Source organism: Zalophus californianus, chromosome 17 (genome assembly GCF_009762305.2).
Source record: "Zalophus californianus isolate mZalCal1 chromosome 17, mZalCal1.pri.v2, whole genome shotgun sequence".
NCBI classification, from domain to species: domain Eukaryota; kingdom Metazoa; phylum Chordata; class Mammalia; order Carnivora; family Otariidae; genus Zalophus; species Zalophus californianus.
Genome location: NC_045611.1, coordinates 34,852,101 through 35,099,775, shown reverse-complemented (window position 1 = coordinate 35,099,775; position 247,675 = coordinate 34,852,101). Strand labels below are relative to the sequence as shown.

The 247,675-nt window shown below is 41.3% G+C and overlaps 4 protein-coding genes across 9 annotated transcripts; 1 reads left to right on the top strand and 3 right to left on the bottom strand.

Annotated features, from left to right (window-relative positions):
• Positions 1–12,284: 12,284 nt before the first annotated feature.
• ABCC11 (ATP binding cassette subfamily C member 11) lies at positions 12,285–84,050 on the bottom strand. Of its 2 annotated transcripts, XM_027617233.2 has the most exons (31): positions 83,854–84,050; positions 77,198–77,243; positions 73,952–74,094; positions 72,445–72,581; positions 69,695–69,853; positions 65,985–66,132; positions 65,070–65,303; positions 61,318–61,491; positions 60,335–60,482; positions 60,024–60,172; positions 58,607–58,714; positions 57,264–57,524; positions 55,735–55,806; positions 53,262–53,386; positions 51,490–51,562; positions 49,628–49,831; positions 48,239–48,376; positions 48,064–48,160; positions 46,439–46,528; positions 43,801–43,904; positions 40,736–40,933; positions 29,626–29,852; positions 29,141–29,278; positions 27,754–27,940; positions 23,440–23,529; positions 21,888–22,077; positions 20,229–20,388; positions 16,876–16,954; positions 15,971–16,084; positions 12,871–13,035; positions 12,285–12,738 (listed from the first exon to the last, which is right to left on the bottom strand). In XM_027617233.2, the coding sequence occupies exons 3-31, from the start codon at positions 74,048–74,050 to the stop codon at positions 12,646–12,648; spliced, it is 4,161 nt and encodes a 1,386-aa protein (XP_027473034.2). In that variant the 5' UTR covers positions 74,051–74,094; positions 77,198–77,243; positions 83,854–84,050; the 3' UTR covers positions 12,285–12,645. The 2 variants fall into 2 exon arrangements, with proteins under 2 accessions (XP_027473034.2, XP_027473035.2); XM_027617234.2 differs by lacking the exon at positions 77,198–77,243.
• On the top strand, positions 81,442–195,985 carry LONP2 (lon peptidase 2, peroxisomal). The gene is made up of 15 exons (XM_027617236.2): positions 81,442–81,792; positions 88,319–88,553; positions 92,205–92,336; positions 93,538–93,660; positions 98,607–98,770; positions 100,094–100,188; positions 113,121–113,379; positions 123,314–123,455; positions 149,195–149,345; positions 151,377–151,503; positions 155,151–155,284; positions 181,669–181,811; positions 191,742–191,949; positions 192,373–192,563; positions 195,570–195,985. Exons 1-15 carry the CDS (start codon positions 81,560–81,562, stop codon positions 195,789–195,791), a joined length of 2,559 nt encoding a protein of 852 aa, XP_027473037.1. The 5' UTR covers positions 81,442–81,559; the 3' UTR covers positions 195,792–195,985.
• On the bottom strand, positions 115,506–117,735 carry LOC113935353 (60 kDa heat shock protein, mitochondrial-like). The gene has a single exon (XM_035724878.1). The coding sequence runs from the start codon at positions 117,677–117,679 to the stop codon at positions 115,976–115,978; it is 1,704 nt and encodes a 567-aa protein (XP_035580771.1). The 5' UTR covers positions 117,680–117,735; the 3' UTR covers positions 115,506–115,975.
• A 4,696-nt stretch (positions 195,986–200,681) lies between the features above and the next one.
• On the bottom strand, positions 200,682–230,830 carry SIAH1 (siah E3 ubiquitin protein ligase 1). 5 transcript variants are annotated; one of them, XM_027618655.2, is made up of 2 exons: positions 230,527–230,830; positions 200,682–202,626 (listed from the first exon to the last, which is right to left on the bottom strand). In XM_027618655.2, the coding sequence occupies exon 2, from the start codon at positions 202,622–202,624 to the stop codon at positions 201,776–201,778; it is 849 nt and encodes a 282-aa protein (XP_027474456.1). In that variant the 5' UTR covers positions 202,625–202,626; positions 230,527–230,830; the 3' UTR covers positions 200,682–201,775. The 5 variants fall into 5 exon arrangements, with proteins under 5 accessions (XP_027474456.1, XP_027474453.1, XP_027474452.1 ...); XM_027618652.2 differs by lacking the exon at positions 230,527–230,830 and adding an exon at positions 230,014–230,415; XM_027618651.2 differs by lacking the exon at positions 230,527–230,830 and adding an exon at positions 229,353–229,647.
• Positions 230,831–247,675: the final 16,845 nt, after the last annotated feature.

Sequence of the window (247,675 nt, the reverse complement as noted above, 5' to 3'; positions counted from 1 at the left end):
CTTTTTTTTTTCTTGAATTAAATGAAAGGTGAGGCAGGACCTGGCTCTGACAGCTAATTCTTACATATAAAAGTTTCCCATTTACCTTTGCAAACTCCGGAGGGCAGAACTTTTCCAATGTCTTAAGATCCTTCAAGTGCCTGGCCACGGGGCCTTGCTCAGCGTTGGCTGAAGGAATTCCAGAGTGGCCAGGGAATGGTTGGGAGCAGGCAAATCTCTAAATTCGGAAATGACAAATCTGGATTCACTTTTAAGAATTATTTGGACACCTTGGAAGACCTTCCCCCCCACCTGACTCCCATGGATTTTATGTCACATTTTACTGGAATATTTCAAGCCTGCCCAAAGCCTCTTCCCACTTTTATCCTGGTCAATCCTTGTCCCCTGCTGGCTGTTTCTGGATTGCAGTTCCCAGGGGAGGCTGCCACCACCCAACAGGGTACTTCTATTCCTGCCCAAAAGGGAGGTGGGAAGTGGGGAGAGTCTGTACTTGATTGCTGGTTGCCAGTAGAAAAAGATACAAGGAGGAAGGCTCCCTGGCCTCAGTGGAAGGCTGGCCTGCAGAAGCTGTCCTTATGCAGGGCTGTGTCCCCTTTTTTTTTGCCTCCATGCCTTCCTCCATAAATGCAAATCACTGCTGATAATATCACTTGACATTTGTAGAGCCCTTTGTCTACCATGAAGTTCTTCTCCCTTTTATTACTTGATCTTCACAACCACCCTGGGAGGTCTCTGAAACACAGCCCAGACTTGCTTTTGCAATTTCCAAACAGATTTGAATGCTGTCAAGCTTATAGCAAATTGATGAGCAGTTTTTCCTTTGAGTTCATCGAAGGTCTGGCAGAGATGGATCTCTACTGAGACACGTGGTATTTTGGTACTACATAAAGACGATTGTTTGGACTGTCAGGTCACTGATTCTGGAGTGAAATGATGGAGGGGGGTTGTGCAGTCTCTGCCAAAGAGGGCCTGAAGAAACGAACAGACAAGCCCCTGTCCCAGACAGTGTGGACACCCACGAGAGGCCAGGACACTGAGATCTGAGCAGGGGGTAGACACCCCCACCCCGGGGCTGAGGGGGGCAAGAGAACCCATTGGAGTACAGGAAGAAAATATTAGAAATCCTTTCTACGGACGCCTGGGTGGCTAGGTCAGTTGAGTGTCTGCCTTTGGCTTAGGTCATGATCTCGGGGTCCTGGGATCAAATCCCACATCAGGCTCTCTGCTCAGCAGGGAGTCTGCTTCTCTGTGCCCTCTCTCTCAAATAAATAAATAAAATCTTAAAAAAAAGAAATCCTTTCTATATTCTTCCTCATCCTTACAAAAATAATATTTTTCTGTATGAATATAATGGGACAGTAATATACATGTATATGCTATACATCATTTTCAAATAAATATATATGCATGTATCGGGAGTCTGTGCCCCCAAACACCGATGGTGGTGCTGGGTGGAAGGTTTCAAGAGCACTCCTCTTGATCATTTCCCCAGCTCTGAAGCTCAGTGAGGCCTTTAATCCAAAGCGAGTCTGTCTCAATTCTCCCTAACCCCCCCTTTACTGGCATATCTTCAATAAACCGTAAAAGACATGAGCTCAATCAATCTCAAAAGTATTTTTGTAAATAACTTTTTTTAAAGATTTTATTTATTTATTTAAGAGAGACCAGGGGAAGGGGCAAAGGGAGAGGGAGAAGCAGACTCCCCACTGAGTGTGGAGCCCTCCAAGGGGCTGGACCCAGGACCCTGAAATCATGACCTGAACTGAAGGTGGACACTTAACTGACTGAGCCACCTAGGCACCCCTGTAAATAACTCTAAATATATATATGTGTGTGTGTGTGTGTGTGTGTGTGTGTGTGTGTGTTTCTGTATATATACAGAAATCAGTGTGTGGCATTGCAGAGTCAGTAGCATATAGTGGTTAAGAATAGAAATTCTGGAATCAGATCTGGGCTCAAACCTCTAAATTTCAGTTTCCCCGACTACAAAATGAGAACACTAACTTCAAAGCATTGGAAGTTAATTGAGGATTAGATAACATAAGGGAAGTGCTTAACACCATGCCTAAAACATTGTAAACACTCAATACGTGGTAGTTATTAGTGCAAATAATAATTTTTTTTTTTAATTAGCAGGATCTCAGGAGAAATAAGCATCCGACCTTCTGGGTCACTGTTGGAATCTGTCCAATGGAAGTACACAAAGAATCTGCTAAAGGAAGGGGCTTGGGTTTTTCATTTCTGTTTGTTTGCCTTATGAACTAAGGAAGGAGCTGCAGAAGGAAGAGCAAACAAAGTTGATGTCAAATGAATTGGAAAGTAGTTTGGAATTTGAATTGGCTTTTAAAACAAACATAGGTTAATGAAGCAGAAACACATATCTGCAACAATTAGAGTACAAGCTCTCTAATAAACGACAAAACATGTTCTTGGGCAGAAAGCATGAGTTCTGGCCTCAGCTTCACCACTCAGATCTTAAGATAAGTCCCTTGGCTCAGAGCTGAGCCGGTGAACACAAAAGCTCCCCACACAGGAAAGGTGGCCCTCCCTTCTCAGGACCGGGAAAACTTGGCTTATTGTGAACAGCTTTATTTTTTTTTCTCTAAATGGCTAAGTTGTGAAGATCTTTTTTTTTAAAGAATTTATTTATTTATTTGATGGGGCGGGGGGGTTGGGAAGACCACAAGCAGGGGGAGCAGCAGAGGGAGAGGGAGAAGCAGGCTCCCCGCTGAGCAAGGAGCCTGATGGATGCGGGGCTCGATCCCAGGACCCTGGGATCATGACCTGAGCCAAAGGCAGATGCTTAATATTTAACCAACTGAGACACCTAGGTTCCCCCAAGTTGTGAAGATCTTGTAATACATCTTCGTTCCCTCCTCTCACTTAAGGAGCTCAGAGTGAAAACTCTCAGCTATCTCTAACAACGGACAGTACACAATCTTGTGGCATGCATAAGAGGGAAATGATGTCCGTAGAAGTGTTCTGTAAGCTCTAAGTCATGAGCCAGACACAACCCCAGAATTGTGAGGTATATCGATGGGTGTGGAGAGAAGAGGTGGGGAGCATTTCAAGGAGTGCTGAGTGGGACTGAGGCCCTCATATTGTAACAGAAGCTTCTGGATCAGTACAATTGTTGCTAGAATGCAGCTCATATGACAAAGCACTTGGGAGCCAAGGATTTGGCAAGAACTATTATTATTAAATCAGAAAATTGTACTTCTCTTTGCTGTAATGAGAAATGGTTTTGCCTTAATACTGTTCACACTTGCTGCAATGGTGGCCAGAATTGGGTAAGGGTAGGCCAGGCATCAGAACTAGAACTTCTGCGAAGGGGCCAGCCCATCCACCCCTTACCCTGAGCAGGCCATGCCTGACCACAGCGCTTGCTGTCTGCCTGTTCCTCCTTCTCAATGCCTTTCCTCCCTGATTCAGATTCGAATTTCAAGCAGGCTATTAAAAGCCAGTGGTGTAGGCAGGGCACCTTCACTGTCTGGGACTCAGTTTCCCTCTATAAAATCAAGAACTGAATTAAATCAGGGTTTTTAACCTTTTTTGTGCCATAGATCTCTTTGGCATTCTAGTGCGTTCTTACGATAGTGCTTCTATTGTATAAAATAAAGTACATAGGATTGCAAAGAAAACCAATCATAATGAAACATGGTTAAAAAGCCAAATTTGGATATTATAATGTTTCTATGTTGATGTGTTAAACAAAATGATCTAGCAGTAGGTCTAATAACTACTCTAATTCAAAGCAGTGATGCACAGGATATTTTCAGATACCTGAAACAAGTGAAATGAGATTTGAGAATATCTATGATTCTGTTGGTGATAAAGTCACAGGTAATAATAATACTATTATAGTTTGTTACCTCATTCATAATCGTGGAAATGCTAAATTTCAGTGAGGAAAAATAAAGACACAATTTTTCCCCATCCAAATTCACGGGTCCTCTGAACCTAGCTCAAGAGTCCATGGACCACAGGCTAGGGAACATCCAGACTAAAATCTCTGAAGTTGCTTCTGACTCTGACACAGTTGAATTCCAGAGAGTTATTTAAATGAATCAGGGGGAAATAGAATAGGGGACATTTAGGATAACGGGGTGAAATTTTACTATCTTATCAGCAGGCACTGTAGTATATCATAGGGCGGAAACTAGTTTTGTTTACAGAAGTGCTTTATTAGGTCTCCTGGAATAGACTATGAGACCCTTGTGACTTGTCGGGCAGGAAAAGCCATCAGAAATCAAGAACTGAACTGCTCTGCATAACACATGTCCAGGAACTGGGAGGTGAGGGCAGAGCGAACCCAGAGAACGTTGGCATGGAGGACACTGGAGTCTGAGGGACTAGACATGGAGAGACTCCTCAAGAAGATGGTGCCTGGTGTCCAATTAGAGGTTGTTGTGTTACCAGGATAGAAACCCCTCTTTTGGCCCAAAACTTCACTGAAGTCATCTACAAGTACAAAGGAAATAAAGGAAAGTGCTGGGTTCTCCCAGGACAACGTGATGGAGAAAAGGAGAGTCCACATTGCCTACTGAAATGTTCAGGGGGTCTGAAATAAAAGAGGTCAGAAAAATAAAATGTCCTGAAAATACATAAACTTTGAGGAACACATTAAAATGAGGGTTTAAAAATCTACCCCCCAAATAATTATAAGAACATATTATGAGCAACTATATGCTAGCAAATTAGATAATCTGGAAGAAATGGATGCACTCCTAGAGATGTACCAACTACCAAAACTGAACCAGGAAGAAATAGAGAACCTGAACAGACCTATAACCACTAAGGAAATTGAAGCAGTCATTAAAAATCTCCCAACAAACAAGAGCCCAGGGCCAGATGGCTTCCCGGGGGAATTCTACCAAACATTTAAAGAAGAATTAGTACCTATTCTTCTGAAACTGTTCCAAAAAATAGAAATGGAAGGAAAACTTCCAAACTCATTTTATGAGGCCACCATTCCCTTGATCCCCAAACCAGACAAAGACCCCAACAAAAAGGAGAATTACAGACCAATATCCTTGATGAACATGGATGCAAAAGTTCTCACCAAAATACTCGTCAGTAGGATCCAACAATACATTAAAAGGATTATTCACCATGAACAAGTGGGATTCATCCCTGGGCTGCAAGGCTGGTTCAACATCCGCAAATCAATCGACGTGATACAATATATTAACAAAAGAAAGAACAAGAGTCATATGATCCTCTCAATAGATGCAGAAAAAGCATTTGACAAAGTACAGCATCCTTTCTTGATCAAAACTCTTCAGAGTATAAGGATAGAGGGTACATACTTCGATATCATAAAAGCCATCTATGAAAAACCCACAGCAAATATCATTCTCAATGGGAAAAAACTGAGAGCTTTCCCCCTAAGGTCAGGAACATGGGCAGGGATGTCCACTATCACCACTGCTATTCAACATAGTACTAGAAGTCCTAGCCACAGCAATCAGACAACAAAAAGAAATCAAAGGCATCCAAATCAGCAAAGAGGAAGTCCAACTCTCACTCTTTGCAGATGATATGATACTTTATGTGGAAAACCCAAAAGACTCCACCCTAAAACTGCTAGAACTCATACAGGAATTCAGTAAAGTGGCAGGATATAAAACCAATGCACAGAAATTGGTGGCATTCCTATACACCAACAACAAGACAGAAGAGAGAGAAATTAAGGAGTCGATCTCATTTACAAAGGCATCCAAAACCATAAGATACCTAGGAATAAATCTAACCAAAGAGGCAAAGAATCTGTACTCAGAAAACTATAAAACACTTATGAAAGAAATTGAAGAAGACACAAAGAAATGGAAAAACGTTCCATGCTCATGGATTGGGAGAACCAACATTGTGAAGATGTCAATGCTACCTAGAGCAATCTACACATTCAATGCAATCCCCATCAAAATACCGTCCACTTTTTTCAAAGAAATGGAACAAATAATCCTAAAATTTGTATGGAACCAGAAGAGACCCCGAATAGCCAGAGGAATATTGAAAAAGAAAAGAAAAGCTGGTGGCATCACAATTCCGGACTTCCAGCTCTTTTACAAAGCTGTCATCATCAAGACAGTATGGTACTGGCACAAAAACAGACACATAGATCAATGGAACAGAATCGAGAGCCCAGAAATGGACCCTCAACTCTATGGTCAACTTATCTTTGACAAAGCAGGAAAGAATGTCCAATGGCAAAAAGACAGTCTCTTCAACAAATGGTGTTGGGAAAATTGGACAGCCACATGCAGAAGAATGAAACTGGACTATTTCCTTACACCACACACAAAAATAGACTCCAAATGGTTGAAAGACCTAAACGTGAGACAGGAGTCCATCAGAATCCTAAAGGAGAACACAGGCAGCAACCTCTTCGACCTCAGCCACAGCAACTTCTTCCTAGAAACATCACCAAAGGCAAGGGAAGCAAGGGCAAAAATGAACTATTGGGATTTCATCAAGATAAAAAGCTTTTTTTTAAGATAAAAAGCTTTTGCATAGCAAAAGAAACAGACAACAAAACCAAAAGACAACAGACAGAATGGGAGAAAATATTTGCAAATGACATAACAGATAAAGGGCTAGTATCCAAAATCTATAAAGAACTTATCAAACTCAACACCCAAAGAACAAATAATCCAATCAAGAAATGGGCAGAAGACATGAACAGACATTTTTCCAAGGAAGACATCCAAATGGCCAACAGACACATGAAAAAGTGCTCCACATCGCTCGGCATCAGGGAAATCCAAATCAAAACCTCAATGAGATACCACCTCACACCAGTCAGAATGGCTCAAATTAACAAGTCAGGAAACGACAGATGTTGGCGGGGATGTGGAGAAAGGGGAACCCTCCTATGCTGTTGGTGGGAATGCAAGCTGGTGCAACCCCTCTGGAAAACAGTATGGAGGTCCCTCAAACAGTTGAAAAGAGAGCTACCATACGATCCAGCAATTGCACTACTGGGTATTTACCACAAAGATACAAATGTAGGGATCCGAAGGGGTACGTGCACCCCAATGTTTTAGCAGCAATATCCACAATAGCCAAACTGTGGAAAGAGCCAAGATGTCCATCGACAGATGAATGGCTAAAGAAGAGGTGGTATATATACACAATGGAATATTATGCAGCCATCAAAAGGAATGAGATCTTGCCATTTACAACTACATGGATGGAACTGGAGGGTGTTATGCTCAGTGAAATAAGTCAATCAGAGAAAGACATGTATCATATGACCTCACTGATATGAGGAATTCTTAATCTCAGGAAACAAACTGAGGGTTGCTTGAGTGGTGGTGGGTGGGAGGGATGGGGTGGCTGGGTGATAGACATTGGGTAGGGTATGTGCTATGGTGAGTGCTGTGAATTGTGCAACACTGTTGAATCACAGATCTGTACTTCTGAAACAAATAATGCAACATATGTTAAGAAAAAAGAAAAAGAAGAAGAAGATAGCAGGAGGGGAAGAATGAAGGGGAGTAAGTCAGAGGGGGAGACGAACCATGAGAGATGATGGACTCTGAAAAACAAACTGAGGGTTCTAGAGGGGAGGAGGGTAGGGGGATGGGTTAGCCTGGTGATGGGTATTAAAGAGGGCACATTCTGCATGCACAAACAATGAATCATGGAACACTACATCAAAAACTAATGATGTAATATATGGTGATTAACATAACAATAAAAAATTTAAAAAGAAAAGAATGGCTCAAATGAACAAGTCAGGAAATGACAGATGTTGGCGGGGATGCGGAGAAAGGGGAACCCTCCTACACTGTTGGTGGGAATGCAAGCTGGTGCAGCCACTCTGGAAAACAGTATGGAGGTTCCTCAAAAAGTTGAAAATAGAGCTACCACATGACCCAGCAATTGCACTACTGGGTATTTACCCCAAAGATACAAATTTAGTGATCCGAAGAGGTACGTGCACTCCTATGTTTATAGCAGCAATGTCCACAAGAGCCAAACTATGGAAAGAGCCAAGATGTCCATCAACAGATGAATAGATAAAGAAGATGTGGTATATATATATACACAATGGAATATTATGCAGCCATCAAAAGGAATGAAATCTTGCCATTTGCAATGACATGGATGGAACTGGAGGGTATTATGCTGAGTGAAATAAGTCAATCAGAGAAAGACATGTATCACATGATCTCACTGATATGAGGAACTCTTAATCTCAGGAAACAAACTGAGGGTTGCTGGAGTGGTGGGGGGTGGGAGGGATTGGGTGGCTGTGTGATAGACATTGGGGAGGGTATGTGCTATGGTGAGCGCTGTGAATTGTGTAAGACTGTTGAATCACAGACCTGAACCTCTGAAACAAATAATACATTATATGTTAAAAAAAAAAAAAAGAAGATAGCAGGAAGGGAAAAATGAAATGGACTCTGAGAAACAAACTGAGGGTTGTAGAGGGGAGGGGTGTGGGGGAATGGGTTAGCCTGGTGATGGGTATTAAGGAGGGCACATTCTGCGTGGAGCACTGGGTGTTATATGCAAACAATGAATCATGGAACACTACATCAAAAACTATTGATGTAATGTATGGTGATTAACATAATATAATAAAATGTAAAAAAACTCTTTGGATAATTTCTAGTCATTTTTTTTTCTATATGCAGTCCAATTCTGCACATACAGATTTTCCCTATCCTTATTTTTTTATTAATTTTCTTCCCCTTTCTAATCATCCTGTTGATCTCCTTTCTTAGATTCCTTAAATATGCTTACCCATATATACACCAATGTTAGAACTAATGCTATTAAATAATAAATAACTTTCTCTTTGACTTTAAAAACAAAACAAAACAAAACAAAAAAAGAACCTTCCCCCTTGGGACGCCTGGGTGGCTCAGTCAGTTAAGCATCTGCCTTCGGCTCAGGTCATGATCCCAGGGTCCTGGGATTGAGGCCTGCATTGGGCTCCCTGCTCAGAGGGAAGTCTCTTTCTCCCTCTGCCTGCCGCTTCCCCTTCTTGTGCTTTTTCTCTCTTTCTCTGACAAATAAATAAATAAAATCTTTAAAAAAAAATAAAATAAAACCCTCCTGTCCAGATCACATAGGACAGAATAATCTTGGCTAACCTCTGAGTTCTCAGAGTGTGGTCCCTGATCAGCTGCATCGGCAACATCTGGAAACTTGTTAAATAGGCAAATTCTTAAGCCCCAGACCCACTAATTCAGAAAGTTTGGGGGTGGGACCCAGCAAGCTGTGTTTTAATCCTCCAAGCGATGCTGGTGCTCATTCAAGTTTGAGAGCCCCTGCCATCGGGCAACTTTATGTTTATAATTACATCCCAGCATCATCTACCCCATAAAGTTATCCAATCCAATTTCCCACACATACAGAATCCCTGCCAGCACTCAGCCTTGGAGGAATGCTCTAAGCCTGTGAGATATCAGCTATGTCCCCTCACCCCATACCCAGGAGAGCTGTCAGAGTAAGCTTCCAGCCACTGAGAATTCCCTGTCCCAAACAGCTACTCCCTAGGGGGACTTTTCCAATGACCTGAACATCTGGGCCTTCAGGGCCTGGGGCTGACCTTTGGAGTGACTTCTAGAGGAGGCCCTTCAGGAAAGTGAAGAGTGATCCTGGTTCCCTGGTGGCTTTCCTATGAACAGCTCCCATTTAGCAGCGTTTCTCTTAAAATGGAGGGTCCAGAGCTGGGAATGATACAGGGCAGGGCCAGGGCCAGTGGTACCATTGCTTCCTTTCATTTGTCCATCCACCTGTTGTCACTGTGGACCACATCACATAGCTTATGGGAAGTTGTTTGCTGCATTGGACCAGGAGGAAGGGTAGCTAGGAGAAGGCTAGGCCTGAGGATAAATTAGGTCCTTTAAAACCCCTGGGGACCTCTTAACTCTAGAGAACAAACTGATGGTGACCAGAGGGGAGGTGGTTGGGGGGTGGGGGAAGTAAGTTATGGGGATAAAGGAGGGCATTTGTCCTGATGAGCACCAGGCGATCGATGGAAGTTGAATCATTTTATTGTATACCTGAAACTAATATTACACTGTATGGTCACTAACTGGAATTAAAAAAATTAAAACAACAAATCAATTGATTAATTAATTAGTTAAGGACTAAAAATAAAAAATAAAAAACCTGGGCACCAAAAATACTCTGATCTCCTCCCCACCAGAATGTAATTGAGAATACACATAACAGCAAACCATTACATAAGTGTAAGGAAGTAGAACCAAGTTCTGCATTCACTCATTACAATGACTTTTGCATTATTTTTGAAATATCAAATATTAATTTCTAAAATTTTATTACAAAATTGTTCAGATGACCAAAAATACATATTTAAGAATTATTTAAAGAAAACAAAATCATATACTTAACCAGTCAGCTTAAAAAAATATTACCAATATTGTTAAAGTATACATATAATTTTTCAAAAAGTTCTGTTTTATTGCTGTTTGGAGCCAATGGTACTCAAGTTTTGCTTCACATTAGATTCACCTAAAACTTTAAAAATCCCAAGGCTCAGTCTCCACCTTAAACAATGAATCAGAACTTCAAGGAGTGGACATCAGTGTTTTAAGGATTCCTTGGGTAATTCTAATCATTCCAGAAGGAGAAGCTGCTTCAAGGGAAGGTGGAGAAGGGCTCTATCTTGTGTGCTCTACCTCAGGGGTCCACACTTCCCCTGGTGGATTCTCAGTGGCTTTAGATCAGAAACCAGCAGGCTCTCCCTCATTTCTGGGAAGAGCCTGCCATCTGCTGGCCAACTCCGGGAAAATATGGCCACTACAGCTGGCCTGGTTCGAAGGATGCTTGGGTCAAGTATCATGGCCAAGGGGCAATCAGTTTCTGAAGCTCCTTCTCGCAGGTGATGAATGCAGTTGTTCCACAGCAGCTCTGGGAGGGGGCAGGTCAGGGCAAATAGAGTCACTTTCAACTTGCAGATAGGCATCTCTATTACCCCAGAGTTGGGACAGGATGGGAGCAGAAGGGGCTCCCAGGCACTCTTCAGGGCCTAAGAAGAAAAAGGCAAGGGCCCAGGGGAAAGGGATAAACTGAACAAAGGGATTTTTAAGAGAGAAAAGACACTCACCTAGGGAAAGTCCTTGGGAAGAGAAGCAGGGGTTACCTAAGAACCTCAGGAAGGGAACAGAAGGTGATGTACATGTCTCACTAATTCTGGAACTTGGGCTTTTTCCTCTGTTTGGTCCAAAGATTACATCAGCCTGTCATGGTTCTTTCCCAAGGGGATTTGTTGGCTGTTCTGTCTGCCTGGAACATTCTTTCTTGCACAAGCAAATATTTGTTCAGGTTTCAGGTCAGTAAACCACAACCTTGCTTCTACCTGGAAGCCTGCTTGAACTCTCCTCATCTCCGGCACCCTGTCCTTGCCTCCTGCCACTCAGTTCTGGAACCATCTGTTTACTTGTTTACTGTTCACTCATTCTCATAAGATCCCAAATTCCATGAGGAAAGGGACATCATTACACTCCCAGCACCTACCCCAATGCAAGAAACAGAGCAAGAATATTTGTTTACTGAATTGATTTTTCTTATGGCAAGACCAGATACTGTAATCTGAAAACAAAAAGAAAATACTTTGAAACGTATTTTGCCCCCAACAATGAGTTCTTTCTGGTGGTAAATTGAAAATAATTACCTTTTTCTATGTATATAGCTATAACTACTTGGGGGAGTAGGCAGACCAGTAATCTTATTTCCAGTTGGCACATGTTATAAACTAACTCTTTATTCCATCCATTTATGCTTTAATCAGTAAATAAACATGGTGGACAGCTACTATTTTGGGCCTGCCCAGTGTCCATATCCATTTCTCCTTCATGTAGTAAGACCATCCCAATTTTATTTTAGAGAAATAACCCCCTCCATTCTCAGTCCATGTGATTCAGGACAGCTGAACCCATCCCCAGGTCCAGGTGTGGGCATGGGACTTGGGCCCGGCTGGTCACTGTATTCCAACAGCCTAGCATGTGATTGGTTCAGGGATGAGCACATGACCCAAGCTGACCCAATGAAATTTAGCCATGGAACTTTTGCTGGCACTTGAGGAAAGAGGAGACCAAAGAGTAAAGCCAAAAAAGGAAAGTAGAGCTGAGAGAAGAAGCAGAGACATCTTTCAGATATTGGCACTCAACCTAGAACTTTTTCTGGACCTTTCCATTCCATTAGCCAATGAAGTCCCTTTTTCAGAAGTCAGTATGAGGGACTCTCTCCTCCCTGTAGCTGAACGAGTACTAGCTAACAAGAAAGAGGAACAGAGAATGTGACTTTTTCTTACTTTTATTTTTTACAAACTCAATACAGCATTTGCAATACTTTTAAAACTATAATAAGCTTTCAAATTATTACGAAATTACTCAACATATCAGTTAAAAAGAGGCACATGATGATTTGACCACATGGTCTCAAAGGGTACGGGGGTTCCCAGATCTGGGGAGCCACAGAGTGGCCTATTACAGGTTTTGCTCCCCCAATCTTCTTTTCTATCTCACTGCCAGCACCCCTGAGCACATTTCAGCCCTGCTTTCAGGAGAAGTAGCCATCTCTACACAAGAAGGTCATAGATGCAGGTCTCACAGCTACACTTGGCTCTGCCATCAGGCCACACGCAGTCCCCAGTTCTCCTTAACTCAGCGAAGAATTGGCTGTTGCCAGTAGGGCAGCAAACACAGAATCAGGCTTCTGCTGCAGGACCTCGGGTCTATCAAACTCTACAACCTGGGAGATGGAGAAAGGAGGGGAAGGGAGGGAAGGGACACCACTGAGCTTAGCCTTGAAGGATCCAAAGGCCTCCTGGGATGCTGGCCTGAGCGAACATTCTCCCACTGGCCCCAGGGACACGGCTCTCACCTTCCCGTTGCTCATGACCAGGATGCGGTCACAGTTGAGTACAGTGGTGATGCGGTGTGCAATGACCAGCACTGTGCAGCTCTGGAAGGCTTCACGGATTGTGTGCTGGATCAAAGTATCGGTTTCCATGTCAATGGAAGCTGTGGCTTCATCAATAAGGATGATCTGGTGAATACAAAACAGGGGTGAGGGCAGTTTGCTTGGGCCCTGAGACCTGGATCTAGTCCTGGGTCTACCATTAATCCACTGAGTCCCTTAGCTGGAAGGTGAGCGATATGGATTGAGTTCAAAACCCACTTTGAACACTAGTTGTCCATTATGTTAGAGAATATTAGGTCTCAACCAAGAGCTTGTGTGTGTGTGTGTGTGTGTGTGTGTGTGTGTGTGTGTGACCAGAGAATTAAACTCTTGAAAATGAAAATGTCCCAGTGGTAGGGGCGCCTGGGTGGCTCAGTTGGTTAAGCAACTGCCTTCGGCTCAGGTCATGATCCTGGAGTCCCGGGATCGAGTCCCACATTGGGCTCCCTGCTCAGCAGTGAGTCTGCTTCTCCCTCGGACCCTCCCCCCATCATGCTCTCTCTCTATCTCATTTTCTCTCTCAAATAAATAAATAAAATCTTAAAAAAAAAAGAAAATGTCCCAGTGACAACTTCTTGTTTTATGAACTGCCTTCTGATTCGTCTAAATTAACATAGACCAGCATTCCCCAAAACAGGGCATGCACACATGTTTGGATGGCACATGAGATGGTGTGGCTGGAATATGGATAAACGTTCTCTTTAACATTTTTATTTTATTTTATTTACACTATATGTTAGAAAAATATAACTAGCACAGAAATGTGATTTCACAAATGTTACTGTTTAGAATGAGGCTGTTTTTAAAAAGAGGGCATCACGAGTAAGTCAAAGGAGAGATGGTGCGCAGATATGACAAAAATCATAAAGTGATGACTCAAATTTGGGAAACAATGGAGAAAGCAACTTTGGCACCAGTGGTCTAGTAACTGTAAAATAAGGACCTGAGTGGTTGAGAAAGTGCTACATGCATATTGCAGATCCTGTCTTTCATCTCTGCTAGAAAGAGGGAGATCGTCTTCCCTCCTGAAATCTTCTCCCCAGCTTCCGACCCCACAGTGTTCTGCCTGCTTTTTCCCCAGAGCTCTGACAGTCTGTACCAACAGTTTTTGCATTTATCATTAATTAACCATGGTGTGTGCTGTGAGTGCATTCGAGCACCTGTGGGCACATATGTATATATGTGTGAGTGTGGAGGAGGTATATGTACATATGAGTATGTGTGTGTGGCCTCTCTTGAGAAAGTTTGCTCCCTACTAGTCCAGGTAGTCAAATATCTAAAATTACTGGCACAATATTTGGAAAACTTCAAGAAGCACTGTCTGAAGAAACTTTTGAAAAATATGTAATTTTGGAAAAAAGACAGTCTCTTCAACAAATGATGCTGGGAAAACTGGACAGGAACATGCAAAAGAATGAAATTGGACCATTTTCTTACACCATACACAAAAATAAATTCAAAATGGATGAAAGCCTTAAATGTGAGACAGGAAACCATCAAAATTCTAGAGGAGAACACAGGCAACAACCTCTCTGACATCGGCCATAATACCTTCTTATTAGACATGTCTTGGGAGGCAAGGGAAACAGAAGCAAAAATAAATTATTGGGACTTCATTAAGATAAAAAGCTTCTGCACAGTGAAGGAAACAATGAACAAAAGTAAAAGGCAACCTATGGAATGGGAAAAATATTTGCAAATGACATATCTGATAAAGGGCAGTATCCAAGAAAAATAAAGAACTTATCAAACTCAACACCCAAAAAAACAAATAATCCAGTTAAAAAATGGGCAGAAGACATAAACAGACGTTTTTCCAAAGAAGACATCCAGATGGCTAACAGACACATGATAAGATGCTCAACATCACTCATCATCAGGGAAATGCAAATCAAAACTACAATGAGATATCACCTCATACCTGTCAGAATGGCTAAAATCAATAACACAAGAAACAACAGGTGTTGGTGAGGATGCAGAGAAAGGGGAACCCTCTTACACTGTTGGTAGGAGTGCAAACTGGTACAGCCACTCTGGAACATAGAATGGAGGTTCCTCAAAAAGTTAAAAATAGAACTACCATATTCATCCAGCAATTGTACTACTAGGTATTTACCCAAAGTATACAAAAATACTGATTCAAGGAGATACATGCACCCCAATGTTTATAGCAGCATTATCAACAATAGCCAAATTATAAAGAGTCCAAACATCCATCGACAGATGAATGGATAAATAAGATGTGGTATATATATACAATGGAATACTAGCCATAAAAAAGAATGAAGTCTTGCCATTTGCAATGAGATGGATGGAACTAGAGTGTATTATGCTAAGTAAAATAAACCACCAGAGAAAGACAAAAACCACTTATATGTGGAATTTAAGAAACAAAACAGATGAATATGGGGAGAAGGGAAGAGAGGCAAACCAGGAAACAGGGTCTTAACTATAGAGAACAAAGGGAGGGTTGTTGGAGGGGAGATGGGCAAGGGATGGGTTTAATGAATGATGGATATCAAGGAGGGCACGTGTGATGAGCACTGGGTATTATAAGTGATGAATCACTAAATTCTAGACCTGAAACTAAAAAAAAAAAAAAAAAGTAATTTTGCCCTGGAACAGCTATCATCTGATTTCCAGCTCTAATAAAGAGAATGTCCTGCATCCAAGTTTTAGAAAGAATATACAATAGGCAACTTTTAAATTAATAAACTTCTAAACTTTCAACTTTTCATAAGGAAAGTGCATCGTGATTTGGTTCTGGTGGTGGATCATTTCAGCTTAAATGCAGAGTTTCAGGGTTTGAGAGAACCTAGGCTGAGTCCCCACCTACATGCCTCGCCCACACTAGATACGTAGAGAATGGCCACCAGTGACATGAGGAAGCCCTTTGGGTGTTTGTGGAGAGGACGTACAGCACAGCACCCACTACCCTACAGAGACAGAGGGAGAAACAGCCAGTGTGGTTTCCCAAGCCAGGTGTCATCCGCAGCCTCCCATGGCCATTCTGTGGTCTCACCTTGGAGTTGCGAAGGAGTGCTCTCGCAATGCAGAGCAGCTGCCTCTCCCCCACAGAGAAGTTTCTGCCACTTTCCACCACTTCTGCTTGCAGTCCTTGTGGTAACTTTGAGATCTGTAATATCCAGGAAAATGAGATGTAGGCTATGTAGGCAAGACCTAACCTGACCCCTACCAGACCTCCCCTGTAGCACTTTGCAACACTCTTTGCCTCTGTATACTCTAGCCACTGGTCTTTCTCTTCCTTACCTGTGCCCCTCTCACTCCAGTCTCAGGGTCTTTGCATATGCTGTTGCTGTTTCTGGAATGTTCTCTCAAAGATCTGTGTCCTACTGCCCCCTCAATATTGGGTCTCAGCTCCAACTTCCCATCTTTAAAGAGGCCTTGCTTGGCCACTTCATGTAAAGGAGCTACTCCCCATATGGATCATATGATAATTCTACCTTTAAGTTTTTGAGGAACTGCCAAACTGTTTTTCACAGAGGCTGTACCATTTTATATTCCCATCAGGAATGCATGAGGGTTCTGATTTCTCAACATCCTCACCAGGATCTGTTGGTCTCATTACCACATTTACAGCACTTACCACTATCTGAAAGCCTCTTGTGTGTCTATTTGTTGTCTGTATCTCCCAGTGAATGTAAGCACTAGGAGGGCAAACACCTTGCCTACCTTGCTTTTGCTGCATCCCCTGAGCTTAGGATGTGCCTGGCTCACTGTTGGTGTCTGAGTGCCATCAGACTTGACTTAGGAATCCAAAATCATCTCATCTCCGTAAGATTATTTAACCCATGCTCCAAAGTGGCAGCATCTGGAATATCATCTGAGATGAGCCCCAAAGGACCTGCAGGCACCACTGTTGAAGAGGCAGGTTAAGACCAAGAATCAGGTCTTGGAGCTACTTACTGTCATACTCAGGAATGTCCTCTCCAAGACATCCCAGATCTGCTCATCTGTGTAGCGGTCAAAGGGATCTAGGTTGAATCTGTCATAAAAGAGGAAGAGAAGTGTTCTATAACCACATGTAACCATTGAACAATCTGTTCCATGCACAGTAGATGACCAAGAATAGTTAGAACTGTTTTACTGGGTGTAGAGAAACCCATGGAGTTACCATGAACAGTCATGCCTTGTGCCTTCCCAGTACCCATTCATTCTGCAGGCTATGGCCCCCAAGTCTTATTTGGAGACCACCTCCTCCCCAGCCCTCAAGTCCATGTGGTCCAGGTGGTCCTGTACCACCAACTGCAGGGGTGGAGTAAATGACTCAGGCATAAGTAGATGGCTGCAACCATCTTGCTTTGGGAGTAGGCTCATTGAGTAGCCTACTCCCAGGTACAATGAGTAGCCTCATTGAAGGCTAGGAATGAAGCCAAAGCAGAGTTGGGGGACATTAGGCCCCTGAATCAGTCTTGATCTTCCCAGTATCATGAGCCAAAGAGGGCATTTTTAGTTTAAGCCACTAGGGATTGTGTGTGTGTGTCTCTATGTGTAGGTATACGTGTGTTAGAATATACATATTTATTATTTAAATGCTTGTAAGTATACAATTCAGTGGCACTAAATACATTCACAGTGTTGTGTAACCATCCACAAAAACTCATCATCCCTATCAAAATCTCTACCCATTAAACCCTTCCCCCTCCCTCAGCCTCTGGTAACTTCTATTTTACTTTCTGTCTCTATGAATTTGTGTATTCCAGACACCTCATTTAAGTGGAAATATATAACATTTGTCTTTCTGTGTCTGACATATTTCACTGAGCATAATGTTTTCAAGGTCCATCCATATTGTAGCATATATCAAATATTCATTCCTTTTTATGGCTCATTAATATTCCATTGTGTATATGTGTGTGTATTCATTTATCTGTTGATTAACAAACACTTGAGTTTTTTCTACCTTTTCGTTATTATGAATAATGCTACAAACACTGATACACAAATATCGGTTCAAGTCCCACTTTCAACTCTTTTGGGTATATACCTAGAAGATTTGCTGGATTATATGGTAATTCTACCTCTAACTTTTTGAGGAAGTGCCAAACTGTTTTTCACAGAGGCTATACCATTTTATATTCCCACCAGTAATGCACGAGGGTTCCGATTTCTCAACATCCTCACAAATACTTGTTATATTCCTTTTGCTTTTTTCTTTTTTTCATGATAGCCATCCTAGTAGGTGTGAAGTGGTATCTCACTGTGGTGGGGTTAGTTTTTCTGTCTCTTGCAGTGAAAAAACCCTAATTGATCATCCAAACAACATCAGGTTGGGATCTATCTGGACTTTACACCCATTAAGATTTACACTTGCATTTGTCATAGGCAACATTATTAACACTCCTCTATTATGCAAACACTCAGTCCTGATTAAAACCTATTCTTAATTTCTGCTTTATATTTCCCCAGTTTTGGCAGCCACACACATTTTGTGCGGAGGGCTAGATTGTATTAAAGAAGCAGAAGGCAGAATGTCTTATCTCCATGATATTTGATAGCCTCCAAAGCATTTTCATAGATGGTTCCATTGACACCCTCTCCCCCCAAGCGATGGGTAAATCCCTTTCATTGATGGGAAAGTTATGGCTTATTGGTGTTAAATGCTTGTTCAAGTCACACCACAGGTCAGTCTGAGAGATAGGCTGGAATCAGGGATACTCATAGATAGATGAAACCTCAATGGATAGAGAACCCAGGTCTCCTGTACTCCAGTCCACACTTCTTCCTGCTGCGGGTGAGGCAGGGTGGAGGGGGAAGGTGCAGAGAAACAGCCCTGGTTAAGGGATTAGACTACCTAGGGTAATACCTCAACTTTACCATTTACTTGTGTGTGTCTTGAAACAAGTCATTTTTCCTCTCCAAGTTCAGTGTCTTCCCCTATAAAGGAGGGATAATAATAGTGCCTACTTCATAGGGCTGTAGTGACAGTTAAATGAGACTGAATATTAAAGCATAAGCTGGCACATATAAATGCTCAAAAATGTTAATTCATATTTTTACTACTCCTATATCAAGGCACAATAGATTTGCCCAGGTTCTAGCTTAACATGGAGATCTTTCACTAAATGTTATCTCATTTCCCTAATGCAATCATTTTAAAATTCCTGTTTGTGCACATATTATGCACTCTCCCTGGAAGGACTTTCTCCCCTTTTTCTCCCAGGCAAGCTCCTACTTATCCTTCAAGGTCCTGCTCAAATGTCCCTTCCCCTGTGGAGCCTTTCTGGATTCATCTAAGTAGAGTTACTTGTCCTACTTCTGGGCTCCTTTAGCACTTGGTTCGTATCTCTGATCTAGCAAATACCTCCTTGTATTATAATTTTTTGGTTCTTACATTTCTACACCCACCCCACCCCCCCATGACTACACTCTGAACTCCTAGGGGGAGCACGGGCAGTGATCATTCATCAAAGTGTCCCCAGTCCCTAGTACAATGTCTGGACCTGGCAAAGGCTCAGAAAAGGCAAGTTAAATGAATGTAAGGTGGGAGGGAGGGAAGGATGGGAGGGAGGGCGGGAGGAGGGGGGAGGAAAGAAGTAGGGGGGAGGAGGGAGGAAGAAATGATGAGTAAATTCATAAATGATTGAACAGAGCTCTAAGGGTCAAGTTTTTCCTCTTGCCCCTAAGAATGTTCCTTAAATATTCCTGAAACATGAGGAATCTAGCTTCATTTCTAATGCATTAGGCTTCCTCAATCTCCATGCCTTGGTGTTCCCACACAGCTAATGTGAACTGTTAAGTAGGAGCATGAATCTGGATAAAGTTTAGTCCCAGTTTGCTCACTGAACTGCCTGGATTATTTCTCACTTCTCCCCTGCCTGGAATGTGCATCCTGTGAAGAAGTGCTCCCTCCCAGCCTAAAACGTCCCCATCAGCTCAGTTACCCAGTGGGTGGAGAGAAGAGAATAAACCACATCTAGAGATAAAAGAATATAGCAGCCACAGTGCAAATGCTTAATGGTGAACTGAAATCTGACCAATCGCATCAGGTTTTTTAAAAAAATAATAATCATGCCTTGCTTTCATTTAGCACATTACAGTTTACAAAGTGCTCTTGTGTATATCAGAGCTTCATTCAATCTTCAAGGATACTCCAAATCCCAGTGATGAACCAGTGTGACAAGGAGAGATCAGAGTCCCCAAAACTGAGGCATTGGCTACCAGCTAACCAGAGACAGCCCAGCCCTGGCATCCTGGTCCTCCCAACCCTCCCAGGAGCCTGGCCTCTGTACCTTGCTGGCCTATAGGCCAGCACTCACCTGATGGTTCCTGAAAGCAGGACAGGATCTTGAGGGACAATTGAGAACTTGGACCGCAGTTCCTCTAGGCTGATACTGCAGATGTCCACGCCATCGATGAGAATCCGGCCTGCTGCAGGCTCCACCAGCCGGAAGAGAGCCACCCCCAAGGAGGACTTCCCTGTTGGGCAAGAAACAAGTGGGACCTCAGTTTCCAGATCTGTACTAGAGACAGCACAGGCCACACCTGCAGTTCGCACCTGACTTGCTCCCTTCTGTAGTCCATCCTCCGAGCCCTGAGAGAGCAGAAGAGGACTGGAGTCTCTGCTCCAAGTGGTGCCCCAAACCACAAACAGCTTTCTTACAGCCTAGATCAAAGAGCACAAATGGAGCCCCTGGATTAAATCCAGCCATTTATATATTGTTTCACACACACAGTGTTACTGTTATCTTTTAAGTTCTTTGCCAGCATTTTAAAAATCCAAATCCCCTATCTATAAAAATCCAAATTGCATGCTTTTCTTAAAACCTAGAACTGGCAACACTGGTCCCTCATCCTCCCACACAACACGCAGCTGGAGCTGAGTGCAGCTGCTTCCTTGAGAGAACAGTGCTCTCCAGTTCAACACACTGCCCACCCCACCCTCCTTGCATCACCTTCCAGACCCATTTCACCCATGCATGTTGCTTGCCAGGCCTCAAAGACATTTGAGTTTTCAACCTCTGCTCTAAAAAGGTAAGGTCATCGTGGGTGGTAGCTGTGTGTCTTGTTTACCTTTATGTTCCCTTTGCCCAGCAAATAGTAGGTACTCAATAAATACCTACTGAATGAATACAGTCAATTGGACCAGTATCTACTGAGAGCTTCTCTATGTCAGTCACCAGCCCTCTCAGGCCAAGTGCAGGCAAGAAGTAGAAAGGGAAGAATACCCTAAAGAACACAGCTGGAAGCCTTCACCTAACAGGACTGCAAGGCCTGCAGGGGGCCTGAGGAGGTGGAGACCCAGGAAGGCTCTATCTAGTCTTCCTGGAGGGCTACCTGGAGGAAGCAGCTCCTAGGCACACAAGGGTAGGGCAAGAATCAAGCCTGAGTAGTGTCTTTGAACAATGCAAAAATGGGAGGGAGTGATACTTGGACCAGACCTCCCAAAAATAATAGGAGAGGAAGGGAGGGAAAGAGGTCAAAAAAGAGAGGGCAAAGAGGCTGATAAGAAGTCTAGGAAGGGTGGGGAGGAAGGAGAAGCAGAACCCAGATTTCACTCCTGGCCCTGCTCCTGTCCTCAAAGAGCCCTGCACTGCCCCGTGCTTGAAGCACACCTCCCCTGCACCCTGTTCATCCTTCAGGTCTCAGCTCAAATGCCGGCCTCAGAGCCCAGACCACCAAAGCTCAAAGACCTGCCAACCCCATTACTCTGTTAACGGCACCCTTTTATTTCCTCCGTGACATTCATCATGACCTGTAATGACCCTATGTGTCTCCTGATTTGATCACTTAACACCTATCTCCTCCAGTGGGATCCCGTGATAGCAGGGACTTGGGGTTTTGTTCACCAGTGTCTGGCACAGAGTGAGGGCCCAATAAACATCTGTGGGGTCACTGAGTAAACACATACCCTGAAATAGGCCCAATGCCCACAGGGCAGAGTTGAGGACAGGGGATGCCCAAGACACTCCACTCACCAGAGCCTGTCCTTCCCACGATGCCCACCATTTCATGGCCATGAATTGTCAGGTTGATGTCATTGAGGATAATGGGTGTGTTGTCCCTATATTTCATGTGATAATCCTGGAATGTGATTTCTCCATGCTGTGGCCACCCAGGGGGACAGCTCGTGCCTTCGATGTGTAAAGGAGACTCAGGGACACACATCTAATTTTTGAAGAGAGAAAAAAAAATCAATAGTTATCATTAATCTCTGCTCATCTCCTGCTGACCCACTGGCCTCCAGCTTTTGGGTGTGTGACTCACCCCAGCCTGTCCCACACTAGGACATTCAGAGGAACGCCCCCAGGGGGAATATCCCACCCCAACTCAACTGACATACACATAATTTTATTCCAAAGAGTGAGAAACCATAGAGCTAGCCCCCTTGTTATTAATGCAGAGAACTTTTTCTAATTTATTGTATGGGCTCTAAAGAAACAGAATCCAGAACAGTGACAATAAAGGTAGCAGAGCTAGCTGACCCCTGCGGGGCATGTTTTATGGGGGCTCAGATGCCTTGTGCAGATTTCCCTTCCCTCTGTCCTCATTGACGAGGTAGGGAACTTCAGATGCATTTCACACACAAGGAAATGGAGAATCAAACAGGTTAAAGCACTTGCTCAAGATCACATAGCAGATGGGAACTCAGACCAGGGCTGCCTGACTCCAAGCCCACTACCGAACCAAGCACAGCTGGGTACGTCCTGAGGCCCGAATGATGGAGAAGAAGCATGGTCACCTGACCGCAAGTCACAGCTCTTTGCCGTGGGTGTGGCTGCGCCAGTGTCCCTCAGTATTAAATCAAAGCTCTAGGATTCACAAATTCTGCTCCTGTTAACAGGGGCAGGAGAACTGGCTTCAAAGGGCTCTGCCAAACCCCAGCTGTGTAATCTGAAGCTTAGCCAAGCCCCTGTTTCCTCTTCTGGAAAATGGGGATAATAATTCAATCAACCTTATGAAATTGTTTTGTGATTCCATGAGATAATCGATATATAAAAAATATTGAGCCTTTACTGTGGGTCAGGTACTGTGCTAAGTGCTTTACATATTATATTATTCAATCTTTGTAATAACCCAATGAAGTAGATACTATGATCTGTCCCCAGGTTACACAGCTGACTCAAGTAGCAAAGCTTGGACTTGAACCCAGTTGATCTGGCTCTAAAACCTACGCTCTTAACTATTCTGACACAAAGAGAAGCAATAATAATACCAATTATTCTTGTCATTATTATTATTTTTATACTTGGGCAAAACTCTCATTTCTAAAAAGGGCAGATTATTCTCTCTACACCCAGGGATGCTCTGAGGAATGTGATGAACATGGGCCAGTGGGTACGGAAAGGCTTCTGAGAAATGACACACACTGGTCTAGGGAAAATGCGGAGGAAGGAGCCTCATTCGCCTCTTGAAAAAGTCTCAGGGAGCCTGGGGTGCCAGAGCATGCCGAGGCTATGGAAGCTGAGCCCCAGGTGTGGATTTAAAGCCCTCCAGAGCTCCCACAACAAACCCAGATCTGTGTCCCACCTTCATGTATTGACGCATCCTCTCCGCAGCAGTGAAGTACGCCTCTGTCTCTGAACCAATCCGGGCAGAGGCCTGAAAGTTGGATGCTAGCTGGAATGAAGAAGACACCTCAGGTCAAGAAGCTGAGGGGGATGTGCAGAGGATTTCAGTGTTCCTAAAACCACTGGTTACCATCCTCCCCTGAGTGACTTCTCAGACCAAGACAATTTCCCTACAAGAATGGAGCAGATGCCTTTGGTGCCCCCTAAGCCCACTTCTGAGGTTAGCTGCAGTGGTGGTAGGCAGTTCTGGACAAGACCCCACTGGCACCGTCCCACTTCAAGTACCCTCTGTGTGTCTTTCTGCTTTCTGCTCAAAACCTCTACCCATACCACAGGAACCCGCTCGACCCATGCACAGCTGCAGCCCTGAAACACAGGGGGGTTAAAGCCTGTGGAAAACCCTCAACTAATAGGGAAAGGAGCCAGCAGATAAAGGCTCCTGTCCCTCACCTTCGGGGGAACAATCCAGGGAGCATCCTATATGCTTCCTATACTATTCAGTAGAGTTGAGTGCTGGTGACCCAGGACAGCAATATCAATGACACATGCCCATGATTCAGTTCCTCCTTCCCTGCCTCACTCTCTTGCTCCCTCAGTCCTGTTCCTTAGAAGCATCTCCCAAATAATCTGCCTACACCCAAGTCCTTGTTTCAGGCCTTGCCTTCAAGGAAACCCAGGCTCAGAGGAGTCTCAGGGACTCTCAGAAATTGAAGGCACCACAGATGAGGACACTGAGACCCAAAAGGAAATGACATACACAGAATCACCTGGAACCCAGGGGCAGAGGTGGGACAGGGACCCCAACCTTTACACTTTCCATCCCCTTGGCCGAAGATGTGGGCAAACAGGCCACGCACAGGGTGCTGGGCAGAAGTTCATTATACATTCATTCAACACACTCCTTGAGGGCTCTACGCCAGTGCCGGGCCAGGATCTGTGCCCCAAAGTGCAACGGGCCCAGGCACTGCCCTCAGGGAGCTTCCAGTCAGGTGGGGGAGACAGATGGGTCAACAGAGAATGCCAGCACAGACAGGTGTGCTCCACCATGGGAGGTGACGTGGACCACCCTTAGGGCCCACACGACGGTCACCCAGACAAGGGCCACAGGGAAGGACTAGGGCAGCTGTTGGCACAGGAGTTTCATTTTTAAGGAGAGGTGGGATTTAGCAGGTTAAAAATGGGTAGAAAATGGTGTTCCCTAAAGAGTGGACAAAGTTCTGGAAGTGGTAGATAGCAGGATACATTCAGGGTCTCGGGCGCCATTTGGCTATGACTGGAGCCAAGAGTATGGGAAGGGGAAGGAAGGCCCTTTAGAACTCAGAGAGGGTGGAAGCAATCATAAAATGACACTAACGGGGGAAAAGATGGGGGGAAACTGCCTTTCCTCCAGTTACTGTAGCAGACACGGCTGGTTGCCTAGTCAGTAGGAGGTGCCTTCTTCTTTCTTCCTTGTTAGCATCCTCTATTATGCTCAGGTATCTGGCAGCCTGGTGCTCCAGGGAGCCTTGGCTAATTCAGAACAATCCTGTTAACTCCACTCCTCATGTCAATGATGGATTTAGATGTGAGCCATGATAAAATTCTGGCCAATGAAGCATGAGGAGGAGTCGGATGGGAGTATTCTAGGAAACCACTCCTTGTTCTTAAAATGGGGCACAGGAGAGGAGTTCTCTCCTCTCCAACCTTTGGTGGGTATTGGGTGAGGATGTGTTGCTTGAGGCTGCAGCAGCTGTTTTGTGACCTTGAGTAGACAATCCTGACGATGAAGTCAGATTGTGGGTGCCAGGGCCAAAAGATAAAATGGTCATGGATTCACGCTACATCCCTAAATTAACAGAGAAAATCCCACCTCAGCCTTCTGGATACATCACAAGTCCCCAGACTGCCAAGGCCATTTTGAATGGGTTCTATGGTTTGCTGGCTTGCAGCCAGAAGCATCTCTATTATTTATACCTCTTAGGGTTGCAAAGCAACATGGATTGTGATTCCCACCTCCCAAACCTTGAGCAGAATTGCATTGAGAGTGCATGCAGAAGTCAATGACTCACCAGTGTGACCAGAGGAGAGAAGCATGTTGGGGTCATAGGGCCAGATTTGGGGGGCCTGAAGGCAGGGGCCATAGCCTAGGTTTGGCATAGGGAGACAGGGAATCTCTGAGGGCTCTAAACAAAGGAGGGGCATGAGGAAAACTGTAATTGAAGATCACTCTGGTGAGAATGTAAGAGGTGGATAGGGGAGGCTTGGGGGGAGGGGAAGAGGCATGGATACCCAGGATAGAGATGAGATACTCCAGCAGGGCAGCAGACACAGAGGACAAAATAAACCCAGCGTCTTTTTGAAGCAGTCAGACCTCCAGCAGAGTTCCTCCTGAGTTTCCTGTGATGGAACAAGCTGGGGAGAGCTTTGAGAGGTGTCTCATGTGCACAGTGTATCCTGGGGGAGATGAGCCCCCACCCCCCCCCTTGCCTGTGCCAGCACACGACACCTGTGCCCCAATCTTTGCCCCTCTGGCCTATGTCACGCGGCAACCAGGAGGGATTTCTGGCCTTAGTGACTCCAAGTCCCCTATGACACCACTTTGGTGCCTGTCCCCAGAGTTTTGGAAGGCTTGGAGGCAACTCTGCACTGGTACATGCGTGTGTGTGTGTGTGTGTGTGTGTGTGTGTGTGTGTGTGTGTGTGTTAGAGAGAGGAAGAAAGAGAAGAAGAGAGTGAAGATGAGTGTGACGCACCAAGGACAAACCTGTCTCTCACCAGCTATGGGAACCAGGGTAAGCTACTGAACTCCAAAACTCTGGCCTCCTATCTGTAAGCCAGGAACAGTAACAGCTCACAATTACCTAGCATTTATTCTGGGCCAAGCACTATTCTAGGTGTTTAACATGCATTAACCCTCATGCTTACACATATTCCTCACAAATTTATAATCTTAGAACTTTTATCTCTTTTTCACAAAATGAGGAATCCCAGGCACAAGGAGGGTAAGAGGCTTCCCCAAAGTCACACTGCTAATGATGGGCAAACCCTGGCTCGAACCCACATTCTGAACCACACAAATTAACCACCTCACTGTAGCTTATGGAACATGGTGAGAAGGGTGCTGGCTCAGTGCAAGTGCCTGGGGAATTCCATGTTATCGCCCTGGTCAGCTGTCTGTGAGTGTGAGCACTGCATAGCCATCCACATGGCCTGTGTGCCCTGAGAAGGCTCTGCACACGCACACATGGCTGTGGGTGTACAGGATTGTATGTTTATGCAAATATGTGACTGCTGCAGGGACTCAACAAGGGGCAAGATGGAACCCCTTTGCAGACCCAAAAGAATGCCTCAGCACTGGGGCACTAGAGATCCAAAGCCAGTTAGAGACAAAGCCGCACAGCTGCAGAGAAGGCTGCTAATGAGTACCCCATGCGAGAGGGGTGCCCTGGAACTGTGCAGCCAGGGTTCTCTGAAATAGCTACAGAGCCAGCCTCTGGCCTCACAGCCCTCCATGGCTAACCCTTGCAAAGAACTGACCCTATAGACATGAACTTCAGCCAGCTGGACCCTCTCATGCCCCGGGAAGCCAGGCGTAGGGGAACTCTTGCCAGGAGGTGTGCAGACTGCTACATCAGAATCCCCTAGAGAACCTGTTTTTAAAATTAGATTCCCAGATCTCGCCCAACCAGTACTTGACTATGAGTCCCCGAGGCTGTGCTCTGGAACATGGTTGTCCTGTCGGCTACACAGGGGCCCAGACCGAGTAAGCCTGCGAGGCTGGGGCCAAGCATTCTGCTTCAAGTCTCATGAACTTTAAAGCCTGAGAAGACCTGTTCCAGGGGAGGGACTGGACGCCTCCTTAGATAACTCAGAGAAGTCTGACAGCTGAATCCAGGTATGAATAGTAAAATGAAAAGACAACAGCCAGCAAACCAGAAGGCCAATGTTCTTACTCTGGCTCTGCTTCTAATGCTCTGTGCATTAAGACAACTCCTTCCATCTCTTGGTTTCAATTTCCCTATCTGCACAATAAGAGATTTGGACTCGGCTTCCTGTGGACTCTATGCAATCCCAAAATTCCAAGATTCCATTAAATAGCTTTCAATACAGACTGCCCAGTTCAGAGGTGACAGGGAAACAGAGGAAAGCAGCAGATTCAGAAGACCAAGCACATGACTCATAAGATCACAAATGGCCAAAACCCAACGTGTTATCAAAGTCCCATGAAATGAACCCCCTGGGTCTGGCCACAGGCCTCAAGTGAAGACCCTGCTGTCTGAGAGCCCCTCCCTCACCTGCAGGATGAGGCTGATAGCCATGGCTTTATAGGAATAGGAGGCAGAGGAGATGCCAAAAACCACGAACAAGGCCACAGCGAAGGACAGCAGGTTGGTCATGATCTCCAGCCTCAGTGAGATCCATCTCGAGGAAGACAGGAACATCAGCAGGTAGTTATTCTGTATATCACTCAGCCTCTTAAACCTAAGAAAGGACAACCACATGTGCTTGTCTAACCCAGAGTTTTGTGAGAATGGACACTGGTTGCTTCCTCCAGCATCCAGCTCCCCACTCCCACCAAAGGAACGTGACTTTTCTTTGGGGGCCTCCTCCCTTTCCCTTTCTCAGCCCTGGAGTTGACCTGAGCGCAGACCTTGGAGTAGGCTCTGACCAACTTAGGCCTCTCAGCACAGGCTCTTCCAGCCTTGATGATTGGTTCGTCTTCAGTTGGGGTAAGTTCCCTAACTGGGCCAATGAGAGTAAATAAATGCCAGGATCTATGAGTGAGTAAAGGGAAGCAACTCCTTCCCAGTATCTATCCACCTTGGGATGGGGGCTGTGCCTATCTTGTTCACTGCTGCCTTCCCAGTGGGTGCTGTAGGTGAATGAATGCATTGCTCTAGGATGCCCTCAGTCCCAGCATCTGCACAATCCTTGAGTGCTCCCCAGGGCTGCTGGGAGAGCTGGTGCCGTGGTTCATCCAATATTCCAGTTAACCAAACACACGCCGTCTTCCACGCTCAAGTGTTACCAGGCTTCGAGTCTGGCTAGGTGCCACCTTACCCCCCACCCAGCTGCAGGTCACTTCTTTCCCTCCTGAACTCCTATGGCCTTTTATCTGCTTTTTTCCTATGCTGTCAGTCATATTCAACCCTGCATTATCACAAAAATATGTGTCTATGTCACCTGTCTGCCACCAAACTATGAACATCTTATGGTTCAGGGCAGACCATGTGTGACTGATCTTTACAAATGGGTAAGTTCATATGACACAATGAAGTCTCAGCAGCAATCATAGGATGTTTTTGTTGGTTTCAACAAACATTTAGAAGGCAAATCTATAGGTATGAATAGTGAAGGAAATTCCATGTATTCCTTGTATTTTATTAAAATTAGATACCTATTTGGAAGTGAAAGAAAAAAACATGCAAGAAGCACTGGCCCAGCAATACTTCTTACTAATAATTATGTTAATACATGTATGCAACGTCCATAGGTCTTTAAGGTTTACAGACATTTTCCATGTCACTTATATTTGTTATTCCTATAAGCATTTCCTCAGAGAAATAAGTGGAATAAAACAATGTGAAGAGGACACTGTTCCCTGATGCTCAGTTCCCTACTTTCCTGCTTCCCACCGTCCCCACAGCCCTATCGTCCTCGGATGGCAACAGCAGGACTCACTTGCTGATGAAGTCTTCAATTTTTCCATAGACATGGATGGAGCTCAGGCCCTGCACAGTGGTGAGGATGTGGGAGAACAGAGGGGAGCGGCTGTAGTTCTCCAGTCTCTTGAATGTGTTGATGGCCCTCTTAAACTTCCTGCATCAAGAATGAGAGGGAGTTGGGGCACCTGGGTGGCTCATTCGGTTAAGTGTCTGCCTTCAGCTCAGATCATGATCATGGGATCCTGGGATCGAGCCCCGTGTCGGGCTCTACATTCAGCATGGAATCTGTTTGAGATTCTTGCTCTTTCTCTGCCCCTCCCCCCACCCGTGCTCTTCTCTCTCTCTCTCTCTCTCAACTAAATAAATAAAATCTTTAAAAAAAAATAAGATGAGAGGGAGTGACCTGGACCATCCACCTCAGGGACCACCCAGTTCTATGTAGATTCCAGCCTCGTATCCCAAGTTACAAACCCAGCTCACAAGCAAAAAGAACCCACTTACGAATAATAAATAAGGCAAATAGTGACTAATATGACTCCCATCAGCAGGATGTATGGAGACAGCACACTGACAGCCAACAAGATGGCAACCACCATCAAAGACAGGAGCAGGAACTCTTCAGCAACAATGGGCAACAACTGGTCCAGCGCATCCAAGTCCCCCTTAAAGCAGTTCAGGAGTTGGCCTGTTGGGGTTGTGTCAAAGAAGCTCATGGGGGAGCCAGAAACCTGCAGGGACAAAAGCAACCCAGATCAACAGAGAGCTGCTGGCCTTGCTCTGGGACTTGAGGATGATGTCAGTTACCCTTAGGCTCTGAAGACATGCTGGATCCAACCTAAGGGGCGTGCAGGGGAGGCAGCGTAGAGCAATGGTTAAAAGCATGAGCTCCACAATCAGTCTGCTGGGTTCCAGGGTTACCCCACTCCTCCACCTACTGCTGTGTGACTTTGGGCTTAAGTTATTTAGCCCCTTGGAGTCTCAATGTCCTCATTTGTAAAATGGGGATGATAACGACACTTCACAGAGTTGTGGTGAAGATTGCACACCTCTGCAAATAGACTGAAAACTTCTGAGTTGTGCAACTTTATTAAAAGGGTGAATTTTATGATTATGTGAATTATATTTCAATAAAGCTGTTGGAAGAAAGAAGGAAAGACAGACAGAAAGAAAGATATCCCAATATTCCAAGATTCCATTAAATAGCTTTCAATACAGACTGCCCAGTTCAGAGGTGACAGGGAAACAGAGGAAAGCAGCAGATTCAGAAAGAAAAGAAAGAAAGAAAGAAAGAAAGAAAGAGGGGTGCCTGGGTGGCTCAGTTGGTTAATCATCTGCCTTCGGCTCGGGTCATGATCCCGGGGTCCTGGGATGGAGCTCTGCATCGGGCTCCCTGCTCAGCGGGGAATCTGCTTCCCCCTCTCCCTCTGCCTGCCTCTCTGCCTACTTGCGATCTCTCTCTCTCTCTGTCAAATAAATAAATAAAATCTTGAAAGAAAGAAGAAAGGAAGGAAGGAAGGAAAGAAGAAAGAAAGAAAGACAGACAGACAAGAGGTAATACACTGAAAGTCTCAGAATAGTATAGTTCCTGCCTCCTAATTAGCATTCCATTAACACTAGCTCTGATTATTTTCCACAGATGGGACCATTTTCCAGGATCGCCAAAGATTAGTAACAGCAACTCCACTGTGGTTGCATATGACTTGGTGTCTTGGGTAGAATTTAAGCATGACTGCCCCTTCTTGAAGGTGGTGTCCTAACTTGATCTCTAAAAGCAGTAGACAGGAGACCCTTTGGAGATCAAAGAACATTTCATACTAGAAGGGCTTTAACAAAAGCATCTAAGTTTAGTGTATTCATTTTACAGATGAGGAAACTTAAGCCCAGAAAAAGGGAGGCTGCTCAGCAATCTGCTCAAGGTCGCCCAAGTAGTTAACAGCAAAACCATGACCAGACCTCCCAGGGCTCCCTGACCCCTCTGCCCCAGCACAGCCATGCTCTTTACAGAAAGCATTTCTTAAAGGTTCCTGACATTGAGCTGCTGACCAATTGACCCCTTTATTTCCCTATGTATTTCTCAAGCTGTAACACAAGAAAAAGACATAAATAGAAGTTAATCATATCTATTAGGCCAAAAGCCAAGGAAGGAATGAAGGGGGAAGGCAGAAATTGCATTTTGATTATTAATAAATAGTAATTATTAGAATCACGAAGTGTCTCTTATAGCAGCTCTCATTGCAAATACCTGGATGCTGCTGACCAAGTACTGTTCACATTTATGTTTAGGCTCTAAGGTAGGAGGGGGAGGCAGTGAGGTTGGGAGGGGCAGATGATGAGTTTCCTCATTTTTTCTGCCTCTAAATTATCTTCCATCTTCTCTCCAGAATCTTTTGTGAAATACATAAGCAAAAGCAACAAGAACTGTCACGATCACTTCAAGAGATCACAGTCACCCTGTCCCCCAGGACTCTGAGTACTCACGGGGGGGGGCAAGGAGGGGTGTGGTGCAGGGAGAGAGGTGCACAGGAACAGGGTACAGCTCAGCTGTGGTGTGACTAAGCCATCTTTGTGAGAACCCACCATCACTCAGGATTAGGAACAGATGGTGGGGACATGGAGAAAGGGCTTCTGGTGCCCCATAAGTGTCAAAATAACCTGTTTTTGCAATTTGTTGTGTTTGTAGTTGAGCCAATTATCTGAAAGGTTTGTCCTTCACTGCGATTATTTAAAACTACAAAGGCAAATTTAAAATCAATCAAGACATAAAAGGACTACAAAAAGGAACATATTTTAAATACAAAGCATATTTTCTAATGAAAAAAAACTTGAAAAAAAATAAAATAGAAATTATCACTTTGAAGCCTGAGCACTGGATATTTCCAGAATCTAGGAGCGCAGAGTCAGAACCTTAGAGGCCATAGCAAAGTTAGTAAAGAGTGTCTGGCCTCAGGTAGACTATTCCTCTCCTGCTTTCTGGTTCCACCAAGCCAGCTGCTTTATTTGAGGTGTGGGGAAATGCCTCCACCTTGTCATCCCCACATTGAAATGTCAACATAATTTGCATTCAGTCTACAAGGAATGATGGATGTCCTCACCTCCGGAGAACACCCATGAAAATCCCTGCTCTAACCCTCTGAGCACCTGCCCTCCAGAATTCCAGTTCCCCAGGAAAGCTCTGCTTCTCTTCAGTTAGGAAGCTCTGCCCTCCAGGACTCCAGTTCCCCAGGAAAGCTCTGCTTCTCTTCAATTAGGAAGCTCTGCTTCCTAATTTAAGCTGGCTAAAGTGCTTCAACTCATCCTTTAGATCATAGCAGAGAAGTCCCTTCCTCCAGGAAGTCTTCTTGGACTCCCATCCTTCCCTCCACCACGCACATGCTGTGGTTAGGTGCCTATTAAGTTCTTAGGATCCCAGGGGCCCCCACCTAGTGAGTAATTTTGCACACTATGTTACAACAGCCTGTTTTCTCAACAGTCTTCCTGAATAGACTCTAAGGCCATGATGGCCTGAACCATACCTGTATTGTTCATTCACCACTGTAAGCCCAATGCCCACCCCAGAACCTGTGCATAGTAACATTTGGTGAGGGGGAGTGCAATGACATTTCCAGGATGCAATGTGATACTACAGAAACTTTGGTATTTTAACCATAACAATTCTCACCATAACACACAAGGATTTCAATCTCTCATATGTAAAATAAGGATGATAGCACCTATGTGTGACAACGCCTAGCCAACAGAGGCCAGCATTGGTATGACCATTGACCCTCCAGCAAGGGACACCAAGCTTTTAGAATCATACTGTCAGCAGCAGGAGAGCTTCTATGCACCCGTCTCATTCCGTAGCCTGCTCCCACCCACGTAGTAGTCAGTGTGCACTTGCAACTAGATGACATTCTGGAAAGGCCAAAACTATGGAGACAATGAGAAAGATCAGAGGTTGTCAGGATTTCGGAGGAGGGGGTGGTGTATAGTTAGAGCACAGAGGATTTTTTTTCTATTTCTCTTTCTCTTTAAATTTTTTATTGTTATGTTAATCACCATACATTACATCATTAGTTTTTGATGTAGTGTTCCATGATTCATTGTTTGTGCATAACACCCAGTGCTCCATGCAGAAAGTGCCCTCTTTAATACCCACCACCAGGCTAACCCATCCCCCCACACCCCTCCCCTCTAGAACCCTCAGTTTGTTTTTCAGAGTCCATCATCTCTCATGGTTCGTCTCCCCCTCCAATTTCCCCCCCTTCATTCTTCCCCTCCTGCTATCTTCTTCTTTTTTTTTTTTAACATATATTGCATTATTTGTTTCAGAGGTACAGACCTGTGATTCAACAGTACTGCACAATTCACAGCACTCACCATAGCACATACCCTTCCCAATGTCTCACCCAGCCACCCCCTCCCTCCCACCCACCCCCACTCAAGCAACCCTCAGTTTGTTTCCTGAGATTAAGAATTCCTCATATCAGTGAGGTCATAGGATACATGTCTTTCTCTGATTGACTTATTTGCTCAGCATAACACCCTCCAGTTCCATCCACGTCATTGTAAATGGCAAGATCTCATTCCTTTTGATGGCTGTGCATAATATTCCATTGTATATATATACCACCTCTTTATCCATTCATCTGCCGATGGACATCTTGGCTCTTTCCACAGTTTGGCTATTGTGGATATTGCTGCTATAAACTTTGGGGTGCATGTACCCCTTCGGATCCCTACATTTGTATCTTTGTGGTAAATACCCACTAGTGCAATTGCTGGATTGTATGGTAGCTCTATTTGCAACTTTTTGAGGAACCTCCATACTGTTTTCCAGAGTGGCTGCACCAGCTTGCATTCCCACCAACAGTGTAGGAGGGTTCCCCTTTCTCCACATCCCCGCCAACATCTGTCGTTTCCTGACCTGTTAATTTGAGCCATTCTGACTGGTGTGAGGTGGTATCTCATTGAGGTTTTGATTTGGATTTCCCTGATGCCGAGCGATGTTGAGCACTTTTTCATGTGGTCTGTTGGCCATTTGGATGTCTTCTTTGGAAAAAAGTCTGTTCATGTCTTCTGCCCATTTCTTGATTGGATTATTTGTTCTTTGGGTGTTGAGTTTGATAAGTTCTTTATAGATTTTGGATACTAGCCCTTTATCTGTTATGTCATTTGCAAATATTTTCTCCCATTCTGTCTGTTGTCTTTTGGTTTTGTTGTCTGTTTCTTTTGCTATGCAAAAGCTTTTTATCTTAAAAAAAAGCTTTTTATCTTGATGAAATCCCAATAGTTCATTTTTGCCCTTGCTTCCCTTGCCTTTTGCAATGTTTCTAAGAAGAAGTTGCTGTGGCTGAGGTCGAAGAGGTTGCTGCCTGTGTTCTCCTTTAGGATATTGATGGACTCCTGTCTCACGTTTAGGTCTTTCAACCATTTGGAGTCTATTTTTGTGTGTGGTGTAAGGAAATAGTCCAGTTTCATTCTTCTGCATGTGGCTGTCCAATTTTCCCAACACCATTTGTTGAAGAGACTGTCTTTTTTCCATGGGAGAATCTTTCCTGCTTTGTCAAAGATTAGTTGACCATAGAGTTGAGAGTCCATTTCTGGGCTCTCTGTTCTGTTTCATTGATCTATGTGTCTGTTTTTGTGCCAGTACCATACTGTCTTGATGATGACAGCTTTGTAAAAGAGCTGGAAGTCCGGAATTGTGATGCTGCCAGCTTTGCTTTTCTTTTTCAACATTCCTCAGGCTATTCGGGGTCTTTTCTGGTTCCATACAAATTTTAGGACTATTTGTCCCATTTCTTTGAAAAAAGTGGATGGTATTTTGATGGGGATTGCATTGAATGTGTAGATTGCTCTAGGTAGCACTGACATCTTCACAATGTTTGTTCTTCCAATCCATGAGCATGGAACGTTTTTCCATTTCTTTGTGTCTTCCTCAATTTCTTCCATGAGTATTTTATAGTTTTCTGAGGACAGATCCTTTGCCTCTTTGGTTAAATTTATTCCTAGGTATCTTATGGTTTTGGGTGCAATTGTAAATGGAATCAACTCCTTAATTTCTCTCATTCTGTCTTGTTGTTGGTATATAGAAACGCCACTGATTTCTGTGCATTGATTTTATAGCCTGCCAGTTTACTAAATTCCTCTCTGAGTTCTAGCAGTTTTGGGGTGGAGTCTTTTGGATTTTCCACATAAAGTATCATATCATCTACAAGAGTGAGAGTTTGACTTCCTCCTTGCTGATTTGGATGCCTTTGAATTCTTTTTGTTGTCTGATTGCTGTGGCTAGGACTTCTAATACTATGTTGAATAGCAGTGGTGAGAGCGGACATCCCTGCCGTGTTCCTGACCTTAGGGGGAAAGCTCTCAGTCTTTCCCCATTGAGAATGATATTTGCTGTAGGTTTTTCATAGATGGCTTTTATGATATTGAGGTAGTTACCCTATATCCCTATACTCTAGAGTTTTGATCAAGAAAGGATGCTGTATTTTGTCAATGCTTTCTCTGCATCTATTGAGAGGATCATATGATTCTTGTTCTTTCTTTTGTTAATATATTGTATCACGTTGATTGATTTGCAGATGTTGAACCAACCTTGCAGCCCAGGGATAAATCCCACTTGGTCGTGGTGAATAATCCTTTTAATGTACTGTTGGATCCTATTGGCTAGTATTTTCGTGAGAATTTTTGCATCCATGTTCATCAAGGAGATTGGTCTGTAATTCTCCTTTTTGATGGGGTCTTTGTCTGGTTTTGGGATCAATGGAATGGTGGCCTCATAAAATGAGTTTGGAAGTTTTCCTTCCATTTCTATTTTTTGGAACAGTTTCAGGAGAATAGGTATTAATTCTTCTTTAAATGTTTGGTAGAATTCCCTTGGGAAGCCATCTGGCCCTGGGCTTTTGTTTGTTGGGAGGTTTTTGATGACTGCTTCAATTTCCTTAGTGGTTATAGGTCTGTTCAGGTTTTCTATTTCTTCCTGGTTCAATTTTGGTAGTTGATACATCTCTAGGAATGCATCCTTTTCTTCCAGGTTATCTAATTTGCTGGCATAGAGCTGCTCATAATATGTTCTTATAATTGTTTGTATTTCTTTGGTGTTGGTTGTGATCGCTCCTCTTTCATTCATGATTTTGTTGATTTGGGTCATTTCTCTTTTCTTTTTGGTAAGTCTGGCCAGGGGTTTATCAATCTTGTTAATTCTTTCAAAGAATCAGCTCCTAGTTTCGTTGATCTGTTCTACTGTTCTTTTGGTTTCTAGTTCATTGATTTCTACTCTGATCTTTATTATTTCTCTTCTCCTGCTGGGTTTAGGCTTTATTTCCTCTTTTTTCTCTAGCTCCTTTAGGTGTAGGGTTAGGTTGTTTATTTGAGACCTTTCTTGTTTCTTGAGAAAGGCTTGTATTGCTATATACCTTCCTCTCAGGACTGCCTTTGCTGCATCCCAATGATTTTGAACAGTTGTGTTTTCATTTTCATTGGTTTCCATGAATTTTTTAAATTCTTCTTTAATTTCCTGGTTGACCCATTCATTCTTTAGTAGGATACTCTTTAGCCTCCATGTATTTGAGTTCTTTCTGACTTTTCTCTTGTGATTGAGTTCTAGTTTCAAAGCATTATGGTCTGAAAATATGCAGGGAATGATCCCAATCTTTTGGTACAAGTTGAGACCTGATTTGTGACCTAGGATGTGATCTATTCTGGAGAATGTTCCATGGGCACTAGAGAAGAATGTGTATTCCGTTGCTTTGGGATGGAATGTTCTGAATATATCTATGAAGTCCATTTGGTCCAGTGTGTCATTTATAGTCTTTATTTCCTTGTTGATCTTTTGCTTAGGTGATCTGTCCATTTCAGTCAGGGGGTTGTTAAAGTCCCCCACTATTATTGTATTGTTGTCAATGTGTTTCTTTGCTTTTGTTATTAATTACCTTATATAATTGGCTGCTCCCATGTTAGGGGCATAGATATTTACAATTGTTAGATCTTCTTGTTGGATAGAACCTTTAAGTAGGATATAGTGTCCTTCCTCATCTCTTATTACAGTCTTTGTTTTAAAATCTAATTTGTCTGATATAAGAATTGCCACCTCAGCTTTCTTTTGGTGTCCATTAGCATGGTAAATGGTTTTCCACCCCCTCACTTTTAATCTGGGGGTGTCTTTGGGTCTAAAATGAGTCTCTTGCAGACAGCATATTGATGGGTCTTGTTTTTTAATCCAATCTGATAGCCTGTGTCTTTTGATTGGGGCATTGAGCCCATTTACATTCAGCGTAAGTATTGAAAGATATGAATTTAGTGCCAATGTATTGCCTGTAAGGTGACTGTTACTGTATATTGTCTGTATTCCTTTCTGGTCTATGCTGCTTTTAGGCTCTCTCTTTGCTTAGAGGACCCCTTTCAATATTTCTTGTAGGGCTGGTTTCGTGTTTGCAAATTCCTTTAGGTTTTGTTTGTCCTGGAAACTTTTTATCTCTCCTTCTATTTTCAATGAGAGCCTAGCTGGATATAGTATTCTTGGCTGCATATTTTTCTCGTTTAATGCTCTGAATGTATCATGCCAGTCCTTTCTGGCCTGTCAGGTCTCTGTGGATAGGTCTGTTGCCAATGTAATGTTTCTACCATTATAGGTTATATATCTCTTCTCCCGAGCTGCTTTCAGGAATTTTTCTTTGTCTCCAAGACTCGTGAGTTTTACTATTAGATGTTGGGGTGTTGACCTATTTTTATTGATTTTGAGAGGGGTTCTCTGTGCCTCCTGGATTTTGATGCCTGTTTCCTTCTCCACATTAGGGAAGTTCTCTGCTCTAATTTGCTCCAATATACTTTCTGCCCCTCTCTCTCTTCTTCTTCTTCTGGGATCCCAATTATTTAATGTTGTTTCATCTTATCATATCGCTTATCTCTCGAATTCTGCCCTCGTGATCCAGTAGTTGTTTATCTCTTTTCTCAGCTTCTTTATTTTCCATCATTTGGTCTTCTATATCGCTGATTCTCTCTTCTGCCTCCTTTATCCTAGCAGTTAGTGCCCCCATTTTTTATTGCACCTCATTAATAGCCTTTTTGATTTCGATTTGGTTAGATTTTAGTTCTTTTATTTCTCCAGAAAGGGTTTCTCTAATAACTTCCATGCTTTTTTCAAGACCAGCTAGTATCTTTAAAGTCATGATTCTGAACTCTAGGTCCGACATCACACTAATGTCCGTATTGAGTAGGTCCCTGGCAGACGGTACTACCTCTTGTTCTTTTTGTTGAGGTGATGTTTTTCGTCTGTCATTTTGTCCAGAGGAGAATAGATGAATGAGAGAACAAAATGCTAACAGGTTAACAACGTCCCCAGCAAATATACTCTGTACAAATCAGAAAAGACCTGAAACCAGGGGAAAAGAAAGGAAAAGAAAGAAAAAAGAAAGAGGAAAAAAAAGAAAAAGATAAAAACAAACAAAAACAGAACGACGACAAAAAAAAAACAGAATATGATCAAATATGATCAGGCTGGTGCATAGATCAGTGCCACACACTAGATTTTGGGTGTATTTTGGTCTGTTAGAAGAAAGTGCCTCCTAAAATTTTAAAGAAAGAAAGACTTATATATGTACAAAGTAAGGGTTGATACAATGAAGGGATGGAATATGACTATAAAGATGAAAATTATAAAAAATTTTAAAAAAGGAATTGATAGGAAGATGTTTGAAAAAAGAAAGAAGAGGATTAAAAAAAAGGAAAGAAAGAAAGAAAAAAAAGGGGAGAGAATGTGATCAAGCAGGAGACTAGAACAAAGCCATACACTAGAGATTTAGGGTATATTTTGATCTGTTAGAAGAAACTGTATCTCAAAATTTTAAAGAGAGAACAACTTATATATATATGCCAAAGGGTAACTACTATGAAGGGATAGAATATGACTCTAAAAATGAAAAATAAATTTTTTTAAAAAAAAGGGATTGATAAGATGTTGGTTGAAAAAGGGAAAAAAGAAAAACTTAAAAAAAAAGAGTTAAAAAGATTAACTTTGAAAGACTAAAGAATCATGGTAAAAAAGCCATTAATTCTATGTGCAGTATTCCCCTAGCGCTGGAGTTCTGCCATTCTCATTGATCGGTAAACTTGGTCTTGGCTGGCTATTCTTGCTGATCTTCTGGGACAGGGGCCTGTTGCTGTGGTTCCCAAATGTCTTTGCCAGAGGCGGAATTGCCACGCCCTTGTCGGTCCGGGCTAAGCAATCTGCTTGGGTTTGCTCTCGGGAGTTTTGTTCCCTGCAAGCTTTCCATACAGCTTCAGAGGACGAGAGTGAAAATGGCAGCCTCCCAATCTCCACTCCGGAGAAGTTGAGAACTTGGGGCCCCACTGCTCAGTGCGCCTCCAGAGAAAAGCAGTCAGTCACTCCCGTCTCCCCGGTCTCCGGCCGCACTCCATGGGCACCTGGCCTGTGACCGAGCATTTCTATCTCTGGCACCCAACTCGGAGTGGAGTCTCCAAACCCAGCAGATCCCTGTGGTGCGCTCCCGCGCCGCTCCTCCCAGGGGAGGAAGGGGAGTCTCCCCAGATCTGCCGCTTGTTGGGTCACTGCTGGAGGCGCAGTGGCCCGACTGTGCCGCGGATCATGGTTTATGGCAACCCCGAGCTGAGAGCTTGCGCCTCGGCTCCGTCTCTGCAGCCCGCTTCCCCGCTCCGATACCTGGGAGCTCTGCCGCACTCAGGCACACCCAGTCTTTCTGTGACCCTGAGGATCCTGAGACCACACTGCCCTGCGAGGTTTCCACCCCCAGCTTAGCCACTGGAGTGACATTCCTCAGCGGAGCCGACTTCTAAAAGTTCTGATTTTGTGCTCCGCGGCTCTATCACTTGCCAGAAGCGGCTGATGGAGGCCCCCTCCCCCGCGGTCTATCCTCCCGAATATCGCCTCGGATTCACTTCACACGTCCTACCTTCCAGAAAGTCGTCGCTTTTCTCTTCAGAGGGTTGTTGCTATTCTTTTGTTCGATCTCCTGTTGAGTTCGTAGGTGTTCAGAATGGTTTGATCCCTATCCAGCTGAATTCCTGAGACCAGACGAAATCCAGGTCTCCTACTCCTCTGCCATCTTGCTCTGACCCCCAAGCACAGATTTTTATGGCAGTGAAACTATTCTGTATTCTGTATAAAGTGCTGTATAAAGTGCTAAAGAGGGGATGTATAGGTAGAGCCAGAGGATTTTTATGGCAGTGAAACGATTCTGTATTCTGTATGGCAGTGAAACTATTCTGTACACTTTATGGCAGATACATGTCAGTATATATCTGTCCAAACCCATAGAATGTACAACACAAAGAGTGAGCCTTAATGTAAACCATGGACTTTAGATAATGATAATGATGATGATGATGATAATAATAATAATAAATGTATTGATATTGACTCATCAATTGTAATAAACATCCTACACTGATGCAAGATATTAATAACAGGAGAAATGGGGGGATTGGTGAGGGACACATGAGAACTCTGTATTTTCCACTCAGTTTTTCTTAAATTGAAAACTACTCAAAAAAATAAAGTCTAGTAATTAAAAAGAAAGAAAAAAAGAAAAAGAAAACTGGGCAAGGTCAGGCATCAGCCTGCAGCCACAGCCAACGCCCAGACCCACACCTTGTTGAAGAGCTCGTTGTGCAATGCTGTGGATGCTTCCCTCGTGATCTTGGTGAAAGCCCCCGAGGAGCAAACACCCATGAAGATTAGAAGCAGGACACTGAGGCCATACACCAGTTGGTAATACAACAGCTGAGGGTTGTTCAGTATGTCGCCTGGGTCTGCAGTAGTTCCATTGCTCTCTTGGCTGCTATTGGTCTTCAAGAAAGAACAGAGAGGATGATTTGATAAGAAATATAGTTGGTCTTGTTCCCAGTTCCTGGCACAGAGCTCCTAAAATCCCTGTAATTTCCTAAGTGATAGGGAGCATCTTTTGTTCTAGTATTTGGCCTTTGACTCTGGCTCCTGACATGAGTTTCTAAGACCCTTGGAGTCTCTGGAGCAATTAGAGTGTCTTTCTGTAGCTAGAGGGATGGCTGGAAAGGATGGAAGGAAAGGACAGCTTCAGGATGGAGAACTGGTCACCAGAAGGACCAAACCCATGAGTAGGAGATTGGAACTTTCAACCCCACCCCCCATCCTCTGTGTGGGGAGAGGAGCTGGAGGTTGAATTAATAATTGATCATGCCTGTGGGATGAAACCACCATAAAGACCCCCAAAGCATGGGGTTCAGAAAGCTTCTGGGTTGATGAACACATCCACAGAGACAGAAGCTCCTGCACCCAGAGGCCTTCTAGATCTCACCCTATGTACTGCTTCATCTGGCCTTTCATCTGTATCCTTTATTATATCCCTTCTAATAAACTGGTGAAAGTATTCCCTGAGTTCTGTGAGCCATTCTAGCAAATGATCAGATCCAAAAAGGGGGTCATGGGAACCCCCAACTGATAGCCAGTCCCCCGGAAGTATAGGAGGTCCAGACTTGTGATTGGCCTCTGAAGCACGGACAGTCTTGTGGGACTGAGCCCTTAACCTGGGGAGTCTGTACTAACTCCAGGTGGTGTCAGAACTGAAGGGAATTGTAGGACACACATGGTGTCGGGAGTTAGAGAATTGGTTAATTTGGGGAAAAACCTGCACATTTGTTATCAGAAGCATTGTGTAGGAATAGAGGAAAACAGTGAGTTTTCCTTCTTTGGGGAGTCAGATCACCTGAATTCATGGAGAAATTCAATGGGGAGAGAAAATCCTTCTTCCCAGGACCACATTTAGACTCAGTTGCTGGTATGGGATGAAACTATACATGGAAACCTTCCTGCTTGGTGCTTTTGCTTTTCCCTTCCTCTACCTCTTCACTGCCCTCCCCTGGATTAGGCCCTCATCGTCTGTCTGTCATGGACCACTATAGCAGCAGGCAAACTAGTCTGTCTCCCAACTCCAGCTCTTCCCTCCACGCACCACCCACTCTACTCTGATTGTTCTAAACTCAGCTCCCTGAGTGACTTCTCTTCATCCCTCTCTCAATGCCTTGTCCCAAGGCAGCCTGATTTCTAATGAGGCCTATTTTCTTCTGCCAAGATAGAAAATGGCTTGATAAATTCACTCTATGGTGTTAGAAATTTGTGCGAGATTATCACCTAGCATCATCCCTGGTGCTTCTACATTCTTCACTGTGATGCAAGGAAGAGCTTGGGAACTCAGTTCCCCAGACTCCCGCCAGTATGGTCTCGGGTTAGATTCTGCCAAAGAGAGGCAGTCATAGGAAATCTCAAAGCTGAAAGAGAAGAAGCCATCACATGCTGGTAGAAATTGTGAACGTGTGGGTGGGATGTGGAGTTTGGCCAGTGGCTTGCAGGCTTTCTTCTGAGAATCAGCCACTTTAGTGCCGCCCGCTGCTGAGGTCACTGGAGCCCTTCCAATGATTGTGTGGTCTCCAATTCCTATATTAAATCTGTGGAAGCTCTAAATACTTCAAGTGGCTTCTGTTTTCCTGAGCAAACCCTGCCTGACACATGACTCAAAAGTTAACCAAATAGACATCTAGGCAAACATGGCTTGGAATCAGAGCACCAGTTCAAGTCCCGGTGGGGGACTTCACATCCCAGGGCAGGTTCTTTTTCCTCTCTAAGCACAGTTTCTTCTGTAAAATGGAGACAATCCCTACCTCGAAACGTGGTTGGGAAGATTAATGAATTAACCAGGCACATAATGGCTGAGAACTGCAGGTTTCTCAACACAGAACAACTCCATCCAAACCCCTGCACTAAAAAACTTAATCAAACTTCAGCATGGCTTGTAGTGGCTCAAGGCATGCCCCTGCCCCCCATCAAAACTCCTGCCTAAGGAGGCTCAACCACCACCAGGAAAAGTTACCATTTGTTGTAGCCAACACCTGATGGCATGCCCCAAAACTCCCTTTCTCAGAGCACTTACTAAAAAGCACTCATTACTATGAATATATAGCTCCTACAACTCAAAGCACCTCTCCCAAGGACCTGGGAACCATGCCTTTGAAATGTCTCCCAATCTCTGTGGAAGATTAGAGTCCTAACTTTAATAACTGCCAGTGAGCGGACACAGCTGACCTCAACACATTCACACCCTCCAACCCTTGGTAAATTTTACTCCTCTAAATCTACTGAACCCCCATATTCATTCCCCTTTAAAATGTCAAAATCACCTGTGCACAAATCTCAGCTCTTTCCCCTGACGACAGTAGTGACTGGGTAAAATGTGTTTTCCCTGCTTTCACTAATATCAGCTGTGCTTATATTTCATGTGGCCACCCCGCCTCCAATAAAGGGTGCAGATGCACATTTTAAATAAAGCAAAGTGAGAAGGCAAACAGCTACCAAAGGCAAAATCACTAAGGTGGAATGTAAGGTATTCTTGAGGACCCGTCTGGCAGCAGAAACCTTTTGGTTTTGTCCCAGCGAGACTGCACTGCCCACCACTCATTCTGTGAGCACAGGAGGCCAGAGCTAGGAGGGAGTCCCTCTACGTTCTGGCTCTCAGAGGTCCTCTCTAGAACTCTTCCATTTGTGGACTTAGCAAGAGCAGGCTCTGGGCTTGTCATAGGGTTCCACAACCCATACTCTGACCCTCATGGGGCCCAAGGATTAGGAAGCTGCCCTACTCCATACCAGCCCACAGAAACACACTCCACTCCCACCATGACACTTACCCCTGAGCCCTGCTCTAACCAATGGCTCAGCCACCAGGAGTTGAAGGTCATGAGGAAGATGATCACCATCATGAGAAAGAAAACAATGGCGGAGACCATGTAACCTGGGGAGGGAGAGAAGGAGTAACACACAGGTGCCACAAGAAGGTGAAGGACAATGGCTGATAAAGCTGTTCAGCCATCCCAAGCCCTTGGATCATCCTGACCCGCATCTACTTGGAATGCTTTGGAAGACTGGAAAGGGCTTGGTTCCAAGGTCAGAAAGCCCAGGGGTCAAATCCTGACCCTACTACTTACAGGTTATATTGGCCTGGGCAAAGTACCAAATGTCAGTGACATTCCACTTCTTTACCTATGAAATGATGATGGTAGTCATCCTAGTCATCCATGAGGTCACCCTGAAGGTGATAGGCGATAATGTGTGCCAAACACCCAACCCAATGCCTGGCACAAAAACAGTATTCTAAAGTAGTTCCCCTTATGCTGGTCCTGAGGGTTCAATCTCAAAAGAACAATAGCCATTTTTTTTTAAAGATTGTATGTATGTATTTATTTATTTATTTAAGAGAGCGAGGGGGGAGGGGCAGAAGGACAAGCAGACTCCCCAGTGCAGGGCTTAATTCCAGGTCCCTGAGATCATGACCTGAGCCAAAGTCAGATGCTTAACCGACTGAGCCACCCAGGTGCCCCACAGCAGCTACCTCTTATGTGGTAGGACTATTATGTACTATGTGCCAGGCATAGTACTAAATACAGGCATTATTTTTGAGTTTGTTATTCCTATCCCCATTTACTGGATCTCCAAGAGAGGAAGAAACTTGCTCAAGGTCATAGACGTGGTAAGTGATAGAGCTTGGATTCAAAAAAGCCAAGGATGGGAAAACCCACAGTGCATTCCCTCCTTCAGCATCTGTCTCTTGCTCCAGCACTCGACCTACCTACCCAGTCTGTGCCCCATGCCCATATTTCTTTTTTTTTAAGATTTTATTTTTTAAGTAATCTCTTTATGCAATGTGGAGCTCAAATTTACAACCCTGGGGTCCAGAGTTGCATACTCTACCAACTGAGCCAGCCAGGCAGCTGCCCATATCTCTTTTCTTGAATTCAACCCTTCCTTAAGCTCCACTCAAGGGTCACCTTTTCTTTGATGACATGTGAGACTGTGCCCGGCCACAGAGATCTCTCTTGCTACATGGTGAATGCAAATGTCGTAATTCTCCAGCCAGGGTATGCCTTTATACCTCCTCCCCTCCAGAGCGTGGCACAGTGTCTGGCCCATAATCAATATTTTGTAAATACAGATCAATTGGTTGCTGGATTCATTCATGTATTCACAAGCATTTTATGTTCCTCATTCTGGCTAGGCACTACGTTCTGCCCTGCAGGGGTGCCCATAGTGGAAAGGGTATGGATGGTGATCTATGCACAGCCTACCTCTTCCTCCCCTAGACAGGTAGAAAGAAGATACACCTTACATGGGGTTAGGCTCCAAAGTCAATCAAAGGTAAAAAGTTGGCATGGAGTCATAGTTACTTTCAAAAATCTCTTAAGTTACTTCAAAAATACAGTATCACATACTTGGTTTTGTGTTTGTAACATTGTACAGTTATATTTATATGAATTTGGTAATATCTACCATTTAGTAAAGCAGCAACTTTGAAACTTTTAGTTCCCATAACCATGAGAAATGTATTTTAACGTATACCTGAATAAAAGCTTTACCAATGTCTCTATATGAAATGCATACAGATATTTTCTATTCTGTTCTATCTTCTTTCAGTGCTGCTTACAATTCACTCAAGTGATTTCACAACGCACTAGTGTTTCAGGACTTATAGTTTGAACACCACTTAAATAAACAGTACTGTATGGACTACATGTTCTTATTTTCTACATTCTTGATGCTGTGGCAGTTAGGGCCTTGGTCCTGAGGAGACTGCTCTTCCCAGGACTGACTAATTCCTAGAAACAGCAAATGACTCCCTGTGAGCACACCTGTGATACACAAACCAACCAATCCACAGTCCACACTCTCAACCACCTCCTCGTCAAATTCACACAGCAAGCCCATAATCCTGCCCTAAACACAAGGCCGGGTGCCAGATAACTAGGGACCACTCCTATAGCCCAGAGGCCCCCCCCAAAGACTTATTCAAACTATATAATCCTAAGCTTACTTAGCATACCTACCCTGCCTTACCTACTCCTTCCCACAAAAAAAACAGTAAAGGCTTCCAGCCATGTTCTCCCTTCCCTCTGCCTTCTGACCAACCCGGTGCTTCCCCATGTGGCCCTGCATGGCAAGCCATGTCTCTTGTTTCTAGGGATCTGTGAAAATAAACTTCTCCCTTTGTGACATTGCCACGTCTGCATGTCTTACTATATCCGACTAAAATAAATCCCAGGTACATTTTAACACAACATGAAACCTAACTTCCAGCACGGACTATGGTGGTAGAGTTACTATAGTTGACTGTGGCTGAGATTGGAATTGTGCAAGTCAAGCCCATGATTGACATGACTCCCCTGTGCCTCCCTGCTTTGCATGACTGCACACATTCCAGTCCGACCCAGTTTCAGGGGCAGGGCCAGTCAGAGAGAGAGCCCCGGGCCTGGCATGGCAGCTGACAGACCATACCTCCACTTGCCCGGATGTAGTGGTGGTAGACGCTCCATTTCAGGGACCCTTCTTCCATCTTCTCCTTCTTTGTGAGCTGATTTTCCAGCACTGGGTGAGAGTAAGAGAAGAAAGAAATGATATGCCTCTCAATCACTTGCATGTCTATCAAGGTCAAGAAGAGCTTTTACAAAGCGTTCTGCCCCTGGCTTCCACATTTTACCAGCTTCCTCACCTTCCAGCTTCAGTGCCCTACCCAAGCCCAACTCTAACCAGCATGTTTCCATGGAAGACTCTGCTGAAGGTAACTCTTCACCTGGACTCCAGAGCCCGGAAAGAGGTTTCCTCTCCAGCCATTCAATAACCCTGGGGGGGTTGGTTGGGGTTTCCAAGAACTTGTTGGGTTGGGAGAGGCAGCAGGAGAGAATGAAGAAAGCAATGATCTGGGACCAGAAAACTGGGTTCCAGAATGGTCATTACAATACTGTGCAATCTCAGGCAAATCACTTAATCTCTCTGTTTCCTCATCTGACAACTGGCAGGTCTATATAGATGGTTGCTAAGATGCTTTGCAGCAATATGCTTCTGAGAAGTCCTCGGAAAACAGCTGTAGCACTAGCTCAGGCAGACTCTTGTCCTAGAGCAGGGCAGGGAGACCAGTACATGAAAATACCAGTAGATGCTGCTAACGATAAGAGCAACAGGAAGCCGCACTCCAGTGGGGTTGTCTGTTGTCTCCGCCTGAGGCTCTCCCTTCTTCTAATAACACCCTAATTTCTCCTGGGGAAGAGGGCTCTCTTCCTGGAATTTGAATCTTGAGGGAACTCACACTAGGATGGGAAAATTTGGAGTAGGTTTTCTTCAAAAAGTCTGCACCTATTCCTGCTACTTTACACTCTAAAATTGCTGAGGCCCAGTTCTTCAACTTTTCCTTTTATTCTGTGATCTACACTTTTTCCTTCAAATTATTTTTCTGCTCAAATCATTTCCGACTTTCACAGCTGAAAAATGCTCTTGGTTACAGGAGGCTCCAATATGTCAGGCACTATCCTGAGGCCTCCCTACGCCTGACTTCCTCTTATCTCCACAACAACACCGCAAAGTAAGGCACTATTACCTTCACTTTTGCAAATGAGGGTTCAGAGTGGTTATGTTGCTTGGCCAAGGTCACAAAACTTTGTGAGCAGAGAGCTGGAATTCAAATCCAGAACTGTCTTTCTGCCCTGCTGCCCTGTCTTAGAGAAGAGCAAGGCCCTGAGCTTCTGGATATCCAAGACTGGGCCCAATTATTTTCTGATTTCTAATACCTTTGTTTTCAACAAACATGTAATGCATGAATGTCTAAATGCCTTACAGTTAAATTTATGCTGCTCTGGGCCAACACTACCCACACCCTGCCTCTGCCTCTGCACACCCTCAGCTCTGCCTCCCATAGCATTCACCTGTAGGATCTCAGGCCTCCTGACCAGCACAGTCCTCACCCCACAGCCCTCCACTACATGGATCTATAACCTGTGTATGTGAGGTCTAGGATCCTAGACAGTGAGGGACATGGCCCTGTCTGGGGTCCAGGAGGAGATGCCAGGACCTCTGGAGGAGCCAGGCAGATTGGCAGATGTGCTCTCCCTTCTCCCCAGCACCATTACCAGCATTTTCATAGAGAGGCTCTTCTTGGCCAGTGGTCTGGGCCTGCCCTTGCACTTGAGGGTCTTCTGCTGGCTTTGCTGTGTCTTGCAGTTTGTCCTGGGGAGAAAGCACATGCCATGAATGCAGGGGGTGCTCTCCCTTTGGGCAGTAAGGGTGCAGTGGGGTGGAAATTACCTGTGTGGTTCCTCCTCCATGCATCTTCTGGATGAGTTCGGCGTATCGCCCCTTTTTCTGTATTAATTCATCGTGAATTCCTTTTTCACAGATTTTCCCATCTTCTAAGAAAATGATCTGGTCACAAAATGCTAAATACTGAAGAGTCAGAAGAAATAAGGCCATCAGTAAGCATACAAAAAGATATTCAACTTCACCATTCAAAAGGAAAATGTAAATTTAAATCATAATAAAATGTTTTTTATATACCCACATTGGCAAAAATCTTAAAACACTGCTTAAGTCCAAGCACTGGTGATGACTGGAGGTATAGGGAACTCTCGTAAAAGGTAGGTGTTGTTATAGATTAGTGCAAATACTTGGGAAAACAACTTGATAATACTTAGTAAAATTAAATATTTAAGAATTATGAACCAACAACTGGACTCCTAAACCTCTACTCCACCAACTCGCAAACGTGCAAAAAGACACATATAAAAAGATGTACACCGAAGCATTTTTTTTTTTTTTTTTTGTAAAAGTGAAAAATGGGAAACAACCTCGATGTCCATCCTAGGGGAATAAATTCTGGTATATTCAGATATTGGAATGCTATATCAGTGAGAATTAAATCAAGTTGCGTGTATCAACATGGAAGATCTCAAAAATATAATGCCGAGCAAAACAAGCAAATTACTGAAGGACATAGAAAGTAAACTGTCAATTATATAAAGCTTTAAAATACGCAGAAGGACACTTTATCATGTCTAGAGATTTATACACATGTTGTAAGGGTATGGAGACCTGCATGAGAATGACCAATAGCAAAGTGAGGGGACTCAGAATGCAATCTGAGAGGTGATCTGTGTTTCTGTCATGTGGGTGATAGACACATGGGTTTTCAGTAGATTATTTTATAAACTGTCTTTATGTCTGAAATATTTTGTACCCTTCCCAAATAGGCCAAATGGAAGGAGAGGGATAAATAATAAATACATCTTGAGGCCAAAACCAAGTATGGAAATACCTAGGGTAAAGGCATTATGAGACACAGCCCCACCCGCACATGGTCACTGCACTTCATCAAAGAACATGAGACTTGGGAAATTCTTCTCTGAAAGATCTGTTTCCTTTTTCCATAACTTTAAAAGTAGGAGCCAACCCATAAAATCTTGAAGGAGACCTTCAAATCTGGTTTCAATTTTTACCAGCCACAGAAATCTTTTACCAGCCTGTCCTCTCCACGTGGAAAGCAGAAGAGATCCAGGTTTTTTACAATGCTCCTCAAATGTTGAGGTCTAGTCTGAGATGAAGGGGTAGCCACGGTGAGGTTGTTACGGAATCAATGGCAGAAATGTGAGGATCTATGTTAGCCATCAGTCGTGGCCAGAGCCCGGGAAGGGTAGTCACCTGCAGCTGGTGGGTCACCAGAATGACCGTCTTCCCCCTGAGCATCTTCTTAATGCACTCCTCAAAGATGTGCTTCCCTATAAGGGTGTCCACAGCAGACAGAGGGTCGTCTAGCAGATAGAGCTCGCGGTCAGAGTAGACGGCACGGGCCAGGCTGATCCTCTGCTTCTGCCCCCCAGAGAGGTTGAGGCCCCGCTCCCCGATCTGCAAACAGACAGCCAAAGGCACTGTGTCTAGAGGATGAGCCCAGTGAGGTGTGCTCAAACCAGCCAGGTGGCCAGATGTGACACACTGAATCCCCTCAGGGCACACTCCTAGACACCTCGTGATTGGGCACCCCTGGTATTTAAAATTTTTTTTTCAAAATTTGCTTAGTAGGGAATGAAAAACTGATTTTCAGTTAATTAAAATTTTATAACTCATAATTAGATGCAATGTTTCTAAACCCTTCAACATCTCAGGTGACATTTTAAAACTTTAGCAATTTAGTTAATAAAACAAATCATTCCTAAGAAAGAGCACCTCCTTACATCTTATTTGGGTTTTAAATTTCTGTTGACAGCAACCATCCACTTGCAGGACCGTCAGCCCTCGTTGCTGAAGACTGCACTGTGCACAGCCAAGTCCACAGGACAGGGCTACATTGGCCAGAAGGGGCTCTATTGTTGCTGTCATAGGAAGGACACTTTACACAACGCCTTATGTCAGGAGATACTAAGAGTCAGTAACAAGCAACCAGAATTACTGAACAGCATGTGCAGACTATCATGCCAGGCACCTGCTGGCTGGACTCTCCCTCAGTCAGCCCTGAGGATAAGGGCGCCAGGGGCTAAGTCCCAGTCCCTGCTCTACCATGAACTCTTGTGGTCTCTATAGAAAAGCAGCAGAGTCTAAAGAGCAGCAGGGAGACCTCTAGTCACTGCCCTGCCTCTGGTTCAGCACCGTGTGCCCTTGGACAGGCTGCTTTGCCTGGAGCCAAGGCTTAATTTCACATTCAGTCCTCACTCAGCAGGTGCTTACTAGGTGCCTACTGTGCTCACATGATAAGCTAACACCCACTCCAGCTGAGCATGTTCACCCCACTTTGTATGTATCAACTCATCTAAACCTCAAGCTTGATGAGGTCCATATTCACTGATGCCATTCTACAGACCAGACCATCTTCTTTCTACTGAAGAGATAACCCTGAACAAGACAACTGAGCACTCTGCCGTCAAAGGTTTACAGACCCACCTTTAAAAGAAGGATAATAAGAGCACCGACCTCCTAGAATTACCTGAGGCTCACCTAAGACAATGCATTCAAGTTGCTACAGTAGTCTTTTGCATCTGGTAAGTGCTCAGCAGACTGAGACAACAGATAATACAACAATATTGCTTTTATCTTAGAAAGGTCTTGTGTAGATTAAAGGTGTCTACAGGTGTGAAAGATGATGAATTGTCAAGAAAGTGTGACTAGCGTTGCCCCTGGGAAGCCATGGTGGCTGTTCCCACTGGCAAAAGAAGAGCTGGCCAGAGAGGGCAGGGTGGGAGGTGGGAGAGGGGAGGAAATGGGGAGGGATGGGAGGTTTCTCATTTTCACTGGGTCTCCACTCCTCTTGCTCCAAAAGGAGGAGTTCGAGGTCGGCTCCCCATCCTTGTGGGGTAAGGTAGGCTCTTTGCCAACTCTCACTGTAAGATGAACCCCAGTTTCCTTCCTGGGGGGAGAAGGCTTTGAGGCAGCAGCTGCAGGGCCATGGGCTGCTTCGGGGAAACTGCCGGAGTCCCCCCTCTACCTACCCAGGGAGGCAGCCTGAGGATCCCAGAAAACCATTACAAAGGCACCATCACAATGGAGATGGGGGATGCTCGCCTCCCACTCACCTCGGTCATGTCTCCGAAGGGCAGAATTTCCAGGTCACTGTTCAGGGAGCAGCAGTGGAGCACCTGGAGATACCTGTGAAGGACAGATTGCTAAAGGGACAACTTGGCCCAGCCACAGACCCTCCAGCCTTCCCAAGCTGGGAAGGGGTAGGTCTTGCATTCTATGCTAAGAAATTTGGACTTGATCCTGAGTTTAACAGTAAAGCACGGGAGGCTTTTTGCATTTCCTTCTTCCCTTCATTTCTTTCCGTCTAATACACGCACTTAAGTAAATATTTGAACAGAACAACAACAAAAGACAGGGAAAAGCAAGTCTCTCTTGTCTTTGACTCTAAGTTGCTTTCCATGGAAGCAGCCACTATTACAGTTTCCTACGTATTCATTCAGAAATAACGTGGTTGCATATGTCTGTGTGTAGCATATATAGGTTTGTACTATTTTAATGGCACCATAATATTTTGTTATATGGCTGCACCTTAAACTATTTAACCAGTGTCCCTGTGATGGACATTGGGGTTGTTTCTAGTCTTTTGCTACTATGAACAATGTGTAGTGTGAACACTCTTGTAGATGGGCCTTTGTGCCCATGGGTGATACCATCTATGCATTCATTACCTAGCAGTGCTAAGTCTAACAATTGGGGCATTTTTATTTTTGACCAAATACTTCCAAACTGCCCAATGAGTTCTATCAATGTGAAAGCAGAGCAATGACGGTGAGAGCTATGTTTTGGGATGACTACCCTAGAGGCGGGACCCAAGATGCAGGGGCAGAGCAGGAGAAGACTGGAGACAGGGAGCCAAAGGCAGGGGCAGTGGGAACAGTTCAAGCAAGAGATCACAGGCAAGGACTGGCAGTGGAGATGGAGAAGAAGAAAGACAAGACCTATTTAGGGGATAGAGTTGTCCAAGGTGGGTGACCAATTAGACGTGAAGTATCAGAGGAGGAGGCATCAGGCTCCTTGGGATACCCAGCTCAGTGATGCCATTAAACTGAGTTGGGCAACTTGGGAAGAGAAGCAGGCAAGATGGGGGTTGGGCGAGCAGGGTGCCCCTGAGCTGGTGTTGCACCTGACGTTGCGGAGCCCACAGGACAGCCAGCTGGAGATCTCACACCCCTACATGCCCCTCAGTGTTGCTACTGGGGGCAGATTGCAACATCAAGCAAACAGTGAAAGGAGGCCAGGGTCCACCAGACTTGGAAGCACAACCGTAGCATTCAGAGAAGCTTTGAACCATTGAACAGACTTCCAAGCGCGTGTCTCAAGCAGGTTAGCCCTGGACTCTGGGAGGGAGAGGCCACGAAGGGCAAGGATGGTGGTGGGCGGCCCACCAGACCATGAATCCAAACTGTTTTCTTCTACATCACATGACCTCATCACCCTTTTGACTTAGAGGTGGGGAGTTAATTAATACAAACGAAGTTTTAAAGTAATGTTTTTAGAGGGGAGAGGGTTATTTTGACTCACAGAGTATAACAGCTACACATGAAGTTTCTGATAACAACCGGGTTCGAATCGTGATTCTAGCATATCCTCCAAGCTCTGTGACTTTAGGCAAATTATTTAACCTCTTGGGGCCCCAGATGACTCATCTAGAAAATGGATATGATAATAATCTCTCTTTGACAGTGTGGAGGACATACGTTGATGCATATAAGTGAGCTCACAGCAAGGGTTAGCAGCTGTCCAATTACTATTAGCCCGCAGGGGATCCCTCCCCCCAACCAGCCCCATGCACCTGTGTCCCTCCTGGACCCTACCAGAAACTTACCAGGCCTTGTCATACTGATCTCCCATGAGGATGTTATCCCTGATGCTACCCCCGATGATCCAGGCCTGCTGGGGGACATAAGCCAGGCTTCCGTGCACCCCCACCGAGCCCTCCAGCAAGTGCATCTGCAGCAGAGTGAGTCCAGCCTCAGGACCAGGCAGAACAGGGGAGGACCCTGCCTGGCTCAGCAGCTGCAGGGCCCAAGGCCCCACTGCCCTCCAGGTTCCTGGGGGCTCTCTTATGTAAATGGCACTTTTAACATGGTCCTGCCAGGCCCACCAGTGAGTCTGAGGGAAGGTCCTGGGAACATGGGGCAGCAGCCAGAGCTAAGCCAGTCCAGTTCCTGCTATGACTTGAATCCAAGGTCTGCACTGAAGAAACCCCATACTTTTTTTTCTGTTATTTCCCCAGCCCCATTCTCTAGCAAGTGGTGCGTCCATGCTCTTCACGGTGAGACAGAAAGTTCCAGGTCATCTCTGACTACCCCTGAATATCAACAGATTTATTACCAATGTTTTTAGGTGTGATAATGTCATTGTGCACAGATGGGAAAATGTTCTTATTTGGGGGACATCATGATGAAATAGTAAGTGGGAAAGTCTCATAACCTCTGTAATTTAAAATAGTTTTACAAAGGCACCTGCGTGGCTCAGATGGTTGTGTCTGCCTTCGGCTTAGGTCATGATCCTAGGGACCTAGGATCAAGCTGGGAGCCTGCTTCTCCCTCTCTCCCTGTGGGCTCGCTCTCTCTTTCTCTCAAATAAATAAATAAAATCTTTTAAAAAATAGTTCTACGAAATTTGTTTCTACATAGATGTGGCAAAAATGCAGATGCTATCAACTGTTGAATCTAGAGGTAGGTATAAGGCTCTTTAGTGTCTTCTCACTTTTCTGTTTGATAAATTTTAAATTTATCACACAATTTAAAAAAAAGGCCATAACCCCCGTCCCTACCACCCCAGCATTAGACCTCATCATCCTGTGCCCCTCCCTCTTTATGATTCTATGTTCCTACTCCTGATTTGGAGGCAGGCTTTAATTAACAAGAACAAAACCTTAAAATGACATCTTTTTGTTTTTCCTTTATTAGATGGACAGTGACTGGTTTATTTCAAGAGGAAACTGAGAAACTACTAGTCACAAGGAAAGGTGGCCTTGGATGGAGGCTACCAGGAAATGCTGCTAGGGGGAAAAGCAAAGCTCTGACACCATGTGGACCTGGGTTTCAACCCTGGTTCCCCCTTCGCCTGCCATGTGACCTTGGGCAAGACACCTCTCTGAACCTCATCTGCTCACCCATAAACTGGCCATAATGTCTGTGCCTTCCTCATGTGGTTGTTTTCAGGTTGAAGGAAAAAAAATGGGACGCTCTTAGCACCGGGCCTGGCATGTAAGTACTATTCAAATTATGTTTACTATTTTTTTAAAAGTTGAATCTTATCTTCCCCATTGCCAAGATGTTGGGGCAAGGCCATCATATGTGGAGCATGAAGAAGTGAGCTGTCGGGAGAGAGTTCTATGGACAATACGACTACATTCCAAGGAGATGATAAGTTTGGCTATAATATTTGGGAGAAGGAGTTGAGGGAGGAGCTGGATAAAGGAAGAACCTTCTTGTTCTCCCAACAACGTGGGAGGGAGGGATGATGGGCAGAGAAAGGAGGGGGCAGAGAGAGAAGCCCAGGACTGGGAAAGGCTGGGGCTGAGTGGGGAAGTGCTGGTGAGAACCCCCTGGGGGAGGTGGCCATAAATGCACACCAGGTGTTGTGGCTGTTGTAAGGTGTTGTTCAGTGAAAGGTGTGCAATATGACCTCAGTTGTTTGGGGGGAACAAGTTGGGGCTTTTTGGAAACTAGAGAAAGGGTGGGCTGAGCCACATGTCTGCCTGCTACAGACCAAGCAGACCTCAAGAATATCCACCGACAGTGGAATTGAACAGTTCAGATCTCAAGGGCAGGGGCACCTGGCAGACATGTAAATTCTACAGCTGGAGTGCGAGTAAGACTGTCCCATCCCACTTGGGAAGGCCTCCTATCCCCCAACCCTCCTTCCTTCCTCCTCCTTTCTCCCGCCACATCGCACTCCTGATGCTGTCTCACAAGGGACACATGTCCCATTCTGAGTTGGGGTTTCATGAAATGATTTTTATCATCACATTAAAAGTTGAGACACACTGTATCATCACCCTGAGAGCTGGTTGATTACAAACAGGGTGAGGAGAGCACAGAGAACAGGTGAAGGCAGACCTCCAGGGGATCTAAGATGTCTCACTCCTGGCTGGAGGATGAGAAGGAGGTATATTTATAACACACCTCCCCCTCGATGCATGCCCAACTGCTCTCAATTTATAAAAAGTGTATTGGGTCAGACCCCATTGAGCAAGAAAGCGATGGTGTGGCTGACCGGGGGAACTCAAGCTTGGGAGTCCCTGGACCGCCCATGGGTGCGCATGCATGCGGTCACAAGTCACTTACCTCCCCCAGGATGGCGGACAGCAGGCTGCTTTTGCCGCTTCCGGTGTTGCCACAGACCCCCAACATGGTCCCCTGCAAAGCCAAGGAGGACAGAGTGGCATTGGGACAGCACAAACCCTCCTCCTCACTCAGGGTGGGTTTGTTGTTTGAACACAAAAGGACAAACAGAAAACAAATAACCACACCCACCCCAAGGCCCCTCAGACTAGCAAAGCTCATTGCCACCAAGGAAGGAAGTTACACGGAGGCGGTAGAGAGGAATTCATGGATAGGTGGTATTGTCGGGCAAGAAACCCGAATTCCAGATCTGCACCTATTCTACCCTATGATTCTGGGCAAGTCACTTAGCCTCTCCGTGCCTCGGTTTTTTCATGTGTAAAATGGGGACAGTGAAGCCAGCCTCACAGAATTCAAGCATACGTTCACTCATTTATGCATTCACACCTCCCTCAAATAGTGTTTGAGTTTCTCCCACCGTACCAAGTACTGAAGAAAAGAATTCTCATGCTACATTTTAGTGAGGAGACATAAACCATGAAATAAATAAATAATATCAGATGATGATAAATGATTTAAGTAAAATGAATTGGCTACCATGAACCAAAGCAATTTTAGATGGGTTGGCCAGCAAAGGCTTCTTAAAGCAGTTGTCATTGCAGCTGAGACCTGAATGACAAGAAAGAGCCAGACACAGGAAGATCTGGTCGTTCCAGGCTGTGGGAGCAAGCGGGTTGGCTGCCAAAGTGCTACAAGAGGGCTAGTGTAGCTGGTGTGGAGGGAAGGAGTGAGAGCTGTGGGCAGGGTGCTTGGGGGATACCTGGGCTGTATCTTAAGTGCAGCAGGAGGTCCCTGAAGGGGTTCAAGCAAGAGGGTGACTTGAATTGGTTTATGGTTTAGAAAGAGCCCTCTGTCTACCGCATGGTAATGGATGGTAAGAAGGCAAAAGTGGAAACAGAAGGACTGATGAGGAGGCTCCTAGAGGAGCTGGAACAGCACAATGGTGGCTGGGGCTAGGGCAGCGGTTTGGGGGGATGGTTGGTGAGAGGCGGCTGGATTCAGGAGAGAGCTGACAAACGTCACCAATGGACTGCATTGGTGGGAGGGGAGGAATGCAATCAAGTTTGACTTGAAAGTTCAGAGGTGAAATTTGGACAAGAAGGGAAGCTTGCCCTTGCAAACGTTAGTCAGAGAAGAAGCCAGATGAAGTGAGTTCACAGAACAACCAAATTGGCACATACTAGCAACTTAATAAATGTTAGTCTCCTTCCCCTTCTCTCGCAGCATATAGCATACTAGTCTGGGTCTTGTTTCTCCAAAAAAAAAAAAAAAAAAAAATTCCGGATGATCAGTTGATTCTCACTGAAGTATGAAAGATTTCCTGTGCTTGCCCTCTGTGAACAATTTGTATTTAAAAGAGGGATTTAGAGACGGCAGTTTTTAGCCAAGGAAATGGTGAAGTGTAGGAAGCTTGAGCCTTGGGCCCCGAAAGTCTGGCAGTCAGCCTGCCAGCATGGCCTGGATAATGTTACCTTTGACACCACCAGGTTTAACTTGTGCAACTCTGGGGCTAGGCTGTCCCTTGTGTCCTCTGGCCCAAGGGCTCCTGGAGCTGGCTGAGCCCTGGCCATCCCCTTGGGAGCATGCCCATTCTTCTCCAGCTCCACGGCCCCATTGACAGTCCCAGGGCAGGTCTGTTGCCATGACAAGGTGGCCTCCTCCAAAACCACTGCTTTGCTGTGATCTTTCAGTGCCTGGACATACAAAACAGGGCTCTCCTGGAGGAAAAATTTCTGCACAAAGAGAAAGGAGGAAGGAGGAATTCAGTTCTTTAGTTTAATAGGAATGTGTGACCATTTTGCTGGCCTGCCAATCAGTCTGGTTTATAAACTCCTAATAAACAGTAAAAGCCAGAAGAACCGCCACTAGTTCAGAAGGAGCCAGGTTCTGCTGGTGGGAATTCTAGATCAGGGTTTTCCAACTTTTGGACCACTGGGCCACTCTTTGATATCTGCATACTGCCCACTCTGTTCTTTCCTGTTTCATTTTACATGGGTGACAACACTGTGGAATCATCAGATAGATGTGCCACTTTTCTAATTAAATTTCATTTATAACTATTCAAAGTAAAAAGGTCTGCCCATGTGGCACCTGGTGGGAAATTGTTGGGGGCCATACATTTCAAAGTGTGACCATGAGCCGGTCACTCCTCTTTGTGTCTCCTCCTCCCTGACGGGGAAACGTGTGTGAGTGCTAGCATTAAAAGAGGCGGGTAGGAAGTATGATCCCACTGCTGTCAAATTAGAGGCACACGTCTCTCCCTGGAGATTTGCTTAGAAAGAGATCTAGAAAGATACTTCTTGACATTTTGGACAGTGGTTTCATCTCTAGGTAGTGGATGTTCAGTGGTGGTCTGCAGCAAACTGGATCTCGCTGCCTCATCTAACAGGGCAACTATCCCCTCAGCTCCAGCTGTTTGTAGCCACAGCAAAATGTGGGTCTGATATTCCTAGATCTTCTGATTATTCAGAAAAATCCAGAAATCTGATTTTTATGTAGAATTTCCAGGTTTTTAAATGCAAGCAACAAATATGATTTTTTTTTTTAAAGCAAAACCATCATGGTAACCCTATACAAACCTGGACAGGGTCTGTAGACCTCCTGTCTGAGACCTGGTTTGTATAGACTATCCTAAGACCTCCCCAGGGCCTGATTAATCTGTCTTCCCAGCCCCCACCCCAGCCTGGGTACAGGACGTCACTGAGTTAGCCAATCTGCCTTGCCCTGGGGTCACCTTCAGGAGGAACATCTCGGTGGCTGAAGGCAAATGAACACCCAAACAGAGAGCCATGTAAACAGTCCTCTGACCACTTACCTTAAACCTCTCTGCCGCAGACTTGGAAATCGTGAGGCCCTTTACTGCAAAGGGCACAAAGAACACACACAGCCGCATGGGAATCAAGGTGGCCACCACAGTGAAGGCCTGGGCAAAGAGAGGAGGAGATGGTGAGGGCCATCCCTTGAGGCCCCCTATCCCACAGAGCCAGACCCTGCAGCTTCCAATAGGCTGGTCTGTCCCGTGGCAGGGACAGAGCCAGTATTTTGGGGAGACTGGAAAGAGTGGGGAAAGAGCAATCGTCTTAATGTCTTCATGTCTGTAGGCCTGTCTCCTGTTGTAGCTTAGCGACTGGGAGATTCTGCAACTTTGGCCAGGGCCCCTCCCTCAACAAGCTGAGTTTTCCCACTTGCATAGTGTCAAAATCATCAAGTGGGCACAGGAATAAAGTCCAGGGAAACACTGAGAAAGTACATATGAGAGAGATTGTTTACTGCTAACAGAGCTTGATACTCTTATTGCTGTTATGATCGTATTCAGTTTTCCTTGCCTTAGATGTTCTACTCTTTTCTAATATTCCAAATGTCCCTGGACTTCAAGCCTAATCCATGCCTCACTCTCTCCTGGAGACTTTTCCTGACTGCAGCAGACCACCTACGGCTCTCAGGATCTCAGAATGTGACCTAAAGTACCTTGGGGACTTTCCAATCCGCACCCCACCTCCACTCCCTTCTTCATCCTTCACTGTGTGAGTGTCGTGTGACCCTGAACTCCTGCTGAGAGTCTCTCCTATAAAAGCCCCTGGGTCCACCCTCAAGCCTTCAGGGGGCTTCTCTGGTGCGTGCCTGGATCAAGTAGAAGTGCCTGCTGTATGGAGCACAAACAAACCCTTGGCAGGCTCTCCAATGCTCCCCGCCCCCCTCTTGCTTTGGGTGCAGTGTCCTTTCCCAAGCCCTATCTGGATTCCAGCTTCTCCCAAAGCAGCCCCCTGGCTTTTCTCCTCAGAAAACTGGGATTCTACCCCTAAAAGGCAGCTGCAGCTTTGCTGGGCCAGGGTCAGACCACAAAGAGAAGGCAAAAGAAGCTCTAGCTTTTTATTTAAGGTGTATTTTCAGGGCCCTATTTTGGGTTCGAACAAACTCCTTAATTTAGGATTCTCAACCTCAAGGCATGTATCAGAATCATCAGGGTTTTAACTACACATTTCACCTCCCCTGTATCCCCAGATAACTTTGTCATCCCTCCCTCCCATAGTTGCTATACAAGGGATGTCAGTTTTTCAGACAGATTGAGATGGAAGAAAGTTTGAGCATCCTAAAAGTCTGGAAAATCAAAATCAACATCTATTATCCATTTGCAAAACCTTCAGATCTTTGAGGGACATGATCTAGGAAAACACACAAAAGAAAAACTCCCTATCAATATGAGGGGAAAACAAAGCACCCCAAGCACTTACCCCTGAAACCGTGAGTTTCCGTTGTAAAGCTGTGTGGATGAGGAACATCACCGTTGTGGTCAATGTGGGGGCTATAAACACGGAGGCAGTGGTCAGGCTCTGGATGATCCCAGACTTTTCCAATAGTTTCTTTTCCTTTCTTCTGAGGTCTGACAGATAAAAAGCAAAGGCACTGAAATTAACCCTAAGAATATTCTCCAAAGAGCACCAAACAACTCCCAGAGCATGAAAGAACAACCCAAAGGGTGAGTGAGAGGCTTGGCCCACCGTGACATCCCAAGGCGCTGAGCAGAAAACCAGATTTTCTGTACCTTTAATTATTTTTTCAAATGGTTTCTCCCATGCATACATTTTAATCAGCTTAATGCAGGTGAGAACTTCACTGGTCACACGGATGCGCTGGTCACTGATCTCAGAGGTGTGTTTGTATATCTTAACAATCCTTTTGATCAGGAACACCTGCAATCAGGATGCAGCAACAGCTTCTTTTGACAAGGGCAGGAGAGTTCACCCAGGCATAAGTATGGCAACTAGGAGTATGTTCAAAGGTAAAATGCAGATGTGGACTGAATACCTGGATTTAATCCTGCCCTGTTGGAATCCATTGTGATTCTAAATTCTAGGGTCCTGCTGAAGACTTTCCAACAGAAACCTCTCCATCATGCCTTAGAGCACCTGTCTCATACATCCTGGGGGTGTTTCTCTCCTGTGTCCCAAGCCAGGCTAACTAAACAGAAATATGACTCCTCTGCCTTTGGGAACCCTAATCCCACCAACAGTTACAATCACCTTTTGATCAGAATACCTGTGCTGAGGGAGGAAAACCCTTGATTTCAATAATTCAGAGCACACATAATCCAAGAGTCACTTCCTGTTTTGCCCAATTTTATTTCACCTGAATCTTTGTCAGCAAATTTGCTTCCCTTCCCCCCTTATACTGTGCTCAGCCAAATGTTAAATGCTATCTGGGCTATTACATTAGCACATTCTGGGTAGAAGAGAAGGAACAAAAACCTTACATAGAGGACATCTACTAATGAAAGTCTGTGAAGCAGAGGGTCCCTCACGGAAATCTATGAGATGGACTTTCGCACATCATATTCACCTCTTATTTCTTTGGCCAATGTTGTGGCCAGAGAATAGCTTGAGGCAGAAATGGAAGCTGAAACTTAACCACAGTAGAATCAACAGTCAACAGGAGTCAATATTTCCACTCAGAAGTACCCCAGATTCCAGAGCCCTGGGAGTTGTGGGGAATATCCAACATCCAACGGGTGGCAAAGAAAGACATTACCTCCACTGGCAAAATCAGGAGGTAGCAAAGAGTGGTGGAGAGCACAGTGGGTCCAAGAATGAGGTAGGAGGTGACAGTGCAGGCAATCAGCAATGAACAGATGATCCAGATCAGGGGGCCGTAGTACATCCCTTCAAATAGGTAGTTTACATCACTGGCGAAGAAGCTGATGGCCTGTAAGACAGCAAAGCCCCACAGGTATCACCTCTTCAGGTACCTAGAAGGGGCTACACGTGCCGGGGATGTGAAGGCTTGGGAGGCACGGTGGTAGAGACAAAAATACCAAGCTCTCCTCTTAATCTCTGTGACCCTGGGCCCATTACTATGCCACTCTGAGCCTCCGCTTCTTCACCTGTGAAGCTGGAATAATTATACCCACTTTATATGGTTGTTGTGAGGATGTCAATGAAATATAAAGTATCTGCACACGGGCTGTGCTCAATAAAAGTTATATTTTACTGTACTATTGCTACTACTTCTCATATCCAGATTCCCCAGAGAGTTACTTCTAGTCTCCTACCTTATTCTATCCTATTCATTCTACTATTACTACTACCATTAGTGGCTGAAATTTTTTAGGCAGGAGCTAAATCTTTTTATCCTTCTTTTTCTATCTTGCTATAGACTCTTCTGTCCACTGCCCTGCTCCCTAACACATACTGCCCATTTCCATGTTACATAAAAGCTGACGCTGCAAATCAAGAAATATTCAAATCATGAATGTCTTTTAGAATGACCAGTCTGAATGCCTTAAGAAGTGATTTCCTTTCCACTTTAAACTAATCTCCTTCTAGTTCCCAGGATGGGCCCCAGGCTGAATCTTTACAAAAATCTGAAGTGTATGAGGGATCCTAGCTTGGTACAGCCACTTCAGAAGGGAGTTGAACAGTATCCTTAAAAGTTAACAATAGCACAAACCCCATGACTTGGCTATTTCATTTCTCTGTTGAGAAACATTCACACACACGAGAGGAAGCACATACAAGGACATTTATTGCAGCTGTGCTTATTAGCAGCAAAACCCTGGAAACATTCTAAATGTCCATTGGTAGGGAAAGGTTAAAGCATCCACCCAAGGAGTATTAGATAATATTGGGTCCTGGAGCAACCTGTCAGAGTTCATGCCCCAGACTGGTCATGTACTAGCTGTAGAATCTCTGTGCCTTGGTTGCCTTTATCAGTAAAGTGGGGATAATAATACAACCTATTCCATAGCATTGATGAGATAACGCATATAAAACACTTAATTTTGCCACACTGAAAATGCTCTAAGGTGGGTGGGGGGACATGGATAAAGGTGGTCAAAAGGTAAAAATGTTTAGCTATAAGATAAGTAAGTATTGTGACCATAGTTAATATTGTATTGTGTATCTTTAAGTTCCTAAGACAGTAGATCTTAAAAGTTCTCATTGCAGGCAAAAAATTATAACTATGTAAGGTGATGAATGGTAACTAAACTCTTGGTAGTGATTATTTTGCAACACAGATTAAATCATTACCTTGTATACCTTGGACTAATACAACATTATATGTTAATTATATCTCAGTAGAAATGGGAGGGGGGAAGGAAATGCTACAATTAAAGTAAGTGTCCTTGAAAAGGAACAAGGAAGATCTGCAGAAAACTAAAATGTAGTATCATCTATGTAAAAACACAGGCGCAAGATACAATATGTTTTCTATGGGTAACTTGCATGTGTACCTAAACATACTTTAAAAAGTCCAGAAGAACACAAGCCAAAGTGATAGCGGTGGTCACCTCCAGGCATTAGGGAAGTGACGGGGTCTGGGGAGTCATCTATTCTACTTTATTTTGTTTCCGAGAACATATGCAGGTGTTTTTTTAATTAATTTTAAAAATAAAATTTATGGAGGCAATAGGACTCCTCATGTGAGCAGCTACTTCCAAGTGGGCCATTCTGTCTTATGTTCAGGAGGCTGTTTGGGGGAAACTGGCCTTGCACGCAGCAGGGGCTCAGGACAGAGACACAGGAAAAGGAACCAGGGCAGGCCTCAGTGCAGAAAGTCTCTTTGGCAAGGCAGGTAAGTGCACTGGTTCAGAGCCTGGACCCTGCAGCCAGGCTCTGCTGCTTTCCAATCCCATGACCTTGTATACGGTTCCTACTCCTTCCATGCCTCAGTTTCTACCTCTGTGACCACAGGAACAATAACAGAAACTACCTCATAAGAGGGTTGTCAGAAGACTGACTGAGCTAATGAGGTGAAGTCTTGGGGACAATGTCCAGCTCAGTGGAAGTTAATAATTACTATGATGACTCTCCTAAGATAAACAGGGGGAAGGGCTGCCACAGATCTCAACTTCAGTCAAAGGCAGGATGACAGGGAGTCCCCATGCTCAAGGCCTAAGAGAAATCAGCAATACAATTTAACACTTCTGAACCACTGTCCCTTTTCTATGTGTTTTATATGTACTAACTCATTTAATCCTATGAGACAACAATCCTGTAAGGCTGGTCTTATTATTCCACAGCTTCAGAGAGACTGAACAAGTTGCCTCAGGTTACAGGACTAATAAAATGGTGAAGAATAAGGGTAATGATGATAACAAATATCTTATGTTGGCTACCAGTTGAATTTAGAGAAAGCTTCCACTTGATGGAAGTGCTTAATTTAGCAGACGTTTTTTCAGCCATCTGTCCTGTGTAATTCAAATGTCGGCATTTTGAGGGATAGAGTGGTGAATCTGAAAGGATTTGTGTCTTTGAAGGGGGCTCATGTTAGTGGGACAGCCAGATTTGCGCTTGGTGGGGACTGGGAGTGGACGGTGGGGTTTGGCGATATTGTCATGAAGGAGAGGACATCCATGAAGGAAGAATGGGATTATAAAAGGGCAGAGCATGGGAGTGATGCGAGCAACATTGCCAGGAGGTGGAAAGGCCTGGTGACTGAAGGTTAGCCTAGCCTGGCTGAAGGGACGAAGCCAACCTAGGGCTGGAGGAGGGGAGATGGGAGGAGGCAAGGTTGGACAGCTGCTGATGCCAGATCACTAAGGGGTCTAGCTTGAGGGTAAGGGGTCGGAGCAGTGCTGCCTTTTCCAAAAATTTAAATGTCTGTTTCAGTATAAAAGTCATTCATGCTCCTCAAGGCAACTGGTAAGCAATAGAAGAATAGGGAACGTGAAATTAAATGTACAAAATTCCAATACTCCCATGACCCTGGGTCATAAGTTGGAGCATCTTTTTCCAATCTCTGTCAACATTTGTCTGTTTGTGTTATGTTGCAGGAGGAGCAAGAGCAGGGAACTGATACCCCAAGAACAATCACCAAGCAGCTCTAAGGACTCCTCTTTTGCAGATAAGAATTAACCCTCAGAGAGGTGATCTACGATTGCTTTCCCTGAGCTATCCCATCCATCCATACCCTCCTCCCCAGGCTGACTGAGGGGATGCCCTTTCCAAGGTGCTTCTACTGAGGGTTTGTGTCTTTTTGTTCACGGCTATATCCCCCAGGGCCTACCGCAGGGTCTGGCTCAGAGTAGGCCTCAGTAAGTATGTGCTGAATGAATGAATCAATCTTGTCCAAAGCCTCTGAATGCAAGTGGCATCTCCCTTAGTTACTGTTGACCTGCTCTTATGGTCTCAGAGGCAACTGTTAATGATTATCCACACACACCCTAAGAATTATTTCCTTTCTCTCCTAACTCCCTTTCCTCCCTCCCTCAGCCCCCAGGGTAGGGATGTCTGGAGGAAAGCTAAGCAAGTGTGGCCTCCAATATAGTCCCAGGCACCTACCTCTCCAGTGGTGATGTGTGTTAGAGACTTAAATTGCATTAGCTTCTCAAAGGCAAAGGAGAAAACAGCAGAACGAAACCTGATGCCTGTGCGCTGGTTTAAGACCCAGCATGAGCACAAACTCACAGACTTCAAGCACTCCGTGAAAAAGAGGGCAAAGCAGAGTCCCACCCCATAGGCAATATTCCCTGACGGTGCTTCAGAATATTCCAGGATCTTTGGTATAATCAGCATCTAGAAGGAAGCAGGAATTTGGATTACTCAGTGTTCCAGTTTTCTTCTGGAGAGACTTGCACCTGCCCCATGTCTAGGCTGCATGGTCAAAGTACCCTACCCTCTGTAGGCCAACTGGTGAGCATGTGACCCCAGCTGGGACAATGAGACTTACTCTCTGCGGTCAGATTCTTGGGCTGAGGACCTGGAGGACAGGAAATCAAATTGATTCATCTTAACTATGGTACATGGAGGAGACCGCTAGTTCCTGCCACCTACATTCCCAGAGCTGCTCAGCCACTTCTCAAAGCAGCTAGCTTCTACTGAGTCAGGATATGTTCTAGGAGCATTATATATTTATCTCATTTAAATTCACTCTGAGAGGCAGGTAATGTCATGCTCTCCATTTTGTACATGAGGGTCTCCATGAGGTCTACCACTAAGTGTGTCATGGGGTTCCTCGAAGAAGCTCAGGTAAACAAATTGCCCAAAGTCACCCAGCAATTAAGTGGCCAAGGTTTGAACCCAAGCAATAGCTGCAGAGCTCACCCTCCTAACTAGTACTAGCTCTACTACCTCCAAAAGGGCTTCATCTTCTGAGTGTAGCTGAGAGACAAACAATCCCCAGCTCCAGGCATGGACTTGGACGTGCTAACCTCTAAAGCCTGGAGTCCCCCAAACCTCCTGAAGCCAGCCACTTACTGGGCCTAGCACGGCCGAGGCAGAGAAGATGCAGCCCAGAAATATATCGAAGAGAGCCCTTGTTCTTTGAAATCTCATCATCACTCGAAGCACTGAAGCTTTTTCAATCCCATGTCTTGAGACTTCTTCTTCCCAAAGGAGGCAGAGCCTTCAAAAGAGGAAAACTGAGCCAGTGAACTCTCTTTGCGTAGAGTATCTCAAGTCAATCCCAGACATATTTCATCTACAAATGCTTCAGTATGCATCTCTTCCAGACAAGGCCTTTTAAAAAAACTACAGTGACATACAATATTTATACGTTAATGACTATTAATTATTAAAAACTATTAATTGGCATATATTAATGTAACATATTAATTACATATTTAATAAAAAAATTCCTTGATGGCATTTAATACCTGGTGTGTATTTGAATTTCTCTAATTATGTCAAAAACATGTTTTTATGATTCGTTTGCCCAAGTCAAGATCCAAATGAGGTCCACACATTGCATTTGATTGTATCCCTATCGTGTTGTCTAACATAACCCTCTGTGCCCTGGATTTTCTATTAAACTCCTAGCTGGATCCGGAGACGTAGTGAAACTCAGAATTCCGGTCAGCTGGCAAAAATACTTAATAGGTGATGCAGTGTATTTCTTTTGCATAACATCAGAAGACATCTGGTGTCCTGTTATTAGTAATGTTCAAGGTGTCAGTGAGTTAAGGTGTATCAGCCTGACTCATTCACTGCCATTCATTCCCCATCACTGATGACCATTGCCTAGATCCACTTCCATTAGGACTGGCAAAATGGGGATTTCTAATTCTAGCATTCTTTCTGTATTTAGTAGCTTGAATTTTTCTATTAAAAACAAAAACCTCTCAGGGCACCTGGGTGGCTCAATCCGTTAAGCATCCGACTCTTAATCTCAGCTCAGGTCTTGATTCCAGGGCTGTGAGTTCAAGCCCCATGTTGGGCTCCACGCTAGGTGTGGAGCCTACTTAAAAAATAAATAAGTAAAAAAGATAACTTTCCCTCATGGACTATTTCATTACCCTGAAACACAGTTAATTGAGGAAATAACCTAAGACTTTAAATAATGTCACCCTTTCTTTTTATATAAATTAAGATTCGTAAAACCCAAAACTCTGACCTCCAAAAAGTGCCTCCATTTATTTCAAAGTCCCCCAAAGCGTGCCCCAATGTTGGATCACCTAATTAAAAGCGTGCCCTTATTTTGCCAGTCTGCGCTAATGATGCCAGGCTGTTTATGTTACATCCGCAAAACAGGAACACCAAAAACATTTCTTTGGGGAAAAAAAATGAAAAACAATATTTCAAGAAAGCATTAAAGAAGTTATCATGACAGGAATTGAGAATTTTGTCGACTCACTTATCCTTCTTTTTTATTTTGTATTATGTTGATACCGGAGCCGGTAACTGGAAAATAATCATTGTCTTAATCTGGCCCTGGATGCTTCCCATGTATCCACCATCCAGTCTGTCAGTGGCAATCACCATATTGGCATCTGCCCTTTTACTTCCTGGCTCCTGCTACACCTAGTTTGGTTCCACTGTCTGGAAAGCAATTATCACTGCCCATGATGAGAACATCAAGGACCATGCCAAGAGACTCCAGGACTCCCTGAAGCCTCCACTCAGCACAGAGCAGGAGCATGGCGGGCCACCCCTCGTGCCCAGGGCCTGAGAGCAGCACAGCTCGTGCATGTTCTCGAACAGCTCTAGCAGCCTCTGGTTCTCCTCTTCTGCCACCAGGTCTCTCATGGCGGGCAGTTCTAGCCCTTTCTAGTCCCTCCTCCTGCAGCCATGGACACTCATGCCCAGCCTACAGCCGGACAGGAGCGAACACCACGAGAATCTTCCCGTCCTACACTTCCGCCCCTGCCCTCCCAACCCCAGGCTGCTTCTTCGTTCCTGAGTTATAAAACTGCCCCGTGCCACGCCCATCAGCGTGAGCCAGATAACTTGCAGGAGGTGGGGGCGGTGGTCTGGGCCCTAGGTCAATAAAGCAAAAATGTCTCCATGACACCCCTATGTGTTAGAGGATTTTATTGCTGGTGGGCAATATTACTCAGGCCAAACCGTGGGGCCACCTCTCCTTGTTCCAGCTTTACCTCCACATATAACCTAATCCACAGAGACAAAAAGCTCTAGAGTAGGTTCTACTTTGACTAAACAAATCCAAGCGTCCCGCAGCCTGCCCTCAGCTCACCTAGCAACCGTATCAATTTCTGGCCATGATTACCAGGTTCAGAAGACTTGCTTTCAGACTTGCCCTCCTCCCTTCAATTAGCTATACAACTCTGCTATAACTATATAACATCATTTTACTTCTCTTAGTCCTCAATCTCTTCATGTGTAAAATGGGGAAAATAGCATATGCCCTGTTTACTTGTGATGGCCAAAGGAGGTGATGGATGGGGAAATGCTCTGTAACTATAGAACGATGAACACTATGGAGAATTACGATAGTGATACTGAAGATGATGGTGGTGATAATGTTGACTCTGCCATTGGGCTGATGACCATGGTGGTGATGGTAATGGCTGGCAGTTTGTCGGCAAATCCTCACAAAAGTCAAAGCAGTTCTTCTGAGGGACTAGGGAAGATGCACCCCAGAACTCTGCCTGTTTAATGGGGAACACAGAGAAAGAAGCCTCTCTAAAGGTGTGAATGCATGGATCATTATTTTTTCAAACAAATGTCCCAAAGTGGCGTGATGACAAAAGTATTGGTAGACAGACATGGTGAGTTATAGAATAAAAACAGCAGAATCAGTGCACCCAAAGTAAATAGACATAAATCAATCAATGGATCAATTTTATGATCCATTATTTTATGCATAAGGACGCACGGTCTCTATAAGGGTAAGTGACTTGCCCGACATCATAGCTGGTAAGCAGTGAGGTTCAGACCAATATCTGGCATGATCCAAGAGGTAGGTGCTCCCTGAAAACTTTTTTTTCTTTTACTGAATAATTCTGAGAAGCAGAGGGTCAAAGTTGAACCAGCTTTTGTTTTCTTAGTGCCCTCAGTACACTAATTTGCTTTGTAATCTAATCTCTGAGACCTGGCAATAGTATGCCACATTTCTCAAACTCCCTTGACCAAAGAATCCTCTTTTCAGGGAAGTTCTTAGGGGACAACCATTTACTGGAACATATTTGGAAAATGCCATTCTCTACCTGGCGTCTCTCATGAAGTAGCTAGAGGTAGGAACATGAAAACAAAACATTTGAAATCACTTATTCATTCCCCACTCCCCACTTAATCCTCATATTACCTTGTGAGGTAGGTGGTACAGGAAACTCAATCGCACAACTAGTTAGTGATGACTTAAGGATTCAGAGACTTAACCCCAAATTTAATGATGAGTGACACAGATAACTGCCTGATCCAGAAGAAAAAGCAAAAGGAACAAGAAGCAATAATTTCTAACTTTCTTGGGGTCCTGGGTCCTTAGGCAAATCTGATAAAAGATATGAACCCTTGCTCCAGACAAAAGTCCCTAGCCCATATGTATAAAATATGTATACCATTTCAGGGGGTTCATGAACTACAGTGAGGCCTCTTGATACCAAGGAAGAGCTGATATTCTTTGGTTGTCTAAAGATGGGCCCTACCTGCTACTCTCCAGAATCTCTGGTCACCAACCCTGCAGGACATGATCTCTAACCAATCCAGTGGCTTGCCCAGTATGACTTTACCTTTTAGCATTTTTGTCTGAGGCATCATGTACCGACAGCTGGGGGATGGTGCTCTCATCCAAGCGTTTCTGTAAACCTAGGATCATGAGTGGGGTCAGCCATGACAACGTGAGGTGTGAGAACAGGCCAGCATCATCCAGGGGTTGTGGGGCAGGAAACCTAGCAGAGAAGTCATAGGTCATATAGTTACCCTTATTTTTTTTTTAAGATTTTATTTATTTATTTGAGAGAGAGGGCTAACACGTAAGAGAGAGAGAGCATGTGAGATAGAGAGCACGAGCAGGGGGAGGGGCAGAGGGAGAGGGAGAATCAGACTCCCTGCTGAGTATGGAGCCTGAGCTGAGGCTCTGGGCTTGATCACAGGATCATCATGACCCGAGCCGAAGGCAGACATTCAACCCATTGAGCCACCCAGGTGCCCCTGTAGTTGCCCTTATGATATAGGCACTAAAGACAGAAAATTAAGCCAAAAGCAAGATTTTACAGGGATAAATTATATATTAATGTAAAAACCACAGTGTGGTCATCTGGAGATACAAAACAGTATGGGTTTTTTTTTTTTTTTCCCATTACTCTATTATGTGTGATAATTAAAAAACAGAAACAACAAAAACACCCATCAATAGGGGAATGATTTAAAAAGAAAGAAAAGAAGTAGGGTATGTGGAAAACAATGCAGAAGTGTCCAAAAATAGAGTCGATCTGTATGTAGAATGTGGAAAGAGCTCTAAGCAAGAAAAAAAAGGCTACTTGCAGGTCAAGAAATTCAGTATATTTTGACATTTAAAAAAAGGAAGAAATGAGAGAAGGCAAACAAAACTATATATAAAGTCAACCACTATTAACAATTATATATACACGTACATATGTATATACACATTTATGTATTTAGAATATGTATACACACATTTATGTATTTATAAATGTATACATACATTTATATATCTATGTATTATATGTATATGTGCATTTGTGTTTTTATATGTACACATTTATATACATACATATAGATACATTTATATCAGATTCTTAATAGTGGTTGACTTTGACAAAGGGATTAGAATTGGTAAAAGTACAGGAAAAGAGATTCTCACTGTTTCACATTTTCTATATTTTGCTTATGTAATTTTCATAAAAACAATAAAAATGGAATAAAAAGTAATAAGTAAGAATGATAAGGTCATATCCCTGGAAATGATTCACAAATACAGAAATAATAATTGGATGAGGGTGTTGGCATTGTGTGTAAGCTCTACTCTTTTTTCAAAGTTGCCTTTAACGCTGTGTGTTTCAATCTGAAGAAAATCCCATTAAAAAGAAGACTTGGGGAGAAAGATGAGAAGACAAAAATGCCAAACGCATGGGATGTTTTTGTTTCGCTTTGGACTATGGGCTCTTCTTCACTGGGTGGCCCTTCCCCTCCTCACTGCCCACCGGCCCCCACCAGCTGTGCCTTCTGGACAAGGCTGGAGAGAGAAGGGACTGAAGGGAGGATGGGGATCTGTCCCAGGTATCACCAGATACGTGGGGCCACGTGTGATTGCAGGGAAAGGGCAAGAGTCTGCGAGCTGGTGCCGCTACGCCAAAGGCCTGACAGGAGCAGCGTGTTTCTCTAGATGAGGTGACCCGGGCCCACTAAGTACCCAGGTTCTTTGTTTTCGGTGGAGATGAGAGCAATCCTGTGGGAACAATGTAGCTAGTAGTGAGGGGACCTCAAGTTTTTTAAAAATAGGAAAATAACGGCAGTTTCTTTGATAGACAAAATCTTAGCAAACATGAGAGAGAGAAGAGAGGATTGTCCATACAAAATGCAGTCCTGGTGACAAAACGCCGAAGAATCAGCCTAGAGGAATGTTAAGGTCCTGTCCCTACATGATGAATAAATGAATTCTGTGCAGGCCCCCGAGAGCAAGTTTGTATGAGTCCCAAAGACATTGGGGGATGGTTACTTTCAACTACGGTTTACTGGACAAGGATACATTGAATTTCTTTAACTCTTACGTTTAAGGGTAACACCATAGGGCATTTGGGCCCTTTCAACAACTCCTCATTTCTCTTAGAATGAAGACCAACACACTGAATGTGCCCTGTGGAGACTTGCGTCCCTCGGCAGCCTCGTCTCATGCCACATCCCTTATCACACATGACTCCAGTGACACTGGCCTCCTCAGTTCCTGGACACGTCAGGTTGTGTCCTTTCCACCTCAAGGTCGGGTCTTGGCACATGCTGGTCCCTCTGCCCAGATCATTCTTCCTTTACTCTGGCCTTGTAAATTCTTGTTTATCTTCCAGGGCACAGCTTAAGTACCAAGAACCTACCAAGCTGTAGCTGTTCCACTGTGCCTCAGCACCCCCACACTTCTTCATAACACTATCTTCAAGCAGCTTATAACCATCTTTAGTTAGGAGTCTACTTGCTTATTGTTTTTCTCCCCAATGTGTGGTCCATGATGGGCAAGGATCACGTCTGTCTTGCTTACTGCTGTTCCCCTGAGGTCTAGCACAGTGCCTGGCACATGTAGGTGCTCAATGAATCCTTGTTGGATGGATGAATGAATGACCGGACGAGTGAGTGAATGAGCTGACTCTGCCTCCCGGATGTGCCTCGGGCTGCTCTGGAGGTTTGGCTGTGGTGGGTGACATGACTGTGTGGAGACATGTGGAGACATCTTTGGGAAGGGTGTAGGTATTAGGGTCTGAGGAACAAAGCCCTGAAGGCTACTGCCCCTCGCCTCCCCCTCAGAACTCACTTTGGCTTGGGACGGAAGGGAATCATGGTTCTCCAGGCAGCATCGTATTTCCCCCAAGGGAGGACTGTCGCCATCCCTGGTGCCTCAGGCTTCCTCACCTGCTGGCTCCAGGGGCCGTCTCCTGGAGTGTAAGTATTCTTGGGAAAGAAAAACCGAAAGAAATCAGCTTCCCAACCGATCTCATAAATACTATTCTGGAGTGTTAGCCACCCACGGACAATGGATCTTCCTACATCCAGTTTCCTAAAGAAAGGCTGCTAGAGTCAGACAGAGAAAGACAAACACTGTATGATCTCACTTGTATGTGGAACCTAAGCACAACAATAATGAAGCGCTCAGAGAACAGATTGGTGGTTGCCAGAGGTGGGGGTGGGGTTTGGGCGAAATGGGCAAAGGGGGTCAAAAGGTACAAACTTCCAGTTAAAAAATAAATGTTGTGGGAACTGAACACCATCATCATCATCATCATAAAATTAAATTTAAAAAATTTAAAAAATAAAATAAATATCATGGGGCTGTAATGCACAGCATGGTGACTATAGTTAAAACACTGCATTGTAGGTTTGAAAGCTGTTAAGAGTAGATCTTAAAATTTCCCATCACAAGAAAAAAAATTATAATTATATGAGGTGGTGGATGTTATGTTGTGATAACTCTTTCACACTATATACAAATATTGAATCATTATGTCATACACCTGAAACTAATATGTTTTACGTCAATTATACCTCAATTAAAAAATAAATACAAGAAAGGTTGCTGGGTAGGGAATAAGCAGTGGGCCAAGACTCAGGACCACTAGGTCCCAGCCTTGGTTCTGCCTACATTCGCGGGGTGACTCTGGGCAGGCCACCCCACTTCCCCAGGTTTTTATCTGTGATATGCACTTTACACAAGAATAAAGGGAGCTATAGTCACCCACAGAATGTGAGACCAAGTCACTCTCTGAGGGTAAACTTACTAAAAAGAAATCAAGAAGTAAGAAAGTAACCCCCCAAAATTACATGTGACCCTTTTGATAAAGTGGGAAACAACTAAAATTTTTTTTAAATATTATCTTTAGGACTTCGTATAGAGTAAATAATACTATCTTAAAAGCATAGTAAGGGATTGATGAGAAAAGAGTCAGGAGAGTGAGTACTTCAGGTAGGGAAGTTGGGGAGTGAAGTGGGGGGAGGTCTAATAGCTGGATGTGATTGTCAAGGTTCAAGCTGGTGAGTTGATGATGGTTTTACAGTTATAAGTAAGTACATAGATAAATAGGTAATAGATTAGATAGGTAGATAGATGGATAGATAGATAGATAGATAGATACATAGATAGACCAACCAGGAAGGTATGTCATGACCAAGGATTATGATTCATCTAATCGCAGAAGCTTGAGATCCATTAAAAGAAGTCAAGTTTGAATAATGTGGGACAAAATTTTCTAATCTAATTTGTGAACATTGAGACTACCCTGTTAATTCAGTTTCCTGGTATTTTAATGCAAAGGAGACCTACTTACGTAGCTAAGCCCTGAAACCACATCATTGCTCATGTCCATGCCGAGATTCCCAAGGCCACCAGAAGATCTGGGGACCCAGTATAACCTCCTCCTGGTCATCTTCGGCTGTCTTGCCAATCCTTCGTTTCCCAGAATCAGAGAATCTGAAAAGGCAGCAGGTAAGGGCAGCTTAGATTCAACCCTGAGCAGTCAGGAGCGGGGGACATCCCCCTGCGGGGAGTGGGCCAGGGTCACACAGGAGACTGGGCCACTGTCCCAGTTCCTGCTCCTCCTTCTGCCTGAGATGGGCTTGCCTCCCTCTTTTTAAACATCTACTCGGGCCTCAGCTCAAGATCACTTGGGGAAAACTTTTCTAACCACCCAATCTCAACCCCATAACCGTGGGCCAGGACTACTCATAAAACCATAAGCTACTTCTCTTATCCCTGTTTGTAATTATATACTTGTGTAAATCATTATTTGTTTAGAGTTCATTTCCTGCTCTAAATAGAGAGCCTCACAAGGACAGGGCCATGTCTGTTTTGCTCACTACTGAATCCATGGAGCCTGGGACAGTGCTAGGAAGATAACAGGTGCTCAATAAATAAATAATAAACGGATGGATAAATACATGAAAGAAATGCAATTTTACTATTAACTCTGACTCTTAGCTTTCACAGACTCCGAAAGTAGAGCTGGACACAATTTAAGAAACTTAAGTAACCCAAGGTATTTTTAAAATGTATTAAAATGCTTTTCATTTTTGCCTTTCTGAATATGTGATTCAAGCCCAGACTATCCATGTGCCTGGGTTGGGAGAGGGGATGGTAATTAGGAATATTTCTGAAGGAATGGAAAAAGAGAGTATATAACAGGGCCAGCAACATGGGCTATGACCAGTGCCTTCCAGAGCCCTGTATTCAGAAAGGTCCAGGCTTGGTTAAGGCTCTGCTGTCACCATTTTGAAATGCTTAATAATTTTGAACAAGGAGCCCACATTTTCATTTGGCACTGGGCCCTGCAAATTATGTAATCGGTCATGGTATTCAAATATAGCTCTTTACGTTCAAATATTGGATTGTGCTTCAAGTAAATAGACTTGCAGACTAACCAGTCTTGGGAGAAGAACCCATTTCCTCCCATCCCACTTCCTTTCAGCAAATCGCGTGGTTGCGACTGGTGGACTCCATTTCTGGAATTCTGCTATAGAGCATGCCAGACAGATTCCCCAGCCAGGGCATCAGGCCACAAGGTTTTACTTGCCATGCGATGGTAGAAGTGAAAGCAGAATAAGTCAGTCCGAGAAAGACAAATACCATTGTGATTTCACTCATATGTGGAATTTAAGAAACAAAACAGATCGACATAGGGGAAGGGAAGGAAAAATAAAATAAGATGAAAACAGAGAGGGAGGCAAACCATAAGAGACTCTTAACTCCAGGAAACAGAGGGTTGCTGGAGGGGTGGTGGGAGGGAGGGATGGGGTAACTGGGTGATGGGCATTAAGGAGGAAACTTGATGTAATGAGCACTGGGTGTTGTATACACCTGATAAATCACTGAATTCTACCTCTGAAACTAATTATACGGTATATATTAATTAAATTGGAATTTAAATAAAAATTTAAAAAAAAGAAGAGAATCTGTCAGGGATGGTGGAAAAGAAGAAAGAGAGAGAATGTCACACACTCTTTGTTTAAGACTCTGGGAGGAAACGAGGTTTCTGGCTGCTATGAATCAGTCTAAGACAGACACATTAAAGTAAAATTGGCATAACTCAACAGAAGTCTTTGGGGCTAGGACCACAGTGTACTGCAGTACAGTTTATTCACTGCACGAAGGTTTCCAGTGGAGGGAACGGCAGGGGCAGAAGCGGAAGCCAACAAATTCTAGATTGCAAGTCATGGACTTGGCAAGCGGCTGCATCACTGATGTGCTGACAGATACTTGTATTTATAACTAACCTACTATTGCAATTGGTGACTGAGTGTAGTTGCAACATGAATGCTGCTTGACATTTGGCTTTACCTTAATAACTAAGAGGAAAATGAAACATCAAAGATATTCATTGGTTGGATCTTCACTCATCTGTCAATGACCCGAATAGTCTGCCAATACTGAAACAATACTTCCTCATTTTTCCTGTGCTCTTCACAACATCATGGTTTTAGGCACCACACACTTGTAGATTTAATCTGCATTATTAACATTTCCTGCATTTATTTCTTCAGCCTAGATAATCCACAAAATAATAAAACAGCCCTGCTTTATAAGCTTTTTTAATGTGTGCATGTGTGTGTGTGTGTGTGTGTGTGTGTGTGTGTGGTGTAAATATTCCCACCGCGGCTGATTTCAAGCTACCCACATGACCACTGAATATAAAGGTGGAAAGAGAGACATAGTGATACATCCTTCTACAGTATTTCCACCCTACAGATGCAATAGAGATAAATAATTTCAAAATGTAAATAATAGTAAAATGCAGTAAAATAACTAGAAAGTGATATTTTGAGTATTGCCTTTGTCTTTGATATATTTAATTGCAAGTTTATATAATTTAATTTTAATAGTGTTCGTGTTTAACGACTGGGCTCTCAGAATTCCTGAAATGTGATGGGTTGTTCTCCTGAGTCAGTATGAACAGGCTCCAGCAGACCACTGCTGATCCATCTGGAAAACATGGTGCCTTTTTCTAAATCCTTCTCCCACCAGGGACAGCTTTTTCTAATTCCCTCCTAAGTTAGTGCTGGTTGTACCTGGGGGTTAGCTTTCCTGGCTCCCTTGGTGCAGAGGGGAACAAGAAGTAGAAAGTCTGGGTGAGGGCCTTGCTGAGGGGGTCCAGTGGGCTAACCACACTGCAAATAAATGAGAGTCACGGAAAGGTCTTGGGAGTGGAGTATGGGGCTCACAGAGGCCTGGCAACCCTGGGAACACCGCCAGGCCACAAGCAAGCCAAAATGCATCACTACAGACCCTCCAATGACAGCAGCGCAGGCAGTGACCAGGAGGACAAAAGACACCGCTTGGAAAAGCCAAGGAGCAGAGGGCACGGTGCCTGGGACCCTGACTCATCCTCTGCCAGGCAACAGCTCTGAGACTGATCCTTTGCTGAGAGTAACTTAAAGGAACTATTTAAATGACTGGATTAAACAAGAGCTTAAAATGGTAAACAGGAACACTTATTTTCTCTTCATTAACCAGCATTTAGGGGCTCATGAGGAAGACTATGTTCTTAGAGACGAAATAAAGATATTGGATGTTCTCTCACCTTTCAGCTCTGGTCTGATTTGCCAACCTGGTTTATTTTTACACCCCTGTGGAGAGATGCAGAGAGGGTTTCAAAGGTGTCACCCATTTTTATATGGCATTTGTCCAAGAAACTAATAACAGGGAACAGTAAAACAAATGGAAATGAAGAAAATGTAAGCATGTATGATGGATATATGTTTGCAGAACACAAATTGCTCATTTCCACACAATTGCAGCTCAGTCACACATTAGTGCGGGCCACCTTCCAATCGATGAGGCCCACCTCCGCTTCTTTGACTGGCCAAGGGAATTCCTCTAGAACTTCCTTTGGCAGTCCTTGAGAGGTTCCCTGGCCTCCCAGCTTCCTCTTGGGAAGAACCAGAGTGCAAGTTTATTCACTCTGATTAGTGGTGAGACCATCACTGCGGTGAGGGTGGAGACCAGGATGTGACGGGAATAAAACAGAGAGGAAACAGACGCTCCCAGCCCTGTGCTCTCCCCATCCCTGGGGGAAGAAAATCATGATTATAAACTTGGTTTAGACATGGGCCATTTGCATATGACCAAACAGTCTGGAAACAGGAGGGGTGCCGCTCCCGCAAGGTAATGTGTGGCACAGGCCGTCTGGAGGAACTAACTTCCTTCCTCATTGTTCTTACCCCTTTATCCAGCAGGATGTAGTGTCTAAGGCTAGAAGGTATGCCAGAGGGTAAGGACAGTATCCAGGGCAAGGCACAGAGACACCAGCAAGCCAGCCTCCGAAGAGGTTTAGATGATTAGACCTTATTCCTGTACCTCTCCCTCCAGTCCAGTTACACCCTGTGCTCATCAACTTTCCCTGCTCAGAGGTTCATTTCCTTCTGCTAGTTCCAATAGCTTCTGGAGGCCATCGCTGGCATCTTCCTGACTGCTGAATCCCCACATCCCGATGCCTGGCCTTCTCCTCTGTTCCAGAAACTGGGAAACTCCTCCCCACCTTGATCTTTGTGCTAGTCCTAATCTCTGCCAAGAACATTCTCCTTCCAGCTCCTCATGGTGCTGGTCCATTCTCATCATTCAATCTCAGCTCAAACACCACCTCCTGGGAGTAACCTTCCCAGACCTCCCTGGTGAACATTGTACTCCTCTTTCTATCATAGTTTTCTGCTTTATTTGCTTTACTTACCACTTTCTCAAATTGCCATTTCTTTCTTTCTTGGCTTGTTTATATTTCTGCCCACCTCCCTAGAATATCAGCTCTTTGAAACCAGGGACCTTGTTTGTCTTGTTCATTGATGTATCTGTGAATCTAGAATAGTGCTCAGCACATAGTAGATGCTTAATAAATATGTGAAGGATAAATAAATGATGTAGATGCAAAGCCTGTCAAAGAAGGAGCCAGGAAATCCACATGGTCACTGAAGACCTCACATTTAGATTTTTGATGCTTTGTCCAGTGACACATCCCATTACAGACATACAGTCACAGGATTAAAAGAAGTTGTTTATCAAACAAGCAATTTAAACATGGATCCATTCCCACAACACAGCTTCCTTAGTGCGGTGTGAATTTGTATTTAAAAAAAATAAATCCAGGGCGCCTAGGTGGCTTAGTTGGTTAAGCGACTGCCTTCGGCTCAGATCATGATGCTGGAGTCCCTGGATCGAGTCCCACATCGGGCTCCCTGCTTGGCAGGGAGTCTGCTTCACCCTCTGACCCTCCCCCGTCTCATGTGCTCTCTCTCTCTCATTCTCTCTCTCTCAAATAAATAAAATCTTTAATAAATAAATAAATAAATAAATAAATAAATAAATAAATAAATAAATCCAGCAATTATTATGTGAATAGAATATCAATTTTGTTTGTTGTTATTGCTGTTATGGGGGCAGGAGTGTAAGTGTGTAGATTAAAAGCATTAAACATGAGTGTTTAAAAAATATATCATGACGTTTATAAGATGGTTTTTTAATTTCTTTGTTAAACACAAGGAGCCTCAAAAACTGGGCCTCCTCCATCTTGCCCTTAGAGAGGCCTTGATAAAAAGGTAAGCTCTCGTAGATGTGGGCAAATCTTTTTTTATCTCTATATCTCCCCAGAGTCTACCACAGGGTAGGGTACACAATGCACATCCAGAGAAATGGTCCAGAGCTTGCTTACTGTATCCGGGATCTTCAGCTCAACTTCTCTCTAGGCCTGGTGGCTCAAGCCCCAGTGTAGGAGATATCCTTGACAACTGTTTTCCTTCATTCATCATGTCCAATCCATCAGCATATTCTGTTGAAGCTACAGTCAAACGTAGCTTCCAGTCTAAGTCCTCATTATCTCTTGTCTGGACAAATGTCACCACCTCATAACTAGCTTCCCAGCTTCTGACCTTAAATCATTACATTGCATTCTCCACACAACAGCCAAAATGGTCTCTTGAAAACATAAACCAGAAAAGATATTCTGCACCTTGAAACTGCCAATGGCTTGCATCATGCTTAGAGTAAAACCTAACTTCTTACTAGACTCCTTACCCCATCTTTTTACCTCTTATACGGCCCTCTGTCACCTGATCCTGACACTTCTCTTATCTCAGCCAAACCACCAGGCCCCACTTGCACTAAATTCCAGGAGCAGTTTTCTCAAATATCCAAAATTCATTCCGGACACAAAATCTTTGCAGTTGTTGCTTCTTTGGCCTGGAACAGCACCCCCTGGGCACCCCTGCCCTGAGCTTTGCATTGCTACCTCTTCATGCACAGGGCCCTGTTCAAATGTCATCTGTCTAGTGAGTCCTTCTCTGACCATCTAAAGGACTTACCACCATCCAAAATTACTCTCCTTGTTTATTGTTTGTTTCCCTCCCTAGAAGTTCAGCTCCACGAAAGCAGTAACCTTGCCTGTCTTGTTCACTGACATATCCCCAGCACCTAAAATAATATCCAGTACATAGTAGGTATTCCAAATATATTGCTTAGTGAATGAAAGAAAGTTGGGATAATGTCAGAGAAAGAGCTTTAGGCAGGAGCATCCAAGTTCCTGCATTTCTATCTCCACCACGGCCTTATATACCTGCTTGTCTACCTACCTTCTTCTGGCCCTTATCTGCAGCACGCACAGAAACACACAGTTCCACCTGCCCTGTATCAGACTCAGCCGTCTACAGGGCTGTCCACCCAGCCAAGAGATACACAAGGGTAGGAGCTTGTCTTATGTTATACTCTTTACTCCTCCACAATTAGCCCCGGACCTTGTACTTAGCAGTCCCTCAGTGAATGCTTGTTGATTTAAACGGACTTTCAATTCCCTCTTGGATTCTGAGAGCATTGCTGGACTTCATAGGGAAAATTTTCCATCTTCAACTTATAGCCAAACCCAAGTCAAATCCGAACGTGAGGAAACTCCTAATGGCCAAATCAAAAACAATTTAAGTGACGAGATACATGATATTATTGGCTTATAACCCATAAAAAAAATTCGTGAACCCTTAATAACATAAAAAAATTGAGTAAATAAATAAATGATGGAAATGTGCTTTTTCTTACAGAATTCCAATTAATAAATGTAATATTAACTCCCTACAATATATGTATTATGTATAAAAAGAAATATTTTAACTTACAATAGGGAAGCCTGGCAGATACCTCCTTCACCAAGTAATCAATGTCAAAATCACCATTAATAATACATTTCAACCATTATGTATCAGAAAGAAGGCCACATCCCTTCTGTATAGTCTTTCTGCCAAAAATGTGTAATGTTGATCCCAAGCAAATTGAGGGACTTCTACAAAATAATGGACCAATGCTCTTTAAAAGTACACAGATTTAAATATATATACACACACACACACATATATTGAGGAGACGTCACAACTAAATGTAAAGTGGGATCCTGGGTCAGAAAAAAAGGACATTAGTGAGAAAAGTGGCAAAATTTGTGCAAGGTTTATAGGTTAGATAACAGTGATGTGAATTTCTGGTTTTTATAATTGAACTGTGGGAACTTTTTTTGCAAAATTTTTGTAAATCTAAAATCAATTCGAATGACAAGTTAAAAACATTTCAAGTAGATATAACTTAAACATGATCTTCTCCAGGGGACGGTCCTGAGGCTGAGCCTAAGGAGAAAATGGAGGAGCCGGCCTCGCCGAGGACGAAGGTCGCACAGAGCTGGAGTGCGCCTGTCCTCGTACACTTACGGCATGCGCGCGCTCTACCGGGCGGCTCCGGGAGGGGGCCGCGAGAAGCTGCGGGGTTTGAGCCCGGGGGCGGGCCGTAGCGCGGAGCCGGAAGTGGCGGCGCGCCCTACCGCAGCGCGGGTGCCTGGGAGCTTTGGTGGTGGGGGTTGTAGAGGTCGCGCAGAGCTGTGGGTTCTGCTCTCTTTGACGGCGCCCCAGCGCGAACAGCTGTCGCCATGTCGTCGGTGAGCCCCATCCAGATCCCTGGACGCCTCCCGCTGCTGCTCACCAATGAGGGCGTGCTACTGCCTGGCTCCACCATGCGCACCAGCGTAGACTCGGCCCGCAACCTGCAGCTGGTGCGGAGCCGCCTGCTTAAGGGCACGTCGCTGCAGAGCACCATCCTGGGGGTGATCCCCAATACGCCGGACCCGGCCAGCGACGCGCAGGACCTGCCGCCGCTGCACAGGTAGGCCGGGCGGCCCCCGTGGCGGCGGCGGCGGGCGGCGCACCCTCCTCTCCGGACCCCGGCCCAGGGCAGGCGGGGCCTCGGGGCGCCGAGGCTCCTCGGGGACGGCCTTCGTGGCTCGGGTCTGCCTCTTCAGCTACCTCCCATGTGAAATGGGGGTGACAGATGTCTTTCTTGTTACTGTTAAAGGGCATTATGTAAATATGTATATGCCCATTTCATTACTTCATGAAGTAATGAAAATTCTTCAGTTAGCTGCCGCTGTTAAGTTCTCCTCCCCGCCTCCCAGGTCTTAAGACTCTTAGCCCAGTGCTCTTTTAACTTTCCAGGCCCCTCCTCTTTCTTATCCTTTATTCCCTTCCTCCCCGTCTTTTTTGCCGTCTTAAGTGAGACACTTGGTACTCCACAGGTTTTCTTTTTCCTGTGCCATCCTAATCCGCACAACCCGTTTCATTATTTTTGGGGGTGCCTATTCTTCCAAACTCCCTGCCTGCCCCTTCTCTTTTACCCTCCCGTCCTATTCACATATTCCTTTGTCTCCGTTTCTGCAACTTTCTCATCTCGTATCTGCTCTTTCTCTCATATCTTAACATTTCTTATGCCCCAAGCTTACCACTAGATTGCCCTACACCATGGCCCTAGTTGTGTGTCTTTGGGTGAGACACCCTGTGCCAATTGGAACGTAACAGTATCCATTTCTTAGGTGTGTTACGAATTAAGTGGAATAATCGTTGTGCCATGATTGATAGATAGTAGTCCAGTACTGTAGCCACTGCCCACATGTGCCTGGTCCAAACGGAGATAACTAGGGTGACCAGCAGGCCCGGTTCGCTGAAGATTGAAGTAGTTTTAGCAGAAGTCCTGTTTCCCAGGCAGCACCTTTAGTCCCAGATAAATCAGTGCAATTAGTCACCCCAAACGTGCTGTAGGTATACAGCACACACTAGAATTTGAAAATTTAGTATGTGAAATGTTTTGCTGATTAATAATTTTTACATAGATTAAGTGTTGGAATGGTACTATTTTGGTTGTCCAGGGTTAAATAAAATACTAGTATTTCACCTGTTTCTTTTTACTTTTTAATGTGGCTACTAAAATTACATATGTGGTTCACATTATATTTCTATTGGACAATGCTGGGATATAATACATGCTCAACAAATGCTATCGTTATCTTCAGACTCACCTCCCTAGCCCCTGCCTCCTATCCTTAACTTGTCCTGAGATGCTTTTAGTTTAGAGCCATTGTTTACCTACAGTTACCCTTTTTTAAAGTTAGGGATTCCTGACTGATTTCAAGAGGGTTAGGAATGCCTTATTCTTACCCAAAGTCTTGTGACTATATACATTTCTAAAAGGAGAGGCTATAACTCTCTTCAAATTCAGAAAGGAAACTGGTATCTTTCCCCTCCCTTCCTAAAACAAAACAAAACAAAAAACCCCTAATACTCTCTTATTAGTCCACATTGTAAAAACCTTGCATTTCTCAGGCATGGAAAGCACTTTGGCTTCCATCTGATATGCTTTGGTTATTGCTTGCATGGAATTGGATACTTTTCAAGTTTCAGTAAACCCTGATAAATTGTGTTGAATTCTGGTTTCCCTACATAATGACCCCACTTCTTAAGCCTTTGCTTATGGCACAATTTTTTGTTTTCTGTGCCCAGGCATTTGATCACTGGTTGAGGCAAGAGTGTTCATGGTTAGATTTTCTTTTTGTTTTAGTTTTGTGCATATGTGTGGTGATTACCCATGGGTTTTAAATTAATAGCAATATTAAAATTTAATCATGTAAGTTAGAAAACATACATTGACAATTTTTCATAGAATTCTAGCAAGGACCCACCAGACCATCTGGTTATTCTAGAAATATTGTTTCCTACTGGAAAAATCTGTGTAGAAAGATTGTACTGCATTCCTTAGCACTAGCCTCAAACGTCTTTTTTCTCTAATATGACCTTTAAACATTCTTAAACATTTAAAAAGCTTTGATAATGCAAATATTGAGTTACCCATAACATTATTCTATTTTAATACATAAATCTGCCCTTCCTCAGTTACCTGCTTTTCCAAATGGTGGTGGTACCCAAAGGGAAGGCCAGGGGCTCTACTCCTGTCTTTTGTTTCCTTTAGACCATCCAGGTGACAATGTCTCAGTCTTGAAGGAGCAGCAGAAGTAATTTGTTCCCCTGTATTCCCTGTCACAAAAAGTAGCAAAGCCAGATGTTGAGTTCCCTGAACAGCACACTCCCTTCTGCATGTTAGTTAGTGTGCAGGCATGTTACCTGACACGGGAGCCTTTTTAAAGGAGGAGCTTTGGATTATCCCTGCAACATAGAACTTGGCTCTTATGCCACCTCAGGGCACCCTGCTTACCTAGACTTGAGTGACTCATTGTTTTTTTAGTGAAGATGGATAATGTAAACACTGTCCTTTCATGCATTTCAAAATGGTCATCCAGTCTTATTCCAGCCTTACGTTCTTTAGGATACATGGCTTCATTTCCGCATAGTGTGGATTTCTCTGGCTTCTTCCTTCAAGATCCCAAATTAGTTTCATTGGCATTTGTCTGACAAGAAATGAATGCTTTATAGATAGCAGATGCCTAGTTTCGTAATTTGGGTCAACTCTTTGTCCAGGCATTACTCCCTTTTTTTTTTAAAGTTTATTTATTATGTTATGTTAGTCATCATACATTACATCATTAGTTTTTTCTTTAAGATTTTTATTTATTTATTTGACAGAGACACAGCAAGAGAGGGAACACAAGCAGGGGGAGTGGGAGAGGGAGAAGCAGGCTTCCCGCGGAGCAGGGAGCTCAACGTGGGGCTCGATCCCAGGACCCTGGGATCATGACCTGAGCCAAAGGCAGACGCTTAACGACTGAGCCACCCAGGCGCCCCCTACATCATTAGTTTTTGATGTAGTGTTCCATGATTCATTGTTTGCGTATAACACCCAGTGTTCCATTCAATACATGCCCTCCTTAATACCCATCACTGGGCTAACCCATCCCCCCACCCACCTCGCTTCTAAAACTTTCAGTTTGTTTCTGAGTCCATAGTCTCTCATGGTTCATCCCTTCCTCCGATTTCCCCCCCCTTCATTTTTCCCTTCCTACTAGCTAATTTTTTTTTAATATAATGTATTACTTGTTTCAGAGGTATAGGTCTGTGATTCATCAGTCTTACACAGTTCACAGCGCTCACCGTAACACGTACCCTCCCCAGTGTCCCTCACCGGGCCACCCCATCCCTCCCACCCCCCACCACTCCAGCAACCCTCAGTTTGTTTCCTGAGATTAAGAGTCTCATAGTTTGTCTCCCTCTCTGGTTTCGTCTTGTTTCATTTTTTCCTTCCTTCCCCTATGATCCTCTGTCTTGTGTCTCAAATTCCTCATATCAGTGAGATCATATAATACTTGTCTTTCTCTGATTGACTTATTCAGCTTAGCATAATACCCTCTAGTTCCATCCATGTCGTTGGAAATGGCAAGATTTCCTTTTTTGATGGCTGCATAATATTCCATTGTATATATATACCACATCTTTATCCATTCATCTGTTGATGGACATCTTGGCTCTTTCTATATTACTCCTGTTTTTATCTGTGAGCCTTCTTAGGCATTCAGGAAATATTACCTGATAGTACTAACATTTTAAAATTTAATCTTTTATATTAGCAAGTATGTAATGGATAGCTCTATTTAGATTTTCCTAAATCTGCATTTACTCTTTTTAAGGAAAGTGTCCACAAGTGGCATTTCTTAAATTGAGAAATGAAGTTTTAATTTTTAAAAAAAATTTTTTTTAAAGTAATCTCTGTGCCTATCGTGGGGCTTGAACTCACCGCCCCAAGATCAAGAGTCACATGCTCTATTGACTAAGCCAGCCAGGCACCCCCAGAAATGAAGTTTTTAGAAAGGAGTGGAAACCAAAAATCCCATAGCAACAGAAGCCTTGTCTGTTATAGACCTTGGAGCAATAGGCTCCTTGTTTCTAAGTTATTATTAATCATGATGATGAGTTTTGCCAAAAATCAACAAATAATTCAAAAAGATAAGTCGGGTGACACAAGAGAACACTAAAAAGATGTTTCAGTTGTTCTTTTCCAAAGATGTGTAACTTGATTCCAGAGTTTTGGTAGAAATGCTTCTCTTTGTTAAGTGTAATTAAGATGTGAAGAGTAGATATTAAGTAATAGCTGTGCTTTCTAGTATCTCAGCTATTTAGAAGCTATGTGAATAAGTATATTTCTTATGGGCACAAATTGGTATTGTCTCTTGCGGTGGTTAAAGTAGAATTAGTCATAAAACCTAATTCAGGTCCCCTATTGCCTGCCTATGCAATATCTTTGTAATTGTTTACCCTTTTTGAATCTCGGTTGCTAATTTATAATAAGGAAATGGTGCTACCTTCCTCACAGGAGTGAAAGGTAGTATACAATGAGATAATACTTATGAAAGCTTTTTGTAGGCCATGGAGCAATAAACCTATATGTTAGAGGTATTATTATTCCCCAAATGGGTACTTTTAAATGTAAATTTCAGGGGCACCTGGGTGGCTCAGTCGTTAAGCGTCTGATCCCAGGGTCCTGGGATGGAGCCCCGGATCGGGCTCCCTGCTCAGCGGGAAGCCTGCTTCCCCCTCTCCCACTCCCCCTGCTTGTGTTCCCTCTCTCGCTGTGTCTCTCTCTGTCAAATAAATAAAATCTTTAAAAAAAAATGTAAATTTCACAAATGGAGGTTGGGGGGAGGAGTGGGAAGACCCTAGATTCTTTCAATATGGGCAGAACTAAGCTAGTGTCATTACAGAAAAAGACTTGGAAGATTGAGGATTCCAAGAAAGATGGAGAGCTTTAAAGTAGAAAAAAAAGCAAGTGGTTGGCATAGGCCAGTTTGGATATTTACACAATATCCTCATCTTCCAAAACTGGAGGTTTGGACTTGCCTCATCTCTCTCTCTGGTTTCCGCTTGGTTCCAGTTTGCAAACCCCTTAGGCCAGGGATCTGGTTTGTCATCTGTTGATGTTGCTTGTAGACAGATCTGCATTGTGCAAGCATTGATGGGTGTCATCTGAGGGGAATTGAAGTCTTGGTCTCTAATCAGTTCAGCTATTGCTAACTTTCTCAGGCAATCCGAGTTGGTTTACAGGAAATGGGAGATATAGCCTACTACCATTAATGACTGAAGAAAAGCAGCCACAACACAAATACCTTAAAATAATAGATAATTGTCAAATCATTTCAGTTTTTAAAGTGTATCATGTTTTTTCTCTCCACCAAATTATCTTCCTGATTCTTTCGTTTTAGTTACTGTTTAAATCAGTTTTTATCCCCTGTACATGTGATATGACTGAAAAGGTGGCAAGGAAAGACGGACTTAGCTCAAAATTAACTGAGTGGCAGAGGAAAGCCAAAGATCCCGCATAATTTACGGAATGAATATAAGGAAATAGTCGAGACTTGAGTGCATATAGAAGTAAGCAAATTCCCTGGCATATTCAAATTCTATATTCATGTGTGATTCAGTATGTTTGAGATGGGCAAGTTTGATTTTCCAGGATTAGCATTTCCCCAGGGTGTTGAGAGTTCTAGTTGCCTTAATTCCAGTTTCTTCTCTGAAATTACAGCCCTTCCTATGGCTGAAGGAAGAAGATACAATTTTAGTTTGAGATCTAGATGTGTTTTCTGAATGTGGCTCTTGCTATTTTGTATAATTTTGGCTTTCTGTGAATTAAGTTTATATGTAACTTAGAACTGTATGTTCTGATAAGGAGCTAAGACTGAAATAAGACAGAACGTTTTTAGTTGGTATTAGGTGGGGCGTTTACCACTTAGGACAGAACTAAGTTTATACCTTCAGTCTGTGGTATAGACAGACTATATACCAGACTATAGTATAGACAGACTATATAGTATATGGTATAGACTATGGTACAGACAGACTATATACACACTGTGACAGTGTGTAGCCTCTGATATGTAGTCCCCACATTTAGAAATTTCGTATTCACGGGCATAGATACTAACTCTCAGATTTGATGACAGTTTGTGAGAAGGCAGATATGTAGAAGTTTTGGGGATTGATTGTGTGAAAAACCTGGCTTGATGTTGGTAGCAAAACCGGTTATTGGAACAGAGATTTCTTAGATTGGTTTAACATTAATGCTGTTTATATTTCCATCTGTTTAAAATGCTAATATTTGTTCTGGCATAATATTACCTCATTCCTAGCAAAATGAGTTTAAGCTATGTAATTGTCAAGTACTTCTATTTTTTTATTTTTAGGTATTTCTACCTAATCTTAAAGGAGATGATAATTAGAATGAGATTGCCTGCTTTGCCCCCTTGCTGGTGGTGGTGACTTCACAGACCATTGCTAGATGCTAAATTAGAGAAATCATTTCCAGTTTAGATGTTATTTGTTTTTTAAAGAATTCCTCAGAAAATGCAACACCTTTTGAGGCAAGTTTCTGTTCTACCACATTGAACATTTGTAACACTGATGTTTTGTGTGTTTTTCAGGATTGGGACGGCTGCCCTGGCGGTTCAGGTTGTAGGCAGTAACTGGCCCAAGCCTCACTATACTTTGCTGATTACAGGCCTGTGCCGTTTCCAGATTGTACAGGTCTTAAAAGAGAAGCCATATCCCGTTGCTGAAGTGGAACAGTTGGACCGGCTTGAGGAATTTCCCAACACCTGTAAAACTAGGGAGGAGCTAGGAGAACTATCAGAACAGTTTTACAAATATGCAGTACAAGTGAGTTGCTTTTATTTTTTTCCTTAAAACCCCATTTTCTTCAGTTCCTTTGCTGCCCTAAGATATGATGAATTTGTTGAGTGGTGAAGTTTTAAGGCAGCGTATGTTTAAATGACTTAGTAATATAATATATTGATTTCACTTTGCTTTTGTCTAAGATTGTACCTAAGTCATTCTAGGAAAAATGAGCCAACTCTTTCTAAAATTTTTCCAAAGAGTCTTTCTAGAGCTTTCCTTATAACTTCCAGTGTCTCCAAACCTTAGTTATTAAACCAAAATAATGTTAAAAATTAAAATACTGCACAAAAGCTATATGTCACAAGAGTCATCTAGGTAGCAAATTACATAAATTATGTTGGTTCAGAAGTCAAGGTCACACTGAGACTGGCAGTAACTTTGAAAGGTTAGGTCTATGGTAGACTGATTTCAAAGATGATTAAAGCCTTGATTAAAGCCTCGAATGTCAGGAGGGAAGCACATGTGAGGCATGCATTAAATATTTGACTTTTTAATTCTAGGTTTGAGTTTTTTTAACTCTAGATTGACTAGAAAGCTCCTCCCCTCACCCCATTTTTTTGAAAACTTATTGAAATACATTGTAAAATGTAGTCTTCTACTTTCTGTTGATGCAGTCCAGTGACTGTAACTAGGTCTGTGAGGATCAGCCAGTGTCTGAAGGTCTCAATCATTGCAAAGTGTAAGGCAGGTGTTCACAGCCTGTGGTATCTTTACCTGATGTGGCATTCGAAGCAACACACTTCTAGTGTGGTAAACAATAGGAAAATAGAAAACTTAGAGCTCTAACTTCTGTGGGGACTAAAAGGAAGAACCTACTCTGAACAGAGACACTTCATTTTGAGAACTGGAATAAGTGATAATGCCATTGAAGAAGGAGATGGAGGGAGAATCCGAATTTTCTCTTTTTCCCCGGTAATACTCCCTGGGTCTTTGTTCTTCTGTTGGACACAGCTTCATAGAGATTGCACTTTGCTTTTTAACTTCTCCCCACTTTGAATCAAAAGAGAAATTTTAAACATGTGAAGAATTGTAATGACATGAAAGGAATCTTTAGAGTGAAATATCACCATAATTTAACTGCTGTCATGCATCTAGTTTAACTTTTGCCTTGTCTTCTGATCTCGGTCCCGTTCAGTCTTATGTTTTGTTTTCCTGTCCATGTCTACTTTTCATATTAAGTATTTTTATAAATTTCATTGCATTGAGATATCATAATTTTATCTTTCCTCTTTTTAGACATTGAGGTTGTTTGCAATTAATACTTTTCTGTCATTTCCTTCTGTATTTCCTTACATAGCCCTCATCAATAGACTTCTTCAATAGCTTCCTGACTAATCTCTTTCTGGTTTTCTTTTCTCTCTGACTCATCCTGTTCACTGAGCCTTTCTAAGGAAGTTTGGGGCCTGCCTCTCCCCTGAGAAAAAGACTTTAATGGTGATAGGATAAAGTTAAATTTTCTTAGAATAACATTAAGGCCCTTCCCAACTCTATTTAATCCCATTTATACCCATCATTTTAGTCACATTGTCCGTCAGAGAGCTTCACATCTTGTTGTTTCATGTTCCTGTGATTTTGTCCCTTCTGTTCTCTCTGCTGGGAGTGTTCTTCCTTCTCTCAGTTTTTAGACTGATGCTTTCCCAACTCCTGTTGGCTGTTTTTTTTTCCCCCCGTCATCAATATTTATTGAGCATTTACAGTGTATTAGGCACAATAGAACATACAGAAAACATTGTCCCTGCTCTTGAGGAGCTTACATTCTAAAAGAAAAAAAAAATACACCTCTTTTAAAATGGTATTTTTGTTTGGTGTTTTCTGCAAGGTACTGAGCAAATAGTCTGGGGGTGAGCTTTGGGTATAACTTAGCCCCATCATTATTTAAAGAGAGGAAGAGGAAGGATTTTAAAGGCAGACAATGACAGCCCATTCAGGATAGGTAGGGCTTACAAGGAGATAAACACAATCTCATCAACTTAGGAGAGATTTGCTCCAGTAAATAGGATGAGGGAAATAGTTTGTGGGATGCAAGCAAAGGAAGCAAGGTATCCTTAGACGTTGAGTGGAGCCAGAAAGATCATGCGGCCTCTTTTTCAAGTACACGGCCACCAAGTAGGAATGGTTGGTGACAAGACAGAAGGCTAAAAAAGGTAATCCTGTGCTCCTTTTCCTGTGCTTCCACAGTCCTTTATGCATCCCTTTTAATATGATGCTTATCACATTGTATTGAAATTTACCTTATAGGTCTGTTTTCTCTACCAAACTTGAATTCATCCCTGCTTCAGCCATCCCCTACTGAGCAGTATGTTGTGTCTATCAAGCAGTTTGTGCTCAGTAAGTGCTTGGAGAACAAGTTTTAGCTGTTTTATTTTCTTAGGATGGATTCTTAGGAGAAAGAGTCTCTAAATTTTATTATCTACTTCTCCCACCTGAATAGCTTCATCATGACTGCGCTTTCATTCCCTTGACTCTAGGCAGGCAGTGGATAGGTTCCTAAATTACAGTGCCTTCGGAGAGGCTTGATTAGTACTGGCATCAGAAATCTTTTTAGAGTGACTCAATAAGGCACATCATTTGTGAATTAGTCAGTATGGGCGAAGCTTTGCTGTTTTAAGTACTCCCAGAATCTCAGCATACATTATAACAAAGGTGTATTTCTCATTCATGCTTTATACCTAAAACTAGAGAGCGTGCTGATCTACCTGTTAGAGTCACTTAGGGACAGGAGGATTAGAGATTCATCTCAAAACATATATTCATTATTGCTGAGGCTGGAAAAGGAAATGTGGCAAATCTCAATGGTTTTTAATGCTTCTGCCCAGAAGGAACTGTCGCTTCCCCTCATGTTTCATGGATCAAGGCAAGAATCATAGCCCCATTTGTATTCAGAGGAGGTGAGAAAGAGCAGTCCTGCCATGTGCCCAGAAGAAGAGGAGAACTTTTGTCAACAACCCCAAGATTATCATAGTTACTGAAAGCTTGTTTGAACTTAATGTGTCTTAACTCCAAGATATATCCTGGGTATTGTTTTTATAAAAATCATTCACAGTCAGTGCTCAGATTCTCATTAATCCAAATGTTTTACTAAAAAAACAGTATTTCAACTACTCATTGGTTAGCATAATAGCATCGACTCTATTAAATTTCCAGAATTTGGTAATTACACTGTGATTATGTAAAAGAATACCTTTGTTCTTAAGAACAAGGGTCATGATATATGCCACTTACTCTAAAATGTTCAGCAACACCTTGGCTGTTTGTGCGCGTGCATGCTTAGAGAGAAAAACCACGTGGCAGAATGTTAATAATTGTTGAATTTAGGGGAAGGATAGGAGTTTATTGTACTATTGCAACTTTTCCATAACTTTTAATTTTTTTCAAAATAAAATCATAAATTTACAGAGCCTTTTAAACGTTCATATTATCCACATTTGAGCCACTTTTGCCTTTCAATTCTGATTGATATTTTGAATGTATTTTTTTTTCTTCTGAGACCTGTAAAATGCCTGGACTATAGTAATCAGTGATCTTTCAGAAACAAAGACTCTGAGGCCCAAACTTTAAACCTATATGCCAGTCTGTATTTTGAATTCACAAATAATGCCAGATTTCATTAAAAAGACTTCTTTATCCTTGCAGTTGGTTGAAATGTTAGATATGTCTGTCCCTGCAGTTGCTAAATTGAGACGCCTTTTAGATAGTCTTCCAAGAGAAGCTTTACCAGACATTCTGACTTCAATTATCCGAACAAGCAACAAAGAGAAGCTCCAGGTACAGTATTCCCTTCTTAAATACTGAGTTGTTTTGTCAGTTTTTATTCAAAATAATAAATTTTGACCTTCAGTAAGAGATACTAGAGATGCATAAAAGTAGTTAAAATGCTCTTATGCTGAAATTGACTGTTAAAAGTGATTGCTTTACATTTTTGTATATTCAGGCAGCTCTTTTATTCACATTATCAGTACTAGTAGTTTGTCAATTTATGGAAAAAGTTAAAGTGGCGAATAATTTTAAAAATGGTAAATATTTAACTTAAAAAATAAATATATTTTGTCTGTTTTTTAAACTTGTGGAGCTGACCTTTTCTTTGTGTATGGCCTGCTTTATTAGAATTCTTCATGATGTTTCTTACATAAAGCATACCTATGATGCATTATCTATGATTTTCAGTTTCTGTTTCTGTAAAGTGAAATGAGTTGTAAAGACACTGAAAAATGCAGAATCTTAGATTTGCATGTTTTTTCCCAAAACTGTAAGTTTTCTTGCATACTAATTTTTATAGTGTTTTTAAGCAGTCTGCTTTATTAAATCTTCCTAGAACATGTAAGTTAGTTTTCATTGAAACCTTCATTTTATCAGTTTATTTAATACTTTTATCACAGTTATGTCTTAGCAATTGTGTAGCAAATCTAACAAATTATAATAGCAAGTGCACCTAACAGAAAGGTGTATAAACACCTTACTCTAAACACAAGAATGCCGCACAACTGGTAGGAGCAGAAGAGCGCAGGAGTACCAGAGGGTAAGCTGGCTGTGGGCATCAGCAGGGATGTTTGAGAGAATGGAGAGCATTAGTTACTCCCATCACGAGTGGTGGTTGGTTAAAGTGCTCCTACTCTTTCATGAATGTGAAAATTTAATATTTTGAACCTAGAATTTGTTTAGACCTAATATGTAGACACATTCTGTGTTTTAAGAGAATAAGTCACAGAAAGAGTTGACATTAAATGTGTGTTTTGTTCTTGCTGTTGGAACAATACACATGGCTTCATTTTTAAATGAGAAGTCAAGATGCTTTTTCTCTTTTTTAGGATTCTAGTGATTTAATATAGTTAATCTAGTTGTATTGGCCATAACGTAGCTGTGAATATTGATGTATTTTTTACTTAACAATTTAAGTCATGACCTGACTGCATTGTTTTGGGAGCATGTGTTTCTGAGAGATTCTACTAACTGATTCATATTCCCTTAGATTTTAGATGCGGTGAGTCTAGAGGAACGGTTCAAGATGACCATACCACTGCTCGTCAGACAAATTGAAGGCCTGAAATTGCTTCAGAAAACCCGAAAACACAAGCAAGATGATGATAAGCGGGTAAATATTTCTTTCAATCTACTTCTTTACGTTTCCAGTTGTTTTTATGTGATGTGAGATTCAGTTTTTTTGAAGTAAAAAAAAATTGGGGGAATGAAGAAAGGAACAAAACAAAAACTTCATTGTCTCTTACCACTCAAGTTACTGATAAAATTCTGAATTCAGTATGTTTTTCTAGTCCTTTTCCATGTCTGGGTCTTTCTTTTTTTAAAAACGTGGTAATATTTTCTCACTTTTTGCTCTTGGTAATTTTTGGTTCATCATCAAAAGGGATAATGTACTAAGCCATTTCTCTTTTGCCAAACATTGTGTATTGTTTCTGATGTTTTCTATATTTTAAAAATTAACAACTGTGATGAGTGTCTTTGAAAATAAGGGGATGGTTGTATATCTCATGTTTCCTTTTTTTTTTAAGTTTTTATTTAAATTCCATTTAGTTAATGTACAGTGTAATATTAGTTTCAGGTGTACAATATAGTGTTTCAACACTTCCACACATCACCCAGTGCTCATCACAACAGGTGTGCTCACTCCTTAATCCCCATCACCTATTTCATCCATCCCCCCCACCTGGTAACCATCAGTTTGTTCTCTGTAGTTAAGAGTCTGTTTCTTGGTTTTCCTCTCTTTTTTTTTCCACTTTGCTCAGTTATTTTGTTTCCTAAATCCCACATATGAGTGAAATCACATGGTATTCGTCTTTCTCTGGTTGACTTATTTCGCTTAGCATTATTCTCTCTAGCTCCATCCATGTCATTGCCAGTGGCAAGATTTCATTCCTTTTTTTATAGCTGAGTAATATTCCTCTGTGTGTGTGTGTGTGTGTGTGTGTGTGTGTGTGTGTGTGTGTGTATACACACCACAACTTCTTTATCCATTGATCGATCAGTGGACACTTGGGCTGTTTCCATAATTCGACTGTTGTTAAGTAATGCTGCTGCTATAAACATCAGAGTGCACATATCCCTTTGAATTAATGTTCTTGTATTCTTTGGGCAAATACCTAGTAGTGCAATTGCTAGATCATAGGGTAGTTCTATTTTTAACTTTTTGCACAACCTCCATACTGTTTTCCACAGTGGCTGCACCAGTTTGCATTCCCACCAGTAGTGCATGAAGGTTCCTTTTTCTCCACATCCTCACTAATACTTGTTGTTTCTTGAGTTTTTGATTCTAACAGGTGGGAGGTGATACCTCATTATAGTTTTGATTTGCATTTCCCTGATGATCAATGAAGTTGAGCACCTTTCCGTGTTTCTGTTGGCCATCTGTTATGTCTTCTGTGGAAAAATGTCGACTCATGTCTTCTCATGTTTTAATTGGATTGTTTTTTGGGTGTTGAGTTTTCTAAGTTCTTTATGTATTTCAGATACTAACCATTTATCAGGTTTATCATTTGCAAATATCTTCTCCCATTCCATAGGTTGCCTTTTAGTTTTGTTAATTGTTTCCTTCATTGTGCAGAAGATTTTTATCTTGAAGTAGTCCCAGTAGTTTATTGTTGCTTTGTTTACCTTGCCTCAGGAGCCATATCTAAGAAGAAGTTGCTACAGCCGATGTCAAAGAGGTTACTGCCTGTGTTCTCTTCTAGGATTTTTATGGTTCAGGTCTCACATTTAGGTCTTTAATTCATTTTGAATTTATTTTTGTATGTGGTATAAGAAAGTAGTCCAGTTCCATTCTTTTGCATGTTACTGTCTGGTTTTCCCAATACCATTTGTTGAAGAGACAGTCTTTTTCCTATTAGCTATTCTTTCCTGCATTTTCAAAGATTAATTGACCATATTGTGGGTTCATTTCTGGGTTTTCTATGCTGTTCCATTGATCTATGTGTCTATTTTTGTGCCAGTACCATACTGATTTGATCATGACAGCTTTGTAATATAACTTGAAGTCCCAAATTGTGATGCCTCCAGCTTTGCTTTGCTTTTTCAAGGTTGCTTTGGCTATTCCGGGTCATTTGTGGTTCCATACAAATTTAAGATTGTTTGTTCTAGCTCGGTGAAAAAAAATGCTGTTGGTATTTTGATAGGAATTGCATTAAATGTGTAGATTGCTTGGGTGGTATAGGTATTTTAACAATATTTGTTCTTCCAATCCATGAGAATGAAATGTCTTTCCATTTCTTCGTGTCATCTTCAATTCCTTTCATCAGTGTATAGTTTTCAGAGTACAGGTCTTTCACCTCTTTCGTTAAGTTTATTCCTAGGTATCTTACAGTTTTTGGTATAGTTGTAAATGGAATTGACTCCTTAATTTCTCTTCCTAATGCTTCCTTAATTTCTCTTCCTGCTGCTTCATTATTGGTGTGTAGAAATGCAACAGATTACTTTACATTGATTTTGTTTGTACTGTACACTGTTTCATTATTGGTGTGTAGAAATGCAACAGATTACTGTACACTGATTTTGTTCTCTGTGACTTTACTGAATTCATTTTTCAGTTCTAGCAGTTTTTTTTTGGTGGAGTCTTTCGGGTTTTCTACATATAGTATCGTGTCATCTGCAGACAATGAAAATTTTACTTCTTCCTTGCCAATTTGGATGCCTTTTATTTCTTTTTGTTGTCTGACTGCTGTGGCTAGGACTCATGTTGAGTAAAAGTGGTGAGAGTGAACATCCCTGTCTTGTTCCTGATCCTAGAGGAAAAGCTCTCAGTTTTTCCCCATTGAGGATGATGTTAGCTGTGGGTTTTTCATATATGTACTTGATTATGTTGAGGTATGGTCCTTCTAAATGTACTATGTTGAAGGTTTTTATCATGAGTGGATGTTGTACTTTGACAAATGCTTTTTCTGCATCTATTGAAATGTTCTCTTTTTTTTAATGTAGTATTAAGAACATACTAGAAAATTGGACTGTGTCACTATGCTGTGCCATAATTTAGCTGACTTTTTTGTTTTTAACTTATAAAAATTTTTACTTTCATTTAGTCCAACTGTGCTAGTCTTTTTCTATCTTCTAAGCTTTAGAGTCCTCTATCCCCCAGTGATTTGAGAAATAATGCACTTTCAGTTTACCTTTAGCTGATTTTTAAAAAAGTATTTAACTCTTTAACCATATGTAATTTATTTTGCCCTAAAGTGAAGAGAGCAGTTGTTTTTTGTCCCAAATAGCTTTTTATTTAATTCAACACTATTGTGAATAATTCTTCACTTCGCCATTGATTTGTGATACCTTCATTATCATACATTACATTTATATGGGGTCTGTCTGAAGTCTCCCTTGAGCTATCAGTTTTACTATTGTTATGTGTGGGCAGAGTTAAGATCAAGAAAATATATTTGATGTGGGCAAGAGTGTAAATGGCAGGTCTCTGAAGGCTATTGGAAAGTAAGTGAAAGGTTGAGAATAATGTTAGAGACCTAATGGTCATCAACATAGAAGTGTTCCTTCATCAAAGAGAATACATTGTAGAGAGAGAAGAGCAAGGTAAAGGATTCCTTACCAGTGGGACTAAGGAAGGAGCATCAGAGTAGGCTGGAGGAGAACGATGACAGAGACAGGAGTAGCCTGTCTGGTGTTTCTATTTTAGGACATCATGCTGTTTCAAACAAATAGCAGAAATCTGAATTACTTCTGACTTGAGATCAGATCATTAATTTAGTTATCCATTTTGTGCAGAAAGACAAAGCAAGGCACACTCCGTGTTGGGAGGCACAGAAACTGCAGCTTATTATCAATAAATACTACCACTGCTTAAATAGAAAGGTGTTCAGAATCATTCCAGAAAATGATCAAACAGGCGACAGCTATGAAAATGTAGGAATCAGAGGATAATATTTGGAGTTAAGCCTAGAACCTTCTCTGCCTATTCCTTAAGAGTTGAGAAGTCTCTTTAGTAGCTGGGAGAAAAAGATTGCATAAAAATATACTTATGTCTCAGTGATGAAATAATTGATGTGCTTTTTAAAACTCATTTAAAATTTTTTTATTTTCAGTTTTTCATACTTCAGAATATTAATTTTATCTGCTAATGAGTTATGTAGAATAAAAGTATAGAATTTAATATTTCTGTTTTTATAAAATTGCTTTATTTACTGCCTTGTGTTTTTAACTTTTTATATTTGAAAGTAGTAAATAGATAATAATACTTTAAAAAATAAATTCCCATGCCTTTAAATGGATGCCAGTGTATCATTTTGCTCCAGTGATGGCTAGTGTTGATTCATGATATTACTGAGTTGAGAATTTCAGAAGAACACTTTGGAAGTTTTAAAATCTGATAGAGAAGTTGTGGAGAAAGAGAACACAAGTAAAGCCATTTGACTTGGCAAAGAGGATCGTTGTCGGATTTCAGAGAGCAATTTCAACATAATGGAGACAAAAGCCAAAGTATGAAGTACAGATTATTGAAGTACTCAAGGAGGAAAGGGAAGTGGTGGTCAAAGCCACTTGTTGGAAAAGCAGAACATCAGAAGAAGGGAAGTAAACAGTGTGTAGTTAACGGAAAGGGACATAGGTAAGATCAAGTATTTTGAAAGGAGGAAGTCTTTTCCATGTGTTGGAGACAAAAGAGAATAGAGTCAATGGTAGAAACATTAAAGATGTTAGAAATTTTGTACTGTAGGAGGGAAAGTGGAATTTATTCTGTTGGCAGTTGCTAAGTAGTAATATAATCAAGAAGGTAGTGGCTGCAGTAGTAGCTGAAAGAAAGGTATTCCTAGATGTTTTCATTATTTTTAGTAGCCAGTTCTTCCATTTTTTTCTCATATTGTTGTATAAGCATATAGTAAAATAATGCCCACTTTATGTTGATCCACTTTTGAAATTCTGCTGCTTTTATATGCTTGTGCCTCTTAGTTATCGTTTTGAACTTAGTTCCTAAAGATGTAGACTCTAATTTTGAAAATGTTATTCAGCACCAGCTATAACCTTGTGTGTAACTAGGTACCTCATTTCCAGTTTATTTTGACAGACAGTTTTACTCTTCTGTTTCTATTTTAGGTTATAGCAATACGTCCTGTTAGGAGGATTACACACATCCCAGGAGCTTTAGAAGACGATGGCGAGGATGAAGACAATGATGACATTGTCATGCTAGAGAGAAAAATACGAACATCCAGTATGCCAGAGCAGGCCCATAAGGTCTGTGTCAAAGAGATAAAAAGGTAAATTGACCCTAAAAAGATGCTATTCACTCATTGGTATTTTCATTTTGCATATTAATGTTAAAAATTGTTGCTCGTGGAAACTTGAGTCTGCTTCTTTGGATCACAAACTGAAAGCTGAGTTACTTGTTTTATGTTCTTTGACCTTTCTCCTTTTCTTCTATTTCATATAGGCATAGACCACTCTATTAATTTTATCTTTCCATTTTGACCTTTCATTGCTTTCCACATTCTCAGATTATAGCTGTGATCTGTGGAATCTTTAGATTATCCCTCTTCATTCCTCAACCAGAATCTGATTTTTAAAACATTCTTAATACTCCTGAATTAACACCAGTGTCCCTAATCTTTTTCTGAGTTGCTGTGTATAAGTGATGCAGTTCTTCCACCTACAGTGTACTGTCAAATGTGACCACTGTTGTTCACTGACTTTTTATTGTCTTAATGAATGGGTTGTGCTTTGTTTAGACACAGTGTTTGTTCAGTTACCACTGTGTTCTTCACATGTCACTTATTTCTTCTTTAGAAAAAAGATTGTAAACTCTAGAGGGCAGGGACTGTCAGTTTCTCTTTGTATAAGGTAAAGTACACAGAAACCTTGATGACAGCATAGGGTATATGGATAATCTCAGGGTTAAATAGAACACCAGTATTTTCTTTCTGTACTTGACACAGTATAACTGTGTTGCATTTTCTTTTATTGGTAAATTATAATGAACCTAAGTGAATGCTCAGTAATTAAAGATTTGACTTTCTCAGGTTCACAGTTAAGGACATGAGTTGTAGTTCAGGGATATTTTATATTGACTGGCATTAATTAATAAATGTAGAACATCTTTTGTGGGCAGAACACTTTGTTAAACGCTGCATTTATTATGGAAGTTGCATCTTTTAATTAAATATCTGATATTAGCTTGCTTGTATGAGCTGATTTCATCTCTGATACAAAAAATATATATAATTATTGTGTTATGCATGGTTAGGCACTTAAATCTTACTGTGATAGGTATATCAATGGATAAGTATGACTTGAGATCCCCTCTGTGAGATACTGATACTGGTAAAGTCATATTTCAAGGATAGAATCTGATATAGTGTTCCTTTCCCCACCCCATCCCTGCCCCCTCCAGTTTGCAGGTATCTGTTTTAATTTTGTTCCATAAGTACATCACAAAACAAAATAACCAGATTTTTAAAAACATTTCCAGATTTTTTAATATGCATGATAATATCTGACCCAGAAAGGCAGATGCTGGATTTTTGTGTTTTTAGGGAATTCTTCTATGTTACGGAACATTTTTGCTGTGTATTCTTTCCCCACAGACTCAAAAAGATGCCTCAGTCTATGCCAGAATATGCTCTGACTAGAAATTATTTAGAACTTATGGTGGAACTTCCTTGGAACAAGAGTACAACTGGTAAGCCAACAAAATAACACCTTTTTACAGGCTGATTGTTACTCAGAAAGCTCATGCAGATTCTATTGAAATACTCACCATTGATTATCTTACTGTTACTATAGTTCTTGACATAAATTATTTAGATGCTGAACTTGTATCATCTAAGTCTTGGGACCAAACAGGAAAAGAAGGTGCTACATGAAAGTGCCTTTTGCCTGATTTTGGAGAAAATAGGATTTTCTATGATTGTTGATAGATGTGTTTCTTAATACCAGTAGTCGATCAGATGATGAACATTTATATTTAAAGAAATAGTTACATATAGCTGTATAACAGAACAGTTGTACCATTTGGAAGTTTGTTTTTCTCATGCAAAAACCTATTAAATGAGTTTAAATTCTATCTTTCGGTAGAACTTTTCTCTTTCCTGTGGATTTGCTCTTTTCTCTTGTGATGAGAAATACTCTGTTGACTCTCACAATTTTTAGAAGCATTTATTTGTACTTGTTTCTGTTATTGGATAGGCTAGTATTATAGGTTGGTATTACACACAAGGTTTACTGAGTTCAACAGTGGATTGATTGCCTGAACTACTGCTGGCATAGGAGTAGCTATATGGTGGACTTTTGAAAATTTAAAGATGCATTATCCTGGCTAGTAAAATTCCTACATTTAAGAAAATGCTAGAGGGGCGCCTGGGTGGCTCAGTCGTTAAGCGTTTGCCTTCGGCTCAGGTCATGATCCCAGAGTCCTGGGATCGAGCCCCGCATCAGGCTCCCTGCTCCGCGGGAGGCCCGCTTTTCCCTCTCCCATTCCCCCTGCTTGTGTTCCCTCTCTCGCTCTCTGTCAAATAAATAAATAAAATCTTTAAAAACAAAAACAAAAACGCTAGAGATTTTTAAAAAATATTACCTCTAAAGCACACATTTATGCCCCACATAAGATATGCTGTACAAACCACATTTCCAGATGTTGAATTTTTAATATTAAAAAATACTTGCCTATTAACCTACAGAGGACCATCCTTTCTGGTACTGAGAACTTAAAAAAAAATTGTTTTTGTCTCCTAGAGGGCCCAGAATGAAGGTCATTCGTGTTAAATTAACTATGCTGGGACAATGTTAAGGTTAAAATAGCTCCTCTTTTTTAAACAATGTTATACATCAAGTTTATTTTTAAAAGAATACATAATCCAGATTAAATATAAATCTTGTCAAGCCATTGTATGATTTAGCAGGTTCTAAATTCCTTGGAAAATGACCATATAGTCCCTGATTGTAATAAAACTAAAAACAAGCAACAACAGCAAAACCCACAAAACCCAGCAAAACAACAGCAAAACCCTTACTTAATATACTATTTGTATAATACAAATTATTATTATTCAATAAGATATTATTTATAAGAATGATAAGTTATTTTTAAAATACAATTAACTGCAAGCACTGCAGTTGGACTTTGCCATTTTTAATCCATAAACATTTAAATCTTACCTTAAAGACAGCATTAAATATGTGATCTCCTATGCTACAAAGGTTTTTCAACAAGAATCTCAGGAGGAACAGCCTAATGCATTAACTTGAATCTAGTTTGATCATTTACTCCCCTCCCCCCCATTCTTTACGTTGAACACTAAATTGAATGCATTAATCTTTTCTGCTTCTAATGTGTATGCTACATTTTTTCTTTGACCCTTGCTGTCCTGAAGCAGCAATATTAAATTCTCTCTTTTTTTTTTTTCAAATTACAATTTTACATGACCATTTATCAGGTGTATGTTAGAGGATAGTGTGGTTTTTAGAAATGCCATTTGCTCTATCCTGTCTGTTATCTCTGTTTTGTTTTGATTTTATTTAGATTCAATTACCCAACATATAGTACATCATTAGTTTCATATGAAGTGTTCAGTAGTTCATCAGTTGCATATAATACCCAGTGCCCATCACATCATGTACCCTCCTTAATGCCCATCACCCAATTATCTCGTTCCCCCAACCACCTCCCCTCTAGCAACCCTCAGTTTGTTTCCTATAGTTTAGAGTCTCTCATGGTTTGTCTCCCCCTCTGATGACTTCCCATTCAGTTTTACCTCCCTTCCCCTATGATCCTCTGTGCTGTTTCTTATATTCCACATGAGTGAAACCGTATGGTAATTGTCTTTCCCTGATTGACTTCGCTCAGCATAATACCCTTCAGTTCCATCCACGTTGATGTAAATGGTAAGTATTCATCCTTTCTGATGGCTGAGTAGTATTCCAGTGTATATGTGTACCACATCTTCTTTATCCATTCTTCTATTGATAGACATCTTGGCTCTTTCCACAGTTTGGCTCTTGTGGACGTTGCTGCTATAAGCATTGGGGTGCAGGTGCCTCTTTGGATCAATACATTTGTATCTTTGGGGTAAATACCTAGTAATACAATTGCTGGGTCGTAAGGTAGCTCTATTTTTAACTTCTTGAGGAACCTCCATACTGTTTTCCAGAGTGGCTGTACCAGCTTGCGTTCCCACCAACAGTGTAAGAGGGCTCGCCTTTCTCCACATCCTCGCCAACATTTGTTGTTTCCTATCTTGTTAATTTGAGCCATTCTGACTGGTTTGAGGTGGTATTTCATTGTGGTTTTGATTTGTATTTCCCTGATGTTGAGTGATGTTGAGCACTTTTTCATGTGTCTGTTAGCCATTTGTATGTCTTCTTTGGAGCAAAGTCTGTTCGTGTCTTCGCCCATTTCTTGACTGGATTATTTGTTTTTTGGATGTTGAATTTGATAAGTTCTTTATAGATCTTGGATAATAGCCCTTTATCTGATATATCACTTGCAAATATCTTCTCCCATTCTGTAGGTTGCCTTTTAGTTTGTTGACTGTTTCCTTTGCTGTGCAGAAGCTTTTTATCTTGATGAAGTCCTAATAGTTCATTTTTGCTTTTGTTTCCCTTGCCTTTGGAGACTTGTCTAGTAAGAAGTTGCTGTGGCTGAGGTCGAGGAGGTTGCTGCCTGTGTTGTCCTCGAGGATTTTGATGGACTCCTGTCTCACATTTAGGTCGTTTGTCTTTGTATATGGTGTAAGAAAATGGTCCAGTTTCATTCTTCTACATGTGGCTGTCCAATTTTCCCAGCACCATTTATTGAAGAGACTGTCTTTTTTCATTGGATCTTTTTTCTGCTTTGTCGAAGATTAGTTGACCATAGGGTTGAGGGTCCATTCGTGGGCTCTCTGTTCTGTTCCATTGATCTGTGTGTCTGTTTTTGTGCCAGTAGCATACTGTCTTGAGGATGACAACTTTGTAATAGAGCTGGAAGTCCAGCATTGTGCTTCCACCAGCCTTGGTTTTCTTTTTCAACATTCCTCAGGCTATTCGGGGTCTTTTCTGGTTCCATACAAATTTTAGGATTATTTGTTCCACTTCTGTGAAAAATGTCAGCAGTATTTTGTTAGGGATTGCATTGAATGTGTAGATTGCTCTGGGTAGCATAGATATTTTAACAATATTTATTCTTCCAGTCCATGAGCATGGAATGTTTTTCCATTTCTCTGCATTTTCCTCAAATTCTTTCCTGAATGTTCTATAGTTTTCTGAGAACAGATCCTTTACCTCTTTGGTTAGGTTTATTCCTAGGTATCTTAAGGTTTTTGGTGTAATTGTAAATGGGATTGAGTCCTTAATTTCTCTTTCTTCTGTGTCATTAGTGTATTGAAATGCAAGTGATTTCTGTGTGTTGATTTTATAGCCTGCTATATTGCTGAATTCCTGTATGAGTTCTAGGAATTTTGGGGTGAAGTCTTTTGGTTTTTCCACATAAAGTATCATGTCTGAGAAGAGTGAGAGTTTGACTTCTTTGCTAATTTGAATGCCTTTTCTTTCTTTTTGTTGTCTGCTGAGGCTAAGACTTCTAGTACTATGTTGAACAACAGTGGTGAGTGTAGGCATCCCTCGTGTTCCTTGGGGAACCTTAGGGAAAAAGCTCTCAGTTTTTCCCTGTTGAGAATGATATTTGCTGTGGGCTTTTCATGTATGGCTTTTGTGATACTGACGTAATTTCCCTCTCTCCCTACACTGTGAAGAGTTTTAATCAAGAAAGGATGCTGTACTTTGTCAAATGCTTTTTCTGCATCTGTTGAGAGGATCATGTGGTTCTTGTCCTTTCTTTTATTAATGTGATGTATCACATTGATTGATTGGCTGATGTTGAACCACACTTGCAGCCCAGGGATAAATCCCACTTGGTTGTGGTGAATAATCCTTTTAATGTACTGTTGGATCCTTTGGGCCAGTATCTTGGTGAGAATTTTGGCGTCTATGTTCATCAGGGATATTGGTCTGTAATTCTCCTTTTGGTGGGGTCTTTATCTGGTTTTGGGATCAAGGTAATGCTGACCGCATAGAACGAGTTTGGAAGTTTTCCTTTCATTTCTGTTATTTGAAACAGCTTCAGAAGAATAGGTATTAGTTCTTCTTTAAATGTTTTGTAGAATTCCCCTGGGAAGCCATCCGGTCCTGAACTCGTTTGTTCAGATGTTTTTGATTACTGCTTCAGTTTCCTTGCTGGTTATGGTCTGTTCAGGTTTTCTGTTTCTTCCTGTTTCAGTTTCGCTAGTTTATACGTTTCTAGGAATGCATCCATATCTTCAGATTGCCTAATTTGTTGGCATGTAGTTGCTCATAATATGTTCTTAACATTCTATTTCCTTGGTGTTGGTCATGACAGCTCTTCTTCCATTCATGATTTTATTAATTTAGGTCCTTTCTGTTTTCTTTTTGATAAGTCTCACTAGGGGTTTATCGATCTTATTAATTCTTTCAAAGAACCAGCTTCTAGGGTTTTTTTATCTGTTCTACTGTTCTTCTGGTTTCTATTTCATTGATTTCTGCTCTAATCTTTATTGTTTCTCTGCTCCTGCTTGGTTTAGGCTTTATTTGCTGTTCTTTCTCCAGCTCCTTCAGGTGTAAGGTTAGCTTGTATATTTGAGACCTTTCTTGTTTATTGAGAGAGGCTTGTATTGCTACGTGCTTCCCTCTTAGAACCACCTTTGCTATATCCCAAAGGTTTTGAACAGCTGTGTTTTCATTTTCATGAATTTTTAAAATTCTTCCTTAATTTCCTGATTGACCCATTCATTCCTTAGTACGATGCTCTTTAACCTCCAAGTGTTTGCAATCCTCCCAATATCCTCTTGTGATTGAGTTCCAGTTTCAAAGCATTGTGGTCTAAAAATATGCAGGGAATAATCCCAGTCTTTTGGTATCGTTTGAGACCTGATTTGTGACCCAGTGTGTGATCTATTCTGGAGAAGTTCCATGTGCACTCAATGTGTATTCTGGGGCGCCTGGGTGGCTGAGTCATTCAGCATCTGCCTTTGACTCAGGTCATGATCCCAGGGTCCTGGGATCGAGCCCCGCATCGGGCTCCCTGCTCAGCAGGAAGCCTGCTTCTCTCTCTCCCACTCCCCCTGCTTGCGTTCCTGCTCTCGCTGTCTCTCTCTGTCAAATAAATAAATAAAATCTTAAAAAAAAAAAAAAAAGAATGTATTCTGTTGTTTTAGGATGGAATGCTCTGTATATATTTGTGAAATCCATCTGGTCCATTGTATCATTCAAAGCCCTTGTTTCCTTGTTGATCTTCTGCTTCGATGATCTCTCCATTGCTGTGAGTGGGGTGTTGAGGTCCCCTACTATTATTGTATTATTATCTGTGTGTTTCTTTAATTGGGTTATTAATGGTTGATATAATTGGCTGCTCCCAAATTAGGCACATAAATATTTATAATGGTTAGATCTTCTTGTTGGGTAGACCCTTTAAATCTGATACAGTGTCCCTCTTCATCTCTTACTACAGTCTCTGGTTTAAAATTAATTTGTCTGATATGAGGATTGCTACTCCAGCTTTCTTTTGAGGTCCATTAGCATGGTAAGTGGTTCTCTAACCCCCTCACTTTCAATCTGGGGGTGTCTTTGGGTCTAAAATGAGTCTCTTGCAGACACCATATCGATGGGTCTTGCTTTTTTATCCAGTGTGATGCGCTGTGTCTTTTGATTGAGCATTTAGCCCATTTACATTCAGAGTAACTATTGAAAGATATGAATTTAGTGCCATTGTCTTGCCTCTAAAGTGCCTGTTTCTGTAGAATGTCTCTGTTCCTTTCTGGACTATGTTACTCTTGGGCTCTCTCTCCACTTACAGGATCCCCCTTAATATTCCTTGCAGGGCTGGCTTGGTGGTCACATATTCTTTCAGTTTCTGTTTGTCCTGGAAGCTCTTTATCTCTCCTTCCATTTTGAATGACAGCTTGCTGGATATAGTATTCTTGGCTGCATTTTCTTCTCATTTAGTACCCTGCATATATCATGCCCGCCCTTTCTGGCCTGCCAGGTCTCTGTGGACAGGTCTGCTGCCAGTCAAATGTTTCTACCCTTGGAGGTTAAGGAGTTCTTGTCTGGAGGTGCTTTCAGGATTTTCTCTTTATCTCTGAAATTTGTAAGCTTCACTATTATATGTTGGGGTGTTGATCTATTTTTATCGATTTTTGAGGGGGTTCTCTCTACCTCCTGGACTTGAATGCCTGTTTCCTTCTCTAGATTAGGGAAGTTCTCAGCCATGACTTGCTCAAATATACCTTCAGACCCTCTCTCTCTCTCTCTTTCTTCTTCCCCTGGGACTCCAGTAATTTTAATATTGTTTAGCTTTATGGTATCACTGATTTTTCAAAGCCTTCCCTCATGGTCCATTAGCTGATTTTCTCTCTTTTCCTCAGGTTCCTTTCTTCCCCCATCTTGTCTTCTGTGTCACTCTGTCTTCTCCCTCATTTACCCTAGCATCCATTTTAGACTGCATCTCAGTTAAAGCATTTTTAATTTCAGCCTGATTAGATTTTATTTCTGCATTAAGAGATTCTCTAGTGTCTTTTATGCTTTCTTCGAGCCCAGCTAGTAACTTTATAATTTTTATCCTGAATTCCATCTCTGACATTTTACTTATATCCATATTGATTAGATGTGTGGCAGTATTATCTCTGTTTCTTTCTTTTGTTATGAATTTGTCCTCGTTATTTTGCCCAGAGAAGAATGGATGGACAAGAGAACAAAATAAAAAATATCAACCACGACCCAAGCGAAATACACACTAGACGAATCTAAAGAGGTCAGAAACCAAAACAAAAGAAAAAGAAGGAAAAAAAAGGGAAAAAGGAGAGAATATAATCTCCTGGGTGGACAAAACAGGGCGATCCACTTGGTTCTACGTGTATTTTGGTCTGTTTGTTAGAAGACACTAATCCCAAAATTGCAAAGAAAGCAAAACTTGTATATATACAAAAATGAAATTGAATTCAGTGAAAGGAAGCCAAAAATGAAGAATATATGTACAAAATATAAATGTAAAAATGAAAGTTTAAAAAAGACTTAAAAACAAAAAGTTGATTAAAATAAGAAACTAGTTGAAAAGGAAAAAAAGAAAAGAAAATTTTAAACTGAAAGATAAAAGAATCATGAGAAAGAAACCTCGAATTCTATGTACTACTTTCCCCTGGCGCTGGAGTTTTGCAGTTCTCTGTGCTCCATAAACTTAGTATTCACCTGATGTTCCAGCTGGTCTTCTGGGGGAGGGGCCTGCTACGCTGATTCTCAGGTGTCTTTGCCTGGGTGAGCTGCACTGCCCTTGCTAGGGGGCCAGGCTCAGTGCAAGCTACTTCTGGTTACTCTATGTGGCTTTTGTTCCCTGAAGGCTTTCTGCACCACATTAGAGGATGAAAATAAAAATGGCAGTGCCCCAATTTCCAGCCCTGGAGCTAAAAGATCACGGCCTCCTCTCTTCAGTAAACCTTCAGGGAAAAGCCTTCTTCACGTTTGTATGCGCCAGACTCCGCAGGCTCCTGCGGTGCAGTGCACCAGTCCTCCTGGGGGAGGGAGGAGGGTCGCTGTGGGCCTGCCGCTTGCAGGGCCCCTGCATGGAGATCAGTCACCCAATTGTGCAAGTTTGTAGTTTATGGCAAACCAAGCTGAGAGCCCACTCCCACACTTGCTGACCATAGTCGGTTTCCCCAATCCAGTTCTCAGAAACTGCTGGCTCGGGCACCCCCTTTCTGTGATCCCAGGGATCCTGAGACCACACTGTCCCACCTAGGATTCTTCTCTGCTTTGCCACCTGAGTACCTTTCAGGCAGGGAAAAGTTCCAGTTTTGCACTCTGGGGCTATATCACTTTCCAGTCACCTGCATACGGAGGCTCCCTCCCCCCTCCATGTATCTTCCAATATATCCCCTCACATTCATTTCTCTGCACTGCCTACCTTGCAAAAAGTGGTCGCTTTTCTATTTGTAGAATTCCAGCAATTCTTTTCTTACATCCCAGGTTGAATTCATGGGTGTTCAGAATGATTTGATAGTTATCTAGCTGAATTCAAGAGACCAGATGAAATGAGATCCCCTACTCTTCTGCCATGTTGCCTCCCTCCTCAAAAGAGCTCCTTCTTAATTAGTTTTTTCTGGAAAGGATCACCTAACACATGTTTAAAATTTATTTATTTATTTGAGAGAGCGCGCATACATGCACAAGCAGGAGGAGAGGCAGAAGGAGAGGGAGAGAATACCAAGCCAACTCTCTGCTGAGCACAGGGCCCAATGTAGGACTCAGTCCCACAACCCTGAGATCATGACCTGAACCGAAATCAAGAGTCAGACCCTTAACCGACTGAGCCACTCAGGTGCCCCAGGATCATCTTAAAACATTTTTAATGTGCATGGCTGAGTACAAGGATGAAATTGGCCTAATCATCTTCCTTTCGTTTTGACAACCCTTAGATTTCATTCCTCTTACAGTTCTTAGGTTCTTGTTGTGGAAAGCAGGTACATTCTAAGTTATGCTAATTATTCTTTCATGAATGCTCTGTAAATTTGCATTCATCCCATTTTCTAGATTTTGGTTTGTTTTTAAGTTTTTCTCTGTTTGAATGTTTGTATATAAAATTAAAAGGCTAATTCACATTTTGTTTTCTCTTAAATTCTGAGAATCTAAATTAGATTAAATTAGGTTGTACTGGTGAAGTGCAGAAGCAGTTGTTTAGAAGCAATCATTTTTTTGCTTTATTTTTTAGCTTTTTTGTGGTATAATTGATAAACAGTAAACTGTACATACATAATATATACATTTTGATGAGTTTTAACATATGTATCTGTAATACCATTACCATAATTAAGATAGTGAATATATCCGTCACCACCTAAATTTTCTCATGCTTCCCTGTAATCTCTACCTCCCTCCTTTCCCTCCCCATTCCCCAACCTCTGTAGATTAGTTCATATTTTCAAAAATGTTATAGAAATGGAATGATGTAGTATGTACTCCCTTTTTTTCTGTTTTTTTCCAGCATAATTAGAGGTTTATCCATTTACCTGTTGATGGGTATTTGGTTTGTTTCCAGCTTTTTGGCTACTATACATAGAGCTGTTAGTGTTACTATGCTGCTAAATTTATTTCTTAATTTATTTCATGTTTGCATGACAACATTGCCTTCTAGTTGAGGTTTTTTTTACCAAACTGAAGCTGAACTTCTTGATTTAATTCTTTATTCAAAATCCTTTTTGGAAATTCCATAGTGAAATGAATGCAGGAGAGCGTGTGTTCCCATTGACTCAGCCCCTCATCATGTCACCTGACCAAGTTGAGGTCATCTGTCAGTCCTGATCTCACTGGGCTGTTGGGAAGTCCATTTTGGTTCCAGTAGTCTTCTGTTAACTCATAACTCTCCAGTGCCTACTTTTTAAGTGAAGTGGTCCTGTTCTGGTGAGATTTGGAGAGGGTTCTGCTCCATTAGTGTAGACCTGGGAAAGAAAGTTACATTTAAATTTTATATGTTATTTAACGGCTCTGCTTTTGTTTCACCTGCCAAGTATCCCTGATAGTATATGTTTGATAGTTATTTTGTTGTTGTTGATGAATTTTCAAACCCTGTTTCTCTTGACAGTAGGACTAGTGTACAGTGCTAAAAGCATCTAAATAACTTGGTAATCCCAGGGGCCTTATTTTGAAATTTTGGTACTATCTCAGTAACATTTTTCTGTGCTTCAGGATTTATTTTAACTAATGACTTAAGGGAAATGCAGGGTACATATAGAATATATAGTATAATGGCCTGCGAATATTAACATTCCAGATTTGATTATTTGCCATCAGTAGCCCAGTAAATTGCTTTCAGCTTCCTCTCTCCTCCACTTGTCCTATTTAAAAAGTGAACTTAATTACTAATCAGGGATTTTTACCAGGCTTCTACAGTATAATTGTACAGATTTTGGAGGAAAGCATTTAATTGAACACAAGAGTACTGACTCCTATTCTTTACTTAAATAAACAAGAAATTACAAAAACAGGGCAAAGCTGTTATTTTCACAACTATGGAAGGAGACCACCCACACATTAGAAACTCAGTGTCTGCTGGGTGTGTGTTAGCATTAGAGATGTGTAGCACTCCTGTACCTGTCCCACATAAACATACTTCTCATTGTTTAGTATTCCAGCAGAGAACTAAAAATGGGTAAATTGTGATGTAAAGGGAGGCATGTTGAACTTCTAAGCCATTCCTATATAGAATTAGATCTAAATAATTACTGTGTGGTTACAAAACCATGAAAATGTCTTTCATGATTTTTGAAAGAGAAGCTTACCTAAGTAGAGATCACCAAAAGCAGAAAGGGAAGATTTAGAGAAATAAGTTTGCTAATTTTCCTATCTTGAATGGAAAGGGCCAGTAGATACCATTTCAGTCTTCCAGTTGTAAAGAAGATTTAGTATCAACAAATAGTACTACATATACAATTAAAAACTCAAGGAGTTAATACTCATTTCATTTTAAATGTTTTACATGTAACCATACGTATCATTCAAAATAGGAAGCATGCATTTTGAGTCATTAAAAAGAATGATCAGAAAAAAATGTATCCTATATGGAAAAAGACACAAAACAATACTTTATATAAAGTAGTATGGAAATTATCTTTCCTCAGAAGTTCAAGGCACTTTTTAAAATTGTCTTTACGTGGCATATTTCTTAGAAGAAATTCCTTCAGGGTGTTTTCAGTTTTTTTCTAAATTACATGGAATTCTATTCTTAGTTTACTAAATGTTAATTAGGGGTGGATGTTGCATTATAACAAGTGCCTTTTTAGGTACAAAATGACATTTTGATGGAAAGTTTTTCTTCTTGAACTTAGTGATGTAATAAATATATCAGTAACCTAATATTAAACCATCTTTGCATAACTAAAATAAATCCCACTGGGACTTAGTAGATTACTCTTAATATATTTGATTTACTAGCATTTTAATATACAGGATGGGACTGGTCTGAAGTTTTCTTTTGTGTTTGCTGTGGTAGGTTTTAGGGTCTGGGTTTGCATTATAAAAGAGTTGGGAAACTTCCTATCTTTCATTTGTTCATGTAGTCATTAATTGGGTCCTAAAGCCAGAAAAGGGAGAAGTTTTGTTCTTCCCTTTCCATATCACTTAGCCAGAACTCAAAGCAGTACTATAATTAAATAACATATATTACTGCTTAGCTAGGTTTTTTCAGACTAGCTTGGGAACCAAACTACCATTTAAGGCTTTTTTTTTTTTCTTCTCTGTAGGAAAAATGTGGAGCAGGTTCCAAATAACTGATTGAAGAGTGGGCTTGTGTGTGTTTTCCTCCTTCCCAGCCTCTCTATCAGTACGATTATGTGGCCTGTATCATCCCCTGGATGTCACTCAGCTGATGAATTCATGCTGGTGACCATGAGTATTTAATGGTTTAATCTACCAAGTATTTTAAGTAGTAAAGCACATCAGTAAACCTGATGAAAGCTTGGATGTAGAACCAAAGCCTAATTCATACATTCCTGGTGAGACTTTAACTGATAGAATTTAGACAGTTCTTTACATCTTAAAGTTTTTTTTGACCACTTCTGTCTATAGATTAGTTAAAGGAAGTAATTATGGATATATGTAGGGATTTAGTTATAAGGATACACAGTAAAGCATGCTTTATAACTGTAAAGATTTATAGATAACCTAAATGCGCAGCAATAGGGCATTATTTAAATGAGTATGGATAATTAAATAATGGAATATTATGTAGCCATTAAAATGTTACTAAAAAATACATTTGACACTGAAAGGTGTCCATAATACGCAAAGTGAGAAAACATTTTATAAAACTTGAAGGTATCATATAATCTCATTTTGAAAAATAGGTATAGAAGCACATATATGCACTCATACATACAAAACCTGCAATAGTACATACCAAAGTGAAGGAGAGATGCTCTCTTGAGGACATGAGATTATGGGTGACTGTTTTCTTCTTTTTATTGGTGTCATTGGGTTTTCTGGAATGAGCATACGTTACTTCTGTAATAAGAAAAAAACACTAAGAAAGAAGGAACAAATGCCAGCACAAATAGAATATGTAGAAATTATGTCTCCATAGAAGAAATGTGTACCTAGAAAATGAAATGATAGTATAAACTCCTTGAGTTTTTTTTTTTTTTAAGACTTATTTTTGAGAGACAGCACACGTGAGAGCATGAGGAGGGGGAGCATAGGGAGAAGCAGACTCCCCACTGAGCAGGGAGCCTCTTGTGGGACTTGATCCCAGGACCCTGGGATCATGACCTGAGCCAAAGGCAGGCGCTTAACCGACTGAGCCACCCAGGGCAGGCAGGCACTTAACCGACTGAGCCACCCGGGCGCCCTCCTTCGGTTTTTAATTATGTATGTAGTACTTACTATTTCTGTTGATACTAAGTCTTATTAAGCAAAAAAGGCCAGGTCCAGGTCTCCCTGAAGACTCATTTAGAAAGATCCACTTCTGTTCTTGTCACTTTTTTTTTTCTTCTAAACCATATTTTGACTCTTGGCAGCCCTGAAAGCAATTCTTCCATTTAAAAATTCTATGTGCTTACTTCTGGGGTTATTTGACAGACCGTCTGGACATTCGAGCAGCCCGGATTCTTCTGGATAATGATCATTATGCTATGGAAAAACTGAAGAAAAGAGTGCTGGAATACCTGGCTGTCAGACAGCTGAAGAACAACCTGAAGGGCCCTATTCTATGCTTCGTTGGCCCTCCTGGAGTTGGTAAAACAAGTGTGGGAAGATCAGTGGCCAAAACTCTTGGTCGAGAGTTCCACAGGATTGCACTTGGAGGAGTGTGTGATCAGTCTGACATTCGAGGACACAGGTAGACTCTCTCTCAGTGTAGTCTCTGGTTCTCCATTTCAGTTGACTAAAGCCTTTCAGAAGCCAAGGCATAATATATATCTTGTGATATCTTGAATCAAAAGGACATTCATAGTACTTAATTATAGTACATCTGTAGGATATTTATAACTGGCTTAGAGCCTCAGCCGTAATGGTACATCCAAACTAACCTCGGGATTCATATGACATTGGGTAATGAGTCTTTGCCTCAGCTTTCCTGGAATTCCATTTGAATGCAATTATAAATCAGTTATGGTTAGATGTTACAGTGTCTTTACACTCATTTTGGCCCAGTAGCATTTCATAAATAATGACCTGTAACTCTTAGAGTTTAAAAAATAAGTACAACGGCTGGGGCAGGTAGGAGAAGGGAGGAAATCTTTGATAACAAATGTGTTTGCAGTTTAATTTTTTTTTAAAAGAAGGCTGGTTTTCCGTAGGAGTATGAGTAATAAGGAGAAAGGTTAAAATAATTAAGATCTATCCGTGCATTTTTGACATCCTTTCTGTAAAAATACATTAAACTGTGAGAACTGAGTCTTTGATTAATCTTACATTATTAGAATCAGATTTGCATGTTATGTTGTTGGTTTTGTTCTCTATGGTCTCTGTTGCTCAGATTGGAAGATGCTTTGGGAAAGCATGAACTTTCTGTTCCAAGGTTTAAGGGTTTCATAGCAGTTGAGAGTTGTGAGAAAATACACCTATAGTGTATGTATTAAAGAACATTTTAAAAGGCAGCAGTCATGGATGCTTATAAAAGAATATGATGTTGTAAACCTGAAACTAATGTCAGTAATATCTCAGCTTTTTTGAAAAAAAAGTTTTTTTAAAGAAACTGCTTAACTTCCAGTAGAAAGTAATCAAACTGAAGATAAAACTTCTCAAGGTCATACCCTAGGTCTTAAAGTTGTTAAAGCAATCTAAGTTATAAGTGGAGACTTTGAAAAGCATGCCAGTGCAGGTAGTGACCACCAACTGCCAATGGCCAAGTCTAATTTAAATGCATATTTACAGTTTGGTGAATATGGATTAAACTTGGATTGTGGGGGGGGATATGATAGTTTTATAACATCTTGTTTTCCATTTGTCTTATTCATAAGATCATTGGCCTTAGGCGGGGATGGGAAACTGTTTCACAAACTTTTCCATGAACAGTGGTTCTTTTTCTCTTTTACTTGCTTGTTTACAATTCTTATGCATTAAAGAAAAATCATTCCGGGGCACCTGGGTGGCTCAGTCGGTTAAGCGTCTGCCTTCAGCTCAGGTCATGATCCCGGGGTCCTGGCATCGAGCCCCACATCCGGCTCCCTGCTCAGCGGGAAGCCTGCTTCTCCCTCTCCCACTCCCCCTGCTTGTGTTCCCTCTCTCGCTGTGTCTCTGTCAAATAAATAAATAAAATCTTTAAAAAAAAAATCATTCCAAGATTTCAATAAATGAGCAGTGAGGGCTGCAGATTAGGTTAGGGAATTGATCTGGGTATTGTTTCTGGCAATTTCAAACTATTGTTGTCACCTAGACTTGCCTATTCTCACATGTGCCACTAGAGGCTGTACTTTGCTTTTGTAAAGAAATTGGCACCTTGTGCCAATCTTGGAGAAACTGGATCTAGGGCCTGAATCTTTTTATTTTAGCTAGAGAGCTTTTGGGAGATGTTTCCCATTCAAGTGATTTAATTCATGCATTCAGAGTTGTTTTAGTTCACTTCTTTCTTTTGATATCTGTAGCATAGTATTGTGTGAGCGTTTGATGGAATTTAGAGAGGGAATTTGTGGAATTATGTCATGAAATTCATGTCATGAACACCTGACATGTAGGTAATTTGTCCTCTTTCTTGCCATGTTGGTATTGCTTATTCAGTAAGCCTTGGAAAACACTTAGTGCCTGACACACAGTAGTAAGCATTTGATAAAAATTAGCTTTAAATATTATTTTACTTTTAAATTCTCAGGAGGGCAAGTTTACATTTAAAAGCTTCAGTGACATTTTATAAATTCAGATTTTTAAATAGTACCTAAAAATATCCTGTTCTTGGCATTATTATTTAATTTATGTGGCAGAATTGTGGAGAAATGTATTTTTGTGATGACTCTTTTTTTTTTTTACCTTTAAAGAAATTTTTATTACACAAAGGTTGTCACATAATTGGATATTTCTCTACTTTGTACACAATTATTCTTACTCTCCACAGAAAGGCTGCTTAACTTTTCATCTGGTGATGGCAAACACTAAAATCCTGACTTTAACAGAATAGTAGTAAAAATGCCTCAGTGATTTAAGTTGAAAGCAGTACATTGGTACATGGCTCTTTCACTCAGTTATCAGGAATGTACAAATGTCTTTTTATTCAAAAATACAAAATAAATTATCTGTGGGCATGGACAATGACAGCAGTAACCCATTATATGTTGTTAACTGAAACCAGTAACTGATGGTTATAGTTATTTTCTTAAACATCAGCCAGCCTTTTCGTCAGTCATTTCCTTCAACTGACTTCTCTGAAGTTATGGTTGAGGAGCACAGTCTTGAGCTTCCTCTCACAGTTCATTAATAATGGTAAAGCACTATTCTAGGAATCAGAACATGCCACCTCCCATACCACCCATTCCACCCATTGCTGGGTCCTTCTCTTCTTTAGGAATTGCAGTGACTACAACTTCTGCCGTAGTTAACAGAGAGGCCACTCCAGCAGCATCCAATAAAGCAGTTCTTACAACCTTAGTTGGATCAATGATTCCTTTTTCCACCATATTCACAAAATCTCCCAGCATGGCATCATAACCAACTTCTGAGGAACTCTGCATAATTTTCTCAACTATCAGTGATCCTTCAACACCTGCATTCTTAGCAATGGTCATTGCAGGAATTTTGAGTGTTCTCTTAATAATTTCTGTACCAATTTTTTGATCTTCGTTAGCTGGAGTTATTGAGTCCAGGGCTGGAATGCAGCGGAGCAGGGCACGGCCCCCTCCCAGAACAATGCCTTCTTCAGCAGCGGCGTGCGTAGCATTGAGGGCATCTGTAACTCGGTCTTTCTTTTCATTCACTTCAACATCACTTGTCCCACCAACCTTCAACACAGCTACTCCATCTGAGAGTTTTGCCAGACATTCATTCAGCTTTTCCTTTTCGTATTCACTAGTTGTGATATCTAACTGCTCAATGATTTCTTGAATACGTTTTTCAATTTGAGCCTTGTCACCTTTTCCTTTTAAGAGCATGGCATCATCTTTGGTCACAGTGACCTCTCCAACTTTTCCTAAATCGTGAGGCTGAACATCTTCAAGATTTAGAGTCAATCCTTCTTCCCCAAACACTGCACCACCAGTAGCAATAGCCATGTCTTTAAGCTGGTTCTTTCTATTGTCACCAAAACCTGGAGCTTTGACTGCCACAACCTGAAGACCAACTTTTAGCCTATTTAAAACAAGTGTACTCAGAGCTTCTCCATCAGCATCTTCAGCAATTATGACCAAGGGCTTACGGTGAGCAATTTCAAGAGCGGGTACAATGGACTGGAAACTAGAAATTTTCTTTTCACTCAATAGAACATAGGCATCTTGGAATTCACATTTCTGACCTTTTGATGTATTAATAAAGTATGGAGAAATATAACCTCGATCAAACTTCATGCCTTCAATAATTTCTAATTCATCATTTAGTGTTTTTCCATCCTTTACTGTGATGACACCCTTTCTTCCAACCTTTTTCATTGCATCGGAAATGATGTTGCCAACTTCTTTGTCTCCATTTGCAGAAATCGTAGCAACCTGAGCAATTTCTTCAGGGGTTGTCATGGGTTTAGACTGCTTCTTAAGTTCAACAATTACAGCATCAACAGCTAACATCACACCTCTTCTGATTTCCACAGGATTAGCACCTTTACTAATCTTCTTGAAGCCCTCCTTGGCAATAGAGCGTGCCAAGACAGTAGCAGTCGTGGTGCCATCCCCAGCCTCTTCATTTGTGTTATTGGCGACATCTTGAACAAGTTTAGCGCCAATATTTTTATATTTATCTTTTAAGTCAATTGACTTTGCTACAGTCACACCATCTTTTGTTACTTTGGGACTTCCCCAGATCTGTTCAATAATCACTGTTCTTCCCTTTGGCCCCATAGTAACGGCTACAGCATCGGCTAAAAGGTCTACACCTTGAAGCGTTAAGGCTCGGGCATCCGCACCAAATTTTACATCTTTGGCATAGGCCTGAGTGAGATGAGGAGCCAGTGCTCTGGACACTGGCCTAATTTGGCGAAGGACTGCGGGTAATCGAAGCATTTCTGCGGGGCAGCAGCAGAGCGTGTGGACTATGAGGCAGGCCGTCGGAGGCGAGTGAGGGTTGTGATGGCTCTTGGTGGGCAATATGTAATGTCATAGTTCTCATCACTTCTTATGAATGTTGTTGGTTTCGAGCAGAGCTCTATTTTAAGTCTTTACTAATACTGTTAGACATAAAATCTGTTCAAGTGAGTGTACTTCCGCATGTGTATCATTAAGAAAATTGAGTCTGAATCTTTTGTAAAGCGAAGCTGTGTATTTGCCTAAAAAATATGTGTAAATATAAGCTTTTTAGTAATGTATGGCATGCAGAGAGGCTGTGATCGTTGCCAAATAAAGGGTACGTGGATTAGTCTGAATCATTCTGTGCCTGCTGGTAAGTACTCCCTCGCCATCACTGTACTAAGTGTTTCACTAAACACTACAGCAGCCTGCCCTTGTACTGCTGGGGGCTTATTACCCACCAACCCTCCCAAGGCATCAAAGCCTGGAGAAAATTTTTATTTGAAAACCTGTTTGGAAGCAGGTGGAGCGTGGGATGTGGTCATTAAGGAGAGCAGAGGTTGAGAACAGAGTATGGGCTTATGTCAGAGCTGTGGGTTGGAGGTGAATAGAAGGGGAGGAAGAACAGTAGTTTATAGCACAATCATGGGGTGGAGTTTGTGAGAACAAGTGGTTCCACGTGACAATTGAAGCATTTTGGAAACACCCAGGTCTTGGCATTTAAGTACTGGTCACATGCTTGCAATTAGAGTTCATGCAAAGTTTTGTTTTTCCTCAGCCTCTGAGTAGGCACCACTGTTCTGCAGTCTTAAAATAACCAGGGAAAAACAGAGCTGCTTTATATTGTCTTCCTTATTCTCTTGATTTTGTCATTCACTTTCCCTATTTTTCCCATGCTCAGAACTCCATCCCTTTGCTAGAAATACCTGTTTATATGAAGGAAGGTGCTATTAGGAATTGATTTTAAAAACAAAGATGTATGTTTTAGAGTTCAATGATAATGAAGTGGGAGATGGGGAAGCAAAAGAAAGACTTGGTTTACATTTAAATCTTAAACTTGGAAAATCGTAATCTGACTTTACATTGGCCCATTGTTTTTTGTTTATATTATTTTGAGTGGCTTAAAGGAAGAAGAGTCATGTTTATGCTCCATATTAACTAATACAGTTTTTAAGTCTTCTCAGCATTTCTCATTTGGGTTTGTCTCCATTGGGGCTTTTCTGCTCACTTTCATAAGCCACAGAATCTCTGTTCGTATCAGTTTTTACAGCTTAACATTTTTATATTTAAATATTACATTTAAAGAATTTAAATCAGTTCAAAGCAATTAAATATAACTTAGCATGAAGTTATATGAAATCATGTTTGTGTAATTTTTCATTAGTTGTTTCTTGGTGAAATATACTTATTGCTATGATATATCTCAAGTTATTATTGATAGTAACTCTTTGGAGGTGGTTTGCCAACTCTGTTCAGATAATAAAATGATATTGCAAGGAATCTTTGGCTCAAACAAGATGAGAAGAAAAATGAACTTTTGCTTTCCACGATAATCTTCATGAGCCTGAAATGGTGATGTTTTAAATAAATTAGCTGTTTCATTATTAGTCTTCACAAAGGGAAAATAACCAAAGTAGGAAGCTTTTAATATATTTTTAGCATAGTATGCCAGACATGTTACGGTTTACTCACTATCCTCCTTATAACCTGTATTTGCATATAGCTCTTCTTTGCCTCTTTAAAGTTCATTTTATTTTTAGCCCCAATTCAAGGCTTTCTCCATTAATATATGTGCAGTCAGTTATGGTCTTACTCTTCTCTAAACTGACCACTTATTGTCCAGTGTTTTCTTTTAATGATTAAATATTATAGGCCTCCAGCATTTGTAATACATTACTGTAGAGATAAGCCATAAATATGGAAAAGGTATGAACTCTGTAGAGTAGGGTTTTTAGCTTGTCTTACTATCCTTTGTAACACTACATGCTCATAGCACAGTGCCAAACATGGTAAGTGCTCTCTGAGTGCTTTGTGAATTCAAATAAGATTAAAACATAATTATATTTTGGAAGTCTTGCAGTCCTTTAAATGAGTGCATCCATACAAATGAGTACATAAAAAGATTTAGGAATGACTGCTATAAGAATAAGAATTTGATTTGTTTAGACATGTTATGTTAAAGACTATTTTTAGTTCCTTAAAGACTGTTTTTCTTTTGAGATCATTAGAATCTCTTTTAAGTCTTATTACTTTAACCAGCTGGAGAGAAATATATATACCCTTGGTAGAAACTCTGGAAATTTTTTTTAAAAAGGAAAAAAAATTCTCATGTTTTATACCATACACAAAGATAATCACTGTTAACATTTTATTTCCTGCCAGACTTTTCATTGGGCAGCTTTTACCCTTTTTTTAAGTAATTATAATCCTACTCTTTCCACTTAACATTATAACATACATTTTTTATATTACAAATTCTTCCTAAGTATTGCTTTAGTAGTTTGCACTGTAGCACATTAGAGCTCCTTAATTGAGCAGGCATGAAAAGGGGATGGTAAAATGCCTATTTTCCCCCTTCTTTAAACATGGGGAAAGAGGTGAGTAAATACACATCTGTTCCTGATGTTTAGATGTCAGTAACAGTGACAGGCTGACCAGCCTTTTGGCTTACAGTAGATTTGAAGATATCCAGGCACAGAGTAGTAAAGTAGCTGATTACCATGGAGCTGTAAATACATGATATTATAATTGTCTGTAGTTGTTTTTTGAAGCATAAACCAGACTATATTTTGGAAAATGAAAAATGCTGATCTTGTAACTTAACATTTTGAACTGTGGAGACACTTAATAGTTTTGTTTATGTCATACACTAGTTGAATAGTCCTGATAAACCTATCAACTACCTATACCAATTACAAGAAAAATAGAAATTCATATATTTTTTAAATTAACTTGTGTACTTCAATTTTAAGAAAAACTTCTAGGTAACAAGTATTTAGGCTGAATTAATAAAGAATTGAAGAAATACATTCTTTGCAAACTTACCTGTATTGTGCTTTGTTTCTTTCTAGATGTTATATCATGAGGGAGGACATGGAAAAATATGTAATTTGCCCTCAAAAAGGTTGCAGTTTGTAAGAGTTTGTAAGAGTATTAATTTCATTGATTTCCTACCTCCTGTTTCTCAGGAGGATATTTTGATATGCTAATGTATTTTTTTAATTTTATTTTATTATGTTATGTTAGTCACCATACATCATTAGTTTTTGATTGCTAATGTATTTTTTAAAAGTGGTTATATTGGGTGATCTTGAATGAGAACATTTTTATTTTGTGTATTACTACATTTTTCACCATCTGATTCATCTTCCAAAGGTTTATTCTGTATCCTTTGTCAGTAGATAGCATGCTACCATACCTTCTGGCCAAAGATAGCACATTATAGATATTTTCCACAGCTTATAGGCCCTATGTAATGGTTCTCTTCTTTGTTTTGACCTCTAGACTAGTGGTACACATTTGGGGGATGTCACTTGTGATTGAGGAACACTAGGGCATTGAGTGTGCTTGGTGCTCTGGAAAGACATTAACAACGATGAACATCTTTTGAAAGCTTACTGTGAGCCAGGCACTGTGCTGTGTACTTTACCTGTTATGTTCTTGTAATTGTATAATTCATGAGGTTGACACTGTTCTTATGTCCATTTTACAGATAAGGAAACTGAGACTTAGGTCAAGTAGTTTGTTTAAAGCAGTATTCAAAGACTTGTATGGCCTTCACAGTGGTGATAGAAAGATACTTTGGGTGCTGGCATGGTTGATTGATGTCCTTAAATAAATTGGGAAAACAAGCTTCTGTTTGGAGAACAATCTGATAGCTGTGTATCGAGGATCAGCTCTGTAGTAAGACTCACTCTCTGTCATCAAAGTGCTCACTAGCTCTTTTAGAAGAGGCTGTGTACTTGGTACTCATAAATAAAAACTAGGCTGTAACTGCATCAGATGAATTGCAGGGCCAGTAAATGCTGTAGACATTGTATTATTGGAAAGATCATATTGTGAGAGATGGTCAGGAAAAGTTGTTTAGAATTTCTGGATTTACATAGGCAGGGAGAGTATTAAGGGCAGGAAGACTGGTGCGGACTGCATCTTGAAGAGCCTTGAATTCCAGACAGAGGAATTTGGATTTATTCCCTAGGCTCTGGGAAGCAATGAAAGGTTTAGGAGGAATTGTTTGTATATAAACTAGGATCTAGATTTCTGATTCTTTAGAAAGGGCACCTGCCTAGAATATTATTTTCTCTCCATGACTTTAGGTCTAGAATTGTCAGTACCTGTTTTTGAAATCTACCTGTCAAAAACCGTAAGAAAAACAAAGAAGTTGATGCAGTAAGAAATGACCCTTGGAGGCTTTGCAGTGTTTTGTTTTGTTTTTAATTTCCCTTCCCTACTTACTCACAGAATACTGGCCAATCTGTACGTTCTCTAAAGAAATAATTTGAGAGACTTAATAATTTTGAGTCTCGTCCTTCCTGTATCCCATTCTGAAATCTTGAATGTGCTGACTCCTTTTTGTAATATGACAGTGTTTATTGTGTTTGGTTCCAGTGCCTCGGTCACCCTCTCTGGATGTAAGGCATTCCCACAATATTTGGAAGTCTTGCTTGTCTTTTCAAAGGTCGCTCTATTTACTCTGTCCTACTTTATACAGTCATGTGGCGAAACTGAGGCCTGCTCTGTGGATCGGCTTTGTGCCCATCCTAAGATAACTGTTGCTGTAACACTCACCATTTGATCAGTTTCTTGTAGGTAGACACCCTTTTATGTCTTCTCACAAACAGCATCTGCTTTATGCATGGCTTAGGCAACAAGGTTGTAATTAAAATCAGTAAATTGCTGCTTAAAATAAAGTTTTGCTGGCTTTGTAAAAAAAAAAATCACTATTTTCAGTTTGACAAACACATTTGTTTTTATTTATGCCACCCTCTAGATCTGTCATAATTATGTAGATGGTTCTTGTTCCGATATGATAAAGGAGCCTCTAATATTTTAATGCACAACAGAATATCTGGCTGAACTTAGGTATACCAGTTAATATACATAGGATGAATGCAGTTTTATTCAAAAGGCCAGAATTAAAGAAATTTGGATTTTTTTTTTTGGTTTGCATTTTGAGTGGCCCTTTGAACCAATTCTGATTTCCTTCATAAAGATGATGATGTTTTAACCAGCCCTGGCACAACCATTTCATTGTGTGAAAAGGTGCTTGTGGGAGGGTACTCTGAGAAACTGTGAGAAGCATGGGAATTAAATTCATAGGCTCCTTCGGACATTTTGGAATCCTAAAAAGTAAGAGTTACAATCATTTAAGTATAATGTTTCTCAATTTCACTAAATGGCAAAAACTATATTCTTCAATATCTTGGGAAACTTAGAGCCTGAGTTAAATAGAAAATAAAAATTAGATCTGTTAACTTTTGGTCGTATCATAGAGCTTTTTAAATATATAGTACCTCCTTGCTATATTACTGTGATAACTAAATGACTTTTTCCCAGTCCTAAATTTTTATTTCTAAGTAATACCGCTCTTGCGTCCTGACGTCTTGTTAACTTGATGCTTGCTTTCTATAGGCGCACCTATGTTGGCAGTATGCCTGGACGTATAATCAATGGCTTGAAGACTGTTGGAGTTAACAATCCAGTGTTCCTATTAGATGAGGTTGACAAACTAGGAAAAAGTCTACAGGGCGATCCCGCAGCAGCTCTGCTTGAGGTAAGATTTAGAAACTTCCCTGTCTTTGATCATACCTGAAGAGTATGGATGAGAGCAGATAATTGTATTCAGTAGCATATACATTGGTGTGGGTTTAGTCATGGGAAAAAGTGTGATACAGACTAAAACCTGAAGCAAATTAATATTTAAGTTAAAATGTCTTTGAGATTTCTTCTTTCTTTCTCTAATAATCCCCATTTCTTTTTTCTTTTTTGTTTTTATCAAATACTTGAAATTTTATATGTGGTTTTTTTTTTTTTTTAGAGACCAGTAGTTCTATAAGGTTATTACAAAAAACAGGAAACAAGTCTTCTTTTCCCTGGGGTTCCCCATGTCTCCTTCTACTTGTTGACCTCTTTAACTTTTAGTTTAATCAACTGTCCGTTCTCAAAATAACATGACTATATTACTGCTATTTTTTTTTTTTAAGATTTTATTTATTTGAGAGAGAGCGAGAGAGAGCATGAGCTGGGGGAGAGGGAGAAGCAGACTGCCGAGCAGGGAGCCCGATGCGGGGCTCGATCCCAGGACCCCGGGATCACGACCCGAGCCGAAGGCACACGCTTAACAACTGAGTCACCCAGGCACCCCTGCTGCTTCTTGATTATACAGTTTCTGGCATTATCTGTTGATTCTTCTGTATAAGAGATGAGGATTTCTTTTGCTTTCTTCCCTCCAACCCCACTATGTCGTTTTTTATACCCCCAATCTCCCAGTCTAAATTGTATCCTGATTTTGTTGTCACTGTCAGATACTTAAATTATTATAAGTATGTAAGTGCTTTTCACAGCTGAGCTATATGGTAAATTATGATCACTTTTCTTTTCCTGTCCTCCTTTTGTTTTGCTGCACATTTAAAAAAAAAAATCTTTGTAGAGCTAATAGTTGTCTTGTTTCTTCTGCTTACTTCCAGCAGTTGTCTAAGTCTCCTTTCAAGACGAGTAGACACTGTGGGGCGCCTGGGTGGCACAGTTGGTTAAGTGTCCAACTTTTTTTTTTTTTAAAGATTTTATTTATTTGAGAGAGAGAGAGAATGAGAGAGAGAGAGCACACGAGATGGGGGAGGGTCAGAGGGAGAAGCAGACTCCCTGCTGAGCAGGGAGCCCAATGCGGGACTCGATCCCGGGACTCCAGGATCATGACCTGAGCCGAAGGCAGTCGCTTAACCAACTGAGCCACCCAGGCTCCCCAAGTGTCCAACTCTTGATTTCAGTTCAGGTCATGGTCTCAGGGGGATGAGATCAAGCCCTGCATCAGGCTCCACGCTCAGTGCAGAGTTTGCTTTGAGTTTCTCTCTCCTTCTCCCTCTGCCCCTCCCCCCCGCTCCCACGTGTACACTCTCTCTCAAATAAATCTTAAAAAAAAAAAAAAAAACTTGCAGACACTTTAAGCATTTGTCAGTTTGATCTCCTTCACACCACCAGCTTGAGCTAGTTGTTGTCCACATCGGGTACCTAGCTGTCTTGCTAGGATCTCCCTTTACCTCCCACCGTTTTGGATTTCCTGTTTCCTATATTCCATGCCTTCCTCATTCTTGCTTTATTCTCTCATTTTCTTGGTGTTAATCTACCAGTAGATTCCTGGGAAAGCTTGCATGGGTGGGTTAGAGTTTGCATATCTGAAAGTGTCTTTATGTTTCCTTATTCTTGATTGGTAGCTTGCATTCTGGTTGGACATAATTTTCCTGCAGTATTTTGAAGACATTGCTCCATTGTTTTCCAGTTTCCTGTGTTGCTGTTGATTAGACCAAGGCTATCAGATCCTGTCTTTTGTGACTTGTTTTATTCTCTGAAAACTTTAAGGATCCGCTCTTTATCCCAGTGTTCTGAAATTTTACAGTAATCTGCCTTGGCATGGGTCTCTCTCTCTCTCTCTCTCTCTTTTTTTTTCATTTTTGCTGATGCTTTGAAGATTCTTTGAATTGGAAAATCCTGTCCTTTATTTCTTTAAAATTTTCTTGAATTTTAATGATCTTTTTTTCTTCATTTTTTGGGAATTCCTATTAATTGGATGTGAGATCTTTAATTTTCTTATCTTTTCTATTATTCATCCTTTTTGTGTTTTTTGCTATACTTTTTATGAAAACTTCCTTAACTTTATCTATTAATCCTTCTGTGAGTTTATTATTTCAAAGACCTTTTTCTTAATTTCTCTGCTTGTTCTTTTTATAGTATCTTTCTCATTACATAAGTGTAATATATCCTCTTTGTGAGAAAGATACTAATAGATATTTTTTCCTTTTCTTTAAGCTGCTTCAATCTACTTGTTACATATTTTTTCCTCTGTCTTTTTTATTAGAGTCGTCCGTTAGATATCTGGTCATTTTTGTTTGTTCATATTTAATAGTGAGGAACAGAAATGCTGATTGGCAGCTGTGCATCTAAGGAGGGTTTATTGACTGAGTTTCACAATAGGGTTGGCTGGGCTGTTTGATTGAGGAAGGTCTTAGGTCAGTAACTTCAGTCTTTTGAGGCTGGTCAAATTTCTCAGAGAGGACTCCTTAAGTCCCTTGCCTTTAGAATGAAGGCTGGTCTGCTGGCTTCCTGGGAACCAAGCAAGAGGGGGAGACAGGGAGGGTGGCAACTTGCACTGCATTCAGCATCCCAGATGTATGCATTCACCTGAACTGTTGTTTTCAGTAGAGTACATACTCTACTCAGCTGTGCCCCAGGGTCACTTGGGCAGGGAATGACTATTTTATTTTATGTTCTTAGGAAAATAAACCAGTATTTTGCTTGGATGGGGGAAGGGATCTGGGACCTGACTGCTTCATTAACTTACTTTAACCAGTCCTCATTTTACTAGCCCTGCCCCCCCAGTGCTTACTGTGGTTTAAAGAAAATACTAATATTTAAACTGATTTATAAAATTGAGGGAAAACTTGCTTTGTGAAAGTTTTTTTCCTTGTTTATTTCCTTGCTTTGAGTTTCCTCTGACTACCTGTTCCTTTTCTGTTTTTGTAATCTTAGAACAGGATGACCCTGGGACATATTACAGACATAGTCTTGTAAGCAGGGAGACCATACATTCTGGTTTGCCTGGGACAGTCCCATTTTATGCCTAATTATCAATTGCATTCTCTTTTAGTCTCAGAAGTGGGTCCTGTTTGGACAATAAAAAGTACAGTTGTTGTACTTAAAAGCCACAGAACTTGGAGATAAGAGTTTCATTTGGTTTTGCCTGTTTTTACTGTAAGACAGTTCTGACTCAGCAACTTGTTTACTCACCAGTACTACGAACAATAAAATAGTGAACATTATTGAAGAGTTTAGTGGCTTCTTAGATGATAGCTTTATTTGACTTTCAGTTTAATTTACATTGGGGCATTTTTCAGATGATCTGACAGATTTTCTCATTAGACAGTTATAGTTACCCTGTTGAAAAGCATTTGAGAATAATCCCTGATACTTCAGTTTCTCAGCATACTCTGTGGGAGTTCTGAAACAAATCCATGAAAGACAGCTTCACAAGTGGTAGGAGATGATTAAGCCCCCCTGTCTGTTTGTTGTACAGTATATTTTAGGTCTTCATCTAGTGCTTTGTAGCGATTGAGTAACATTTGTTGAATTGAATTGATGTTTGGTAACAAGCAGCTGGTGTGGTGATATTTTCTTGCCTGGTAGAAGTTGGTATTCACTTTTTTGGCAATTGATTTATTAATATTCCAAATAAAAGTATTAAAGCCTCTAATGATATCTCAAAGTAAATGCTACCTGGGGCCACATACTTATCACTGTAGTTTAGTTGTAAGTAGCATCAGTTCCTTATAGACTGGGGTTCTGTAGAGTGAATCTAATACATATACATAAGAAATGAGTGTCTTGGTACCTGACTTCCTTCTCCCTCCCACCTGCTCCAGTCCTGGGTAAAAAACCTCTTACCCCTCACGGGTTGTTGAAACAATTAAATGATATATATGTAAAAGCGGTCTGGAAACTGTAAAGTACTCTACAGATGTTATTTTAATTTAATGTCCACTGACATTTCTTCTTTGTCCATTTTGAAAACCACTTGCTATTTCTATCACCTTTAGACCCACCTAAATGAAAAAAAGGACAAATTACTCAACACCTTATATTTAAAGTAGAATATTAGCGTCTGGCATATCCAAGAGTATGGCTTTTTATCCTTCCACATAGAAAGCCTACTTTTTAATGAAATGACTTCTAGATATCATTTATAAAATACACTCGTACAAGATTATTTTATAGCTATTTTATAGTAGAACAATATATTAGATATAAAGAACATAGTAGTAGGTATAGAGTCGTTACTCCAAGTAAACTAAAGAATATACTTATTCTGCCTATAGATTCTCCTCACCTTCATATTTATTCACAAAGGAGATGCCTATTTATCCAGTTACTGTTGTCAACAAAGGAATATTAACTCAAAATTTAGAGAGCCTCTTTTGAAAATTTATTGGAAGAATATAAAAACAGATTCAACTAATTGATTAAAAAATGCTGGTAGACAGTAGAACTTGGATAAGTCTGTTGTTAAATAGTAATAAAATGTCATCTTTTTATGTAATTACTAAACTCAAGAAAATTATAGAATTCTTATCAGGTAGATGCAATCATATTTATAATTGATGCAAGATTCAGACTTTGTTATAAAACATAAGAGCACTTCTGAAATACATTGGGCTAACAAAATGCATAGATACTTTACCAATTTTCTATATAAGCAATATTTACAGTTCTGAATAATATATGGTATCCCCAAAGTAGAAAAGTCAATAATACAAACATAGTAAACTTTTTTTTAACTGAAGTTCTTATTTAATTAGAATTAGATCCTTTTAGTAATTAGATCAAGTTGTGTATATTTACTACTTGGATACAACAGACATAGGATCGTCTAATCTAAGCTCTACAACTATTGTCAAAGAATGTCAAAGGAGAGGGATTTGGGAATCATCTAATCCAGCTCCATCCTTTTATTAATGAAAAATCTGAGGTTCTGGATGTTACCTTAATTTTTTATCTCCTCACAGGCTGTATTTACAGTATAAATTCTAAGATCCAGCAGAGTAAAAAAAATGCCTTAAATACTGATGTTATAAGAGAGGTGTAAGTGAAGACACATTTTTTTCCCCTTTCATTTCTTTTCTAGCTCTGATTAAGGGGAATACTGCAATTGAATGATCAAACTAAGCTACAGTAGGGAAACTAGGACCTGCTAATCATTACTTTTCAATGCTGGCAAACCCTGTCACCAGCACCCAAGGCATACGTGCAAGTTACACAAAATGTCTTTATGTCTTTGTTACCACTTCTCTTTTTACACCCTATTCCCATTTTTTATCTTCTTTCCCCTATTACCTACTCACTCCTCCCCAGCACACACACATGAACAAGGTGCCACCTGACTGTCCACTGCCCTCCAGACCTTAGCTATATTCTCAACCAAAATTGCTGTGTCTCATTTCTACCCTATTTAGCACTCCCATTATTAGAGTTTGGTAGTGATTAGATTGTGTGGCTAAATTTACATGAAAATTAATTTTGGAGTGGGATGAGGGAATTATTGTTATGAACTTGTGACTAGATAATCTTCAAGACTTTCTTTTTCTCTCCCGCCATCCTCAGGGATGCTGTATGAGGGGACCATTAAAAAACCTGTGGCCCAAATCCTGGCTGTGTGTCTTGGCAAGGACCCACCACTGGATTCAATAGTAAAATAAGAAAAGGAAAGGAAAAAAACACCTGAGAGAAGTAGAGACAGTAAATTGTTGAGAAATAGTAATTTGACTAATAAATTAAGAAATAATGATGACTTGGGGTTAGTCTTTGTATCCCAGGTGTTCAGGAGCAAGCACTTTTAAAAATATCCTGTTCCTTTGGGGAAATATTTTTCAGTATTTAATAGATTATATATTCTTATTTTTTATATGAAGAATAGGCAGTATTTACAAAATTTAGAGGACCCTCTTTTATATTGATGATTCTCTTTTGCCAGAAATAAATGAAAAACTTTGAATGTTCTACAGAATGTATGATCAGCTTTGGGCAATTTAAGTCACAAATAGAAATAGGCATTCAGAGTGTGATATAAACTGACTGCCACTAATTAAACCGAAGCATCAGGCCCTATTTAAAAATTATGATTTAAATATATTTTACTTACTTTTTTACAGTAGTGAGGTATAATTATAGAAAGTGGGTATATTTAAAATGTACAGTTTGATTAATTTTGATATGTGTGTAAATCATGAAATCATAAGTATAATCAAGGTATTAAACATAGACGTTCCACTTCTGAAACAAAAAATTCACCACAGGGCATCAGCAGTAGATTAGAACTGGTAAAACAATCAGTGGATTTGAAGATCAATTGATAGAGATTATGCAGTCTGAAGAATAGGAAAACAAAATGACTAATATGAACAGGGAAATGTAGGATACTGTTAAGCAAAACAATCTATGTGTAACTGGACAGGACAGGGAAATGGGAGCAGGAAAAATTTTTGAGGGAATAATGGATGAAAACTTACCAAATTTGATGAAAAACATAAATCTACACATTTGTGGAGCTCAGTGAATTTCCATGTAGGATAAGCACAGAGAAATCCATAGATAAATAAGGTAAAAATCCTAAAAGACGAAAGAGAAAACTGAAAACAGCAAGAGAAAAACAACTGGTGTATCAATTAACATTTTGCTAAACATTTGGATTTTTCAAGTGTTTGGCTATTACAGATAAAGCTACTGTGAATACTCATGTACAAGTCTTGAATGGACCTCTACTTCTATTTTTCTTTGATAAATACCTAGGAGTGGATGGCTTGGTGAAAAGGTGGGTGTTTTATTAGTATTTCATATAATCCACTTTCAGTTTACTTTTTGATACCACCTGGAAGTCTTTAATATTCAGTAGGCTTTTTTGAATTATTGTCTAACTTGTGTTGGGCCTCTTTTGTCATCTTATTGTTCAGCTGCTTTTTGTCCCTCTTTTTGAGGAGTCCTAGTTATTTCCTTTGAATTATGTTATTAAGTGTATGGACAGTTTGTTAGTTCAGAAGGCATGTATCCTGTTTTTTATACCACTTGTGATACTTTTAAGTTAAAAATCACACATCTCAATTTCTCTGATTATCAATACCATACATGAAATAGGATATATTTTCCCTCCCTTTATTATATCAAAATTAGGTAATCTACCACATCCTCATCTTACTACCTGGTTACTTTAAGTGATTTCATTTATTACATTTTCTTTATCAGAACCCATTTTCAATTTTTATATTATTTACTTTTTTAAATTAACAGCCCTCCTCCCCCACCCCCCCACCCTTTTTTTTTTTTTTTAGCAGTTTTAGGTTTACAGCACAATTGAGCGGAAAGTACCCAGAGTCCCATATAACTTCTTATCCTCCCTCCCCCAGTTTTCCCTTTTATTAACATGTTGCATTAGTGTGGTACATTTGTCACAGTTGATGAGCCAATATTAAATATGTTGTTTCAACTGGAGTTCATAGTTTACATCAGGGCTCACTTTGTGTTGTACATTCTGCGGGTTTTGATAAGTGTATAATGACATGTATCTACCGTTACAGGATCATACAGAATAGTTTCATTGCCCTAAAAATCCCATGTGTTCCATCTGTTCATTCCTACCACCCCCAAACCTCTAGCAATCACTGCTCTTCTTACTGTCTCCATAGTTTTGCCTTTTCCAGAATGTCATATAGTTGGAATTCTACAGTCCGTAGTCTGTTCACTTCGTAATATGCATTTAAGATTTTTCCTTTTTTTCTTTTTTTTGGTGGCTTGGTAGTTCATTTTTTCTTACCACTGAATAATATTCCACTGTATAGACGTACCATGGTTTATCCATTTATCTATTGAAGGACAGCTTAGTTACTTCTAGGTTTTGTCAGTTATGAATAAAGCCACTGTAAACATTTGTGTGCAGGTTTTTGTGTGGATATAAGTTTTCAGCTCACTTGGGTAAATACCAGGGAGTACAATTGCTGGACCACAAGGTAAGAGCATGTTTAATTTTGTAAGAAATTATCAAACTGTCTTCCAGAGTGGCTGTACCATTTGCATGCCCACCAGCAATGAATGACAGTTTCTGTTGCTCCACATCCTCACCAACATTTGGTGTATGCAGTGTATTGGATTTTGTTTCATAGGTATGCAGTAGTATCGCATTGTTTTGTATTCTTTTTTGTAAATGTATTTGCCACCTTTGTTTTTTTAATAACAGATTGTTTATTGAGACATAATTCATATACCAGAAGATTCCACCCCTTTGAGTATACAATTCTGTGGTTTTTTTAATATATTCATTGCTCATGTACCCATTAATAGCCACTCTCCATCCCCCCTCCCACAAGCACCTGGCAACCACTAATTTCTTACCCTCCCTCCCCCAGTTTTCCCTTTTATTAACATCTTGCATTAGTGTGATACATTTGCTACATATTCAGTAGTTGACGGACATTTGGGTTGTTCCCACCCTTGGTGGTGATGTGTAATGCTGCTATAATCATTCATGTACAAGGTTGTATATAGACATAGGTTTTCAGTTCTCTTGGGTTTTCAGTTCTCCAGGAATGGAGTTGCTGGATCATATGGAAATTCTGTATTTTACATTTTTGAGAAACTTACAAACTATTTTTCCAAAGTTGCTGCATCATTTTAGTATTTCACTAACAATGTAAGAGAGTTGTAATTTCGCTTTATACACATTGACACTTGTTACTGTCTCTCATTTTTATTTTAGCCGTCCATTTGCTTTAGTAGATGTGAAGCCATAGCTTATTGTGGTTTTGATTACTTCCCTAATTACTAATAACATTGGGCATCTTTTCATGTGTTTTTTGGTCATTTGTATATCTTTTTTATAGAACTATCTTTTCAAATCCTTTCCCATTTTTAACTGGGTTATTGGGCTTTTTCTCGTTAAGTTCTTTACATATATTCTCAATACAAGTCCCTTCTCAGGTACATGATTTGAAATATTTCCATCAGTTTTTGTGGGCTTTCTTTTCACTTTTTGATGGTGTTCTTTAAAGCACCAAAATTTTTTATTTTGATAAAGTCTAATTTATTTTTTTCTTTTATCATTTGTGATTTTGGAGTTATATCTAAGAAACCATCAAGGTCATGAGAATTCTTACATTTTCTTCTTAGAGTTTTACAGTTCTGGTTCTTATATTTAGGTCTACAATTCATTTTGATCTATGTTTGTATGTGATATAAGACATAGGGATCCAACTTCATTCTTTTGCATGTGGATATCTAGTTGTCCCAAGCACCACTTATTAAAGACTTTTCTTATTCTGTGGAATGGTGTTGTTACCCTTGTTGAAAAATCAATTGACTGTAAATACATGGGATTTATTTCTGGACTCCCAGCTCTATTCCATTGATCTATATTTCCAACCTTATGCCAAGTACCACATAATCTTTAATTTTGTAGGTTTTGAAATCAGGAAGTGTGACTCCTCCGGATTTTTTCTTCTTTTTCAAGACTGTTAGCCATTCTGGGTCCTTCCTATTTCCGTATGAATTTTAGGATCAGTTTGTCACTTTCTACAAAAAAGGCAACTAGGATTTTGATAGGGATTACTTTGAATCTGTAGATCATTTTAGGGAGTATTGCCATAGTAATAATAGTAATTCTTCCTGTCCATGAAAATAGGAGTCTTTCTGTTTATTTAAGTCTTCCTTTTTTATTTTATTTATTTTATTTTTATTTTATTTCAACGTTTTGTGGTATTTTTTTATTTTTTTTTTGTTTAAATTCAATTAATTAACATCTTGTGTATTATTAGTTTCAGAGGTAGAGTTCAGTGATTCATCAGTTGTATGTAACACCCGTTTTTCATTACATCATGTGCCCTCCTTAATGCCTGTCACCCGGTCACCCCATCCGCCCACCCCTGCCCTCCAGCAACCCTCAGTTTGTTTCCTGTGATTAAGAGTCTCTTATGGTTAGTCTCCCTTTCTGATTTCATCTTGTTTTATTTTTCCCTCCCTTCCCCTATGCTCCTCTGTTTTGTTTCTTAAAGTGGTTTTGAATATATGTCTTACAGTCCTTTTGTTAAACTTACATGTTTTATTCTTTTTTATACTATTGGAAATTGTTTTTTTCATTTCTTTTTCAAATTGTTCGTAGCTTGTGTAAAGACAGACAATTGATTTTTATATATTGGTCTTGTATCCTGTAAAGTTTCAGAACTTGTTTATTCTAGTAGTTTTTTCAGTGGATCCCTTAGGCTTTCCCATGTACAAGGTCATGTAATACACAAATACACATTTACTTTCCAGTTTGAATACCTGGATACATTTTTTTTCCTATTTGCCCTGGCTAGCACCTCCAGTATGATGTTGAATAGAAATGGCAAGATCTGTTCAGATTTTCTATTATTTCTTGATAGAATTGACTTTTGATAGTTTGTATCTTTCTAGGAATTTTTCCATTTCATTTAGGTTACTGAATTTGTTGGCATATAGTTGTTCATAGTATACGCATGTATTTTTTTTTCTAAAAGTTTGATAGTAATGTAGCTTGAGTCATTCCTGATTTTAGTAATTTGTGTGCTCTTCCTGCTTTCCTTAGTCAGTATGGCTGAATGTTTGTCAGTTTTGTTGAACTATTTTGATGTATTGATTTTCTCAGTTGTTTTTGTCTTCACTGTTTTGTTTATTTACTTTCTAATTTTCTTATATCCTTCCTTCGGCTTGCTTTGGGTTCAGTTTGCTATTCTTTTTCTACTTTCCTAAGGTGGAAAGTTAGGTTATTGATTTGAATTTTTTTAATATATGCTTTTACAGCCATGAATATTCTTATAAGCACCACTTTAGCTGCATCTCAAGTTTTAGTAAGTTACATTTTTGTTTTTATTCATCTCAAAATACTTTCCAGCTCTCCTTGTGATTTCTTTTTGACCCTTGGGCTATTTAGGGTTTAATTTCATGTTTTTGTGAATTTCCAGTTTTTTTCCTTATTCATTTCTGATTTCATCACATTGTGGCCAGAGATTGTACTTTGTATGATTTCAGTTCTTTGAAATTTAGGTGTTTATTTAATGGCCTTGCTTATGTCTGTCCTTGAGAATGTTCCATGTGCACTTGAGAAGAATGTGTATACTGCTGCTGTTGTTGGATGGATTGTTCTCTAGATGTTTGTTATATCTAATTGATTTATAGTATTGTTTAAATCTTCTATGTCCTTGTTGATCTTTTCCTAGTTGTATCTATTATTGGATATATAGAGATAAGACTTAGATATAGATTGTCTATATCCACATATAGATACCTAGATATATCCATGTAAAGAGATTTATTATAAGGAATCAGCTTATGCACTTATGGAGTCTGGAAATTCCAAAATCTGCAGTGTGGACTGGCAGGCTCAGGACCCAGGAGAACTGATGGGCAGATGAAGTTGAGAGGCAGTTTGCTGGAGAATTTTCTCTTGCTCAAGGAGGCCAGTCTTTTTGTTGCCCTTCCATAAGGTGGAGGGCAGTCTACCCAAAGTTCATTGATTTAATTGTTAATGTAATCCAAAAATACTCTCCAAATTGACATATAAAATTAAACATTATAAATAACATATAAAAACTTAGCTTCGATAAGCCCCCCTTCCCTCTGTCCTCCTTTATACAGCTATTGCCAAACAAAATATATCTCTATACACTGTAAGCCTGTCAACACAGTAATAATATACAGCTGATTCTCATTATTGCCATAGTTGTGTTCTGTAAAATTGCAGCAAATACTGAGTTAGTGAATACTGAATTATTGCTCCGAGGAGAAATAGGCTTGACAGCCAGTTTGTCAGTTGATCAGTGCATAACCTTGTTTTATTTGTGTTTCTGTTTAAAGTTGCCTTACTTGGGGCGCTTTGGTGGCTCAGTCATTAAGTGTCTGCCTTCGGCTCAGGTCATGATCCCAGGGTCCTGGGATTGAGCCCTGCATCAGGCTCCCTGCTCCGCGGGAAGCCTGCTTCTCCCTCTTCCACTCCCCCTGCTTGTGTTCCCTCTCTCACTGTGCCTCTCTCTCTGTCAAATAAATAAAATCTTTAAAAAAATAAATAAAGTTGCCTTACTTAATATATACTGCTTATTCATTAACATTGAACTCATGGCCATCAACACTATAACTCGTGCCTAAATGAAGCTTATATAACACGTGTATTTTGTCCATAAAGCTCGTCACAGTCTTGCACTTACAAACACTAGACAGCACTTAAGTACTGTTTTGGGGGGTCTTTTAAACAGCAAAATCACTAACGAAAAGCACAGAAGTGCAAAAACATGGCACTAAATAGGCTGCAAGGAGGATACTTGTTTAGAGTATGAGAACTATAACAAGAAGGCAGAGCATCATCTTGTTTGACCTCAACTGGGAACATCCACCATGGGCTATGTGTTTTCCTGTGTCTGCAAATGACTTACAGAAGCACCACAAGTATTAATTTTTGAGTTATAAATAAATTCTAGGCAAATTTGCAAATGCAGAAACCATGAATAATGAGAACCAATTGTAATTATTGCTTTATGAAGTCTTTTGAATCAGATAAGAGGTCAGAGTTAACAAAAAATATATTTGTACTGTCTTTATATTTACCAATGTAATTATTTTAACTAGTGTTCTTTGTTTCTTTGTGTAGATACAGCTTAGTGTCCTTTCACTTTATTTTTTTTTATTTTTTTTTTAAGATTTTTATTTGAGAGAGCGAGAAAGCACATGAGAGGGGGGAGGGTCAGAGGGAGAAGCAGACTCCCCGCCAAGCAGGGAGCGCAATGCGGGACTCGATCCCGGGACTCCAGGATCATGACCTGACCCGAAGGCAGTAGCTTAACCAGCTGAGCCACCCGGGCACCCCAGTGTCCTTTCACTTTAGCCTTTAGTATTTCTTGTAGTGTAGTCTGCTAGCTATAAATTCAGTGTTTTTTATCTGGGAATACCTTAATTTCTCCTTCATTTTTAAAGGATAGTTTTGTTGGATGTAAAATTCTTGGTTGACAGATTTTTTTTTTCTTTTAGCATTTTCAGTATTTCCTTTCCTGCTTTCTATCCCTCATGGTTTCTAAGGCAAAGTCGGCTGCTAATCTTATGGAGGTTTCCTTGTGTTTAATGAAAGCAGTATTTTCTTTCATTGCTTTCAAGAATCTGTCTTTGTCTTTGTCTTTTGACAGTTTGACTGTGATAGGTCTAGGTTTTAATCTCTGCATCTACTTCATTTTTGTTGAGCTGCGTAGATGTGTAGATTACTGGTTTTCATCAAATTGATAAGTCAATGTCTGTTATTTTTTCAGGTATTCTTTATGCCCCTTTCTCTTTCTCCTCTTTTTCTCGGACTGCCATTATGAGTATGTTGGCGATCTTTATAGTGTCTGATGGGTTTCTGAGGCACTGTTCATTTCTTTGACTTCCTTTTTCTTTCTGTTCATCAGACTGGACAGTCTCAGTTGACCTGTCCTCATTGATTCTTATTTCTGTCAGCTGAAATTGCTATTTACATTTAGCCCCTGTAGTGAATTTTTTGTTACTGTATTTTTCAACTCTCAGATTTCTGTTTGTGATTTGCTTTTTTTTTAATAATCCCTGGCTTTTTATTGGTATTTTCTCTTTGTTAAGACCTCATTCACATATTTTCCTATACTTTCCTATAATTCTTTAGGCATGATTTCCTTCAGCTTTTGCTTTTTAGTTTCAGTAAAATACACATAAAACTTGCCATCTTCACCATTTTTAAGTGTACACTTCAGTAGCATTAGGTATATTCACATTACTGTGTTTGGGGAAGGGACTTTTGGGGAGTTCTAATCCTATTCTGCCCCCTCCCATAGTTTTTGCTAGGCTTTTCACAGCTATCTGATGCCATGATCCCAAGAATAAAGTGTCACATCATGGCTACTTCCATTTCCAGTCGGACTGTGTAGGTAGGAATTATAATCCTAGGATGGATGTAGAAAAACCTTTGAATGAGAAGAGAGAAAAAACACCTCTAGCTGTTCTTGAAAACAGCTCCTGTTTGTGGATGAGTTGGTCCATGGAAGCCTTGGCTCTGTAAAGTTCAGGGAAAAAGCAGAGGTTTGATGGTTATAAAATTCTCACTATGGGGCATGTGGATGGCTGTCAGTTAAGCGTCTACCTTTCTCACAGGTCATGATCCTGGGATTCTGGGGCTCCCAGCTCAGCAGAGAGTCTGCTTGTCCCTCTCTGCTGCTCCCCGCGCCCCCGCGTGTGCACACTCTCTCTCTCTAAAATCAATAAATAAAATCTTTTTTAAAAAAAAGTTCTTACTGTGATTTTTATTTCTCCAAGGACTCACCAGTTTTCCTTAAGGTGTCATCTGACTAGTGATTACTAGAAATTCTTTTTATCTGGCTATTGATCAGTGTTTCTGCACTTGATCCTAGCCAAAAGGCCAAGAAGTCATTGATCAGTGTTTCTGATTTTTTTTATTATATTATGTGAGTCACAATACATTACAGCATTAGTTTTTGATGTAGTGTTCCACGATTCATTGTTTGCGTATAACACCCAGTGCTCCATTCAGTACGTGCCCTCCTTAATACCCATCACCAGGCTAACCCATCCCCCCACCCCCTCCCCTCTACATATTCTTTTCTGTTTTCCTAAGAAAAAGGCAGAGGCAAGCAAATTGGACATCACTGGTTTTCTCTTCTTATAACTGAGATGTCCTGTAATGCATTTTTTAAAAGACTTCATTCATACTTCAGAATCATTCATTTATTAATTTCCCTACTTTCCTCAAACCCCATTCTTTTAATTTTTTTATCCTTAAAATTTTTTATTGTTATGTTAATCACCGTACATTACATCATTAGTTTTTGTTGTAGTGTTCCATGATTCATTGTTTGTGCATAACACCCAGTGCTCCATTCAGTACGTGCCCTCCTTAATACCCATCACCAGGCTAACCCATCCCTCCACCCCCCTCCCCTCTAGAAACTTCAGGTTGTTTTCAGAGTCCATCATCTCCATGGTTCGTCTCCCCCTCCGATTCTCCCCATTCATTCTTCCCCTCCTAGCTTCTTTTTTTTTTTTTAGCATATATTACATTATTTGTTTCAGAGGTACAGATCTGTGATTCAACAGTCTTGCACAATTCACAGCGCACACCATAGCACATACCCTCCCCAGTGTCTATCACCCAGCCACCCCATCCCTCCCACCCCACTACCACTCCAGCAACCCTCAGTTTGTCTCCTGAGACTAAGAATTCCTCATATCAGTGAGATCATATGATACATATCTTTCTCTGATTGACTTATTTCACTAAGCATAACACTCTCCAGTTCCATCCACGTCGTTGCAAATGGCAAGATCTCATTCCTTTTGATGGCTACGTAATATTCCATTGTATATATATACCACATCCTCATTATCCATTCATCTGTCGATGCACATCTTGGCTCTTTCCACAGTTTGGCTGTTGTGGACAGATGACAAATAGACTCAAAATGATTGAAAGACCTAAACATGAGAAAGGAGTCTATCAAAATCCTAAAGGAGAACACAGGCAGCAACCTCTCCGACCTCAGCCGCAGCAACTTCTTTCCTAGAAACATTGCCAAAGACAAGGGAAGCAAGGGCAAAAATGAACTATTGGGACTTCGTCAAGATAAAAAGCTTTTGTACAGCAAAAGAAACAATCCGCAAAACCAAAAGACAACCGACAAAATGGGAGAAGATATCTGCAAATGACATATCAGATAAAGGGCTCGTTTCCAAAATCTATAAAAAACTTATCAAACTCAACACCCAAAGAACAAATAATCCAATCAAGAAATGGGCAGAAGACATGAACAGACATTTTTCCAAAGAAGACATCCAAATGGCCAACAGACCACATGAAAAGTGGATGGTATTTTGATGGGGATTGCATTAAATGTGTAGATTGCTCTAGGTAGCATTGACATCTTCACAATGTTTGTTCTTCCAATCCATGAGCATGGAACGTTTTTCCATTTTTTTGTGTCTTCCTCGATTTCTTCCGTGACTATTGTATAGTTTTCTGAGTACAGATCCTTTGCTTCTTTGGTTAGATTTATTCCTAGGTATCTTATGTTTTTGGGTGCAATTGTAAATGGGATCGACTCCTTAATTTCTCTCTCTTCTGTCTTGTTGTTGGTGTATAGGAATGCCACTGATTTCTGTGCATTGACTTTACATCCTGCCACTTTACTGAATTCCTATATGAGTTCTAGCAGTTTTGGGGTGCAGTCCTTTGGGTTTTCCACATAAAGTATCAAATCATCTGCAAAGAGCAAGAGTTTGACTTCCTCTTTGCCGATTCGGAGGCCTTTGATTTCTTTCTGTTGTCTGATTGCTGTGCCTAGGACTTCTACTACTATGTTGAATAGCAGTGGTGAGAGTGGACATCCCTGCTGCGTTCCTGACCTCATGGAGAAGCTCTCAGTTTTTCCCCATTGAGAATGATATTCGCTGTAGGTTTTTCATAGATGGCTTTTATGATATTGAGGTATGTACCCTCTATCCCTATACTCTGAAGAGTTTTGATCAAGAAAGGATGCTATACTTGTCAAATGCTTTTTCTGCATCTATTGAGAGGATCATATGATTCTTGTTCTTTCTTTTGTTAATGTATATCACGTTGATTGATTTGCGGGTGTTAAACCGGCCTTGCAGCCCAGGGATAAATCCCACTTGGTCGTGGTGAATAATCCTTTTAATGTACTGTTGGATCCTATTGGCTAGTATTTTGGTGAGAATTTTTACATCCATGTTCATCAAGGTTATTGGTCGGTAATTCTCCTTTTTGATGGGGTCTTCGTCTGGTTTGGGGATCAAGGGAATGGTGGCCTCATAAAATGAGTTTGGAAGTTTTCCTTCCATTTCTAGTTTTTGGAACACTTTCAGGAGAATAGGTATGAATTCTTCTTTAAATGTTTGCTAGAATTCCCCTGGAAAGCCATCTGGCCCTGGGCTTTTGTTCGTTGGAAGATTTTTGATGACTCCTTCAATTTCCTTAGTGGTTATAGGTCTGTTCATGTTTTCTATTTCTTCCTGGTTCAATTTTGGTAGTTGATACATCTCTAGGAATGCACCCATTTCTTCCAGGTTATCTAATTTGCTGGCATAGAGTTGCTCATAATACGTTCTTATAATTGTATTTCTTTGGTGTTGGTTGTGATCTCTCCTCTTTCATTCATGATTTTGTTGATTTGGGTCATTTCTCTTTTCTTTCTGATAAGTCTGGCCAGGGCTTTATCAATCTTGTTAATTCTTTCAAAGAACCAGCTCCTCGTTTCGTTGATCTGTTCTACTGTTCTTTTGGTTTCTAGTTCATTGATTTCTGCTCTGATCTTTATTATTTCTCTTCTCCTGCTGGGTTTAGGCTTTATTTGCTGTTCTTTCTCCAGCTCCTTTAGGTGTAGGGTTACGTTGTGTATTTGAGACCTTTCTTGTTTCTTGAGAAAGGCTTGTATTGCTATATACTTTCCTCTCAGGACTGCCTTTGCTGTATCCCAAAGATTTTGAACAGTTGTGTTTTCATTTTCATTGGTTTCCATGAATTTTTTTAATTCTTCTTTAATTTCCTGGTTGACCCATTCATTCCTTAGTAGGATGCTCTTTAGCCTCCATGTATTTGAGTTCTTTCCGACTTTCCTCTTGTGATTGAGTTCTAGTTTCAAAGCATTGTGGTCTGAAAATATGCAGGGAATTATCCCATTCTTTTGGTACCAGTTGAGACCTGATTTATGACCTAGGATGTGATCAATTCTGTACAGTGTTCCATGGGCACTAGAGAAGAATGTGTATTCTGTTGCTTTGGAATGGAATGTTCTGAATATGTCTGTGAAGTGCATTTGGTCCAGTGTGTCATTTAAAGTCTTTATTTCCTTGTTGATCTTTTGCTTAGATGATCTGTCCATTTCAGTCGGGGGGGTGTTAAAGTCCCCCACTATTATTGTATTGCTGTCAATGTGTTTCTTCGCTTTTCTTATTAATTGCCTTATATAATTGGCTGCTCCCATGTTTGGGGCATAGATATTTACAAATGTTAGATCTTCTTGTTAGATAGACCCTTTCAGTAGGATATAGTGTCCTTCCTCATCTCTTATTACAGTCTTTGGTTTAAAATCTAATTTGTCTGATATAAGAATTGCCACCCCAGCTTTCTTTTGGTGTCCATTAGCATGGTAAATGGTTTTCCACCCCCTCACTTTCAATCTGGGGGTGTCTTGGGTCTAAAATGAGTCTCTTGCAGACAGCATATTGATGGGTCTTTTTTTTTAATCCAATCTGATAGCCTGTGTCTTTTGATTGGGGCATTGAGCCCATTTACATTCAGGGTAACTATTGAAAGGTATGAATTTAGTGCCATTGTATTGCCTGTAAGGTGACTATTACTGTATATTGTTTCTGTTCCTTTCTGATCTGTGCTCCTTTTAGTCTCTCTCTTTTCTTAGAGGACCCCTTTCAATATTTCTTGGAGGGCTGGTTTTGTGTTTGCAAATTCCTTTAGTTTTTGTTTGTCCTGGAAGCTTTTTATCTCTCCTTCAATTTTCAATGAGAGCCTAGCTGGATATAGTATTCTTGGCTGCATATTTTTCTCGTTTAGTGCTCTGAAGATATCTTGCCAGTCCTTTCTGGCCTGCCAGGTCTCTGTGGATACGTCTTTTGCCAATCTAATATTTCTATCATTGTAGGTTACATATCTCTTCTCCTGAGCTGCTTTCAGGATTTTCTCTTTGTCTCTGAGATTCGTAAGTTTTACTATTAGATGTCGGGGTGTTGACCTGTTTTTATTGATTTTGAGAGGGATTCTCTGTGCCTCCTGGATTTTGATGCCTGTTTCCTTCCCCACATTAGGGAAGTTCTCTGCTATAATTTGCTCCAATATACCTTCTGCCCCTCTCTCTCTTTCTTCTTCTTCCTGGATCCCAATTATTCTAATGTTGTTTCATCTTATCGTATCTCTTATCTCTCGAATTCTGCCCTCGTGATCCTATAGTTGTTTCTCTCTTTCTCAGCCTCTTTATTTTCCATCATTTGGTCTTTTATATCGCTGATTCTCTCTTCTGCCTCATTTATCCTAGCAGTTAGTGCCCCCATTTTTTATTGCACCTCATTAATAGCCTTTTTGATTTCGACTTGGTTAGATTTTAGTTCTTTTATTTCTCCAGAAAGGGTTTCTCTAATAACTTCCACGCTTTTTTCAAGCCGAGCTAGTATCTTTAAAATCATGATTCTGAACTCTAGGTCCAACATCGTACTAATGTCCGTATTGAGTAGGTCCCTGGCTGAGTGTACTACCTCTTCTTCTTTTTTCTGAGGTGATTTTTTTCGTCTTGTCATTTTGTCCAGAGGAAAATAGATGAATGAGAGAACAAAATGCTGACAGGGTAACAACATCCCCAGCAAATATACTGTATACAAATCAGAAAAGACCTGAAACCAGGGGAAAAGAAAGGGAAAGAAAGAAAAAAGAAAGGGAAAAGAAAGAAAGAAAAAAAACAAAAAGAAAAAGATTAAAAACAAAAACAGAACAATACAAAAAAAACCGAATATGATTATATATGATCAGGCTAGTGCATAGATCAGTGCCACACACTAGATTTTGGGTGTATTTTGGTCTGTTAGAAAAAAGTGCCTCCTAAAATTTTAAAGGAAGAATTATATATGTACAAAATAAGGTTTGATACAATGAAGGGATGGAAGATGACTGTAAAGATGAAAATTATAAAAGATTTTATAAAACAAACTGATACGATAAGTTGTTTGAAAAAAGAAAGAAGAAGATTTAAAAAAAAAAAGGGAGAGAATGTGATCAGGCAGACTAGAAGCAAGCCATACACTAGTGATTTAGGGTATATTTTGATCTGTTTGAAGAAACTGTATCTCAAAATTTTAAAGAGAGGACAACTTCTATATATATGCCAAAAATAAGGGTAACTACTATGAAGGGATAAAATATGACTAAAAATGAAAAATAAAAAATGTTTTTTTTTTTAAAAAGGGATTGATAAGATGTTGACTGAAAAAGGGAAAAAGAGAAATTTAAAAAAAATTTTAAAAAATTAACTTTGAAAAACTAATGAGTCATGGTAAAAAAAGCCATGAATTCTATGTGCAGTATTCCCCTAGCGCTGGAGTTCTCCCGTTCTCCTTGATTGGTAAATTTGGTCTTGGCTTCCTGGCTGTTCGTGCTGATCTTCTGGGGGAGGGGCCTGTTGCGGTGGTTCCCAAATGTCTTTACTGGAGGCGGAATTGCCCCGCCCTTGTTGGTCCGGGCTAAGCAAGCTGCTCGGGTTTGCTCTCAGGAGCTTTTGTTCCCTGCAAGCTTTCCCTACAGCTTTGTAGGAAGACAGTGAAAATGGCAGCCTCCCAATCTCCACCCCAGAGGAGGCAAGAACTCGGGGCTCCACTCCTCAGTGCGCCCCCAGAGAAAAGCTGTCAGTCACTCCTGTCTCCCTGGTCTCCGGCCGCACTCCGTGCTCACCCGGCCTGTGACTGATCGTTTCTATCTCTGGCACCCGACCCTGTGTGGAGTCTCCAAACCCAGCAGATCCCTGCGGTGCGCTCCCGCGCCGCTCCTCCCGCGGAGGAAGGGGAGTCTCCCCGGTTCTGCCGCTTGTTGGGTCCCTGCTGGAGGAGCAGTGGCCGGACTGGGCCGCGGATCACAGTCTGTGGCATCCCCGAGCTTCGGCTCTGTCTCTGCAGCCGGCTTCCCTGCTCCGATACCTGGGAGCTCTGCCGCACTCAGGCACCCCTGGTCTTTCTGTGACCCCGAGGGTCCTGAGAGCACACTGTCCCATGAGGGTTCCACCCCCCACTTAGCCACTAGAGCGATGTCCCTCAGCGGAGCCAACTTCTAAAAGTTCCGATTTTGTGCTCTGCGGCTCTAGCACTTGCCAGAAGCGGCCGACGGAGGCCCCCTCCCCCGCCGTCTATCCTCCCGCATATGGCCTTGGATTCACTTCTCCGCACGTCCTACCTTCCAGAGAGTGGTTGCTTTTCTGTTCAGAGAGTTGTTGCTACTCTCCTCTTCAATCTCCTGTTGAGTTCGTAGGTGTTCAGAATGGTTTGATCCCTATTCAGCTGAATTCCTGAGACCAGACGAAATCCAGGTCTCCTACTCCTCCGCCATCTTGCTCCACCTCCTAAAATCTAATTTTTCTTATATAAGGATTGCTACCCCAGCTTTCTTTGGGGTCCGATAGCATGGTAAATGGTTTTCCACCCCCTCACTTTCTTTTTTTTTATTAAAGATTTTATTTATTTATTTGAGAGAGAGAATGAGATAGAGCATTAGAGGGGGGAGGGTCAGAGGGAGAAGCTGACTCCCAGCTGAGCAGCGAGCCTGATGCAGGACTCGATCCCGGGACTCCAGGATCATGACCTGAGCCGAAGGCAATCGCTTAACCAACTGAGCCACCCAGGCGCCCCCACCCCCTCACTTTCAATGTGGGGGTGTCTTTGGGTCTAAAATGAGTCTCTTGCAAACCGCATATCGATGGGTCTTGTTTTTTAATCCAATCTGATAGCCTGTGTCTTTGATTGAGGCATTTAGCCCATTTACATTCAGGGTAACTATTGAAAGATATGAATTTCATGCCATTGTTTTGCCTGTAAGGTGACTGTTACTGTATATTGTGTTCCTTTCTGGTCTATGCTGCTTTTAGGCTCTCTCTTTGCTTAGAGGACCCCTTTCAATGTTTCTTGTAGGGCTGGTTTCGTGTTTGCAAATTCCTTTAGTTTTTGTTTGTCCTGGAAGCTTTTTATCTCTCCTCTTTTCAGTGACAGCCTAGCTGGATATAGTATTCTTGGTTGCATATTTCTCTTGTTTAGTGCTCTGAATGTATCATGCCAGTCCTTTCTGGACTGCCAGGTCTCTGTGGATAGGTCCGTTGCCAATCTAATGTTTCTACCATTATAGGTTACGTATCTCTTCTTCCAAGCTGCTTTCAGGATTTTCTCTTTGTCTCTGAGACTCGTAAGTTTTACTCTTAGATGTCTGGGTGTTGACCTATTTTTATTGATTTTGAGAGGGGTTCTCTGTGCCTCCTGGATTTTGATATCTGTTTCCTTCCACAAATTAGGGAAGTTTTCTGTTATAATTTGCTCCAGTATACCTTCTGCCCCTCTCTTTCTTTCTTCTTCTTCTGGGATCCCAGTTATTCTATTGTTGTTTCGTCTTATGGTATTGCTTATCTGTCGAATTCTGCCCTTGTGATCCAGTAGTTGTTTCTCTCTCTTTTTCTCAGTTTCTTTATTTTCCATCATTTGGTCTTCTATATTGCTGATTCTGTCTTCTGCCTCATTTATCCTAGCAGTTAGTGCCCCCATTTTTTATTGCACCTCATTAATAGCCTTTTTGATTTCGACTCTGTTACATTTTAGTTATTTTATTTCTCCAGGAAGGGTTTCTCTGATAACCTCCATGCTTTTTTCAAGCCCAGCTAGTATCTTTAAAATCATGATTCTGAACCCTAGGTTCGACATCGTACTAATGTCCGTATTGAGTAGGTCCCTGGCAGTCGGTTCTACCTCTTGTTCTTTTTGTTGAGGTGATTTTTTCCGTCTTGTCATTTTGTCCAGAGGAGAATAGATGAATGAGAGAACAAAATGCTAACAGGGTAACAATGTCCCCAGAAAATATACTCTAAACAAATCAGAAAAGACCTGAAACCAGGGGAAAAGAAAGGGAAAGAAAGAAAAAAGAGGGAAAAAAAAGAAGAGGAAAAAGATAAAAACAAACAACAGAACAAAAAAAAACAGAATATGATCAAATATGATCAGGCTGGTGCATAGATCAGTGCCACACACTAGATTTTGGGTGTATTTTTGTCTGTTAGAAGAAAGTGCCTCCCAAAATTTTAAAGAAAGAAAGACATATATGTGCAAAATAAGGGTTGATACGATGAAGGGATGGAATATGACTGTAAAGATGAAAATTATAAAAAATTTTATAAAAGGAATTGACAAGTTGTTTGAAGAAAAAAGGAGGGAATTTAAAAAAAATAGAACGAAAAGGGGGCGAGAATGTGCTCAGGCAGGAGACTGAACAAAGCCATACACTGGAGATTTAGGCTATATTTTGATCTGTTAGAAGAAAGTGTATCTTAAAATTTTAAATAGAGAACAACTTATATACATATGCCAAAAATAAGGGTAACTAGTATGAAGGGATAGAATATGACTCTAAAAATGAAAAATGAAAATTTTTTTTAAAAAAGAGATTGATAAGATGTTGGTTGAAAATGGGAAAAAGAAAAATTCAAAAAAGAAACAGTTAAAAATAATTAACTTTGAAAGACTAAAGAATCATGGTAAAAAAGCCATGAATTCTATGTGCAGTTTACCCCTAGCACTGGAGTTCTGCTGTTCTCATTGGTAAACTTGGTCTTGGCTGGCTGTTCTTGCTGATCTTCTGGGGGAGGGGCCTGTTGCCGTGGTTCCCAAATGTCTTTGCAGAGGTGGAATTGCCCCGCCCTTGTGAGTCCGGGCTAAGCAATCCGCTTGTGTTTGCTCTCAGGAGCTTTTGTTCCCTGCAAGTTTCTGTGCAGCTTTGGAGGACCAGAGTGAAAATGGCGGCCTCCCACTCTTGCCCGGGAGGTGCCGAGAACTTGGGGCCCGGCTCCTCAGTGCACCCCCAGAGAAAAGCAGTCAGTCACTCCGTCTCCCCGGTCTCTGGCCGCACTCCGTGCTCACCCGGCCTGTGACGGAGCGTTTCTATCTCTGGCACCCAACCCCGTGTGGAGTCTCCAAACCCAGCAGATCCCTGTGGTGCACTCCCGCGCCGCTCCTCCCGGGGGAGGAAAGGGAGTCTCCCCGTCTCTGCCGCTTGTTGGGTCCCTGCTGGAGGAGCAATGGCCTGACTGTCACCGATCACAGTTTATGGCAACCCCGAGCTGAGAGGCCACTCCTCGTCTCCATCTCTGCAGCCAGCTTCCCCGCTCCGATACCTGGGAGCTCTGCCACACTCAGGCACCCCTGGCCTTTCTGTGACTCCGTGCCTCCTGAGACCACACTGTCCCAGCGAGGGTACCACACCCCCCCCCCCCCCCGCCTTAGCCACTGGAGCGACGTCCCTCAGCGGAGCCGACTTCTAAAAGTTCCGATTTTGTGCTCCGCGGCTCTATCACTTGCCAGCAGTGCCCGATGGAGGCCCCCTCCCGTGCCGTCTATCCTCCCGAATATGGCCTTGGATTCACTTCTCCGCACGTCCTACCTTCCAGAAAGTGGTTGCTTTTCTGTTCAGAGAGTTGTTGCTATTCTTTTCCTCGATCTCCTGTTGAGTTCGTAGGTGTTCAGAATGGTTTGATCCCTATCCAACTGAATTCCTGAGACTAGAGGAAATCCAGATCTCCTAGTCCTCTGCCATCTTGCTCCGCCCTCTTGTCTTTTAATTTTAAGAGAAAAAAATTACTTTGCTTGGACAGGTCTCACAGCCATTTCTAAAACTTATCCAACATGTGTTAGATTTAATTAGAGCCATTAAAGAATAGGTTTTTATTTAACTAGATAATGGATTCAACTAAGATTGCTCTATTTTCCATACATTGATTAACGGTTTTCAGATAATTGGTAGACAGTAAGATCACTCCTAACCAGTTCTGTACTGGACATAATTAGTATGGTCTTTGATTTCTCTAAAGTACCTTAGTTTTATAAGGTTAAACATTACTAAGTCTTGTGAAAATATAAATAGTAGAACTTTCTAGGAATTGTATTCTAGATAAACACTGAGTTTCCAATAATAATGAATGTTTACCAAATTCAGGATTCTCTGTATAGGGCTTTGAATTAAGACTAACTTGTACATATATTTAACAATAAGTAAAGCTCAGAAGGGGAATCAGAAGGAGGAAAAGCTGGTGCTGTGGTAAAATTATCATTGGTAAATATTTTAGTCCATTTACCTTCTTTCTGAATATGTGTATCAACCCTGTTTATATGTATATAATCTAGTATAAATGAAAGTGATAATATGTTAAAGGTTTAGGACATGTATAAGGCACCAAGGCCTATGCAGGCCTCTCACCATGAATGCCTGTGAGTTGGAGCATTTGATCAGTAACCTAAAGAAGATACATTCTCTCTTATCCGGTTGTTCAAAGTTTTAAGAATCTAATTGATAAATTATATAATTTTCCAAATAAAATATTTTAAGAGATACTGATATTTTGCTCATTAAAAACAACAGTTTTGTTCTAACGCATTTTTTAAAAGTGAATTTTTCCTTGTGCTATATCAGAATATAGTAGCATAGTAATTTTTACTAGTTTACTGTTGTTTGGAATTCTCCTTTCAGTTAAAGACTTTATAACCAGACTTACGGATAATGTTTGAGAAGTATACTGATTATCTTATGTCTCACCTAAGAATTTCAAAATAGTCTACACATTTACTTTATGTTCCCAAAGCCGTTAAGAGAGGATATGTTAGCAAGAGGAAAACTGGTTCTGTTAGATTGGTAACTTATTTATGACTACACAGTCAATCATTAGTAAATAGATTTAAGAACAGGGCTTGAAGGGATAATTTTTGCTTCTCTCTACTTTTATATATTTTGACATTGAACAATTTTAAGTATTTAGAACATGGGTAATGTAAAGAATGGTGCTCAGGTTTTGGTGTTATCCCTGTGTTTCTCAAGCTAACTATATTGATGAGAAATATCAACGTTGCTAGTACATCGTGTGTGTTTCATGTGTGTTTTAGCTTTCTATTGTAATTACTGAATTTGTTTAAATGTTTATTGTTCCCTCACAGGTGTTGGATCCTGAACAAAACCATAACTTCACAGATCATTATCTAAATGTGGCATTTGACCTTTCCCAAGTTCTTTTTATAGCTACTGCCAATACCACTGCGACTATTCCACCTGCCTTGTTGGACAGAATGGAGATCATTCAGGTCCCAGGTACCTGATTCATAAATAAAATCATTATTTGATAATTTTTTCCTTTCTGAGCAAAACCCTTTAAGTTGTGCTGTGGAAATTTGAGTAAAAAGTTGATTTGGCAGTGTATGATCTTCAAAGTTCTAAGTATCGTATAAACCAGCTTTTATGTAAATTTAAAGTCTGGAACAACAAAACTTTGTTTTAACTATGACATATAAGATTATGTGTATGTTCTGTAAAACATCAAGAATAAAATTTGCATAACAATTTCAGACTTAACTTTGTATTCATTAAAAAATTCTTAGCATTGGACATTCTTCTTTGAAACAATTTCTAAACTTATACATAAAAATCATTTCTTTTCAAAATGAGTGTCTAAAAACCAATAATAGATCTTTACATGGTCAATTTAGCTTCTTGTCTATAAGATTTTGAAGTTTTTACTATGTCTGAGAAAGTGTAATCATTTATTCTCCTCATTAAGTGTTGGGTCCTAAAGAGTTGCTGAACTTTTATTACATCTGGCCTCACTTTTACATAAAAGTGCAGGGCAGGGTGCTTTTAAATTCCTCTTCTTTTTAGTTGTTTCTGTCAAATAGTTCCCTATTTTTTTTCTTTTTACCATTTCTTACCCTTCACTGTAGTGTGTAAGATAAAGTCCTTTAGTTACTAACACTAAAAAACCCCAGTGTTTTCACTTTCTCTTAATTGCTTAGAATTATTTTTCGCTAGAGGGGTGAAACATAAGTGGGAATTTGTTAAAATGAAAATAGACAAGAATCAAAATATATTTTGATTCTAAATATAATCTAAATATGTATTTCATACTAATTTGAAATAAATTTTTACTATCAAGTGAATGATAATCGCATTTCTTAGTTTTCTGTGAGCCCTGCAGGTTCCGATACTTAGTTTTAAAATATGATAGAGTAAAAAGTTGCTTTGTGCATATTTTTAAGACTAAAATAGGGGTGCCTGGCTGGCTCAGTCAGTTAAGCGTCTGCCTTCGGCTCAGGTCATAATCCCCGGGTCCCGGGATTGAGCCCCATGTCTGTCTCTCTGCCCAGTGGGGAGCCTGCTTCTCCCTCTCCCTCTGCCACTCCCCTTGCTTGTGCTCTCTCTCTCTGTCAAATAAATCAAAATCTTTTAAAAGACTAAAATAAAAAAGTAATGAGACCCAATTGCCTGGAAACTCCCAATTAAGGCAGGAATCCATAAGATACACTGACGTGAAGTAAAATAATCAGGACAGCTGCTGCACAGGTAGACATATGATGCCACTCTCTTCCTGCAGGTTTGATTATCCCATCTTCTATTTGGGCATTTCTTATTTCTTTTTTCTACTCAAAAACTGTCGTATCAGTTCATCTTTTTTTTTTCCTTGTTAAATGAGGTGGGGTGATTAATTTAGGGAGAATTTTTTCTTACAGGATTTGAAAACAAAGTAAATCTATATTCCTGAGGCTTTCAAATAAATAAGAACAAAAAGTCTTTTAATTATATAATTTATATATATAATTCCAATATGTATTGGGAAAAAACTTCTATGGGGGTGTCTTAGTTTCTGTTTTGTTGCTTAAATTTATAGGCAGGGTTCTGAAAAAGCTCCTTTGCAGCTCTTGCCTTAGAACCCACCAGTGACTTACTTGAATCCTTTGTTGTTGTTGTAAGTTGTTTCACTTTTGTATGAAATTTTGCTAAAGACAAGAGCTGTATTATTTGCCTGTTAAATAGTAAAAATTCACATTTGAGTTAAGGAGATAATTATCTTAATAGATTTGAGAGTTTTCCTCTTCCTTGAGAGATACATTATTTAATCAAGAGACCTTCAAACCTGTGCTTACTAAATGCTTTATTTGTGGACAAAGTTGGAAATTTTAACAATTACTAATGGAGGTTAAATTTCTTCTGGTTATAATCTTAGTTGAAGTAACACTTAAATTAATTCTAAATCCAAGATCCATTAAATCTGCATTTGATTCATTTAAAAAAGCATGGCACTGTGGAAGCTGTGTGAATAATTACAAAATAAGATCACTTTTTTCCTAGGGTATACACAAGAGGAGAAGATTGAGATTGCCCACAGGCACTTGATCCCAAAGCAACTGGAACAGCATGGGCTGACTCCTCAGCAGATTCAGATCCCACAGGTTACTACTCTTGACATCATCACCAGGTTAGTCAGCCGTCCTGAGGCCTCGGTAATGTTTGAGTCTGAAAAGGAAACAATTTTACTGGCAACTCTCAGCATCCATTTCTTTCTCTCCACCAGATTCCCAGCAAGCATTCCCAAAACTTGATTTACACAGGGCTCCATATTAGGCAGAAATTCATAGGGAAAGTACTTAGAGTGTCTTCATAGGTGAGGACTTTAGTTGAGCCAGAATTTCAGCTTTTTCAAAAGAGTGGTGTAAGGGATTCATTTGATAAATTAAGAATCAAAAACAAGGAAAATATTGAGACACGTTATATGCCCCAGGATCTTAAAAGTTAAATTCTCTTAAGAATTGCATTGCTACTTTGAAACACCTGTTTTAAGTTATTCAGATTTTCTTTTCTTCTCCTTGAGAGATTTTAAACATCCTTATAATTTTCATCTTTGGAATTAACACCAGAACGATAGAGAGGGTGCTTTCCCAAGTTAGCTACCAAGTGCTTAAGCCTGTGGCAAGCAGTACATAAATTATCTGAGTAGAGTATTGCTTTGTCTGATTTATAGATTGCATGTTTGAATGGAAAATATACCCTGTTGAGAATTTATATCTGCAACAGCCTCTTACTTTTCCTGGCTCAGCGTTACAGATCCATTGCATCATCTGGCAAATTGTGTCAGGCTGCCAAACACTCCTCGCGCGGTCCTCCTCACAGTAACTGCTGTTTTTCTGGAGAAGCAAAGTATCTCTCCATTTTGAACTTTGACTTAGAGTTTGGCCAGTCAGAGTGCTTTTTGATCTAAGCTAGCCTTCTTATAGACGTCTATATGGAAGTCTATTTAAATTTATCCACAAAACAGTAAGACTGATCTGACCTGGGACTTCCTTTCCTTAACTTGTGATTCATTGTGTGGATAATGCCAGGAGAAATAATTAGGTGATTTATATGCAGAAGTCTTCCAACAATAATATTATTCCAGATAACACCCCTGATACCTTTGGGTAACTTTCAACAAGTCACTTAACCTTTTTGATAGCTTCCCCATCTGTAAAATATGAGCGAGAGAACAAAAATATCTGGATCGAAATAATAATGACTTCAAAAAGTAATCATTATTTGTATTTCCCAGTTGCTTGGAGAACTCTTTTATATATGTATTAGCTTAAAACATCAAATATTAAAAGCTATGGACATTAAGAAATGTCTCTGAACAGTTTTAATATTTTTAAAAACAGCACAGGTATTTGCTACTCCAAGCAGTTTTGGCTATTTAATGAATTACCGAGATTAGGGTACAGTTTTTCATCTTTTGATGTGTTTTTCATCTTTTTGTGTGTCATAGTCGTGGATCCATAATGTTCAGGAGGAGGGGAGGGGGTCTTAGATCTCATCTAGTCCCACCTCCCTCCCTGTGTACCTAGCCTACTTGAGTTCCTCCAGGGCTAGATGGCTCACTGCTGTCTACTCCTCTGTAAGTAAATAAATTGTTACAAAATAATCTTTATGTTCACCTCCCTATAATTTTCTAGTTCTGCCCTCTAGGAGCACCTGGAATCTAAGGGCAAATTCCTCCCTTGTACAGCCCTTCTGGCATTTAAAAAAAAAAGTCAGGTCCACTTCCCATAAATGTTCTCTTTCTCAAGCTGAACCTTCCTTTTCTCTTTACCATTCCTCTTGACCCACTCTCAAGGCTTCACCTTTCTGATTAGTTGTCTTTTGAATGCTGCCTGTGAAATCAGTGTCCCCTTTAAAATGAAACACCCAGAGTGGAACTCAGTATTTCACATGTCGCCTGAGCCGTTCATGGTATAAGACCACCAGCTTTCCTGTTTTGATTATATTATTTTATGACTGTATCTCAAGACTCTTAGCTTTTGTAGGTTGCACTTACAGTTACTGAACATCTTTAGTTGTTTTTCATATGAATTTCTGCTAAATTTGGTCTGTCTCATTCTGTACTTTTAGGGTAGGGTTGAATTTTATAAAACCCAAATGTAGAAGTTTGCAATTATGTATATTTTTTTGTTGGTCTCATCTACTGTTGCAGCAAATGAATTTTTTTCCATCTTGATTATCATTAGTTTTAGGTCCTCTGGAAATTGGCATATATAGCATCTTCATGCTCATGTCACAGATAAGAAACATCAGCCACTTCTTATTAAATACTGGTGATTCTTCCCTTTTTGGTTTAAAAATACTAAATAGGGGTTGTTGTGTCTCATTTCTTTCAGTCAGCTGTTAATATTATACTGTCTGCATTAGCTCCTGACTTATTCTGACAACCTTAAAAGAAAAAAAAAAGAAAACAGTATTTCATTTGTGTTGTTATGGATGTCATTATTTCTGAAAGTTTATTCTGAACTTCCTGGTACTATTTCTCCATGTTCATGTTATTCCCCTGTAAGCTTCCTCAATCCCTGTTCTTTCATCTTTTGTCCAGACCTTTAATCTGAGCTCATCAGTGAGTTGTCTAGAAGGTTACATTGGGTTTTTGTTTTTGTTTTTAGATGTTGGTTTGTTTATTTTTAACATGCCTCCCTGTTTTCTTCCTTACTGAAATTATATGAAGTTGTGTAATAATGGACTTTATGCTTACCTCCTCCTATCTCTTTGATTGAAATGAGTTTTACTTTAGAGTGTTTTTGCCAAGAGTTTGTATTTATCTTTTCTCAGAGTTTTGAAATCTGATTCCCTAAAGTCCAGAATATGTGTCTGAGTGCCTAATCAAATCCAGTTTTTCAGATAAATCTATATTCTCTATCTGATGCTACCTATTCAAACCCATTCAAAGCTGGGTGGGCAAAAATGGCTGTGTTATATAATGGTTTTTGAAGTGGCATATAGAATTTGAGTCTAACATAAGTTTTTTTAAGACCGCTCTGCTTAACCACATTTGGAATCTTCTTCACAAATTCACTGTGCTTATATCAGCATGTTTTCCTTCTTTAGAAGTCTCTAAGAAAATACACTGAATAGAGGTGACTAGCACAGTTCCTAGTAAAAACTAGATTTCTTTCTAAGATTAATTTTTGTTTTAGTTGGGACAATTTATTTTTCTGATTCTTTCAGCAATATTTCAGGTATAATAAATTCATGTAGAAATTTCTTAAATTGACAAATTTTGCTTAAGAAAGCTCTCACACATACCATCAAGGAGTAAATGATTTTTTATGTGCTGCCAAATTTACTTTGGCAGTATAAATTGAAGAACCACGGATTTGTTTTTAAGTATAGGATAACAGTTAAAGATAAAAATCCCTGGGGCGCCTGGGTGGCTCAGTTGGTTAAGCGACTGCCTTCGGCTCAGGTCATGATCCTGTAGTCCGGGGATCGAGTCCCACATCGGGCTCCCTGCTCAGCGAGGGGTTTGCTTCTCCCTCTGACCCTCTTCCCTCTCGTGCTCTCTGTCTTTCATTCTCTCTCTCTCAAATAAATAAATAAAATTTAAAAAAAAGATAAAGGGGAAAGTTATAGCTGAAAATACATCTGAATATTTAAGAAATAACAGTACTTTAATGAGGAATTTTTAAATGTGAGGAAGTTAGTACTTAAGAAAATGTAATGGGCTTTCAAATGTATACTGTTTCTTTAGTATAAATGTTAATCATATTATTTCTGTTTTTACAGGTGGTGTTTAGCCAGAAATAAAATATTTTCCTTTGATGACAGGTATACCAGGGAGGCAGGGGTTCGATCTCTGGACAGGAAGTTTGGGGCCATTTGCCGAGCTGTTGCTGTGAAGGTGGCAGAAGGACAACATAAAGAAGCCAAGTTGGACCGTTCTGATGTGACTGAGGGAGAAGGTCTGTGATGTTGATCTGGGGCTCTTGGGCTTGGTGGTAGAATCAATAGCAAAAAAAGTTGAACATGGAGGGATGGTGTTGGGTAGCCCTTGGAGCAGTGGTACATACTACTCCACCAGTAGATACATCCAATGAGTAAGTAATAACTCAACATTGATATATTTTATCAAGGGGATTCTCTTTTACAAATAGTACAGAGTTTCAGCTGGAATAATACTCAATATCAGTGCTTTAAGGATATCATAAATTTCTCCAGATTTATGATGGTCTGCTTTATGTATAGGTTCTGGTGTTCTCTTTTTTCTTTCTGATCCAAACTGTTATAAAGTCTTTCAGTATTTATAGCATAGGAAGTTATTACACCAGTTAAAAATCCAAGCTGTCCAAATACTGCAAGGGTAGATCTTTATACTCTGGAAGAGCTTTATATGTCATAATTTGTTTTTCTCACACATTTTCTTCGATAGGTCTACAATTAAAATGTAATTTAAATTATTTTTTCTTAAAAAAATAATTGTGGAGTTTGTGATAGGGAAAGAAAGGGAAGGTTTCTATTCCTAAAATTAATCAAATGTGAACATTTCCATTGGTACCCAGTTAGAATGTTTTAACTTCTTGCTGCAGACTCCTACGGGGTCTCCGTTCATCCATATCATGCTGCTACACAACTTGCCAAAACTTGCTTTAGCAAACATGACTTGAGTAGTAGGGAGTTGAAATTTTCTACAGTGAAGAGGTTTATTAGATGTTCTACCATTTCCATAGCTCTTTCTAGAACAGTTTGATGAGTGCTTTTGAAGAACTGTAATTTGTGATAAACTTAGTGGAATAGATGTAAACATCTTCCCTGTTTTTCCTTTTGTTGCTAAGCACAGTGCATTTTACACTCTATCATCAAAAAAATGGACTTTCATGTAATCCTCCAATTTCCAGTATGATGCTTCACCCCTGCCCCCACTGTGCCAAGAACCTCCCTGGTTCATTTTCTCCAGGGAGAAATAAGCTTCCCATCTTCTGTTGAGCTAGAGAGGGGTGGTGTCCTTGCTATATGGAGTGGGCGTAGGGATCTTAAGCTCTGATTATTTCTTCCATGGACCTTAACATTTTTCTGTTGGTACCATTCCTCATTGATATTTTCAGGGGTACCTCAAATTCCCGAGCCTTTACAGCATTTTATGGATAACATTAAGGTTTCTCCTTTCTCTAGCCTAAATGTTTGTTACTTCCTGTTGACCCACTTTCTGTTTTCCAAAATATTGTCAGCATCTCTGATTAGCTGTTGTCTTCTTTCTTACTCTTTTTGTTCTTAAGGGTTTATACTTTTTTGATTTCTTAATTGTCATTTTAGTAGGATTTGGAGAGGAAGTTTAAAGATAAACACATGTTCAGGCCATCATTTTCAAAAATATGAATTTTTAAAAAGTGCCTTAGGTGAATGATAGCCTATCAAGAGTGGAATTACTGGCATAGCTGACAGTGACAGTGGAGAACTGAGGTATTTTTCCCCTTCTTCTCTTTCTAAATATACGGCCCAGATCCTCCTGAATTTCCCCCTTTTTATTCTTAGAACACTCCCTTTGTGCTGTGGGCTGAAGCACCTGAGCCTTTGTCTTTTTGTTCTAGGCAGACAGTGAAATGAGTTATTATCTAGTTAACTTATTTTGAAAATTATGTTTAGGATTGAGATGATATGTTTGGGGATTTATACAAATGCATTCAGAGCGATTTGTTGCCGAAGGAAACTTCCCATAGTTATGCAGTGCTTAATGTTTATACATATATCCCTTAGCATATTTCCAATAATGTCTGTGATCATATTAGCTATTTAAAGATAACCCTGAAATATTCAAGAACTCGTTCAAAGAACTTGTGAGCTATGTGGGAACATGCAGTTTTTAAGGGCAACATGTAATTATTTATTTGTTCTAAGTTTTTATTTATTTAAGTAATAATCTACACCCAATGTGGGGCTCGAACTCAGGACCCCAAGATCAAGAGTCACATGTTCTGACTGAGCCAGCCAGGCACCCCTGGTTATCTTTTCTTAATCCATGATTCACAGAACAAATCCCACATGATAACATACCTAAGCAGATTTAAGTAGTTAAGATACTACCTAGGTCATCCAGATAAATAAATAATTAGGATAAATCCTTGTCTCTTAATGATGATTTTGGTTGTGGTTCTCATTAGAGGCCTGTGGACTCTAAGCTACTTCTAATATTGTAAGATGCCCTTGAGTTTACTGTAAATGACTCCTCCAGATTTTAGTAAGATAATTATAAGTATCTTGAAATTAGTGTTTATCAACTCAACCAATCCAAAAGGAAAATTCCTACAAAAGGGTCGATAACAGGTTTTTATGCTGTAAAGTTCAAATGGCTTAATAATTGAAAGTTTCTCATTAAGAAATGAATTCTTTAAAATTAGAGTATAGGGCGCCTGGGTGGCTCAGTTGGTTAAGCGACTGCCTTCGGGTCAGGTCATGATCCTGGAGTCCCGGGATCAAGTCCTGCGTCGGGCTCCCTGCTCAGCAGGGAGTCTGCTTCTCCCTCTGACCCTCCCCCCTTTCATGCTCTCTCTCTATCTCATTCTCTCTCTCAAATAAATAAAATCTTTAAAAAAAATAAAATTAGAGTATAAAATAGGACAGTTGTTTTAGAAATTTCAAGGAATGTAGTGAGGGAGTTATTTTTAATGTTAAAAATATTGCTGGACTTAGAGTTACTGCCAGGAAGAAAAGTAATTTCAGGCCACAAGCTTCAAAACAGGCAGAAACCTCCAGTGTATCAAACACACTTTCTGGAGTAGGCCCAGAAACTCTGGTCTGTGAACAGTTGTCTTTGTATTTGTGGGGTCTGAACTGGCAGTTAAACAGAACAAATAATAACGGAGTTTTAAAAGCCTGGTGGGATTTATGTTGATCCACGTTAGAGGAGGAATATTTTACCTTTTTCGGTCGCTTATGCATAAAGTATGGGAAATAATTCATAAAAGCAGTGATGCCTATGTTTTCTTCATGTTTACTAGTGTATTCTGAATTGCTCTTTTCCTTTCTGGGATATTAGTTTGGTTGGGAGATGAAAAAAATATATGTGGCTAAAGTTTTATTCTCCTTTTTGCCTGCCTTTTCCTACATACACAAATGTCTGATTTATTCAGATTTGCATCCTTGGATGTGTCTCTGTAAAGAGTCAGGCAAATGTCCATTTGTTCAAGTATTTCTGTATCATGTGTCCACTTAGCATCTAGTAAGAGTTTCTCATCAAAAATTATCCTCAGGAAAGGATTTGTGTTGTAATCAATTCTTACAGTTTTTCAGAATATGGAGCAGGCTCTGTTTTTGAAAAATACAGTATTTATTAGTTTCTTATTTCATAGAAAGGATTGAAAAGTTAGAAAAAAAAGGATTAACATGGATTTAATGGTTATTCATGAGGTATGTAAGATGCCATTATAAATTAGCTTTTAAAAATCACTTAAAGCAATACCGTGTTTATGTTATGAAGATCACAGATACTTATAGGAACAATGAATTAAACTAGCTAACATGGGAGAAGTGAATAGGTACTCTGGGCTTGGGATGAAATTTCCAGTGATGACATCATACACAGTTTCAAGAATGACACCCTAGACAGTCTGGATAGCTAGTTTAGTGTAAGTCCTCCAGCTTGTTCTTCAAGATTGCCTTGGCTATTGTAGGTCCTTCAAATATCTATGTAAATTTTAGAATCGGCTTGTCAGTTTCCACCAATAAATAAGTAAATAAATAAAATCTCATACTTTGACTCTGCATTGAATCTGTACATCAGTTTGGGGAGAATTGACAATATGATATTATCATATCTCCTAATTTATGATCACCTTCATTTAAGTCTTAATAAATGTTTTAAGTGTTTTAATAGTTTTCGGTGATGAGCTTTTGCATATTTTTCTTTAGATATATTCCTAGTTATTTGATCTTTGTGTATGTATATTACTGTAAATGGTATTTCTAATTTTTTATTTTCTGATTTTGTTGTTGTTGCTACTGTATGGGAATACTGTATTGACCCATATCCAGCAAATTGACTTGTTAATTCTAACTGTAGATTCTTCTGGATTTTCTGCATACACCGTCAGTCATCACAAATGTAAATAATGTCAATTTCTATTTTTCCTTTGCAGTCATTATACCTTTTATTTCATGTCTTCCCTAATGCACTAGATGGGACCTCCAAGAAGATGTTGAATAGAAATAATGATGATAACCAAAGTAGGCAGAAAACAAAACCTGTGAAGAAATTACCAGCTATAGCCTTTGTTTTGTGCCCTTGGGCCACACTCCTCACCTAATTGACTATGATAAAATCTCATTTGTACAGGATTCTCAGTAGCCAGCTAGCTTGCCTCGAATTCAGTTCATATCCCTTCACAACATTCCCCAATAAACACTGTGCCTTGCCTGTTTGATTCTGTTAACAGATACATATTTATAAACTTGGCTATCTGTTTCCCAGTCCCTAGGAAAATAGAAGCTGTAAGTCAGAAAAAAAGCCATGTGGTTGGGTGGTTTGAGTAATAAGCAATAGGATTTGATGTCAGTGAAAACATGCCTGTCCTTTCATGATAGATTCCCTGGGGACCCTGCTGACCATAAAATGCTGGCTAGACCACAGATCTAACTCTGTGGCAATTTCCGTAGTTCGGTCTGGATCTCAGTTTGACTGGGTTGCATTTTGACATGTATTGTTTCTCTGATACATTTACCTTGTGTATGGCAGTAAAATCAACCTAATATTAAGTGGAAGGAGGTAGATACAGTATCCTTAATTTGGTATGTCCCTTCCAGACAACTTTACAGTTAAAAATGCGTCAAGATAAAATATTTGAATTTTATAGCACCAGTTCTCCTCATTCATTAACTTTAATTCTTCCAGTGCACCACACTACTGACCAGGGGAGGAAAGGTATCCTGCCACAGCCACTAAGTCGGCTTAGTACTGCCAGGGGGTCAGATGCCATGGGAAGAACCGTGTGCTAAGGGGTTTGGATGCCTGCTCCTTGCTTGTGCTTTTGTCACTTTACATCCCACTCATTTCTGAGGCTAGCTATTCTCCTAGCCTTTCTTGGATCCATTTCCGGGAGGAATCCTCTTCTGTTCAGGCCACCTTCAAGGTTCTTTGTTGCGGCTTCCTGCCATTGATTTCTCAGGCCCTAAGTGTCCTTTATGATAGTTATTTTAAGTGTGGCTCCTTTGTAACCAAAACAGGAAGCTGTTTCTGCAGGAGAATCAAGTGTTTTGATTCTTTAAGTTTTTTCTTCAGTCTTCTATAAATCTCAGTCATACCCATTCTCTTGTCCACTGTCATGAATGCATGACAGACTCTTTGTTAATGGAGAATACTGTATATAATGTTATTAGGAAGTGGCCTCGGAGCTTTATGTAACTTTTTGCTAAATTCTTTTATCTTTGACTTCTTGGAGCAGTCTTCTACTTGTTGCAGAACTATCTTTATCTTTTGGATTTTACATTAGTTATCTAAGGCTGTATAACAAATTACCCTAAAATCTAGTAGATTAAAGCATTTAACAAACATTTATCATCTCACAATGTCTGTGGGTCAGGAATTCAGGAGCAGCTTAAACTTAGCTGGGGAGTTCTGGCTCAAGACCTCCCATGAGGTTATAGTCAAGCCGTCCACCAACTAAGGCTCAACTCAGGGAAGATCTTCCAAGGTTAGTTACATGGTGGTTAGCCAACTTCTGTTCCTTGTTGACTATTAGCCAGGTCTTTAGTCTCTCACCACATAGGCTCACAACATGGCCACTGGCTTCCTGCGCACCAGCCCTCCCCCTTCCCCCCTGCCCCCTTCCCCCTCCCCCGTGAGTGTGATACATGAAAAGGGAAAAACAGAGTCTAAGACAGAAGCTACAGTCTCTTCTAATCCTCACTCTCCCACATTCTGTTGGCCGCACAGACCAACGTGGGTACAATGAGAGCACTACACAGGCATGTGAATTCTAGGAGGTGGGGATTATTGGGGGTCATCTTGAAGATGGCTCTAAGATTCTATTTTTTGCTTAAAAAAGGCTTTTGTACATCTCATTTCTATTTATTAATACAAACCCCATTTCTGAGAGTTGAAATAGTTTGTTTAGAGTTCTAAAGAAAACCTGTGGTTTGGTTGTTAATAGAGAGTGGAAATTTCTGTGCTGCAGAAACAGTTAAAAGTAGCTACATTATTCTGTTGGGTGGGCCTTCAGGGGAGAAAAGCTTAATAAGACCCACAAGCAAATGAATAGTTCTTTAGCAACCATTGAAACAACCTTTATTTGTCAGCTTTTAATGTGGATTTTGTCAATGTTCTTGTTTGTTTCTTTGGGGACATAAAAACTTTGTTAAAGGCTGTTTTTAGTGAAGCAAAGATAATGGAGTAGTTTCCTATTACTTGGTTCCAATTACATGTAAACGTCCTCAAATGCCTGAACCTGAATCCCATATCTTTCTTTCTGGCTAGAAAAAAAAGAGAGAGTAATTTGGGTGTGTGCCTCTGAATCCGAAAACCACACACCAGATGCTTTGGCTGTTTATTTTAGATTGTTATAATACTGAGAAGTCAGATTTTTAGTTTCTGAAGAGATGCCTGTGTCTGATGGTTAAGAGGTCTTTGAACACTATGTGACAAGTCCCAGTGTTAGTATTCATGGAAGCTGGATTTAAATTGGCCTACATTTTCCTAATCTTTAAGCAGCACAACTTTGAAAATTTCTGCTTATTATAGAATTTACTAATCTAAAAGGCTGTAACAATTCAGCAGTCATCACGATTTAAGGAACTTTGTCAGAAGGCTTTTTCTAATCCAACACTGAAGTTCGTGGTGTTGAATATCCATGCATCATACTTGAACTGAGTTCTTATCAGACATCCAGGTCTCACAGACAGGGCTTAGAAGTTTTAATCCAGTTTTGCATTTTCAGTATTTAAAGTCCCGTTTCACCTGTTCATGCTTATCTTTCCTTTGATTGTATTAGTGGCTCAGGACAAATACAGTTTTCTAATAGTCAAAGGAACTAAGGTTAACTGTTGAGGAATATGGACTGAGAGAGTTTTAGTCCCAAGGCACCTGGCTTGCTGGTTTCTAAAGCTGTGGGGTTTGTAGGATTTTACTGTAGCTAATTGGATTTTACAAACCAAGATTACCAAAAAAAAAAAAAAAAAAATCTAGAGATTGAGACTTTCTGTAGCAAATACTTTGCATTTGGAGGCCTATTAAGCAGCATATTGTGTACAAACATCTAAAATCAAGTGGTGCTTTAATGCTGAAAAGAAAATATCATGTTGGTATATACTGACAGTATCTTGAAGATATACTAAATAATCTTTTCTGACATTTACACTACTTTACTCATTGTTCCCTCATCGATACTAGCCTGGTTTAAGAAAGATTTGTTTGCCTACGTAGACTGGAAGGAAGTGGCAATGAAGGAAAAACCCTACTTACGTATGATAGGAGCTGAACATTTGTTATTTAAACCCTGTTTTGGGACAGGAAAGTCAAATATTGTCAAAGAATTTAAAAGCCATTGTTTCATTTAATGAATCATATAGAAAGATGTCATGGCCTTTTGAGTGTTATTGTCATATATGATCAAAACCAGCTTTTTAAGTTACAAGATATTAAAACAGTACTTATTTTTATTATTACAAATAGTCTCTGCCTTTTAACTGATAATCCAAAAACTTTCCCAAGACTATTTTCTGAATCTCTAATACAGGAAATGAGATGTGTTAATGCGCAAAACCTGCTTAGAGACAATGGTCCATGCTCCTTTGTCTTGTACAAAGACCCTATGTCCCGGACCCTTGTGTAATTTTAACTCATTCAGTCAGTGAGTCAGCTAGCATTTACTGTATGCCAGGTTCTAGACTAGACCTGGGAAGCACATGAAAGAAGACTCCTCTAACAAATATGTATAGTCCATTGGATGAAGTCAATATATAAACAAATAATTTTTAGGTGTGTAATGTTTCAGGTGTGCTGGTATTTAAAGTGCTGTGAGGCACTGAAGTGATCATTGAAAGCTTCATTTCACTTATAGATATTGTAGCTTTTTAAGATTGCTTTTAGTAAATTGAGACAAATGGTCATTCGCTTACATCTCAGAATAATTGGAATGGATAAATAGACGGAAAAAATATTTTCCAGGTATTCTATTTTAATATTCTTTATTTTCATGAATAGATAACTACTAAAATTGAGAAATGTTTTATAATCATAATTTCCATCTGTATCTTAATAGTTACTATGTAGAAATGTTTAGTAGGTGAATTTGAAAGAAAAGGTATTTGGTTATGTTAAGGTTCATCCCCAAAATAATGAATTAAATATAGGCAAAAGGCACTTAAAAGATTTTATTGCTAGCATGAGGGGTTTTCTGGGCATTTGAACCACAGATTGCTCCATTAGAGCTAGTTCCTTTAAAAAAAAAAAAAAAAGGCAGATTGAAAATACGCAGGCACAAATGCCTTTGCAGCCCTGGTCAGTAACTTGAATCTCAGTCGCACTTAGCACACTTCCTTTGGCTAGGAGCATGGTTTTCTGGAAAAGATTAACCTGAAACTGACAGCACAAATTATACAGTTGGAAATATTCAGGTTTTTCTGATTTGTTTTTAAGGTATTTTGTTTTCCCCTTTCTGCCTTCCCAAGAGAAAGCTTTCAGAAGCATCATATCCATGGTCAGTTTAGCCCCAAGGCACATGCTTGTACTGTCTTGTAAGAAATGACAAAACCACTTATAATCTCAGCATCTCATCTCCCTTTTTAAAGTAGGTTCGGTTTAAAAAAAAAGAAGTTGTTTTTATAACTGCAGCCATACAAATCTTTCTCTTCATGCCTAAATGCAGTCTGGATCCATGTGTGTGTACCCACACTAAAGAGATAAGATGTAAACACTATTCCCCTTTATTGGTTCATGGATGACCCCTCTGCCAACTAGCTGTTAGTATACCTAATAACATACCTCCTACATGCATGCACACAAATAACAGTTCAAACAAATCTGCATGTTTCATTCAGGAGCCCAGTGTGAATGGATTCACCGATTAAAAAGATTGATTTTTAATCATTCAGTAATAATATTATTATATAATTAATTTTCACTAATTAAAAATGTTTATGTTTACAAAATCATATTAAGACAGGTAATCTTTTGACAAATCAAAATAATAATTATTTTGGTGATTTGTCATTTGTCCAGAGATGTTATGAAGATTTATTTCAGCAGGCATAACTGAATAGCTGTGTTATGTAAGACACTGTGATAAGTTTGTATGGCAAGATTAGACCTCATCTAGTTTCTCATTCTACAGATAGGGAACCTAGGGCCCAGTTTCTTACTCAAGAGTTTGCTCCATAAATGTTGTTGAGCTGTGTTCTCGGTGCTGTTCACTCCTTCAGCCTAAAAGGCATTCCAGAATAGTGGGAACTTTGATTAGAAAGTAATTTGGCATATATTGTGATGGATCTTGAATGCAATTCTTAGATGTTAGGAATTTGCTTAATTTGTGATGCAGATCAGTAAAGATGCGTAAGATTGGAAGTGATGTGAAGATTCATTGACAAGTAGTGAAGAAAATGGATACAGGCATACCTTGGAGATACTGAGTGTTCAGGTACAGACCACCGCAGTAAAGTGAATCAAATGAATTTTGTGGTTTCCCAGTACCTATAAGTTACATTTACACTGTCTTGTAGTCTATTAAGTGTGCAGTGGCATTATGTCTAAAAAAATAATGTATATTCCTTAATTTAAAAATATTTTATTGCTAAAAATGTTAACCATCGTCTGAGCTTTCAGCAAATCATAATCTTCTTGCTGGTGGAAGATCTTGCCTTGATGTTGATGACTGCTGACTGATCAGGTTGCTTGAAAGTTTGGCTGAAAATTGAAGGCACATTCTTAAAATAAGACAGTAATGAAGTTTGCCACATCGGTTGTTCCTTTGATAAATGATTTCTCTGCAGCATGCAATGCTCTTTGGTAGCATTTACTCACAGTAGAACTTCTTTCAAAATTGGAGCCTGTCCTCTCAAACCCTGCTGCTCCTTTATCAACTAAGTTCATATAATATTCTGAATTCTCAGTTGTCATTTCAAGAATCTTCACAACATTTTCACCAGGAGTAGATTCCATCTGAAGAAACCACTTTCTTTGCTCATCCGTAAGAAGCAAGTCCTCATCCGTTAAAGTTTTGTCATGAGATTGTGGCAATTCAGTCCCATCTCCAGGCTCCACTTCTAACTGTAGTCCTCTTGCTGTTTCCACCACATCTTTACTGAAGTTTTAAATAACCTCTCAAAGTCACCCATGATGGTTGGAATCAACTTCTTCTAACTCCTGTTTATGTTGATATTTGACCTCTTCCCATGAATCACAGACATTCTTAATGGCATCTCTAATGGTGAATCCTTTCCAGATAAATTTCAGTTTACTTCACTCAGACTCATCAGAGGAGTCACTCTCTATGGCAGCTATAGTCTTACAAAAATGTATTTCTTAAGTAAGACTCAAAAGTCAAAATTATTTCTTGATCCATGGGCTGCAGAATGGATGTTGTGTCAGCAGGCATGAAAACATTAATCTTGTACATTTCCATCAGAGCTCTTGGATGACCAGGTGTATTGTCAATGAGCAGTAATATTTTGAGAGGAATCTTTTTTTCTGAGCAGTGGGTCTTAACAAAGGGCTTAAAATATTCAGTAAACCATGTTGTAAACAGATGTGCTGTCATCCAGGCTTTGTGGTTCCATTTGTAGAGCACTGGTAGAGTAGATTTAGCATCATTCTTAAGGGCTCTAGGATTTTGGGAGGCGCCTGGGTGGCTCAGTCGTTAAGCGTCTGCCTTCAGCTCAGGTCATGATCCCAGGGTCCTGGGATCGAGTCCCACTTCGGGTTCCCTGCTTGGTAGGAAGCCTGCTTCTCCCTCTCCCCTGCTTGTGTTCCCTCTCGCTATATCTCTCTCTGTCAAATAAATAAAATCTTTAAAAAGGGGGGGGGGGCCTCTAGGATTTTTGGAATGGTAACTGAGCATTGGCTTCAACTTAAAGTCACCAGCTGCATTAGCCCCTAATAGATTCATCTGTCTTTGGAAGCTATGAAGGCATGGATTTTTCCTCTCTAGCTGTGAAAGTCCTACATGGCATCTTCTTCAAATAGAAGGTTGTTTTGTCTACTTGAGAATCTGTTGTTTACTGTAGCCACCTTCATTTAATTATCTTAACTAGATCTTCTGGATAACTTGCTACAGCTTCTCCATCAGCACTTGCTTCTTCACTTTGCACTCTTATGTTATGGAGATGGCTTCTTTTCTTAAACCTCATGAACCAAGCTCTGCTAGCTTCAGACTTTCTTCTCCAGCTTCCTCACTTCTCTCAGCCTTCACAGAATTGAAGAGAGTTGGGGCCTTGTTCTGGATTGGGCTTTGGCTTAAGGGAATGTGTGGCTGGTTTGATCTCTCCAGACTACTGAAACTTTCTGCATATCAGCTATAAGGCTATTTAACTTTCTTATCATTCATGTGTTCACTGGAGTACCACTTTAAATTTCCTTCAGGAACTGTTCTTTACAGCTTGGCTAACTGTTTGGCCAAGAGGCCCAGCTTTCAGCCTGCCTTAGCTTTAGACATGCCTCCTTCACTAAGCTTAATTATTTTTACCTTTTGACTTAAAATGAGAGATATGTGACTCTTCCTTTTACTTGAACACTTAGAGGTCATTGTAGGGTTATTGACTAACTTAATTTCAGTATTGCTGAGTCTCAGGAAACAGGGAGGCCCAAGGAGGGGAGAGAGATGGGAATGGCCAGTCGGTAGAGCTGTCAGAACACACACATTTGTCGATTAAATTCACCGTTTTACATGGGCCTGGTTCATGGTGCTCCAGAATAATTAGAGTAGTAACATCAAAGATCACTGATCACAGATCACCATATAATAATGATGAAAAAGTTTGAAATATTGTGAGAATGACCAAAATGTGGCTCAGAGACAAAGTGAGCAAATGCAATTGGAAAAATGGTGCCAACAGGCTTGCTCTGTGCAGAGTTTATAGGGTTCACAGCCAGTAAATGTCATTGTCAAGATTCTAAGTGAGGCCGACTGGTGAAGTCTAAACTTAGTGTCTACACTGTGTTTTCATTATTCCTCTATATCCTATGTTCAATGATCCCTGTAACAACTATTTGAGGTGTAGATAGTATTTCCTCATTTCAGATGAGGAAGTGGAAGCTTAAGACAATAAGGGAAATGAACAATCTGAAAAGGAAACTAAGCAATTCCATTTACAATAGCAAATGCAAATCAAAACTACAATAAGCTGTCACCTCACACCCGTCAGAATGGCTAAAATCAAAAACATAAGAAACAACAAGCATTGGCGAGGATGTGGAGAAAAAGGAATTACTCATGCACTGTTGATGGGAATGCAAGCTGGTGTAGCCACTGTGGAAAACAGTATGGAGTTTCCTCAAAAATTAAAAATGGAACTACCCTGCATTCCAGTAATTGGCCTACTGGGTTTTTACCCAAAGGATATAAAAACACGATTTCAAAGGGATACACGCACCCCAGTGTTTATTGCAGCATTATTTACAGTAGCCGAACTATGGAAGCAGCCCATGTCCATCAACTGATGATTGGTTACAGAAGATGATTGGATAAAGAAGATCATCAGCTGACAATTAGATAAAGAAGATATATATAAAGATATATATGTATATAGTGGAATATTATTCAGCCACAAGAGTGAAATCTTGCCATTTACAACAACATGGTTAGAGCTAGAGAGTATAATGCTAAGCAAAATGAGTCAGAGAAAGACAGAATACCATATGATTTCACTCCTATGTGGAATTTAAGAAACAAAACAAGCAAAGGAAGAAAAACGAGAGAGAGACAAACCAAGAAATAGACTCTTAACTGTAGAGAACAAACTAAGGGAGGGTGGGTATTAAAGATTACACTTATCATGATGAGAAAAAATACAATGAAAAACCAATTTCATTTACAATAGCATCTAAAAAAAAAATAAGTACTTAAGAATAAATCTTGTTAAAGAGGTGAAAGACTTGTATGTTGAAAACCACCAAACATTGCTAGAAAGAAATTTTAGACCCAAGTATATGGAAGGCTATCTTGTGTTCATGGATAGGAAGACTTAACATTTTTAAGATCTATAATTTTAATGCAGTCTCTTCTGAAACTTCCAGTCTCTTTCACAGAAATAGAAAAGTCAATCAAATTCATGTGGAATTGCAGTGGGCCCCATATACCCAAAACAGTCCTGAAAAAGATCAAAATGGAGGATTCACACCTCCTAACTTTCTAATCTTTTATAAAGCTACATTAATTAAGACAGCATGGTACAGACATATAGACCAGTGGAATAGAATAGAGAGCACGGAAATAAAGGCTCACATATATGGTCAATTGATTTTTATCAGGGATGCCATTTAGTAAGAAAAGGAAAGTCTTTAACAAATGGTGCTGGGAAAACTGGATATCCACATGCAAAAGAATGAATTGGGCCCTTACAAAATCAGTACATAAATACAAAATTAATACAAAATTAAAATAAATACAGAAATTAACTAAACATTGGTCAGTGACCTAAACCTAAGAGCTTAAGAATAAAACATTAGGGAAAATCCTCATAACGTTAGATTTGGCACTGATTTTATGGGTATGACACCAAAAGCACAGGCAACAAAAGAAAAACTAAATTGGACTTCATCAAAATTAAAACCTCTCGTGCATCAAAAGACACTCTTTTTTTATTAAATTTTTTATTGTTATGTTAATCACCATGCATTACATCATTAATTTTTGATGTACTGTTCCATGATTCATTCTTTCTGCATAAGACCCAGTGCTCCATACAGAACGTGCCCTCTTTGATACCCATCACCAGGCTAACCCAACCCCCCAACCCCTCCCCTCTAGAACCCTCAGCTTGTTTTTCAGAGTCCATCGTTTCTCATGGTTCGTCTCCCCCTTTGATTCCCCCCCTTCATTCTTTCCCTCCTGCTATCTTCTTCTTTTTTTTTTTTCTTAACATATATTGCATTATTTGCTTCAGAGGTACAGATCTGTGATTCGACAGTCTTGCACAATTCACAGAGCTCACCATAGCACATACCCTCCCCAGTGTCTATCACCCAGCCACGCCATCCTCCCACCCCACCCCGACTCCAGCAACCCTCAGTTTGTTTCCTGAGATTAAAAATTCCTCATATCAGTGAGGTCATAGGATACACGTCTTTCTCTGATTGACTAATTTCACTCAGCATAACACCCTCCAGTTCCATCCACGTCGTTGCAAATGGCAAGATCTCATTCCTTTTGATGGCTGGATAATATTCCATTCTATATATATACCACATCTTCTTTATCCATTCATCTGTCGATGGACATCTTAGCTCTTTCCACAGTTTCGCTATTGTGGACGTTGATGCTATAAACATCAGGGTGCACGTACACTTTCGGATCCCTACATTTGTATCTTTGGGGTAAATACCCACTAGTGCAATTGCTAGATCATATGGTAGCTCTATTTTCAACTGTTTGAGGAACCTCCATACGGTTTTCCAGAGTGGCCGCACCAGCTTGCATTCCCATCAACAGTGTAGGAGGGTTCCCCTTTCTCCACATCCCCGCCAACATCTGTCATTTCCTGACTTGTTAATTTGAGCCATTCTGACTGGTGTGAGGTGGTATCTCATTGAGGTTTTGATTTGGATTTCCCTGATGCCAAGCGATGTTGAGCACTTTTTCATGTGTCTGTTGGCCATTTGGATGTCTTCTTTGGAAAAATATCTGTTCATGTCTTGTGCCCATTTCTTGATTGGATTATTTGTTCTTTGGGTGTTGAGTTTGATAAGTTCTTTATATATTTTGGATACGAGCCCTTTATCTGATATGTCATTTGCAAATATCTTCTCCCATTCTGTCGGTTCTCTTTTGGTTTTGTTGACTGTTTCTTTGGCTGTGCAAAAGCCTTTTATCTTGATGAAATCCCAATAGTTCATTTTTGCCCTTGCTTCCCTTGCCTTTGACGATGTTTCTAGGAAGAAGTTGCTGCGGCTGAGGTCGAAGAGGTTGCTGCCTGTGTTCTCCTTTAGGATTTTGATGGACTCCTGTCTCACATTGAGGTCTTTCAACCATTTGGAGTCTATTTTTGTGTGTGGTGTAAGGAAATGTCCAGTTTCATTCTTCTGCATGTGGCTGTCCAATCTTCTCAACACCATTTGTTGAAAAGACTGTCTTTTTTCCATTGGACATTCTTTCCTGCTTTGTCGAAGATTAGTTGACCATAGAGTTGAAGGTCCATTTCTGGGCTCTCTGTTCTGTTCCATTGATCTGTGTCTGTTTTTGTGCCAGTACCATACTGTCTTGATGATGACAGCTTTGTAAAAGAGCTGCAAGTCCGGAATTGTGATGCCGCCAGCTTTGCTTTTCTTTTTCAACATTCCTCTGGCTATTCGGGGTCTCTTCTGGTTCCATGCAAATTTTAGGATTATTTGTTCCATTTCTTTGAAAAAAGTGGATGGTATTTTGATGGGGATTGCGTTGAATGTGTAGATTGCTCTAGGTAGCATTGACATCTTCACAATGTTGGTTCTCCCAATCCATGAGCATGGAACGTTTTTCCATTTCTTTGTGTCTTCTTCAATTTCTTTCATGAGTATTTTATAGTTTTCTGAGTACAGATCCTTTGCCTCTTTGGTTAAATTTATTCCTAGGTATCTTATGGTTTTGGGTGCAATTGTAAATGGGATCGACTCCTTGATTTGTCTCTCTTCTGTCTTGTTGTTGGTGTATAGGAATGCCACTGATTTCTGTGCATTGATTTTATATCCTGCCAGTTTACTGAATTCCTCTATGAGTTCTAGCAGTTTTGGGGTGGAGTCTTTTGGGTTTTCCACATACAGTATTATATCATCTGCAAAGAGTGAGAGTTTGACTTCTTCTTTGCCGATTTGGATGCCTTTGATTTCTTTTTGTCTGATTGCTGTGGCTAGGACTTCTAATACTATGTTGAATAGCAGTGGTGAGAGTGGACATCCCTGCCATGTTCCTGACCTTAGGGGGAAAGCTCTGAGTTTTTCCCCATTGAGAATGATATTCGCTGTAGGTTTTTCATAGATGGCGTTTATGATATTGAGGTATGTACCCTCTATCCCTATACTCTGAAGAGTTTTGATCAAGAAAGGATGCTGTACTTTGTCAAATGATTTTTCTGCATCTATTGAGAGGATCATATGATTCTTGTTCTTTCTTTTGTTAATGTATTGTATCATGTTGATTGATTTGCGGATGTTGAACCATCCTTGCAGCCCGGGGATAAATCCCACTTGGTCATGGTGAATAATCCTTTTAATGTACTGTTGGATCCTATTGGCTAGTATTTTGGTGAGAATTTTTGCAACCATGTTCATCAAGGATATTGGTCTGTAGTTCTCCTTTTTGATGGGGTCTTTGTCTGGTTTTGGGATCAAGGGAATGGTGGCCTCATAAAATGAGTTTGGAAGTTTTCCTTCCATTTCTATTTTTTGGAACACTTTCAGGAGAATAGGTATGAATTCTTCTTTAAATGTCTGATAGAATTCCCCTGGGAAGCCATCTGGCCCTGGGCTTTTGTTTCTTGGGAGATTTTTGATGACTGCTTCAATTTCCTTAATGGCTATAGGTCTGTTCAGGTTTTCTATTTCTTCGTGGTTCAATTTTGGTAGTTGATACATCTCTAGGAATGCACCCATTTCTTCCAGGTTATCTAATTTGCTGGCATAGAGTTGCTCATAATACGTTCTTATAATTGTTTGTATTTCTTTGGTGTTGGTTGTGATTTCTCCTCTTTCATTCATGATTTTGTGGATTTGGGTCATTTCTCTTTTCTTTTTGATCAGTCTGGCCAGGGGTTTATCAATCTTGTTAATTCTTTCAAAGAACCAGCTCCTAGTTTCGTTCATCTGTTCTACTGTTCTTTTGGTTTCTAGTTCATTGATTTCTGCTCTGATCTTTATGATTTCTCTTCTCCTGCTGGGTTTAGGCTTTATTTGCTGTTCTTTCTCCAGCTCCTTTAGGTGTAGAGTTAGGTTGTGTATTTGAGACCTTTCTTGTTTCTTGAGAAAGGCTTGTATTGCTATATAACTTCCTCTCAGGACTGCCTTTGCTGCATCCCAAAGATTTTGAACAGTTGTGTTTTCATTTTCATTGGTTTCCATGAATTTTTTTAATTCTTCTTTAATTTCCTGGTTGACCCATTCATTCTTTAGTGGGATGCTCTTTAGCCTCCATGTATTTGAGTTCTTTCCGACTTTCCTTTTGTGATTGAGTTCTAGTTTCAAAGCATTGTGTTCTGAAAATATGCAGGGAATAATGCCAATCTTTTGGTACCGGTTGAGACCTGATTTATGACCTAGGATGTGATCAATTCTGAACAGTGTTCCAGGGGCACTAGAGAAGAAGGCGCTGGAGTTCTGCTGTTCTCATTGATCGGTAAACTTGGTCTTGGCTGGCTGTTCGTGGTGATCTTCTGGGGGAGGAGCCTGTTGCTGTGTTTCCCAAATGTCTTTGCCGGAGGTGGAATTGCCCCTCCCTTGTCGGTCTGGGCTAAGTATTCTGCTCGGGTTTGCTCTCAGGAGCTTTTGTTCCCTGCAAACTTTCTGTACAGCTTTGGAGGACGAGAGTGAAAATGGCGGCTTCCCAATCTCCGCCCCAGAGGAACCGAGAAATCAGGGCCCGCTCCTCAGTGCGCCCCCAGAGAAAAGCAGTCAATCACTCCCGTCTCCCCGGTCTCTGGCCGCACTCCGTGCTCACCCGGCCTGTGACGGAGCGTTTCTGTCTCTGGCACCCAACCCCGTGTGGAGTCTCCAAACCCAGCAGATCCCTGTGGTGCGCTCCCGCGCCACTCCTCCCGGGGGAGGAAGGGGAGTCTCCCCGGATCTGCCACTTGTTGGGTCTCTGCTGGAGGCACAGTGGCCTGACTGTGTGGCTGATCACAGTTTATGGCAACCCTGAGCTGAGAGCCCGCGCCTCGGCTCTGTCTCTGCAGCCGGCTTCCCCGCTCCAGTTCCTGGGAGTTCTGCCGCACTCAGGGACCCCTGGTCTTTTTGTGACTCCGAGGGTCCTGAGACCATACTGTCCCGCGAAGGTTCCACCCCCTGCTTAGCCACTGGAGCGACGTCCCTCAGCGGAACCGACTTCTGAATGTTCTGATTTTGTACTTTGCTGCTCTATCACTCGCCAGAAGCTGCGGTCAGAGGCCCCCTCCCCCGCCTTCTATCCTCCTGAATATGACCTCGGATTCACTTCTCCACATGTCCTACCTTCCAGAAAGTAGTCGCTTTTCTGTTCATAGAGTTGCTGCTGTTCTTTTCTTCGATCTCCTGTTGAGTTCGTAGCTATTCAGAATGGTTTGATCTCTATCCAGCTGAATTCCTGAGAGCAGACGAAATCCAGGTCTCCTACTCCTCCGCCATCTTGCTTCGCCCCCCATCAAAAGACACTATTAAGAAAAAAAAATACAACCAATGGAATGGAAGAAATTTGCAAATCTTGTATCTGATTAGGGATTGAGATCCAGAAATGTATAAAGAACTCTACAACTCAAACCAACAGAAGCAACCCAATTCAAAAATGAACAAAGGACTTGAATAGACATTTCAAAGAAGACAGACAGCTGGCCAGTAAGCACATGAAAGGATGCCTAACATGAGAACCACAGTGAGATATTACTTCATACCTGTAATTTAAAAATGGAAAATAAAAAGCAGTGAAGATACGGAGAAACTGGTGGGGGCATAAAATGGCACAGCTCCTGTGGAAACCAGTTCATCAGTACTTCAGAAAGTTAGACATGGAACCACCATATAACCCAGCAATTCCACTTCTAGGTGTTTATCCAAGAGTGTGGAAAACAGGGACCCAGACAGATACCAGTGTTCATGGCAGCATTCTTCACCAGAGCCAAAAGATGGAAACAACTCAGGTGACCATGATGAATGGGTAAACAAGCTTTGGTGGACACATACCATAGAATAGGCACATTCATAGAGACAGAAAAGTAGAACAGAGGGGAGAGGAGGATGGGGAGTTATTTAATGGCTACAGAGTTTATGCTGAGATAATGAAAAAGTTTTGGGTATAGATGTTGGTGGTGGTTATATCAACATTGCAGATGTATTTAGTTCCACTGAATTGTGTACTTGCAGATGGTTAAAATGATCCATATTATGTGATACATATTTTACCATAATAAAAACACTTTTTAAAAAAATAGGTTAAGGAAATTTCCCAAAGTCATAGAGCTTACAGGTGGAAAGAGCTGGACTACAAACCCAGGTTCTCTGACTCCAAGGCCTCTTGGAAGTAAGGAGGGTCATTTGTACTTCTCTTGGATATTTCTGAGGATCTACCCAAAGGGAGGAATACTGAAAATGGGAAGTTTCATGTTTTTATACCTAAAGCAATTTGATGTATCTGTGTGTCTGAGGCCCTAAGATCTTCTTAATCTAGACAGAGGGACGCCTTAGTGGCTCAGTCGGTTAAGCGTCTGTGTTCGGCTCAGGTCATGATCCCAAGGTCCTGGGATCGAGTCCTGAATCACACTCATTGCTCAGCAGGGAGCCTGCTTCTCCTTCTGCCTGCCCTCCCCCTGCTTGTGTGCACTCTCTCTCTCTCTGACAAAATCTTTAAAAATAAATAAATGCATTAGCTACTCATAGTGGTTAAGAGTTGACTTCTGGGAAGATCTGTCACTGTTTAGAAACAAGTGTTTTTGTACAGTGTTAAAAGATAATAATTTCTTTTTTTTAATATTCTAGAGAATATGAGTGGGGGGAGGGGCAAAGGGAGAGAGAGAGAGAATCTCAAGAGACTCCCTGCTGAGTGTGGACCACACCCCCCAAAACGGGGCTCGATCTGACCGTCCATGAGATCATGATCTTAGCCAAAATCACAAGTTGGACGCTTAACCAACTGAGCCACCCAGGCACCCCAGGATGATAATTTCTTAACAACAGAATCATTGCCATCATACAAATATAAAATGACCATATGTCAAAGATTTTGATTAACTTATTAATTAATGAGACAACCAGTGAGATGTTACAGTTGGTTCAGTGGAGAATCCAGGAGTACACCCGTATGTAGGCAGTCAGGAATGCTGAAATTGGCAAAACCAGCTTCATGGGACAGGGAGAGAGGGTGAGTTGCACCTCTGTTGAACAAAGCTCACTTTCATATCCACAGACGAGCATCATTTGCATTACTTTCGGTTCCTACAGCTTACAGAATTGAAAAATAGCTGAGAAGCAGTAAGACACAGACTAGCTGGAAGGATACACTGCACAACACCCATTTGTCTGTTTTCACTCATCCCCAAGTCTGTCACAGTTTGGGGGGATTTTTTTGGACAACAGTCGTAGAAGGGAATCTGTGTCTCTATTACCAGTTGATTATTTTCAATTAGGAAAATATAATCTAATCTCTAAATTTACCACCAAGTTGCCTTGTTTTGTCAAGGAACTCTTGAACTATAGGCAGTTTTTCTAGACTGCACTTCAGGGTTGGGACAAAAGGTATCCTTGGTCGGGAGCCAGGAATCCTGGTACTGTCTGTAATTTGCTGTGCACTTAAGACAATTGGTTTAACCTCCCTGGGTCTTGGTTTCCTTGAGTAAAAAATGGAGGGTTGGGCCAGATCTTTGACTTTCTGCCTTTTAAAGTTTATATATCATGGTTTTATCCTATGCTTCTTGAATTCCTGATTCTTCCTGAATTCTGCTAAGGCTCAGAGTGAGACCCAGCCGTTCTCAGGTAGCTGTTTCAGGGACATTGTATTAATATGACAGAAACAGGTAGTGTTCATTTCTTTGGAGAACTAACCCCGTGTTTTGGGCCCTGGCGATTGCTGGCTGCAGTTAACAATATTCTGGTACACTCCATCCTTCGCTCCTCCATCCCTACCCCACGAGCATTAGAAACCAGCTCTTTGTGAAAATGAACACTTCGTCCATTATCAAGATGAAAGGGTTCCTGTGATCGCTCTGCCTCAAAGTGTAGCTTTTGAACTCATGGGCCGGCACTCACAGGTGTGGTGCATACTTGAAGTTAAGCAGAATACAGAGAATAATAAGTGATAACTAAAATGTTCTGTCTGGAGTAAAGATGATTATAGATCACCTAGGGCATCTGTGATTTGGTAGATTTTCATTGCCCCTACGTTCTGGAGAATTGTTGTTAGTAGCCTTTTTTGTGTTCCTGACCTCTGCTGTTTTCCATTGTTGGTTGGATCCCCTACCAAGAGATGCCATTTGCCACGAGATTTATTCAAAAGGCAAGAAACTTTTTTTTTTTTTTTTAAACACAAAGCTCCTGGGCATTTCCGGAGATGATATACCCCTCTATTCTACCTCCTTACCTCCCCTCTTAATATCTTCCTCTCTCCCTCCTCCCACAGTGATTCTTGGGCCCTTGGGCTGCTTTCATTTAAGTCATGCTCCTCTGAGAGAGGAAAAGTGGGTGGGAAAGAACACTTGATCGCGTCCCTGGGACAGCTGCTCTGGAAAGCCTAATCCTTTCTCATGAGGAGTTTGTAGCTGGAGAGCGTCTTTTCCTAATAGCCTGGGTGACATCAGCTCCCCTGAGGGAGGGCACTGCAGCGCAGGAGCATGGTTGTCCTTGTGCTGCAGGGGGGCGCCGGTGAGCAGAGCGAGCACATTGCAGCTTGCCCGGCTGCTGCTTGGCTGCTGCTTGTTTATTTGCGGCCTTCGTGCTGGGGAACTCCTTGGTTATACCCTGACCATCCTGCCTCAGTCCTGAATTAGACTCTGTTAGGACAAGCTGATTGATAACACGGATGAAAGAAGAGCTGGGAGACCTCTCTGAGCAGAGTGAATCACCGAAAAGAACTTCAGCTCCCTCCCACTTTTAGAACAGTTTCATCTTTGAAGTGAAGAAACAGTTGAAGTGGAGTGAGGCTGAGCTAGCTTCTCATTTTTCCATGGCCTGCCTTTTCAACCTCTATTTAGTAGCACTTTATTACTTTTAAGAATATGCTTCCAAGTTATTTATAAAGGAAATTTTGGTGCATTGAATGTAATAGTAATATATATTATAGCCTAGGGAAGAATCTTGCATTTTGTTATCTTTTTCTTTTTTTCTTACAAATGTTAAATTTATGTGGCTCCCAACAGTCCTGTGATTGTGGTTGAAGCCCTCTCTCTGGGGCCCTGAGTGGAATTAGGTTGCAGAGGGCACTTTGTTTTCTTCAGCAAAAGGGGCTATGGAGTAAGAACTGGGAGTCTTAGAGGTCTGTGTGAAATATTTCTCTAACTCTATAACTCACTTCCTCCCATTTATACATATTTTGGCTTTAAACATTGTTAAATTCTCCCAGCGACTCGACTCTACGAGGGTTACTATAATTATTATGGTTTTACAGATTGGAAAAACAGATACAAGGGGGTAAAGTAACTTTTCTTCAGGGCCAACTGGGAAACCAGAGCCAGGATTGGAGACTGTTATTTATTGACTATTTCACCATGTAATCTTAATCTCATAATTCAGGGAATGACTTTAACATTTTGGACTATATCATTTCATTCATTCTCACATATATTTATATTATGTTATATTAGTAAAAATCATGCCATGTGAAAGTGTATACCCTCCTCTTTCCTCAAATTGACATTGTTTCAAAAGAATTTTCTCACATTACTTAAAAACGCTCAGGAAACAATTTTATTGACTGCGTCGTATTTTCGTAGATGGCTGTACCAGTTTCTTAATGTTGCTGACGCTGAGTATTTATATTGGATCTCATTTTTGCTCTTACAGTCATTCTGCAGCAAGTAGCTTTGTTGTCTAAACTGTTGCCTACACAACAGTCATCTGCAGTTCTGATAATGTCCTTAAGGGTAGGTGCCTGCAAACTGGGACCACCGGGTCTGTGAGTATGAATATTTGGGAGGCTTTCCTGGAAGATTGAATCACTTTATATTTCATAAGCTCGGTGTTTGGGAAGATTTCTTCACTTTAACAGTGATCTTTGTCATTTCTTAAACTAGTTTGCTAGAGTTTAATTTGGTAACCAACAAATGGTATCTTACTCTTACAATGTAAACTTCTTCGCTGCTTGGTGAAACAGTCCTTTTCATGTGACTGTTAGCCATCTGAAGAACCACTGTTTTTGCCCAAGAGAAGGGCACAGAAGAGGAAGACTGAGGCTCAGCGGGAAGCGCTCGCGGGACAGGGCTCGTGTTACGTTGGGAGAGGTTGAACTTTCTTTATTGTTGCTTGCCTCGCCTTGAGAAGTCCACCTTGCTTGAATGCTACACTCTGGGGCAAAGCCAGTAGTGAGTCCTCGGGACCCTGCCACTGTCTTCTGTGGGTACTGAGCCCTCTGGCAGGGGGGAAACCTGGCACTAGAGCTGAGTGCTTGAAAGCTCATGCATAGGACACAGAGGGCTCACCTGTAACCGGGATTTCATGCCTGGAAGGGCATCTTTGTGAGATGATGATGTACTGGTTGGTTGTTTGAGGAATCGAAGTGTGAATTCTCTGAATTCTATTTCTTTACTGTCACTTTGCAGTTCATGTAGGTCCTTGTGGATGATACTTAAAACCCAGTGCTAGCCTATCTTTCCTGCTTAGCTGACACCATTTTCTTGGCTTGAGTTTTTCGTTCTCTAGGCTTAGGTTGTAAGGATGGAGCATTTTGAAGCACAGATTAGTTCTAAGTTTATTGAATTCTTTCTGACACAGTTGCTGTGCCTAAAGCCTGAAGGAAATGGCCATCTTTTATCTTATGAGGTCTAGCTGCATTAGAAATAGCTTTCCCGGGGTGCCTGGGTGGCTCGTTGGTTAAGCATCTGCCTTCCGCTCAGGTCATGACCCCAGGGTCCTGGGATCGAGCCCCGCATCCTGGCTCCCTGCTCAGCGGGGAGCCTGCTTCTTACTCTCCCTCTTTCTGCCTCTCCGCCTGCTTGTGCTCTCTCTCTCAAATAAATAAAATCTTAAAAAAGAAAAGAAAAGAAAAGAAACAGCTCTCCCCACCGCCACTTCCTCAGTGCTCAAAGCGCTAAGTTCACTACTCTACTTGGAAAGGGATTGGATATCCTGAAGCATTAGTTACATAATTGTGGATTGGCTTTCAGCCATCCAGCTTGACCTCCTCCTGTGATCGTGAATTCCAGGCTGGCAACAGTAATTAGATCTCAGAAAAGCCCCTCATCCAAAAGCGCACCAGGCTAAAGAACCTCACAGCCTCTTCTGTGCATCAGCTGAAGTTTCAGAGCCCTTCATTTTTAGGGTACAGTAGTAACCTTAGGTAGTGCTTTTCTTTCTGTGCATTAATTTAAATTAAGCAATGAGATCTACTTTCTGTTCTGCTTTGAGATCTACAGGGAGCTAACCTGGCCATTTGGGTGCCTTTCCACCCTTGCTCAGTGACACTGCTTAGATAGACTGCAAACAGGGCAGCAGGCAGAAAACCTCCCATGCCCACAAGCTACTAAGTAACCCAGTGATAGCTAGATTTAGTAAAACAGGTAAGTGCTGTAAGAAGTTGGAAATATCAGGGAATACTTCCTAGAACCCAGACTTTGAAAGATGAAATGACATTCCAAAGAAATGACTGTGAGAATATATATAACTCAAGACTTACACTTAAGGTACGTCACTTCGCAGTCTGCAAAGGGTTTTCTCTTTAATTCTCTAATCCTCACAAGAACCCTGTAGAGATAGGTAGTGCGAAGTTCAGTGCTGGGCAGAGGGTCTGACAGGCAGCAAGTGGTGGAAAATCTGAGCTGTTGTTTGGTTTCCATCACGTATCTTTCATGATTCAGTCTTGAAGAGGAGCCCCAGAGAGCCCAGCAGACTAAGAGAGCCATTCACCCAGAAGGTTATCATAGCAAGGCTGGTCTATGCAGGGGTTATTTAGGGACACCCCAGTCCCCAGGATGTTTCCAGTTATCGTTGGAGTCTAAAATGAGGGCCTAATATTATAAAACACATTCAGGAATCACTTTTGGAAGGAAAGGAGTTAGTGAAAAACAGTTCTTTTAACTTCGTGAGATATCAGAAAGGGAGAATGGTACCAAAAATAAAATACACAGGGGCGCCTGGGTGGCTCAGTCGTTAAGCGTCTGCCTTCGGCTCAGGTCATGATCCCAGGGTCCTGGGATCGAGCCCCACATCGGGCTCCTTGCTCGGCGGGAAGCCTGCTTCTCCCTCTGCCACTCTCCCTGCTTGTGTTCCTTCTCTCACTGTGTCTCTCTCCATCAAATAAATAAATAAAATCTTTAAAAAAAATAAATAAAAATAAAATACACAATGGCAAGTTTATAATTATTATATGTTGTATATTATAGTAATCATTTCCAGAAGGAAGGATGTATGTAAAAAAAATGATAAAGATATTTTACAACATTTCATGAGATAGTATAAAAACTGGAAGAGTTATGGCAAAGCTAAAAGAAAAGCAAAACTAGGAATAAGGATGAATAGAGACAAATATTTCATACATTTTTTCAACCTCTATTCATTTTAGGTTTCTGGCTACAGGCTTACATAACATTTTTCTTTCCTCAAACTGGAATTACAGAGAGCAGCAGAAAGGTGGTCTGATAAGGCAGTTGGCGCCTGTTCCTTGTATGTCTAGGCTCAAACCAGGAGTCCGTGCTCCCACAAGTTGTTAGCAACCAGGGCTCTTAGGCAGGTCAAGGAAATAGTCCATTATCATAGGGGTCTCAGACCAGGCTTCATATGCTTTTACTATAGCACTGGCAGTTATGCTTGTTTTTATTGGAAAATAACCTTTTTGCAAAAGAAGCATTGCTTATATGGGGATCCATCATTTCCAAGTTCTTGCCGCCTGTCAGGAAATGGGACACCTGATGGGACCTGTCTGAAGAGGGAGTTGAAAGCTTTGTGTTCTGTTTATCTGACAGAATCATACAAGGTAATCTATTGCATGTGACCCTTCAGTGTCTGCCCTCTAAAGTTGAGCAGGGCCAGGCATTGTTCTTGGCTTAAGAATATACTGGTTAAAAAAGAAGACAGACAAGGTTGTGCCTTGCTGGAGCTTATGTGCAGTGGGAGGGGTAGACAAACAAGTGAGAATAAATGAACAAGACGGTGCATTATATCACCCTTCAGGGGCTCTTGAAAGACGAAGTCTCTGCCTGAGTTCCACAGATCATGAGATAAATTTTTGTGCCTGAATAAATATATAAAGGTGACTGATCTGTTAAAGTCGGCTGTGCTTCTGTTTGATGTATACTAATGAATTTTCAAACCTTCCAATCTCTGAGAATTTCTAAACACATTTTTCTCTCTTAGGTTGCAGAGAACACATCTTAGAAGATGCAAAACCTGAATCCATCAGTGACACTCCGGACTTAGCCCTACCACCTGAAATGCCAATTTTGATTGATTTCCATGCTCTGAAAGACATCCTTGGGCCCCCGATGTATGAAATGGAGGTGATTATTCTCATTTCTTTTTTGATGGCCTCCAGTTTACTATGATGGCTGCTTCACAGGTTGGAGGAAAGTTAGAACTGGGTGGTTTGGGAGGCTGAATTTTGTCTGGAGATTGGAAACTTGTTTTCTCCATGGTATTGAATTTTAGTGCCCAGTGTGATAATAAGTAAGTCTTTTGCAGAGAGCCAGAGACTCTGGCCACATCCTCTTCTGGAAACTCGGTCTGATCTTATTCTCTGCCCTCCAGTTCCATTTTAACAACAGTGTCTCTGACTTTCCTCCTTAGAAATTCTATATTCCCATTAATGCCTAAAAAATCCTTAGATTTTTTTGTGCTATCAGAGTCTTGGGGGACAGAGACAGGGAAACAACCTAAGTATAAAATATCTGAAAACGTGAACCTCGCTTTAACTGCCCTAGTGCAGACCTAGACTGCATCTTTTGGAAATCTGTCGTTTTGTTGTTAATAGCTCCTTGGGTTAAAGCCACGCAGCCCTATTAACATCTTGCTCCCCTAACTGTCCCTCACCACAGAATGTCCAGTCAGAAAGGCCTGAGCCCCAGGACTTAGTTGAGGTAGCTGGATGGAAAAAGGTATTGAGTCTGTGTCTGCTGAGGCATTTTGATATATTGCATAGGATTCTTATGTGAGCTAGTATGGGTCAGTGACTAGAAAAAAATTTTGTTATACTACTGAACATAGCATGTTCTTCAGAAGCTTCACCATCACCTCCTATCAGTTTAAGAAAAAAAAATGATTTTCAGAAGAATAAGTCTGATAAATTATACAGAAGATAACCTCTCCCTCTGACATTCAAAATCACTACCAGTAGATGCGGTTTTCCTCAAGTCTTAAAACTGTGGAGAGGAAAAGTAGTCCCGAAACCCATCTTGTTTATCTGTTTAAACTCTGAGCTGGTCATTAAGGCTAATGAACCTCTCTACAAAACTCTGTTACAAGAATAGAACTTGTTTACTCTCAACAGTAAATCTGGTCTTGAACAGTAGAGTCAGAGGCAGATAGGTTATTTGAGTTCTTAAGATGTCATGGATTTAAAGTTTGAAGTATTATAAGAAATGGAGCAGAACTTTCCTTGCTTGAGAAAGTGAGCAAAACCTACTTTTCTGTTCTGCAAGAATGCAGTGGTTTTGAGAGTGAAGACGAAAAGAGGTTCTGACTCCTGCATTTCCAATGGGCTTTTTTCTCTAAGCTTTCTGGAACAGTACGTTCCAGAAGTTCTTTGGGAATTTAAACTACAGCAACAGATAACAAAAGATTGATGCGTGTTTCTGTTGCATATACCCCTTCTCTCCCAGTCATTTCTGCTGCTTTTAGGTTTGGAAGCATTGTTGAGATTCTTGGAGCTTTGGCAAAAAAAGGAACCAAAAGAACAGAAATGAGAAATTTTATAAACACTGCTTAACAGCTCTGTTTGATATCGTTGGAGAAACTCATTTTCCTTTAGGCATCTGAGCACTTTTCGCCAACATGAATATGAAAGGTAGAGTCTAATAGCCTTTTGCCTTTTAAAAATAGCATCTTAGAATAGAAGGTCTGGTGTTTGGGAGTTTGGAACATTTTGTTCATCTTTTCCACACTTGAGAGAATTCACCCTGTAGCCTGGGGTTTCTGTCTCAACCTCTAGTGGTCTGATGAACCATCAGCCCCAAGCTGCTTAACCACCCTCGCCCAAGCTTTTGCATCTCTGAGATTAAGATTTATGGAACATTTCTTGTCTTATTGTCCCCGAGGGCCATCAGTATGCTGGGAGTCTTCCATTTTATACCCAGGAAGAAGCTTGAAGAGATTAAATGAGTCCTGCAAATTTCACATAAAGTGCAAATAGTGAAGCCAGTATTCAGACTCAGACCAGCTGATGGCAAGTCCAGTATTCTTTCTGCTCTTCTCCAGTCCCCTGTCCAGCCAAGCTAAGGAAGAGAATGAGGGCTTGAATGAAGAGAATGAGGGCTTAGCCTCCCTGCTAAGAAGAGAATGGCTTGAAGTATGGCAGTTTAAAAAAAAAAAGACATCTGCTCTACGTCAGATTTTTGTTTGTATTCTTACCCAGTGTAGTGCTATGTTTTGGAATGGGAGGGTTTGGCCTGGGGTTCTTGGCCACTTTTTGTGTGTATCTGTTAGGTTTCAGGCACCATGGAAGACCCTCTAACAAGTGACATGTCTTTGAATCCTCAGTCATGGCGTCTTTCCAAGAACAGATGAGGAAACAGGCTTAGAGTGTTTAAATAACTTGCAAGAAGACACAGCTTTTGCCAAAATGGAGATTTGGTTCAAGCCTGACTGCCTCCAGAGCTGTGCTCTGTTTCTCACGTGCGGGGAATGTAGCGCTGGCACACCTGGGGTCTCAGTTCTCACAGAGAATGCGCAGTGGCCAGCCTTCGTCACTCTTCTTCCTGCGATCCTGGGGAAAAAGTCTGGAGAGAGATTGTACTAGGAATGTTGGAGTATGTGTTGAAGTGATCCACAGTGTTGTAAGGCACCTTTTTTTGGTTTAAATGCCTGTATTCTCCATAAAGGTAAAAGTCGAGGGTCTGTCATTTCTTCTAGAAAGAGTTTCATTTGTTCAGTAGATACGTGTTAAAGAGCTGGTGGTAAATACAGTAGTAAACAGGGTATGATCTCTACCTTCATGGTGCTTCCTTTCATAGAGAAAATAAACAAGTTACCATGTAACTGTAAGTTGAGATTGGTGCTGTAGGGAAGACAGGCAGCGCTGAGATTGGAGGGGAGGGGTCACTGCTCCAGCACCATCTGAGACATCGTTTACAGGTAGACTTGGGCTTGTTGATGGTTTACATACGGACAACAAAGGAAACAGTCATTAGAAGGAACTTCTGGGCTTCTGGTGGGAGCAACAGGATTTTTGTGTGGCAGTGCCATTTACTGTGATGAGAAAGACGGGGATGGTGAACGTGTCAAGTTTGAATTGTCTGAGACATGTGAAAGGAGACGTGGACATGCAGTCCTGTGGCCCAGAGGAGAGGTCCAGGATGGAGGCATGAGTTACAGAGTCGTCAGAAGGTAGAGAATATGTCAAGTCCCAGAAATGTTGAGGTCACCAGAGGAAAAAGTATACACAGAAAGAGCCAGTAGCCTAGAGGCAGGCCCGGAAGAACGCCAACACTTGGGGTCATGGAGAGGAAGAGGAGCCCGCAAAAAGAGAGCGAAAGTTAGAAGTAACAAGCAGGCAGGTAAGAGGGAAAGGGGTTTTATGCTGCCATGAGAACTGGAGGAGACCCTCCAGAAGGAGGGAATGGCCAAATGTGTTTGCTGTTTGTGTATTCGTGTTGATAGCATGGAGGTCAGTGACCTTGGGAGAGGGGAGTGGCGGGCATGGGAGATTTGGGAGTGTGTGGAAGAAAGAACGGGAGGTGAGGGAACACTGAATGTGGAGGCTCCGCCTTTCAGAACTTGGCTGTGAAGGATTGCAGAGAAATGAGGTGGCCACAGGGAGACTGTTTGCAAGTGGAGGCCTGTGTGCTGATCACAGCAAGCCGGTAGAGAGAGCGGGACGGGTGTAGCTGGAGGGACAGTGGCAACAGTCTTCGGGCACGTGAGATGGGGTGGGACCCACAGTGCGAGGGGACGAAATCGTGTGCAACCGAGGACGCCCTCTGTGGGGCATAATGAGGAAAGGGGCGAGAAGAGTGGGTTATTTACAAGAAAATGATAATGATGGAACAAAGGCTTGTTCTTCTCACCGGAAGAGAAGTGAAGCCAGGACAGAGCAAGTGCAGAATGTGAAGGTGGCAGCATCGATGGTCTTGAAGACAAGGGAACTAGAGAGAGAAGAAAATCATCTGGGCTGGGAGCATTCAAATTCCGATTTCAGAGGTGGTGGGATTTCTGCTGGTGATAAGGACCTGGAAGAGAGTGGCTGAGGTATGGTGAGGAAGCCGTTGTTGGGATCGAGGAGCTGTTCAGAGAACACAGAAGCCAGGTAGCAGCAGAGCATCAGCTGTTCGCTGGAAGACACCTTGGGTGGTAGCAGGATGCAGGGTGGTGAGGAAGGGGAAGAGTGTTCTGCAAGCAGAACATAGTGGGAAGGGAATGGAGGTGGGGGGCCAGCTGCCAGAGCAGGGGGTTAGGGGAAGGGAGGAGGAAGGAGGCCCATCACTCACCAGGTGATAAACCCAGCCTCCTTCAGTGGGATGTGTTGGGGCTAATTATACGTACGTGTTTAGATGGGTTTTAGGATTGGGTGAGTTGATGTCTATAAAACACCCACCGTAGTGCCTGGTACATGCTAAAAATGAACAAATGCTGGTTCCTGCAACTGCCTTACTCCTGAAAAACTAACATCCCTAATCACCAAAACAACAACAACAACAAACAAAACGCTGTTTTTATTGTTTTTGTAGTCCTCATTTTATACCTGCATTTAACAGTCTTCCACCACCCCTAACTATTCTTCACTCTCGTCAAAGATGAGTCTGCAAAAATAGGTTAGTGCCAAAAGTGTGACTGACCTAACAAACTACCAGTTAGGAAGAAAGGGAAGAAGGCACATTTTTATTCATAGTTCTGTCCCTTTAGAATTCCCTAAACAGGTTGGAAAAGGACTTCTAGGAACTTAGTTTAGATTTCATGTTTAGGAATAGTATCATAAGTCACCTTTTCCAATACAATGAGATTTCCTAAAGAGACAAGATCAATTAAACTCACTTTAAGAAAAGGAAAGGAAAGGAACGCTCTCCCTCCACTAGGACAGAGGGAGGGAAGGAGTGGGCGTGGGTGCAGGTGTCTGCAGCCATCTGGGCGTCCATCATGCTGCGCACGCAGCCACAGCACCGAGCGCTTAGGGTGCTTCCTCAGAAGCACGGGCCGGGGCCACATCCAGCAGCAGAGGAAGTAGGAAAGGCTCAGGAATCAAGTGACAGTTACTTAATCTTATTTGATCTGGTCAGTTAGGAGATGACCTTTAATAATGGTCAGCTCAGTTGTAATTACTTTTATTGGTTGGTTACATGAACATCCTTAGGGTGAAATGAGAATCTTACAATTGTCATTTGCATCCTAGTGAAAGCAGGAGAGGCCCCCACATCACTGGATACATATCCTAGCTGGCCAGTCTTGCAGTTGACCAAAAATCTCTGGGGGTAATAATAGTCTTAAACTCACAGCTGTAAATGTAGTAACACACTCAGAAGAACAGGTAAGCTCTAGTCATTGCAGCCTCAGAAAGCCAGTCATCCATGCCCTAAGTTTCTGCATTCTGTCTGTCCTGCTCGTGCTGAGATTGTGTTTTCTGAGTATTCCTGATTCCATTCATATTTTGTATTAAAGCCTTAACACTGGCTTCCTGCAGTGGTGTATGAAAAGTCCTTTTCCAGAGGCCACTGCCCTTAAAAAATAGTAATATTAAAGGGAAGAAGATAGACATGCACATTTTTAAAAGCATCTTGAATAGGGGCGCCTGGGTGGCTCAGTCGGTTATGTGCAGACTCCTGATTTTGGCTCAGGTCATGATCCCAGAAGTGTGAGATCGAGCCCAGTGGTGGGCTCCACACTCAGGAGTCTGCTTGTCCCTCTTCTTCCCTCTCTACGCCTCCCCTACTCACACTTACTCTCTCTCTCTTCCCCCCAAATAAATAAATAAATATTAAAAAAAAAAAAAAGGCATCTTGAATAAAATGCATCCAAAGGTGAATTCCAGGAGATTCCATCAGCATGCTTGCCTTTCAGACAAAACCAGGTGCTAGAAATGGGCAGAGTATAAACACTAGTGAAATGCCCACAAGAGTTATGGTCGTGAAGTCTCCATGTACTCCATTTAACCTGCTGTGCCGCACACGCCTGTGTCAGACACTCAGCCTGGCCCGGTGCCCCACCACGAACTGACTGTGCCAAGAAAAGGCTCTAGTGAAAGGGGCTGGAAGCAGCTGGCTCTCTGCAGTGCGGTGGCAGCCGGACTGGGGCTTTGAGAACAGACAGTGGTGGACCCCCGCACCTCTCCCAGGCAAATGGGATCTGACCTGCCCTTTTCTGAACACTATGGAAACAGATTTGCAACTAGGAAAATCAAATATTCATGAATTCAAGGCTGAGGATCTTAGTACAAAGACTTGAAAGAAGTTGGCAGATGGATAGCTGCCGTGGTGACAGCCTGGCAGGAGCACGAAAAGCGCTCTGAGGTATAAAAGAAACCAGTTGACAGTGGCCGCGTCCCACGGCCATCTCATAGCTGGGGTTGTGCGGTCAGTGCGGTATGTGTGCTGGAAAGAAGGCCGTGGAATTACCCGTGTCTGCAGTCCTTGGCACCTGCTGGCCTCTGTCTCAGGATGGCTTCCTGGCCCTTCTCCTCCCAGCAGACTCTTACTCATATTTTAAGACACTGCTCAGCCTCTTCTCTGACACTTGTCCCTGCTCCCCAGACACGGATCTCTGATTCTTCGGGGCCCTGTAGACGGAAGCCCTTGGTACACACCCCGCTGTCTCCCTGTGCTGGAGTAGAATCGTGCCTTTATCTAATGTGCTTGAGTAGTCTGTCAGTTCCAAGAGGTATTCACTTTTATGTCTCTATGAGCTGTCATGGAACCTAGCTCAGGATGCTCTGTAAAGCACTGTTGAATGAGCGTAAAGCCCTCGATCCCTCTCATGAGGCTGCGGTAGTAAATAACAAGGTCCTAAAACCGTGAGCATTGATCGAGGCTTGGAACCGTCACAAGGAGTTGTACGTATTTACTGTTTCAGTCAGGTATCACTATTTCCAGTTAATCAAGGGGGATGAACGGTGGGAAATTGCAATGATTAGTACACAGATGCTCCTTCAGCACGGCTACTGTCGAACTGGTGAGAATGAACCAGACTTAGAAGATATAATCTTTTTTTCTTTAAAGATTTTATTTGACAGAGAGCACAAGCAGGGGGAGTGGCAAGGAGAGGGAGAAGCAGGCTCCCCGCTGAGCAGAGAGCCCATAATGTGGTTCGATCCCAGGACCCTGGGATCATGACCTGAGCCAAAGGCAGATGCTTAACTGACTGAGCCACCCAGGTGTCCCTAGAAGACATACTCTATTATTAATTAGGTCTTTCATTAAGTATTTTCAGCACTCCTTCAATCTGCATATTTACATGATTGATTTCCATGATATAATTATTAAAGAAGAGATCGACCATTTCTTTATAAACAAGATGTATTTAACAGATAAGGAAATTGAAGCACAAGGATATACCTGTGGGAAATTGAACGACAAAATGAGCTTGGGATGCTTGTGTTCCACTTTGACATCTAGCAGGGAAAATATTCTCAGCTTCGAGCTGAGGCCTGTCTTGGCTAATTTAACTGATGATTCCACAGACCAGCAATGCAATTAGAAACTGACAGAAAAGTACTGATACACATAGTTTTGAAATTATTGTGTTGAGTCACTTTCTAAGGAGTGCTATGAGACACAAATTGTTCTGTGCAAACAGGTTAAGATGGCTGGGAAGCTGCACACAAGAGCAGGAAAGAAGCATGGGTCTTACCCTTTACATTCACAGTTACTTGCATTCCCCTCATTTCTGAGGGAAAATATGTAGAAACCTGATGTGTGACTGTTACAGTTTCAGAGCACGTGCCCTCAAAAGTATGACTCGGGGGGCGCCTAACTGGCTCGTTTGGAGAAGCACACGACTCTTGATCTTGGGGCTGTGAGTTCGAGCCCCACATTGAGTGTAGAGAGTACTGAAAAATAAAATCTTGAAAAACATGTGATGGGGCGCCTGGGTGTCGCAGTTGGTTAAGCGTCTGCCTTCAGCTCAGGTCATGATCTGGGGTCCTGGGATCGAGCCCTGTGTTGGGCTCTCTGCTCAGCAGGAAGTCTGCTTGTCCCTCCCCTTTGCCCCCTTTGCCCACCCTCCCCCCAACTCATGGTCTCCATTTTCTCTCCCAAATCAGTAAAATCTTAAAAAAATAAAGTATGTTTCTAAGTCTAAGAATCTAAGAATTAAAGATCCTTTACCTTTATAGATAACAGCTATTAGCCTTAATCACAGAGATTCTTGGGTTGCTGGTAGTCAAGCCCCCTCACTTCTCCCGCCTGTATGTTGTTAAATCATAGATTTGCCATTTTCCCATCTTCAGGTTAATATGAGAACACTTAACCATCAAGTCAGAATAAAATGCTTGTGGGCCTGGATGTTTCTGGTTTGGCCATATGTACTTACCTGCCCTCCATTGTTCAGTGAACAATGCACCAGTTACCTCTACCCAGAGTACGAAGCCTCCCCAGCAGATGGAAAGTTGGAAAACTGGCTTGGTTTCTTGAAGCGACACAGTAATCAACAAGCACCTTACTCCTGATTCTTTGGACACATTTTTGGTATTCTGACAAATGAGTTTTGAGGATTTAGCTGTAAAAAAGGGATGGTTCTTGTTATAGCTAACAGAATTCTGCCAAATGGCTTTTTCAGTTAAATTTACACGATTCATTGTACTGAGGATAATTCTTTAGGATTTTCACTCAGCCCTAGAAAAGAGCCATGTGATAAAACAGGAACCCCTGGCAAATTCCTACCCAAAGTAGATGTCATTAAGGGATAGAAAATTGATTTTGTATTAGAAAAAAACAAGCCTTGGGAACACTTTTATAAGCAGTTGTTTCTATGTTTTCCTTAAATAGTATTGATCTTTTGTGTCTTTCTCCTCAAGTACGTATGGAAACAGGGCACAAGTGCCAAAGCTGAGGACTTGGGATCCGGTATGTGCTGGGCTCTGTGAACGCCACAGTTTGGACTTCCGAGTCTCTCACTTATGAAACAAACTTTCAAAACATGTTAGCGGGTTTACCAGTAAAAATAAGTGCCCAATAGCTTTCGTGGACGCCACACATGATTTTGGAGTGTTTTAAAGTCAGGATTTTCACCATCTAAGCCCCTTGGAAAAGGAAGAAGAATCAGCAATGCAGCCCTTTAACCAGAAACTCAGACTGTTGGTTCTTCTCCTTAGTGAGAAAGTTACCTCTGGTGGAAAAATCTCATATCTGGATTAGTGACGGGTTGACAAGTTGTGCTCAGTTCCTCTGACATGGATAGCTTTTTTTTTTTTTTTTTTAATTTATTAGCGAGGGAGAAAGCGCACAAGCAGGGGGAGTGGCAGTGAGAAGGAGAAGCAGACTCCCCACTGAGCAGGGAGCCCGATGCGGGGCTCAATCCCAGGACCCTGGATCATGACCTGAGCCAAAGGCAGACGCTGAACCTACTGAGCCACTCAGGCGTCCCTGGATAGCTTCTTCTATAGGATAAGAAATTTGGAGGCTTAGAGGGTGCAGTAAAAGTTAATGTGATTGTGTTTCAGCTGTATTGTTACTTTTTATGTGTTTTCCTGACTTGCATGAACTGGCTCATCACCTGGCTGGTGGTCTCAGGCAAGTGACATGTTCAGTTGACAGCGGCAGTGAGGGCGCCGTGGGCCTCCAAGCCCACGGGAAAAGATCCGGGGCATCGTGAAGTAGTAGTTTATAGTGTTTCTGCAGCAATAACAGAAAGTAAAGTGGCAGAGAAGTAAAATATAGGGTTTTTAACACAGACCTTCACACTTGGCCATTTAAGAAATGTCTGCTTGAAAAAGGTTTCCGGTTTCTGAAACAAATGCATGATTGCCTAAAATGAAGTTAGGTTCTAGAGTATTTATAAATATGCAGCCTAATAAAAATATTTAAGTAGATAAAACAATTGGGTTTGTTCTTTGAAAATTAGGGCATGTGTAACTACATGTGGCTCTTTAATCAAAGTTATTCACACATGTTTAAGGTAAAAATAAGTGCCAAACAGGAAGTTTGGTTCAAATGAGGTGCAGTAGTAAGTACTTTGAGTTGAAGAGTAACTGAAGGAGGAGGCTGTGGTGGCATGTGGTGGGGAGATTAGCCAGCCAGAATGTAATTTGGCTCTTGTTGACTGAACTCATCATTTTTCTTCTTTCTCTCAAGGTGTCCGAGCGGTTGAGTCAACCAGGAGTGGCAATAGGTTTAGCTTGGACCCCCTTAGGTGGGGAAATCATGTTCGTGGAGGCAAGCCGAATGGATGGTGAAGGTCAGCTAACTCTGACTGGCCAGCTAGGGGACGTCATGAAGGAGTCTGCCCATCTTGCCATCAGCTGGCTCCGCAGCAATGCAAAGAAATACCATCTGACTAACGGTGAGTGGCCTCGCCCCGGCCGAGGCACTGCTGTCAAGCAGGGAGGAGGAAGGAGCCTTTGGATCGTGATCCGGGAGGCATCTCCCAGTTGTGACAAGGATGAAGGTGGGCTCTAAAGAAAGAGTCACACCTTCACGAAAGTAGCAAACCTTTGATTTTGAATGCCCACAGAAATTCTAGCTCCCATGTTAGGACTATGTGGCTAGCGCCTGAACTAGAAACTGATTTTCAAGGGTTTGTTTTCAATTCTCCTTAGAGTAGAATGAAACTGTTCTTCCAGACCCCACTCTAATTGTACCACCCATTAATATTTTGAGGGATTCATTTACCCAAAACGTTTTTATCTTTTTGATTCTCTTTTTTAGGAGAAAAAGAAAACCGGTTTAATTTTTCTACATTAAAATCCTTATTTCCTTTTTTAAGCTTCTGGAAGTTTTGATCTTCTTGACAACACAGACATCCATCTGCACTTCCCAGCTGGTGCTGTCACAAAAGATGGACCATCTGCTGGAGTTACCATAGTAACCTGTCTTGCCTCGCTTTTTAGTGGGCGGCTGGTGCGTTCAGATGTAGCCATGACTGGAGAAATCACACTGAGAGGTCTTGTTCTTCCAGTAAGTCTGAAGAAAGTGATTTATATGGTTTTAAATTTTTTTTAATTTTAAGTTTAAATAGTAATTTCCCTTCTTCCTATATATACCTTAGTTTTAAACACATTAAAGTTTTATACTTGTAACTAATGCACATTTTTCAATATTGAACAAATAAAAACTAACAATGTTTTCCCTTCTACTAACAAAGAAGACTTATGAGGGAAAGAAGTATCAGTCTGGTCATCAGAAATGTCAGCCACTGAGGTGAAGAGTGGAGGTTTTGTTCCAGTTAGCAAATTGTTAACCAGATAACTTCTATGTAAAACAGGATATCAGCTGATTTTTTTAAACTTGAGGCTAACTCCTCAACTTTTGAAGTCCCTGTGAGACCTCCTATAAATAACTTAGATTACTATAGTTGATAGATTTATAGGAAAATAAGTATAAAATGGAAACTATAATAAAGACCAACCATGTCTAATTGCTAAATTTGTAAAAAATTCTATATACATGGGGCTTTGGGGCTCCCCTCCATACCCTAAACTACTTACAAAAACACTGATTAAAAAATACAGAGAACTTGAGCGATCATTTAGGGTCTTAAGTCATTGATTACCAGTACTAGTTTACAACAGAATTTTGGTGGGTTCATAGCAAAGTGAGAAAAGAAACGAATGTTCTTTATTCTTAGAACACCTTTATTTTATGAGGTAATTGTGAAAGTAGATCATAGAATCACCAGTTGAGAGATCACTAAAACTGCTCTCATTTCCCCAATTTTTAAAATTCAACCAGGAATTCAACCATGTTCTAAATCCTATTATTATGATACATTTATAGGTCTGTATTTGAAAGGAATGGCTGATCTCCTTTCTTCACCTTACCCAGGAATTACTGCATTTCAGGAGACTGTAACAGTGGTTAATAGTGGTTAATATTATCAGTGCTATTAAAAGGAAATATAAATGCTTTACTGACATGAACTGTTCAGCTTCCTAGTTCAAGATGTTAGACTAAGCAAAGAGTGAAAGGAATAACACAAACACTCAAAAATGAGTGGGGAGTCAGCAGCTGAGAATTCAGCCAACTTCTGGAAGATAGTTTCCTCGCTGGTGAAATAGAATTGGAGGTAGAAACGATCTTCCCAGAAGGAATCTGGGAAAAGCGTGAGCTCAGAGCCACAAGGCACAGACCAGGAGAGCAGAAGAGAGATGGGAAACAAAACCAGGGGATTCACAGAAATGTCCATAGAATAAATGGGTCTTCCCCTTGATCCCTTGCTCTCAGGGCAGAGAAGCACCCAGGTAAAGGCTTTCCCACGCCCACAGGGGAGAACCACAGCAGCTTTGAGGAAGCCCCTGTTTTAAACCTGTTCCATGAGAGATGAAAAGCCTTTACAGCGTTTAAGAGAAAGACTTGCTAAAGCTGGCAGTTCAGAGAGAACAGTTCAAGAACAGAGAATGGGGACAAAACTTGGATTTAAAACTTAGGTTTTAAAATTAGAAAACTATTCAGAAAAAAAAAACAATAGAAAAAGCAGTCAAGCAGATCCAGCATCTAACTATCAGGCATTCTAGCAAACAGAGAAAACGGAATAGAACAAACTGTCAAAGAAATAATGGAACATTTCCTAGAATTGAGGGTTATCTTCAGATTGAAAGGGCCTTCGCCAACCAGGAGAAAGATTTCATCCCCACGACTGTTCAGATAACCGAGGAAAAAGCTGTCTCATCAGTCTCCTCAGTGACCTTCAAAACTCTGAGGGAGAAGGATTTTAAATCCAGTCTAGTATACACAGCCTTACCATCAACCAAATGTGAAAGGTAGGCATGTTCATACATGCGAGGAGTCCGTTTGTCTCGGAAAGTGTACCTCAGCCGCACACAGAAGAGCCCTGACGGCGGACGACAGCTGTGCAGGAGGGCCTGGAGCAGCCGTGCGGCTGCAGGTCATTGCAGGGCTCTCAGAGGCTATCTCCAGGGCCTACGTGTTCTGGGGGGTCTGAGAGCTGCATTTGGAGTCTGATGCTGCTTAACACACCCCCCAAAACAATAATACTATTATTCTCTCAGGTTCTGTGGGTCAGGAATTCAGGAGAGGCTTAGCTGAGCTCATCTGCCTTAGGGCCCCATCATTGCAGTCGCAGTCATCTGCAGGTCACCTGGGGCTGGGGATCTGCTTCCGAGGTGGTTCACTCACCTGACTTAGCAAATGGGTCATGGTTGGCAGGATGCCCCAGGTCCTCACCTTAGGGCTTCTCCAGAGGCTGTTGGGTGATCTCCAGTATGGTGGCTGGCTACCTCCAGGGCAGGAGATCCAGAGAGACGGTTGGCGAAGGCCCTTTCAATCTGAAGATAACCCTCAATTCTAGCAGCAACAACTCTCATTTTTTATGGTTAAGTGTGAAAGTCATACTTTCACAGTGACATGCGTCACTTCCCCCACAGTCTGTTTCTTATGAGTCACTAAACCTGGCCCACATTCAAGGGGAGGGGAATTAGACTCCCCCTTTTGTGAAGGGACCATTGTGGACATATTTTTTAAAACCACCATAAGAGCGTACATCATTTGGGATATGCTTTCTTCATCACGTGACACAAAGGTTATGATTTTAAACCTGTACAGGAGAAAATAATCCTGGCACACAACTAAGCTCTGTAGGAATGGTATTTGTGGTCAAAATAATGTAATGATTTTCCAGACTCGACCTATAGATAAGATTGTTTTGACTACAGAATGGAATATAAATACTAACCTGACAGTGTGAAAAGGAATCATGGACATAAGAGGTGCTCATATCTATAGAAAGCTTTTAATTTTCCCCCACTAAAAGGATTAAATAGAACACAAATTGAAACATAAAGAATTCACTGTTTATTAACCTTTTTTAGTGGCTTTCCTAGCTCACGTTATAACAGAATGGTAGATGATTTAGGTGTTTCAGAACAGCCGTGAAGGGTTGGGTCAGGGATCTCTCACAGTCTGAGGATGACCAGAAATCTGAGTAACTTTCTTCTCTGCTTATAGGTGGGTGGGATTAAAGACAAAGTGCTGGCAGCACACAGAGCAGGATTGAAGCGAGTCATTATTCCTCAGAGGAATGAAAAAGACCTTGAAGAAATCCCGGGCAATGTACGACAGGATTTAAGTTTTGTCACAGCAAGCTCCCTGGATGAAGTTCTTAATGCAGCTTTTGATGGTGGCTTTACTGTCAACACCAGACCTGGTCTCTTAAATAGCAAATTGTAGGCCCAAATCCCAACTTTTCAGAATTTCAAGTTATGAAGTGCCCAGAAGGTACTGAAAAGATTTTTGTTCATACCGGTAGAGGTAAGCAAAGTGTCCCTAATTTGTGAACATGATCACACACAACAGTAACAAATCTAACTCAGGTGGTGGCTGGTGTTGATTACAGAAATGTTAATAAACTGATAAAAATTAAATTCCTGTCTTCAGTGAAATCATTATTGTCTGGAGAGGGGTAGAGCATCAGTGCCCAGAACAGAAGCATCAGTATTCCCTGTGAACTTGTTAGAAATGTAAATTCTCAAGACCCACCAGCAGACCTTCTGAATCAAACTATGGGGGGAGGGCCCGGAAATCTGCTTTAGTTAAGCTGTCCAGGTGATTCTGATGCGTGGTCAGCATCAGGAACCGTTGGTGTAGACCACTACCTCAGCAGAGTCACCTGGAGATGTTACTGGATCCTGAGACTAGTAACATAGCAGGGGCACGGGACAAAGATGAAAACAGCACCAACCATTAGTCTTTGTGGAAAGTAAAGTATTCAAGTGACATGAAACCTGGGATGAGGTCTGCACACCCCCATATGGGGTGCTGCTTATGCTGAAGGAAGTAGCAATCAAAACGCAATTTATATCGGGCTGAGTGGCCCATGTTCGTACACATTATCTTAAAAAAAACACAAAGTCCACTCCTCAGAGGCAGCCGTCCATTCTGGGGTGGTCCCCACACTCGATGCCCTGACTCTCGTCACTCCCCCTTCCTCCCCTGTCTGCCTGTGCCAGTCCCCAGATCTGGTAGACTCCATGCTCTCTTCTGTGACTGACTTAATCCAGGCTCTGGAGAACTACAAAGTCAGGCTCTTCTGCTGCCTCTGTAAAATGGGAACAGTAGTACTGAAGTCCGTGTCACTGAAGACGAATGAGAACGCAACAGTAAAATAATTCAAACTAGAGAATCTTTTATTACAAAATGTTAGAACAGATAGACTAAAATACTTTGGAATGCCTTGGATGAGCACGGGGTTTGCAAGTTACCCAAACACCTGCTGGTAAAATCTGAACGTGTTCTGGAATTACAAATCCAAATCTAGGGCTCCAGATAGGGGGCTCGTTATGGCCAGTGGGAGAGCAAGCATCCGGACATTTAAAAAAAGTTCCTTGACTGTCCTCACTGTTCGGGTTTTCTCTCTTCTACGCAGTCATCTTTACAGGGGAGGAAAAGAGGGTGTTGTTAGTTCATTTTCAGCAAGCAGACGGAGCTAATCCAAACGCGAATCGCGAGGCCTCCTACACCCAGCAGCGGCCGCCGAACACACTGAAGGGTGGGACTCACCGCCTTCTTCGAGTCCGGGACGCTGCTTCTGCGCCCTCCAGCCTGCGGCCCGCCGCCCTCCCTAACGGAGCCCGCGGGGAGCCCTGCATGTCCCTGGCACTGGTTTTGGTTTTTTAAATCTCTATTTTATTCACTTGGGCTTTCTTGTGACAAGAGAGCAGAATTCACCATTTTGGCCAGTTTTAAGTGTATAATTCAGGGACATTAATTACATCCACAATGGTGTATAACATCACTCTCCAGAGCTTCTCCATGATCTTCAAACTGTACCCACTGAATAGTAACTCCCCTTTCTTCCACCCACCTCCCTGGAACCGTTGTCTACGCATTTGCCTCTTCCAGATACTTCATGCAAGACCTCCATCAAGTGCGTGTCGTCAGGGTTTAGCCACATTGACCACATGCATCAGAACGCGTCCACCGTGTGCACACCGTGGGCAACATGCCCCATCTCCGTTCACCCGAGGCTATCTGGCTTGGTTTCGCCTCTGGGCTGTTGCGGAGAGTTCTGCCTCAAACCTGCGTGTCCCTGTCCCTGCTTCTCAGTTCTGGGCATATACCCAGAAGCAGAGTTGCTGTTCTCAGGGTGAGTCCTTGCTTACCTTTGTGAGGAACCCCCAAACTCTGCCTCCACACAGCGTTTGCCGCACCATTTGCCATCCCCATGAGCAATACACAAAGACCCCAACTTCTCCACTCCTCACCGCCACGTTTCCTTTTTGGGAATAGCCATCGTCAGGGTGTGAAGCAGCAGCTCTTCATTTTGACTTGCGTTTGCCTAATGACCAGTGATGCTGAGGATCTTTTCCTCACATTGTTTTTTAGAGGGTTATCCAAACACCCTTTGTATCAGTCAGCTGGGGTTTTTTATAAGTCTCAGTAGGGCTGGAGGTGAAGCCTCGGATGTATTTAACCAGTACTCTGCATGCCTTTTACTTATGAGCTTTCAAAACTTCAACTATTAAAACTAAATAAAGCTTAAAGTGGTAATCAAGAAATTCTGTATGGTCTGCTTAAAACATAATACATTTTTTACTGGACTCTGCCTCTTGTTTGAACCTTACCGATAACTGTGTCAGGGGCAGAGGTCTTTAATGCTTTCGATTATAGTGAAAAATGCCATCTAAGTGATTGATCATAAAATATTTAATAACATCAGTTTATAAATCTGTGATTACAAATATGGTCTCCTGGTTATATGAGGGGTATTTAAAGGCTACTAAACATACCTGATTTTTTTTTTTTTTAATGAGAGGGGGGGCAAAAAAGTGCATGTGCTGAGAATACCAAGATTTCCTTCTTTCCTCTTCTTCCTTGACATTGGTCAAGACTTGCTTTCTGCTCACAGCACAGACTCTCTTCATGAGAGTGGGAATGCAAATGGGTTTCATTTCCAGTGCCATCTCTGGTAGTGGATGCTAGAAATGCAGAGGATTTGGATTCCCATCTTTGGACAGTGACTAGTGATGTCTACCACCAGGAGCCCCCTATACTAGGTGGGTGCCATCCATGTTGTGAGGTAATCAAGTGCTGAGAGTAGAGTAGGCTTAATTCCTATTTTCCAGTTAGAACCACCGAAATGAGGCAAACTTTCCTATAATTAAATGTGGAGGGGTGGGGAGAGCACTAGGATTTTTGGTGACCAAAGTACCTACAGCCACTCCCATACTTGCAGTTTGCAGAAATGTGGGCCTTAAAAAAAATTAAGCAACATTATAATAAAAATCACTCACATCAAAAAACCTGTTCCCCATCAACATATTAAACTGCCCCGTGATTCAATTCAACAGGACAAATTCGAGTTTAAGAAGATAAATGCAAAAGACCAAATTAAAGAGTATCACCTACCCTAGCCCTATACAATTCCCTGAAGGAAACACCAAGACACCCAAAAAACGAGGCAGGACATTAATAGGAGAAAGTAGAATATTGACTGTAACAAGGATGATTTAAGATCTCAAGTGAACCAAGAAATGTGGCTATAGATCTCATCATTCCTGTAATTGAAGAATACAAAGAGGACTTACAATATAGTTAACAAAGATAACTTATTAGATGTCAAACACAAAATTTACTATCTTATCTTACAAATTAGCAAAACATGAAGTTACAATGAAAGCGAAAATCTTTCAGACTGCTACTCTAAATGTCCACCGAAACCTCTCCAGAAAGCGATGATAAAAGTACCAAGACCTTAAAAAAATAAAAAGGAATCCCAAGAATGAGAAAACATATATAAATGTTCACAGGTTATTTATAAATAGCTGGAAAAGATTTACATGGACAAACTGGACAAAGCAGTATCTAACGTCAGGAAAACTGGCTAAAATTCTAGTCAGTCCTAAGGTTTCCCAAAACCTACCCAAGGTCTTTCCAAGATTAGTAAAGTCACGTGTGAGGGCATGAGGGGGTTACAAAATTACATGATTTCAAGATAAGTGTGTAAGCACAAGTAAATACAAAGGACTCAAAAAATAAAAATGTTCTCAGCCATCTCTGAACGGACAGAGTTCCAGAGATCTAGTGTGTGCTATTTTCTAACTTCAAAACCCTACACTGAGCATTATACTACTATCCAAGAAACACTTTAAAATATTGTAAAAACAAAATGATATACCTCCACAAAAGTATTCAATACATCCAATGTAGGGGGAAAATTGCTTTGTAAACACACATACTAACAGGAATGGACCAAGATACACATTTGTGGCTGATCTATTCCCTTTCACCACAAAAATGGCTACACAAGCATGTGATAACCAATTCAAAAAATAACGCTTAGGTAGGGGAAGAGACTACACAAATCTTCATTCTGAAAATGGTTAACAGAAGTAAATCCTGTTATTCCGAACTGCTGTTGGGATAAGGGGGCAGTCCAATTAATTTTAACTGACTTTCGAAGTTTAGTGTACCCATAAAAGCCACACAAAATAAAATGATCTGTGGTCATTCAGAAGGTAATTTCAGAATCTTGTTAGGTGCCTCAGGGTAATTAGCAACAGTTATCAGTATGGTGCTCTAAGGCGTAGTAATAGCAGCTAACATTTGTTGGGTGCTTATTACGTGCAAAGCACTGTTCTAGGTAACTTACTGGTATCCCGTGTAACCCTTTGGGGTAGCTACCATAATTAACCCCATTTTACACATTAGGAAACAGGGGCCCAAGGTCCCACAGCTGATAAATAGGCTAGAACTACAAGTGGCATGTAGGTCCCTGGAAGGCTGCTATAGGGCCCAGGCTCACCTCCTTTAGGCTATGAAATACTAACTCAGTCTTACTGTTTTTGTTTTGTTTTGTTTTGTTTTAAGGGGAAAAAAAGTGATCAGCATTTTAACTTTATTAGTCTCCTAACAGAGTTGTGAGAATAAAAATGTCAGCAAGAGAGAAGAAATCAAGACTCTGTATACAGAGACCATATACCCATTCTTTTGCTTAAAATAAATGTATCACACTTCAAAATACAGCACACTTTTTTCGGTTATGAAGTACAGAATTGAACAGGAAAATAACTTTGGATTTTAATCAAACTTAGAGCTAAAGCAGACACATAAAAGTTTTAATTTGCCAGATATTCTTTTAATGAGAATTATAAAAGACCAAAAACATTTTTTGCAAACTGCCTTTTTTTAAACAAATGATTTGCTTTTGATTACAAACTGTGTAAGACGATGCCTTCTTCTGCAAAACCAATAAATACAAGAACAAATTTTAAACATGTGATTTGTCCAAGATATTTGAAAGGAAAAAAAAAAAAAAGCCTGATTTCTTTTTTCCAGTATTAAAAAAAAAAAAAATCAGTATACCCTAAACTTTCAAAGAGTAAGTTCAAAGGTATGACTCAGCTGGAGAAAAAGAGACAGACAGACAAGAGACCATCTTACAGCTGCTTTAAATAGCTTCTGATAATTCTGCTGTTACCTTTCCTTTCTGGAACTTGTATCTTCTCAAAAGAGTTGAATGTAAAATATTTCTAATGAACTGATTAATGGTGGAAAAGAAAATACGTATTGAACACATATGTATAAACTTTACCATAAACAATTATGCATATCAAAAAGACACTAACTTTAAAAAGGTACAAAAAAAAGTGAGGAAAAACCTGAATTACAGAAAAGAAAGTCAAATTTAATGAAAAACTAGAATTAATAAAAATTAGCAAATACACACACAAAAAAAATATACACACACAGCAGCACTATGTATTGACTCACAAAGGGGAAAAGCAGTGGTCCAAGACCACTCAACATGGCTTGTCGGTTAAAGGAAAAAAAAAAAAACACACGCGCGCGCACACACACACACAGCAACTCGCCAGCAAACACACAAAACAAAAAAACCAGTATTTTTCAACAGTACAATCTACAACACAAATTCAGAATTATTTTACAATGCTTCCTTTCTTAATACAAAAGATGCCCATCTTGGGTGTATATATATATTTTTTCAGTGGTTTACTGTTGACTTATTTTTAAATATATTAGTGTTACTACATGCAACTGTTTCCTGTATTTAACAGCCTTTCCTTTTATTTACCTTCATGTGTCTAGCTTCCACCTACCAAAAGTTTCAGGTTGACAGGCAGATGGGTGCCTTATTCTCTGTGAAACTGAATGCAATGGTTTTAAACACTGGCCAGAAAATATTGATTGCCATTTCAACACATGGAAATAGTTACATTGATGCCTAAATTGCCATTTTCTGCAAAAAGCTGTGCAATGCTGGTGTCAAAGACTAGGCAGTCACTATTCATAATGGCTGTGGCAATTCCCTCATGAATAGAGCGTGGAGTCGCTTCCCAAGTCAATCGCCGCCTATGACCATTTAGCTCAAGTCGATAAGCAAAATTTTCAGCTTGCTTGCGTGTTCCTATCAGCTGGACAATTGCAAAGAACTGCTGGTGACCATCGTACTTTTCCTGTTTCTCCAAGACTAACATGAAGTGAAAGCCAAAACAGGACTGCATCATCACCCAGTCAACAGCACCAGGAAGATTAATGTCTGTAGCAAGGAAAACTATATCCTCTCCCTGTAGGGTCGTAATGGACTTATGCTGATGCATCAGATGGGGCATGACAGCATCCAGAGAGCCTTGCCATTTACAGGAAGCACCAGGGCACGGACACGAATAAGGCCTAAACTCACAGAGCTCTTCGTGGTCTGCTTTTTCTGTGTGTGGCAAAGTTATTTCACATCCAGAAGAGGCATATTTACAAGGGAAGAGTACGGAATTGGCCACTTTCTCCATAGCCAAGTTGCGAATGGATCCCAGAGGGCCCCGGCAAGTCGGACAACATGTGAGCTTCGGGCGACAGTTGCTACAAACAAGATGGCCACTCTGACACTGAAGAATGGGCGGTAACACATAGTCAAAGCAGACCGGACACTCAAAAAGACTCGCCAAGTCATTGTTGGATGCAGTTGTGCCAGTCAGGGCGGGCACCCTCTGGGACGGCGTGCACTTCGAGGTTCCAGTAGGTAATGCTGTTGCAGTCTGGCGGCTCATTTCTGTAACAAAAACATAAATAAAAATAAAAGGAGGCAGGAGAAAAAGAATTACAACTATCACTTGTTTTATAAATAATGTTGGCATGCCAGAAATACTTAAGTTTCCTATGCAAAATGTACTGTGAGCAAAAGAATAAAGGATTTAAAAAACCACAAATTATGCATTTTGATTATAAGGAGTTGTATACCAGATAAAATCTCTTTTATCAAAATGTTCCAGGACACATGTAGAATTCCCTTTCTTAAAAAGAAAAAAAATTAAAAATCTGCTTGGATGAACTAGATGACATGGAACAAATGCTGAAAAGGAAACTGGACCATCAACAACTAAAGAAACCCTGTGTTGGGGCGCCTGGGGGGCTCAGTCATTAAGCATCTGCCTTCGGCTCAAGTTATGATCCCAGGATCCTGGGATCGAGCCCCGCACTGGGCTCCTTGCTCAGCAGGAAGTCTGCTTCTCCTCTCCCACTCCCCCTGCTTGTGTTCCCTCTCTCGCTGTCTCTCTGTCAATTGAAAAGAAAAGAAAAGAAAAAAAGAAAGAAAAAGAAAGAAAGAAAAGGAAGGAAGAAAGAAAGAAAGAAACCCTGGGTTAAAGTAGCTTAAGTGCAATCAAATCCGTTTTCACTGAACTTTCCCCTCCCTCTCTGTGTTCAATTCCCCTGCTCAGTCTATTTCTTTCCCATTCTGGGTCAGCTCGCAACAGTTAAAGGGAGTCACAAGCGATCCAAAGGATCAACAGGACATTAGCTTTGATTAACTCTGCGTAATGGTAACAGTAATCTGCTTTGGAAATAGATTTAGGGAATGGAGGGGGTCACCAGGGGAAGGGTATGCTGCCATCCCATCATCCATCTTCATCTAATAAGTCTTCCCCTAGAATTAACATCAGCTATGTATTAATCTTATTTCCTACTGATCAGTACCTCAAAAGTGGGAGGAAGAGAGGAGAAACGGAAGGCCATCTTCAAAAGTTCTTAAGTCTGGTACTTAGAGAAAGCACATCTTTCTAATCTACTTCCATTCCACAATACAAATCAGATATAATTTGCAAAGGGAAAGAAGAGCCAGAAAAGAAGGTAAATAAAGAATAAAGATAAAAGCACCAGAGAACACACACACAACCTTGGGGACAGTACAGTGAACAGGTTAAGAATTCCTTGTACCCTAGGGTTCACCAGTGTTGCTGAAGCATTCATCAGTACAGTAATACATATTTAAGAGATAAATGGGTCACTTGGAAGAAATGACAACAATGTAACTTATCAGGCTAAATGAAAGATAAAGCAAACAACTTTCCCAGGAAACTACCTTTGCTAGGATATGACAGGCCATATTTGTCTTGGGGGTAACAAAACATCAGTCTACTAATGTCCTAAGACTGTATTCCCAATAACTATATAAGCCATATTTCTAACAAAATTAAAATTTAATGCCTCAAATTTAAAGCTTTCTCAATTAAAATCGTTATTCTGTTGCAAAGAATGTGACTGAAAAAACAATGCTGGTTACCAATGTGACCATATAAATGCAATTTGAGTTCTAGATTACTCAAGCATAGACACCTCAAGTGAGGGCTGAAGCTGCCCCCCAAAAAAAGATTAAGTCCACTGTCAACTAAAGTTAATATTCTACAATTCAAGAGTTTACAAAAATACAGAATTCCATCATAATGTGGCTTATCACATGGAACTTAGGGACAACAGGAATCAATTCTCATCATCTGAAACACTGTATAACCCAGGTGTTAGATTCTTTGTGCGTATGATGATGCACTCACTTTCCATCACTTGGAAACAATGGGCTTAGCATTGCTAAAATGCCCCATATATATGCTGTATGCCTGTTTCATGGTCCATTTTATACTGTTCACTTATGAGCAACATTAGAATTGGAAAAGTGGTTCCCTGAGCACAAAACAGTCTAAACCACCAATGCCTTTTCAAATCACTAAACCAAAACAAGCTAATCACATCAAGGGGCAGTAAAATCAGTTTGTATTCAACATAACAGAACTAGGAAAATATAAGCAGAAAAACACTATCATTTCATTTCCTAACCTAGCAAATAGCTGTACATTAATCATCAATCATTCAGGCTTATGTTACAATATATCTTTATTATTTTTCCAAACACTGTAGGAAAGCACAATTTAAATCCCTATCTAAAGACTGAAAACAAGTGAAATGAGGCCGGTATTTCTTGTGAATGAAGGTATTACAGGACAGCAGCTGCTAAAACCTCCCAAAGCTCCAAAGGTAGAACCCAGATCCATCTTCAAACAAAAAGAACCCAACCACACAACAACAGCCCTGCAGTAGGAACCAAGGGCTCAAGTGTCTATTTAGACAACCCTGGAGGAGTGATGACGTAACCTGAAGCTTAGTTTAAAAAACAGAGAAAAGTACAGCTGATCAAAAGAAACAGAGCTGCAAATTCGAGCTCAATTACATTGCAGCCACTCCCTGATCCAGATTCCACCGGCTTACAACAACTTTCCCGTTTCATAGTTTAAGCAACCCAGTCTCTTAATGTCAGTCAATACCTTTTCTCTTCCTTGTCCCAGCTGCTGGTAAACATGTGAGCAAGACGCCCCTCCAGGAGTACAGAAAAGGTAAGGGAGACTTCCCGGTCATGAGAAGTCAGGTAGCTCATAGCCCTTCCCCCAGAAGCAAATACGATTTTTAACAGAGGCCCCTCCTGGACACCTTCTGTTCCTACGCATGTCCGAGTTCAAGTTTTCAAGAAGCGAAGATAAGTGCCCTGCTCTATAACACTCCATTTCACTCTTCCAAAGCACCGGCCACCGCAGCCGCAGAGAAATGAAGCCTCTCCCGTCCCAGCAGAAGTCGACCACACCTCCCTGCGAGCTCAAATTCGCCTGCGTTTCCAAAAATGGGCGCCATCACTGAGCTGTCCTCCTCTGCGCCCTAAACCGTCAGTCTTGCAAGTTTGTCTTCCTCACATTCGTTAGCTAGCCAGATTGGGTGAAGGACGGGGCTGTAGAGTGCGAGGAGGCTGGAGTAAGCGAGGCCTCGGAGCCAGCTCTGGAGCTACTCTAGGGTCCGGCCTGCCGGGAGAGCCACGCGGAGCCCAGGGCTGGGGCCTGGCCGCCGCTGGGCAAGCCTGCTCCGGCCCGCAATGCCAGCCGGCCCCAGGCTCGCGGCGCAGCTAGCGTGGGGCGGGGCTGGTGGGGCGGGGCCCTCAGGGGCGGGGCTAACGCTGTGGGCACGCCCACAAGCTCCGCCCTCCCAGCCCAGGACAGCTCCGGGGCATGGCGTAGAGCAACTCCAACCCTACCCTTGACCCCCAGCAACACTGCGACCTCAGCACTTCCACAAGCTTACATTTAGATTGAAACATGCCTTTCCGTAGAACAAAACAGATACTGGCAATTTTGTATCATTTCAACCTAAGACCTACACAGAGTATATGGGACATACATGGCCAGACAAGTGCTCTTCTCCTGGTTAACCGTGTGAACATAGAGTAAAAGCATTCTCCACACTTCATTAACTATTTACCGGGCGTCAACTACCATATTTCTTCAATTCTAACTCACTCCTCTACTTCTACCCCTGTCGGCACCATACTTGAAACTCCTTCTCTCCCTTCGAAAAGATTGCAGTGAGAGTAGTAAACACTACATAACCATATTAAACTCCTTCAACCTCCAAACTGAGATTATACTCTCTTCCCACTCTGGGAAAACCATCTTAAATGGCCTCATTAAACAGAGAAGCTTGTTTTGTTTTTAAAGAAGCATTACCTGTGCCCCAATAAAGTCTTGGGCCTCAGCTTTGCACTGCGTCAGGTAGTACACTCCGGGGTTTAACCTGTCATTACATCATGCTTACAGGGCAGCCTGCAAACGCAGCAGGAGCTGTAGTGGGAGTGAACTCTGTGCAGTAAGTTGCAGATTACCCATTTTCCACATCAAATTTTAATTCTAATCACTTCCCAGCCCTCTTAATAGTGTGTTCAAACACTTCAACTTCATTTTAATATTAGGCTACACAAAACATCATTAGGAATAGAAATATCATTAAAATTAGATAAAGACTGTTATTACTTACATTTTTATTTTCTAATACATATTCATTCTAGAGAGGTCTCAGGCTTCTAGGGCAGGAGACTCCAAATGTTTTAAGCAGGGAAACTCTTTCCAAACAGTTAAAACTGAACCGAAATGTATAAAACAAGTCAAAGGGAAAGAATGATTCTGAGAGAAAAAAAATCATTTTTCCCAAACTTCCAAAGGATCTGTTACAGAGACTTATAGCACCATCTGAAAACCATTAACCTACACACAAACCTCTCAACAAGTGAGTCAGGACAATAAAAGCGTAGGCATTCTGGAGTCACCTACACACAGTTGGATTCAAACCCAGTCTTCACCACTGCTCAATCATAAAACTGGGACAATATTTCCAGCCTCACACAGCTTTTGTCTGGATTAAGGGAGATGGGTAATTTATGTATATCATAGATGGTACACACTCCAAAATATGTATTCACCTGACATCTCCAAACTTTCTTGCCTTGCTTGAGGTCATCTACTAGTTAGTGGGTTCCAAAAGATAGTTTAAATGTATGGGTTCCAAAAGATACTTTGGAGTTTGTAAAGGTGATCAAACATGTCTGCCAAAGATCAACTGCCATTTAACTAACCTTTAGCACAATAAACCTTAATAAATTTCTCGACTAGGCAGAATATTTACACTGGTTTTACAGAGAGCTTAAAATTTCACAAAAATATTACACTGACAAGCCCATAAAATAAAAAATTAACAAAAATCCAAAATTTAGGAAGAGTGACGTAGTACCTATACTTTCTAAAGCATACATGCAAAAGAAGTACTTTCTACATTTGACATTGTGAAGGGTATTATGCAGAAAATGTTATGTTAAAAATCTATTTTAAGATTTACCTCTCACACATTGACAAAATTAAATTTAAATTTAATGCAAGTCTCCTTAAAAATTTAACGGCTTAAAATGCCAAAAGTTAAAAAAAAATCAAACTTCATTATAAAACAATAATGCTAAGGAAAAAAAGTGTTTAATTTTTAATTTCCAAAACTGTAGCAAAGTAATATGAGGAATTTAAATTGCACGTATTTTCCTAAAATCTCTATTTTTCCGAAGGTAATTCTGAAAATTCCACTGCTATAGAAGAAGAGTTACTTATATCTAGTAAGACTGGTGATCGGAAATGGGGAAAGCTCAGGACAACAATCTGGTAAAATGATCTGCTGTAAAAACAGAAGTCTGAAAAGGTGATAGCCCAGTATAATGGAGAGGAAAGTGCAAATCCCAATTCAAATGTGTAAAGCAATGTACATTTGCCTTTTTACTGCAGAAATCACTCTATTTTGAGACTTCCACCCCAGTAAAAAAAAAAACAGCCTATACTGAATCAGAACCCACTAGACACTATGCTAGATACTGCAGTATAGCAGCAGATGAAATGCAAAGTGGGAGTGATCTAGATGCCTGTGAGAGATCTTGGCAGAAAAGCAGTTGACGTACAAGAGTTCAGAGTGCAGAGGAGGAGGCGTTAACACACAATGCTATCTGAAATCACAGGGAAGAGGAGCATGCCTAAAATAAGAGAAATCCCAAGAAGCAGTGGCCTAGACTGCAACAGTTCTCAAACTTTATGGTGCCAACTAATCATCTAGGGATCTTATTGCAGGTTTGGTCTTAGAATCAGAATTATTCTGAAGCTAGGCCTGAGATTCTGCATTTTTAACCCTAGGTGTGGCCAACTGCTGGTTGACGCTCACAGGAGTAGCAAAAACCTGAACAACTGAGAAGGAAAGCAAAGGTGAGAGAAAAGCAAGAGAGTGGTATCTCAGAAGTCAAGGGAAGGTACTGACAAGATCTATAAACACTCACATGTACAAATATTAGAATAAACTATGCTTTATTATATACTTATAGAGAACTTGTACTCTTTCTATAATCAGAAAAAAATTAAAAGGCAACAAGCAGACATGCTTGAACATGCAAGAATTCATGGAATATATAGCACCCATGAATCCTTAATTGATTAAAAATAATCAAGCAATGGATCAAAATAAGTAATTTAGAAGTGGTGATTTGGTAAAAGGTGCAAATATATAAATAACAAAAAAATCTATGGTAAGAAGTAGTAAAAATAATGGCACAGTCAACCATGTGGAATCTGCTGAGAGGTCAAGTATGATCATGCCTAACAGGTGTTCATGGGTTGGCGTTATAGAAGTTACTGGTGGCCTCTGCAAAAGCAACCTTGGAGATATGGCTGGTGCATAAATCAGACCAAAGGAGACTGAACAGAATGCTCTGTTAACAAAAAGCATGGCTGTGGAGAGGAGAAGCAAGTTAGAGAGTGGCTGAAAGGCCCAAAGAAGTTGTCCACTTGGTTCCTTTTTTCTTTTTTAAATGGGAGAGACCAGAATATAGTGAATGCTGATAGAGTCCAGAAAAGAGGGTAGTAATCCCAAGAAATGGAGCAATGGATAAAATAAAATTCTTGGTGATGGGGGATTCAAAAGTCAAGACAGAGTGACTAGACCTTTTTAGAAGAGATGGTAAGAACAAAGAAGACAGAGATGTCTAGCTCAGGAAGTTGGAGGTTAAGAAAGTTTCAGTCTGAGAGTTTCCATAGTCTCAGCAAAGTCTCTGCATAGTCATTCTCTTTTGGTGGGGGGTGGGGGGGATAAAGAGAAGATGGTATCAGCACCAAGTCATGGCAGAGTGTTTTTTATGAATTGGTTGGGTCTTTTGGTAGGACATTGAGGATATAGTGAAAATATGAAGTGTCAGTCGTTACCTTAGGTCCCAAAAAATCTCAACTGCCTTTCTTGAACCAAAGGAGAAGTAATTTGCCATTAACATTAATATGTTCTCCAAATTTCTGGATCATAACTCTAAAACTAGCTAGAATTGCCAAACTTAACAACCATTTTTAATTTCCAAAACTGTAGCAAAGTAATATGAAGAATTTAAATTGCATGTATTTTCCTATCTCTATTTTCCCGAAGGTAATTCTGAAAATTCCGCTGCTATAGAAGAGTTACTTATATCTAGTAAGACTGGCGATCGGAAATGGGGAAAGCTCAGGACAATAATCTGGTAAAATGATCTGCTGTAAAAACAGAAGTCTGAACAAAGGTGATAGCCCAGTAAATGGAGAGGAAAGTGCAAACCCCAATTCAAATGTGTAAAGCAATGTACATTTGCCTTTTTACTGCAGAAATCACTCTATTTTGAGACTTCTACCCCAGTAAAAAAAAAAACAGCCTATAGTGAATCAGAACCCACTAGACACTATGCTAGATACTGCAGTTTAGTAGCAGATGAAATGCAAAGTAAGAGTGATCTAGATGCAATACCAAGCACTGATAAGCACTTTGATGGTGGGAATGCAAAACAGCACAACTGCAGAAAGTTTTGTGGGACAGCACGGTTCTATATCCCAATTCTATTTTACTAGCTACATGATATTTTTATTTCACATCGAATCTACAATTTAATTAAATCAAGAATAAAAATACTAACATCTCCCAAAACAAGGCAAGCCCATTTTTAACATGCTAATAGTAAAACTTTCCCTTTCTCACCTGCCAAAATAAAGATTATATTAAACTTCAAAACTGTGTCAAAACAATCATTTAAACCTAACTGCAACCATTCTCGTTTCATTTCTCACAATTATATCACAAAACAAATACCCATCCTTGGGGATTAGGAGTGCGCTTGTTGTGATGAGCACTGGGTGATGTATGGAACTGCTGAATCACTATACCGTACACCTGAAACTAACAGAACACTGTATGTCAACTGTACTGGAATTACAATAAAAATTTTTGAAAAATAAGACAAATACCCATTTTTCCCCTTGAATCCTTAATTATGATTCATTTTTTGGCAGAGCCACCATACCTCAAGAAAGTTTTCAGAAAGGACATATAAGAGTCTCAATCTTGGCAGTCTGAAGCTCTTACAGAAACTGCACAGGTTTACAATTCTAGTCACACCCTTTTCCCCTGAGAACTATATAAATTCTGCTCATGATCTTTTGACATAATGATGTAGATGAAAAATCTACTGCCGTTTTTATTCTTATTCCTTGGCAGGTTAACATTTTCTCGCTGGCTTGTTGGGACTCTTTGTCTCTGAAAGAAATTTTCACCAGGGCATTTGGCTGGCAGTTGGTGGAGCATGCAACTCTTGATCTAGGGGTTGTGAGTTCAGGCCCTGCCTTGGGTGTAAAGAGTACTTAAAAATAAAATCCTAAAAAAAAAAAAAAAAAAATTCCACCAAAACATCATGTATATGCCATCAGCACTTGCTGAACAAAACACTAGGTGAGTCTTTTCAATCCAAAGGTTCAAATCTTTCACCTCTGTGGACTTCTAATTATTCTTTGATCCTTCCCATCTATTTGTTTCTTTTCTGCACTGATACTGACTCTGCTGGATTTATCTTACAGTCACATATTTTTTTCTCATAATTTCAATCTTTGTTTTGCATTGCATTCCAAAAGAAATCAAGTTCTAATTCATGAATCTGATTTTGCTAAAATTACCTTATGTCTTGGTATAGTAAAGCATTTTTTCATTATGTAGATACCCTCAACCTCCAACAAGGGAATCAAGATTTTGGTGGCAAGAATGGCTGTTTCCCTGTCCTTTCCCTGAAGTTGGAATGGCTACATAAATTTGGATGATACTGCTCTTATACTTCCTTAATCCCTCTACATGAGTTTTCATATTTAATTGTCATGCCTCTCACTGGACCTTGCCTGTTTGTTGTTGCTTTTGTTCTTACGGCTATAGTCTAAACAGGTCACAGGGTCAGCAAGCTAAATAAGGCAAAATAGGGATCCTCCTCCATTTTCATTAAAACAGTTGCCCCAAACATTTATTAAACACCTAGTATGGTACCAGGTATTGTCCTCAAAGGACATACACTATGATTTTATTTCACCATTTCAGTGAGCTTCCAGGTTAGGCATCTACCCCCTACCTCACAGGTAAGAAAATAAATTCACAAAATAAATGTTTCAGATCATAAAACCAGTAAATAATGGAGGCTGGAGCTTAACTGATCGGGGCAGACTTAGAAGGGATGGGCAGAAGGGGGCAAATGGCAACCTAGGCAAAGCAAACAAACATACCAGAAATTTTAAACTTGAAAGAAATCTTAACCAACTTTCATTTTGAGAAAAGAAAACGATACAAATAACTTGCTAAATGTCATGTAACTTAAATCAATGTTCTAACCCAGGTTGTATAATTTCCTCTATCTATCTATCTATCTAATCTATCTAATCTATCTATCTAATCTATCTGTCTAATCTATCTATCTTATCTATCTATCTATCTAAATCCCCCAACACAGGGCTTGACCTCACAACCCGGAGAACAAGACCTGAGCTGAGAACAGGAGTCGGACACTTAACTGACTGAGCCAGGCAGGGGCCCGTTCCACAATCCTTTTAAGCAAATATGCTTTGCATAGTCCATAATTCAACTTGAAAAATTAATCTTTTCTGAATTTACGTCTAATAACCTTCAAAATAAAAATAAAAATTTAATTAAACTATCGTTTGCTTTCCCTCCCAATGCAAGAGGGATCTAATCAAAAAAGATGATACCTAGTTAAGTCCTTGAACAAGTAACCAGTTAACTAAAGTCAGCTCCTTAAGGTACCTTTCCTGATCACTTTATCTAAAGGCCAGATGACCCTTCTAATTATCTTCACAATATGTCACCATTTGAAATTCTGACTATTAATTATTTTCTCCCCTATTCCCTCCCAACTACAACACCAACTTTTTACTCATAACTCAAGTTCTCAAACTTTTTTGTTATCAGGAACACTTTACACCAGCGGTTGGCAAACTACAACTGCAGGACAGCTGCCAGTTTCTGGAAGTAGTTTTATTGGAACATAGTTACGTCCTTTCATTTACAAACTGCCCACTGACTGCCTTCGAATTGAATTGAATACCTGATCCTATGACTTCTAAACCCTTTAAACCTATCTAGCCATGGGGGGGGGGGGGGCCTTATTCATTTTTTATTAACATATAATGTATTATTTGTTTCATCAGTCTTACACAATTCATCAGTCTTACACAATTCACAGTGCTCACCATAGCACATACCTCCCCAATGTCCATCACCCAGCCACCCCATCCCTGCACCCCCCCACCACTCCAGCAACCCTCAGTTTGTTTCCTGAGATTAAGAGTCTCTTATGGTTTGTCTCCCTCTCTGGTTTCGTCTTGTTTCATTTTTCCCTCCCTTCCCCTATGATCCTCACATCAGTGAGATCATATGATACATGTCTTTCTCTGACTGACTTTGCTCAGCATAATACCCTCTAGTTCCAACCACGTCATTGCAAATGGCAAGATTTCATTTTTTTTTCTGATGGCTGCATAACATTCCATCGTATATATATACCTCATCTTCTTTATCCGTTCATCTGTTGATGGACATCTAAGCTCTCCATAGTTTGCCTATTGTGGACACTGCTGCTATGAACATTGGGTTGCAGGTGCCCCTTCAGATCACTACATTTGTATCTTTGGGGTAAATACCCAGTAGTGCAATTGCTGGGTCATAGGGTAGCTCTATTTTCAACTTTTTGAGGAAACTCCATACTGTCTTCCAGAGTGGCTGCACCAGCTTGCATTCCCACCAACAGCGTAGGAGGGTTCCCCTTTCTCTGCATCGTCGCCAACATCTGTTGTTTCCTAACTTGTTAATTTTAGCCATTCTAACTGGTGTGAGGTGGTATCTCACTGAGGTTTTGATTTGTACTTCCCTGATGCTGAGTGATGTTGAGCACTTAAAAAACTTATTCTTTACTGCTTTGTACTTTTAAAAAATTACTGAGGACTCCAAAAGAGCTTTTTGTCTATGTGGCTTGTATGTACTGATATTTACTGTATAAGAAATTCAATCTAATAAATTTTTAAAGTATTTATTTTAAAATTACCATTACATTTACATTACATGTAAAAAAATCCATGACATGTTAAATGTTTATGAAAAATATTTTCCATAATAGGGAGAAAAATGTCATATTTTTTGCACATCTTTTCAATGTCTGATGCAATAAAATGCAATTGGACATTTATTAACTGCTTTTGCATTTAATCTGTTAAGATGCCACATGCCATGTAGCTTCTGGGAAACTCCACCCTACCCTCATGTCTCATTATTGTGAAAACAGTTTTGACCCTCAAAGGGTCTTGAGAACTCCCAGGATCCCTGAACCATTTACTTTTGGTTCAGAACTTCTGCACTGAGAAACTTCATGAGACTAGACCTTGTTTGTTTTGCTCATGCTTGTGTCTCCAGCACCTAGGACAGTACCCAGCCCAGACCAGGTACTCAAGTATTTCTGGAAGGAATGACTAAATCAAGTAGAACAGCATGAAGGATTCTAAGGAGAAGGAACAGCATATGTATAAAAGCAGAACTCACTTATCCCTGATGCCCCTGCAAGTAGAATGCATTTACTGATATACACCTTAAAGAGAATTCACAACTGAGATTTAGAATTCACTTTAAAATAACTGGGATCTGTGCTGATCTTTGACAAAGAAATGAAGGCAATGAAGAAAAGACAGCCTTTTCAACAAATGATGCTGGAACAACTCGCTATCCACATAACAAAAAAAATCAATCTAGACACAGATCTCACACCCTTCACAAAAAAAAACCAGCTCAAAATGGATCATTGACCTAAATGTAAACTCCCAGAAGATAATGGGAGAAAATCTAGATGACCTTGGGTTTAGCAAGGACTTTTCAAAAACACAACCAAACACATGAACCAGGAAAGAAACAACTGATAAGTTGGACTTGATTAAAATTAAAAATGTCTGCTCTGCAAAAGACCCTGTCATGAGAATGAGAAGACAGACTGGGAGAAAATACTTGCAAAAGACTTATCTGATAAAGGACTATCATCCAAAATATACGAAGAACTCTTTGAAACTCAACAATAAAACTAACAACCCAACTTAAACCTTAACAGACACCTAGCCAAAGATACACAGATGGCAAACGGGCATATGAAAAGGTGCTCCACATCATCTGTCATCAGGGAAATGCAAATTAAAACAAGAAGATACCACTACATTATCTATCAAAATGGCCAAAATCTAGAACACTGACCCCACCAAATGGTGGTGGGCACGTGGAGCAACAGGAACGCTCATTCATTGCTGGTGGAAATGCAAAACAGTACAGTCACTATAGAAGGCAGTTTGGCGGTTTCTTACAAAACCAAACATACTCTTACCATAAGATCTAGCAATCATGCTGCTCAGTATTTACCCAAAGGATTCAAAAACATGTCCACACAAAAACCTACACACAGGTGTTTATAGCAGCTTCATTCATAATTGCCAAAATTTGGAAGCAACCAAGATGCTGTCCTCTGGTAGGTGAGTGGATAAATAAACTGGTACAACCAGACAGTGAATACTATTTAGCGCTAAAAAGAACTGAGCTACCAAGCCATGAAAAGACACGGAAGAACCTTCAATGAATGTTACTAAGTGAAAGAAGCCAATCTGAAAAGCCTACATGCTATATGATTCCAATTATGTGACATTCTGGAACTGGCAAAACTATGGAGACGGTAAAAAGATCACAGCTTGCCAGACGTCTGGGGGAGGGAGGAATGAATAGGTGCAGCACAGAGGACTTTCAGGGCAATGAAGCTGTTCTTCTGTACACTATAATGGTGGACATACAGCATTCATCATGCATCTGTCAGAATTCCTAATGCAGAACACCAACACCGAACCATTATGTAAACCATGGACTCTGGGTGATAATGATGTGTCAATGCAGGTACATCAAACTGTAACAAAGGTACTACTCTGGTGGAGAACTACTGACAATGGGGGAGCTATGCATGACTGGGGTCAGGGTGAATATGGGAAATCTCCGTACCTTCTATTCAATTTTCCTACTGAATCTAAAACTGCTCTAAAAAAAAAATAAAATCTACTTTAAAAAAAGAAAAACCTATGTGTGAAGTGAATCATTTAGTCATCATACATAATCTAAAAAAAAAAAACAGATGTACTTCCATACCAATTCTTCAAGTTTTCAAAGTGTTTGTTTGTAACATCAGAGTTCCATAATTCATCAATTCCTAGACAGTAATTTCAATTTGTAGTAATGCAGTACTGACTACATACCTAGAGAACATGCCTATGTATAATGAAAAGAACGATGAATTTGATTGGAATCAGAAGCTCAAACCTGAATTCTTACTTCAGCTCTTATTAAGTATTTTGATATTGAGCAAAATTACAATATCCTGGGTCTCAAATTTCTCATTTGTGTGGGGCCCCGGGTGGCTCATTCGGTTAAGCATCGGACTCTTGACTTCAGCTCAGGTCATAGTCTCAGGGTCCTAGCATGGAGGCTGCTTGTCCCTCTCCCTCTGCTCCTCCCCCTGCTGGTACACATGGGCCCTCCCTCTCTCAAATAAATAAGTAAATAAAATCCTTTAAAATAAATGTCTCATTTGTAAAATTATTAAAACCAAAACAGATTTTCTGGACATTAATTGAGATCAAATACATGGAAACATTTGATATATTAGTAACGTTGGTGACGTTTACAGAGTCATACTAGGAGCCCTGCAATTAATCACTGAATAAAAAAGACCTGGATTATACAGGATTTTCTGAAAACTGTTGTTTCAACCTACCGTGTTCATTTTCATAACCTCGATTTGGGATTCTGTCTGAAATCTGACAAAGAAAGTTTGCTGTGAACGAAGCTGCATAAACTGCGCACCTATCAACCTGTAAGGAACTGTGTCAGCAGCTTCATACACACTACTTAGGTAAGCCTCAGAAAGTAGGCTGTAGCTCCACACTGCAGATGAGGAAACTGAAGGTCAGAAAAATTAAGAATAAGCACAGAACCTGATTCCAGATTGTCTGCTTTGTCCCTAAATTTCGTTTCTTTCCAATAACCCTCAAAAACAGTATAATCTCCTACTGGCACTGAATACATAACTTCTCATCCAACACAGCTATTCAATTTATATACAAGTTGGCAAAAAAAAAAAAAAAAAAAAAGAAAGTAAATTTCCCTAAATTCTTTAAATTAAATCTTTGGCCCTAGCAAGTAGTTGCTTTTTGAATTTCTTTTATATCAAAGTGGTAGAATTTGATAGTCTGAGTTTGTCATTAAACCACTAGACATTAAAGTATCAAGCAGTAAGGTAAGAGCAAAGAAATACAAGTAAAAGAAGCAGGAAGAGGATCAAACAGGCTTTCTCCTTTTTATTTCACACCACACATTACTAAATAATGGAATTTTTGGTGACACACTTGAACTTATCGAAACTTTATCAGTCATGATTACAACACAATCACTACTGCAATATAACCAAATCTCACAATGTCTAGATAAAAGTGTCCAATATTCACTTAGTTATTTATGTACAAGTTCGAATACAACTGTTTATTACCATGATTATGTTTTGTACTCTCTCAGGATGTAAAACTGTCACACAGTCCTGTAGATGTTTTCTCTTTTGCTCTGTCCTGGCATTAAGCTATGCTACCCAGTTCTACACTGTAATATACAACCCATTCAACTCCACGTTCCATCTGACAAATATGGTAGGTAAACACACACACACACTCTGGCCAAAAATTTTAAAGCAGATCAAAACTGGTAGTAACCCATTAAGAGTTGGTGATACTAAGCTAAACAGAAGAGTACATTGCTTGGGAGACAGAAGAAATTAAAGAAATGAGGTAAAAAGTCATATTACAGTCTTAATACATTAAATGATAGGTAGCTCTTTACTAGTAAAAAAACAGAAAAACAATGGGATTTATGGGAAAGAAATGCCATATAAAAAAATTCATGGAGCCTTTTCAAATTAACTATTTCACTGAAAATTATAATTTGTCTTCATAAGCATTAGATTTGAAACTCCAACCAAATCATTTCAGTTATTTCAAATAAGGATATAACACATGAATTAACTTATACTCAAATTTTCCTCAAAGTTAAAAAATAAAATATTTTTCTCAAATTAAGATTCTATTCTTGGGGGGGAAGGATGGTCCACATTTTCTATAAAAATGGAATGTTTTATTTTCTGTGTTTAATAATCTAAAAAGCAGTAGTAGCACATTCTGAATAATCTGACTCCATCTGGTAGCCAAATAATTGAATGCTCCGATCCGCATTTACGGTCACGCTGGCTCCAAGTCAATACCACAGTACTCTAATTATGAAGGACTAAAGACAAAAGCAGAAGGCCACCTCAAATGCAAATGACGCACTGGTGTAAAGCAAAGCCCAAATGGCATCATGGTTTTCACTGAAGCATTTATACGCTGGTAAGAAAATGCAATACGTGTGGTGACCACAGCATACCGGGCAATTCGGGTATGTTTAACCCAAAAACAACAGAATAATAACAGTCCATTGCATAACCCGTGTCGTTTCAAGACTTCAATTTAGCAGGCAGTAACCAATGCTTTAGTAAATTAGTATTTCACACTGATTTTGCAGTTTTGTTTGTTTTTAATGTACAAGTTTTGAACTGTCACCAACATCTAACAGAACTGATCAATCACTGGCTCCTCCTGTCTAATAAACTGTTCGCTGTCCCTGCACACAGTTTTCCTAGATCACCAGCTACTCCTCAGCTGCCTTTATTGATTCCTGCTCTTCTCCCCAAACTCTCGACATTGGGAGTTGTCCATGGTCCACTTTTCCTCACTCTGTTGATCTCATTCAGTCTTACAGTTTTTAAATTCTACCAACATCTCCGGCCCAGATTAAAAAACAAACAAACAAACAAAAAAACCCCTCCAGATTTCTCTTACATCCAACTTCCTAGATATCACTGCGGGCAGGGATGGGGTGGGGGGTAAAAGGGGGCTGATGAACAAAGCTGAACCCCTCATCTTCTCCCAGACTACTCCACCCACCACCTTCCCCTTTCTCTTGATGGCCACTCCATTCTTCCAGTTACTCAGTTCAAAAGCCTTAGAAGTTATCCTTGATTCTTTATTTCAGACCACATATCTAAAACCACCAGGAAATCGTACTGTATCACCTTTAAAAATATATCCAGAATCCCCAGCCACTCTTCACCACCTCTATCACCTCCATGTAATATAGTTCAAGCCACCATTATCTCTCACCAACATTATTAAAATATCCTTCTAAACAGCACTCACCCCTGTTTCCATCCTTGTCTCCCACCCCCAGCCCAGTATGTTCTAAGCACAGGAGTCAGAAAAATCCAGTTAAAATTTATATCAGGTCATGTCACTCCTCTGCTCAATACCCTCCTCCCTTGGCAACCCATATCCAAGTAACAGATACAATCTTAAACCGCCGATAAGGCCCCTACACAATATGGTCATTACTCTCTGACTTCATCTCCCACTTCTTTCCCTCTCACTAGCCTCCTGGTTCCCTAAGACTAAGATGTTCCTTTGGGCCTCTGCTTTAACATGCTTTTCTCCTGGATGTACACATAACTGATTCTCTCACCTCCTTCTAATCTCTGCCTGTATGCTACCTTCTCAATGACACCTACCCTGTCCCCTGTCCCTCTATTTAGAACAGTGACCAGGACTTTGCCCATTGACCCCTCTACTATGCACTCCTAATCCTTTACCCATTCCACTACCCTCTCTTTCCTCCTTCCCCTCCCCCCATTTCTGCTCTATTTTTTTCTACAGAATGTATTACCTTCCATCAGGCTACACAATTTAATTATGCTTGTTGTAGCAGTGCTCCCCTCCTCCTCAACCTGAAAGGCAGGAATTTCTGTCAGATTCAGTGATGTATCCCAAATACTTAAAAATGCCTAGCAGACACACAGGCTCAATAAATTATTTGTTGGGTGAACAAATAAATCAGAAAGCAAAAGAACTCTGGGCTTTTGAGCAATAACATCCAAAGCCAGATGCAATAGAGCGATGCTTTTTAAAATCCTCAAAGAGAATGATTACTAGTCTAGAATTCTAAGTGCAACCGAAATTACCTAAAAGTGTTGACAGAATAATGATGCAAAGTTTCAAAACATTACTTCCCCTGGATATGTTTTAGGAAGCTCCTGGAGGACAAGCCCTTCAAATACACATAAGGGAACGAACCAAGAAAAAGGGCAACATGGGCTACAATTAAGATGTAACCCTCAAGAAAGGTAAAAGGAACACTGACAATGTCAATTTTACACTAGTGGAAGAAGGCAACGTGAGGCATCCAGCACCCTGAACACGTAGACAAGTGGTAAGGAATGTGGGGCGGCATTAGTAGCAAGCACAGAGAAAACAAAGCAAACAAGAAAAGACAAGCATTAACGACAAGGAAAATTATACAAATTCCAATTTAAAAGTACAAGGAAAAAAGTTACAACAGCTTACTATATGGCTCAAATTGTGAATAACTTTTATAATCATAATAATGCAAATACGAAATCATGTTACTAAATTAAGAGAGTATATAAATGGGACGGTTTGTACATGTGATGGAGGCAGAAAGACAAGTTAAATCCACAAAAGGAATTCAATAGATAAGGCCTAAAACTGAAATCTGGATTTAACAATAGAAGCATGTTAGAGACAAAGATGGTAAATACAAAAATAGCTCAGTAAAAACAGTTGCCTCTGGCAAAGGACACCTAGAGAGGAATAGAGGCAGGGAGTTTTTCTTAAAAAAAAAAAAAAACCTAAGAATATTTTATTTTGAATTATATGTGCATGTAAAACTCCAGAAAAAAAGGAAAAAAGTTCAAAAACTTGGTATAAGAAACGTCACAAATTGCATGTATTGCTTAAGAAAGGACAGAAATTTGTTTTCAAAGATTTGATTCCATCTTTGATCAGCAAAGATGTGGCGAAAGAGACTTTCCTACACTGTTGGAAATGTCCACTGTGGAAGCTTCTAATAAGATTTGGCACTTTGCTTCAAAATTTCAAGTGTGTATACTCTATGACCCAGCAATTTCTTCCAAGTCCCTCTTCTAATTTACAGTTGGCAAAAGTGTATGTATCCGGATGCCTACAGCAATCCTGTTTATAGCAGCAAATAAACTGAAAATTCAAGTCCTATCTTAAGAGAGTGACTAAAATATATGGTCCATACAACAGAACACTATGCTGCCTTTTTTTAAAAAAATAAGATGGACTCATATCTACTAATATAAGAATCAACCTTTTTAAATGAGTGGGTTAAAAAAAGCCACATAATATCATAATCCTATTTATGTTAAAATAAAAAAAAAGTTAAGTAAACACACACACTGATATAGCTGTTCTCTGTATATTTGTATGTACCATATAATGAGACAGAAAAGAAACTGGAAGGGCATAGGAACTGCAGAATGTGGTTTAAAGACTTAAAGCGAAGGATTAGAGAAGAAGAGAGGCAAGTTTAGAACCAGAAACCACAGAGATCAGAGATGGGACCACTGAACTAAAGCCACACAACCTATCAAAAACTTCAGGATACAGACTATAAGCACAAACATCATCATTTAGAATTACACAGTTCAGGGGCGCCTGGGTGGCTCAATCAGTTAAGCGTCTGCCTTCGGCTCAGGTCATGATCCCAGGGTCCTGGGACTGAGCCCTGCATCGCATTCCCTGCTCAACGGGGAGCCTGCTTCTCTCTCTCCCCCGCCTGCTCGTGTTCTCTTTCTCACTATCTCTCTCTCTCTCAAATAAATAAAATCTTAAAAAAAAAAATTACACAGTTCAAACATGTCGTTACTGACAAGTGGTAATCATTTAACAGGAAAATATCTACAAGGATTTATGTCAGATCAAAGAAATTAAAATATCTATGGTTGACTTTAAAAAAATGTGTTAACACATACACACAGACTAGAAACTACGCCAAAATGTCTACAATGGTTACTTTCCAATCATCAGATTATGAACGATCATGGGGAAGATAAGGGTTGCATTTCTGTATGTATTCCTCCAATGTTCTATGAAACATATATATTATTTTGGTAATAAAAAGGATTAAATTTCAGTGCATATTCTGTGTCTCCACACTTTCCTGCTAATGAATTGCTGGTGACTTCATACAAAAATTGAAACACTGAGAAATCAAGAGCTTATTTTGTCTACCTGCCTTGATGCTTTTTTCTTAGATTTCTCTTTTTTCTTAAAATGCCTGAAATATATGGTTACTAATAGGGGAAAAAAAATTGAGACCGCCCATTCATATAATATAAAAAACCCACATATTTCATATACATATTACAGTTTATACTTATAAAAAGTCTTAAACTTAGCGTTTTAAAAGTTAATTATAAAACTAATGATGTAATGTATGGTGATTAACATATCATAATAAAAAAGTTAATTATAAGACAAAATAAAATTTGTCGATTATCTCGCCAAACAAAATCAAAAGAATACAATCTGCAGACATCTATTCACAATTATCTGTATTAAGACATCTGAAGTTGTCCCTAACAAAGCTAAATCAGGGTCCTTGGGATGCGCGCGCATACACACGCCTGAATTTTAACCAAACTCAAAGGAGCAAAAGGTAAAACACAAAGGAGAAAATAAAATAGCAAAGAGTTTTGAACAGTGAGATTATTCCATTTACTTAAATCAATTATTGAAGTAATCTTTCCAAGATAAGAGTCTTTTAAAGAAGCTAGTATACACTTTTTTTTTTTTTTTTTTGAGAGACAGTACAAGTGGGGGGAGCGGCAAGGAGAGGGAGAAGCAGGCTCCCGCTGAGCAGAGAGCCTGGCGTGGGGCTCGATCCCAGGACCCTGGGATCATGACCTGAGCAAAAGGCAGATGCTTAAACTCTGCTTAACCGACTGAGCCACCCAGGTGCGCCTACACTAAATTTCACTGTATCAACCATCACTAGCTAAGCCTATCAGAATGACAATAATAAATAACAAGCACAGTATAATACTTCCTAGAAAATTCAAGACTGGCATTAAATTCTTTTTTTTTTTTAAGATTTTATGTATTTATTTGTCATAGAGAGAGATAGCAAGAGAGGGAACACAAGCAGGGGGAGAGGGAGAAGCAGGCTTCCTGCTGAGCAGGGAGCCCGATGTGGGGCTCGATCCCAGGACCCTGGGATCATGACCTGAGCCGAAGGCAGATGCTTAACAACTGAGCCACCCAGGCGCCCCAAATTCTTCTAACTTTTTAAGAAAATATTTCTCACTGGCAATATCTACTTTATTTTTTTTAATTTTATTTATTTATTCGAGAGAGAGCAAGAGCAAGGAGGAGAGGCAGAGGGAAAGGGAGAAGGAGACTCCCCGCTGAACAGGGAGCCCAATGCGGGGCTCGATCCCAGGACCCTGGGATCATGACCTGAGCCGAAGGCAGATGCTTAACTGACTGAGCCATCCAGGCGCCCCCAATATCTACTTTAAAAATATAGATTAGTTGTCCAAAGGTTTACCTTCCAACTTTCTTGTTCTCCTCCCATGTGCTCCCCATACCCCCCGCTATTAAAAACAAACAGGGGTGCCTGGGTGGTTCAGTCAGCTAAGGGTCTGAGTCTGACCTCGGCTCAGGTCTTGATCTCAGGGTCCTGGGATGGAGCCCTCCCTCGGTCTGGCTCCATGCTCAGCGGGGAGTCTGCCTGTCTCCCTCTCCCTCTGCCCCTCCCCCTGCTTGTGCTCTTTCTCCCTCTCTCTCAAATAAATAAAATCTTAAAAACAAACAAACAAAAACTGCGAATAAGTTCAACACGACTGGGTAATCTCAAACCTAATGAAAGGTTTTTGTCAGTACCATTCTGGTCACTGTGGCTCAAGCTGAAAGAATAAACTGAACCAAAATAGACTATTTTTTCTGTATTATTCAGCTTAAAGTTCAAGAAGATTTACAAAAAAAAATAATAAAAGTAATTGGGACACATGGGAGCTGATCACAACAGTGTGTTCACTTTGTAAAAATCCATCAAGTTATACATTTACCTGTAATTTGAGTATTTTTCTCTGCTTATGCTATACTTTAACAAAAAAGTTTACTTTTAGAAACAAAAATACTATTGCTCTAGATAGTCTCCAAAAAACTCCTGGAACAGTATCAGGCTTCCTCATTGGCTAATACATCACAATATCTCTCCCCTGGCTCTGCTCAGTTTCTCAATGTGTCTATTACATCTTTAACCTACGGCAGTCTAGTATTCACTAACTATAAATACTCTCAACTGGTAGCTTCACCCATGTTTCCTTTAGAAAATACCACAGAAGCCATCAAATGCTGATTTACCACCTCCTTCCCTCCCTTCAGAATGAAGAAGTGACCCGCACCTAGGGCTGTCCTCTCACCTACTCGGACTTCGCACCCCTTCTATTAACCCTCTTGCTTACACCAATCCCTCCCTCCCTTTCTATCAGACCATCCCTCTGATCCCTGAACACGCTCTAGCATTTCCCATCTGGCTTCTGTGAGACCACACCCCCGATATCCCTTCTACCTCACTGTCTCGTTCTGGGTGTCTCATTAATAGATACCTCAAATCCAACCTATCAGAACTTTCAATTTTATTGCCATCCTTCTGTCCCCATTCCCTCCTTTAGTCTTTCCCACCTTGGTAAGCAGCACCATATTCCACACCGCTGCTCAAGCCAGAAATCACCTAATTCCTTCCTTCCCTCACCTCTCACATCTAATCCACCAACCAAGTCCTGTTAATTGTCTCCAAAATACACCTAAATCCATCCACTTTTCATCTTCACTGCCACCACCTTAACCCAGGCCATAATCCACTATTGCCTAATCAAAGAAATGGCCTTCTGACTAATCAATTCTCCAAACAACAGCTAAAGCTATCTTAAAAGTTAAAAGTGAATTATGCTACTCCTTTAATTAAAACCTTCCGATGGCTTCTCAGTACCTTAAAAATTTCATTCCTTACTTTGACTGCAGGATCTGATTGCTGGCTATCTCTCCCCATCATCCATTTGTTCCAACAACACTCCTTTCCCTCAACTTCTAGAACTACAGTAAGTACATACATGTTCATGCAAGCCTCAGGGCCTTCACCCCTGCTTCTCCTTCATTCTGAAAGCTTCTCCCTTCACTCCTTCAAAGGGCTCTCTTTATCCTTAACATAGCTTAAAAGTCAGCCCATCTGACAGCAGGTCTCCATCCCACCCCCATTATTCTTTACTTCAGCACTTTTAACTCCTTTATAGTACAGATGGTTCCCAACTTACAATGGTTTCACTTAATGATTTTTTCCTTTATAATGGTGCAAAAGCGATATGTTGTACTTTGAATTTTTAATTGTGATCTTTTCCCAGGCTATCAATGTGCAGTATGATACACTCTCATGATGCTGAGCAGCGGCAGCAAGCCACAACTCCCAGTCAGCCAGGCAACTGAGAGGGTAAGCAACCAATACACTAGTAACCACTGTTTTTCACTTTCAGCACAGTATTCAAGAAACTGAATGAAATATTCAACACCTTATTTTAAAATAAGTTTTGTGTTAGATCGTTTTGCCCAACTGTAGGCTAATGTAAGTGTTTTCAGCAAGTTTAAGGTAGGCTAGGCTAAGGCTGTGATGTTTAGTAGATTAGCTGTATTAAATGCATTTTCAAATTACAGTATTTTCAATTTACAAGGAGTTTATCAGGACATAACCCCATAGTAAGTGGAGGAAGATCTGTACATATCACAATTTGTAATTCTGTTTATTTCCCTCACTAGAATGTAAATGGTAATATTTAGAGAAATTAAGTAACTTACTCAATCATTTTTTAAATTATTTAAGCACTTTCTATGGATAGGCAACTGCGCTTTTAAGGTACAAAAGCAGGCCGTGTCCCTGCTCTCCTGGAGCTTAAAGCCACAAACACAATAGTAAGTGACAGAGCCAAGAGACACCTCCAGGTCCGATTCTTCAGAGCCCTGGCCCCTTCACCCCTCAACTATACTGTTACTCTAGCGTTAAAATATGGGGCATGAGGTAGGCTGCAGCAAAACGCTTAACAGCTCCTCACAAATTAATGAAAACTAAGGCTTAGAGTTTAAATAATCTGCCCAAAGTAGCACAAGTAGATATTTGAGAGCTTTAAGTACGGTCATGAGCAAAGGCAGATCTAAAGTACAGAGAGTATTCAAGAAACAAAAAATCCAGCTTGACTAGGTAGGACAAGAAATGTTGGCGGATAAGGCTAGAAAAGTACATTTTAAGGACAGTGTGACAATTTGTCAGTCATTCAATAAATATTTACTGAGCACCAACTACGTACCAGAAACAATGCTAAACTCTAGACCAACAAGGGTGATTAAGACAAAGTCCTCACAAAGATTGCAGTCACAGAGATTGTGCAGGCAAAGCAGTACAGAAAAATTACAGTTCAGGGGGATACCTGTTAGAGTGGGGTCAAGCGTGCTATGGGAACACAGAGAGATGACACCCAATTCAAGATGGGAAGTCCAGGAACAGTATCTCAGCTAAATGATGTCCAGACTGAGATTATAAAGCTTAGCTGGAAGAGAGAAAATATGGTGTATACAGGCACTTACAGGTACATAAAGGAAAATGGCTATGTACTTACTATCCATATCAAGGAACTCTGTAGTTTATACTGAAGTTCTTGTAAGTTGCCTACATTAGAAAGCTCCCTTCAACTACAATAGGAAGAACTGAAGGGCGGAGGCAGAGACCAAAAGCAGACTACTTAGAAGGCAGAAGACTTGAATGTAAATGTGAAAATGAGTGAGAGAGAAGCAATACAAAACTTGAGACAACCAGATGGCAGCAAAATCAGGACCCAATGATCAACTGAAGATAGGGGTAAGAGCCTTGGACAGTTGGAAATAATAAAGGTTTTAGTTTTCGACAGGTAAATCGTAAAACACCTTGATACATAAAAGTGGAAAATGACCTGAAGGGAAAGACACTGTCAGGAGAATGAGAAGACAGACTGGGAGAAAATACTTGCAAAAGACTTATCTGATAAAGGACTATCATCCAAAATATACGAAGAACTCTTTGAAGCTCAACAATAAAACTAACAACCCAACTTAAACCTTAACAGACACCTAGCCAAAGATACACAGATGGCAAACGGGCATATGAAAAGGTGCTCCACATCATCTGTCATCAGGGAAATGCAAATTAAAACAAGAAGATACCACTACATTATCTATCAAAATGGCCAAAATCTAGAACACTGACCCCACCAAATGGTGGTGGGCACGTGGAGCAACAGGAACGCTCATTCATTGCTGGTGGAAATGCAAAACAGTACAGTCACTATAGAAGGCAGTTTGGCGGTTTCTTACAAAACCAAACATACTCTTACCATAAGATCTAGCAATCATGCTGCTCAGTATTTACCCAAAGGATTCAAAAACATGTCCACACAAAAACCTACACACAGGTGTTTATAGCAGCTTCATTCATAATTGCCAAAATTTGGAAGCAACCAAGATGCTGTCCTCTGGTAGGTGAGTGGATAAATAAACTGGTACAACCAGACAGTGAATACTATTTAGCGCTAAAAAGAACTGAGCTACCAAGCCATGAAAAGACACGGAAGAACCTTCAATGAATGTTACTAAGTGAAAGAAGCCAATCTGAAAAGCCTACATGCTATATGATTCCAATTATGTGACATTCTGGAACTGGCAAAACTATGGAGACGGTAAAAAGATCACAGCTTGCCAGACGTCTGGGGGAGGGAGGAATGAATAGGTGCAGCACAGAGGACTTTCAGGGCAATGAAGCTGTTCTTCTGTACACTATAATGGTGGACATACAGCATTCATCATGCATCTGTCAGAATTCCTAATGCAGAACACCAACACCGAACCATTATGTAAACCATGGACTCTGGGTGATAATGATGTGTCAATGCAGGTACATCAAACTGTAACAAATGTACTACTCTGGTGGAGAACTACTGACAATGGGGGAGCTATGCATGACTGGGGTCAGGGTGAATATGGGAAATCTCCGTACCTTCTATTCAATTTTCCTACTGAATCTAAAACTGCTCTAAAAAATAAATTCATTTTAAAAAAATTACCTGCAGGCAAGACAATACATGTGTCTAGAGTGTTATTAGGATTATAGATAGCAGTAGGTCAGGAAACAAGTATGTATTGAGTGTTAGGCACTGAGGATATAGGAATACAAAACACAATTCTTGCCCTTATGCATCAGATGCTCTAAAGGTATAGCCACAGAAAACCAAATAATTTAGAGTGCTTTAGAAAAACCACTATTTAAAAGAAATACTTACCATGGAATACTTACCATGAAAAGTTCCATATCTATTAATTATACTGTACTTATTTAAAATATTAATAAATGTTACTGAATTATGCTGGAAAGATACCAACAGGGAGCATTTGCACCAATTCTATATCTAAAGAAAAGATTTTGGCTAAGCAAACTTTAGGGTTGCAACTAACCATTTCAGAGCACAAGTTACTGTAATTTCCAGAATGAAAAATTACACAATTTGTATAATGCACTTTAAGCCTCAAAAATCTACTTGTCACAAAGTTCTCCTAAAAGCTAATCAATACCCTCTCCTCCACAATTTGAGCCAATAACTCCCTGATAAAATTATCAGACCATTTATCACAACACTACACTTTGCTCTGCCCTTATGTCTAAAAGAGGTGGTAACACCAGAGACACCTAACACTCAAAGGGATTCACGGTTCCACTTTTCCAGGTTAGTTAACGCCAAGTCCTTGGAAGCTAACTGATCCATAAATGTAAAAATGCTAAAAGGAAACTTCATTCAATCACTTTGATTTTTTAAATTCCAGACCCCACAAGACCTATCCAAATCCCTTATATAAATTTCCAAATGCCATTATCTCAAGAGTGCCTGTCCATTTATCATCTAGATCTCTTATTTTCATTCTGTACCACTAACAAAATGCAGTTAAAAAAAAAAAAAACCAAGCACTAACAATGTACAATGTGATTTCACATATTCTGGTCTGTGCACTTCCAACATATTCATCATGCCAAGATAAACTCCTAAGATTAGTTACTAAATAAGAGCCCTAGCAGCAAACATTTATTAAGCACTTACCATGGGCCTGCCACTGCTCTAAGCCCTTCACCTATTATCACCTCATCAGTTCTCCCACCAATCCTAGGAGTTAGGTACTGTCATTACACCCATTTTGCAGATAAGGAAAATGAAGCACAGAGAGGTTAAGCATCTTGCCCAAGGTCACAAACCGGTGGGGCAGGACGGACTTCGGAGTCCATGCTCCCAACGTTCAACTGCTGAAAAGAGTTAACAATTTACCCTTGACATGCCGCTTATCTGGAAATGGTAAATGTTCAACTGCTAGGAACAGGCAGTCCAGTCCGATCGCTGCCCTATATCCAGGCTCACGGCTTCTGTGACTTTGACAAATCAGCTACATAATGTGATTTTCCGAACACACAAACTGGGACTTCTCTGGATGTCAGAGCAAACAAATCCTGAATCTTTCCAGGAATGGGGAAAGAAAAACCTACGCAACGCTGTGGCCCAGGTTACTCACATTCCTAAGTTATAATCTCAAAGACTCGAGAAAGGCTCCCAAACTACCCGACAAATGAAGCCTAGAAAAACCAAGGTTTACGATAAAAAGCTGGGGCTTCCCTGGCAAGCCGTTCACGCGATCTCCTCTCTAACGACATAAACAAGGGAGGAGGCTGTATTCTTCCCACCGCACAATGAAGGCTCAGGCCGGGAGCGGGAGCATGAACGCAGCGCCATCAGGGACAGCCGCTCCTGGGGTCGCGGGCAGGCAGAGGAGACCAAGGACGGCCAAGTCGCCCCGGCCGGCCCCTGGGCCCCGGGCGGCGCGGGGAGGGGCCGGAACGAAGGGCCGGCCACTGCCCGCACTCAGCTGACCTCCGCCATGTTGGCCGCACACCCCCGGACCCTTCACAACAAAGGCCGGCACCCGGGCGCGGGGAGCGCCCGACGCCTCCCTCGGCCGGGCCCGCCTCCCGGGTGCACGGGGGCCGGGCCGGGCGGCCGGGAGGCCCTTCCCCGCCCTCGCCCGGGCGCACGGGGCCGACCCCCGCCGCGGGCCTGCCGGGCCCGGGGCGCCGGGGCGCCGGGGGCGGGGGCGAGCCGGCTAGCGGCGGCGGGCAGGGCCGAGCAGGGGAGGGGAGGGGAGGGGCGGGGGGCGGCGCTCGGCCGGGCGGCCGGGCTCGGGCCGAGACAAAGGCGCCCGGCGCCGGGGGCTGCCCGCGCCCCGGCCCGGGCGGCGCGCCCCGGCCCCACCGCCCTTCCCGCCCGCCGCCATTACCGGGCCTAGGCGTCCTCCTCCCGGAGAGCCCCTCGCGGCCGGCTCCTCCCTCCAGGCCGGGCCCCACTTACCTGTAGGCGGAGAGCGCGCCTCGGACCCCGGTCCTGGCTCAAACGCTCTCCGTCGCCGCCGCCAACCCCCGCCACCGCGGGCAGCGCCACCGCCTCTTCCCCGTGCCGGCACCGACGGGACACCCTGGGCCGCCGCCGCCGCTCGAGAGCGCGCCCCGCAACGGCCGCCCCGGCTCCCCCCTGGCCGCCGCCGCCGCCGCCGTTTCGCGCGTCCTCGAGCCCGCCGCGCGCCCCCGCTAAATACCACACACTGCGGCGGCCGCCATGAGGAGGCGCGGCCCCGCGCGCCGGCCGCTCGGAGGGGGCGGGGCTTCCCGCGGGCGCGCAAGCGCAGAGGCGCTCGCCCGGCCGGCGGCGACCCGCGAGGGCATCGTGGTGCGGGTCTCCGAGGGTGGCGGTTGGCGCTTCGGCTCTTCGTTACCGTTGCTGTGACTAACAGCTCGCGCCCAACAAACGCGGGCACGTCACGTTCTTGCCTGCAACCGTCCCCGCCCGGGAGAAGCTGGCGCTTGCCTGCCGCGTCACGGAACTCTGGTCGCGCGCCCCCCGCGGGGCTTTGTTCCGCCGCCCAACTGGTCGTCCTGCGTCCTTGCCTCCTATTTACGGCCCGTCGGGTCTGGTTTGCTGGTTTCACATAGCGCCTCCACCGGCCCTTCCCAACTCCACTCTTTCCCAAAGGGAAAGAAACCGGCTGCGATGGCCACCGACCGGGACCCCACCCCTAAATGAGAAGTCCAAGCCCCTCCCTTAGGTTTGAGCCGCAGTTCAGCGAAAGCCGGATGAGTTTCAAAGGCTTATTTTAGCTGACAAATGGGTAGTATGGAAAGCACGCCTTTCCCCCCTGTGTCCTCACTCATCTGGAAGTCTCACTCGTGGGACTCTGCGTTTCTTTTTAAATAAAAAATAAAAGGAAAATATTCACAGTTCTTTGATGGGTACAACGTATATATCTGAGCAAACGCCAGTGTCAGAACATTTACAAACTGGATTTCCATGTAAGAGGCTCCATAAAAATACTATTCTATGTGAAAACTTAAAAGGTACTTTTTACGTGAGATATTAGAAACCAGGGAGTAGTCCTTCCATTATCTCCAAACTCCTCACCAATAGGAAAGCTTTTTGGCTGATAAGTTTTTAATATAAGCACTCCACTGAGAACACACTCAAAGTTTGAGCTCCAAAGCCAAAGACACAAAGTTATTTTAGATACTGATGCAAGCTGCTAATTTCTAGCTTCTCAACAAATGTGTGTTGTGTGTTGATACCTCTACTTCTCAGCCTAATATTTTGATTATTGTGCCTGCTGTCTTTCTCTGCAACCATTAGCAGAGCCAGTGTTTCTTGAGGTTGGGAAAGTAAAAGACCACACTTGTTCTTAGCTGCAAGCTATACTACCAATATAATGCTAATATGCTGGTCCCCAAAGCCCAAGTCAGATGAACTTGGGTGAGTTATGTACAGTTATTATTGGTGTTATATCATTCATTCCTTCAACAATAAATACCTGCATAGCAATTCTAATATTCTGTCATACACTGTGCTTGGACACGCATGGAGCTTACCTAGTCAGGGAGACATTCACTTATTTATTCTTCATTCATTTCACCAATGCCAGGCACAGTGCTAGGTTCTAAGAATGCAGAGACACTAGTCCTGTTTTCAGAGTATCCAATGGGGTACACAAACATTAATCAACCTCACAGATATATAACTATCCCGTGAAAAATGTTACAAAAGAAAGAAAAAGGTGCCTGATGCCAAGAAGGTGTTTAACTGGCGATAGATAATATAGGATAGGTGACTGAGTAAGAACTGAAGTTTTAGAAGAAATTAACCAGGTTGTGGGGTAAGTGGAAGACTTGAATAAAAGGAAAAGCATTTCAGAGGAAAGCGATGCACAGTAAGAAGCCTGCCCTGTTGCAGGAACTGAAAACCAGTCTCTACTGTGGTTTTTTTCCCTTGGGGGAACAGGGAAGGGACCAATGGGGCACAAGGCACAGGAATATGGTACAGACAATGATGAAGTCGATGAGGTACAGACAGTGATGGGCTTGCTGGGCCAAGGTATCCAAATTATGTAATGGACAATACTTCTCAGACCGGTGAGGCCAAGAAAGGATTCACTGAGGGATAAAGTCGGAACCGGGCCTTGGCTTATGGGTAAGAGTTGTCCAGAGGAAGATGGAAAGGCTTTCCAAGCTGTGATAACATATATGAAGACACAATCACAAAAGAGAATGGCGAAGACTGAATGTGATAGGGATGTAGGGCTTGGCTAAGGAGATTGGCCAAAATGAGTGAAGGATGACCAGGGAGAACACTTCTGTCTAGGCAAGAAGTGAAGGCCTGAACCAAAAGGTGGCAAAGAGCATGTTGAGGAGGGTGTCGGAGAGACAGTTGGATCTGGAGTGAAATCAGTTTGATTTAGGGAGGATAGGATATGAAGAAGAACAAAGAGCCGAGGCGTCACATCTTCCCAGGGTTAAGTTCTAAACTTTACCCATAAAGAAAAATATAAGTGTAATCAAAATGACCCTTAAAAATCCTTTCAATTGCCCATAAATTATGGTCTACATTATCTGTTTATACAATCCCGTACCAGGTATGTACATATAAATGCCCAACAGTACTTGCAAAAAATATAATTTTACAATATTCCTAATTACATTATTTAAACTGCAGTTTCCTCTCACATATTTTTGGAGGTTGGGGGAGTTATAAGGTCAACAAAGTTCAGTTTCCCTCCAGTTTGGAGGTAACTTTTCCATGTTCACAGGTGATGCATTGGGAATAGTCAGGTGGCCTCTTACGGGATTGTAAAGGATACAAGTGGTCAATTTCTGGATCTAACGGGGAAGAGAAGCACTGGACTATTGCTCCCCAGAACTTCTTGGCCTCTGTAGACAGTACAATGGGCATCAACCAAAGAAAACTTGCCAGTATGACAAAGTTCCAAATACCCTGCTTCGCCAGAATCAAATTTTTGGCTCCCTCATATCCCTGTCCCTTCTCTTATCCAACAGCATTTTGTCCATCTGAAAATAACAGAGTCTCACCTGGCCCACTGCTGACAGGAGGGAAGTCACCTTATTAACTGGTAGATTCTTTTAAGCTGCAGGGGTTCCCAGGACAAAGTGTTCCCTGGAGACACCACACACCAATCTCGAAGTGTTGAAAATTTTACTTCAGCTACTCAGAAGCAACTTCTGCCCCTGGAATTTTCACACTTGCCTTCCTTGACTTGGTTGGTGCCCACTCTCAGCTAGAAGAGTCAAAATTCTCCTGCTTCCTGCTTATGCAAAACTAATCTCATTTGATTAATTTCATCTCCACTAATCTTAACCAGATTCAGGAAGGGTCTAATCTGATTTAGTTCATTCCTACTGGAGGTATGAATGGAGGATAGGTAAGGCACGCACATCACTACTATAAATGTGAAACCTTTGAAGGAAAATAGCCCAATTGTGAGGTAATTAGGCATCCGTTTCTGAATAGAAAGACCCCTCTACTTCTGGGACAGTTAATCTGTAGAAAAGTGTTTAGTGAGCTGTAAAGCCAACCCCAAGAGTGCTCTACTTGATGATATTTCGGGATGAGTGCTGGATATTTTCAGGCCATATGGGGAAAATATTTCAGGGTAGGGAGCCTTCCTATCCCCCTCAAATCATATCAAATGACAACTCCATCTACTCCAGTGGGACATAAAGTGCTAGTCCTGTAGCTGACCCCTTATAAGTGCTCTGGTGAAAGTAAGCAACTTGACTTTCCTCTTTCCTACTTACGAATAAAACAGACACTGATGACACATCTACACTCTGGGATCTTGTATGAATTCACAACAACTTGATATTTAATATAGGTCAGATAACAATGACAATTAGTCTTTTCATCATGCCTGGCTAGAGTCTACCCAAGAGATGAAGTAGGAGCAGGTAGAATAAGTAGAATGTGTTTTGACTTACTCCATCGGTACATGATTTTTAACAATTAAACCACATTCAAAATTAGATATCATTATTTCCTTCACATGGGAATTCTCTAAAAATATACACATGCACACACACTCTTCCTCACGGCACACTCTCTGACGTGGCTATTTTTAAAGTGTTCCATGAATTAAAAGGACTCAGACACATCTGTCTAGCCAGATCTCTGGGCACACCAGTGTACTTAATTTAAGAAACATGAATTCAGGGGCACCTGGGTAGCTCAGTCGTTAAGCGTCTGCCTTCTGCTCAGGTCATGCATGATCCCAGAGTCCTGGGATGAAGCCCCACATCCGGCTCCCTGCTCAGCGGGGAGCCTGCTTCTCCCTCTCCAGCTCCCCTGTGCTTGTATTCCCTCTCTATCTCTCTCTGTCAAATAAATAAAATCTTTAAAAAAAACCCCAAAAAACCATGAACTCAGGGGCGCCTCGGTAGCTTAGTTGGTTGAGTGACCAACTCTTGACTTCAGCTCAGGTTGTGATCTTGGGGTTGTGGAATCAAGCCCCACTTTGGGCTCTGTGCTGAGCATAGAGCCTGCTTGAGATTCTCTCTCTTCCTGTCTCTCTCTCTGCCCCTCCCCACCCCTGGCTCTCTCTCTAAAAAATAAAAATTTTTTAAAAATTAAAAAAAAACAAAACAAAACACGAATTCAAGGGGCACCTGGGTGGCTCAGTCGGTTAAGTGTCTGACTCTTGATTTTGGCTCAGGTCACCATCTCAGAGTTGTGAGATTGAGCCCCACACGCACAGCGAGGAGCTCGCTTAAGATTCTCACTCTCCCTTCTCCCCTCCTCTCTCTCTCTCTCTCCCTCTCTAAAAAAAAAAAAAAAAGAAGAAACATGAACTCAAATTATATATATTCAAATTACATATATTTTATATTGTTATATATTATATGTATCAGATATACCCCATAACGTCCCGCCAGTACAATACAATGCTATAATAACTTTCCAAATGCTCCCAAAAGCTCAAAGCTTTGGCCTCACTTAGCATAGCCTTCCCTTCCCCCAGTTACCACTGCCCTTTTCCCAAAGCACAAGTCCTGCCTTTGTTTAGTCCTTGTCCTACTGCTGCTCTAATTAGTAGATTTCTGAATAGGTCTCTGCAATCCCTGAATTTTTGGAAAGCCCATATTTCAAATTTCTCTTCCATCAAGCCTCTATACTAATTCACTGACTCATTTGATGAATGTGTTAGTGTCACTCAAGGCACACGGACTGTCCTCTAAATAGTCAAAGCAAATTGTCCTTTGCATGGAATATACACAATCCCAGATAACATTGTCAAAGTTGGCAAAACTAGCTTAAGACAGTAAAGATGTTTTCAAGTGTCCAACGTCAATATAGTTGTTTTACAACAGACCAGTTCACAAGACCAAATCCATCACTTCTGGATCGCTGATAGGCTGGCTGTTTCCAGGTAATCAGAGATATCTCCTGCCCAGGAAACTACCCCTAACAGCTCTTATGTTAGACCATCAATACCCATTTATCATTCAGCTTAGGTGGATAGCTCTGAAGACATTAGCATTTCCTTCCAAGCATAGCTCTGCTGCTGGCCAAACAGAGAACATTTCTTGGCCTGAAACTGGGAGGCACTCCTCCCTCCCCAAATAGATTCCTATTAGCTTTGCAAAGGAAAGCAGGTCCCCAACATGTCAGACATGCCTGAAGCAGAGCAGAAACAATGTTTTCTTTATCAGACACAGCTGTTGCCAGTCATTCACTGTCTGGGGTTAGTGAACGTCTTAAACAGCATCCAAAACAAATTCTGCCAAACATGGTGGAGAAAAAATTGGAGACACAGCATGAACATCCAAAAAGTGACTGGGACTAACTGTAGAAAGTTCCCGAAAGCTGAAATGGCCAGAAAATGCATTTCCCACCGCTGTTTTCTCCTTGAATTTAATCTATTTCTTCAGGAAAAAGATGACATGCTGGACACTAAATTTTGCAAGAAGCTAGAAAAATCATGTAGGCTGGTATACACCTGGTGGTCTGTGGGAGTAGGTGATATTAACAACAATTACTTTTCCAAATGTCAGCCTTAAATCAATGAAATGCAATTAGTTATACTAGTATAGTCCCAGTGCTTTGGCTCTAATGCCTGCCCACCCTAGCCCCTTCTCCACACCGCCCCCCCTCGCAATACACAATCATTTCCAAGGATCCAAATCTTTTCTTTATAGTCATCAGGATTTAGCCTTTTTAAAAATTATATGTTGAGCCCCTGTTAGGTGCTAAGGAGTACACTACGCCTTTGGAAGCCAGGGGCATAACACATTCAACCACCGTGTTCCCATGAAGACCTAGCACAGTGCCTGGCACAGAGAGAGAGCCCTCAAAATTTTCATTAAGCAAATGAAGAAATATGAGACAAGGACGATGTCCATCAAAACGCTGGCTGCCGAGCCCTGAGTGGCTCAGTCGGTTGAGTATCGGCCTTCGGCTCAGGTCATGATCCCAGTGGCCTGGGATGGAGTCCTAAATCGGGCTCCCTGCTCAGAGGGGAGTCTCCTTCTCCCTCTACTCCCCCCTCCCCCTCATCCCGCTTGGGCTCTCACTCTCTCTCTCGAATAAATAAAATCTTAAATAAAAAAAAGAAAAAAAGAAAAACTGACTGCCAACAGAATCTATTTACCATTTTTTTGGTCCGTGTTTTCACTCATTGTTAGCAGATACCTTTTCCTTCTTTCTTGGAAGAACTAGCATTTATTGAACTCCTAACTTGCTTAAAGTACAGGTTACTTCATTTACAACTAAGAGTATGTATGAAGGACACATTTTCGGGATGAGGGAACTGAAACTCAGGAGAGGGTAAGTAGTTTTTCCCAGGGCATGCACTAATAAGTGGTGGAGTGAAAGTTAGCATCCAGGTCCTTGGGGCTCCAAAACCTTTGCTCTTTGCTCTGTGCCGGTGTGTTTAAACTCAGTTAGCTGATCTCTAGGGGTTTACCCGTGAATTCTTTTTAAATTCAGGATTCTCATTTTAATAATTTTAGAATTAATAAAAGTATATGTTATCTAGACAACTACCTACAACTATATGTTAGTTAAGAAAATTAAGGCATGTGTATTACATGTAGGGTATAGTGGTGACTACTAGAAGCACTAAAATTGCAGAGGGCCACTAGGAGCAGGGGATCCAGATGCAGATGTTGTGGAGGAGAGGGAGACTGACTTTCATTAGAATTATGATTTTTTAAAATATTTTATTTATGTATTTATTTGAGAGGGGGAGAGAGAGAGTGCACGAGCTGGAGGAGGAGCTGAGGAGGAGGGAGAGGGACAAGCAAACTGTGCTGAGAGAGTGGAGCCCAACGCAGGGCTCAATCTCAGCACCCTCAGATCATGACCTGAGGCAAAATCTAGAGTCGGATGCTTAACCAACTGAGCCACCCAGGTGTCCCCTTTATTCACCTATATTGTGTTGCTTTTGTAATTAAAAGCAATAAAGACAATGAAAGGTCTTTAAGGACAAAATCTGTGAGTTCTAGATGGTACTAAGAGACCCTAGGCAAGTAATTTAACCTTTTTGCCTTAGTTTGCTCGTCTATAATAACAGACCTCTGTTCGAGGGTGGTTGTGAAGATTAAATGAGTGAATCCACGTGAAACATTTAGGACAGGGCTTGGCTGGGGTAGACAGAAAATAACAGAAAGGGATTGGGGGATGGGCACGGTGGCAGACAGACTAACAGCCCCGCAAACACCCATAAGCTAATCTCCAGAACTGTGACTACGTCCCTTTACAGGACAAAAAGGACTCTGCAGATGGGGGTTGAGTTGAGGATCTTGAGAGGAGATCATCCTAGACTGTCCCAGTGGATCCAATATAATCAGAAGGGTCTTTAAACCAGGAAAGAGGCAAGCAGGAGAGTCAGAGAGAAGGATGTGTGAGGACAGAAGCAGAGTTCAGGGTGGTGCTGGGAAAGAGCCCGGAGCCAGGAAACGCAGGCAGCCTCCAGAAAGCTGAAAAGGCAGGGAAACAGATTCTCCCCTGGAGCTTCCAGAAGGAACCAGCCCTGCCGACACCTTGGCGTGAGCCCAGTGAGACTGATTTTAGACTTCTGACCTCCAGAACTGTAAGAAGATCCATTTGTGTTGTTTGAAGCCATTGACTTTACAGTCATTTGCTACAGCAGCACTAGGAAGCTTGTATAGACTTGAAAGGAAGTGTAAGCCCTCAGTCAATAAAGATGGAAAGAGAAGTGAGAGCCCACGGAGGATGGCGCCCTTTCAAATATCACAGAACATCTGGAAACAAAGCAAAAAACGTCCCTGGGCCAATCTGCCAAGAGAGAGAAGGCAGAGGGATGTCTGCCTGGTTTAGTCATGTTAAGATGGAAGAGACCATCAAAGCTCACTGAGCCTCATGTTTACATGCACAGAATCTCACAGCCTTTTCGTGCCTTGAGAGAAATCAAATGCCTGTCTGCTAATATTAGGGAGGCTGTCCCCACACATCTGAACAACTGCTTCTTCGTAACTGTCTCTTTGGTAGTCAATAAGAAACAGCTTCTTGCAGTTCATCTCCTAGTCAACAGAAACACTGATAAACCCAGCTGACTTTCCAGCACGTGTAATGTGTATTCATAGACACATTTCTCCTCTTTCTTGTTCTTTCTTTTAATAAAAATGTAGGTCTCAAAGATACCCAGAGAAGAGCACCCAGGCTTACAACATTACCGCTTTAATGAGCCAAGAATTCTATTTTTTCCCTATTACACAGAACAATAATTCTTAACAGCTTAAAACTTTCAAAGCACTTCACAAGCATTTAATTAATCCTCTCCACTGCCAAAGAGAAGGAAACTGATATTCATAGTATCTCATCCTGACATTCTTTAATTTGGCAAGACTTCCGCTGGCTTCGAAAAAGTGTCTGTACCACAAAGGTTATTTGGGCCACTGTTGCTTAATCGGTCCTTCTTACCTAATGAAACCTGCTAATCGGAGCAGTTTAAATTGCCATCTCATCAGGGCTAGATGGGGCGGGGGAAGGGGGGGGGTTGCTGCTCGGGGCCTGGGAGACAAATGGCAGCGATTCCCTCAGAGAAATGACAAAGCTCGTCTGTCCAGAACCTGCGAGATGTGGCTCGTGATTAAGGCCAATTGCCAATTGCTTCAGAGCCTGATTCACTCCGTGGAACTGGGGCATGATGTATATCGTGAGGCCCTTCTCAGACCTCTCTTGAGGCCCAGAGGGAACCAGCAGCTGAATTTCACTGTGCTCTTTGCTCAGCCTCTCGGATACGTGGGAAGCTCTGAGAAGCCCTACTTTTGTCTCTGTTCGGGCCCGCTTCCTGCCAAAGGTATCACGAATATAGACGAGCCATGCCACCTTCCAGACCAAACCAGACTCTCTGCTGGCCCCGGGCCCCCCAGGCCTTTCCCCTCCTTAGCCTCCTACCAGGCCTGCTCCATTTACTACATTTTGGACTATCTGATCTCTTGCACTCCATTACGTCAGTTATGCAGGGGCCAGAATAACGTCAAAGCCTATTTTCAATTCAAGGAAACAAAATTCAAGAAATGCTTTCTGAGGGCCTGCTATGTGCCAGGCCCTGTGGGATCCTCGCTAGATAAGGTCCCTGACCTCAAGAACCTTGATTTTAAGTAAGACAAATAGCCAAATAACTATAATACAATAATGGAGGTGCCAACAAGCTACTGCTGAGAGAAAAGGGCATGAACAGAAGGAACAGAGAAGGGAAAATAGCATTTGTGGGGGTAGGGAGGAATCACTCGCAGGTTTTTGACAGGGGTGGTATTTAATGTGGCCCTTCAAGGATGTGATTTTAATGAGCATAATGGGAAGGTGTGATATCATGATATAAAAAGACTGTATAGTGTCCCCGACAGAAGTTCCTGTGCTCTAGACCCTTCCATTCCACACCCTACATACCGCTCCATCTGGTTATTCTTTTGTATCCTTCCTAATAAGCTGGGAATGGTAAGTACAGCACTTTCCTGAGTTCCATGAGCTTTTGAGCAAGTTGTTGAACCTGAAAGGAGGGGTTGTGGGAACCCCCTACTTTGCAGCCGAGTCAGATAGAAGTGTGGGTACCTTGGCACCCATTCCTTGCAACCAGTATCTGAATTGAGGGCATTCTTGTGGGACTGAGCCCTTAAACCTATGGAGTCTGATGTTGGCTCCAGGTACTTCGTGTCAGAATTGAATGAACTGTAGGACATCCAGTAGGTGTCTGGAGAGTTGAACTGGTTGTTAGTCTGGAAAAATCCCACACATTTGGGGTCAGAAGTACTGTCAGTAAAAACAACTCAGAGGGGTTATTCCAGACCAAGGGACTGGGAAATGTGCAGGGTGTGTGTGGGGAAACAGAAGTCCAGTTTGGCTGGGCCTCAAAGAGGTCCAGCTGGACAGTTAGGCTGAACCAGATTGTTCAGCTTTAAGGACAATAAAACCTATTGATGTGTTGCCCCAACTTATTCTTGTACAGAAAATTCTCCAGAATATTCTCCAGATCCACATATCATCTGTATTCTTCTTTACTTCACATCATTCTTAAATCAATTCACTGTTATGTACATTTTTTTAAGATTTTATTTTAAGTAATGTCTACACCCAACATGGGGCTCACAACGCCAAGATCAAGAGTCGCATGCTTTACCGACTGAGCCAGCCAGGTGCCCCTGTGTAAATTTAATGAACACTCTGTATCAGGGGTCAGCAAATGATGGCCTGCTATGTGCCAGGCCCTGTAGGATCCTAGCTAGGTAAGGTCCCAGAGCTCAAGAACCTTGATTTTAAGTAAGATAAATAGCCAAAAAACTATACCAAATCTACCCCACAGACCAAATCCACCCCACCATCTGTTTTTGTATAGCCCACCAGCTAAGAATAGTTTTTAAATTTTTAAATGGTTGGGGGAAAAAAATCAAAAGAAGAATATTAGGTGACACGTGAAAACTGTATGAAATCCAAATTTTAGTGCCCATTGATAAGGGTTTTTTTTTTTTTTCGGACGCAGCCATACCCATTTATTCACATGCGGTCTATGGCTGCTTTTGTGCTATAACAGCAGAGTTGAATAGTTGTGACATAGACCATACGTGACCCGCCTAGTCTAAAATATTCACTCTCTAGCCCTTTACAGAAATGTTTGCCAACCTCGGATATAGAGTAAATGCATTAACATATACACTTGGAAGTCCCGTCACTTGTTGTAAATGAAAAGCAACTGGAACAAATCATTTTAAAATAAAAGTAACAGCAGCAGTACACACTCAAGTGACACCTTGGGAAAGCACTGATTTGCTGAGCACCTGCTTTTTGAGGCAGGCACTTTTTGCTAAGCACCTTTATATGGGCTGATAGCAGCTACAATGTAGCCTGAGATTTAAGGTGAACAAGGGTAAGTACTTTATATATATTATTTCATTTAATCTTCAAGACACTTGATTGGAAATAATGCTGTTTCACTTCAGGAGATAAGAAAACACAGGCTCAGAGAGGTGAAGCAACTTGCCCGGGGTCACATCAGTAGTGACACATGTAAGATTTCATCTCGGGTCTTGGGATTTCAAGCCTATTGCAGGTGAAACATCAAAGCCCATAACCTCACATACTGTGAGACCAGCAATGCCCATAACCTCACATACTGTGAGACCAGAAGAAGAGTCCATTCCTCTGTGTGTAACCAAGAGGAGCCCTTGAAAGTTTCTGAGCAGGGAGGGTAACATACTCAGAGCCCCTGGGGTGCTAGCACGGTCTGGGTGTGCTGAGCAGGAAGGACCCTGGAGACAGATCGATTCGTAGGCTCTCATAGTCAGTGATGCTGCGTGTGAGGTGAGAGAGGGAGAGGTCAGAGTACCCCAGGTTTTGACTGTCGGTGATTGGGGGAGGATGAGCAGATGGCGGGAGGGAGTGCTAAATGTAGACAGGGCAAGCTGAATGGTCGGTGAGGTGTCCAGATGGAGAAATGCAGCAGACAGGAGGAAATTGGGGAATGGAACTGGAGAGAGTAGTATGCTTTGGGGTATCATCTTCCTAGAGCGGATGGTTAAAATCATGGAAGCCAATGAGCTGTTCAGGGGCAAGAAGATACAGAGAAACAAAAGGGCATCAGGGAATGTCCATGTTGGGAGAGGGGAAGGCGGGAGAGAAGCCAGCAGAGGAGTGAGATCAAGAGAGCAGAGGAGGAGGGCCCATTGCAGGGACAGATCACAGAACCAGGAGTGAAAGGGACTTCTGAGAATGCTACAGATCTGTGTACTTCTGTGGCCGGAGAAAATAGGGGAAGCAATGTAGAGAGAAAATGGCTGAGAGACTCAAAGACCCAAGACAAGCCAAGAGGTGATGGGGAAAAGAGCAGGGAGGAAGGTTAGCCTTTGCAAGGAAGAGAGAGACCTGTCCATCAGTGTGATGGCTTAAAACCATATCTACAAATATACTTTCTTTCAAAAAGTGGCGCTTAATCCTGCAGCCCTTCAGTGTGGGTTGGACTTGGTGACTCATTTCTAACGAATAAGAAAAAAGCGATGGTGTGTCATGTCCAACACAGGGTGGGGAAAGGCATTTGGGGGTGCCTGGGTGGCTCAGTTGGTTAGGCGACCGATTCTTGGTTTTGGCTCAGGTCACGATCTCAGGGTTGTGAGATCGAGCCCCACATCAGGCTCTGCAGTCAGCGTGGAGTCTGGTTGACATTCTCTCTCCCTCTCCTTCTGCTCCCGGTGCCCCACACCCGCTCTCACTCTCAAATAAATAAATCTTAAAAAAAAAAAAAGGCAATTGTTTTCCTTCTTGTCCTCTCCTTTGCATCATTTGCTCTCGGGGGCCCAGTCACTTTGGCATGAAAACACTCAAGTGACCCTCTAGAGAAGTCCACCTGCTGAGCCATCAAGGCCTATAACCAACAGCCAGCAAGGAACTGACGCCTCCAGCCAACAGCTTTGTGAGTGAGCTGTCAGGTTAGTGCAGCCCAGGCCCACAGCTGACTGCAGCCTCCCAAGAGATCCTGAATCAGATCCACCCAGCTAAGCCACTCCCAGATTCCTGACCCACAAAAACTGTTTAATAATCTATGTGTGTTGTTCCAAGCTGCTAAGTTTGGGGTAACTTGAGAGACACCCATAGATAATTAATAAAGTGAGCAATAGGAGCCTCTTGGCCAGGAACCACTAGGGTTTCCCCCTTTCCTAGAATATCTTAGAAATGTAAAACCTAAAGAGGACTCAGGGACTCCTATTCCAATTCTCCAGAGTGGGGAGGGCTTGGTGGCAGAGCTTACACAAAGACCCACGTTTCCCAATTCTCCACGCAAAGTGAAACACCTCCGCTCAGCTGCAAGGCTCTTCCTCCTCAGTGCGCTTGCCCATCCACTTGTCCAACAAATATTAAGCACCTACTTCATCTGGGCGCTGGCTAAACAGCATTGAGCAAGACAGACCTGTTCTCTGGAGTTTACATTTTAATGGGGAAAGGCAGTGATGACACAAGCAAGCACATAAATAATTGCAGACAGCATTAGGTGTTGTGGAGAAAATAAAACAAGGTGCTGGGGAGACTCCTGGGATGGGGGGCAGGGTGTGACCCTAGGTAGGGAGTCAACAATAGGCCTGCCCCCATCGTTGTAGGGCCAGACTGAGAGCCCAGATGGAGGGCCCAACATATGTCTAAGTATTTAGAAGTATAAATCAAGCTAACAGACTATTAGCAAAAATATGTTCTACTATCCTATGTGGAAAATATGCCCTCAGAAAGACCTGGAATACCAGGTCTGAATTTAAAATCCGCAGACTTCCCGGAGTCCCACACAGGAACACAGCAGGACAGAGCCAGCCAGCTTGACCTTTAGCACTCCTCCTGACCTCTTTCTCTCCCCACCCATCCCCCACCCCACCCTGCCTCACATCAAGGGGCCTCACATGTGCCTATGCAGACACTGTAGCCCAGAATCCCCGTTCTGGACTCACGGCGCTCCCAAACACCTGCCTGAGCCCGAGTTCTCCGGAGGTTCTGTCTGCCTGCTGCAGGACAGGAAGCGGGGGAGGTGCACAAAGCCTCAGGACTGGTCCCAGGGCTGTTGGACAGGGATTCCAGATCCCGCTAGCCGAAGTGCGGCCCAGAACGGGGCTCCAGGTGGGCAACTCTCCATGGCCCCTTAGACGTCTCACCCCCGAGGGGCATGGCCAGAGGAGGGGCCAAAGTGTCGTTTTCCTCCCGCCGCTGAAACAACCACAAACTTAGTGGCGGAAAACACCACCAATTTATTGTCTCATGGTTCTGTAGGTCAGAAGTCAGGTAGGATCTCACGTGATTAAAATCAAGGTGCTGGCAGGCTACATACCTTTCTGGAGGCTCTAGGAGAAAATCCATTTCCTTGCTCATTCAGGTTGTTGGCAGAATTCACTCCCTTGCAATTATAGGACTGAGTTCCCCACTTCCTGGCTGGCTGGCAGCTGAGGTTCGTTCCTACCTTCTCTGTATTCCTGACCCATCCCAGAATCATAGACTAATCAGATTGTTAGCCATTGGCAGATGGCTTTGAGAAGCCTGGGCCACCCTGCCCCCCAAATAGAGATCCCACTTCAAGACAGCTTAGATGCACCACAAGTTCTCCTAACTCCCAGTTGATAATTCCTGCCCCCATACCTCATTGCACTCCCTATCAGAAAGGCCACCTCTCTGCCAATCCGCTTCCTCAGAGGCCCCAATCCAAAGAGTGCCATTTCTGGAAGATCTTTGCAGCTGTGTAGTGACTGACCTCATGCTATGTCCCCTTTGGGCAGGCAGTAGGGACACAATTTGGCCAGCAACCCTCATTTTTGTTCTCTGTTAGATGTTTGCATGTCTTGTTCCTGTCACTAAACCACACATGCGTTGTGACTTCTCTGGTTTCCCCCACCGGAGACTGCAGAGGTGATTGAAACATTTTCCATGAAGGAAGGCAGGAAGGTAGGTATGATGGAAAATGGAAGGAGATAGGCCTTAACTCCAGAGTCCTGATGGTAATTTCAGACTGACCAGTGCTGCGCCTGTCTCTGCGTGGTTGGTGATGTTGCCGGAATCAAAGCTGGGTTGTGAGGAGGTTGTCTATGCGACCAGGGCTGTGCCGGGACGCAAACTCTCTGGCGCCTTCACACCTACCTTTAGAGGACGTTTCCTTCATCTTCGTTTTGTTTTGGGCAACTTTCTTAGAATATGTGTCCATTTTCTGTTCCTTTGAGTTCACACTTTCTTAAACTCCCTAAAGGGAAGTTATAGGATGAAAACAGAGTATGAATATAAAATCAGAGATCATTGTATTAGGGTTAACTTCAAGAGTCTTCCAGAATTTAAAAGGCTCCAATTTGTAGATAATTCCTGGAGCCCCTCTTGCTGGCTAAACATGCCAACCAAAATCATTTTCTAAACACAGAAAAAAAAAATTGGGGATCCTCTACCCAGTTTGGTTTCCTCCTCTAAGTAATAATGCAAACTTCTCCTGCCCCAACCCCCCCAATAGAATAAGAGTTAGTGGAAAGCACAAAATATTTATGTGAAAATGTATTTGGGGTGTTCAATCCCCAGTAAGTTGTTAAATTTGGGGCCCAGGAAAGTGAGGTATTCGTTTGGTGAAGAATTGAACTCTTGCCACTGTGAACTTGGGTGCTTGGTACTGGGTGGGGGTGGAGAGGGTTAGGAAGAATTGTCAGGTTTCCAGATGTCCTTTGCCATCTTGATAAGTATTGCAAGACCTAAAGGCCATGGTACAGAGCAGCCAGGCTGAGACACGCAGCAAAAGGCCAGGGTGGGTAAGCACCTTGCTCAGCAGCTTCCAAATAAATTTTTTGTGGTGGTTTTTTTTTTTTTTTTTTTGAAGATTTCATTTTTTTAAGCACTCTCTACACCCAATGTGGGGCTCGAACTTACAACCCCGAGATCAAAAGTCACATGCTCCACTAAGCCAGCCAGGAGCCCCAAATTTTTTGTGATTTTTTAAAAACTATCTTAACTACAGTGGGTTTTTTTTTTTTTTTCTTGGAGAAAGTATAAGATCTGAGTGGTGACATTTTTTTTTTCCACTGGGCTTTAAGGAACAAGGCAGGACATTATGCATCTGGCACTCTTCAGGACCTCGTTGTTACAGCAACAGGGATAGGCAAGCATAGATTTCCTGACACTGAGGGCCTCAAAGTCAATATAAGGATGAGCATTTGTGAAGCCCAGGTAGTGAAAGGAAAAAGCAAATAAATACTGTCCCCTCCTGCACCCTGGCTGGGGCTACACAAAAGAGTCCATTAAATCAATTGACGCAGGCCCTGCTGGAGAGCTGACAGAACTCCCAGCTGGATTAGGTTTCCCCACCTCCTTCCCTGGCTGGGGATCTCAGATTGCCTCCCTTCACTCAGGGAGGCTGGGTCACAGGGGCCCCCCGGAGGTGGGGCAAAGTAATGGCCAGGAGGCTCGAAAGGACCCCTCAGCCTGGCCCCCTGAGACCTCAGGTTTCCCCATCTGTGAAGTGAAGGTGTTGGTCTAGAAACTTCTGCAGCTCTAATTCTGTGTGTAGAGGCAAATCTTTACCAAAAAAAAAAAAAAAAAAAAAGCTCTCAAAAGACTTACTACTTACTGGATAGCTACCCTGTGTCAGCTGCTTCTTATTAACTCATTTAATCCTCACAATTCGAGTAGAATTTGCCCATTTTATCAATTGTTTCCTCCATTTTATAAATGAGGAAATGAGGTTTGGGAAATGCAACTTGCCCAACTGGGGTCATCAGAGGCAGGCAATATACCAGCCTTCACCCTGAGGTCTGTCTGGGTCCAAAGTCCATTTCTTTACATCGCTCTGCTCCCTATCACCTTTTATTTCTTTACTACTTTCTATTACCAGTCACCAGCCCTGGCAAACCTGCTAGAAATCACAGGTGAAGCCATCCTGCCCTCCCAGGAGGCCTTCAGAATCTGGGCTTTGTCCTTTTGCAGACTTTGCTCTCCAACAACCTTGATCTCTGGGCCACGGCATCTCCTGACCTTCCTGAAAATACGGGTTGAACCCTACATTGGGCCAGGCACTGTGCTGAACGGTTCACATGCTGCCATGACCCTCGTTACAACCCAATGATACAAGGTGTCATGGTTATCCCCACTTCGCAGAACACTGAGCAGACCTAGAGAGGTTAAGTAACGGGTCAGGTGGAGAGAGGAAACCGATGGTCTCATTTATTAGGCTATAGAGCTGCCCTTTGATGAAACAAAAAGGTCAGTCCCCTAGCATTGTGCAAGCTCCATAACCCAGACAAGATCAATTATTAGAAAGCCCATGGTCCAGGAGTTGAGGATTTGAGGGCAGTTCAACTCCTTCTGTTCTAGTTATTTTCTGAATGCCCATTCTGCAAGTGCACGTGATGCCATCTGCTTTCAGGCAGAGGCCACAGCTTTCTGCCTCTCCGTGAGGACTCACTGGAAACCAGGTTGTTGTTGTTGTTTTGTTTTGTTTTTTTGTTGGTTTTTGTCTAAGTGGGCTCCACACCCACTCATGACCCTGAGATCAAGACCTGAGCTGAGATCAAGAGTCAGACGCTTAACTAACTGAGCCAACCGGGGGCCCCTGGAAACTAGGTTTTTTAACTGACTTTAGCTTAATGTTCCCATTACTCACATGGATGATCCAAAGTCTTGGATCCTAGAATGAGGAGATGCCCCTTTGAACAGCTATATTTCCAAGTGT

What these genes read in the sequence shown, in the direction of transcription:
- ABCC11 (XM_027617233.2), bottom strand. Translation starts at nt 74,050, where the DNA reads ATGACCAGGAGGAGGTTATACTGGGTCCCCAGATCTTCTGGTGGCCTT. An exon ending in CCTCGGCCGTGCTAGGCCCA is followed by an intron (nt 65,304 to 65,984) that starts GTAAGTGGCTGG and finishes GCTTCCTTCTAG; the next exon opens with ATGCTGATTATACCAAAGAT. An exon ending in CGTGGGAAGGACAGGCTCTG is followed by an intron (nt 20,389 to 21,887) that starts GTGAGTGGAGTG and finishes CTTGCCCAACAG; the next exon opens with GGAAGTCCTCCTTGGGGGTG.
- LONP2 (XM_027617236.2), top strand. Translation starts at nt 81,560, where the DNA reads ATGTCGTCGGTGAGCCCCATCCAGATCCCTGGACGCCTCCCGCTGCTG. An exon ending in CCGCAGCAGCTCTGCTTGAG is followed by an intron (nt 123,456 to 149,194) that starts GTAAGATTTAGA and finishes GTTCCCTCACAG; the next exon opens with GTGTTGGATCCTGAACAAAA. An exon ending in ACTCTTGACATCATCACCAG is followed by an intron (nt 151,504 to 155,150) that starts GTTAGTCAGCCG and finishes CTTTGATGACAG; the next exon opens with GTATACCAGGGAGGCAGGGG.
- LOC113935353 (XM_035724878.1), bottom strand. Translation starts at nt 117,679, where the DNA reads ATGCTTCGATTACCCGCAGTCCTTCGCCAAATTAGGCCAGTGTCCAGA.
- SIAH1 (XM_027618650.2), bottom strand. Translation starts at nt 205,259, where the DNA reads ATGACCGGGAAGTCTCCCTTACCTTTTCTGTACTCCTGGAGGGGCGTC. An exon ending in TGGGACAAGGAAGAGAAAAG is followed by an intron (nt 202,627 to 205,168) that starts GTATTGACTGAC and finishes TTTTTGTTACAG; the next exon opens with AAATGAGCCGCCAGACTGCA.